Source organism: Hemicordylus capensis, chromosome 2 (assembly GCF_027244095.1).
Source record: "Hemicordylus capensis ecotype Gifberg chromosome 2, rHemCap1.1.pri, whole genome shotgun sequence".
NCBI classification, from domain to species: Eukaryota; Metazoa; Chordata; class Lepidosauria; order Squamata; family Cordylidae; genus Hemicordylus; species Hemicordylus capensis.
The window spans coordinates 207,958,434-208,197,070 of record NC_069658.1 but is presented as its reverse complement, the minus strand read 5'-3'; the positions used below and the strand labels follow the sequence as shown (position 1 = coordinate 208,197,070).

At 49.7% G+C, this 238,637-nt stretch overlaps 6 protein-coding genes and 1 long non-coding RNA gene across 19 annotated transcripts; 3 read left to right on the top strand and 4 right to left on the bottom strand.

Moving 5' to 3' along the window:
* Positions 1–10,656: 10,656 nt before the first annotated feature.
* On the bottom strand, positions 10,657–23,751 carry GPX4 (glutathione peroxidase 4). The gene is made up of 7 exons (XM_053303074.1): positions 23,594–23,751; positions 16,200–16,294; positions 14,393–14,537; positions 14,143–14,294; positions 13,647–13,671; positions 12,092–12,151; positions 10,657–10,939 (listed from the first exon to the last, which is right to left on the bottom strand). Exons 1-7 carry the CDS (start codon positions 23,666–23,668, stop codon positions 10,907–10,909), a joined length of 585 nt encoding a protein of 194 aa, XP_053159049.1. The 5' UTR covers positions 23,669–23,751; the 3' UTR covers positions 10,657–10,906.
* Positions 23,752–27,121: 3,370 nt separating this feature from the next.
* LOC128342132 (THAP domain-containing protein 1-like) lies at positions 27,122–32,813 on the bottom strand. 2 transcript variants are annotated; one of them, XM_053289039.1, is made up of 4 exons: positions 32,693–32,813; positions 29,678–29,833; positions 29,007–29,214; positions 27,122–28,487 (listed from the first exon to the last, which is right to left on the bottom strand). In XM_053289039.1, exons 2-4 carry the CDS (start codon positions 29,746–29,748, stop codon positions 28,173–28,175), a joined length of 594 nt encoding a protein of 197 aa, XP_053145014.1. In that variant the 5' UTR covers positions 29,749–29,833; positions 32,693–32,813; the 3' UTR covers positions 27,122–28,172. The 2 variants fall into 2 exon arrangements, with proteins under 2 accessions (XP_053145014.1, XP_053145015.1); XM_053289040.1 differs by lacking the exon at positions 32,693–32,813 and adding an exon at positions 32,269–32,355.
* A 194-nt stretch (positions 32,814–33,007) lies between these two features.
* On the top strand, positions 33,008–44,348 carry POLR2E (RNA polymerase II, I and III subunit E). The gene is made up of 8 exons (XM_053297163.1): positions 33,008–33,165; positions 35,572–35,746; positions 37,792–37,907; positions 39,469–39,549; positions 41,204–41,262; positions 41,843–41,921; positions 42,589–42,673; positions 43,977–44,348. Exons 1-7 carry the CDS (start codon positions 33,109–33,111, stop codon positions 42,652–42,654), a joined length of 633 nt encoding a protein of 210 aa, XP_053153138.1. The 5' UTR covers positions 33,008–33,108; the 3' UTR covers positions 42,655–42,673; positions 43,977–44,348.
* A 1,073-nt stretch (positions 44,349–45,421) lies between these two features.
* Positions 45,422–104,662, bottom strand: ARHGAP45 (Rho GTPase activating protein 45). Of its 5 annotated transcripts, none has more exons than XM_053297158.1 (24): positions 104,422–104,662; positions 101,330–101,815; positions 84,769–85,075; positions 75,897–76,040; positions 72,324–72,408; positions 72,121–72,193; positions 70,013–70,091; positions 67,906–68,043; positions 66,917–66,981; positions 65,527–65,637; positions 64,573–64,653; positions 63,825–64,004; positions 62,324–62,461; positions 59,876–60,057; positions 58,056–58,216; positions 56,400–56,486; positions 55,283–55,375; positions 53,084–53,247; positions 52,753–52,941; positions 51,551–51,688; positions 49,891–50,126; positions 48,368–48,620; positions 48,187–48,277; positions 45,422–47,292 (listed from the first exon to the last, which is right to left on the bottom strand). In XM_053297158.1, the coding sequence occupies exons 2-24, from the start codon at positions 101,417–101,419 to the stop codon at positions 46,907–46,909; spliced, it is 3,471 nt and encodes a 1,156-aa protein (XP_053153133.1). In that variant the 5' UTR covers positions 101,420–101,815; positions 104,422–104,662; the 3' UTR covers positions 45,422–46,906. The 5 variants fall into 5 exon arrangements, with proteins under 5 accessions (XP_053153133.1, XP_053153134.1, XP_053153136.1 ...); XM_053297159.1 differs by having other exon boundaries at positions 101,330–101,681; XM_053297161.1 differs by having other exon boundaries at positions 104,551–104,651.
* A 5,701-nt stretch (positions 104,663–110,363) lies between these two features.
* On the top strand, positions 110,364–135,665 carry CNN2 (calponin 2). Its single transcript, XM_053301994.1, has 7 exons — positions 110,364–110,544; positions 122,447–122,568; positions 124,877–124,943; positions 126,955–127,092; positions 128,207–128,323; positions 130,496–130,642; positions 132,218–135,665. Exons 1-7 carry the CDS (start codon positions 110,482–110,484, stop codon positions 132,479–132,481), a joined length of 918 nt encoding a protein of 305 aa, XP_053157969.1. The 5' UTR covers positions 110,364–110,481; the 3' UTR covers positions 132,482–135,665.
* Positions 135,666–138,075: 2,410 nt separating this feature from the next.
* On the top strand, positions 138,076–228,428 carry ABCA7 (ATP binding cassette subfamily A member 7). Of its 6 annotated transcripts, XM_053304075.1 has the most exons (51): positions 138,076–138,207; positions 153,283–153,417; positions 154,793–154,886; positions 155,057–155,198; positions 157,282–157,409; positions 159,143–159,264; positions 160,465–160,653; positions 163,500–163,589; positions 166,890–167,127; positions 168,554–168,693; positions 169,665–169,781; positions 169,879–170,058; positions 170,164–170,378; positions 172,395–172,577; positions 173,877–174,099; positions 174,965–175,186; positions 175,813–176,017; positions 176,546–176,662; positions 179,829–180,000; positions 180,948–181,079; positions 182,246–182,385; positions 183,279–183,416; positions 183,604–183,833; positions 185,469–185,541; positions 187,059–187,261; positions 187,799–187,841; positions 189,409–189,498; positions 190,832–190,852; positions 192,905–193,059; positions 193,856–193,980; positions 194,104–194,202; positions 196,045–196,240; positions 196,426–196,520; positions 198,230–198,262; positions 199,059–199,164; positions 200,168–200,242; positions 201,293–201,462; positions 203,459–203,636; positions 205,945–206,060; positions 206,675–206,819; positions 209,039–209,162; positions 210,759–210,888; positions 211,168–211,288; positions 212,207–212,269; positions 213,355–213,461; positions 214,314–214,455; positions 215,356–215,490; positions 215,597–215,700; positions 217,194–217,286; positions 218,546–218,789; positions 225,262–228,428. In XM_053304075.1, exons 2-51 carry the CDS (start codon positions 153,352–153,354, stop codon positions 225,406–225,408), a joined length of 6,816 nt encoding a protein of 2,271 aa, XP_053160050.1. In that variant the 5' UTR covers positions 138,076–138,207; positions 153,283–153,351; the 3' UTR covers positions 225,409–228,428. The 6 variants fall into 6 exon arrangements, with proteins under 6 accessions (XP_053160050.1, XP_053160052.1, XP_053160051.1 ...); XM_053304077.1 differs by lacking the exon at positions 160,465–160,653; XM_053304076.1 differs by lacking the exon at positions 190,832–190,852.
* On the bottom strand, positions 149,076–161,079 carry LOC128348278 (uncharacterized). 3 transcript variants are annotated; one of them, XR_008318048.1, is made up of 4 exons: positions 157,251–161,079; positions 156,087–156,159; positions 155,033–155,269; positions 149,076–154,906 (listed from the first exon to the last, which is right to left on the bottom strand). It is a non-coding gene; the product is annotated as an uncharacterized LOC128348278 (long non-coding RNA). The 3 variants fall into 3 exon arrangements; XR_008318049.1 differs by having other exon boundaries at positions 155,033–155,247; XR_008318047.1 differs by having other exon boundaries at positions 155,033–156,159.
* Positions 228,429–238,637: the final 10,209 nt, after the last annotated feature.

Here is a 238,637-nt window from a genome sequence, read left to right as displayed (position 1 = left end):
AACAGGGGTGGAACACCTCTGATAGCAGCAGGCAATGCGATCCATAGCCCTGGGGCAACCACAGAGAAGGCTCTTGCCTTTGAGGCGCCACCAGCTGAGTCGGCAGCACCTTCAGAGGAACCTCCTCTGAAGATCTTAGTAGGCGGCGGGATTCATAACAAAGGAGGCGTTCTCTGCAATACCCTGGGCCCGCCCGCCCAAGCCATTAAGGGCTTTATAGAACTGGGGTTCTATAACGGAGCCCAATCAGGCAGCAGCCCTCTGCAAGTGCAGTTTCCAGACCCCGGACAAAGGCAGTCCCACGTAGAATGCAATGCAATGCAGTCCCTCACCAACCGTGAGGGCTCCATGCCTGGAATCCGATGCGGTTTTGGTTGGTGAGGCATAACAATGCATAGAAAACAGGCTTAGGGGAATTGTGGTCTGAAAAGACAGAAACGTGTGTTTTTTTAATTAGAAAAAATCCCCCTGACCTCAAAAATGACCCCCCCCAAAAAAACCTGCCCAAATTGGAAGAAAAAGTCACCAAACCCCAGATATGCGGGTTGTGGTTGGACACAGTTTCCAAGTTGCGGATACTCAAATCCACGATTAGTAATGGACGACTGTAGTCTAGCCTGGAGGTGACCCACATGTGCACCACTGTCTTAAGGTCCCTCACGCCCAGGAAAGGGTGCAGTTGGTGAACCAGCCGAAGCGGATAGAAAGCACTCCTGGCCACCACCGCCACTTGAGTTGGGTCCAGAAGTGCACCTTGTTCCTTCTGGAAGGTCTACCCCATTTCCTGAACTGCAGCTTCCTATGTGTCTTGTCTGGATTCAGTCTCGGTTTGTTATCCCTCATCCAGCCCATTACTGCCTCCAGGCAGACATTTAGGGAAGTTACGCCATTGCCTGCTGAAGCTGACACGGAGAAGTAGATCTGGGGGTCATCAGTTTACAGATAACACCCTGCGCCAAGTCCCCTGATGATCTCTCCCAGAGGTTTCATGCAGACGTTAAGAAGCATTGAGGACAAAATGGAGTCACCATTGCCACCTGTTTATGAACTAGTTGGATTTGCAAAATGTTTTATATTTCAGTGGTAGATCAGTTCCTGCTCGTCTTGATGACTAAAGGCTGCCTCAGGAGCAAGATCCCTCTGAACCCCAGCGGCAGAGGAGCAGCAGAGGGCAGGCTTTCATCTCCTGGTTGGGGGCCTCCACGAGGCATCTGGTGGGCCACTGAGCAACTGCTGTTGAACTAGATAGGCCTTGGGCCTGATCCGGCAGTGCTGTGTTTGTGGCGACTTCTCAAGGAGATCAGCGATGGCAGCTAAGATTTCCCGGGAATCCCATTTGTCCCTTAGTTCCTCTTCTTCCCCTACCCTGTGGGGCTGTTTGGGGTGTGTTCTGGGGTGCGTCCACGGCTGGCATGGGTCCACAGTGTGGCTGAAGCAGCCTAGCCTCCTCATTTTATTTTATGACCGGTGTATCCTACCCTTTATCTGAGGCGCCCAGTGGTGTACACAGTTCTTCCTCCTCCCGCCTCCTCACAGCAAACCTGCAGTGTAGGCTAGCTGTGAACGTCGAGCACTCTGAACTCTAAGCACTGCACCACGGGGGCTTGATAAGGGGTTGCCCAAATCCCCAGGGTTGGCCTGGACTCTCCTAGAATGGCTGAGAAGTGAAGATCATTCAATGGCTTCATGTTGGGGAAATGCAAACCATGAAATGCATCAAGGGCTTTTTATACCAATACAACAAATATTTATATACCACTTTTCAACAAAAGTTCCCAGGCTGGTTTACACAGAGAAATAAAAATAAATGAGTAAAGATGGCTCCACAATCCAATAAGAAGTGTAAGACAGACCTCAGCCACTGGAGGGATGCTGTGCTGGGGATGGATAGGGCCAGCTGCTCTCCCTCTGCTCGATCAAGAGAATCGCCACTTTAAAAAGGTGCCTTTTTTAAGGGTTAGCAGGGGGTCTTCCTTACAGTCTTTAGGGCACTGAACATCTTAATGGTATCGGGTGGGAGGGCATCAGGACAGGCTTTCGTCAAGAGCTCAGTTACCCCTGCTAGCGGAGCAAAAAGGAACCTTTTTAGGGTGGCGATTCTCTTGCATTTAGCAGGGGGAGAACAACTGCCCTTCTCCATCCCCAGCACAACATCCCTCCAGTGGCTGTTGCTGGTGTCAACCTTATGTTTCTTTTTAGATTGTGAGCCCTTTGGGGAGAAAGAGCCATCGAGCTAGCTAGTTTGCGTTGTAAACTGCTTTGAGAACTTGGGTTGAAGGCAACGGTCCCTCTAATTGTTTTTTCCATCTCTGTGTGGAATGAATTTTGTTCTGGGCGGCAGTATCAAGGCAGTGTGTGTGGGCGTGCATCCAGAACCGGGCCTTTCTCATCTGAACTGAGCATCCAAAAACCTCTGAGCGCACACATGTGGGCACGCCTTAGAGGGAGCCGTGGTTGGAGGGCGGTATATCAATATCCATCTCGTAGTAGAGCTGGCACATCAAACCACAAGGCAAGCCTGCCTCCGCCTGATCGGGATTCCCCCCACCTCAAGACAAAGTGCCCGGTCGAGATAGAAAGGGTGAGGAAGGCACACAGGTTTACCGCGGAACCCAAGACTAGGGGGTTTCCAAGTTCTTTGATGATAGAAATGGTGGCGGCGGGAAGAGACCATAACCAATAGGCCGGGTTACTGGGGTTTTTTTTGGTCCTTAAGATCTTAACTGCCGTCTTCTGCTTGGGTAAATACTGTTGCATATGTTATTATTAGGGTTTTTAAAATGTGAGCCCTTTGGGGACCGGGAGCCATCTTATTTGTTTGTTATCTCTCTTTGTAAACCGCCCTGAGCCGTTTTTGGAAGGGCGGTATAGAAATTGAATTAATAATAATAGTAATAATAATAATTATTATTATTTATTTGATTTGTATACTGCCCTTCCAAAAAGGCTCAGGGTGGTTCCAAAAAGGCTCAGGGCGGTTACCACATGCATGTCACAGTTGAGCCTCCCCAGGGAAGAGAGCAAATCGTCCCAAAGGGAATAGCGGTGAAGTGATGCAGCAGCTACCTACGAAAAGGGACAGCAGGGACCAGACTGCACCCACGGCTGGAAGACTTGTGCTTCTGTGGCAGACACCACAAGGGGGTGTGTGGGTGGGCCCTTGTTTGCTGGCAGGCTGTCCCGCAGAAGCTGGCCCTGTCCCTTCTGCTGTGCTGGGGGCTTTATTTAATCTGAGCTCTGTCCAAGTGGCTAGGCTGACGCAGGAGGCTAATCGCTGCTTGATACGTTTTGCAGACTGCTGAGCTGATCCTCCTGAGGCTTGTTGGTGTTTACAGCTACTAGTCGGGTGGCACTGAGCCACCTCATGGCCCAGCGGGAAAATGGCTTGACTAGCAAGCCAGAGGTTGCTGGTTCGAATCCCTGCTGGTAAGAACATCAGAACAGCCCTGCTGGATCAGGCCCAAGGAGGCCCATCTAGTCCGGCCTCCTGTTTTGCACAGTGGCCCACCAGATGCCGCTGGAAGACACAGGCAGGAGTTGAAAGGGGCAGGCCCTCTCTCCTGCTGTGACTCCCCTCAGAGGCATCCTGCCTCTGAGGCTGGAGGTGGCCTGTAGCCCTCCGACTAGTAGCCGTTGATAGACCTCTCCTCCATGGAGTGATCCCAACCCCCCTTAAAGCCATCCAGGTTTTGGGCTGTCACCTCTCCTGGTCAGTCACCGACAGCTCAGATCCAGTGAAACTGACTTCATAGTGTCAGGGTGCAGGCGTGGATGGAGCTCACCCTGGCGAGCTGGAAGGGCCTTTCAGGAGGGCTGTAGAGGTCAGTGGCACCTACAAGCACTCTCATAGGAAGCTGCCATATACTGAGTCAGACCATTGGTCTATCTAGCTCAGCATTGTCTTCACAGACTGGCAGCATCTTCTCCCAGGTTGCAGGCAGGAGCCTCTCTCAGCCCTGTCTTGGAGATGCTGCCAGGGAGGGAACTTGAAACCTTCTGCAATTCCCAGAGTGGCTCCACCCACTGAGGGGAATATCTTCCAGTGCTCACACACCAAGTCTCCCTTTCATAGGCAACCAGGGCAGACCCTGCTTAGCTAAGGGGACAAGTCCTGCTTGCTACCACAAGACCAGCTCTCCTCGCTTGCTTTGTAGCAGCTGCCGACCCCTCCTCGTGGACCTGCTATTGCTGGTGTTGGGCTACACCACTGCTCCCTCTACGGTGTGTGCACACTCACAAGTTTTTTTCATTGTCCACTCAGTTCATTTTGGATTCTACTCAGGTTGAATCAGGAAGGCCCCATTCGGAGTGCCTTGATACCCGCCCAGAGATGGGGGGGTGGGATAGAGGGACCCCGGGCTACACCTCCCAGCCCTACTGGATGGGAGTTGTAGTCCAAGAGTCGAGGCAGTGCACTCCTGCTCGAGAGGAATCGGACCAGCCAGCTCTCTGCTCTGTTGGTCGGCGTGTGGCCCCTTAGTGGAAGCCACAGAAACCGCTCCATGAGCCGTTCAGTGGAGCCAGGGGGAACGAGGTTCGCCCCGCAGGAAGGATGTTTCCACTCCCCACACTGCCTGTGGGGATGTAGGCAGCAGAACTGAAGAAGTTGAGCCCCCACCCTGCACTCTTGGCTCCACGGCCTGCCCCTCTCCCCATCCCAGGACACCGGAGGAGGAGTGGCCTCTACTTGCTTAACTGGTGTCGTTTACATCAGAACAGCCCTGCTGGATCAGGCCCAAGGAGGCCCATCTAGTCCAGCATCCTGTTTCACACAGTGGCCCACCAGATGCCTCCCAAGAAGCCTACAGGGAAGAGGTGAAAGGGGCAGGCCCTCTCCCCTGCAACTGGGACTCAGAGACTGGAGGTGGCCTGCAGCTCTCTGACTAGTAGCCATTGATAGACCTCTCCTCCATGAAGTTATATCCAAGCCCCTCTTCAAGCCATCTAGGTTGTTGGCCGTCACCACATCTTGTGGCAGAGAATTCCACAAGTGGATTATGCGTCGTGTGGAAAAAGTACCTCCGTTTGTTGGTCCTAAATTTCCCGGCAATCAATTTCATGGGATGACTCCTGGTTCTAGTGTTATGGGAGAAGGAGAAGAACTTTTCTCTCTCCACTTTCTCCACGACATGCATGATTTTATAGACCTCTATCATATCTCCCCGCAGTCATCTTTTTTCTAAACTAAAAAGCCCCAGGTGTTGTAGCCTTGCCTCCTAATAAAGGTGTTCTAGACCCCTGATCATCTGGGTTGTCCTCTTCTGCACCTTTTCCAGTTCTACAATGTCCTTTTTGCGATGTGGTGACCAGAATTGTACACAGTACTCCAGGTGTGGCTGCACCATTGTTTTGTATAAGGGCATTATAATATTAGCTGTTTTATTTTCAATCCTCTTCATAATGATAATTCCTAATGAGGCATGGAATTGGCCTTTTTCACAGCTGCCGCACATTGAGTTGACACTTTCAACGAGCTGTCCACCAGGACCTCAAGATCCCTCTCCTAGTCAGTCACCGACAGCTCAGATCCCATCAGCATATACTTGAAGTTGGGGTTTTTCGTCCCAATGTGCATCACTTCACACTTGCTAACACTGAACCGCATTTGCCATTTTGTCGCCCACTCCCCCAGTTTGGAGAGATCCTTTTGGAGCTGCTCACAATCAGTTATGGATTTCACTACCCGAAAGAGTTTGGTATCATCTGCAAATTTGGCCACCTTGCTGCTTTCCCCTGCTTCTAGATCATTTATGAATAAATTAAAAAGCACCGGTCCCAGTACAGATCCCTGGGGGACCCCACTTCTTACTTCCCTCCATTGTGAAAACTCTCCATTGATACCTACCCTCTGTTTCCTGTCTTTCAACCAGTTAGCAATCCACACATGTACTTGTCCCCTTATCCCATGACCGCTAAGTTTCCTCAGGAGTCTTTGATGAGGAACTTTGTCAAAAGCTTTTTGGAAGTCCAGGTATATGATGTCAACTGGATCACCTTGACCCACACACTTGTTGACACTCTCAAAGAAGTCCAAAAGGTTGGTGAGGCAAGATTTACCTTTGCGGAAGCCATGCTGGCTCACTCCCAGCAGGGCCTGTTCTTCTATGTGCTTTAGAATTTTATACTTGAGGATGCTTTCCATCAATTTGCCTGGAACGGACGTTAGGCTAACCAGCCTGTAATTTCCCAGATCGCCCCTGGATCCCTTTTTGAAAATCAGGTGTTACATTTGCTACTCTCCAGTCATCTGGTACAGAGCCCTATTGCAGGGATAAGTTAAATATTTTAGCAAGGAGGTCGGCAATTTCACATTTGAGTTCTTTGAGGACTCTTGGATGGATGCCATCCGGCCCTGGTGATTTGTTAAATTTTCAGTTTTTCCAGACAGTTTAGAACATCATCTCTTCTATCTAACTCAGTTCTTCAGCCTCCATCCCTAAACAGCCTGGTTCAGGAACAGGTATATGCTCAGTATCCTCTGCCGTGAAGATGGACGCAAAGAACTCATTTAGCTTCTCTGCAACCTCCATATCCTCCTTAATAATTCCTTTCACTCCCTCATCATCTAACAGTCCAACCGACTCCCTGGCAGTTTTCCTGCTTCTGATGTACTTAAAGAAGTTTTTGTTATTCCCCTTGATACTTTTGGCTAAATGTTCCTCAAACTCTCTTTTTGCCTCCCTTATTGTCACCTTGCATTTCTTTTGCCAGAGTTTGTGTTCCTTGCTGTTCTCATTTGGACAGGCCTTCCAATTTCAGAAGGAAGTCTTCTACCCTTTTATGGCTTCCTTGACGGTACCCGTTAGCCATGCTGGCATCCTCCTGGACTTAGTGGTACTTTTCCTCCTTTGGGGTATACAATCAAACTGGGCTTCTAGTATTGTGGCTTTGAGTAAACTCCATGTACTCTGGAGCTAAGTGACTCTCCTGATTTTCCCTTTCAGCTTCCTTTTCACCATACTCCTCATTTTGGAGAAGTTTCCTCTTCTGAAATTCAAAATGTCTATGTTAGACTTCCTTGGTGATTCTCTCCCCACATGTATGCTGAATTTGATGGCATTGTGGTCACTGTTCCCTAAAGGGTCGATGACACTGACCTCACACACCAGGTCCTGGGTGCCACTCAGGATTAAGCCCAAGGTCGCCTTCTCTCTGGTTGGTTCCATGTTCTGGAGCATAGTCATTCAGCGTATCTAGAAGTTTGGCTTCTTTGTCATTACTTGACTGTGAATTGACCCAGTCTATGTGTGGGTGATTGAAGTCACCCATAATTACAGCCTTGTCTCTCCTTGATGCCTCCCTGATTTCCTCCTGCAACTCCCAGTCACTGTCAGCATTTTGATCCGGAGGGCGATAGCACCTCCCCAGTAGCACGTTCCCTTTCCGGCCTTGTATAGTCACCCACAGGGTTTCTGTGCGGGACTCCAGTCCACCTAGGTTTTCTAGCTTGTTAGATTCTATCCCTTCTTTAACATACAGTGCTACCCCTCCTCCAAGGCGCCCCTCCCTGTCCTTTCTATAGAGTTGATACCCAGGGATAACAGTGTCCCACTGGTTCTCACTATTCCACCATGTTTCCACCAAACACTCCAGTTCACCCATCTTGGCTCAGAGGCTTCTGGCATTGGCATATAAGCACCCATACGCTGAGTCTCTCACCTGGTGTCTGCTATCTTTCTTTTGACTCTTGGACCAGCTCGCACAGCCTTCTGTCTGCTCCTTATGTGGTTCTGCTCTGTCCCCTTCTGTTTTAGCTGAATCCTTTGCACCCTTGCACTTTAAAGGATGGCTTTTGCCAAACGAGATACTGCCCAGCTCCCATCGGCTGTTCCCCAGGCGTCATTTTAAAAGCTGCTCTGCAACCTTTTTGGTTTTAAGTGCCAGCAGTCTGGTTCCATCTTGCTTCAAGTGCAGCCTGTCACTTTTGTTCAGGCCTTGTTTGCCCCAAAATGTATCCTAGTGTGAGTATCCCCTGTGCGAAAGGATATGGGCTCATCATCCATGGAGGGGGTCCCTTCGAAAGGAGCATTTCCCTTTTCCTCAGAGCGATGTCCTCCTTGCCCGAGACCTTCATTCTCCCTGACAGCAGCGGAGCTACCAGCCCTGGAGTGGAATGCCTCTATCACATCCCTGAAGGTCTCGTCCACATGCCTCTCTGTCTCCCTTCGCTTCTCCAGATCCGCCACCTTGGTCTCGAGGGAACGGATTTGTTCCCTTAGAGCCAGGAGCTCCTTGCACCGAGCACACACCCATGACTTCTGCCCATGGGGCAAATAGTCGTACATGTGGCACTCTGTGCAATACACTGGGAAGTGCCCCCTGTCCTGCTGACCTTCTATCTTCATACTCTTTTTGTTGGCTGTTTACAGTATTTAGAGAGAGTTTCAGAAGTAGGTTATTATCTGTTTATTAGAAGGATAGGTCTCAGCTGTAATGGTCAGCTATTTAACTGTCCAAACAGCCTTTCCCAAGAATATGAGGGACATAAGGGAGGGATTTGTACTTAGGTTCTCTTCTCCACCAGGCTCCTTGTGATCACAGGGGCTTGTTCCAGGCTCCCCCGCACACTTCCCGCTAAACTCCTGCAAAACTCCTACGTCCTGTGTGCTCTCCCTGTCTGCTGTGCTCTCGGGCCTTCACCTCTTATGTAAAGAGTAGTCTTCCAACTGAGGCACAGGATGTGGGTCAAAGGAATGTGGGGCCTCCCCCAGCCCTAGCTGACTCCACCCCCTCCAGGCAGAGATAAAGTAAAACACTGGCTTGCTAGCCCTGGCAAACAAACACACAAACACACACATGACTTACCCCTTAAAGAGAAACTAGCCCCTGAAAATCTCCCCTCTTCCTAAGAACATGAGAACAGCCCTGCTGGATCAGGCCCAAGAAGGCCCATCTAGTCCAGCATCCTGTTTCGCACAGTGGCCCACCAGATGCCCCTGGAAGCCACAGGGAAAAGGCTAAGCTTGCTCCCTCCTCAGCATCTGTCTGATCTTCACACAGTAGTCTGCCAACTGCCACACCCCACAAGTTCAGGCGGACCATCTGGACACAGGAACTTTAAGTCTTTAGAGCACAGGTAGGCACACGAATAGAAGAAGCTGCCTCCTACTGAGTCAGACCCTTGGTCCACCTAGCTCAGTATTGTCTTCACAGACTGGCAGCGGCTTTTCCTCCAAGGTCACAGGCAGGAATCTCTCTCAGCTCTATCTTGGAGATGCTGCCAGGGAGGGAACTTGGAACCTTCTGCCTGCAGAAACTCTTCCAAGAGCAGTCCCATCCACTGAGGGGAATATCTTACAGTGCTCACGCATGGATTCTCCCATTCAAATGAAAACCAGGGCAGACCCTGCTTAGCAAAGGGGGCAATCCATGCTTGCTGCCACAAGACCAACTCTCCTCTCTGCTTGCATGCAAAAGGCTGCTTCTCTCTGCTCCCCCCTCTCCGGGTCTTTGTTTTCCACTGCAGTTCCTCTTTAGGAACATAGAAAGCTGCCGTATACTGGGTCAGACCATTGGTCTATCTTGCTCAGTATTGTCTACCCAGACCGGCAGCGGCTTCTGCAAGGTTTCAGGTAAGAGTCTCTCTCCGCCCTCTCTTGGAGATGCTGCCAGGGAGGGAACTGGGAACCTAGATGCTCTTCCCAGAGTGGCCCCATCCCCTCAGGAGAATACCTTACCGTGCTCAGATGTGGCCTCCCATTCAACCATGAACTGGGGTCGACCCTGCTTAGCAAAGAGGACAATTCATGCTGGCTACCACAAGACCAGCTCTCCACCTGCTGAACTAGAACTCCCATCAACCCCAGCCACAGGTGTGGCTGGGGATGATGGGAGTTGTAGTCCTAACACAGCTGGAGAGCCAAGGTTGCTTGCTCCTGCTTTAGAGCACAGCTAAGAACGTAACTCAACAGCCCTGCTGGGTCAGACCCAAGGAGGCCCCTCTAGTCCAGCCTCCTGTTTCCCCACAGTGGCCCACCAGCTGCCTCTGAGAAGCCCACAGCCAAGGGGGAGGCCGTGCCTTCTCTCCTGCCCTGAAGCAGACGGGGAAACTACTGTGTTGCAATTCCATCTTATTCTGTGGTGTTCTCTGCCCTTAGTGTCCCTGAGGTTGGGTCATTCTCACAATACAAAAACTACTAGGAATGCCAGTGAACACCCTTCAGGATCCTTCTCCTCAGCAATGCCTTGTAAGGTCTTGCACACCGGGAAGTGTTTTATAGGAAGCCCTCCAGAAACTTTTTAAAAAGGAAGACAGACAAAAGCCTACTTCTGAGTATATGAAATTAAAGAAATAATTGCTGTACAGAGGCATGTCCTTGGCTGAGGGAGCCTCTTTCTGGACACCAGTAACAGCTGCAAGATGGTGACTGAAAAGGAAGAGGCCAGGCTCCAGCCCCTATTTATGGCAATTCAAGAGGGAGAAGAGTGGGACAGCCCCACTCTTCCAGTGAGCGATAGCACTGGGAGTCTCCCATTCAAATGGAAACCAGGGCAGAGCTTGCTTAGCAAAGGGGACAACTCACGCTTGTCCAGCTCTCCTCTGCACCCACCTAGCCGATCCAGTTGATTTTTGAACATGATGATGGGCTTGGTGTGCAGCCAAGCACACACCCCACCCCCACCACTTTGCAACAGAGGCTCGGAACCACACGCCACTTGGAGAACAAGAAGTTTATTGCTACAGTGCCAACAGGTGCTATACACACACAGACACACACTCCGCACAGCCGCTGACCACCCGCCTGGTGGGGCCTCCCCTCCTGCATGCACACACCAGGTTTTCGGGCCTGCCTCACCAACAGGTTGGCTTGAAGGCAGGCCGTCATCAGGGCAGGAAGCACAGACTCCAGAGGCAGGAGAGCAGCTGCTGAGCAGAGCGGGTGGCCCAGTGGGGTGAGAGCCAGGCCTACAGGTAAGGGGGCAGGTCCTTCTCGATCACCTGCAGGAGGAGGAGAGAAAGAGGCGTTAGGACGGCCATGTTCTGCGGAGACCTGCAGACTTCCAGTCTAACTGGAGGGAAGAGAACAAGGTGGATCTCTCCAGGGACCGGTTTCGCTCCATTTGTGTTGGAGATGAGAACAGAGGGAGTTTCACAGAAGAGGTCGGGGCGGGATTTAATTAAGAGGCAGTATTTAGGCACCCCCAGGCTGTTTTTGAACTTCAACTCCCATAATCCCGAGCCACAGTGGCCAACAGCCAGGGATTATGGGAGTCAAGAACATCAGAACAGCCCTGCTGGATCAGGCCCAAGGAGGCCCATCTCATCCAGCCTGTTTCACACAGTAGCCCACCAGATGCCACTGGAAGCCTACAGTCAGGAGATGAAAGGGGCCTGCCCTCTCTCCTGCTGCTGCTGCTCCCCTGCAACTGGGACTCAGAGGCATCCTGCCTCTGAGGCTAGAGGTAGCCTATAACCCTTAGACTAGTAGCCGTTGATAGACCTCTCCTCCACTGTAGTTGTAGAGTTAGGAACATAGGAAGCTGCCATGTACTGAGTCAGACCCTTGGTCTATCTAGCTCAGGATTGTCTACCCAGACTGGCAGCGGCTTCGTCAAGGTTGCAGGCAGGAATCTCAGACCTATCTGGGAGATGCTGCCAGGGAGGGAACCTGAAACCTTCTGCTCTTCCCAGAGCGGCTCCATCCCCTGAGGGGAATATCTTGCAGTGCTCACATATCGAGTCTCCCATTCAGATGCAACCAGGGCAGACCCTGCTTAGCTATGGGGACCAGTCATCTGCAGGAGAGCCAAAGCTGAACAGCCCTGACCTAGGGTTTGGGTAGAAGGTGTCTAGGCACCCATTTAAAAAGTAACCACTAATAAAAAGCTTTATTTGCCCCAAGAATCCAGTTTTCCCTGAAACAGGGATTCCCAGATGTTGACTACAACTCCCATCACCCCCAACCAAAGGCCACTGCAACTGTGGATGATGGGAGTTGTAGTCAACATCTGGGAATCCCCCTTACAGGCAACCCTGCAAGAGACCCAGAAGCAAAGGAAGCAGAGAACTAGCAGCCGCCCACTGGCCACAGCACGGACTCTGCACCCACCCAAAGGCCTCTCTGGACTGAGGCTGAGTCTAGGAACTTACAAAGGGGTCGTCCATCGGACTGTATCTCTTGACCACCTGGCCTTCTTTGTTGATGAGGAACTGGGGGGAAAAGGAAGCGGAGGAGATTGTTAGGAGGCACAAGAAACAGACTGACTCTGTGTTCTTTAGAAATGGTGCCAATCCCTTTGGAGCACCGGAAGGGCTGGCACTGCTCTGTGCATGGTTGGGAAGGGGTCGGTTGCAGAGTTCTTGCTCCGCAGCAGGAAGAACTTCAAGCATTTTCCTACCAATTCATTATTATTATTACTATTGATTTAAATTGTTAAATTCGTATACCACCTTTCATTAAAACCACCTCAAGGCGACTCACACAGAAAAATTAGAACAAGACTATAAAAAAAAAATCACACAAGTAAAATATTAAGCTAAAAATATAAAACTAATCTGATTAAAAATTTAGAACGAAAGCATAAAAGCAATCCAGAGTACAAAGAGCAGCGGCAGAGACAATCAAATAAAAGTCTGGGCAAAAAGCCAAGATTTAACAAGCTTTCTAAAAGCCGTGATGGAGACTAAGGAGCGAATGGCCACCGGGAGAGCATTCCAGAGTCTGGGGGCAGCCACAGAGAAGGCCCTGCCCCACGTACACGACAGCCGAGCCTCCGTCATTGTCGGCACCCGGAGCAGAGCCCCCTCAGATGACTGTGTCAAGGGGCAGCAACTCTTGGGAGCAGGCAGCCCCTCAGGTATCCCGGGCCCAAACCGTTAAGGGCTTTAAAGGTCAAAACCATGATTATGTGGCACTTTTCTATAGCACCCCATTTACAATTTAAAGGTACAAGAATTAACCCAATTATTAAAATGTTAACATGTTTAAAATATAAATCAGAACTCTAAAAACATGAAGACTAGTCCAGTGTAGCTACTCTGGAGTGCTTCATGTTCTCAGCACTCTCAAGACGGGACTAGTACCCCTGCGAACTGAGCAAAGAGGCCCCTTTTTAAAGGGGTGATTCTCTTTATTGAGCAGGGGGAGAGTGACTGGCCCTCTCCATCCCCAGCACAGCATCCCTCCAGAGGCTGTTGCTGAGGTCTGTCTTGTGTTTCTTTTTAGACTGTGAGCCCCTTTTGGGGACCGGGAGCCCTTTCAGTTATTTATATCTATGGAAACCGCTTTGGGAACTTCTGTCAAAGAGAAGTAAATAAATCATGTAGTAGCAGTAGCAACACCCTCATTTTATATTGTAGGCCCCCCCCCCCCCCCCGGACGATTTGCCCGAGAACAGTGGGGTGCTGCATGTAATCTAAGTGAATAAGATAATGGAGGAAGGAGTGTTGAGGCAGAGACTGAGAGGTCATGGGAAAGGGCCAATCGACCTTTTGCCACTGGGGGTCCAACAGCCAACATGAACATTCCTCCAGTCCAGCAAGGCTTTTCTAGCCCCAGTCGGTGCCAGTTGCTCCTCTTGTGCCTGCAAGGACAGCCCGGCCCCCCACCAGAGCCAAGGCATGTCTAGCCACCACTCAGAGGGCAGGCAGGGAGGTGCCAGGGCCATTTCCGGAGTTGCTGGCCAAAGGGAAAGAGACCGCTCACCTTGCTGAAGTTCCACTTTATTGCACTAGGAAGAAGGAGGAGAGGAACACAAGTTAGGATCTGAGGAAAGAGGGCTCTGAACAAGGACAGCCAAACGTCAAGACCCGACCCGACCAGCGCTTGGAGGGGTTGTTGTGAGGCTGAGGCAGGAGGGGAGAGCCTCTGTATGCTGCCTTGAGTGCCCGGGAAGCAGGGCAGGAGAAGAACCCAAGGAACTGGAGAGAAAGAGGGAGCCGCCCCATCAAAACCTTTGCTGCTTTTCAGCACGTTCTTCCCTCCATGAGGACTAGAAACGCAGCTGTCCAAACACAAGTTTTGCAGGTGCCACGAGGCTAAATTTAATGAACGCCTGCCCTCCGAAAGTAAACGGCAAGGGTTTGAGAGGCAGGGGGAAGGAGCCCTTCCTTTCCGCCACGCCTGCTTTCAAAATGGTGGCGGTAAGGCCGCCCGCCCCCCCCGGCAACCCCGCCCCGGATTCTTGCCACGTCAGACTCACTTCCCCAGAGTGCCCCTGCCCTTGGGCTGGCTCTTCATCCACTTCCAGAGCGGGTGGGCGCCCTCTCCGTTCACTTCGATCTTGCTAAACATGTCGAATTTCACCCCGTAGCCTGCGGCAAAAGCCTTGATCTCTTCCTCCGTGCCAGGTTCCTGGAGGGTGGATGGGGAGAGGGTGGCTCTTAGGAGAGGAGGCCTCGGCTGCCAGACGCAGCCCGCCAGCCCCCCCGGGGCAAGAGCCCGCCGCCTACCTGGTGGCCGAACTGGTTGCAGGGGAAGGCCAGGATGCGTAAACCGCGCTCAGCGTATCTGTTGAACATGTCAACCAACTGAGTGTAGTTTACGGGGGTCTTGCCTCATTTCGACGCCACGTTGGTGATGATGCAGACGTGACCCCTGCGGGGGGGGGGAAGGGGGGGCGGTGAGCCACAGAAGCGCCAGGCCTGCCCTCATCCGGCACAGCGCCCCCAGCTAGCCGCTAGCCACAGCGACTGCATGCCCTGGCCTCCACACCGCCTCCTCCCAGCCTGCTCTGGCCCAAGACCACCACACCCCAGCCCTCTCTAGAAAGCCCTCCCCAGGGGTCTGCCGCTCCACCCCCAGACCCAGTCAGCGCCAGCTGCCTCCCGGCCCCCAGGCCTGGCCCTCCCTTACTTCCCTGCCCTTCGACTCTGCTCTTGAAGCTCCACCGGCCCCAGCCATCCAAAGAAGCCCCCCCCCTCCCCTGCCCCGGTTGCTCTTCCTTATGCCAGGGCCCCACAGATCTCCAGCTCCCTCACAGGACGCTGCCCTTTCCCTCCTGGAGGAGGAGTTCTGGTCTTGTGGTAGTAAGCATGAATTGTCCCCTTTGCTAAGCGGGAACTGCTCTGGTTTACATTTCAGTGGGAGACAATATACGACTGTACAATCTCCCCCTCAGGGGATGGGGCCGCTCCGGGAAGTTCCCTCCCTGGTATCTCCAGATAGGGCTGGGAGAGACTCCTGCCCGTAACCTTGGGGGCACCGCTGCCAGTCAGTGTAGACAACACTGAACTGGATAGTCCAAGGGCCTGACTCAGTTGGAGGCAGCTTTCTGTGCTCCTATGTCCCCTGACGCCTGGAACCCCCTGCCAGAGCCCCACGGATTTCCTGCTCCCTTGAACGGCCTCAGCCAGCCCGGGTGTGGTTCCTCTGTCATGTCGGCTCTTTCACTTCCTTCAGACAACCCTCTCACCCCTGCCCAACTAAACCCAAATATGTAGGAGGTCAGGAACCACCTGTCCTTCCTCCACTGACCCACTTCCACCTCCATCTTTCTCCCTTGTATGGACTTTGAGATGGCAAGCCCCTTGGGGCAGGGACCAGGGTTCTCTCTCATTTTTCCCATCTCTGTGCAGAATGGGCGGCAGCGTCAAGGCAGTGTGTGCCCATCATGTGCCTTCAGAATGGGGCTTTCCCGATTCAACCGGAGCGGAATCTAAAATTAACTGAGCGGACATCAGAAAATGTGTGAGCGTGTGCACATCCCTTAGAGCAGGGCTGCACAACTCAAAAGTCCAAGTGGGTCGGAACCATCCACAACTTGGCGTGCAGGGGCCAAAGTCAATTTTAGCACATTATTGCATTAAAATTAAAAATATATTATTAGTTACTTGTGGATCTCTTCCCCCTGTCAATGGACCCATCGTTTCAACCCAGGAAAGTGGACAGAGAGTAGGTCCTGTCCCTGCTCAATCAGTGGGGCCCCTGGAGTGCATGCCAGCCCCAAACAAAGGCCAAGCGCGCGCCTCTCCCTAAACGTTGCTTTCAGGCTGCAATGCTAGGCATGCCTACATGGGAGTAAGCCTCGCAGGGAACACATTTCTGAGAAAAATATGCATAGTATGGTGCTCGAAGGCAGCTTCCAGATCCTGCGTTGCTGCAGGATACACCTGGAGGCCAGTAAAATTGCCTCTGCAGGCCGAATCCGGCCCCTGGGCCTTATGCTGTGCAGGCCTGCCTTAGAGGGCACCATGGCAGGGACCGGCACTTCCAGCCGCCGAGAAGAGCCCCCCGCCCTCCCCGAATCCCGACACTCACTTGTACTTCTCTAGCGAGACGGGGTTCCCGTCGATATCCGTGGCGTGGAATTCATAGATGGACCGGGCGGCTTTCCAGTCCATTTCCTGAGCACACTGGGAGGGGGAGGAGAAGCGAGAGGGGAGGTCAGTCGAGAGCACCCGCTGGTTGACCCACTGCCTACCAGATCCCAGTCTGAGGGCCACAGCGATGCCGCTGAGAGGTCTCTGGGCTCGAGTCCAGCCGGCCTGGGGTTAATCAACAGAGGCTCCCATTATTAGAATATATTGATATCTGGCTTTTTGAACCAAGTCCCCAAAGCAGTTTACACAGCGGAGGCAAGGAGAGGGGATTCCCTTCCCCAAAGGGCTCACGATCTAAAAAGAGCCCAGGGAGGCCCCAGCAAGGGCCAGACAGAAGGGAGGCTACCCAAAAAGGGGCCTCTTGGCCCAGCTAGCAGGGGCAACTCCGAAACCCAAGAGGGCCTGGAAAATAGTTTCCTGCTCCAAAGAGCTCACAATCTCAAACGGAGCACAGGGCAGACTCCACCAGTCGCCACTGGGGGAGTCTCTGCTGGGCTGAGGAGGGACAGTTCCTCTCCCCCCTGCCGCCCTTGAAAAGAGGTTTCTCAGCCCAGTGGTCTGACTCCGTGGAAAGCAGCTCCCTAGGTTCACCACCAGCCAGCCAGCCAGCCAGATGGGCCTTTCCCTCAGGTTTTCCCTAAAGGCTTGGATAGGGAGGTGGTGGACTAGTTGCTAGTTTCTCGTGGCTCCTACTGGGATATCTTCCAAACAGTGCCTAATTAGATAGAGCTTTCATCGGATCCAGCAAAACATGCTCCTATTATCTATATATATATAATTCTCCTGGGTGTGCCCAGGAGATATGCGTCCCGGCAGCCCAGCTGATTGGCTGGGCTGCGGGGGCGCCTGATTGGTCCTGGCACACACCCAGGAGGGGCGAGGCGAAGCCGCGGGCCCAGCGAGGCGGCGGGGGGGCCCGGCCACGAGCCTGACCCAGGACGACGGTGGCAAAGGTGAGCTGGGCCCAACTAGAGGCACAGATGCTCTGTGCCCGGGCCCACTAGTTATATTATTATTTCTTGTTTACACAGTCAGACAGGTGTTATGGACTGGTCTGTTTTATCCAGACATCGAGCCCAAGGACCTGGGATGCCAGAATTTTATTGTCAGTTGTTCTAGATCTCGTCGCAGAATAGAGGCTGTTCTCAGTAAAGCTGCTTTTTGCAATTGGCTGATGGTGATTTCTGTGGCCCCGATGGTGTTGAGGTGCTCTTCAAGGTCTTTTGGGACTGCACCCAGGGCGCCAATTACCACTGGGATGATTTGGGTCGTCTTCTGCCACAGCCTTTCAATTTCAATTTGTAGATCTTTGTAGTTTGTTGTTTTTTCCTATTTCTTTTCCTTCTATTCTGCTATCCCCGGTATTGCTTTGTCAATTATTTTGACTTGTTTTTCTTTCTTCTCAACTACAGTGATATCTGGTGTATTGTGTGGCAGATGTTTGTCTGTTTGTAGTCGGAAGTCCCATAATATTTCTGCATCTTCATTTTCTACAACTTTTTCAATTTTATGGTCCCACCAATCTTTGGCTAATTCATGAATTAAATGAATTAATATCAACATCATTATTATATTCTGGACCCCTTAATGGAGACCAGCTCGGCTCAGCTCTCAAGACATCTCAAATCTGCGTTATTGCTTGGTAAATGTGAACACCCATTGGCGGACCCTGGAGATCTTATCAGAGGAAGCAGCAAAACTGAAATGACCTGCCTCTGTTTCAAGCCACTTTCTGTTCTCCAGCCTGAGTTAGTTAAACAAACTGTCCTTCACGGAGCTACATACCAAGTAACATTATTAGGGATAAGTATACTAGTTAATCTGCTTTCAGAGCCACATTTGGCTGAAGGGGGGGGGGTATAAATATAATTAATGCAATTAAGGCTGCAATCCAATGCACGTTGACTCCAAATGCAAACTCCACCAAGCCTTCCAAGTAAACATGCTGCACTGTGCAATTGACCATGATGGCAACTACAAAAAATACTGATACTCCGCTCTTCAAACAAAGTTCTCAGAGCAGTTTATGTAGAAAAATACATAAATAAGATGGCCTCCAACAGTGTTCCCTCTAACAGGGATTCCCAGATGTTGTTGACTACAACCCCCAGAATCCCCAGCCAAAGGCCATTGCAACTGGAGATGCCGAGAATTGTAGTGAACAACATCTGGAAATCCCTGTTAGAGGGAACAGTGGTCCCCAAAGGGCTCACAATCTAAAGAGAAATATAAGGCAAGCAACAGCCAATGGAGGAATGCTGTGCTGGAGTTGGATAGGGCCGTTGCTCTCCCCCTGCTAAATAAAAAATCACCTCTTTCAAAGATGTCTCTTTTATTATTATTTTTACATTTATATCGCACTCTTCCTCCAAGAGAGCCCAGAGCGGTGTACTACATACTTGAGTTTCTCTTTCACAGCAACCCTGTGAAGTAGGTTAGGCTGAGAGAGAAATGACTGGCCCAGAGTCACCCAGCTAGTTTCAAGGCTGAATGGGGATTTGAACTCAGGTCTCCCTGGTCCTAGTCTGCTCAGTTAGCAGGGGTCTTTGTCGGCCTCTGAGTACCAGTTGCAGGGGAGCAACAGCAGGAGGGAGGGCATGCCCCTTTCAACTCCTGCCTGTGGCTCCCAGCGGCATCTGGTGGGCCACTGTGCGAAACGGGAGGGCAGACTAGATGGGCCTCCTTGGGCCTGATCCAGCAGGGCTGTTCTTACACCCTTTCTCTCCCCTCCTTGCTGTCATTGTTTGTGACTAAATTTCCTTTTGAAGGGGATGGAAGCAGGTTGGATGCTCTGTCACAGGGGTGGGCACCCTTGGCCCTCCAACTGTTGTTGAACCACAATGCCCATCATCCCCAACCACAGGCATGATGGGAGTTGTAGTTCAACAACAGCTGGAGAACCAAGGCTGCCTACCCCTGCTCTTCTGGACTAAGATTCCCCCTTGCCAGCATTGGGGGGGGGGGTTGCTTTCCCACGCAATCTCCCACACACAAGCACTTTCGCCACGTCAACTGCAGCTGATGATGGTCTTTGTGTCATGGGGGACAGGTCTATCAATGGTTACTAGTCTGAGGGCAATAGGCCACCTCCAGCCTCTCAATACCAGTTGCAGGGGAGCCACAGCAGCAGGAGAGAGGGCAGGCACAGACCTCTTGCCTGTGGGCTCCCCAGAGGCATCTGGTGGGCCACTGTGTGTGAAACAGAATGCTGGACTAGATGGCCTGCCTTGGGCCTGATCCGGCAGGGATGTTCTTAGTTGACTGAATTAACACCACACCCTCCTGTCCATCCTCTAAAGGTAAAGTTGTGCCATCGAGTCGGTGTCGACCCCTGGCTCCCACAAAGCCTGGTGGTTGTCTTTTGTAGACTACAGGAGGGGTTGACCATTGCCTCCTCCCGCACAGTATGAGATGATGCCTTTCAGCATCTGCCTCTATAGCTGCTGCGCCATATAGTCTCCCCTCCCACTAGGTCAGCAACAATCCATCCCCCACTTTGACATCCTTTGTTTCCATCACATGAGTCTGAGCCAGCTCCAGGCTTCTGGATTAACTCCCCCCTCCCCTCCAAAAACCACACAAGGGCTCAGCTTACACAATTCAAGCAATTTGTTACACAAAGGAGATTTCGCCAGGAGGGCAGATCTGGCTGCAGAGCTCCAGCCACAAGCTGTTTATTTCTATAGCCGGGCTTATCTAATCCAAGACAACCAAGATCCAAAGCAAAGCAGCCGGGCAGCGCCTGAGTCATGTAAAAAGCAGAAGCCAGCTCCCCCCCCACCCCCGCAATGAGAGCAAAGGTGGCCCTTTCCTCTGGCTCTCACATTCTTCCCTCACTGCACTGCAGCCAAGGAATCCAAAGTCTGCTCTTGCAACTTTCGCTCCACTAGCTGTGCAAACGCAGCAGCCCTCCTATTTGGGCTGAGCAGATGGAAAGGGGCCAAGCTGCACAATAACTGGGGCGGAAAGTGGTGGCAGCCCACACCTTCTCTGCTGGAAAGGCCCGATGCCAGCCTGTTGGGTAACGAGGGCCTTGACATGCTTCATTGGGATCTAGGAGCCAGCCTGAGTTTTGGAAGCGGACAAGGGACATGCAAGCAAGTGGCCAGACTTGGCGATGGACGTTGGGGATGAGGAGGCCAAGGGGCTTCTCTTCATCCCCATTACAGGTAACCTGCCCAGAACAAGTCGGGCTGCCTGGGACAAATGAAGCTCTTCCCAAATAACTCGGCACTTCAGTATCCTAATCTAGGCACCACACCGCCCCGGCGCCTGGGATTTGCCAAGCCCTGATGCAAGGGACGAGCCCAGCTGCTGGCCATCAAAGTCTGCTTTTGCAGGAGAGTGGGCCAGGCCAGTCGTTAGCTCCCCCCCCCCCTTTAGAGTGCTTCCAGAAGAGTTTCCCCACTGGTTAGGCCACTGCAGAAGGACTAACCATGCCTGGTAAGAAGCTGGGTGGGCCGCCGTGGTCCCTTTGACAGGGATTCCCAGATGTTGACGACAATTCCCAGCACCCCTAGCTGCACTGGCCTTTGGCTAGGGATGATGCAAGTTGGAGTCGACATCTGGGGATCCCTGGTACAGGGACAGGGGTGGGCAGGCAGGAGAGACACCAAGGAACCCCAAGTATGTGGTCCATCTTGAGCAGACTACTACAAAAAATGGCTCTATAGCTTTAGCCCATCTAGCCCAGCGTGATCTACTCTGACAGGCAGCAACTCTCCAGGGCAGAGAGGTCCTAAGGTGCCTTAGCAGCTGGAGACTGAACCCAGGACCTTCTGCCTGCAATGCAGGCGCTCTACCACTGAGCAGCATTGGAACATAAGCAGCAGCCTTCTACCAAAGCAGGCCATGGGTCTTTCTGACTGTCTGCACTGACTTTCAGCAGCTCCCCAGAGTCCAAGGTCTGCCACCCAAAACAGCTTATCCCAAGATACAAGCAATGAAACTAGGACCTAGAACAGGCCTGCTCAACTTAGCCCCCCCCCACACAACTGCTTTTGGACTACAACTCCCATAATCCCCAGCCACAGTGGCCAATAGCCAGGGATTATGGGAGTTGTAGGCCAACATCTGCAGGAGGGCTGTGTTGAGCAGCCCTGATTAGAAGAACAGCAGCATTCAGATGATTTCCTGAATCAAGCAGTCTCTGGGCAGTTTACAAGTTGGAGCAGGACTGACAGAAGTTCTTCCCGCAGTGCAGTTGGCTTGTGCTATTTGCTGCCTCATCATCTGGCACCACGAGCTTCGATGGTTTGACCAAAATATTCATGCACATGGAGTCTGTGGCTCTCTCTACCCCTCCCTCCCGACTCAGCGGGGCAGTCTACCTCAGCTGGTTAGGGCAAATCAAAGACGACAGTTACCACCATCAAATTTCCTGGGAGATCTGGCTATGATTGGAAAGATTTCTGGCTTTGTTTCACCTGGCCAAGCAGAGTTCTTAAACATCCAAGTGACACGGCACTCTTCACCAAGCAGAATAGAGTTGCTGAACACAACTTGGAAGCTTGCGTATTTTCAGCCCATGCACTCTGCCTAAGCATTAGCTGCCATGCAACTGTCATTGCCTTGCGATTAAGAAAGTAAACAGCTGTGACAAAAGAGGTGAACCATTTTCAGGAAAGCCTCAGGTGGTGGCTTTGCTTTTAATTACAGTGCATTTAATTGTAGTTAATTGGTTACAGCAGGATTCTTCCCAACAGCATCAATACGCTAAGAGCAGGGAGGCTCCTCTGCAGAAAGTGTGTCAGATCTCCACCCACAGATCCTTTCTCTGGGAGTGGACAAGCCATCCACAAGAGACAGTTGCAGAGAGTGCCTGTCCCACAGAATGCTCCGGGAAGTAGAAAATGGACCAGAGGCCTGCTTCTACCCTGGAAGTAGAAAATGCATTTGGGGCGGTATACAAATATGTCACATAATAAACTAATTAGTGGCACGGCTCTAGTGAACCACGGAAGCAGTTTGCCCTCTTGTCAAGAGAGCACCCCCCAAGGAAGGGGGGGCTCCTGCCCCACAAGAAGAAACGCGGGCTAGTTCTAGGGAAGTGCTAGCTGCTGAACACCAGGGCAAAGGGTTTGCCCCCCTAAGAAATAGCAGGAGTGAGAAGGGGCGTCCCCAGTGCCCAGCAGAAGTGGGGAAAGAAGCATGTCCTGAAGAACCCAAGAAAAGAAGAGGATGCCGCTCACACGAGGGGCTGAACAGAGATACAGCCCTAGCAAGTTGGGGGGGGGGCAGGGATGGGGGGGGAGGGCTACTTCACTAGAGAGCACAAACTGAAAAAGAGCTCGATATTCAAGGAGAGGCCGTCTCCTCCACCCAACCCCCACATGTGGGGGGAAATAGGCTAGCCTTAGAAAATGCTGGGAAATATAAGCTAGCTCACCAAAGAACAGAAAGAGAAAGATTTGCCCCTTCGCTAGCCAGCCAGCCACTCCCACAATCCCCTCTGAATAGGCCTTTGTAATTCAGTGTGGGCGGGGGGGGGGCACAGCATTCTTTCTGCCACTGTGAACACAGGAAGCTGCCTTCTACGGAGTCCAACCCCTGGCCCATCTAGTTCGGTACCACCTACCCAGACCGGCAGCGGCTTCTCCTAAGTTGCAGGCAGGCGTCCCTCTCAGCCCTGTTTTGGAGACGCTGCCAGGGAGGTGTGGTGGTGGGACCACACTGCTCCTAGACAGGGTTGAGTATGGGAACCAGCAGAAAGGGATCCGTGTATAAGGTATGAAAGAGAGCAATGAGAAAGCAGTCTTGCCTGGGGCTGGACTGACTGCTTCCTCAGCTCCTGGTCGCTGCACTCTATTAAAGAGACTGCTTATAATAAAGGAACTGGGAACCTGCTTCTTCTGCAGACAAGCATGCACACACACCCTCCCTGGTGCTTGCAGTGCTTGCACATGTAGCCTCCCCATGAAATGCAAGCCAGGGCAGACCCTGCTGAGCAAAGGGGGCCAGGCACGCTTGCCTACCACAAGGGCAGCCAAGCCCACGTTTCCCATCAGCCTCCTTCTCAATAATCTGCAAACACTGCAATTGGGGGGACACGGTGGAACAGGGCCATAGTGGCAGGGGGTGATGGGAACTGTAGTTGAACAGCAAGCAGGAGTCCCAAAAGGTGCTCATCTCTGACCTAGAAAAAATTGCTTTGAGGGGGCACTGGGGGGTGGGATAAAGGGAGCCCCTAAGATCAATTACAGGCTGAAAACAAATGGCGGAGATCTTCCAAAAAAGCGACGCTCTGCCCCGCACGGAGAGACTCTATAGCCTGACCATAGAGAGATTGCATAGAGTGGCGTGGTCGAGGGGGCTAGGCCGGCCTTCACTCACCATCGCCGTGGTCAGCCCCCGCGCCGTCAGCAGCCCGCAAAGCAGCGTCTTCCTGGCGAAGCAGCCGAAGCTCATGTCAGCCGCCGCCGCCTCCGGCTCCTCCTTTATATCTCCGCTCACGGCCTTCGGGCTCCCGCGGGCAGCCAGTCAGCCACCAGCACCGCCTCCGCCGCTCCGCCAATCAGAGCCGCGCCTCCAACCTCTCAGCCAATCACCGCGCGGAGATAGGTGGGGGGCGAGCTTCGGAAGCCGCGGGCTAGAATCCCGCCTCGCCCTTGTCGATAGAGGCGGCCACCGATAGGCTGAAGCCACGGAGATTGCCGTGTGAGCTGGCCAATTAGGAACAGCTGCATCCTGGGGTGGGTTGCCCTGGTGACGGGGAGCAGGCGCATCCTCTAGAGATGGAGGACCGGCCAAGAAGGCAGAAACCTTAAGGGAGGGGAGGGGAGAGCTGGTCTGGTGGTCGCAAGCACGACTTGTCCCCTTAGCTATGCAGGGTCCACCCTGGCTGCATACGAATGGGAGACTAGAAGTGTGAGTGCTGTAAGAGATTCCCCTCAGGGAATGGAGCCGCTCTGGGAAGAGCAGAAGGTTCAAGTTCCCTCCTTGGCAGCATCTCCAAGATAGGGCAGAGAGAGATTCCTGCCTGCAACCTGGGAGAAGCCATTGCCAGTCTGTGTAGACAATACTGAGCTAGATGGACCAAGGGTCTGACTCAGTGGGAGGCAGCTTCCTATGTTCCTATGAGAGAGGTGGTGGAAGCACCTGTGTGGTCCCAGTTCTGGAATTAGAGGGGACAGTCAGTGGGATATGGCCCCCTCACCTTGTGTGTTCATTTTGTATTTTTAATACTGTGATTTTAATGCTTTATTTGTTGTTTTTGTTTCTCTGTGTAAACCGCCCTGAGCCATTTTTGGAAGGGTGGTATAGAAATCGAATAAATAAATCATAATAAATAATAATTGCTTTCGCTGCAACTGCAAGCCATAATTTGAGCACTGGGGCAGTCTTGGATGTGCCAGGCCTCTGAGGTAGGGTTGCTTTGTAATGTAGTCTAGTGTTATGGATCCCACACCGCAAATAAGAGCAAGCTGTAGCTCAAAGATACTAGGACAGTTCACAGGATTGACATTAGGTTAAGAGACGGCTCCTACCCTAATTTGGGAGTTGGGCACATTCCCGTTTGCCAGCCGTGTGTCAGTGGACTAAATCCTAGCTGAGCAGGACAAGCATGCCCGACCCCAGATTCAGTATGAGGTGGAAAGAAAAACCAGCCTAACTGGGGCTTAGTCCACAACCAAGCTCCCAGTCTCTTGACCTTGTTTTTATACATGGTTCTTCCCTTCATTTTATCCTCATAACAAACCTGGGAGATAGGCTGGCTTAAGAGAGAATGACTGGCCCCAAATCAACCAATATGTCCCTTGAATGAGCAGTCAGCCTCCAGCAGTCTCGTCACGGCATCACACTAGCTTTCTCTGTCATTCAGTCTAGAGGAGTTACTATCACCAGCCTGCAAGTTGGAGCTACCACCACCTTGTAGCATGGTGGCCATATTTCAGGTAGGGTGGATAGGCTAAGGGTGATAATTGCTCATACAAACTCTTGAAGAAACGCTTTAAGAACGGCCACCTTCTATGTTTATTGATGAAACATAACAAAGCAGATACAGGTCTTTGCTTCAATGTTACACGTGTTACGATGCAGAAGCCATAAATCTGAGCAGGGGCGTAACTACCATTAGGCAAGGGGAGGCAGTCATCTTGGGGCCCCACTGCCTCGAGGGGCCCCCCAGAGGCACATCACATGACTCCCCGCCCACCCGTGTTGCACCCCCTATGAATTATGTTGCGTCTCTTGGAGATCGGCAGGAGCAGAGAGTAAAAGAAACTCAATTCAATGTGAACTGAGTATTCACTGTATTCATAATGGGGATGTGAGTGTGAGTGCACTATATATTGTGAACTGTGTTTGTGTGTGTATATCAGTGGGGGGTGGGCATTTCAAAATCTTGTCTCTGGGCCCACTCCAGCCTTGCTATGCCACTGCATCTGAGCTTCAAGACAAATCATTCTTATGGTTTGAAACCACAGGACAAGCCATAACTACCCATTCATCGTAAGCAATAATTATTTTGCCTGGCACTGCAGACACATTTCTTAATCCTCTAGTTTTTTTCAGCTCTCCATCCTCACTGTGGGAGTGTCCCATCACTTTCTGGTGAAGGTTACAAGAGGAGCCCAGCTTTCCTCTCATTTGGAATGGGATCACCTCCGTGCAGTACGGGTATGGGGAAGATTCCTGCCCCCCTCTGGCATCAAACTGGAGAGTAAGTCCAAGGCTGATAATTTTGGCAGTGGGCAGCAGCCATGACGAGTCCTAACTTTTCCCTCTGGCTCCAAGTTTCGAGTGGAGGGGTGGGGGTTGTTCCTATAGTGGCACTGTGCTTCCAAGAACCTTCACAGCCCAGCTTAAATATGGGGACACTTTCCACCCTCCAGCTCACTGAGGGGAGCAGGAAATTGTCCCTGTGCTCATGCAGAGGTGCAGAACAAGGTCAAGGAATAAGACTGCAATCCTATGCATATTTACCTGTGAGTAAGCCCCATTAAGCACATAGGGTTCCCAAATAAGTGTGTGTAGTGCTGCACTGAAGTGGGGGTTAAGGTCCTGGCAGCTATCCATTTTGGATTGGCTGCTAAGACCAGACAACATCTGTAGAGCCCTGCAATTTGGATAGCCTTCCCCTTAGAGCTTGATATATCACAGTTATGATGCTCAGATTGTGTTTAAGGCCATAGGTCAGTGCATTGGCATGCACAGATGATACTAACAGAGAGAAAAGGGGAACCACACTGGTTTCTCTGATCAGTGAAGTCCCTTACTCTGGGCAGCATCGTTGATTTAGTACATACGAATCAAGAAGAAATGAGTAGTAGCTGAATAACAATGTCACAAACTGGAACAGCAAATAAACAGAAAGAATTAGCAAGTTGTCTACAATGGATAATAATTACAAAATTCCTGCAATATATGGTTAAACTTACACATCTGGTGAGGTTCCAGGAAGGACCAAGTATATAATTATAAATTGCAAAGAAAGCTGAATACCACTGGTAATATAATTGGCATAACCATTTCAATCAAAACATTATGAAAGAAATATTAATGTTTGTAATGATGGTGGTTTCTTTTCCATTTCGGTTCAATGCTTTTCCTAAATGATTGGGAAGGCTTAAAGGATGACAGTTATGAATGTGTACTATTATCAATAATACTTATCATTTTGTTTAGGGTTAAGAGGTTTAAAAGATTTTTCTATAAGATTAAAAAGATGCCCCCATTTAATCAGGCAGATCAGACCTCGAGAAATTTCCTTTGGATCTAGGAGCCAGCCCAAACATTAGGAGCCAGACAGTGGACACTTGACAAAATGACCAGACTTCGTGATGAACCTTGTAAGAAATGGGCTTCTCTTTATCCCCTTTACAAGCAACATACTGTACTTAGAATAGAAACAGGAGTAACTGGGGGAAATAAATATTTTATTAAATAACTCTATATTTGAACATTCTTAGTCCAAGCACCTTAATTAAATTTTGAGGCACCAGGGAGCCATGGTGGGATTTGTCAAAATCTGTCTTAGATCATATCTGGCACGTGGGAAATGCCACAGTGGAGGAGGCATTCCCTTTTATTGGAGAGTGAAGAATGCCTCTTTTAAGATGATGCCTAATTTACACAAGTGCAGATGGGAAGTGCCATATCTGAGGAAGCATTCCCCTTTCTTTCACATATGAGGGGAATGCCTCTACAACAATGCCTGCTTAAACACATGTGTTGACAGCAAATGCTATCTTATAAGAAGCATTCCTCCTCCTCTCACACACAGGAGGGAATGCCTCTTCTAAGATGAAGCCCATTTTAACACATGTAGGCATCCTCTAAAAAGAAAGATAGAAAGTTTGCTCAAACCCACACGACTGATTGGTTAAGATTTCTTTAACTGGTTGACAGTCCAAGTTAAGGGGTCATTTGTTAAACTTAATTGTGTAAACTAGAAAATAAGAGTTTAAAATTATTTTTGAAAACAAAGTCTCTGTAACAGAGGAAACTGTTAAGGCGTTCAACACAACTACCTCAACTCCGCTGCCGGCAAGGCAGCCAGTATATGCTACAACATTCCTTGTGAATTTATTAAGAGTAAGGATTACAGCTGAGTAAGCAAGCTCACGCTGACGCTCCACTTTCCCAGCAGCACAGACCCAGCGCACATCAGGTCTTTGAGCACCAGTGAAATTCACTGGGCCCAGGTCAGAAGAAATATCAGAATCCTTCTGAGCCATAAGCAAACCTTGTTGTCCTGCCCACAAGAGGAGTGCTGTGGCATGCACCTTGTGGCATGCACTTTCAGGGCATTTGACACTTTCATTTCTCAATAGCAGACACCTGTATGCAACACAGCAGGGTCACTGTTCCAAGCAAATCTTCGGTTGACCACATAAGAAAACGAAGTTCAACACAATCCTGGCTAGTTTTATAACTTGCGAGGTGTTACGAACTGCCAGGCACGACCGATTCAGAATTCGGACACCGAAGCGATGTCCAAAATGTCATCGCACCAATGATGGGCACTGTGCCTGGCATTCCTTCGGTTCGCATTGTACAACTTGGTTTTCAGTAACTTGATGTAGTTGTTCTGTCTCTCAATGATGCTGTTGAGCTTTGTTGCAACCTCTTTGGGGCTTCTGGGAAGACTGTAGGAATGTTCAAGATCAATCACATAGTTCCCGGAGGATGTCTCTTCAAGGGCGCTGGCTTTGGCCTCTGCTGACCCAGGTGGTTTAGAATCTGGTGGCACATGACGGATAAGAGGTCTTCTTGGTTTAACGCGCTAAGTGGAAGCAGACGACCAGATCAGTATAAGATGAAGAGGCAATTACAGATTGGTTGGGGCATCTTGACCACAAATGTTGCTATTTTGTAAACACCAGCTCTATTTTATATAGCTCTTACATGGAATTCCCAGGGGGCTCCCATCCAAGAAGTGTGTGTGTGTAGGGGAGTGTTTAATCTCCGCCATCTTCTGACTCTTGCTGATACAGCCCAATTTTTTCTTCCAGAAGGAGAAGGGCAGAAAGACCTGCGAGTGGGCTTCAGGGCAGGCTGATGGTACAGATGCTAACCCACAGAAGCAGGCCCTCCTGTTGAACTGCAGAGACTTCTGGTGTCAGGCACTAGCCAATACAGGCTTGTCCCTCCAGAAATGCAGATAGGGCAGGCTGATGGTCAAGATGCTGACCCACAGAAGCAGCCTTCCCATTCAGCTTTAAGCATGGGTTTGCAGAAGCCATGCAGAAAGCAAAAGCTACACACCCTAGCATACCAAGTGGATTCTCCTGGCAGCACTGACCTTCTGTAATCTCTCTGGGAAGCTGAATATAGTTGGAACCGCTTTGGGCTTTAGCTTCCGCCGCTTCCCAGAAGCCACCACTTTGATCTTGAAATCCTCCTCAGTAAAGTGCTCCGAGCAGATCACCTGGGAGTGTGTCGGATGAAAGTTCTGCCGCCGAATGTTCACCACCCATTTCTTCAACAGCTGTTTGTTGCGGAGAGGAAACCTAACCAAAAAAAAGTCAAAGGCTGAGGTTGGAACCACAAGTTACCCAAGGGCTTTGTTTTCCCATGTGAATCTTGATTAAAATCTGAGTGAGGTGGTGTAAGAGTACAAGACAGCCACTGACAACATATTTGTAATGTAAAGGTAAGGTAAAGCGTGCCGTCGAGTTGGTTTCGACTCTTATCGAGAGCCCTGTGGTTGTCTTGGGTAGAATACAGGAGGTGTTTACCATTGCCTCCTCCTGCGCAGTATGAGATGATGCCTTTCAGCATCTTCCTATATCGCTGCTGCCCGATAGAGGTGTACCAGTGGGGATTTGAACTGGCAACCTCTTGCTTGATAGTCAAGCATTTCCCCACTGAGCCATTAGGTGGCCATTTGTAATGTAGCCTAGTTTTAGTAATTTCATCTTGCAGGAGCTGTGAAGGGAGACGCCCTGTTTAGGCTGAGAGGTAGAGGCTTACCTATGGAATGAGATGTTGCTTCCACGTACGTATTTGTTGGAGCATTTTATTGCACAGCAAGATTTCACCATGATTTCACATGGACTTCTCAAGAGGACGGCAAGACACTCTGCACAGGACGGATCTTTACCTCTGCTGCCTGGGGCTAGGGGAGCCCTGCAAAAGAGAGAGGACCATATTAATGCGAGCTGACAATAAATAGATATTCTTACTGTACTGATGGCTCTCATCGGAGTAGACCTCCTAGGAACGTAGGAAGCTGCCACCTATTGAGTCAGAGCCTTGATTCATTTAGCTCAGGACTGTCTGCACTGACTGGCAGCAGCTCCTCACGGTTTCAGGCTCAGGGGTCTTTCCCAGCCCTACCTGGAGATGCTGCCAGGGACTGGACCTGGGACCTTTTGCATGCAGAGCAGGGGCTCCGGCATTGAGCAAAGGGCCCATACTCAAACAGTGGGCTCAGTATTTTACTGTCATGCCTAGTTCTTGGCCAACTGCTTCTCACTCAGCCTCTGTCCTCTTCACCTGTATGATGGCTGAAGTCTGTGGATGACTTCAACCAGGACGTAGGAACATAGGAAGCTGCCATGTACTGAGTCAGACCATTGGCCTATCTAGCTCAGTATTGTCTTCACAGACTGGCAGCAGCTTCTTCAAGGTTGCAGGCAGGAATTGCTCTCAGGCCTATCTTGGAGATGCTGCCAGGGAGGGAACTTGGAACCTTCTGCTCTCCCCAGAGCGGCTCCATCCCCTAAGAGGGGAATATCTTACCGTGCTCACACCTCTAGTCTCCCATTCAGATGCAACCAGGGCAGACCCTGCTTAGCTTAGGGAACAAGTCATGCTTGCTACCACAAGACCAGCTCTCCTCTTCGAGATCTTTGGGCAGATCCGCTGGCCGGTCTTAGGGTTTTGTGTTGTTGGACTCTCTGATCTGTCATTAACTCAGATGCAATTTGCACTTGCACAGGCAGGTTATCCAAGTGCAGGGTTCATGGGATGAAGTGGGGGCCTGTTGAGCCTATTTACCTCAGTTTGAAGCCTACTCCTGGAAGAGGAGAAGCCACCTGAGAAGGTAGCAAAGCTTTAAAAAAACAACAAGCAAATAGGAGGAGGGGGAGATTTTGAGGGGCTGGTATCTTGTTAAGGGAGAAGTCCCAGTATATGCATCTGTATCTGGTTTTTGCCAGTGCTTGTTTTGGAGGCTGTGCGGCTTTCAAGTTTAGTTTCTCTTTTGCCTGGTAAGAGAGAGAGTGGGAGGAGCCAGCTAGGGCTGAGGTGAGTCACACCTTGAGGCACCACGTTCTTGTCATCCCTGTTGGCCTCAGTTTGAAGCACGCTCTACATAAGCAGCCAAGGAACTTAGCGAACAGAACTTAGTGACCAGGAATTAGCAAACAGGTATCATAGGAGATTTGTGTGGAGTTTAGTGGGGAAGTATACAAGGGAGCTTGAAAGGAGGCCCCTTAACGTAAGAACATAAGAACAGCCTTGCTGGATCAGGCCCAAGGACCATCTAGTCCAGCATCCTGTTTCACACAGTGGCCCACCAGATGCCTCTGGGGAGCCCACAGGCAGGAGGTATGTGCATGCCCTCTCGCCTGCTGTTGCTCCCCCGCAACTTGTATGAGAGGCATCTTTCCTCTGAGGCTGGAGGTGGCCCACAGTCACCAGACTAGTAGCCACTGACAGACCTGTCCACCATTAATCTGTCTAAGCCTCTTTTAAAACCACCCGAGCTGGTGGCCATCACCACATCCCATGGCAAGGAGTTCCATAGATTAATTATGCACTGTGTGAAAAACTACATCCTCTTGTCTGTCCTCAATTTCCCAAACTTCAGTTTTGTGGGGTGACCCCTGGTTCTAGTCTTGTGCGAGAGGGAGAAAAATTTCTCTCTGACCACTCTCCACTGCATGCATAATTTTATACACCTCTATCATGTCTCCCCTTAGTCGCCTCTTTCCCAAGGTTAAAGAGCCCCAGATGCTGTAGCCTAGCCTTGTAAGGAAGGTGCTCCAGGCCCCTGATCATTTGGGTTGCCCTCTTCTGCACCTTTCCCAGTTCTACAATGTCCTTCTTAAGATACAGTGACCAAATCTGTATGCAGTATTCCAGATGTGGTCACACCATATGTGGCCGTACTCCAGATGTGTGCCTGGACCGAGCTTCTCAGGGGTGGAGGCTAACAAACTGAGTCAGATAGAGATGACATTCTATACTCTCTGGGAAAATTAAACATTAACAAATTGCCAGGGTCAGATGGCATCCACCCAAGAGTCCTTAAAGAACACAAATGTGAGACTGCTGACATCTTTGCAAAAATATGTAACTTATCCCTACAATCAGGCTCTGTACTCGAGGACTGGAAAGCAGCTAATGTAATACCAATTTTCAGAAAGGGATCCAGGGGGAATCCAGGAAATTACAGGAAAGTTAGCTTAAGGTCTATTCATCTGGCAAATTGATGGAAATTGTAAAGCATATACAGGTTGTACATCGCCCAGAGCCTTTGGATGGGGGTGGGTGGGTTATAAATGTAATAAATAAATATAATAAATAATAAATAAATAAATATAGAAGAACAGGACCTGTTGAAGGAGAACCAGCATGGCTTCTGCAAAGGTAAGTCCTGCCTTACCAACCTTTTGCAGTGCTTTTGGGAGTGTCAACAGGTGTGTGGATAAAGGTGATCCAGTTGACACAGAATACTTGGGTGATATCAGGGGTTTTAAAGGGAAGCTCTTTGGCTGAAGAGTGGAAGAATGCAATTAAATGAATAACATGAGACAAAAGTGTTTAAGTGAAGGCAGTCTAAAGAGCAGAGAGTGCCTTTGTTTTGCATTGCACTCTGCCTCCTGCGTCTCAATCCCTGGAAATCAGACCAGGAACAACACCCCCCCCCCGCCCCCCAGGTTTAAGGACAGAAAAGTCACATTAAATCACTGAAAGACATGATTTAGGGGTGCATCTCCACCTCCTCCCCGCTCTAGACGCCGCCACTGGGGAACTTACCACTCTAAGGGGCAGAAAAGGGCAGCTCAGCTGCCAAACAGAACCGGAAGTCGAGGTTCTCCTGGTCTTTGCGAAGGCTAGATCGTGGGAAATCTCCTGTTAATGGAAGAAAGACGGATCCCGGAAGTTTGTGCTGAGTTGCGGCTCTATGAGATGTCTAGTTCTATGGTGCGTTCAAGGCCCCTGCTGACGCGTGCGCAGTGCATCATGTTTATCTTCTTCTTTCGGCGTGCGATTGGCCGAGAAGGGGGCGGGTGCGGCGAGGGGGTGGGAGAGAGAATTAGAATCATAGTACGCATGCGCATTACGTAGAACCGTCAGCTGGGCGGGGACTGTTCCGCGCCTGCGCAGTACGTTTCTCCAGATCCTAGTTTCGCAGTTGGCAACGCTGGGCGAGCGTGAGAAGCGGCGCCGCCATGGATGATGAAGAGGAGACCTACCGCCTCTGGAAGATCCGGAAAACCATCATGCAGGTCGGCGGGGAAGGGGAGAAGGGCTCTGGAGGCGAAGGGGAGGCCCGCTAGGCTTCTGGCGCGCCGAACACGTGTCTGGTTAGAGGTGGGAAGCGACTGACACGTGTGAGCGCGCACGCCTTACAGGGAACGCAGCTTCCAGCCCGTGTGGGCAAGGTCGATATAATGCCCTCAATGGAACCCCCTGAAAAACCCATGCGTTGATTTAAGAAGCTGCCACATGCCGAGTCAGACGCTCGGTCGGTTTAGTTCAGGATGGTCTACCCAGATGGTCTACCCACTCTTCTTCCAGGTTGCAGGCAGGAGCCTCTCTCGGCCCTGTCTTGGAGATGCTGCCAGGGAGGGAACTTGGGACCTTCTGCATGCAAACAGGAGATCTGACAGGGCTCACATCCCAAGTAGTCTCCCATCCAAATGCAAACCAGGGTGGACCCTGCTTAGCAAAGGGGGCAAGTCATGCTTGCGACCCCCATCTTCATGACTTCAGATTTGTATCACTCAAGGTTTTTATTTGGGTTTCTTTTGTGCACTATTTTATTGTTTTTTGAACACTAAAAAAGTTCATACCTCTTGGTATGAACCTCCCCTGTTCCTCGGGTTAGGTACACAGATGTTCCTCTTTGGACCTGTTGTGGTCATCTGGGTGCTTTGGGTTGCTTGCCAAGTAACCCTTAAGTTTATAGCTCGAGTGGAAAGTGTCTGAAGTTTCCACGGATGGGTAGAAAGACGTTAACACCATGTCGGAAGATAGGTACATTTATAACAGGGGTGAAGGTAAAGTTGTGCCATTGAGTTGGTGTCGACTCGTGGCGACCGCAGAGCCCTGGGGTTGTCTTTGGTAGAATACAGGAGGGGTTGACCATGGCCTCTTCCAGCGCAGTATGAGATGATGCCTTTCAGCATCTTCCTAGATCGCTGCTGGCCAATATAGGGGTTCCCCCTAGTCTGGGAAACATTCCAGTGGGGATTCAAACCGTCAAACTTGCGTTGCTAGTCAAGCCGTTTCCCCACTGTGCCAGGGTAGGCAAGCATTTATAACAGGGGTAGGCAAGCGTGGCTCACCAGCTGGTGTTGAACTACAACTACACCCCTGCTAACTGGGCAAAGAGGCACCTTTTCAAAGTGGTAATTCTCCTTATGTTTAGCAGGAGGAGAGCAACTGGCCCTCTCCATCCCCAGCACAGCATCCCTTAAGGGGCTGTTGCTGGTGTCGATCTTATGTTTCTTTTTAGATTGTGAGCCCTTTGGGAACAGGGAGCCATCTAATTTATTTATTATCTCCCTGTGTAAACTGCCCTGAGCCCTTTCTGGAAGGGCAGTGTAGAAATCAAATAAATAAAAAAACAAATAACTCCCATCACCCCCTGCCAAAGACTGGGGACGATGGGAATTGTAGCTCAACAACACCTGGAGAGCCAAGTTTGCCTACCCCGGTTTATTTTATTTATTTATTTATTTACTTTATTTGTACAGTCACCCCATAACAATTGTTCTCTGGGCGATTTGCAAAATAAAACATTAAACAGTAGAATAAAACCTACCATAAAGTGCAACTAAAAGCAAAGCAATAACATTTAAAAAGCCTGAGTGAACACAAAGCTGGTGCAGTGGAGAATTGTAGGAGAGGAGAGCTGGTCTTGTGGTAGCAAGTGTGACTGGTCCCCATAGCTAAGCAGGGTCTGTCCTGGTTGCATATGAATGGGATACTTGATGTGTGAGCACTGCAAGATATTCCCCTCAGGGGATGGAGCTGCTCTGGGAAAAGCAGAAGGTTTCAAGTTCCCTCCCTGGCAGCATCTCCAAGATAGGGCTGAGAGAGATTCCTGCCTGCAACCTGGGAGAAGCCGCTGCCAGTCTGTGAAGACAATACTGAGCTAAATAGACCAATGGTCTGACTCAGTATAGGGCAGGTTCCTATTTTCCTATGAGTCGGTCATCATGACTAAGTACCGTTGAAATCGACAACACAATTTAGTCATGACTGTCTTAGGGCCCCCTGATTTTGATGGGACTTAATCTTGGGGGTTGCTGTTGTGCACACAATCACTCTGTATCGAATGTATTTATTCTGAAAACAAAAACGTGGAGTCTCTTTCATGCTAAGAAGCCTCAAGTGTAGCATGCAAACGTGTTGAACTTCCCCCCTTTATGGTCTGTTGTGATTTTGTGTGCGCTGTGTGTATTTCGTATATTAATGTTGTGTTGTAAGCCGCCCAGAGAACAACTTGTTATGGAGCGGCTAACAAAGTTCATTATTTATTTATTATTGAATGTAAAACTTGTGAAGACCAGAAAACACAACTTCCCCTGTGCAAGAAAGCGGATTTGAGCTCGTATTGCATTGAGTGTCGGGATGCTTCATAAATAGGCTGATGTGGATTGTTCGTTTTTTAAAAATCCCTTCAGCTCTGTCACGATCGAGGCTACCTAGTGACCCAAGACGAGTTGGACCAGACCCTGGAGGAGTTCAAAGCCCAGTTTGGGGATAAGCCCAGTGAAGGCCGGCCCCGACGGACAGACCTCACTGTGTTGGTGGCCCACAATGATGACCCCACCGACCAGATGTTTGTCTTCTTCCCAGGCGAGTGTGAAAACGAAATACACTTTATCGTGACCTCCACCTGCTGGGCTGATCACATCTTTTCTCTTCCCTCCGTTAGCCTTTGTTTCCTTAATTTAAGTCCATTGCATCAAGACTTTGCTGTCTCTTTAAAAACCCTCCACTCGCTCCCTTGCTGCTTTCTCTTTCCTTTCTCCTGTCCTTGTCTTGCCTGTTTAATTAATTAATTTATTCATTCATTTATTACATTTGTAGACCGCCCCATCCAAAGGCTCTGGGCGGTACACAACAAGTTTTTTAAAAAGCACACTGCTTAATATAAAAACAATTTTAAAACAATTCAAACTATTCAAAACCAATTAAAATATTTTAAAACAATTTTAAACCCTTGGAAAGGCCAAACGAGTACGTTTTCAAGGCTCTCTTAAAGGCCAACAGTGAGCCTAAACACTGGATATCTGCCGGGAGTGCATTCCATAGGCCAGGAGCAGCTACAGAAAAGGCCCGGTTCCAAGTCGCCACCAGACATACTGGTGGTGACTGGAGACAGACCTCTCCGGATGACCTCAACATGCGATGAGGATCATGTAGAAGAAGGCGCTCTCTAAGGTAGCCCAGACCCAAGCCGGTCAGGGCTTAACCAGCACTTTGTATTTTGTCTGGAAGCATATCAGCAGCCAGTGCAACTGTTTCAAAACAGGCATAGTTTTAAAACCCATCTGCTTGGCCTGGCCTTTCAGGGTTTTTAATTAGTTTTAATTGTTTTAATGTAAACCTGGTTTTCAGGGTTTTAATTGTTTTGATAGTTTAATTGTTTTTTAAGATGTTTTAAAATTGGTGTTTATATTTGTATTTCTGTTTTAATTGTTTTTAATGATTTCTGTTTTTTAATTGTAAACCGCCCTGAGCCAGCTCGGAAGGGTGGTAAAAAAATCAGATAGATAGATAGATAGTATGGTCTCTCCGAGTTACCCCAGAGACCAGTCTGGCTGCTGCATTTTGAACTAACCGAAGTTTCCGAGCTACGTACAAAGGCAGCCCCACGTAGAGCACATTGCAATAGTTGAGCCTGGAGGTTACCAACTGATGCACACTGTTTTGAGATAGTTCTCTTCAAGGAATGGACGCAGCTGTTGAATTGGCCAAAGCTGATAGAGAGCGCTCCTGGCCATAGGCTCCACCTGAGATACCATGGTGAGGTCTAGATCCGAGGCCTAGATCCAAGAGCACTCCCAAGCTGTGTATCTGTTCCTTCTGGGAGAGTGTAACCCATTCAGCACAGGGAGATCTAACTCATCCCTCAAATTCTGATCCCCCACAATGAGCACCTCCATCTTGCTTGGATTCAGCTTCAGTTTGTTATCCCTCATCCAGCCCATTACTGCCCGTAGGCAGGCATTTAGGGAGTGAATGCCATTTCCTGATGATGATGATGATGATAAGGAGAAATAGATTTGGCTGTCATCAGCATACTGATAACACCCTGAACCAAATCTGATGACTTTACCCAGCAGTTTCATATAGATATTGAAAAGCATTGGTGACAGAATGGATCCTTGAGGGATTCCATATAACAGCTCTCGTTTTGAGGAGCAACTGTCACCAAGTTCCACCATCTGGAATCTACCCGAGAGATAGGAGCAGAACCACTGCAAAGCAGTGCCCCCTATCCCCAACTCCCCCAGGCGATCCAGAAGGATACCATGGTCAATGGTATCAAATGCTGCCAAGAGATCCAAAAGAACCAACAAGAGTCAAATTCCCTCTGTCGAATCCCCGGTAAAGGTCATCCATCAGGCCGACCAAGGCTGTCTCAACCCTAAAGCCAGTTTAAAATGGGTCCAGATAATCAGTGTCCTCCAAGAGAGGGCTGTGAGAGATTCCTGCCTGCAGTCTTGGAGAAGCTGCTGCCAGTCTGTGAAGACAATACTGAGCTAGATGGACCAAGGGTCTGACTCAGTATAGGGCAGCTTCCTATGTTCCTGTATAACTGGCAACCTGCATCAGGTCTAGTGTGAAAGGGGTACTGACTGTGCTTTGTTTGTTTGCTTTTCCTTTCCCCTCAGAGGAGCCGAAGGTTGGGATCAAGACCATCAAGATGTACTGCCAGCGCATGCAGGAGGAGAACATCACCCGGGCCCTCATTGTCGTCCAGCAGGGCATGACCCCCTCAGCGAAGCAGGTACTCCAGTTAAGGTGGACTGAAAGGCATGGGAACTGAAGGGTGGCTGGTCCATTCTAGCCGAGGGATGGGCCGTTTCAGAACCAGATTTGTCATGTGGGCAACGACCTCCTTCTGAGAGAGTGTTTCTTATGGTAAGAGGCGAGGGCATGCCCTCTCTCTCCTGCTGCTGCTCCCCTGCGACTGGGATTGAGAGGCATCTTGAGGGTGGCCTATAGCCACCAGACCACTCCTCTGTACTGCCCCCCCCCCCGAGCTCCATAACCAGTGGGTTGTACTAAGCACCAATTAATCAATGGACCCAATGGCATTGAGATAAAGGAGGCAAATGAATCGAGCTCTTCTGGATACAGCCCAGTGTGTACATGGCAATTCAATCTCATCAGAAATGCATACTTCTAAAATATTTGTGCATTGCTTCTGAGAGACGTTGAGGGCAGTTTACAGGATTAAAACCATCAGAATTTTATTTATGTTGACATGTCTAGACAGTACCGCTCTTTATCAACGACCCCAATTTAAAACCCACAAATCTGATATTTGGCAGCAGAGGGCATAACCCGTGGTACTCGCTGCAGAAGTCGGTTTCCAGAGAATCTCTGCTCTTATATTTATATTTAAAAAGTGTTGAGCAAGTGTGTAGTCTCTTGTGGCTGCAAAGAGATACCCACACGTGTGGACAACCAGTTAAAGCTGTGGCAAGCGACTATGTATTGTTAGGACAAATATTTATAAACCACTTTTTGACAAAAGAGTTCTCAATGCAATTTGCAAAGGAAAAATGAATGTGTCTTGGATTCGTTGTCTCCCTTTCACCAGACATCTCACTAGCCACCCGTGGGTGGTGGCCACCCTTAGCACCCTCTCTTCCTCCAGATCTTTTTCTGGCACAGGCAGGGGGCTTAAGAGGGGAGTGGCTCTTCTGTTATTTTCACAGCGGGGTGGAAAGGATCAGAAACAGGGGGAGCCCACATGCCTGCTCTTCCTCATAAACTGGTAAGCTGGCGATGCAATACGCATATTTTAAAAGACTCCCAAGTATTTCTTTAAGACCTTCAAATTTGTTGCGGAAAAACAGATGATAAAACCTTGTAAAGACGTTGTTTAAAATGTTGGTGAAAGCATAATAAAAAGAGACGTTTTGGCGTCAGACGCCGGCCTCAGTGTTGTTCCTAGGACTGACAACAACATTGGGGCCGGCGTCTGACGCCGAAATGTCTCTTTTTATTATGCTTTCACCAACATTTTAAACAACGTCTTTACAAGGTTTTATCATTTGTTTTTGAGCAATAAGTTTGAAGGTCTTAAAGAAATGCTCTTTCTTAGCTTCTCAGAAATGGTAGTGGAAATGTGATCTCTGGGGAGGGGGCACTCAGCACTGGCCAGGTAACAAGTCTCTTTGTTGCTGTCTGCTTCTCACTTGCGTGAATGAAATATCGAGGGCCGGACGGTGACTCTTTGCGGCTTCCTCCCCTGCCTTGTGTTTCTGCACGGGGAGCAGTTAATCCCACCAGTTACTGGCACGTCCTTCTCACACTGTCGTCCTCTCCCTCTCTTTCAGTCCCTGGTAGACATGGCTCCCAAATACATCCTCGAACAATTCCTACAGCAGGAGCTGTTGATCAACATCACTGAACACGAGGTGAGGAGAGGGAGACTCCCCCCCCCATGAAATCATTGGCTGCCGGAGCAACTTTAAATTGCCGAGGAAAAGACGGGACTAGTTTTCAAGCACGTTCCCATTCTCCCACACCTGTGCCTTTTTCAACCAGTGCTTCTGTGCTCTTCTGCTTCTACTGGCTGCTGTTCTTGGAGCACCTGGATTTGCTAGGTGCTACACAACAGTTTGTCGTAAGAGAGGCCCGGCAGCCCTGGTTGAAAATGGAAAGCTAAAGGCAAAATGGAATCAGGAGGAAAGGGAAGTGTGAGGTGGCGGGTGGGGAGCATCAGTCCAGGTGAAGAAGGGTCTTCCTCTTCCCCATGAAAAGCCGGGCAGAGAGTCCAGAAGGGAGGGATTGGGGGCTGATGGGGCAGTCCCTGGGTCTCCTTCCTTTCGTCTTGCTGAGCTGCGGAGCAGCTGGAACCAAGAAAAAAGTCAACCCGTCTGTCTAAACATTTATATCAACCTTTATATATCCTGCCTTTCTTTTAAAGTGAGGTGGCTTACAGTAATGGTTTTTTTAAAAGTTGCAAAAGAACTATGAAAAACTCTTTAAGAGGCGCTTCACAAGAGCCGTGTGAAGTGCCGAAAGGAGGTCTGCAGGGAGAGCAGGCTTGGCCCGATCTCCCTGCAGACCATCCTAGAGCCCTCCCTGGGCGGTTGGATCGGCTGCCTAATGACCTTCTCCGTCTCGGAGTGGGGGTGGAGCAGTGGGGTTTGGGGGCCTCCCGCCCCCCCAAACTTCCATAATGCACTGCGCAAGTTGGCAGCACTACTCATGTGTTGGCAGCGGCACACAATCACTTGGCCTGCTTCTGGGGCACCCTCACGCCCACAGCCCAGGCTAAGCGGCAGGCTCCGTGAGAGGGCTGGCTGCTGCCGGGTGCTGCACAGCTTCTGGCAGTACACACGGGCAGCACAGACCCAGCTGGGAGCCTGGTTTGTGCTGCACGTGTGACTAGCCTCCAAGAGTGCTCCCAGACAATAAAAAGGGGGAAGATCAAGAACTGTGGGGGCGTTGTGTGTCAGCCACCAAAAACGCTTCCGAAGAGAAGGCCGGTTGGACCTCCTAGGGCGGGGCAGCTGCCGAGAAGCCTACAGGCGGGAGCTGAGGGCGTCTCCCTCTTTCTTGCTTTTGCTCCTCTGCACCGGGGATTTAGGGGCATCTTGCCCCTGAGGCTGGCCTATAGCCCTCTGACTAGTAGCCAATGATAGACCTCTCCTCCATGAAGTTATCCAGACCCCTCTTAAAGCCATCCAGGCTGTTGGCTGTCACTGCATCTTGTGGCAGAGAATTCCACAGGTTGATGATGCGTTGTGTGGGAAAGTACTTCCTTGTGTCGGCCCCACATTGCTTGGCAATCCGATTCATGGGATGACCGCTGCTTCTAGTGTTGTGAGAGAGGGAGAAAAATCATGCCTGCCACCTCCCAGGGAGGAGGCACACCCCCAAGAGGGCCTCTTGAGATCTCCTCACATGCTGGGCCAGCTCCTGCAGGCAGCGGTGGTGCTGTTCCTTCGAGCACCTCAGTCCCAAGCCGTGCAGGGCGCTTCGGTTGGCTGCCAGGAGGGCAGCAACGCCAGAGAACCGTCTCCAGCCAGGAAGTCGTCTAAGCGCTGTGTTTTGTCTCTGCAGCTGGTTCCTGAACACGTGGTCATGACCAAGGAAGAAGTGACGGAACTGCTTGCCAGATAGTATCCTTCCCCACACTGTGCCCAAACATTCCCCCCTTGCAGATTGAGCAGAGTCAAGGGCTGGTTCGTGTGTGCGCGTGTGCATGTGTGCATATTTGTCACTTGTGGATCGGGATGTGTAAACAGGCCATTGCTAAATCCTAGTCCTCAAACGATAGAGGAGACCTGCTAGAAGACTTTAGGGGCTCCCCGGTTTAGATAACCCTGGGGGGAGTCTGGAAAGCGGGGTTTGTAGATCTCCTCCCCCCCCCCGCGAATAATTTAGGCAGTGCCACAGCTAAGCTTTCACCTGGTCCAGCTTCAACTCCACAGGTGGTTTCGACACTAGCATGGCCTGGTGTGGAGTCCTTCAAGTGATGGGTGTGAGTGTTTGAACCCGTAGCCAGGACTTCTGAGTGTGTTCAGTGATGCGGAGGCGTTGAATCCTCTCCTCGGACTCAGTGGGGCCGAATCTGCCTCATCCTGAAGTGTGCCGTCTGCGCACCCCTCTTTGTGCCAGCCTCTCCCAGCGTCTTCCTGGGAGGAGACGCGAGCAAGAGCCTCTCCCGTCTGCTTGCTTCCTTAACCGTCCCCCCCCCAGTAAGCTGAGGGAGAACCAGCTCCCCAGGATACAGGCGGGGGACCCCGTGGCCCGGTACTTTGGAATCAAGCGTGGCCAGGTGAGGCGTGGCAAGGGGAGGGAGGTGCGTCTCTTGGGGGCGGTTTGTTACAGGAGCTCTGTGGAGCCTCCATGTTCAGAGGCAGCCTCCTGCAGAATGCCAGGCACTGGGGAGCAACTGGGGGGTTAGGGGTAGGGGCTGTTGCCTTCACGGCCCACTTCCCCAGCGTGGCTTCTGGTTGGCTGTGCTGAGAAGCAGGACTCTGGACTCGGGTCTGATCCAGCAGGGCTCTGCTCTTGAGACGTTTTGTCATGGCTGTTAGCTGCTACGGCTGAATATAATCAATTTATTTCTCCACAATCAAGGGCAGTCTTCTCACCGTTTACTAAATGCTGCAGAGCCACGAACCTGGGAGCAGTGTGGGCTTCTCGGAGGCCTCTGGCTGGCTGCTGGAAAGCAGGAGGGTTCCCTGAAGGACCTTTGGCCCAACTGCCTGTCTTTTTTTTGGATCAGCCCAAAGATCTGTACACCCCAGTACTCTGTCTCCAGCCGTGGGGGGGCTTGAAAAAGGGCCCTTGTTTTCGTGATGTTGAGTATTTCGAGGTATACTGCCTCTGAATATGGAAGTTCCACCCAGCCATTGCTTGCCCTAGTTCGGTTGACTGGCCTGAAGTTCTCTCATGTTTAAACTCGGTCCTCCCTTGTGTTGTCCCGCCCCCCATCCCAGGTGGTGAAGATCATCCGACCCAGTGAGACAGCCGGCAGATACATCACCTACCGTCTGGTGCAGTAGCCGGGCCTGGCTCAAAAGGGTGAGGAGGCGAAGGGACCCCCCCGGCTCAGCTGTTGCTCGTGTGGAGAGTTGCCTTGAAGGCACCGTTCTTAGTTCTAGAGCTTGCCCAGAGGGAGCTGAAGGGCAGTTGGTGTCTGTCGGATACCATGTGGCCATCTGCCTGCCTGCCTCCCCTTCAGACTGAAAAATCTGGCAGATATCGGTGGGGCTCTCTGCTCCACCCGTTCCCCACACTGTGGGGGCTTCAGGGAAGCCTTGATAACATTGGCTCCTTTTTCGAGAAGACGGTTTATCTTGTCCGTGATGCACCGCTGGAAGGTTTCAGGGGAGCAGGAACAAGCACACAGCAGTGTGTCTTCCAACTCTGCCATTTCGGTGCCCTTTATTTCAGCAAAGCAAAAACCTTAACTGCATGCACCCCCCTCTGTTAGGACGCCTGGGTGGAGGGAGACTGCTTCGATTCCCCCCCCCACCCCCACAACCTACTTCCTTCCGAGGGCTGTTCTTAAGACAGCCTGAGGCAGAAGGGAGCCCCTTTCCCTGCCCGCGAAATGGCTGTTGCCCTTGCTGGGGTGGCCAGAACATGGCCTCCTGGCCACACACACACACGGTTGGCCGAAGCGCCCTTCAAGGCCAGGCTGCCCCACTTCGGGCCCCCCGGCTGTTCTTGGACTACAGTTCCCATCATGGGAGTTGGAGCCCAGACTCTGCAGGAGGGCTTGAGTCATGCAGCCCTCTTCGGGGACTTCTCAGCCCAGCTGCCGCCGCCACCTTCTACTCTTGATGAGTGTTATGTATCTGCAAGACTACACACTTGATTTTTAAATTATTATTATTTTTAATGTAGCTTTTTGGAGCCAAATTCCATACTCTGACCCCACCCACGCAGCATAAGCTCAGCCCTCTCTAATCCACTAGGTCTCAACAAGCGACAGTTTGCTGACTATTAGGCTTGCTCACGCAGCCAGGATTAGGGCAGGGGGAAGCCTGCTACCGTAGATCCTGTTTGCCGACCGCCTGCAACTTAAAATTGTGCTGGGAGGGGCAGGAAGCAGCCCTTGGGTGGGGAGAGCTTCTCATCCTCCGTCAGCAGCTGGGTACCTCTCCTGCGGAAACTGCCCCGTCATCTTTTTGGGCCAACTTGGGTCATTTCCATGTGTCATTTCCAAGTTTCCAGTCCATAGGAGCAGAGTGGAAATGCAAGGCGTCCCTGGGTCTGTGTGTACATGGAGCAAGTGTGTGAGAGCAGAGGCTGAAGGCTGTGCAGCAGACAGGCAGCTATTCACTTTAAAGTCTTCAATGCTTCCTCTGTTACCTTGTAGGCTGGCTGAAGCTCTTTGAGCCGCACGTTGGGAATTGCCTGCCACGATGCTAGAAACTTTTCCGTCCTTGGGTCTTTCCCGGAAGGTGACTGAACTGGGACAAATGCTTCCGGAGTCTGTGCAGAGTCCTCTGACCTTGCAGGAGAAACTGGTTCTTCAAGGGGATGGAGCGCCCGCCTCCCGTGAAAACCCTGCCAGCTTCCCCCGATGAGCCCTCCTGGGCCCAAGCCATTTATACAGCCGGCAGGGACGAAAGGGTGATCGACGGTGGTGCTTTTGAGGAGCGCAGTCTGGGATGGGGCAGGGGGAGTTTTTCAAAGTCTGGGTGCTCAGTCTGTAGATGTGTGGTTGTAATAAACTTCCGAAAGGGTGCTCTGGGCTTCTGATGCTTCCCTCCTGTGACACAGAGCTTTGCCGTGGCGTTGCAGAAAAGCTTGCCTGGCTGAAGCCGAGGAAACGGCAGCCTTCACTGTCCTAGGGTGATCCTGTCGAAGCACCAGAGCGATCTTGTTTTGACTCTTTGGTCTTAACGGGGCGGATGATTTCTCTCTTGATAGCTTCTGCACTACCCTCCGTGCGAGAGCACTCCTGCCTCTCACACAAAACAGCTCTGGTGGCATGGTGAGGCGTGGCAGGAATTTTTTAAAAAGCGATGTTGGAGGGTTTTCTTCCACTTGGGAAATAAGAGCTCTAGGCAGAATACATCTCTTGCCAGCTTTCATCAGGCAGTAATAGGAAGAATTGTATTGGGAGACTTTTTAGAAAGGATAAACTGGGGAATAGCAGCCTTTTAATTGCCATAGCACTTCCGAATATAGGAACATAGGAAGCTGCCGCATACTGAGTCAGACCACTGGTCCATCCAGATCAGTATTGTCTACACAGACTGGCAGCAGCTTCTCCAAGGCTACAGGCAGGAGTCTCTCTCAGCCCTATCTTGGAGATGCTGCTGCCAGGCAGGGAACTTGGAACCTTCTGCTCTCCCCAGAGCGGCTCCATCCCCTAAGAGGGGAATATCTTGCAGTGCTGCTCACACTTCTAGTCTCCCATTCACATGCAACCAGGGCAGACCCTGCTTAGCTAGGGGGACAAGTCATGCTGGCTATGACAAGACCAGCTTTCCTCTCCTCTTGCAGGCAGGAGTCTCTCTTAGCCCTTATTTGGAGATGCTGCCAGGGAAGGAACTTAGAACCTTCTACTTGCAAGCATGCAAGTGCTCTTCCCAGAGCGGCCTCATCCCTTGAGTGGAATATCTTACAGTGCTCACACATGTAGTCTCCCTTTCAAATGCAAACCACGGTAGACTCTGCTTAGCAGAGGGGACAATCCATGCTTGCTCCCACAAGACCAGCCCTCCATCATTCTGAGGGCTTAATGTGTCATATAACAGTTTAGAACATAAATGCTCTTATAACCTCACAATGCTCTTCAAAACCCAACACAGGACAAATTCAAACTTCTTTTATTTCCATAGCGCCATTGCAAACACCCCCCCCCCCCAAAAAAACCTGCACTTCACATCTGCATCTAAGTGTACAGCCATTAAAAAGTAAATCACCCTGACCGCAAAGCGGTTTGCTCACACGGGGGGGGGGGGGGGCGAGGCACGTTATGTACAAATAATTAAAAACAGAGCACATTCACCAACCACAATGCCTCACCCACTCCTTCCGAGAGAGAGAGACACACATCTACACGGTACCATTCTGAGCCTTGGGGGCCAAGGCTGAGTTTATCCGGTCTCCTTCTCGGAGCCCAGAACTGCCTTCCTGTTAGGGTCCTCCAGATGTTGCCGGACTATGTTGGAGCTTCTGTGGTGTAACTTCCGATTGACTGGGAAGTATTTTGGCCACCGCTATTGAGAGGTGGGGCGTTTCGCTTGACTGGACTTGAGCACAGGCCTGACCTAGTCGCTATAAGGTGGGAGGCCGTGTTTTGCTGCTTCTGCCCGGAAATATTTTGTCGCTGTTGTGCTGATCCGTGGGAAACGGGTGGTTGGGCAAGGGGATATTTCGGCCTGGAGGAAAATGCCGGTAAACAAGTGGCGGCAAATGTCTGGTGCAATAAACTGTAGCCGGGGAGGTTGGGAGTTGTAGTTGAGCAGCGTGTGGAGGAGCACAGGTTGGGAATCCCCTCACCCTACAGTTTTTAAAAATACAGCGTTGTGTTGGGGGCTTCCCATAAAACGGCGGTTAGCCAAGGCTAAAAATTGGGTCTGGCCTGTATGGCTGTGGGCCGGGTAACCCAGCAAACGGACTAGCTGGTGAGCCTCCCCGTCTGTGTGCTACCTGTAATGTTTGCATACTTCCCCCTTGAGTGAAGCTTGAAGCTTGACTGGGCTAAAGCAGGAGAAAACCGCCCCCCCAAACACAGGCTGGGTTCAAACCCACCAGCGCTCCAAGCTGATGCCACAAAGGAGGCTGGGCTGGTTCTCCCACACAACTGGTGAATGGCTTCTGTGCAGTGGCTCTTGCTGGGTGCGGAAGCAGTGGGCCGTGGGCCCCGGGGAAAGGAGAGTGGCTTCACCCGCAAGAGGCCAGCAAAAGTAAAACCCCGACGACGGGGCATCGGTGGGCCATGCTTGTATGACCGGACATTCCATGCGAACGGACGTGTCCCCCTAAAACGGTTCGCAAAGGCAAGCCTGACCTGACCGCTGCGGATGCTGCAAGCGGGGCTTTGCGACCCAGAGATTAAAAATCGTTCTAAGCTGCCTTTCCGCCCGGCTCATCTTGCAAAGTCTTACATTCAGGCGGGCGGGGGGATTTTAAAAAGGGGAAGGGGAGCAGGATTTGGGCAGAGTGAAACAGACGTCAGCTCAACAAGGTAGGGCAGTCTCTACACACAGACGACTGTGCCCCCCTCTACCCTGTTCCCTGAGTAACTTCATTACGGATGCCCAATGAGCTCTGTGGAGTGCGGCCTTTCTGCTACCACAGCGGCCTGTAGCCAAGCAGGCGGGAGAAGAGCGTGTTGTTGGACTGGTTGCTGTTGTAATCCGCCAGCGGCTGCCCTTCGTCCCCGACCTCCCCCTCTCTCTTGAAAACGGCGTCCTCCTCCAGCTCATGTTGGTCTTCCTCCCGTATCGGCCCACACGGCGAGGCATCTTCGGGGTCCGACTGGCTGGTGCTGTAGGTCCGGCTCCGAGCTCCTTCCTCGCCGCCTTCATCGATAAATGGGACTTCCTCGTCGCCGCTGCTCTCGCTGCCGCTTCTCTGCTGAGTGATCCGTGGTGCTACTCTGGCATCGGGCTCTGGGCTGTCTTCTGGATCCGGATCGGGATCCGAATCCGAATCGATGGAGCGCTCTCTGGGTTCTGCAGGAAATGGGTTTGCCTCGTCAGCACAGTGCCGCCTGCCTCTCCTTTTCGTCCCACCCTTCCTCCCAGGAAATTGGCCGCCCTGAGCTATTCTGTAAGGGCGGTCTAGAAATCGAACAAATAAACAAATAATACATAAATATATGTGGTACTCTTCCCCCCCCCACCACCTTTAATCTTTACAACCCTGCGAGGTAGAAGGCCAAAAGACAAGAAGAGGGTACTGCCGGGATCTGGAGGCACGCTACTCAGGCTGGCTTGGGCCATCCCTGGGTCCAGAGTGCAACTTGCTCACCCTCTGAATTCCACCCCCCCCTGACCTGTGCAAGTGGGGTTAGAAGCAGCGCACACAAAATGGTGCAACTCTGTTTGGGAGACTGTCCCCTGTGTTGACAGCCGTTAGCAGGGGCAATCTTCCGCCGGGTGCTGGCACCAGGCACCCCTTCTTCAGAAATGAGAGAGTGCACCAACATATCCCAAGTTACCAGCAAACAAGCCGTCAGCAATTGTGTGGTGGTGACTCGGGACGGGGCCTTCCCTGTAGCTACCCCGGGGCTCTGGAATACACGCCCTGTTGAAATGAGAGAGCCTCTCCTCCTCGGCTTGTTCTTAGGAAGACCCTCAAGACGTTCCTGTTTTCCCCAGGCTTTGAACTGAAGTTTAAACTCTAATGTTTTTGCTGACTGAGATTACTTTTACCTGTGTTATGAATTTTAACTGTTTATATATTTTTATTTTTGTTATGTTTAACTTCGTTCACCGCCTACAGCTGTCTATAGCAGGCGGTACAGAAATATACAGCCACAGCCACTGGAGGGGTGCTGTGCTGGGGCTGGAGAGGGCCGGTTGCTCCCCAGCACTTTGAAAGGAGCCTCTTGGCTCAGTCCGTACCTCTGTACAGATCGTCCTGCTCTGCAGCCTCCGTACGCTCGACGGTCACAAGACAGGGGATGCTGTCGGGCAGCTGTGCGCTCACGTCCTCCTGTGAAGGGAATGCCAGATGTCGGCGAAGGAGGAAGAGGAAAGCCCTCGGCCAAATGCCCCTCCCCACGCCAAAAAGCCCCCCCCTCACCTGGCTGCCGACATGCTCTCCGCCCTCCTCCGGTTCTTCTTCGGCTGCTCCGTCCCGGATGGCGCCTCCCGCTTCAAAGATGGCCGAGTGGAAGGTGATGAGGGCTTCGACGATGCGGGCTTGGTGGGGATAGTCGACCAGCGAGGAGAGGGAAATGGTGGCCTCCGTGGGCCGGGGCCGCATGAGCGTGGGCCCAAAGACGATGCCCAGGTTGCCGGCGCTCATCTTGTTCTCTTGCTCCAGTTGCACGATTCTGGAAGGAGAGGAGGAGGAGGAGAATGCCAGGTGTTGTCGGCCAGCCTCTGATTCCTGACTTCTGCCCCATCTTTTGCCCAAAACTCTCTGCCCAGCCTCAAATGTTGGCGACAAGTTGGGCAGAGAGTTTCGGGTGGAAGTTGGGAACCGGTTTTGAGCGGTGGTACTACTACAACAAGTATTTCTATACCGCTTTTCAACAAGAGTTCCTAAAGCCGTTTGCAAAGAGAATTAACTAACTAACTCGATGGCTCCCTGTCCCCAAAGGGCTCACAATCTAAAAAGAAACACAAGGTAGACCCCAGCAACAGCCGCTGGAGGGATGCTGTGCTGGGGATGGAGAGGGCCAGTTGCTCTCCCCCTGCTCAATAAAAGGAGAATCGCCACTTTTAAAAGGTGCCTCTTCACTCAGGTAGCATAAGCAGTGATAACCATTAAGGCTGTGCATTTCATACTTTCCGTGGGGGTTCAACTTGGTCTGGGGGACGCAAACGCCTTGTCCTGGGCTCTGGGTGGCAGTCGCCCAGAGGGGTCTTCCATGATGGGCTACCCTGGACCACACAGGATGGTACTTGGACTGGCAGTGTGGTGTAGTGGTTAGTGTGCTGGCCTTGGTCCATGGAGACCTTGGCCACGTAGAAGGGCATGGCAACTGCTCTGCCTTTTGGAAGGGAGGGTCTGCTCAAAACGCCCCAGACGCAGCACTGGAGGCCTGGCCTTTCTTCTTCTTCATATAATTAAGGTCCTGGGTTGGTGCACGGCTGCCAGCCCCTCCGCAATAGGTTCAGGGGCCTCCCCACACCAGACGGGCTCTCAGTGGGGTGAGCCCTTTGGCACAGTCTCTCGGACTCAGAGCCAGCCCTCTGCGGACTGACCAGGTTGGCCGTGGTGGAAGAGGGAGGATTTCCCGACACGGCCCGGGTTGGACTTGCCGGCCGGATCGGCCCCCTGCCCTGCGCCAGCCTCCTCACTAGGGAAGTGCATGGAACGGGGGGGGGAGAGGGGTCACCTTTAGGGAGCAGGGAGGGTGCCCTTAACTCCCTGCTGTGTCGGCGGCAATGAGGTTCGTTGCCCTCCCACGGGACACAGCGCTGGTGGGTGGGGGTGGACACAGCAAGGAGTTAAGGGCACCCTCCCTGCTCCCTAAAGGTGACCCCCCCCCCGCGCGCTGCTGTCAAACTGGTTGAGCCGTCGGCCCTTCGAACCGTTTCGGAGATCCGTGAGAGGGCCTCCGAACCGGTCCGTGCACCTCCTCAGGGACTCCTCACCTCCTCAGGTGCTCCACGATGTACTTCAGGGTGGCCAGGTTCTCCCGCGGGAGCTCCCTCAGCAGCAACGCCAGCTTGGCCACCAGCGTCACCACCACCTTGTCCGTCTCCGCCCCTCTGTCCACCACCTCCACCACGTCCTTGCTGGCCTTCCCCTCGGGGCCGCCCTGCAAGCTTTCCTTGGCCATCCCCATGAGCTGGTTGTAGGTGCGGAAAGGCATGATCGGTTCCGGCAGCTGAGAAGAGCAAGGAGCGAGGAGGTTAGTGGCCGTCCCAGTCCTTCACCCGCCGAGAAAGGGAACAGAGGGACTCCAGTGCTGGAGCCGAAGAGGGACCGCTGGTCTTTGGTCTATCAAGGCTGTGGGTTACAATTGCTCGATGGAACCTCCATGCATAAGGGAAGTCTACCTCTGATTGCTGACTGCTGGGGGATGAAGACCAAGGAAGGTGTGTTGCCTTCATGGTCTGCTCGTGGGCTTCCTGGAGCAAGCAGGATTCTGAGTTGGATAGATCACTGGGCCTGGTCCAGCATGACTCCTCTTGCATTCTCACTAGGCACAACAGTTAAAAAACAAAACCTCCGTGTACAGAGGCAGTCTACCCCCAGGGTACCAAATGACACCATACGATGGCGAAGACTGTTGCCTGTGTGTCCCCGGAGACCCTTCTTGTTTGGCCCCTGTGGGTAGCTAGGCATTGGGGGAGCATTTCTCGATGTGAAGAGCCATTGGACAGTGGAACAGTCTGCCTCATGCATGGACTGGCTCGCTTTCTAGAGGTTTTCAAGCAGAAGTGAGATGGCTGTCTCTCAGGGCAACAGGGGCAAGAGGAAACGGTGGTGGGATCTCTTTCCCTGGAGATTTCCGGATAGAAGCTGCGCTGTGTCTGGCAGGGGCACAGTAGCAGATTCCTGCCTGAGCAGAGCGTTGGACTAGAAGACCTCGAGGGTCCCTTCCAGCTTTGACAGGCTCCACTTTGACATGCTCTGCTCTCAAAGGCAGGATGCCTCTGAGTAACCAGTTGCAGGGGAGTAGCAGCAAAGGAGTAGCAGCAGGCAGGCCCCTTTCAACTCTTGCCTGTGGGCTCCTCAGAGGCATCTGCGAAACAGGATGCGGGACTAGATGGGCCTCCTTGGGCCTGATCCACCAGGGCTGCTCTGATATTCTCATGTACTTCCAAGCAAGATGGGGGTCTAAGGAGACCTTTTCCTTCCTCCAGAAAGGCAGCTCTTAATCTTCTCGATTTCATGAGGTGAGCCCCCCACACCCAAATTCTAGCACAAAGAGAAACGTTTATCTCTCTCCACAGAATTCTTTTTTTTTTTAAGCCCATTACTATTCCCACCCCAGAGTTGGCTTTCCCCCCTCAGCTATAATTCCTGAACCCTTTCTCCTGTCCTCACAGGGAAGGTGCTCCAGCAGGATGAGGCCGGAGCTCAGGGGAAGAGCATCTGCTTTGCATGCAGAAGGTCCCGGGTTCAATCCCTGGCAGCATCTCCAGGTAGGGTTGGGAGGAGGACCCCTGTCTAAAACCTGGGAGAGCCGCTGCCAGTCAGTGTAGGCTGTGCTGAGCTAGATGGACCAAGGGCCTGACTCGGCAGGCAGCAGTTCCTTCGTTGATCATTTCGGACTTGAGAAGGCAGGTGTGTTGCCAGCCTTACCTGGCGCAGGTAGAGCTTCAGCACGTTGCTGATGTCGTGAGGAGAAGCCTGCGATAACTCCACCAGTTCCTTCCCGTTCTCAAAGGCCTGGCACAGTTTCTCTACTCGGGTTTTGACCCCATTGACACGGTAGATGCCCTGTGGGAGAGAAAGCGGCTGTGATTCAGGGCGAGATGCATCGTTCAGCCCTGGATGGGAGTCGTGTGCTGGGCTGGTTTAATGGCCACTGTGCAGAATTCAACTGCATGCGATTAGTAATGTTGGGAGCTAGTTACAATCACGGATGACCTCCCTGTGCAACGTTGCAACCAGAAAACAGGGCTGCTCCCTTGGCTGGATGGTTCCACAAATCCCAATTGCTCATCTGGGTGCTTTCCAGACCAGCTCCTCATCAGCAGCAAAATGCCTTCGTTCGGGCAAGTTGCATTCGGGCCGTAAACAGCCGGGGGAGCCGCCTCACAGCAACTAACAACCCCCCAAAACAGCAGCTTTTCACACCGGGTATATGACGTCCTAGCTCTATATCGCAGTGATTAAATTCGCAATAAGGCATTGGAAACGTGAACGGCACCCTCCTGTCCGTGCAGGGACTGCAGTGTCACAGCACAGGAAGTGTGGAAGCACACTTCCGCGATACATCCTGATCCCGTTGTAGGATCTAGTCTGGAAAGCACCCAGCAGAGGTACAGAGAAATGTAGAAAATTTCCGTTGCTTTATAGTGCTTAACAGGACTGCAGTAGTGTGTAGATTTGTATCTAACACGGCAGGATCAAAACACAAGATCATACCCCCAGGAAAAGAACTGTACAAGCCACAAGTAAAGCACAGACCAGCTACAAATGGCTGCTTCTGTGGAGAGTTTGAAACCCCTGAATTGAGTGGGGATGTGCTCTAATCAAATCGATTTGGTCAAATTTGACCAAATTTGATTCTACTTTCTAATTCAAATCAATTTGAGCAAATCTCCACTCTATTCAGTGGTTTCGAACTTGAATCCACTCGAATTCGATTCGGGAGAATTTCATGCACATCCCTATTTGACAGCAAGAAAAAGGCTGGTAGACTGCATTGCAGCCAGAGATCTCACAGGCCGAGCCCAAGTTATGTGCAAGAATGAAGGAACAGAGTTGGAGAATGACTGGAAACTCCTGGAGATAAAAAACAAGCCATGCCCCAAACACCTGCGTGACGAAGACCTCACCTTTGTTTTCAGTGCCCGCCGCTCAATCTCAGAGATACACTTCTTGATGATAAAGGGGATGCCATCGGGGCTGGCGCAGGACGCTTGCACAAAGTCCTGGCCGAAGAGCTGGAGCTTTCCCTGGAGTTTCTTGTGCCCGCACTGGATGGCCAGCGTCTCCAGGCATTTTTTGTGGCAGGCTAAATGACACTGGTGGGGAAAAGGGCAAAGGGAAAATGAGGTGCAAGCCTGTGTTGTTTGAGGAAGAACCACTAGGTGGTGCTGCTGCACTCTTAATAACAATTCCAAGTTCCTTTCCTCTGGGAATTCTCTCCCCACTTTCTCTCCCTACCTCTTCGCACTCCGCTCCCTGGAAATAGACGTAGCTGTTGCATTCGCGGCATTTGGAAGGGGTCCGCAGCTTCCTCAGCCTGTGGGTCTGGGCAGCTTTGGATAAGCCGACGTTTCGGAAAGGGCCGGTGGGTGTGGAGATCTCGGGAGGGATGCCGTTGATACCTGGCAGAGCAAAACAGGGGTGGGGGAAGCCACACAAAGTTTCCCCACTGATGGAGCTGCTCGTTGCACCCAGATTTTAATGCAAAAGGCAAGATTATTGTAAGGCCCTCTTTGGGCTACCGGTTCTTTTAGGTTGGAGATGCATCCGAGCATGAGCAGAGTTTAAAGACAGAGAGAGATCAAATAAGTCTGTTAAAAATCTCTGGAGTGACATTACTGCTGCCATTAGAGACACTGTTGGATATCCAGGGCCACTTGAGACAAGCATTATTCTCCTAGGGGATTTAGGAACTTAAGGAGGTTCTGTCTAGATCAGTCTTTCTTGTCCCAGCATCTGATTTCCAACAGAGGACAGCCAGATCTTTCCAGGAATCCCACAAGCAGAACATGAAGACAATAGGCATCCTCTGAAGACCAGCTGCTGGAGGACAAGAAGTGATCAGCTGCCTCTGAACATGGAGGTTCCATTTAACTGTTATGAGTAACAGCCATTGAGAGACCTCTCATCTTTCACAAATTTTCTAACCCTTTTAGGCCATCTGAAGCCATGACCATCAGAGAGAGAGAGAGAGAGAGAGAGAGAGAGAGAGAATGAGTGTGTGTGTGTGTGTGTGTGTGTATATATATATATATATATATATATATATATATATATATATATATATATATGAATGATTGATTTATATACCGCCCTTCCAAAATGGCTCAGGGTGGTTTATATATTTATTGGTTTATATTATATATTTATTGGGAGGTTGATATATATTTTGTTGTAAACCGCCCAGAGACGTGAGTTTTGGGCGGTATAAAAATATGTTAAATAAATAAATAAAATGTTGTGGCAGTGGGTTCCGCAGGTTAATTGTGTGATGAAGCATCGAATCCCCTTTAAAACTCTGCTAAGCTAGAGAAGGAAAGGTCGACAATGCTGTGAAAACAATATTCAAAGACTTTTTTGGAAAAAGCCCTAGAAAGAGGGGAAGTTGCCATTTGAGGAGGAACAGATAAACTGTAGCAGATGGGGGCTAAAATTACAGATTATGCAAGAGGAAAGCATGAGAGAGAGAAAGAGAGAAGTCATTTTGGGAACAATGGCAACTATGTATTAGTAAGCAGAACAAGGTCAACAGGGTTTGACAGTATAAAATAGGGAACGTAAAAAAGGGGACAGATGTGGGAAAGTACCAAGATGGAGAGCAGTAGCAGAAAAGTCACCCCAAGTGTGGTTTAGAATTGGCAGTGTTACTAGTCCTCAAAGACTACATTTCTTTTAACCTAGCACAAAGAGGTTCTAAAGCCATGTGAGAGAATTCATTCCAGCTCCACCCCCACACTCATTCTGTTGTAAATTCATCATCATACACCCTCAACATCTTAGAACAGGGTGGGATAAAAGTCCAGAGATGAATCAGTGCTCCCTCCCCACCTCACTCCCCGACATCAAGTCATAAGATGAAAACAGCCCCTGATCGCAAAAGTTGTCTTGTAATATATATGTTCCGCCACAAGGTGCCGCTATAGTGCAACCTGCGGCTTCTGCATATGGAGAAGTGTTATGGTGGCATCATGCCCTCCTTCCTCAGATCCCAGCATCACATCAGGTAGAGGTTCCCAGTCGAAGGAGTGTTGGCATGGCCAGGGGCCGCTGAGAAGCATGAGTGGGCAAGGAACTGCTAAACTGATTGCAGGAACTGAAGAGAGGGGATGGGATGCCATCATGGTATTTCTCTTATGCAGATAATTTAGGCGGTGCTAGGAGACACCAGCAATATAGGAAGAGGCTAAAAGGCATCATCTCACACTGTGCGGGAGAAGGCAATGGTCAACCCCTCCTGTGTTCTACCAAAGAAAACCACGGGAGAAATACCGACTAGAGGGCACAACTTTACTTTAGGGTGACACCTACTGGCAGAACATATGCATTACAAGACAGTGTCTGTCTCAAGGTCTTTGTCCGCTTCCCCCCTCCCCACGCCTGTCCATCAGCTGCCCCTTTTTCAAACCCCTGCATCCACCCACCGGCACAAATACATACTCTGCTCAAATGAAGGCGAATTGCCGACTGACTCTTCTCCAGGAGACAGCGCTCCGTTGGAAGGCACCTGCCGGAACTTCTGGGTGAACTCCCCTATCCGAGAAACAGTCTCGCGTTAAGAGATATCCAGTCAAAAATCAGGAGAGAATACAAGAGTATGCCATCCAATCCAGCCCAGTCGCATCCATTCAGCACTTGGTCTCCAGAAGTCAGCCCCCAAACAGACAGGTTTTGAAGCACTTCTGAAAGGTGCTCAAGCGAGGAGGGTTTTTGGCAAATCCCCCAGGGAGGAGCTTCATCTTTGTGTGGTCTGCACAGAGCCAAGGTGGCATAAGAGCTACAGCATCACCCTTCAGTGGGGAGAGCTGGGTTCAAATCCTCACGCAAAACATGGTAGTCATTAGTGGCTTGGGACCAGAGACGATCTCCTGAGCCGAGCCTCCCTTGCAAGATTGTGGTGGAGGAAAAACCTTCCCGAAAAATGCTTGCAAATGCTCTTGGTTTGGTCCAGCTCTTTTGTTTTAATGAGGTTGTGTGTTACAAGTATTGTAAAGAACCCTGCTCTGAATGAAGCACAGTCTATGGCTTGGGCCCCAGGGTATTTAAGGGGGCGCTTTCCCCTCCCCCCTCCCCCCTTGCTGCTGCCTATTAAGTGGCTTGGTGGCGACCCACAACTGGGCCTTCTCTAGGGTTGCCCCGGGGCTCTGGAACACACTCCCAAATTAAATCAGAACCTCCTCATCTCTCTGGTTGTTTTTATATGACTTTTGAAAACTCATCTGTTTCATCAGGTTTTTCATTTCACGATGTTTTAAAGTTTTATTTCTGGTCATTTTAATCTGTTTTATATGATTGGGGGGTTTCAGATTGCAAGCTGCCCTGAGATTTTATATAGGGCGGTATATAAAGGCATCAAACAAATAAATAGATAAATAAGAGTTTGCAGAATGAATGAACGGACAAAGAAACAAATGATCGTTTTAGAATCAGCTGTGTTTCTAGTCCTCAAGATTACAAGAGTTCCAAATGAATGCTAGGAAATGCCAGGGAAGGGAGGAGAAGAGAGGGGGTTCCGTGAGGCACACGACAGAGGCAAGGCGAGAGACAGGACGGCTACCTGAGTTCGTGGCGTGGGGCTCCAGGCTGCCCTTGGTCTCTGTGACGGCCGACGGCCAGGACTTGTGGGCCTGGTGACCCCGCCCACCTGAGGAGCCAATTACAGGACAGGCCTAGTCAGTCAAACGCACATTTGGGGGGCTTTGTGAGTGTGCCTTGCTCTGTTGGGAAGGGGGAGCCTTGAGGGGAGGGGCCGTGGCTCAGAGGCAGACCCCTTGCTTTGCCTGCAGGAGGACCCCGGGTCAGTCCCTGGCAGCATCACCGGGGACTCGTGCAGAGACGCGAAGGCAACCTCCTCTGCGGGTGGGCGATTCTGCTGAGTACATCGGGAGGAGTGGTGGGATGCTGCCACGCTATAAAGACGGGACAGCCTGACCTGCCCCCAGCCCAGGCTGACTGAAAGGAGGCAAGGCTGGAACGGGAACTCGGGCAGAGCTCTAGCAGGCAGCCTCTGCTGTGGGAGGAGCAAGGTCTCCCCCCCGCCTGCAAAAAAAGGCTCTTGCCTGAAACCCTGGAGAGCGGCTGCCAGTCAGTGTAGACAATCCTGACTTAGATGGACCAAGGGGCTGACTCAGCCTGGCAGTGTCGTAAGTTCGTATCAGGCAGATTCGATTATGCAACCAACCTGGGCAGATTAGTTTTTGCAAGAGAACTGTGAGCGTGCCCGAAGTACCCACCTGGGGCGCCTCAGTGGGAATCCCAGCTCTGTCTGGCCCCACCTTCTGCAGAGGGGTGGATCATTCTCTTGCACCTCTGCACCGGATGCAACTGGGCCATTCGACCCCTCCAGAGGTAGAGATGTAGGAGAATAACTCGTCCCACAACAGAGGGGTGTTGTCGGGGGTGCCTGATACTGCATTCAGCTAGAGCTCTGCCCCGAACTTCCGTTCCGGCCCTCCCTCCTTTCAGTCAGCCTGAACTGCGGGCAGGTCAATCGACTACTATAACTCCTGTAATATTTATATACCGCTCGTCAAACAAAGTTCTCAAAGCGCTTTACACAGAAAAAATGCATCATACATCAAAAAGATGGTCCCCTGTCCCCAAAGGGCTCACAATCTAAAAAAAGAAACATCAGATGGACACTAGCGACAGCCACTGGAGGGATGCCGTGCTGGGGACGGATAAGACCAGTTGCTCTCCCCCTGCTCCATTTACGGAGAACCGCCACTTTGAAAGAGGCCTCTTTGCTTAGTTAGCAGGGGTGGGAGAGGATCTGTCCCGTCTCTCTATCACGGGAGCATCTCACCACTCCTGATGTCCTCAGCAGAATCGCCCGCCCGCAGAGGAGGTTGCCTTCGCGTCTCTGCACGAGTCAAGGTTCGGATCTAGTTTCCTTCCAATCTGCCTTTTGGGCGGGGGGGGGGGCGGGGGGCGGGTAGGGGTAAGGTGTTCTCCCCCCCTCTCCTTCTTGGGGATGCCTGATACTGCCTTTCTGCATCAGATGTACGTTTAAGAATTTACTGCACTCCGGACACAGAGACAGGGCAGACCTGCCTGCCCAGAGAGGAGGCTCCTGTTCCAGAGTTCTGTTCTGGAGGAAGCACCCAGGATTTGTGTTTTGGGTGATGATGGGGCAGGACAGAGCCCCCCCACCCAGGAGGCGAGGCCTCAAACCTGCCTCCACTCAGCTCCACGTCACCGGCCGGCTGCTCACCTCGCCGCTCTGGGATGGCCGTGCCGGTCTGCAGCTCCTGTGCCCCCGCCGCTGCCTCCCCCTCGGGAGCAGAGCCCTCTTTGCCGGCCGCCTCTGGGCCAGTGGCCACCGCAAATTCACTGGCATTGAAGCTGCCCTTTCGGAGCCGGGTCAACGGAGGCCTGTTGGGAAGGGAGCATCATCGGAGACTCCAGGGAGACCCAGAGGCTCATCCAGTCTCACCGGTGGTTCAAAAGGTCAGGGCCACCCTAACCCTCTGCAGATCCGGAGGAGAGCTGGGCTGGTGGCCGCAAGCAGGACTTGTCCCCTTAGCTAAGCAGGGTCCACCCTGGTTGATTATGAAAGGGAGACTAGAAGTGTAAGAGATTCCCCTTAAGGGACGGAGCTGCTCTGGGGAGAGCATCTAGGTTCCCAGTTCCCTCCCTGGCAGCATCTCCAAGAGAGGGCTGAGAGAGATTCCTGCCTGCAACCTTGGAGAAGCTGCTGCCAGTCTGGGTAGACAAAACTGAGCTAGAAAGACCAAGGGTCTGACTCAGTATGCAGCAGCTGCCTATGTTCCTATGATCTACCGATCCGATCCGCCCAAAAGAAATCTCAAGCAAGTGAGCTCAGCTATATGTAACAGCCCCTCCACAGCAGGCTGACGCAGGCTTTGCCCAAAGCACAACAGCTAAGGACGCTTCTAAGATTCTCCTCATCCGAATTTCCTCACAGATTCTGGACTTCCCAAGCGCCTTTTCTTGTTCCCAAAGTGGGACTGGTGCATTAGGAACCCTCCACTGTTCTGTTGTTCAGAGGACTGCGCATGTGCCGTTTGCATGCCGTTCCTTCATCCCACCCCCCCACCCCCCCGCACACACACACTGTTGAGGCTCACAGGTGCATGGATAAACCACTACAAAATAAATACATAAAGCCATCTGGATGGGACGACCACATCACAATTTTTGTAGGCGGCGTTTTACCACTGCCGAGGGAGCACATGGGTGTGCCTCAAGAAAATGCTGCCAGAAAGCTTTGATGCCATGATAGGTGGGACTGCCTCAAGCTTCTTTCTGCGTGGCATTTTATTCCTCTACACAACTGCTCCTGAGCCCTGCTAAAGCGCCACCCTGAAATAATCTCCATGCACACTGTCACGTCCTGACTACTGAGGCTACTAATGTGAAGGGTAGTTGGGTGGGTTTTTTTTTGTTTTGGCAGGGTTTCATTAATATTTATATACCGCTTTTCCACAAAAGTGCCCAAAGCGGTTTACACAGAGAGACATAAGAATAAATGAATAAAGATTGTGAGCCCTGTCCTCGAAGGGCTCACAATCTAAAGAAGAAACATAAGGCAGACACCAGCAACAGCCACTGGAGGGATGCTGTGCTGGGGGTGGATAGGGCCAGTTGCTCTCCACCTGCTAAATGGAAAAGAACCACCACTTTAAAAAGGTGCCTCTTTGCTCAGTTAGCAGGGGACTATGGTATGTGGGATGGCATGAATACGCTTTTAGTGTGGTGTTTCACCCGTCCTCGGGAGCGCACATGCGCAGTAGTAAAGCACCGTAGGAAAAGGGTCTCGCTGCACTTGCACATGGCTTTGCATCCAGATTGGCACTGAGCACCTTTGTAATGTAGAGAGGGTGGGGGAAAGGGCAAATGGACGGATGGAGGAGGCTTCCTGCGCATGTCCCAGCGCCAGAATGAATGTCAGAAATGCTCCTTGTTAAAGCAGAACTAAGGAAAGGCACCGAGAGAGAAATCCTGACCCAGCTGGGGGGCAGAACCGGGGAGGGGGGGTCCGTCCAGGCCCGAGGAGCGCCCGCAACCTACCAGCCGATGTAGGGTTCGAAGTCGTACTGGGTCTCCGGCTCATCGCCCCTCTGCAGCCTCTTCACGTGGGAGGCGTACTGCTGTCCGGGGTCGTACAGCTTGCTGCTCTCGCAGAGCGTCTGGAAGTTGACGGGCAGCGGGGCCGTCTGCATGTGCATGAGCTGGTAGAAGGAGATGGTCGCCTGGAAGCCAGAGGGGGGCGCGGGGAAGCAAAGGAGTCTGAGGGGAAGGGGCATCTTGGCAGCCGGGGCACAAAGAAGGGCGGCTCTCGGCAGCAGGACCGGAAAATGCATCCAGAGGCTCCTGACTGCAAGCCATGCCCTGCCTGTGCCACCCCCGGGGCGTAGCTATCAGAGGGCAAGGGGAGGCAGTTGTCTGGGGCCCCTCTGCCTTGGGGCAAGTCACCTGACGGACTCCCCCCAGCCGCGCACCCGCCCGGGCTTCCTTCCGTGGTATCCATCCTCCGAAATGGATGTGGGAGTTAAGACCTGGAGCGACCAGAACAGCAGGTCTTTCTCTAGTTGCCATTGAAGCACTTGCATCGTCCACAATTTACACAGCATGGGGTAGGGAGGAGAGCTGGGCTTGTGGCAGCATGCATGCATCGCCCCTTTGCTAAGCAGGGTCCACCCTGGTTTGTATTTGGATGGGAGTCCACATGTGGGAGCACCGTAAGGGATGCCGCTCTGAGAAGAGCACCTGCCTGCTTGCATGCAGAAGACTCCTGCCTGAAACCTTGGAGAAGATGCTGCCAGTCTGGGGAGACAGTCCTGAGCTAGATGGACCGAGGGCCTGACTCTGCGTGGGGCAGCTTCCTATGTTCCTAGGGGCTGAAGTGCATATTAGGAATGGGGAGACCCAGTCTGGAAGATCTAGGCAAGCCACAAAGCTGATGGGTGCCTGTGGGCCTTTCACCATCTTTCAGCCTAGAATTATAACAACAATAACAATAACAACAAATATTTATATACTGCTTTTCAACAAAAGGTTCCAAAGCGGTTTACATAGAAAAATAATCAATCAATCAATCAATCAATCAATCAATCAGTCAATAGAATGGCTCCCTGTCTCCAAAGGGCTCACAATCTAAAAGGAAACTTAAGATCTACACCAGCAACAGTCACTGGAGGGATGCTGTGCTGGGGGTGGATCGGGCCAGTCTCTCTCCCCCTGCTAAATAAAGAGGATCACCACGTTAAAAGGTGCCTCTTTGACCAGTTAGCAAATTATTCCAAGGATCAAATGAGCAGGGGGAGAAATTCTTGGAGGAATGGTTGTTTTTAAAAAATCACTAAAATCTCACCCACTCATTCACACATGCAACAAACAAACCCGCACAGAATGTGGCCCTGGGGTGGGCACAGGACTTCGCTTGCTGAGATTCTCACAGCTGGTTGTCTGCAATTTCAAGAGAGATTCTCAGCATCTGCCGTGTGTCCCTAAACTGCAGGGAGCCTTAGCATTCATAAGAACATAGGGACATAGGAAGCTGCCATCTACTGAGTCAGACCCTTGGTTCATCGAGCTCAGTATTGTCTACACAGACTGGCAGCGGCTTCTCCAAGGTTACAGGCAGGAGTCTCTCTCAGCCCTATTTTGGAGGGAAGGGAACGTGGGACCTTCTGCATGCATGCATGCAGGCAGGCAGGTGCTGTACCCAGAAAGGGATTGCTGGTCTTGTGGTAGAGCATGACTTTCCCCCTTAGCTAAGCAGGGTCCGCCCTGGTTGCATATGAAGGGGAGGCTAGAAGTGTGAGTAGAACTATAAGATATTCCCCTCAGGGGATGGAGCCACCACTCTGGAGAGAGCAGAAGGTTCCAAGTTCCCTCCCTGGAAGCATCTCCAAGATCAGGCTGAGAGAGATTCCCACCTGCAACCTTGGAGAAGCCACTGCCAGTCTGTGAAGACAGTACTGAGCTAGATAGACCTATGGCCTGACTCAGTATATGGCGGCTTCCTATGTCACTGTCCCCTCAGGGGAAGATCTTACAGTGCTCATACATGTGGTCTCCCATTCAAAAGCAAACCAGAGCACACCCTGCTTTGCAACGGGGGCAATGCATGCTTGCTACCACAAGACCAGCTCGGATGTGCATGAGCACTAGAAAGAAACAAGATGCCTCCTCTCCCCACTCTGAGATTTAATATCTGGAGACCGCAGGGAGAATGAAAAGGCTGGAATCTGTCATTGTTTTAAATTGCTTTAATGTTTCACTTTGTTTTTAATCTGTGTTGTTTTATTGTAAACCGCCCAGAGACGTGTTTTGGGCGGTATACAAATATGCTAAATAAATAAATAGTAACCTGTCCTAACAACATCTTTGCGCAGCATCCCTGGAACACAAACATGGTCAGGACCGATTGGCCAGTGACCATTTCCAGAAAATAGGTTCTGTCCCCAGTCAATGAAGATGGCCAACGCACCTGGATCCAGGGAACGGACTCACCGATTTGATGACCTGGTCGCTCTGCTTCACCACCTCGTGGATCTGCCGAAGGGAAGTGACTTTGGTGTCCTCCAGCTCCTGCTTCTGGGTGTTGGCATCAGCAATGCAGGTCCGATAGGTTGCTATGGCTTCATCCGCCTGGAACGGGCAAGACATAAGAGAGGTTGGCCATCGTGTGTGTGTGACGACACCAGAGGACATGCACACTTTCTGGCCACAGTCAGAGATGCCGTCCCTGCTGTCTTGACATCCATGTTGCCACAGATGAAAACACATTGGCGTGATCTTGGGTCTTTTACCCAGATAAACTCTGTTTCTAGTTGTTCCCCTCCTCTAAGTGGTCCCTGTCGTCTCAGGAGAAATGGGAAGTGCACACCCCAATAAACTCTCTTTCCATTTGTTTCTCTGCTCTAAGAAGCCCACGCTTCTAGCACTGGCTGTCCCAGCGGAAATGGGAAACTCACACCCTTCCGTGTTCCACAACTGGAAATATGGACACACCTTGCCTTTAGCAACCAGGAACTCTTGGGAAGGGAACGGGGACGTTATCGGCCCATTCTGAATTTCATCTGTGAAATTCACCTGTGCAGCTTGGAGGTGTATAGAAAAGGTCAATCCATTCTCAACGGAATTGGGATCAGGACTTCTAAACTGCTTTGCCGTCTCATAAGAACAGAATAGCCCTAATGGATCGGGCCCAAGGAGGCCCATCTAGTCCAGCATCCTGTTTCCCACAGTGGCCCACCAGATGCCTCTGAGAAGCCCACAGGCAAGAGGTATGTGCCTGGCCTCTCTCCTGCTGTTGCTCCCCTACAACTGGCATTGATAGCCCTGTCCTCCATGATTTTGTCCAAGCCCCTTTTAAAGCCATCCAAGCTAGTGTTGGCCATCACCACATCCAGTGGCAGAGAATTCCACAGCTTAATTATGCGCTGTGTGAAAAGGTCCTTCACGTACTTTTGTCAGTCCTAGATTTCCCGGCCTTCAGTTTCATGGGATGACCCCTGGTTCTAGTGTTATGTGAGAGGGAGAAATATTTCTCTCTGTCCACTCTCTCCACTCCATGCATGATTTTATAGAGGAGAGCTGGTCTTATAGTAGCAAGAATGGCTTCTCCCCTTAGCTACGCAGGGTCTGCCCTGGTTGGCATTTGAATGGGAGACTAGAAGTGTGAGCACTGGAAGAGATTCCCCTTAGGGGATGAAGAGCAGAAGGTCCCAAGTTCCCTCCCTGGCAGCATCTCCAAGGTAGGGCTGAGAGAGACTCCTGCCTGCAACCTGGGAGAAGCTGCTGCCAGTCTGTGCAGACAATCCTGAGCTAGATAGACCCATGGTCTGACTCAGTATACGGCAGCTTCCTATGTTCCTAATCTTTTCCAGACGAAAGAGTCCCAGATGCTGTAGCCTTGCCTCATCAGGAAGGTGAAATTCTCCACCAAGGAGAATCTCAGCCCCGTTTGGGTGAAACGCCCTCAGCCCGTCTTCCCTCCCTCCCCGCCCACCTTGTTCTTGGCCTCCTCTTCCAGCCGCCGCTTCTTGTCTAAGGCCTTGGTGGCCGTGGTGGTGCTGGACACCAGCTGCTCCCCTCCTGCCTTGACCGCCACGAACTTGGCCTTCTCGTACTCCTCCGAGCGCTGCATGTACAGCTGTTTGGCCTTGCGCAGGTTGCTTTCGGCCTCTTGCTGTGGGGAAAGAGAGCGGCATCCCTCACTGGTCGGCAACTGGGCCGCCCCGGAGCAAAACCCGGCCCAGGGATGGCTGCCCACATCTAGCTGCCATTTGGCTCCTGGCTTCCTTCTGTTGCAAGATTAAAGGAAAGTCGTGCCATCGAGTGGGTGTCGACTCCTCCTGGTGCCCACCGAGCCCTGTGGTTGTCTTTGGCAGAATACAGGAGGGGTTGCCCATTGCCTCCTCCCACGCAGTATGAGAGGATGCCTTTCAGCATCTACCTAGGTCGCTGCTGCCTGATATCGGTGCCTGGGAAACAGACCAGCGGGGGTTCGCACCGGCAAACTCTTGCTCGCTAGGCAAGCTATTTCCCCGCTGAGCCATTAGGTGGCTCGTTGCAAGATGACTTGCTGCAGAATTACTCGCAAGATGACTTGCCGTGGGGCAAGAGAGAGGGATCCCTCGCTGGTCGGCAACTGGGCCGCCCCGGAGCAAAACCCGGCCCAGGGACGGCCGCCCACGTCTAGCTGCCCTTTTGCCCCTGGCTTCCTCCGGTTCTCTCAGAAAGTCTCAGGATCTCACCAACTTCCTCTTGGCCCGGTGCCACTGCTCTTTGATCTCCTTCCGCCTCTTTTCATGTTCCAGACGCCTTGCAGTCAGCGGCTGGACAGCAGAAATAAAAGACACACACACACACACACTGAGACACGTGAAAAGGCATGGCCAAGTCTTTATGGACAACCCTTTGCTCAGGGTGGAGAGCAGGTCTTGTGAGGGTGGAGCATGAATTGTACCCTTTGCTAAGCAGGGTTCACCTTGGTTTGCATTTGGATGGGTGGCTGTTTTTGTTTGTTTGTTTAATATATTTCTATACCGCCCTGTATGATATTCCCCTTAGGGGAGGGGGCCGTAGCTCAGGAGAAGAGTGTCTGCTTTGCATGCAGGAGGTCCTGGGTTCAATTCCTGGCAGCCTCTCCAGGTAGGGCTGAGAAATTACTCCCTTCAGAAACCCTGGGGAACTTCTGCCCATCAGCGTAAGCAAAACTGAGCTAGATGGACCGAGGGTCTGGGGCGTGGCCACAGCTCAGTGCAAGAGCTGCTGCTTTGCATGTCAAAACGCCCAGGTTCGATCCCTGGCAGCTTCTCCAGGTAGGGCTTCATATATTTAAGGGAGACACCAGAGGCGAGTGGCAGAGCCCCTAATCTGCCTGCAGAGGGTCCCAGGTTCAAGGCCTGGCAGCTTCTCCCTGGCAGGGCTGGGAAAGTGCCCTGCCTGAAACTCTGAAGAAGCTGCTGCCAGTCAGTGCAGACAATGGTGAGCCAGATGGACCAAGGGTGAGACTCAGTAGAAGGCAGTTTCCTGTGTTCCTATGAGCTTGCAAGGCAGGCCGGGATAGGTGAATACCCGTTGTAGTCCCATACCATTCTTCCGCCCCACTGGCTCTCCCTTTGTTTTGCTAACCCCTCACCCCAATAGCGCAGGAAATTCCCTGGTCTTCCTCTTTCCTCCTCCTCCTCCTCCTCCCTGCTTTTTACCTGCAGGAACGTTTCCTTTTGCAAGGTGATGGCTGCCTGCAGAGAGCTGACTCCGTAGTCCATGTCTTGCTCCAGCGCCAGCGAATAGATGGAGTGGAAGGGCATGTAGGGCTGAGAAGGAAGCAGAAAGCCACAGAGATCCTCCGTTAATCGGAGGCGTTAAGGAAAGCCCTGTGGGGGTCAGGCTGAGAGCCTGTCTGATAATGTCATAAAAGTCTAATATTATAAGTCTGTCAATAAGTCTGAGCCAGTGTGGTGTAGTGGTGAGAGGGCTGGACGAGGACCGGGGAGACCCGAGTTCAAATCCCCCTTCAGCCATGAGACTTGCTGGGTGACTCTGGGCCAGTCACTTCTCTCTCAGCCTAGCCTACCTCACAGGGTTGTTGTGAGAAGAAGATTAAGTATGTAGTACACCGCTCTGGGCTCCTTGGAGGAAGAACGGGATATAAAATGTAAAAAATAAAAATAATAGTATAGTATAGTATAGTATAGTATAGTAATAAAAACTCAGCAATTGGTTTCCAGCAGGGAACAGCAAAATACGTCTTGAGAATTCTACGAGAAGAGCGTGAAGGCAAAGCCCCTCCCATGTTCCTTCCTTCTCCCCAGTAATCCGAGATAGACTGCCCCTGGGAATGGAGGTTCCATTGAGGTACCCCAACTATTTTTAAAAATATTGATGGACTCTCCCCTCTGCCAGCATCCTGCCTGCCGCAGCAACTTAAAGTTTCTCAGGGAAGCCCTCCAAGCCAGGCACGAAGGCAAAACCCTTCATCCTGTAATTCAGAGGTATACTGCCTTTTAACATGGAGGTTCTGTTTAGCTGACCTAGTTAATAGCCATGGGATGAAGCTGCTCTGCGTAGAGCATCTAGGTTCCAAGTTCCCTCCCTGGCTTCTCCAAGATAGGGCTGAGAGAGACTCCTGCCTGCAGCTTTGGAGAAGCCGCTGCCAGTCTGTGAAGACAATACTGAGCTAGATAGACCAATGGTCTGACTCAGTATATGGCAGTTTCCTATGTTCCTATGCGAGCCACTGTGCTGTGGGAGTTGAAGGGAACGGATCAACTGGTACCTGGCACCCATCTGTCCAACAAGGCTGGACTGTGATACTTTGAGATACAGCGACTGGCAGGTTATTTGGAAATGGGATCCGATGGGACATGGAGTGAGAGAGCCTAAAACACCCTCCTCTAGACTGTCAGAGATGGCTGACGTGTATGCAGCCAATAAGCAGATTGTTTTATTTATTGTTAAGGGTCCATGCCTCCTTTCATCACCAAGTCCCTCAAGGAGGCTCACAACATCTTTATTAAAAACAACCATAAAGTTTGCGACAACGAAAAACAGGCGTGCTCCGCTGCCCATTGCAAGGTGAGGATTCAGACCCACCTCCTGCGTGATGGTTTGTTTACAGCTGTTGGCCATCTTCTGCAGTCCTTTGGCAAATTCAATTTCTAGGGGGGAAAGAGAAAAAGAGGCAGTCAAGACAGAGCAAAGGTGCAAAGAGGGGCTTGCCCTTCCAAAAAGACCCCCGTCCAAGCCTGGGTTTGTGGATCTCTGCCATGCAAGGCGGAGAACTTCTATTCCATCGTGAGCATGCTAGACCCGGGTGTCTCTGGCCTAGCATGCTTCCAAACACTTGGCAGGGTGGAAGGACTCTGTTTTCCAGATAGTGGTCCGGGGTCGCTTCCAGATTCCTCATCATTTCCCCGAGATCATGTCTTCCGTCCAACAGAACCCCAAATCCCACTTCTGACACCAGTGCTGTATGCTCCTTGCCTCCCTGAGAAGTGTCAGAGGGATGCAGCTGAGTTCCGTTCAGTTAGGAACACAGGAAGCTGCCACATACTGAGTCAGACCATTGGTCCAGCTAGCTCAGCATTGTCTACCCAGACTGGCAGCGGCTTCTCCGAGGTTGCAGGCAGGAACCTCTCTCAGCTTTATCTTGGAGATGGCGCCAGGGAAGGAATCTAGGACATGCACGCATGCAGGCGCTCTTCCCAGATCATCCCCAGGGGGAATATCTTCCAGTGCTGACATATGTAGCCTCCCATTCAAATGCAAACCAGGGCGGACCTTGCTTAGCAAAGGGGACAATTCATGCTCGCTTCCACCAGACCAGCTCTCTCTCCTAGATGAGAGAGCACCAGAGAGCTTGGGCAATGTGATAATGTTGTCAGATTATGAAATGGACAAATATTCAAGGAGAGCAGTGGAAGCAAACGGGCACTTCTCGATGGCAGATCCTCCAAGCAGACCCTCCACCCCTGCTTCCCAAGTTCCAGCCCACTCCAGCTAGAAACCTTCTGCACTCTCTCTCTCTCGGGTTCAGCTCCTCCGCAATTCAGGAAGAGTTCCCCCAGCCCCATCGGGCTCACCCAGAGTGGTCCTCTTCTCCAGGTAGTTGATGAGGTCCTTCATGTACTTGGAGATGTGCTTGGCATACCCGAGGGCCACCTCCACGCCGCCCTCACATTTCTGGAGAAGGACATCCACCTCTTCCGCTGACAGACGGACTGTGGCCCACGCCAGGTGGGGGGGCAAAGGAGGGTGAGGAAAAAGAAGAGAGGCCAAATGCTCAGCGCGTCCTTTCGCACAACAAGCCTTCCAGTTCGCCGCAGACTCTGTCGGGACCCACCCAGACTCTGATTTGGAGGAGACCCTCTCCAAAGAGGAGCAGCACACTCCAGCCAAGGGCCCCGGCAGCACTGACAAAAGCCCCTGGGGTCCAGCAGACCCCAAGAAGCCAGGGCTTGCTGCCTAGAGTTCCCAACGGTCATGTATGATACGGGAGGTCCCGTATCGGAGGCAAACATCTCTCGTCCCGAACCGGATGCTGTTTTCCCCGTATTATTGGCAGAGCTTGGGGCTCTCTCTCATCCCTCAATGCATTTGCACTGAGCCCTCTGCGGTCTGGGTGAAGTCCATATTATCATGTAAAAGAAACCCCCCAAGTTCACCAAAGAAGCCCCAGTTGCTCTGCAAACTTGCAGGCGCAATGGCCTGGTTTGATTTACATCTTGCCAGTTGCTAATGGTTTCCTTACCAAATGTAAACAGGACCTACAGACTAGGGATGTGCAAAAAATTTCGGGCACAGAACGATCTGTGCCCGAAACGAGCAATTTCAGGTGATTCGGGGCCGAACCGAATCACCCCCAATGTCCCCCGATATTTTTCGGGCCAAAGCTGAATCACCCAAATTTCGGGCACGAAAAATTCGGGTGATTCAGTTCATGGTTGATTGGGGGGGGGGATTTTTTGAAGTTTTAGTGACTTTGGGGCAGTTCGGGGGCATAGCATGGGATCTGGGCAAAAAGAGTGGGGTGGGGTGGTAGTGCCTAATGGGTGGAGGCTACCACCCCAATTTCAGGGGGATTGGGCAAAGGGCTGATTTTTTGAGAATTTTTGAAGTTTTAGTGACTTTGGGGCAGTTTGGGGGCAGAAAGTGGATCTGCCCCAAAAGAGTGGGGTGGGGTGGTAGTGCCTAATGGGTGGAGGCTACCACCCCAATTTCAGGGGGATTGGGCAGAGGCCTGATTTTTTTGGAATATTTGAAGTTTTGGTGTCTTTGGGGCAGATTGGGGGCAGAAAGTGGATCTGCCCCATAGGAGTGGGGTGGGCTGGTAGATAGTGCCTAATGGGTGGAGGCTACCACCCGTCCCCAATTTCAGAGTGATTGGGCAGAGGGGTGAATTTTGGTGAAGTCTGAGGTTTGTCTTCATAAGGTGAAGTGTGCTAAATTGATTACTTCCTCATATTCATATTAACTGAGAGTGTGAAAAAGTGAAAGTGGGGTCATGAGAGTTGTCTAATTGAAAAAAATCTCATTTGCTATGATAGAATGAGAATTCACACCTCAGAAGTTTTTTCCGCTTTTTTAATCTCACCGCTTCGGGCAGATAAAAAAAGCCTTTCACAGTGAGGCTTTCAGAGGGGAAGGTGCAGGGGTGTAGTGTTGTGTGTGTGTAAACCTGGGGGGTTCTCTTCATTTTTCACTTGCTCTATGTCTACGTGGGATGGTCTGTGTGAACAAGAAGCTTTGTGAAATCGTGGGGCTTGTTTTGACCAATGCCTGGCTACTCAGGCAATGCCACACCAGACCCGAACCCCAACACTGGAAGTGGAGTGCTCGCTCGCTTGGCTGCTCGGGGCCTCCCTCCTGATTAATGGGCCTACTCAGGAGTCGGGGGGAGGCAGCTCAGGCACCTGCTTTGGATCAGGGCCAGGCTGAGCCCCAGGAAGGGGTGCGGGCTGCCTGGCTGTGACACCCTGCCTCCCTTTGCAGCCAGCCCTTTGCTGGATCAACAGCTCCTCCTCTGAGTTCTTGCCTCTTGCTTGCTCGGCCCAGGAATGGAAACACCCCCAAATCCACCGTGTGGTCTGATGCTAGAAGGTAGCTCAGACCCCACGTTTCTGTGGGGCCCCCTCTGTCACTCTTTGGGAGGGTGGCCAAGTGGCCACTCAAGCGCCGGGTGGTACTGACCCAAACTGAAGTCGTCCATGCCAACCAACGTCTCTTCCGGACTTTGCCCAGAAATCGCTCCGTAGAGATTCTCCATGGACTGCGGCAGCAGAAGAGAGAGAGAGAGTAAGTCACTGAGAGAACCTCCCACCAACCAACCTGCCTCTATTATGGCCAAAGACCAGCCGAAGAAAAGCAACAAAACATTTCAAAATATGCGATTATATATCATCTGTGCAGATTTAATAGCTACTCCCTGAATGCATCACCAAAATATTATCCAGGTGGTGATACAATTTCCTGGCGGGACCCTACAAGACAACAAATTTAGCTGCCTTACATGTAATATCAGCTTGTTTATCCTTTAAAAGAAACGAAAGACAAAATCCCTCTGAATGACCTGGAAAATGTTTCCGCAAGGGTGAAATTAACTTAGTACGCAAGTAGTTATAAAAGATTCAGTAGAGGAGGATGTGGCTGATGGTTTCAACAGCTCTGGAGCCTCAAGGATAGGTACGCCCCATAAAAGGAACCTTTTGAACCTGCCCTCCAGAGGCGCCGATAGAAAAGTTCTGAAGTGGGGTCTGGAAAAGGGCCCTCCAGGACTTCGGCACATCCAAGGTGATCAAATAAGTGGCCAGCTCAAAACTATGATTCTGTTTGAGTCCCTGGGAGCTTTGTTTCCATCGCTCTGAAATTCCATGTCCATAATACGTTGCTTGAAGGTCTGTTGATTGATTGATTGATTGATTTGGATTTGATTTCTATACCACCCTTCCAAAAATGGCTCAGGGTGGTTTACATTAAAAACAACACTAAAATCAACTAATCAGTTAAAATCGAAAACTGTAAAAACAACGTAAAACCATTATAAAAACAATTAAAACCGTTTTTAAAACCCTGGAAAACCAGGCCAAACCTTTACGGTTAAAAAACGGTTTAAAAAAACTCTGGAAGGCCAGGCCAAACAAATAGGTCTTAAGTGCTCTCTCCGGAAAGCCAATAATGAACTCAGATTACGGATTTCTGCAGGGAGTGCATTCCACAGCCCAGGAGCGGCTACAGAGAAGGCCCACCTCTGAGTCGCCACCAGACGAACTGGTGGCAACTGGAGACGGACCTCCTCAGATGACCTTAATGTGCGGTGGGGATCCTGCTGAAGAAGCCCTCTTTAGCCCTCTCAAAGCCCAGAGGTAATAGGTGAGAAGCCATAAGGTAGCTATTTTCTTGCAATGTCCTTCTCCCAACATGAAAGTTATTGTTCAGCATTGCAAAAATTTAACTTTAGTCAATATATAGGAACATAGGAAGCTGCCGTATACTGAGTCAGACCCTTGGTCCATCTAGCTCAGTATTGTCAACCCAGACTGGCAGCGTCTTCTCCAAGGGTGCAGGCAGGAGTCTCTCTCAGCCCTATCTTGGAGATGCCACCAGGGAGGGAGCTTGGAACCTAGATGATCTTCCCAGAGCGGCTCCATCCCCTGAGGGGAATCTCTGACAGTGCTCACACTTCTAGTCTCCCATTCATATGCAGCCAGGGTGGACCCTGCTTGGCTAAACGGACAAGTCATGCTTGCGGCCACCAGACCAGCTCTCCTCTCTTCATTGCCATCTGTTCTTTCAGTCGCCAGAGGTCTTTCTCCACCTGGCTAGAGATGGAGGAAATGCTGGGAACTGAGCCTTGGACCTTCTGCATGGATACACCTGAACATATTGTATCGCTGAAGCTGCCTCTGATTGAGTCTGGCCCTTGGCCCACCTTGCTTAGCACTGTCTACTCTGACTGGCAGCAGCTCTCCAAAGTTTCAGGCAGGAGTCTCTCCCAGCCTAACCTGGAGATGCTGCCAGGGACTGAACCTGGGACCTTCTGCATGCAAAGCAGATGCTGTACCACTGAACTGGAGCATGCGAGGCTGCCTCCTAGAGTCCGACTCTTGGTCCATCTAGCTCAGAATGGTCAGCCCTGACTGGCAGCAGGCAATTAGGCAGGCGCCATTCCTAGCCCCTCCGCCGTGGACCTTTTTGTGCAGCCACCTGGGGAAATGAAACTGGGACCTTCTACGTGCCAGCCGGTCTCTCTGCCGCTGAGCTGCGGTCTCCCCCCCCAGAGCAAGGTCGTTGCCCCTCACCTGGTTCTGGTCACTGGGTGGGACTGAGAGGAGGGTACTGCTGTCCACCTCACCCATGAGGAATTCGGAGACTCTGGGGGAAAGAAGGGCAGACTTATCAGCAACGACACAAACGCCCAGATGCCGAAGGCTGCAAGAGCGCCCAAGGCAATCTCAGCGGGCAACATCCCGCCGAAGGCCTCCGGCCAGCCGCCCCCACTCACGTGCTGCTGAAGGAAACGGCGATCATCTCCAGGGCCCTTTCAAATTCCCGTTTGTCTGTTTCGTGGTTGGCCTCGTAATGGAAACCTGTGAATCAAGATTGGCGGAGAAATGGGAGAGTCAGCATCTCCCTACCACCGCCCTCGTCATTCTGCACAGAAGGCATTCGCTGAGGCACGGAGCACAAAACCTCTGGGACGGGGACCACTTCACAGGGGGGGGCGACGGGGCGGTGGGGCTGTTCACATTTGGGTCCCGCTTCCAGGCAGATTGCAGGAAAGCAGCGCCTCGGCAGGGCAGCTGGCCGCTGGCCCAGCGAGTGGAGCTGGTAGACCCTGCTCCGTGGGCGGCAGGCTGCTTGCTGGTGTGGAAGTGACTTGGCTTCCCTGTGGCTTTCTAGGTTCCAGTCTCTCTCTCTCTTTCTCTTTCTGCAGCCGTGGTTATGACTTGGCAATCCCTAATACAGAAGACTAGAGAATCCACACTAGAGAATCCACACCGTCACCAAGCAATGACACATCAGAGAATCCACATCGTCATCGTTATTATCATCCTCATCCTCAATGCATCATCATCATCATTTTATATTGATATAATAAAATGACTATTATTATTATGGCCCTCTACATCCCCAGCACAGCATCCCTCCAGTAGCTCTTGCTGGTGTCTATCTTGTGTTTCTTTTTTAGATTGTGAGTCCTGTGCAGTCAGGGGGCCATTTATTTATTAATTATATCTATGTAAACTGCTTTGTGAACTTCTTTTGAAAGTGATATATAAATAGTCAGCATACTGGAATTTTGTTATCCAAATAAAATAATAATAATCACAACAACAATTATTATTTATAATATAATATAATTATATAAATTTATAATATAATATAATATAATATAAAAATATAAATGATTATTATTATTTATAATATAATTTTATTTATTTATTTATTTATTTTTACATTTCTATACCGCCTTTCGTTAAAAGAAAACCCCAAGGCGGTTTACAAAAATTAAAACATACAATAAAATAAACACAATAAAAGCAGTAAAAACATCAAGCAATAAGAACATCAAGCTAAAAACATATAAACAAGCATGAAAACACGACAACAGATAACAGATAAAAACACAGAGAAGCCGCAGTAAAAACGATCATGTAAAAGCCTGGGTAAAAAATATATAAATTATATAATTATATATAATTTACAATATAATACGTATTATACGTATATTATATTGTAAAAGTTATATGTATAATATAATATAATATGTATAATATAACCCAATGATTATATAATGATGTAATAATAAATTTTATTTATTATTTTATCATCCACATTATTATTATTTACATGCCACATGTTACACTTCACTTTATAAAAAGTGATAAGTTTCTGGGCAAAATACAAGGTGCTGGTTAAAACCTAGAAAGCCCTAAGCAGCTTGGGCCCTGGGTATTTAAGAGAACGTCCTCTTTGCCATGAACCCCACCATCTGTTAAGAGGTTTTGCACACATGGCTCTATGCCTCGAAGAGTGAATCTGCTTCCTAGCAGATTCCAGGCATTTTAATTCGAGGGAAGAGGTGGACCATCTGCAGAGCCATCAGCACCTCCATCAACATCTTTGGAGAAAGCAGAAGCCCTGGAGTTTCCCCCCAAAAGCTGCTAGAAATAGAGGATTTTTTAAACCCTGGACATAACTTGGGCTAAGCCAGAATTTGCAGCCTCCCTTCAGAGAAAAACAAAGCCCTGTCTGTCCTGGTCCCTGATAGCCACAGGGAGGTTGGGTTAAATCCAGTGAATATGTGGACTGGCACCTTCCAATCAGGATTGGATTCAGCGGGGGGTGGAAGTGGAACACTGTCTGTAAAATTCCTCTCAGGAGAGGTTCGTCTACAGTTGCCACCAGCTCCTCTGGTGGCTGCTCGAGGACAGGCCTTCTCCATAAGAACATCAGAAGAGCCCTGCTGGATCAGGCCCAAGGAGGCCCATCCTGTTTCCCACAGTGGCCCACCAGATGCCGCTGGAAGCCACAGGCAGGAGTTGAAAGGGGCATGCCCTCTCTCCTGCTGTTGCTCCCCTGCAACTGGGACTCAGAGGCATCCTGCCTCTGAGGCTGGAGGTGGCCTGTAGCCCTCTGACTAGTAGCCCTTGATAGACCTCTCTCTCCTCCATGGAGTGATCCAAACCCCTCTTCAAGCCATCCAGGTTGTTGGCTGTCACCACGTCTTGTGGCAGAGAGTTCCACAAGTTGATTGCTGCCATTGCCATTGACAGCATGTTCCATTGCTGCCCCAACACTTCCTGCTGAAATAAGAGCCCCCCCATCTCTGACAACTTCTAAAAAGGCAGTCAAGACACATCTGTTCACCCAGACTCTTATTTAAATATCGTTTTAATAGTTTTAACACTGTTTTAAAATAGTGTTTAAAATTTTTTTTAATTGTTGCAATGTTCTAACTTTTTCTGTTGTTTTTGCTTTACTGAACCTACATTTTGGGCGGTGTAAGAATATGTTAAATAAATAAAATAAAATAAAAATAAAAGGGTGCCACTGCCTCACAGGCAGAGTCCTTTACAGAGGAACCTTACGGGTTCTTGTGGTTTTGCTCTGGGTTACAGGAAGTCAGAGAAGAGCAACAGAGGCGAAGGTTGTTGTGTGGTTAGGCAGCATATCCCCCCTTCTTCTCTGCTCATTTACCAAAAAAAGGGCTGCTTTGCCACCCTCCAGAAAATGCAAATCGCATTCAAAACGTAAATAACAGAGCGCCCAGCAGGGGGAGCAGTCTCGCGAAAACTAACCACCTTATACATGCCAGACATATAACGTTATAGCCATAAACCGCAGCGATTAAATCTGAAGCAAGGCATCGGAAATGTGAACGGCACCCTGCTGTCCGCGCAGGGACTGCAGTGTCACAACACAGGAAGTGCAGAAGCATACTTCAGAGATACATCGTGACCCCGTTGCAGGGTCCAATCTGGAAAGCGCCCTGGAGCCACCCTGAGAATGTTTCTTCTTTGCAATACTAGGATCTGAACTGTGTAGCATGCCTCTTCTAGAAAAGCATGGCTATGATAGATGGCGCATGTTTATATTACAGTAAGTGCTATCTTAGAAGAGGCATTCCCTCCTGTGTAAAAGGAAACTCTTTCTTAAGATGGCACTTTTAGATGCTACATGGTTATGTAACTGCTATCTTAGAAGGGTGATTATTTCATTCATATCTTAGAAGAGGCATTCCCTTCTTGTGATAGTGAAGAAGGGGTGCCTGATCTAAGATGGCGCTTTTAGACAGTGCATGTTTATGTCACAGTAGGTGCTGCCTTACAAGAGGCATTCCCTCCCGTGTTAGAGTGATGAGAGAATGCCTCTTCTGAGATGGTGCTTTCATGTAGCTCCCCCACCTCCAAGAAAAGCTGCCCCATTAGTTTAGGATGCCTTTTAGTCAATTAAAAGGTATATGAATAGCTTATTCAGTTGATCAGCTGCAGCTCTAATTGGACCCACCTCCCTATGTGGGTCTCCAGCAGGGTGCAGTGTGTGTGGGCTGGCTGAGTGACCATCCACTGACCTTTGACCTTGGAGATGAGCGTCCCTGCAGCCGTCAGGGTCTCCAGCGTATTGAGGAGAGGGTACTTGGTGACGACCTGTCGGAGGATCCATAGAGCTTCCCCAAGATACTCATGGGCAACTGGTCGGCGTGAGTCCAGCTCCTCTGCAGAGAGAAATTGAGAGAGATTGAGAGAGAGGTCAGTTCCCCAAAGAGATTTTTCAAAATACCGGCTTGGTGATGCAGTTCTAGAACAAGCGTCACCTGTTGAACTTCTGCCTGACAGGCAGCTGTTACAAGGTAGAGGGCAGTGGAAGAGGGAGTCGGGAATCTATGTTTGGATAACACATAAAATTAAATTGCATGGAGGAACTATTAACCTAGACAGAGATTTTATTTATGTATTTATTTATTTATTTATTTATTTAGTTAGTTAGTTTCTATACCACCCTTCCAAAAATGCCTCAGGGCGGTTTACACAGAGAAATAGTAAATAAATAAGATGGCTCCCTGTCCCCAAAGGGCTCACAATCTAAAAAGCAACATCAGACAGACACCAGCAACAGTCACTGGAGGTCCTGTGCTGGGGGTGGAGAGGGCCAGTTGCTCTCCCCCCCCCTGCTAAATCAAGAGAATCACCACGTTAAAAGGTGCCTTTTTGCCAAGCTAGCAGGGGTCAGATGCCCGAGCTTTCTCCTCTGCCCTGGTGTGCCTGAAATCCAGAAGCATGGCTTCCAGACCAGAGACCTCTCTCAGCAGAAACCAGCCATGGAGTATTCATGATTCCTGCCCCACACACATCCCTTCGGTAGTGTTGGGATTTCCCTTGAAAGCGGTCTGGGAGTTTCCTCTGCATTTCCTTTCCTTCCATTCTGGCCGGGACGAAGGTTGTTTAATTCTGTGCCATGTATCCGGCGGCCTTCCAAGTTTCCCGCCTCTGTCCATTTTTTTATCGTCACCGTAATCTAGGATGCCGGCTCACTGGCCAACTTTCCCAGTTACGAATAAGATACGAAGAACACCCAAAACAAGGAGAAGAGCTGGTGCAGGGTCCACCCTGGTTGCATATGAAAGGGAGACTAGGAGTGTGAGCACTGGAAGAGATTCCCCCTTAGGGGATGGAGCCGCTGTGGGAAGAGCAGAAGGTTCCAAGTTCCCTCCCCGGCAGCCTCTCCAAGATCGGGCTGAGAGAGATTCCTGCCTGCAACCTTGAAGCCGCTGCCAGTCAGGGAAGACGATACTGAGTGAGATGGACCAAGGGTCTGACTCAGTATTCTGCAGCTTCCTATGTAATTCCCCAAAACTTGAGTTGCCAAATTCTTTGCTGGCCCCTGCTCCTCTGCCTTGAGCAGCAGCTTTGATCTGTGGCTTTGAACAGCCCATCTTGCCATGAGAAGCCTAACCTCCTGAATTCTGAAGATCAAGCCATTGTTGGAGGCACAAACACAGTCCAGGTCTTTTCCTCACTGGTCATTTGGCAATCCTGCCCAAAAACGGCTTGCCAAGCTCTGCTTCAGGATATTTTGTTTACTGGCAGGAAGGGAAGTTGGAAATCAGGAAGCCAGCCAATCCTTCTGTGTCCTCAAGATAACTCGTCCCATCTGTAAGTAACCACTCCTTGAGGGCACTCGTCCCTTACAGGCTGAGGAAAGGATAGGAAAGATTGTGCTGTCAAGTTGGTGTCGACTCCTGGTGACACCACAAAGCCCTGTGGTTGTCTTGGGTAGAATACAGGAGGGGTTGACCGTTGCCTCCTCCCGCACAGTATGAGATGATGCCTTTCAGCATCTTCCTATATCGCTGCTGCCCGGTATAGGACTTTCCCACAGCCTGGGAAACACACCAGTGGTGGGGATTCGAACCAACAGCCTCTGACTCTCTAGGCAGGTTGCTTCCCCGCTGTGCCATTAGGAGAGCAGAACTCTAAAGAAGGGGGAGGCAGAGGCGCTCTTACCCCTGGACTTCCGGGCCAAGTCCACGGCCTCCACACCCCCTGGGAGCCCCCCAAATCCTCTTTAGTTTGTCCCGAGTGGTGTGGTTGAGCCTGACCTATGCTTTAGAAACAGAGGGGGCAGTGGGGAAATAAATATGTGGGATGGGAATATGTTAAATTTCATGTTAAAATGTTTCTGCTGATGCCTATTGGCATACATATACCTGGAACATAGGAAGCTGCCATATACTGAGTCAGACCACCGGTCTATCTAGCTCAGCATTGTCATCACAGACTGGCAGCGGCTTCTCCGAGGTTGCAGGCAGGAATCTCTCCCAGCCCTATCTCGTTGGTGATGCTGCCAGGGAGGGAACTTGGAGCCTAGATGCTCTTCCCAGAGCGGCTCCATCCCCTCAGGGGAAGATCTTGCAGTGCTCACACATCAAGTCTCCCTTTCGTATGCAACCAGGGCAGACCCTGCTTAGCTACCTAGGGGCACTTCTCGGGGGTGGGTGGGGGTGGGGAGAGCAGTGTGGTCAAGTGGCTAGAGGACTGGAGAGGTTCCAGAAACCTGCATTCCGACCTATTAGCCAGGGGCGTAACTATAATAGGGCAAGGGGAGACAGTTGTCTGGGGGCCCACTGCCTTGGAGGGGCCCCCAGAGGCAAGTTACATGACATGACTGACTCCCCCAGCCACGCACCTGTCCGGGCTTCCTTCAGTTGGATTCATCCTCTGAAACTGATGTGACCATAGGAGATTATACACACACACACACACACACAATTTTTGTTACCACTATTCAGCCTCATTTAAGATTTCTTTACTTCATGAGCTGAGCTTCAGTGCAGGGGGGCATTTTAAAATCTTGTCTCTGGGCCCGCTCCAACCTTGCTATGCCCCTGCTATTAGCGTTGCCAGTACTGAGCAGCGGGTGGGATTAGAGGACCTCACAAGGTCCCTTCCAGCTCAAACATTCTAGGAGTCTGTGGTTCTACAGTGGACCTGCCCAACAGAAGGCACACGGGCTGGATTTGGCCCACGGGGACTTTTTTGCACATGCAGGACGATCCTGCAGCAACAGCACCCTTCAAAGGCAGAGGGCCACTTTTTCGGTCAGTTCTCCAAGGGGGCCGTTTTCTGCCCTCTCTGAAACTGCCTTAAAAGAACACCAGTCTATGAATGTTATTTATTTATTTATTTATTTACACAGTCAGACAGGTGTTATAGACTGGTCTGTTTTATCCAGACATCGAGTCCTTCCCAAGGACCTGGGATGGCAGAATTTTATTGTCAATGTTGTTGTTGTTGTTATTATCGATATCGTTGCAAAATATAGGCTGTTCCCAGTAAAGCTGCTTTTTGTAATGGGCTGATGGTGATTTCTGTGGCCCCGATGGTGTTGAGGTGCTCTTCAAGGTCTTTTGGAACTGCACCCAGGGCGCCAATGACCACTGGGGTTATTTTATTCGTCTTCTGCCACAGCCTTTCAATTTCAATTTGTAGATCTTTGTATTTTGTGATTTTTTTCTATTTCTTTTTCTTCTATTCTGCTATCCCCTGGTATTGCTACGTCGATTATTTTCACTTGTTTTTCTTTCTTCTTGACTACAGTGATATCTGGTGTATTGTGTGGCAGATGTTTGTCTGTTTGTAGTCGGAAGTCCCATAATATTTCTGCATCTTCATTTTTATTATTATTAATATTATATCATCATCATCATCATCATCATCATCAAACATTATTATTTACATTTTATATCCTGCTCTTCCTCCAAGGAGCCCAGAGCGGTGTACTACATACTTAGGTTTCTCCTCACAACAACCCTGTGAAGTAGGTTAGGCTGAGAGAGGAGTGACTGGTCCAGAGTCACCCAGCAAGTCTCATGGCTCAATGGGGATTTGAACTCAGGCCTCCCCGGTCCTAGTCCAGCACCAGACTTGCAGTGTCCCAGTGGTGTTTATTCCTAGGTAAGCATGCCTAGGATTTTGCAACCTGAAAGCAACAGCAGTTTAGGGAGCGGAGAGGACATTTGTTTGGGGCTGTTGTGCCCTCCAGGGGCTCCAGTGATTGAGCAGGGACAGGTCCTATTTTTTGGCCATTGTCCTTAGTTAAAACTACGGGTCTTTGGACAAGGGGAAAATATCCACAAATTATGAGAAATTTCTTTCATTTGTATTTTTAACAATTGTTTTTGATGAAGTAATGCACTGAAAATCGTCCTCGGCCCCTGAACACCACATTGTGGTTGTGCACCCCTGCTCTATGGTCTTGTTGGGAGGCTGCAGAAAAGGGGAGCCTAGATGCTAGGAACCCAGGAAGCTGCCATATACTGAGTCAGACCACTGGTCCATCTAGCTCAGGACTGCCTTCACTGACTGGCAGCAGCTCTCTCAGGCTGCAGGCAGGAGTCTCTCCCAGCCCTAACTGGAGATGCTGCCAGGGATTGAACCTGGGACCTTCATGCAAAGCGGGTGCTCGTCCACTTTGGCCCCATCCCCTATCTCACAGTGTTCATAGGTAGTCACCCATCCAAAAGCAAACCAAGAAGGACCCTGCTTAGCAACGTGAGCAATTCGTGCTCGCTACCCACCAGACCAGCTCTCCTCCCTGAGAGAGGCTTGGAGCACCCTCCCTACGAGGCTTGAACGCTTTGCCGCTTCCTTGAATGAGGAAAAAGTGGTATCATGGAAGGCAGTGGTTCATAAAGAACGGAAGACCGTGGGTCATAAAAGTACTGACAGCGTGGGGAAAGGGGGCAGAGGGGAGTGTTTTTCGTCCTGCCGGAACGTGGGGCCACCCACTGGTCAGAATAGGTGCTGTGAAGTCTCTTCTGGGTCACCGCCATGTGTAGGCTGAAGGCAGTGAAAGTAGACCTTGTGCCTCCGAATCGGTGTCGAATCGTCCTGGCGACCACCGAGCCCTGCGGATGTCCTTGGTAGAATACAGGAGGGGTGGACCATTGCCTCCTCCCGCGCAGTATGAGATGATGATGCCTTTCAGCACCTTCCTGTATCGCTGCTGGCCGATACAGATGTTTCCCCTAGTCTGGGAAACAGACCAGCAGGGATTCGAACCGGCCACCTCTGGCAACTGAGAGGAACTGAAGGCAGAGAGGCGGCTGCCTCTGGATCAGGGCTGCCCGGGGACTGAAGGCACCTCCAGACCGGCCCTCCCCCTCTGCCAACGTGATGCGTCTTCCAGCCCAAGCACTGCACCCTCTCCCCACATGACAGCCGGGTGACTGATCAGCCTGTCAGCCTGCCTCGGCAACCACCCCGAGCCCGTCTCCCATCCGGTGCTCGCCAGTCATGTCCCCATGAATCATCCTGAGCAGGAGGGCTCCCTGGCCTCTGGGCCTCCCGTGGGGACACCAGCAGCTGGCTGGCTGCTCACAGGGACGCAGGAAGTGGCTTCCGGCTGAATCCTGCCCTTGGCCTGCCTACACGGACCGGCAGCAGCTTCTCCAAAGTCCCAGGCCGTTCCTGGGGCCCTCCTGCAGGCCAAGGGATATCTTACAGCGCTCACATGTAGTCACCCATCCAAATGTGGACCAAGGCGAGCCCTACTTAGCAGAGGGGGCAGTTCACGTGCAAGACTGGCTCTCCACCCACCGTACCTCTTTCCTCCTCAGGGCCTGCTGGCCGGTGCGCGCACACACACACACACACACCCCCAAAGAAGCAAGCAAGCACACAAATGGGAACAGGTGATTGTAGAAATCACAGCACAAGTGGGGTTGAGTTGCAGTGGGGACCCACACAACCTACTTTCAGTGGGAGAGGGCACTCCTGCCTATGCTTACTTGGAAGCAAGTGCCACTGTGTTCGATAGGGCTTACTCCCAGGTAAGTGTGCAAAGGATTCTTTTCACACTCCTAAGTAAAGCAAGCTGCTCAGCCTGTCCTCGGTTGGACCTCCTGCTGAAACCAAGGAGACGTTCAGTGTGATCCTTAGCATGTTTACTCAGAAGTAAGTTGTGGCCAGTGGGATTTACTCCCTGGCCTAGTAAGTCTGTTTAGGACTGGAGCTTTAAAAATGCTGAAGCTTTGACAGGATTGGACTTGCTTTCTTTTCTTTTCTTTTCTTTTCTTTTCTTTTCTTTTCTTTTCTTTTCTTCCTTCCTTTGGCTGACAAGATGAAGACAATTATTCAAAGTAGTCCCATTGAAATTAAAAGTCTAATGAATTACAATTAATTAAAAGTTAGAACTTCTAATTTCAATGGGATAACTTTGAAATTAATTTGAAATTAGTCCCACTGAAATTAAAATTAAATGCCTAACTTGCCTTCTAAACTCAATGGGACTATTTTGAGTAATTCTTTCTTTCTTTCTTTCTTTCTTTCTTTCTTTCTTTCTTTCTTTCTTTCTTTCTTTCTTTCTTTCTGTTTCTCTCTCTCTCTTTCTGACAAGGCTCACTTTTTCAGGAAAGAGATAGCAGGCTGAAAATTTCAGTCATATGAAATTGCCCCCAGGACACACCGGCATATGTGCCCATGAAGGATTTATCAAGGCACTACCAGCTGTCACAGCCTCTGCGTAAACAGGAAAAGGCTTACAGATGAAAATAGAGAGCAGGCAGGAAACGGTGTGATCCCAGCCCTTTTGGCAGGCAAAACCTCTCTGCAGTGCCTCTGTTTCAGCTGCTGAAAAAGAGGCAGGGTTTTTAGCCAGGAAGTGCGGAATGGGAGGGGAACCCCACCTTTCGAGATGAGTAGTTGTCACATCTGGGCCTCATGGGGAAGGGAGAATCCCTACAGATGCAGCTTCTCCACACAGGGAGAGCTAGCCTTGTGACAACAGTATGTGCTGTGGGTAAGATATCCATCTCTGCACAACCACAAACTCATTAGGAAACCTTAGGTACATGTTTCTCAAGTCTCTGTCTCACCAACTGAAATAGGAGGATAATTACTAACTTGCTGGGTTGCGGAAATTATGGACGAGACCACGTCTGTGAAGCACTACCTGCAATATGGAGGCCATACTGGTCTACCTTGCAGGGCCATTGTAAGGAGGCCCCGGAAGTCAGCTGGATGTTGAGAGCCAATCCCATGCCACCATCAGCTGTATGGCTCCCAGATCCTCACCTGGTATTTCCCCATTGCGAGCAACTCATAGGAACATAGGAAGCTGCCATATACTGAGTCAGACCATTGGTCTATCTAGCTCAGTATTGTCTTCACAGACTGGCAGCGGCTTCTCCAAGGTTGCAGGCAGGAATCTCTCTCAGCCCTATCTTGGAGATGCTGCCAAGGAGGGAACTTGGAGCCTTGATGCTCTTCCCAGAGTGGCTCCACCCCCTAAGGGGAATATCTTGCAGGGCTCACACATCAGGTCTCCCATTCATATGCAACCAGGGTAGACCCTGCTTAGCTAAGGGGACAAAGTCATGTTTACTACCACAAACGTAGGAACATAGGAAACTGCCATATACTGAGTCAGACCATTGGTCTATCTAGCTCAGTATTGTCTTCACAGACTGGCAGTGGCTCCTCCAAGGTTGCAGGCAGGAATCTCTCTCAGCCCAACGTACTGTATGGTAGTTTGGTAGTTTGTTGGTTCAATTAAAAAAAATCTTGTCCTATAAAAAAAAAATATCTTGTCCTATCTTGGAGAAACCAGGGAGGGAACTTGGAACCTTCTGCTCTTCCCAGAGCGGCTCCATCCCCTGAAGGGGAATCTCTTCCAGTGCTCACACTCACACATCAAGTCTCCCATTCATATGCAACCAGGGCAGGCCCTGCTTAGCTAAGGGGACAAGTCATGCTTGCTACCACCAGACCAGCAATCCCTTCCTCAACTCCTTGCTAAGGGAAGCCCCAGACCTCTTGACTAGGGAGCTCCCAAAATTCACCTCATTCAAATTTCACTGGGATTTTGAAGTTTCGAATGTTCCAGTTTTGTTAACAAAGTGGGACGTAAAGAATCCTCTATTGTTTTCTGAATTTTGTACAGAGTGCCGTAAATGTGCAGTTTTCCTTGTCTTTCGGCTCCTTCAGTTTCCTTATAAGCCCCCCCCCCGTTATAACTCTCCCCATGTCTGCACTGATCACACGGAACACCAAAGCAATCTTCATATGCTTATACGGGTGACAGCATCAAGTTTCCTTTCCTGTGGTATTTTACTGATTCTTCGGAGAGCGTATGAGCATCGGTGTGACACCATACGATATGAATCCTGTAATACAGTCTCGTATGAGAGAGATACATCTCATATCGTGAAAGGGCTTTTTCGGTGGCTGCCCCACTTCTTTGGAATTCTCTTCCCCTTCAGATTCATCTAGCCCCCTCTTTAAATCCTTATTGAAGACCTTTCTTTTCCGCTGGGCATTTGCCCTATGACTCCCAGGTGGCCTAACCCTGATATATATGATGTGTACATGAATGCGATCACATCTTAATTGCTTCCTTGCAGAGTTTTCTCAATGCACACAACCACATTGGTAACATAGAGGGGAACAACTGCAAAGGAACCCAAAGCTATAGCCAACCGTGCCTGCACCAATTCTGGAGTTAATTCTGAAAGTTGTAAAAGTTTTATTGATGATCATTTTAATTAGGTTTTTACGTGCTGCTTAGGTTCTAGTTGTTTTGGTTTAAACTGCAAACCGCCCTGAGGTTTTTTTTTTTATATAGGGCAGTATAAAAACATGATCAATACATAAATTTTACAGAGGCAGCTGCCATATGTTGAGTCAGGCCCTTGGTTCATCGCGCTCAGTATTGCCTACTCTGGCTGGCAGCAGTTCTCCAAGACAGAAATTTTCCTCAGTCCTAGCCTGGGACCTTCTGCGTGCTAGGCAGATGTTCTACTGTTGAGCCACAGACACGTTTTAGAAAGCCTCGTGGCTAAACTGGAGTTCAGGAACAAAACAGAATTCCAGGAGGGGAGATGGGCTCCTCCCTAGGCTACCTGCTGCGGGGTACCTGGGCCCGTGGGCCCGATGGCGACTCACCCTCCCGTAGCATCACGTCCTTCAGCTTCTCCAGGGCCTCTGCGAAACGCGCCACGTCCGCGAGCAGCTGCGAAATGTCCTCCGGCTCCGTCAGGCTCCCCTCGCCGCCCTCGCAGGGGCTGTACGCCATGTGGGCCTTGTGGCCTTTGGCGAGGCTCCGCGGGATCGCCGGGGAGAGAGGGAAGCCCGCCGCACTGGCATGGCGGCTGAGGCTGGTGGGTCGCTTGAGTGTGCCCGCGGGGGCCGAGGTGGAGAGGTCCAGCAGGCTGGAGGACGACGCATCCAAGCCATCTCGCCGGGGCAGATCCTGCGGGAACCAAAATGCATCCCATCACAAACAAGTCACACTGGCCAACTCTCTTGCAGCCGGGGTGTGTGTGTGTGTGTGTGCAGAAAATCACTGGAGAACGGCTGGAATACAACTACTGCAAATACTACTATTACTGGTTTTTATATACTGCTTTTCAACAAAAGTTCCCAAAGTGGTTTACATTGATATAAATAAATTTTAAAAATGGCTCCCTGTCCCATACTGAGTCAGACCCTAGGTCTGTCTAGCTCAGTATTGTCTTCACAGACTAGCAGCGGCTTCTCCAAGGCTGCAGGCAGGAATCTCTCTCAGCCCCACCTTGAAGAAGCCAGTGAGGGGACTGGGAACCTCGATGCTCTTCCCAGAGCATCTTCTCCATCCCTGAAGGGAATCTCTTGCAGTGCTCACACATCAGGTCTCCCATTCAGATGCAACCAGGGCAGACCCTGCTTAGCTAAGGGGACAAGTCATGCTTGCTACTATAAGACCATCTCTCCTCTCCTCTCACAATCTAAGAGAAAATTAAGATATACCCCAGCAACATCCACTGGAGTGATGCTGTGCTGGAACTGGATACGGCCAGATGCTCTCCCCCTGCTAAACATAAGAGAATCACCACTTGAAAAGGTGCCTCTTTGCTCAGTTAGCTGGGGTCAGTTGCTACCCCTTTGGGGCGACCATACAAAAGCTAGCAGCCTCATATTTTTAAAGTTGTCAAGGTGGATTTAATGGGCAGCGACATCCCGACAAAGTTAGTTACACATACATCCTGTTGAAATTAACTTTAAGTTAGTTATGATGAGGTAAATTGTCTCAATGATGTCGGTGGTACTTAGTCACGGCTAACTACTCTGGATCCTGCACTCTTGTTAGTAACACAACGTTTAATTTATGCTGGTCTTGGGCCATAATAAAGATGACCGGTTGACTGATCACAACATTTGAAAAATGGACTTCTTAGTGATCTCTGGGGTCTTGCATTCATTGGCCAGAACACTGGAAGGCGAGAGTACGTTTAATTCTTAGTGGACCATTGGGTGGAATCCTGCCTGCTCTCTTTGCTTTATCTCTCTGCAGTTCAAAGGGACTAGAAACTTGGTTTTAAAAAATGCTAAACATTTAGGGGATTGGAATATCTTCAAGGGCCTATGCCTCCCCACTGGGTATAAATGGTTTGTAAGATCTGACAGAAGCTATTCCTGGAGATATTTTACCCCCCGTCCAGACCCCCCTGCCCACATCGTATTTTTCATGATATCACGGTATCAGCATCTCCAGAATCGCTTTCAGGAATCATCTGGAGATTAACGCTGATTCCTGGGGACTCCAGGCCAATTCTGGAGGGTGGACAACCTTAGTGGCTACTGCTCTGATAGTTTAACTGGAGCTGAGGAAGGCCACACTGACAGAGTCCTCTAAAAGCTTTGTTTAATTCTGGTTTGCCCAAGTTTTCTTTCCTATATGGAAAAAAAGCACAGTGCAACCCTAAGCCTATTTATCATTTCTTTTCCTTTCTTCCTTTCTTTCATATACCACCCACTCTATATGTTCAGCTGATTTGCATTTTATAAGAACAACAGGATATACAGTACCCTTTCAAAACGAAAATAAATGTACTGACACTCCGAGAGTTACAAACATAAACATCCATATTTGTATCTGTCGAAGCTGATAAAAAGTGCTCCTGGCCACTGCCTCAACCTGAGAAACCAGGGAAAGCTTGGGTCCAGGAGCACTTCTAAGCTACGTACCTCATCTTTCAGGGGGAATGTAACCCCATCCAGAACAGACAGATCTAAACCATCTCTTGGGTTCCAACCCCCGACAGTCAGTACCTCTGTCTTATTTGGATTCAACTTGTTTGTTATCTCTCATCCAGCCCATTACCGCCTCCATGCAGGCATTTAGGGAAGATATGCCATAACATGTTTATGTTATGACCTGTGGTTACTATAATAAATTCAATTCAATTCTGCACAATCCCCATCGTCCACTGCATTTGTCAGGGAGGCCCGTCTGTGGCTACCTTCAAGTCGTTTGGTGGCCACTCAGGGACGGGCCTTCTCAGTTGTGGCTCCGAGACTTTGGAATGTGCTTCTTGTGAGAATAAGAGTCTCCCCATCTCTAGCGGTTTTTAAAAGATCTTTGAAGACTCATCTTTTTAACAAGGCCTTTTAGCTTTTGTAGTTTTAAATATTGTAAATTTTTCATTTTAAGCAGCTTTTTGGAGTTTTAATTGATTTTAATGTTTTATTTGTATTGTTGTTTTATTATTGTGAACTGCCCCGAGACTTTGGTTTGGGGTGGTATATAAAGCATTATATTAAATAAATAAATAAATAAATAAATAAATAAATTCGATTCTACAAACAAAGCTCCGGAACATATGACATTAAGGCAGTCCCCAAGTTACAAACAGGAGTACAGAAAGAGGAACGGATGTGAGAATAATGCGAGAGGAGTCCCAATGCGGTTAGAGGCACAAAAGACCTCTTTCCAAAGGAGGTTCCAATCCCCCGGTGGCAGTCAGAGAGAGATCTTCCATTTCAATACACACCTCTTTTTCCCCTGAGGGAGCGGTTGCTCTTAGGCATGAATTATTCTCGCACAGTTCCTCTTTCTGTCCTCCTGTATACATTGGTGTATACATCCCGACCATCTTACAAACACCAGTTGGCACATACAGACAAGCCACTCCTCTTCCTTACCATCTTCTTCCTGCTAACTGAGTAAAGAGGCACCTTTTAAAGTGGTGGATGTCTGATATTTAGCAGGGCGAGAGCAACGGGCCCTATCCACCCCCCAGCACAGCATCCTTCCAATGACTGTTGCTGGTGTCTACTTTATATTTCTTTTTGGACTGTGAGTCTTTTGGGGACAGGGAGCCAAAGTTATTATTTCTTTTAATTTATTATTTATTTCAGTTATTATTTATTTCTCTATGGAAATAAAACTTTTGAGAACTTTTGTTGTGAAGCAGTGTAAAACTAGCAGGAGTAGGAGTATTTCTTGGGAACGATATGCATTTCGAATTATGAACAGCCGACTTACAAACAAACCTTTGGAACCCGTTTTGTAAGTTGGGGACCTTCCTGCATACAGGGCATTATTGTTGTCATTGAGAAAAGTATTACCGAGAGCAAAGAAGTCCTCAAAGCAGTTTACACAGCCAAAGGGACGAGGAAGTGGCTGGTGGTACCCTGTCTCAACAGTACTCACAATAAAGAAAAAAGTGGGGGAAACCAGCAATAGCCGCTGGAGGGAGGCGTGCAGAGCAGAATAGGGCCAGTTAGTTGCTCCCTGCTGTTAAATATTAAAAAGCCCCCACTTGAAAAGGTGCCTCTTTGCCCATTTAGCAAGGACCCTTCCCAAATGTGTGCTGCAAGAGGGCCTGAAGATAGTTCTCTGCCCCAAAGGGGCTTACAGTCAACAAACAAACAATGACATATGCTCCCTGCTGAAATAAGAGCATCTGCTTCTCTGTTTGTTTTTAGGCGGACCCTGAAGGCATACCTGTTTCCCCAGGCTTTTAACTGAAATTGGAAATTTAATGTGCTTTTTACTTATTGGGAGGGTTTTTTTGCCTGTTTGATGAATTCTAACTGTTTTATATTGTTTTTATATTATGTTTTAACTTGTACACTGCCTGGAGATTTCTATATCAGGTGGTATAGAAATAAGACAAACCCTCCCACCCACCCAAGGGAGTTTCTCTCCCCCTGCTTGGAAAAAGGTGCCCTTTAGTGGTGCAGCCGGGGAATGCTTGACTAACAAGCAGAAGGTTGCCGGTTCGAATCCCCGCTGCTACTATATTGGGCAGCAGCAACATAGGAAGATGCTGAAAGGCATCATCTCATACTGCGCGGGAGGCGGCAATGGTACACCCCTCCTGTATCCTACCAAAGAAAACCACAAGGCTCTGTGGGCGCCAGGAGTCGCACATTACCTTTTACTTTAGCCCATTTAGCAAAAATCCTGGAAGGTGTCTCAAAATGTCCTCCCCTTTCTGAGTGGTAAGGGTGATGAACACTCTGCCCTGAAAGGGTGTGTGTGTGTGTGTGTGTGTGTGTGCGTGTGTGTGCGTGTGTGTGTGTGTGTGATTCTCGCTTGCAGCCTTAACAGTCAGAACAATTGCTCAAGATGGATGCTGTGAGTGAACAACAGATTGGCCGCTTGCGAAACTCTTCCTGATCATCTGAGAAACCGCAAGTGCTACAAAGCTGGCAGAGGAGCCGCACAGAGCTCTCGATGGACCAGGAGCGGCCAGCATTTATTTCTGTGTGTTCCATGCATTTGTGTCCTGCGTTTAAGTTTTCACAACGTCAACAGCAGCTTCCCCAAGACACCAGAAGCCGGCTCGACCCCCCCACCCCTTATCCGCATGCCTTTCTGGAAGGAAGCCCGGTGTCAATGGCTTTGGGGGGTTTGTGATAGACCTAGCCTTTCTCTCCGCTGTCCTGGGTCAGTCCTGGCCCTCTAAAACGTCCTCCTTTCATTTTCATTTTGTTTTTCCTGGCTGATGTTGGTGTGTTTGAAGCCAGCTACGTCAGGATTGATGTGTTTGTGTTTGTTATTATTCAGCAATGAGGAAGATGTCTTATTCTTCGTAAAAGTATTTATGTCCTTGTATTTCCCCGAATATGAGACTCCGAATTTAAGATGATTCCCATAAAAAATAGAGGTTAACACAAGTTATACCTGTATTAACCTGAAAGGTACTCTGAATTTAAGATGGACACACAGCCCAATTTCTAACTGCAAAGAACTTGGGGGAAATTTAGCCTTGGACTCAAGTAAACACAGTACCACTTTTCAGTGAGAAAATGTCCCCAAAGCAGTTTACATAGCAAAAGGAACGAGAAGATGGTTCCCTGCCCCAAAGGGCTTCCAGTCTAAAAAGATACACAACGGAAATTCCAGCAACAGCCACTGGGAGGGACGGTGTGTGCACTGAAGTGAAGAGGGACATATTAATAGCTACCAGACCAATCATGCAATGTTACAAACAGCAATGAGAAGACAGCAGAAGTGAAAATAATGCAACAGAATCTTAGCATCAGAGGGTCCTTTGGGTCCACCTGGCTAGACGCCCCTCTGGTTGCAGGAAATGCAGAGCTAGAATATCTCACTTCCCAGCCGTCCAGCCTCTGCTTGAAGACCTCCAGCAAGGGGGCGCGCGCGCGCACACACACACACACACACACACACACACACACACACACACACACAAGCCACCAGTAATTAAGGCAGTAGAGTGAAACGCCTTCTGGAAGAGCTAAGTTTTCACCAATGGAAAAAGAGGGAGGCGGTCTAATCTCGCTAGGAAGGGAATTCCACAGCCACAGTGCTACCACGAAGAAGGCCCTGCTCCTCGCATCCAACGGTTGGCTTTCTGCTAGGGGCAGGGCAGAGAGCAGGACCCCAACCACGGATCTCAAGGTCTAGGCAGGGGCGTACAGGAGAAGGCCACTGCTAAGGAAACGTGGTCCCAGGTCATTGCGGGGCTTCGCGGCGAAAGGCAGCACTTCAAACTGAGCCTGCAAATGAATCCGTAGCTGTTGCACCCACAGAAGCTCCCGAACTGTCTTCCGAGGCACAAAGAGGGTAGTTGAAAGACCAAGGCACTCATGTAAGGCTCCCACTCGTCTACCCAAGGCTGCTCCCTGAGGGCCTTCGCCCCATGATCCCCCCTTGCCACAGACAGAGGTTAAGCTTGTTTTTAAGAGGCAGCAGCAGGCTTCAGGGATGTGCCGTCTGCCCTGGACAGGAGGCCAGCCCCTAATTCTAAGCCTGTGAGCATCGGTTGCCTCGCTGCAGCAAGGCGATGGGGGAGAGCACTCTGTGCATGCTTTGGGGTGTGTTTTTCTAGAAAGGATCCATTTCTTTAACGAAGGGGGTGTGGCCCCACGGGGGACGTGGCCGTGCCAAACTGGCATGGCTAAAAGAGGACAAGCAGACACAGCATCACCTGCAAGAGGCTTTATCTGGGCCTTCTGCCCTCTGACGCTGCCCCAGCCCCCTGCTCTCTGGTCCTCGGCTTGCTCCTCCTTCCCTGGCCTCACGCTTCCTGCTCCATTCCTGCCAGCTCTCTCTTCTTCTACCCCATCCAGAGCTGCACGATGGGCATACAGTCCCCAGCGGGAACACTTTCCCAGCTGGAAATCAGTGCCTCTGAGCATAGGCGGAGTATCCCTCCCTTCCATACATTGCTGCCTTCTGCTGCCGGAGCCTTATCCCATGAAGCTCGGAATTGTCATTGCAATTGTAATTCTTCAAATAAGAATTAGAATTAGAACTGTAAGGCAGAATTGAAACAAAGAAATGAACACATTGGTGGCTCCGACTGCAGCTGCTCAAACCTCTCCCTGCGTGGCTGCCTGAGAACTTTTTCATTTGGAGGAGGTGCCTCGTTTGGAGATGCCAGGACCTTTTGCCTCAGGCATGCAAAGCCCCTGGCCTACCACGGAGTGCCTCTCAGCCTCCTACAGGCCCCAGGTTGAAGAAGAGGACGGCCAGAAGCCAGGTGGATGGACTCGATGACGACAGCCGTGAATGCACCACTGAGAGGCCTGAAAGGCCAAGTGGAAGACAGATCATCATCCTGGAGAGAATCTCTCTGTGTGGTGGCTAAGAGTTGACACCAACTTGATGGCACTCAATCAATCAATCAGTCAGTCACAACGCCTGGACCACTTCTTCTGACACATGCCAATGCACGCGCACACACCCCGCACAGTTCTACCTTAAGCCACACGCTGGCCCTGTTGGAGACCGAATCCCGAACCTGTCCACTGGCTTTGGTCACTTTCCGTCTCAGGCCGGCCGTGTAAGGACTGAAACTGCCCTTGGTGCTCGTACGCTTGTTCATCCTCTCTGCGATCCCATGGCACAGACCACGCTAATGGCTCCGGCATGAATTAGCCCGTTGATTCAAGGCTTCCGCAACATCGGCAGCCTCCCAAGGGTGGTTTTGGAGGGAGTGGCCTCCCCAGCCCTGTTCTAAGAAGCCTGCAAGTTAAAAACAAAAGCCAGCTCCACTGCCGTCAGGGTGGAGAGGAGAAGCCACAAATTGACACTAAAGCAGAAGGAAGACGGATCCGACAACTTCCTCTTTCAGGGCGCACTTGCAGACTCTTTCTCATTTGTGCTGAGCACCAGGGTAGGACCAATAAAGTTTCAAGAAGGGCGGCCCCCCTGGTTAAACGGCCTTCACTGATCAGTGGTGCTGGCTTTAATTGGCTCGTTAAGCAGTGGAAATGGAACCAATTGGCATTTGAGCAAAATAAGGGCTCTGAAGAGAAGAATAGTTGTTCATGCTTGCATAGGTCAAAGAAGAGGCATTTTCTCCTGCATGGATCACCTGGGAAGAGGCATTCTCTTTTGGTGCACCATCCCAAGTAGAGGTATTCTCTCTTGCATGCACCAGCATAAAAGGAGCAATCTCTTTTGGTACACCAACTTGGAAGAGGAATTCTCTCCTGCATGGATCATCGGAGAAGAGACATTCCCTTTTGGTGCACCATCCTAGCATTCCATCTTGTGTGAAATCTCTTAGAAGAGGCATTCTCTCCTGCATGAATCATCATGGAAGAAGTATTTCTTGTGGGGGGGGCACCGTCTTAGAAGAGGCATTCTCTCCTGCATGGATCATTTGTTCTCTCTTGCAGAACCCTCGCAGTTATTAGATGACTGTATATGTGAAGTTGCGGGGTTTTTTTTCTGTAATATGCATCACTTTACACTTGCTTACTTTGAACCACATTTGCCATTTTGCCACCCACTCCCCCAGTTTGGAGAGATCCTTTTGGAGCTCTTCAAAATCTGTTTTGGATTTCATAATCTTAAATAAGAACCATCCATAAGAACGTTTAGCTTCTCTGCAATCTCCATAGGAACACAGGAAGCTGCCATATACTGAGTCAGACCCTTGGTCTATCTAGCTCAGTATTGTCTTCAGAGACTGGCAGCGGCTTCTCCAAGGTTGCAGGCAGGAGTCTCTCTCCCAGCCCGATCTCGTTGGAGATGCTGCCAGGGAGGGAACTTGAAACCTTCTGCTCTTCCCAGAGCGGCTCCATTCCCTGAGGGGAATATCTTGCAGTGCTCACACATGTAGTCTCCCATTCAAATGCAACCAGGGCAGACCCTGCTTAGCTAAGGGGACAAGTCATGCTTGCTACCACAAGACCAGCTCTCCTTTCCATATCCTCCTTAATAATCCCTTTCACTCCCTCATCATCTAACAGTCCAACCGACTCTCTGGCAGGTTTCCTGCTTCTGATGTATTTAAAGTTTTTGTTATTCCCCTTGACGCTTTTAGCTAAATGTTCCTCAAACTCTTTTTTTGCCTCCCTTATTGTCACCTTGCATTTCTTTTGCCAGAATTTGTGTTCCGTTCTCTTCATTTGGGCAGGCCTTCCAATTTCTGAAAGAAGTCTCCTTCCCCATTATAGCTTCGACTTTTCTTGTTAGCCATGCCGGCATCCTCCTGGACTTGGTGGTATTTTTCCTCCTTTGGGGTATACAATCAAACTGGGCTTCTAGTATTGCGGCTTAAGTAAACTCCATGCATTCTGGAGCAAAGTGACTCTCTTGATTTCCCCTTTCAGTTTTCACCAAACTCCTCATTTTGGAGAAGTTTCCTCTTCTGCAGTTCAAAGTGTCTGTGTTAGACTTCCTTGGCGATTCTCTCCCTGCATGTATCTTGTATTTAATTGCACTGTGGTCACTGTTCCCTAAAGGGTCGATGACACTGACATCACGCACCAGGTCCTGGGTGCCACTCAGGATTAAGCCCAAGGTCACCTTCTCTCTGGTTGGTTCCATGTTCTAGGGCATAGTCATTCAGTGTATCTAGAAGTTTGGCTTCTTTGTCATTACTTGACTGTGAATTGACCCAGTCTATGTGTGGGTGATTGAAGTCACCCATAATTACAGCCTTGTCTCTCTTTGACACCTTCCTGATTTCCTCCTGCAACTCCCAGTCACTGTCAGCATTATGATCCGGAGGGCGATAGCACGTCCCCAGTAGCACGTTCCCTTTCAGGCCTTGTACTGTCACCCACAGGGTTTCTGTGCGGGACTCCAGTCCACCTAGGTTTTCTAGCTTGTTAGATTCTATCCCTTCCTTAACATACAGTGCCACCCCTCCTCCAAGGCGCCCCTCCCTGTCCTTTCTATAGAGTTGATACCCAGGGATAACAGTGTCCCACCGGTTCTCACTGTCCCACCATGTTTCTGTTATGCCCACTAGATCTATTTCTGCGTTAGCCACCAAGCACTCCAGCTCACCCATCTTGGCTCGGAGGCTTCTGGCTTTGGCATATAAGCACCTATACGCTGAATCCCTCTTACCTGGTGTCTGCTATCTTTCTTTTGGCCATTTGATCTCTTTGACCAGCTATAGCACAGCCTTCTGTCTGCTCTTTACCTGGTTCTACTCGGTCCCCTTCTGGTTTATCTGAAGCATCTACACCCTCACACTTTAAGGGCGGTGGGGTGCAATTCAAGTGGAGTCAACATAGGAACATAGGAAACTGCCATATACTGAGTCAGACCATTGGTCTATCTAGCTCAGTATTGTCTTCACAGACTGGCAGTGGCTTCTCCAAGGTTGCAGGCAGGAATCTCTCTCAGCCCTATCTTGGAGAAGCCAGGGAGGGAACTTGGAACCTAGATGCTCTTCCTCGAGTGGCTCCATCCCCTGAAGGGAAGATCTTACAATGCTCACACTTCTCATCTCCCATTCATATGCAACCAGGGAGGACCCTGCTTAGCTAAGGGGACAAGTCATGCTTGCTACCAGAAGACCAGCTCTCCTCTCCATCCCTTTTGTACAGGCCTTGCTTGCCCCAAAATGTATCTCAGTGCCTAATGAATCCAAACCCCTCCTCCGGTCACCACCGTCTCATCCACACATTGAGACCCCTCAGTTCCGCCTGTCTCACTGGCCCTACTTCTGGAACAGGTAGCCTTTCTGAGAATGCTACCTTGGGGGGGTCTTGGACTTCAATCAGCTACCGAGCAGCTTAGATTGTTTTATGTTTGTTTGTTTGTTTTTTACATTTTATATCCCACTCTTCCTCCATGCAGCCCAGAGCGGTTCCATACTTGAGTTTCTTTTTCACAACAACCCTGTGAAGTAGGCTAGGCTGAGAGAGAAGTGACTGGCCCAGAGTCACCCAGCTAGTATCATGGCTGAATGGGGATTTGAACTCGGGTCTCCCCGGTCCTAGTCCGGCACTCTAGCCACTACACCATGCTGGCTCCTTGGGCTTCCAGAACCTCCCAACTGCATTTCAACAGCTGACTCCTCCCCAGCACTGGCTAATAAGAACTTACCTCGATGCCCTGTCACTGTGTGGTCTACACGTGGGTCACAGACCCATAATCAAATTGCCCACTAAAAGGAGGTCCCCACCCCACAGAGGTGTATCCCCTGTGCGAAGGGGTATGGGCTCATCATCCAGGGAAGGGGCCCCTTCGAAGAGAGCATTTCCTTCTTCCTCAGAATGATGTCCTCCCTCCCCGAGACCTCCATTCTCCCTGACAGCAGAAGAGGCATCAGCCCTGGAGTGGGATGCCTCTACCACCTCCCTGACGGTCTCGTCCACATACCTCTCTGACTCTCTGAGCTTCTCCAGATCAGCCACTTTGGCCATTTGAGGGTACCAATGTGCTCCCTGCGAGCCAGGAACTCCTTGCACCAAGCACACACCCACAGTTTCTGCCCATTGAGCAGTCATACCTGCAACACTCTGTGCAACACACTGGGAAGTGCCCCCTCCCCTGCAGGCTTTCTACCTTCATGACTCGTTTTGTGGGCTGCTGATAAAGTATTTGGAGATTGTTTATTTGAAAGCTACATCTTAGTACTCACTTTCTTTTTCAGCTGTGCTCCTTGTGATCAAGGGGGCTCCTTTCAAGCTCCCCTACACAACTTCATGCAAAACCCCTGTATTTAAGTGACACAGACAGCCTTGTGGCAGCTAAACAAGCAGAGCTAGGGTGGAGACAGACATAATAACAGAGGGGATGATGAAGACAAAGTTTATATCAGCAGGGAGAATGAAGACAAATATAATATGAACAGAGAGGGTGAAGGCAGACCAAATGAAGCACCACTCTTAAGCTTCATGACAATAGTTTTTAAGAGAGTTGAAGGTATTATTATTATTTTTACATTTATATCCCGCTCTTCCTCCAAGGAGCCCAGAGCGGTGTACTACATACTTGAGTTTCTCTTTCACAACAACCCTGTGAAGTAGGCTAGGCTGAGAGAGAAGTGACTGGCCCAGAGTCACCCAGCTAGTCTCATGGCTGAATGGGGATTTGAACTCGGGTCTCCCCGGTCCTAGTCCAGCACTCTAACCACTACACCAAGATGGCTCCCTCTTTGATAGACTTTGATAGAACCCTCTGCCTGTACAACACTTTTGTCTTTCGCTTTGCTGACCTTTCAGCTCAAACAGGTATTGCAGGTTTTTGAAGGACGTTGGGAACATGAACAACCTGTTTGACCAGAGATGGTAGAGGGATAATATTATTATTATTAAAATAATAATAATAAGAAGAGAGGGAAATTGCAGGTTGACACACTGTGAGCAATGCTGACCATACTGTATCACCTTCAACTCCCTGCAGGGGAAAACATTTCTATCTGTCCCTGGTGTTCACAGCCACAAAGTTAGGTATGGCACCTAAGGATGGATGCGTTTCTCCAGTTCTGTGTCTTTATTGTTTTGGGATTTCAATCTGCACTGTAGCCTCCGTAATTCCCATTTCACCAGGAGAATTTCTAAAACCAATTCCAGAATTGAGCCAGCGTGGTGTAGTGGTTAGAGTGCTGGACTAGGACCAGGGAGACCCGAGTTCAAATCCCCATTCAGCCATGATACTTGTTGGGTGACTCTGGGCCAGTCCCTTCTCTCTCAGCCTAACCTACCTCACAGGGTTGTTGTGAAAGAGAAACTCAAGTAGGTAGTACACCGCTCTGGGCTCCTTGGAGGAAGAGCAGGATATAAATGTAAAAATAATAAAATAATAATAATAATAATAATTGGGTGCCATTTTTCACATTGTGTTGAGGGCTAACTTTCAATAGATCGTGCTCAGTACGAGAGGAACTGCCGGCTCAGACATTTGGTGCATGTGCTTGGCTGAGGAGGGATGATGACTGAACGCCTCTAAGCCAGAATCCCCCCTAAATGGAACGATACCGCAGCACCGTGGAGCCTCGGTTGGCCTCGGATAGCCGGCCCGCTTGGCCCAGTGCAGTGAACCGTCAGCCTCAGGAACAGAGCGTGGCTGGAAGAGGGCCGCCACTCGCCCGTAGCGCATTGCACATTCGTGGGGAACCTGGTGCTAAACCATTCGTAGACGACCTGATTCTGGGTCAGGGTTTCGTATGTCGCACAGCAGCTCCCTCGCTGCAATCTACTGGAAGTCAGCCCTTGGAAAGTGTTTGATTCACTTGTATATTTTTCTGGTTAATGTGTATATTCATAATTTGTAGGTTTAAAGTGTACATGCCAAACACACACACACACACACACACACCCCACCTCCAACTCCTGTTTCCCTCTGGGGTACTAGCCCCTAGGTCGGTTCTCATGGTGCTAAACAGGGTAGACAAGCGTCCTATCCAGCTTCGGGCGCTGTGGGTGCTCCTGATATTTGGCCGACTGTCAGCAAACATCTAGGGGGAAGGTGGTGGGGGAAGTGATTGTGTGGGAGGCGGGCACAGGCTCCAGCAAAGTTCCCACCTCTCTCCATAATATGGCACCATTGGCAACTGCATCTGCCCGCCACATGAGAAGAACATCAGAACAGCCCAGCTAGATCAGGCCCAAGGAGGCCCATCTAGTCCAGCATCCTGTTTCGCACAGTGGCCCACCAGATGCTTCTGAGAAGCCCACAGGCAGGAGTTGAATGGGGCAGGCCCTCTCTCCTGCTGTGACTCCCCTGCAACTGAGACTCAGAGGCATCCTGCCTCGGAGGCTGGAGGTGGCTTATAGCCCTCCGACTAGTAGCCGTTGATAGACCTCTCCTCCATGAAGTCATCCAAAACCCCTCTTAAAGCCATCCAGGTTGTTGGCTGTCACCACATCTTGTGGCAGAGAATTCCACAAGTTGATTATGCGTCGTGTGAAAATGTACTTCCCTTTGTTGGTCCTAAATTTCTTGGCAATCAATTTCATGGGACGACCCCTGGTTCTAGTCTTACGTGAGAGGGAGAAGAATCTATCTCTTTCTCCATGCATGATTTTATAGACCTCTCCCATGTCTCCCCGCAGTCCTTTCCTTAAACTAAAAAGCCCCATGATTGCTTCCTCCTCGATTATTCAAACTTTTGCTGACAGGCGGCCAAAGATCAGGAACATGCTCAGCTCCCACTGGGTGAGACACCCCAATGGCTGTGTAACCTCTTTGGAACCAGGCATAGTTTGTTCAGTCCTCAAAGGAGAGTTGGGGCAAGTGGCTGCACACCCCAGATGGCCTCTTTCCACCTTCCCGCAGTGTGGAGAAGCCGCCACTTGTTCTCAGATCCAGCACCATGAAACTGATTGCCAAGAAATTTAGGACCGACAAAAGGAAGGACTTTTTCACACAACATATAATAAACCTATGGAATTTTCTGCCACAAGATGCGGTGACAGCCAACAGCCTGGGTGGTTTTAAAAGGGGCTTAGACAGATTCATGGAGGACAAATCTATCAGTGGCTACGAGTCGGAGGGCTATAGGCCACCGCCAGCCTCTTAGGCAGGATACCTCTCAATCCCAGTTGCAGGGGAGCCACAGCAGGAGAGAGGGCCTGCCCCTCTCAGCTCTTGCCTGTGGGCTTCTCAGAGGCATCTGGTGGGCCACTGTGTGAAACGGGATACTAGGTGGGCCTGATCCATCCAGCAGGGCTGTTTTCTTATGTGACGCAGAAGTACCAGTGCTAAGCAAGAGACACGAATAACATGTTTCATTTTTCACTGAACAAGGGAGCAAACTGTCTAAAACAAAACAAAACAACAAAACAAAAATAATCTAAGTTTGGACTTTCTGCCAGGGTGATATTCCCTACCATGCTTTATCTTCCATGACCTTTGACCCTGCATACAATACTGTAGAAGGCAGGCGGAAGCAGAGGTGTTCTGAGTTGTCAGCTAGGAAATCCCTGGTTCAAACCCTACCTTAGCTAAAGGGAGAAGAAGTCTCTGTCCTGAGAATCTTGCAATCAAAAATTTGACGCACGGGAGATAGCAGAGGAAGAGGAGGAGAAGAGAGGCAAGAGTTAATGGTGGTAGGCTCTTCTTCACTGGAGGTTTCCAAACGGAGGCTAGACGGCTGTCTCTCAGAGATCATCTGCAGCAGATTCTTGCATTGAGCAAGGGGGTCAGACTAGATGACCTCTAGGGTTGCCTTCCAACATGCAATGGCTGGGTTCGCACAATCACAAGGATTGCGGTTAAAAAGTTAATCAGGATTAGTGAGTCCCATGGAACTGAATGTGAGAACCCCAAATTTCAGGCCATTCCTGGTCAAACCACTCCAGTTAACCAATATTTAACCAGGGCAGATAATCTGGTGGTTAAAGGCTGGTCAACCAAAGCGGTATAACCAGGACAGGCCTGTAATTCTGGGTCCTCACAATCCACTCCACAGGTCCTGCTAACTTTGATCAACTTTTTAATGGGACCCTTGTGATTGTGTGAACCCCACCTACGATTTTGTAAATTCCACAGAAACAGATTCAGGCTAGACGTGAGGCGGAATTTCCTGACCCCCAAAGCTGCTGGCCAGTGGAACAGCCTGCCTCATGCAATGGTGGGCTGCCCTTTGCTGGAGGTCTCCAGACAGAGGATGGATGGCCACCTGTCTGGGACGCTGTAGCAGAGCCCTGCACGGGGGGGCAAGGGGTTGGACTGGAAGAACGCTGAAGTCCCTTCCAGCTCCCAAATGCTATGATTCCGTGACTGGTAGCTTGTTTCTTTAAAGCAGCGTTTCTAGCTTCTGGAGCTCACCACAGAAGGGAAACAAGGAGGTAGTGCTCGTCCTATCCAGGAATATGCCCATCTGCCACATCCCCATCTCCGGCAACTTAAGGGTTCCTCTTTCTGCCTTTTAAACACGTTGCTAGGGGGATGCACACATGCGCACTGGAGTCCCAGCACTCTCTCCTCAGGCCTCCTGTGATTAAACCTCTGAAGGGAAGAGAATGCATCTTGACTCTCACGTGCCTGTGCACCCACCAGGCCTGCAAAATTCGCCCAACCCAATCTGGCCATGTTTGGATCTCACCCCAGAAGCCTCCTTTTGAGTCTTTCTTCACGCAGGGGAGATAGAAGTGGGCCTTCAGGCTGAGTGGCTCACGCCGGCCCAGTCAGATGTGTGCACAGAAAGATGCATCAGGCCTGTGCATGGCTTTATTTATTTATTGGGGAACATGCTTGGATTCCACCCCATCAATGACTGGAGAGAGGTTACGTAGGAACATAGGAAGCTGCTGTACACTGAGTCAGACCATCGGTCTAGCTAGCTCAGTGTTGTCTACCCAGACTGGCAGCGGCTTCTCCAAGGTTGCAGGCAGGAGTCTCTCTCAGCCTTGTCTTGGAGATGCTGCCAGGGAGGGAACTTGGAACTCTGATGCTCTTCCCAGAGCGGCTCCATCCCATGAGGGGAATATCTTACAGTGCTCACACATCAAGTCTCCCATTCATATGCAACCAAGGCAGACCCTGCTTAGCTAGGGGGGGAAAGTCAGGCTTGCTACCACAAGACTGGCTTTCCTGGTTGTTTTGCTTTGTTTTTACATGTGGTCTGCAAGTGGGATCCTAGCTTGTGGGGTGTGCGTCCATCCTCTTTTGCTTCTGGTCAAAGAGGTATCGTAGGCTTTCATCCTGTTCCGAAAACCTGCCAGACCTGTCTGAGCAGAGAAAAAAGAAGTGCGTGCAAACGGCAGGGGAATTGAAACCCAGAGGCTTTCAGTTCACTTCCACACAATAATCCTTTTCCAGCCTAAGCAAACAACTGGCACTGCTACTGTGCAATTAAACATGCGATCAGACATCCTGCGTTTTGTTTTTCGAAGGGAAACCGTTAGGGTCGGTGTGCTAACACCCACTTGACTCGGTTGAGCAAGGCAGATCAATTCAACGTCCCGCAAATGGCGAAAGAAGCAGGAGGTGGAGACCATTGCTTGCAAAGAGGGGTTACAAACACTCAGCTTTCGCTGGCGAAATGTTGGCGGAGATGCCGTTACTCACCAAAGAGGCCTGCGGGACAGGACTTCCTGCCCTGCACTTCTTTGATATCGAGGGCGTCTTCATCAGCTCGCGCTTCTTCCTCGAAAACATGTTGCCCCACAAGAAGAGTCACCGATCCGACTCGAGGGTGCGCTCCAAGCGCCAGGCTGGAGCGGTCCGAAGGGCGCCTCTTCCTTTACATCCACCAGGTGCGGGCCTTTCTGGGCTGGTTGTCCCGACACTTTCTAGGTGCCCAGTGCCCTCACCCAGGGAAGCCGACGACCGCACAATTTCGGCTGTGGTGGTGTCACTGCTTGCTGAGCAGACGGGGCTCCGAGCACATGATGGCAAACTGGTTTCCTGACTGGGTTGTCTGAAGAAGAAGAAAAAAACCGCCGTGCTACACAGGAAGAGACACAATGCGCCTGTGTGTGTGTGCATGTGTGTGTGTGGTGCTTCAAAGCAGGGAGGGAGCCACAGCACGCTAGATTCGTCTTTTTGTTGTGCCTGCAACAAAAACACAACAGAACTTTCTGTCCGGTGCCCTCCACACCTTCTGATGTTTTCCAATTGCCATTCAACATTTATTATCAATTGTTAAAGTGCATGAAAACCCGAAGGGAGGTCCCAAATGGCCTCTGATGCACTGCAGTAGACAGCTGGCCCCACTGACCTCCAGGGACGAGGAAGTCTGAAACCTGGGGCTTGACTACCCAGCCCAGCAGGATGCTCAGAGGCAGGCGTGAAGGAGACGGGCTTTCCCCAGCCATTTTGTCCCCAGCATACAGTCACCAGAGGTAGACTGCTTCAGAACATGGAGGTTCCATTTGTATCGGCTGCAGCAAATAGCTAATTGACAGACCTAATCCTAATTAAATTCTTTTTGGAGGACCTTTTTAATCCTTTTAATTGTGTAAAAAGACATTTAACCCTTAAAAAAAACCCCATCTATTAACCAATGAAGGCACCTCTTGTGGCCATGGGTACCATAATTTAATTTTGCATTGTGGCAGGAAACAGAAAATAACTTTTCTCTTTTCTGACCTTGCACCCCCTTGACTGCATGGGATGACCTGAGTTCTAGCAGTTTGCTTAATTAAAGATTAATTACGGCATAGCGCCATCTGGATTTATTTGCAGAAATGCAAGAGGACAGGTCCCTGCCCTGAGTGGCTTACAGTCTACAGTCTGACACAATGGAATGAGAGACTGAGGCACTGGTATGCAGGGGAATAATAGGTTTGTTTCGGCACAGGAGAAGAGGTCCCCTGTCCCAAGAGGCTGACCCCAGGGAGGCAGCAAAGGAGGGGAAGGAAACGGAGGCAGGAAGTAAACAGGAAGAATATGTGTTGCTTTCAGTATTTAGGGTTGTAGTTAGGGCTGATTAAGAAAGACAGAGAGAGAGAAGAAAGAAAAGAAAAAGGGAAAGAAGAGAGAGAAGAAAATGAAATAAATGTATCCTCATCCACACTTTTTATCATATTATATATTTTGAAGAGTTTGTTTGTGGGTCTGTTTGTGTGCAAGAAAGTCATATTTCCCAATCACCTACAGACACCAAATTTTGCCTACACAATCCTGCCACTGAAATTAGCTGAATTAATGCACTACTTTTCATTCTGGGGGAATATGCTGGGGGGAAGGTTTAAACGCTTTTTGGTTTTTTAAAAATCTGAATATAATCATCAGGTTTTAGTTACTCTTCTGAACAGATTTTTAACACTCAACCATTCTATGTATTCATTTATCATATTTTTATACCGCCCCATATAAAATCACAGGGAGGTTTACAATGTAAAACAAACAACTAAACCCTCAAAATAATGTAAAAACAAAATAAAATTGCCATCAATAAAACTTTAAAACATCATACGCAATTGTGTTTTCAAAAGCTGTTTAAAAACAACCAGAGATGGGGGAGTTTTGATTTCATTTGGGAGTATGTGCCAGAACCAAGGGGCAACCCTAGTCTATGGAACACTCCCAGTGAATATATAAGGACTGTCTTCCTTGGAAGCCTTCAGGAGAGCTGCAAAGACCCATCTTTTTAGCCTGGCTTTTATTTTAATGATATCCAGTTTAATTTTATTTGATTGATTGATTGATTGATTGATTGATTGATTGACCACCCTTCCAAAAATGGCTCTGGGAGGTTTACAACAAAATAAAAAACAATTAAAACCAGTTAACAATTAAAATAAAAACTATAAAGACAGAATAAAACCAATTAAACATTCAAACAGTTAAAAACCCTGGAAAACCAGGGCAAACATTTAAAACAATTTAAAACAGTTTACAACAATTTAAAAACCCTGAAAGGCCAGGCCAAACAGATGGGTTTTAAGGGCTCTCTTGAAGGACAGTAAGGAATTAAGATTGCGGATTTCTGCTGGGAGTGCCTTCCACAGCCCAGGAGCAGCTACAGAGAAGGCCCGCCTCTGAGTCGCCACCAGATGCACCGGTGGTAACTGGAGACAGACCTCCTCAGATGACCTTAACATGTGGTGGGGATCATGCAGAAGAAGGCGCTCGCTAAGGTAACTGTTATCTAGTTTTAATTTTAACTAGCCAACCTGCACAGAGCATCTGTGTGCTCTTTGGGGCCAGCTGTTCCCCTCTCCTTCCTGCCCCACTCTCTCTCCCCCTCCCTCGCTCCTGCCCCACTCTCTTGCCCTCCCCCCTCCCCCTCCCACCCCACTCTCTCTCACACTCCCTCTCGCCCCTCTCTCTCCTGCCCTCCCCCTTCTGCCCCTGCTCCTCCCTCCTGCCCCACTCTCTCCTGCCCCTCCCCTCCCTCTTGCTCCACTCTCTCTTGCCCCTCCCCCTCCCTCCTGCCCCACTCTCTCGCGCCCTCCCTCTCCCTCCTGCCCTCCCCTTCTGCCCCTCCCTCCTGCCCCACAATCTCCTGTCCCCTCCCCCTCCCTCCTGCCCCCTCTCTCTCCTGCCCTCCCCCCTTCTGCCACTCCCCTCCCTCCTGCCCCACTCTCTCCTGCCCCTCCCCCTCCCTCCTGCCCCACTCTCTCTTGTCCTCCCTCCCCCCCCACATTGAGCACTTTACAGAGGCAGGCGGCCATTTTCAGCTGGATCTCACCACCGCCACAGGCCCTCCTTACCGGGCGGCTAGAAAGGGCCCCACCGCCGCCATTCCTCCTCCCGGGTAGTGAACAGGGAAGTCCCACTGCCCATTTCCCTCCTGCCCTGGCCTCCAGCGGGCGCCTCGCCTCCGTGGCCGGGCCCACCACCTCCTGGCCTCCGTGGCCGGGCCCACCACCTCCTGGCCTCCGTGGCCGGGCCCACCACCTCCTGGCCTCCGTGGCCGGGCCCACCACCTCCTGGCCTCCGTGGCCGGGCCCGCCGGCGACCAATCCGCCAAGGTGCACCTCCGCCAATCAGGCGCGTCCGCTGCCCAGCCAATCAGCTGGGTGCCGGGACACACATTCCAAGACACACCCAGGAGAATTATATATATAGATTTTAATCTGCTTTTAATGTTTTTTTTCTAAATTTTTAATTCATTGATTTTAATGTAGACTGCTCTGAGCCACCTTTGGAAGGGTGGTATATAAATCAAATAAATAAACAAACCCACAAACCCTAGAGAAGGCCCGGTTTGGGGTCGCCACCAAGCAAATGGGTGGCCACTGAAACTGGACCTCCCCAGATGGTCTTGACAATCAGATCAATAATTCCAAAATGACATCATGCCTACAAAGAAACAGAAGATTTTTTCTCAGATTCAAATGGACTAGGATTCAAATTTGCCACATATGATAATCATTCAACCAAATTAATAATGCTTGAAGTTGACTTCCTACACATTTCGGACTGCTATTTTCTTGACTAGGTGGGACGGGCTTTTCCTCCACCCTTGATATGAGGCTGGGTTCACAATGTGGGCTGTCCGCCTCTGTCGTCTACCCAGATCGCGGCTAGCAGACGGTTTTATTTATTTATTATTCATATCCATATACTGCCCTTTGTCCTAAGACCTCAGGGCAGTTAACAAGAAGATTTTTTTAAAAATCAATAAAATAAACATAAAAACAAAACAAAACAATAAAACTCAATAGAAACATAAAAACAGAAGAAAAACTTAGCTAGAATTCTTTTTAAAGAGAGCAGGGAGAGTTTGTTGGCCAAAAGCCTGAATAAAGAGGGCTGTCCTCACTCTTCTCCTGAAGGCTGGGAGGGAAGGAGCCGTATGGTGCTCATCCGTGAGTTCCAAAGCCTGGGGGCAATCACCGAGAAAGCCCCGTCCTGCGTGCTCGACAAACGGGCCTCAGCAGCTATCAGACCGCAGAGCAGAGCCCTCCCAGCTGATCTAGTCAAGTAGGCCAATTCAACTGGGAGGAGGTCGTCCCTGCGGTATCCGGGGGTCCAAGCCATTTGGGGCTTTAAAGGCAATAACCATCACTTTCCCTTCCTCCTACCTCGATGTTTGCGGGCACATGGCCATTTCTCAGGAGCTTGCACAGGGCTTGGAGCCTGACTGGATGCTCCTCTTACTCGAGTGAGAACCAGGCAACTCTCTCTGAACCCGGCAACCAGAGGCGTATCTAGGGAGAATAGCGCCTGGGGCAAGCACTGAAATTGTCCCCCCCCCCTGTCCAAGCATCTGACACCCATCTTTCATATAACTTTACCATAATATCAGCTGAAAAATACAAGTCAGGCTCGTTAATCTTTTAATATTTCAAAAACTATTTAGCAGTGGACGTAGCCAGACCAAAAAAAGCTGGAAAACTACAAATTTCAGTATGCTGGGACTCATGAAATACCCAAATACTATGTGGAGGTATACTTGGAAAACTAAACAGAAGTGCCTGTCTAATTCTCTGCTATGCATTGTAGCATCACTATTACATAAGTTGTAAAAATCAATGGAGAATTTGACTTTTCCCAGATACTCTGAAAATAATTAAAGGATATGCAGAGTAAATTGTGTCACTGCTTGGAATATATTCTAGTCTTTCAGAAAGACAGTTAAAATGAGAGAAAGAGAGCAAGAAACTCCCAGTGGCCTTAATACTAAGGATTTCACACTGATTCAAAGACACTCACCATTAATAGCCATATTAGCAAGACATCACATTTAACTCACTTATCACAAGAAGCAAAGTAAGAACAAATGAATATAATTCTAGGTCATAAGCGTCAGCTCAGTATTCACAAGCCCTGATTCTCTGTACATAGTGCCAATCTGAATGTGTACAGTGACTTATAGTATATTAAATTTTTTAAAACATTTTTTTTAACCTGTAGCCCCTTTGGGGGGCTTCCTAAAGGCTATGGGGGGTGGTTGCAAAGGTTCCCCCTCCCACCACTGGCCTATAGGGCCTCGCAGGTACCATTTGAGCATGTGTGGTGGCCATTTTTAAAAATAATCTTTAAAAAAAAAAAAGGCCACTGAAAACAAAATGGCCACCGCGCATGGTCAAATGGCCTCTGCAATGCCTGGCATGACCTAGGTCCTCACAGAGGCCATTTGAGCATGCACGGTGGCTATTTTGTTTTTGGCAGCCATTTTTAATTTTTTTAAATTTTACAAACTGCCGCCCTCCTTCAAGTAGCGCCCAGGGCACGTGCCCTGCCTGCCCTACCCTAGATACGCCCCTGCCGGCAGCGTCACTCTGTCATCCTCCATAAGGTTGCTGTCTCTCAAAGAACCGCCTTCCCCACTCCAAAGCAGAGGTTCTCAGACCTGGGGGGAGGGTTTCCCAGATGCTTGTTTATTTGTTTATTTCTTGCATCTCTATACCGCCTAATACAGAACTCTGTAGGCGGTGCACAGATTAAAACACAATATAATACAAAACATGTAACATTCATAAAATCAGATAAAAATCACAATAAAGAGCTAACAGATGTGGTTGGACTACAATTCCCATCATCCCCAGACAGAATGGCCAGAGGCCTTTCTCACTGAGGATGATGGGAGTTGTCGTCCAACAGCATCTTGGGCGGTGGGGAGGCCAGGTTTGAGACCCCTTACAAAACTAAAGGATGGAGGAGGTGGCCGAAAGGTGGCCCACAAGGCCTGAGGGCTCGGAGGTCCTGGGAGATTGCTTCCTTCTGTGAAAGCGTGGCTGTGTTCGCTCTGTGTTCGGTGTGGATGCTGCGCACGTTGGCAGCAGCAGAAGAAAGCAGGCCTGGGCGACCAGCCCCTCCCCATCCAGCTCCGCCTTGCCTTCCTCACCCTAATGATGTCATGGTCTTGGCATCCACCATGAAGCTGCCTGCAGGGACCCAGAGGAATCTCACCAGGGTGTCTGCCTGTGCGAGGGACAAGAGCCCTGTGTCTATAGGGGCCCTCCCTCCCTCCCTCCCCCCAAATCCAGAGTGGGGCAGCGGACCTATAGAGCAGGAGCATTGGAGACACTCCTTTTTAAAAACCCACCTCTGTCCATTGCATCTAACAATGTCCGCATGTCTGCATGGGCGGAGAGGAGAGCTGGTCTGGTGGTCGCAAGCATGACTTGTCCCCATAGCTAAGCAGGGTCTGCCCTGGTTGCAGATGAATGGGAGACTTGATGTGTGAGCACTGGAAGATATTCCCCTCAGGAGATGAACCCTGGCAGCATCTCCAAGACAGGGCTGAGAGAGATTCCTGCCTGCAACCTTGGAGAAGCCGCTGCCAGTCTGGGTAGACAACACTGAGCTAGATGGACCAAGGGTCTGACTCAGTATATGGCAGTTTCCTATGTTCCTAACTCTGAGTTATTTGAAAAATCCAAACTATTTCAACCCTCTCCATTTATTTATTTATTTATTTATTTAGACAGACTTACCGTATATACCACCCAAACTTTCATCTCTGGGCGGTTAACAGTGACATAAAAACAATTAAAACAAAAATAAAAGGTTAAAACAGTTTAACAACTTAAAAACAGCATAAAACTAAAACCTACAAATTTAAAAAGCTGAAAGAGCTTGGATGAAGAGATGGGCCTTCAAATGTTGTTTAAAAATAGTCAGAGATGTGGGAGGAGCGTATCTCAGCAGGGAGCGCATTCCACAATTTCTAGTGTTCTCCTGGCCATTAAGAACAACATCAAGGGGTCACTGGCCCCCAGAGCCATGAAAGAAGAGTCTGAATCCTAGGGCTGAAGAGGGGCCCCAATCATACTGTGTCCACGGATTCATGCTTGTGATTTTTTTCAGCAAGTGGGGGTCTCTCTGCCTCCCCTATTTGAGTCTGCACAACAACCTTGTGAGGTAGGTTGGGCTGAGAAATGGCGGGAGGCCGCTATTCACTGTTCACACAATTACTGAATCTAGGTTTAATGTGGGTGACCAAGATTAGTGTGATTGTGTGAACCCAGGCAAGCTGGGAATCTCGGGCGACCAACCACCTTGGCGTGGTGGATTCACACAATGACTTCAGTGTCGCTAACCCACATTGAACCTAGAGTCAAATGACTGTGCGAACAGGCTGTGTGTGTGTGTGTGTTGCAGCTGGAAGGGACTCCCAGCCCAACGCATAGGGAGGACAGTCAAAGGTGTGCAGGTAGATTTTGTCTACTAGGTTAGATGAAATCTTTGCTGATGAATTGCGTAAGTGTTTTGGTTGATTCATCCGTACAGGCCTTTACGGATGAGTAAAAAGCCTATTTCCAAAGCAAATTGCATACTTTCATTTCTCCCAGATGATTTGTGGATTCGGTGGCGTTGACGTAGATGAGGCACTGTTTCCTGTGGGTGAGGGAAGTTGAGGAATGCCTCTTTTAAGAAGGTGCAGGGGAGTCTGTGCAGGGGAGTCGCTAGAATTGAGTGGAGGGGCCTCCGAGAGAGGTGAGAACACAGGTCCCCTCTTCCCTAGCTACGCCCCTGCATCAGCAGTTCTAATAAGCATGCAGGCAATGCTTATTTGATGAGGACGTGGGGGCCATCTAGAGGCCATCTAATCTAATCCCCTGCTGCATGCAGGCAATCCAGAGCAAAAGCATCCCCAGCAGTCGGCTGTCCAGTCCCTTTTGAGCCTTGAGGACTTCCCGCAAAGGAGAGCCCCGCTCCGCACCTCCTAAGGCATAGGTTCCCCTATCTACTTACTCTTTCTGTTATGAGGTTTCTCCTAATGTGCAATCAAAATCTACCCTTTTGCAACTTCAGCCCATGAAGTCCTGCTGTGAAAACCATGTTGTGAACTTTTGGTTAATAATTTAAAAGTTATATACCACTTATGTAATATTATTATTATTATTATTATTATTATTATTATTAACCAATGAAGTGACGAAAGCAGCATGGTCCTGATGTCCACATTGCTGCTGGACTTTTTGAGAATACTTTTAGTGTTCTTATTTGGGGGTAAAGTTTTTAAATTTGTGTTTATTTCTCATTTATATCATAAAGCACCTTGGGAGGCCTCCTAGAACAGGAAGTGTGTGCACGTGTGAGTAGGTTGTCTCTAAGTTATCCCCACAACAGCCCTGTGAGGTACGTCTGGACTGAGAAATAGCACAGAGTTAGAACTTGTTTCTTCCTGGTCAAAGTCCAACACTCTTACCACTACACGCCTGATCCAACAGGGATGTTCTTATGTTCTCCTGTTGAATGGCAGCCTGTCCTTGATGGCACTGGAGGAGGACAAAAGAGTAGCCACCCTGAAGCCCGCAATAGGGATTAACAGCTGTACATCAGGCAGAAACAGAGAGGACAAAACCCTTCCCCTGTTGAATAGCTGCCTGTCTCACAGCGGGCACTGGCAGGAGAAGAAAGCGGCCCCTATGCAAAGCACAATAAGCCCTGGGGTGGCCATGAATAGCTGTTTGCCGGGCACCAATCCACTGAGCAACGCCTTCTTCCCCTGCCGAACAGCTGTCTGTTGCCCCAAACAGAGCCACCCCGGCCGGCGCCTCTTGGGGGGACTTCACCCACTTTGGGGGCGGGGGGACTTCATCCACTTTGGGGGGACCCGCCACCCCGCAGGACGCACGGGGGCTTCGGAGGAGCCCCACCAAGGAAACTCCCACCCTCCAGGAATTCGGCTCTTTCTGCCCTTATAAGGCTATTTCAACTCGCGGCCAATCAGCGGAGAGAGGCGGCGCCCGCCCGTCCCGGCTCCCAAAACTTCGGCGAAGGAGGCTCCTCCTGCGTGCGCGCCCGCCCGGCTCAGCCTCTCGCCTTGCTGCCGCCGCCGCCGCAGACACCGCCCTGGCCCGCCGAGGAGGAGGATGAGCAGCAACCAATTCAACAAGGGGCCCAGCTACGGCTTGTCCGCCGAAGTCCGCAACCGGGTGAGTGCCAGTGCCGCCGCCGCCGCCGGCGGGGAGCGAGCGCCTCTCTCTCCGCTGCGCCCTGGGCGCACGGAGAGGCAGCGGGGGCCCTTGGAGAGGTGCCCTCGTGGAGAGGTGTGGCGCGCGTCGCTGTGGAGGCGGGGGCGCGGTGGAGGCTGCTGCTGCCGCCGCCTGGGTCCTCTCTGCTCGTCTGGCCGGGGAGGAGGAGCAGAGCCCCTTCTCTGGAAAACCAGAACGCGGCAGAGTGGGAAGGGACTCCAGAGGTCCTCTAGTCGACCCCTGGCTCAGGGCAGGGAACGTGCTGCAGCCGCAGAACTGAAAGAAGTTCTCTGTCCCTCCATCTTTTCCTCACAACAAGCCTGTGAGGTAGGCTTGCTGGGATGAGGACCAGTTTTTTTTAATACACTAACTACTAGACCATGCTCTCTTGAGGTGTTGGGGGTTGATACCACTTTGCGGTCAAGAGATAGACTAGGGCTTCTGTTTATAAGGGGACCAGCGGAGAGAGCCCCCCAGCCCAGCCCCAAAACTTATTTATTCACATTTAGTCAACTTTGTGTATGGTCTCTCCAAGGGTGGATCACAGCACATGAACAAAGCAGTCTTTCTGTCACATTTTTATGCTGCTTTGGGTGGTGTACAAGAAGAAGACAGAAAAAAAATTCTGCGTAAAGCAATATAAAAACAAATTTAAAAACAGTTTAAAACCACTTAAACTAGTTTAAAAAATTTAAGAACAATTTAAAAACACTTGGAAAGCCAGACCAGACTAGTTTTTAGGACTCTCTTGAAGGCCACCAATGAGCCCAAGTTACAGTGTGTGGCTTTAAAACCAGAACAACAACAAAAACAGTGGCGCTTGTGCCTTGAAGGCTGTGTGAGGAGGGGAAGCAACTCCTTGCGGGGTGGGGGTTCTGTTGCTGAGAGATCTTTCAGTTGGAGGTGGGAGAGGGGGCCTGAGGCTTTCATAAAGCCCCCCTGATCTTGCTTGCATTATCTGAGAATTGGTAGCAAGCTTTAGAGTCTCTCAGAATTCTTCAGCTGGGACTAGCTAGCTGCTTTGTTAGTTGGCTGGGAGTGTGTGGGTCATGGCCAGCTTAATGGGTTTCTTGAGTGTGGATGCTCTACTTTTCCATCCATGAAACTTGAAGCATGGCATTCCCTGGGAGGGTTCGGCTCTCAGCCGGAGTCACTTCAGGAACTCTGTCCTGCTCTGGATGGAATTGCCCAGCAGGATACCTTAAGAGGCTACTTCTGTCCTACCCTCAACAGGGTTAGAATAATTACACCTGGTATCCAAGAAGAGGGGTGTGCTTGAGGGTAGGAGGCTGCCTTCTGCTGAGTCAGGCTCCTGCTCCATCTTGCTCATCGTTGTCAGCTCTGACTGGCAGCAGCTCTCCCAGTCCTTTTCCAGCCCTACCTGGAGGATCCAGGGACTGAACTTGACATCTTCTGCATGCAAAACAGGGTTTCGTGTATTTGGCTACAGTCGCATCCCCAAAGGTATGGCCTCCCTTGCCCCTGTGGCAGCGGCTGGAGCTGGATTCGAACTGGTGACCTTGGACTCAGAACATAGGAAGTTGCCATATACTGAGTCAGACCATTGGTCAATCTAGCTCAGTGTTGTCTCTACACTGACTGGCAGCAGCTTCTCCAAGATTGCAGGCAGAAATCTCTCTTGGCCCTGTCTTGGAGATGCTGCCACGGAGGGAACTTGGGACCATCTTCTGCTCTTCCATCCCTTGAGGGGAGTCTCTTGCAGTGCTCACGTCTCCCTTTCATATGCTGCCAGGGCAGACCCTGCTTAGCTAAGCAGACAAGTCAGGCTTGCTGCCACCAGACCAGCTCTCCTCTCCTAGGAGGCAGGCAGTGACTGTCCAAAGTCACCAAGGATGCTTCTTCCGATCACACCCAGTGATCAGTATCTGCTCCCTCTATTATGATTATGATTGATTGATTGATGTACCGCCCAACATTAACATCATTTAAAACCAGCATTAAAAATTTAAACCATAAATCTAATTAAACTAAATGACACATTACCCGAAGATTCTGCTCTGTGTTTATTTGAAACTGCTGTCGGTATTTATTTAATCTGTAAAAGCGTGTTGTCCTGACTTTCTTCTTAAGGCCAAGTGGGTGTCTCGTTCTTCTGGTTCAAGATAAGGCTTGCGGAGGCGGGACGTCATTGCCCTGCGGTCTGTTCTCGAGAGTTCGGGATATACCTGGGCCGTGTGCAGGACCTGTTTAGCATGGTGTCCTGGCACTTATGTACAGCGGATGCGCAGTAGAGTGTTCCTGACCTCTTGGATGGAACTGCTAGAGGCCCAGGTAGCCAGGGAACGAAAACTTCAAGCATGCAAGTGACTCAGACCATCTCTGAGTGTAATCCTTCTCTCGGAGAGATGGGCTATGAATTCTAGTCAAAATAAACCAAAAGTCAGGTAGTGGGGAGGACCTTACCACGGACAGGTGCTGGAAATGAGAGAGTGAGTGTGTGTGTTGGAGGAGGCGTTGCTGCTGGGGTGGTCTGAGGCTCTGGCCAAGGACCTGTGTGTTTAAATTTCACAGCCTGTGGAGGGTGTCCCTGAGCATATGCAGAGTTTTTCCTTGCAGGTACACCACTGAGGCGTTCCCAGAGTTGCAGATTGTGAAGTGGGGTGGCTTGATCAGAGATGATGGCTTTCCAATGACTATAGTCAGAGATGTGCCACTAAAACATTCCCCATGTTTCTGTGCTTCGCTTTCGTTACTAAATATTCCTTGATGCATAAAATAGATGCCAGTACAGTATTGGGCAAGTATGTCAGTGTCACAGTTGACACAGACATTTTTTTTTCCAGGTGGTGATCTTTAGGAAATGTATGTGAGAGTGCATTTATCTTATTGATCTGTGTCAACAGTAGGCTGGGTTATTAAAAACTAAATGTACAAGTCGAACAGCATGCCAAATCTGATCACAGTTTATTTAGGGCGTCGGGGGAAACATGCATAGTAACTCTTTTCTGGAGAAGAAAATCTAGGCAAATGAGAAAAAGACTGCAAGGAGAAGTTGCCCCCCTCCTCCCTGGAGATGAACTTCCAATTCAAAAGTTTCAGAAAATCCGCATTTCTTTTACAGTCCTAGCACCTCGTTTCTCATCTTTTCTTTTTTTTTGGTTCAAAAATGTCTCCAGCTAGGCTAGCATAGAACAGCGGAGCCCAGTTGAGGCAGGAATGTGTCTTCATTTGAACACCCTCTTGGGAGAGGTGGCACAGGGCTCCTTTCGCGAAACCCTCTGAACTATCTTGGATCACGTCTCATGTCTCAAGCCCTGGAGTGGCTTCCCACACGTCGCAAACCCACGGCACACTCCTAAGGAGCTTCCGGCTTGTCTGAGTTCAGCATCAGCCTGGTAGCTGACCCTCATGTGTACCAAGTGGCCTTTTTCTTCTATAGCAGCTGGCTGTGGGTTCTTCACTCTGGAAAGTGGCAGGGGCTCTTCCCCCCCCCCCAAAACGCACACATATAAAAACAAGCCCTGTTGGATCAGGCCCAAGGAGGCCTATCTAGTCCAGCATCCTGTTTCCCACAGTGGTCCCCCAGATGCCTCTGGGAACCCCACAGGTAAGATCTGAAAGCAAGCTCTTGTGGTCGCAAGCATGACTTGTCCCTTTAGCTAAGCAGGGTTCACCCTGGTTGCATTTGAATGGGAGACTAGAAGTGTGAGCACTGGAAGAGATTCCCCTCTTAGGGGATGGAGCTGCTCTGGGAAGAGCAAAAGGTTCCAAGTTTCCTCCCTGGCAGCATCTCCAAGTCAGGGCTGAGAGAGACTCCTGCCTGCAACCTTGGAGAAGCCGCTGCCAGTCTGTGAAGACAATACAGAGCTAGATAGACCAATGGTCTGACTCAGTATATGGCAGCTTCCCATGTTCCTCCCCTGTAACTGGTATTTAGGGCCATCTTGCCTCTGATGGTGGAGGTGGCCTCTAGCCACCAGACTAGTTGCCATTGGTAGACCTGTCCCCCATGCATTTGTCTAAGCCTTTCTTGAAGCCATCCAGGTTGGTGGCTGCCACCGCGTCTTGTGGCAGAGGATTCCATGGGTTAATTATGTGTTGTGTGAAAAAGTGCTCCTTCTTGTCTGTCCTAAATGTCCCGGGCTTCAGTTTCATGGAGTGACCCCTGGTTCTAGTGTTGTGACAGAGGGAGAAAAATGACTCTTTCTCTCTACTCCATGCATAGTTGTATACACTTTGATCATAACTCCCCCTTAGTTTCCTCTTTTCCAGGGTAAAGAGCCCCAGGTGTGGTAGCCTCAGACCCTTGCCCCATCTATCTCAGGACTGCACAACTTGAGCCTTCCAGCTGGTTTTTTTTAATTACTACAACTCCCATCATCCCTGGCTGCTGTGGCTGGGGATCATGGGAGTTGTAGTCCAGCAGCTGGAGGCCCAAAAGCTGGGCATCCCTGGTCTAGCTCAGTATTGCCTACGCTGGCTGGCAGCGGCTCTCGGAAGGTCTCAGGCAGGAGTCTTTCCCCAGCCCAACCTGGTGAGGCTGCCAGGGATCGAACCTGGGACCTTCTGCATACAAAGCAGATGCACTTCTGAAGGCCAGGCCCCATCCACCAGCATCTGGTAGAAAAGGCTTTTGAGCTGGTAGGTGAACCATGAGAAACTCTGGCTCCAGTTAGGTTCATTGGTATTGAGTTTTCTAGATCGGATGCCGACCAAATGCTTTGGCAACCAGTTTAGATCCAGAAGAATCCGCAACTCACCTGCTTAGAGTGTGGAACTCTCTGCCACTTGCGGCTTCCCTGGCGCACCCGGTTGGCCACTGCGTGAGGCAGGATGCTGGCCTGGATGGACCTCGGCCTGATCCAGCAGGGCTGTTCTGATCTTAAGCCGAAGACAATGGTGGCTGTTTTCATGGGAGAAGAAAACATTTTGAAACTTCTTTTGTGTGACTGAAGACATTTCTAAACAGGAAAGCCTTTATCACTGACACTGCAGACAGAGCGCCGGGTGTCTGAATTGTTGGATTTTGGCGACCGCTCTGGGTGGGTGGGTGGGTTGATGGGTTTGACCCCGGCTCAAGGAAATCCAAGAGGGTTTGGGATTGGGTTCAGTTGGGTCTCCCCACTCCCAGGGCATTTTGTCGGGGTGAGTTCTTTGCTGTCCAGATCGGCAGCGGCCTCAAAATGGAGACATTTTTGTGTTCCTGCTGTGTGGATAACTCTTCAAAGGAAAGAGCAGCTACCAGTGACATTGCCTAGGTTGGGTGCATTGCCCGAGTTCGTGGTAGAGGCTGAGGTCCAGGAGTCCGTGTCTGCTGAGGTCAGGAAAAGGGATCCGACAGAATCCTGCTCCTTCTTCGGATGCCTCTAAGCAGCACCCAAGCAATAGCCCTCCCCACTTGCTTACTCTGAGGTAGACTGCACCTGTGAGTGGAGGCTCCATGGAGCAATTGTGGCCTCTCTAAGAACAGCCCTGCTGAGTCAGACCAGAGAGCCAGCATCCTGTTCCTAGCAGCAGCTAGTTAGATGCCTCTAGGAATTCGGCGCCTGGTATTGAAAGGCAGACGGCTTTTGAACATGGTAGTTGTATACTTCATGGCTATTAGCCCTTGACTGCTGTGGCCAGCCTCCCCGCGGCTGTCTGTTGCCCTTTTTGAAGCCATCTAAGTTAGCGGTTGCCATACCCGCATCTTGTGGCAGGAGGTTCCACATGGGTCAATAAACATTCTGTCTCTGCTTCCCTGCCAGCGAAGCTTACCAGGTGACCTGAAGTTTGGGAGAGATGGAAAAGTCTTGTTCCCCATTGTGAGTAACCTTATAACCTCCGTCTGTGCTACTATTCCCTTTATTCTCATTTTTCTAGAGGACAAAAGCCCCGAATGGCTTAGTCTTTCTTTACAGGGAAGTTGGCTGTGCTATGAATTCTTTTACAGCGCCCGTGAACATTCTTAGGTATTGCAGTATATCTCGGTTCTTAAAAACAAAACAAAACCCAAAGTTGTATATAAGTTAATCTATATCTCAGGCTCAGCTTTTAAGAGCTAGGATTGTGCAACTTGGCTCAACGTACATCGCTTGCGGGGAGGAGCACATTTTATTGAAAAAGTCTTGCTGTTCCCAGGCGTGCCATTGTCAGTGTGCGCCAGCGCAGACCAATAAAGAGCCTAGCCCCCAAGAGAAGCAATAAAAACAGGAGAATGAAGGTCAGGTGCTGTTTCTCTCCTGCTGCTCCCCTGTCAGTGGACTCCTACAATAGATAATAATATTTTTAATGGGCCCTCTCTTAAATGGCTTCCCTTTCTCAAAAGGATGCCGCCCTGCCCTGCTGTCTGTCTGTCCCCAGCAGCTGGTGTTGAGAGGTAGACTGCCTCTTCCCATGGAGGCTCCGCTTGGCTAGACTCATCCTCCTTGGTGAACTTGGCTTTAATGTGGGGGATCAGACATCTGGCCGGGCAGGGGGGAGATCACAGGAAGCTGAATGAGAAGCGATGTTGGGTGATGTGGCATTCCTTGCTGCTGCAAACCTGCCTTGCTAGTGAGTGTGTGAGTGAAATTTGTGCAGCAGCTCCCAGAATACAAACTCGTAGGAACATAGGAAACTGCCATATACTGAGTCAGACCCTTGGTCTATCTAGCTCAGTATTGTCTTCACAGACTGGCAGCGGCTTCTCCAAGGTTGCAGGCAGGAACCTCTCTCAGCCCTATCTTGGAGATGCTGCCAGGGAGGGAACTTGAAACCTTCTGCTCTTCCCAGAGCGGCTTTATCCCCTAAGAGGGGAATATCTGGCAGTGCTCACACTTCTAGCCTCCCATTCATATGCAACCAGGGCAGACCCTGCTTAGCTAAGGGGACAAGTCATGCTTGCTACCACAAGACCAGCTCTCCTCGGTCCCCGCTTGGTTGTGGAAGCCTATTGGACTGACCTTGAGCTGCTCTTTCTCTCGGCCTACAGTGCAGGGTGGTTGTGAGGGTAACAGACCACAACCGATACATGGGATGGGGTCGTAGCGCAGTGGGGAAGCATCGGCTTTGCAGGCAGAGGGTCTCTAATTCAATTTCCTCGGCAGCATCTCCCGTTAGGGCTGGGAGAGACTCCTGCCTGGAACCTGGGAGAGCTGCTGCCAGTCAGTGTAGACAGTACTGAGCTAGATGGACCGATGGTCTGACTCAGTATATGGCAGCTTCCTGCGATCTTCATGAGCTGACCTGAGCCATCAGAGGAAGGGCAGGATATAAATGCACCCATAAATGCATTGTCCACAGCTTGGACACTGGGCATAATCCTGTACTGGTCTGCTATGCTGTAGGGCGTTCCTAAGTGTGTGGGCATCTCCTCTTTAAAGGTAAAGTGTGCCGTCGAGTCGATGTCGACTCGTGGCACCCACAGAGTCCTGTGGTTTTTCTTTGGTAGAATACAGGAGGAGTTGACCGTTGCCTCCTCCTGCGCAGTATGAGATGATGCTTTTCCAGCATCTTCCTATATTGCTGCTGCCAAACATAGAAACATGGCAGCAGAGGTTCGAACTGGCAACCTCTGGCTTGCTAGTCAAGTCATTTCCCCGCCGTGCCTCTTTAGCTCTGTGAAAACATAGGGACATAGGAAGCTGCCACATACTGAGTCAGACCATTGGCCTATCTAGCTCAGTATTGTCTGCACAGACTGGCAGCGGCTTCTCCAAGGCTGCAGACAGGAATCTCTCTCAGCCCTCTCTTGGAGCTGCTGCCAGGGAGGGAACCTGGAACCGTCTGCTCTTCCCAGAGGGGCCACCATCCCCTGAGGGGGAATCTCTTCCAGTGCTCACACTTCTAGTCTCCCATTCATATGCAACCAGGGCAGACCCTGCTTAGCTAAGGGGACAAGTCATGCTTGCTACCACCAGACCAGCTCTCCTCTCCAAAGTAGCTGCCGTATACGGAGTCAGACCCTTGGTCCATCTAGCTCAGTATTGTCTACCCAGACTGACAGCGGCCTCTCCAAGGTTGCAGGCAGGAATCTCTCTCAGTCCTGTCTTGAAGATGCTGCCAGGGAGGGAACTGGGAACCTTCTGATGCTCTCCCCAGAGCGGCTCCATCCCCTGAGGGGATGATCTTACAGGGCTCACACATCAAGTCTCCCATTCAGATGCAACCAGGGTGGACCCTGCTTAGCTAAGGGGACCAGTCATGCTTGCGACCACAAGGCCAGCTCTCCTCTCCTAAAACTTTGCTTATTCACCTGGAGAAGTGGGGAGAGCTAAAGGGCTGAGTGGCGCTGGCCTTCTGGCTCCTCCCTTGATCCCGAGCGCATTTGGGGAAGGGGACAGGTCTCTGACTTCCTGCCCAGATGAAAAGGCCTCTCTAGCAACCTGCAGACCTCGCTCTGTCATCCCGGTGCACACCTGGCAGACAGCGGTTCACATGCTCTGTGGTGCCACGTCATTGTCCGAGGAGTTGCCCGAGGAGCGGAGCAAGCCGGGAAGGAGCAGCGTCTGCCTGCGTCTGCCTGCCAGCAAGCAGCCTGGCGTGTACCTCTGGCTCTCTTTCTCCTTGGCCAGGGAGGTGAATGCTTTGGGTGCTGATATAGGGCAGGCCATATTGCTTAGGGGGGGCTAAAACCCTTTATTTCTTTATTTACTTTAGGAGCGGAGAGCTGGTCTTGTAGTCGCAAGCATGACTGGTCCCCTGAGCTAAGCAGGGTCCACCCTGGTTGCATATGAATGGGAGACTTGATGTGTGAGCACTGCGAGAGATTCCCCTCAGGGGATGGAGCTGCTCTGCGTAGAGCATCTAGGTTCCAAGTTCCCTCCCTGGCAGCATCTCCAAGATAGGGCTGAGAGAGACTCCTGCTTGCAACATGGGAGAAGCCGCTGCCAGTCTGTGAAGACCATACTGAGCTAGATGGACCAGTGGTCTGTCTCCGTATATGGCAGCTTCCTATTTTAGAGAGGAGAGCTGGTCTGGTGCTTGCAAGCATGACTGGTCCTGTTAGCTAAGCAGGGTCCACCCTGGTTGCATGTGAATGGGAGACTAGACGTGTGAGCCCTGCAAGATATTCCCCTCTTAGGGGATGGAGTCGCTCTGGGAAGAGCAGAAGGTTCCCAGTTCCCTCCCTGGCAGCATCTCCAAGACAGAGCTGAGAGAGATTGCTGCCTGCAACCTGGGAGAAGCCGCTGCCAGTCTGTGAAGGCAATACTGAGCTAGATAGACCAATGGTCCATATATATCTCAGTATATGGCAGCTTCCTCTGTTCCTATGGGGCGGCTGTGGCTCCCTTGATTTTCATGCAGAAGGTTCCAGATTCAGTCCCTGGCAGCATCCCCAGGAAGGGCTGGGGAAAGGCCTGGAGAGCTGCTGCCAGCCAGGGCAGACAGTACTGAGCTAGGTGGACCCAGGACTCAGTACGAGCCAGTTTTCCATGTTCCAAAGTTGTTTTCCTTATGACTTCTTCTTCTTTGCCCCAGGTGAATGGTGTTTGTGTGCCGTAGATCAAGGCTGTGCAACTTGGTTGGAGCACAGCTCCCATTATCCACAGCCAATAGGGATGATGGGCATTGTAGTCCTCCAACAGCTGGAGGGCCCATGTTGTTCAGCTCTGCTCTAGATAATGGATTGTGTGTTTGACTGCATGGGGGAGGAACGGAGAGACAACAGAATCCAGCATCTAGGAGTGGGCAAACGTGGCCCTCTAGGTGTTGCTGAATTACAATTTGGCCCACCCTGGATCTAGCATTTATAAAGGCTAAAACCTTATTTACTTATTTTTACACTTCTGTCTGGCTCTTCCTCCAAGGAGCACATGGTTATTTTTACCCTCACAACAACCCTGTAAGGTAGGTTAGGCTGAGAGATACGTGACTGGCCCAGAGTCCCCCAGCGAGTTTCGTGGCTGAACGAGGATTCGAAATCGGGTCTTCCTGGCCCTAGTCCAACACTCTAACCACTGCCCTGTGCTGGCTCTTGTTCTTCTCTCCTTGGACTGCCGGCAGTCCCTCTGAAATGAATAGTCTGCGTTGGGCTCGCCTCGTTGGACGGTGGCCCCAAAGACGTTAGCATCGCCTGCGTTTTGATGACCTTCCCTGACTTGGGCCAGGCAGCAGCCTAGCAAAATGAGCTTGGCTTGGCTAGGAAAGCGACTCTATGGTTGGGGAGGTATGCAGCTTAGCTCTCGGCTCCAGAGACTGGTCTGGTGTGAGTGCGTGGGTGGGTGTTTTGCTGAGAAGCAATGCCAAGGAGAAATTCCAGGCTGGATGAGGGGAGGAAGGAGGGGTGTGTGCGCGCGCGCATGCATGCAGGCAAGGCCCAACATGCTCCTGATGTCTGCACGCTCAGCAGTAACCCGCTGTGGGAAGGCAAAGCGACAGTGTTTGCTGGGCCTGTTCAGGGTATTGTGTGGAGCTGATTAGTGCATGCAGGAGGTAATGAGCCCCTGGTGGCGCAGTGGTAAAACTGCCGCCCTGTAACCAGAAGGTTACAAGTTCGATCCTGACCAGGGGCTCAAGGTTGACTCAGCCTTCCATCCTTCCGAGGTCGGCAAAATGAGTACCCAGAATGTTGGGGGGCAATATGCTAAATCATTGTAAACCACTTAGAGAGCTTCTAGCTATAGAGCGGTATATAAATGTAAGTGCTATTGCTATTGCTATTTAAATGTGCTTTCTCCCTGCTGTTGTTAACAGCGCATCCTAGGTAGATTTCTCTCTACAAACAAAAAACGCAGCCGCCTTGGATGCTAAAACCCAGAATTGCTTGCTATGTTGACTCAAACTATAGGTTACGTTGGAGGCACAATTTTGCCACCCACTTTGCTACTCTTTTAACAATGACAGTCATAAGCTGCCATATACTGAGTCGGGCCATTGGTCCATCTAGCTTAGTATTGTCAACCCAGACGGGCAGCAGCTTTCCCAAGGGTGCAGGCAGGAGTCTCTCCCAGCCCTATCTTGGAGATGCTGCCAGGGAGGGAACTGGGAACCTAGATGCTCTTCCCTGAGTGGCTCCATCCCCTAAGAAGGGGAATATCTTACAGTGCTCACACATCAAGTCTCCCATTCATATGCTGACCAGGGCAGACCCTGCTTAGCTAAGGGGACAAGTCATGCTTGCTACCTTAAGGATGTGTTTGCAGGAAGTAAGAATTGGGACTGTGGTGTGAAGGGAATTCTAACCCTTCGTCCCTGCTGTGCTGTCCTGGTACTGATCTGGGGTGGTCCCATTGGTGTCTGGAGAAAACCTTGAAGTGAGAGGCATGATGAGAGACTTGTAAAGCTACACAGAGTAATAGCTCTGCTGGTCTGTATGGTGCCACAAGTCTCCTGTCCTCTGCGAAGAGTCTTGGGCAATAGGGTCTGGAAGAATCTCCCTTTCCTGAGACCTTGAAAAGCTGCTGCCGGTCAGAGGTGGCAGCTCTGCCAATCGAGAAGACGGAGCCAGACGGGTGATCTCGTAGGATGCTGCCATTTTAAATCGTAATGTGTGTTTTTATCTATTGTGCTTTTTATCTGTTTTAATGAATTGTTTTAATATGTACACCGCCTAGAGATTTCCATACTAGGCAATCTAGGAATGCATTCAATCAATCTAGAAATGCAATCAATCAATCAGTAAATAAAACAGTATGCCACATTCCGTCGAGCATCTCGGCTGTCCCCTTGCTTCAGCTTTTTAAGAAGGCAGTTCATGGAGAGGCCTGACGAGTGCTCTTTCCTTGGGAACCTCCATGTTCAGGAGCAGTCTACCACTGGATACTCGTCCCAAACAGCGAGGCGGGGCCTCGGTGTCCCACTTTCTGATCCCCGGGGAATTGGGCTGATGCGTCGTCTTGTCTGCTGTCAAGACGGCGAACTCCAAGGGAACAGGATGGGGATGGGGAGACTCAAAGATTTGAAGGCGATACCTGACCCGGGTTCTAATTTCTCTTACCAGCTTGCCCAGAAATACGATCCGCAGAAGGAAGCCGAGTTGCGGGTATGGATCGAGAATATCACGGGCAGGGAGATCGGTCCAGACTTCCAGAAGGGCCTGAAGGACGGCGTCATCCTCTGCGAGTGAGTCGCCGAGGACCTTTGTCTGAAATCTGCATTCCTAAATGTCTCCCTCGGAAGGAGGGTGGTCTGTTTATTCGGTGATGGAGGGCGGGAAGAGGCTTTACGGATGCACCTTCCCTCTAAATCTGTTGGTGGCTCATTGGCCGAGATAGACTGCTTCTGGACATGCAGGTTCCATTTAGCACCCTTGCATGCTGGCTGCCTTTTAAAATATCTGGCTTCTTTCCATGTTGAATCGGGTTCAGAGGAAGGTGGCCGAGATGGTGAGGCGTCTGGAAATCAAGCTCCGTGAGGAGGAGTGGAAGGAGCAGGATACGCTTAGCCTGGATAAGACTGAGGGGAGATAAGAGAGATATTTGCCGTCAGATATCTGAAGGGCTGTCTCGTAGGAGGAGGAGTGGGCTTGTTCTCCGTGGCGCCTGCAAGGAAGCCGATTCAGGCTAGACGCTAGGAAGGACTTTCCAGCTGTAAGAACCGTTGGACAGTGGAACCACCCGCCTCATGCAGAGGCAGGCTCTCCTTTCCTGGAGGTTTTGCGGCAGATGTCGGCCAGAGATGCTGTAGCAGATTCTTGTCCTGAGCAGGGGGGTATAGTAGAGGACAGGACCCCCACCCCCATTTCCAACATTCTGTTAGCCCAAGGGGTGTTGATGGAGTTCCTAGCCGGTCTCCTATCCATGCACTGACTAGAGCCAGCCCTGCTTAGCTTCAGTATGGTGGCTGTACCACGTGCCTTCAGGCCATACCCTGGGATAACCAGGAGAGCTGATCTGGTGGCAGCAATCATGAATTGGCCCCTTTGCTAAGCAGGGTCTGCCTTGGTTTGCATTTGAATGGGAGAATACATTTATAAGCACTGTAAGAAATTCCCCTTAGGGGATGGGGCTGCTCTGGGAAGAGCATCTGCCTGCTTGCATAGGAACATAGGAAGCTGCCTTCTACTGAGTCAGACCATTGGCCTATCTAGCTCAGTATTGTCTTCACAGACTGGCAGCTGTTTTTTCAAGGTTGCAGGCAGGAATCTCTCTCAGCCCCATCTTGGAGATGCTGCCAGGGAGGGAACATGAAACCTTCTGCTCTTCCCAGAGCGGCTCCATCCCCTAAGGAGGGGGGGATATCTTACAGTGCTCACACTTCTAGTCTCCCATTCATATGCAACCAGGGTGGACCCTGCTCAGCTAAGAGAACAAGTCGTGCTTGCGAGCACCAGACCAGCTCTCCTCTCTAAAATAGGAAGCTGCCATATACTGAGTCAGACCCTTGGTCCATCTAGCTGAGTATTGTCTTCACAGACTGGCAGCGGCTTCTCCAAGGTTGCAGGCAGGAATCTCTCTCAGCCCTATCTTGGAGATGCTGCCAGGGAGGGAACTTGGAAGCTTCTGCTCTTCCCAGATCAGCTCCATCCCCTGAGGGGAATCTCTGACAGTGCTCATATGTAGTCTCCCATTAAGTGCAACCATTAAATGCAACCAGGGCAGACCCTGCTTAGCTAAGGGGACAAGTCATGCTTGCTACCACAAGACCAGCTTTCCTCTCTGCTTGCATGCAAAAGGCTCCAAGTTCCATCCCTGGTGGAAGCTCCCAAGATAGGGCCAACTGGAAGAGACTCTTGCTTGCAACCTTGGAGAAGCTGCTGCCAGCCTGGGTAGACAGTACTGAGATGAATGGACCAATGGTCTGACTCAGTATAAGGCAGCTTCCTATGTTCCTGTGGGATGAAAGGACAGTCAGAAGAGCCCTCCTGGGTCAGACCAAGAATCCATCTAGCAACCAGCGGCTACTTGGATACCTCTAAGCAGAGCCTGAATGCAGGAGCTCTTCCCTGCTGCCCCATGTCCCCCCACCCTCTGTATTCGGAGGCAGCCTCAGAATTCTCCTCCACCCCATACAGAGCAAGCCTAGGCAACTCCCTGCCTCAAGATGTGGCGATGGCCACAGGCTTAGATGCCTTTTTAAGAAGGCAGTTCGAGGAGAGGTCTGACAAGGGCTCTTTCTGCGGGAACCTCCATGTTCAGGAGTAGTCTACCACTGGATACTCGTCCCAAACATTGAAGCGGGGCTGCAGGGGCCTTGGCGTCCAGCTTGTGGGCTTTGGGATCACCAGGGAATCGGGCGGACGCGTCTTCTTGTCTGCTGTCGCAACTCTGCATGTCCCTGTCCTCTTGCATTAAAATCTGAGAGTGCATTTTTAGGAGGATTTGGGGGTCGGTGTCTCTTCTCCACCCCCCTTTCCTTGCTCCACCTGCCCAGTGAAGTTGCTTTGCCATAGCGCAAAACCAAATTGTATTTTCTCCCTCCCTCCTCCCAGGCTTATAAACAGACTCCAGCCGGGATCCATAAAGAAGATCAACCGTTCTGCTCTCAACTGGCATCAGGTACAATATGTATAAATAAATATATACACACACACACACACACACACACACATATTCTTGGCGGAAGGGAAACCAGGGTCTCTGAAAACCAGGGGCAGGCCATTAAAGGGCTGAGGTTGGAGGGCACCTTTAATGCTGGACTGCGTTTGGGGAAGGGGTCCTCACTGAAAGGACCTGTATTCGGGTGGAGGGGCAGGGAGTATAGTGGAAGAACATCTGCTCTGCATGCAGGAGGTCCCAGGTTCAATCCCTGGCAGCCTCTCCAGGTGCAGCTGAGAATGACTCGTGGTTGAAACCTTGGAGAGATGCTGCCAGTTGGTGTAGGCACAACTGCGCTAGGTAGGCCAAAGGTCTGACTCTGTAGGTGGCAGCTTCCAGTGTACCCCTTCTGCCGATATACAGAGATCCTCTGCTAACTGAGCAAAGAGGTGCCTTTTAAAAGTGATGGTTCTTTTTACTGAGCAGGGGGAGAGCAACCGGCCCTATCCACCCCCAGCACAGCATCCCTCCAGTGGCTGTTGCTGGTGTCTGTCTTATGTTTCTTTTTTAGATTCTTTATTTATTTTTTCGATTTCTATATTGCCCTTTCAAAAATGGCTCAGGGTGGTTTACAAAGAGAAATAATAAATAAATGAGATGGAATTTATTTATTTATAATATTTATACCCTGCCCCTCCAGTGCACTACTGCTAGGAGCGGCTCACAACAATAAAATAGACATACAATAAAAGTAATAAAATTAACTAAATTAAACAAAAAAAGTTGTCAGATTAAAAACCATAATCATTATTAGGTTCATATTAAAGGTAAAAACTTAAAAGCTAAAAACTGAAAATTATAAAAAGCTAAAGAAGCTACCAGATATATATATTTTTAAACATATTCGTATATTGCCCAAAAAGCAAGTCTCTGGACAGATTACAACAAAACTATAAGAACAAGTAAAAAGTTAAAAACATTGCAACAATTTAAAACAATGTTAAAACCATTAAAACCCATCAAACTATTAGAAGATGGTGAGCCCTTTGGGGACAGGGAGCCATCTTTATTCAATTATTTTTATTTCTCTAGGTAAATCGCTTTGGGAACTTTTGTTGAAGAGCAGTATCTAAATATTCATAGTACATAGGAAGCTGCCATATACTGAGTCAGACCCTTGGTCCATCTCGCTCAGTATTTGTCTGCACAGACTGGCAGCAGCTTTTCCGAGGTTGCAGGCAGGAATCTCTCTCAGCCTTTTCTTGGAGATGCTGCCAGGGAGGGAACTTGGAAGCTTCTGCTCTTCCCAGAGCGGTGGCTCCATCCCCTGAGGGGAGTATCTTACAGTGCTCACACTTGGTCTCCCATTCATATGTAACCAAGGTGGATCCTGCTTAGCAAAGGGGACAAGTCATGCTTGCTACCACAAATGTGCGCATGTGTGAGCTAAAACAGGAGGCATTTCCATTGGCAGCATCTGGCCGTGAATGGCCCAACTTTCCACATAAACACGCAATGCTGCTATTTCTGCGCTGGTGAGAGCCTGGTCGCGTGCTCAACTGGAAGTAATGCAGTTAAACATTAACGGTGGCAGCAGTGTGACTGCGGAATCTGTTCTCTGGAGGAACGGGGCGGGCGGGCTGGGGGGTGGGAGGCTCCCTCTGGAGGTCTTCAAGCAGAGGGTAGACTGCCCCCTGCTGGGGGTGCTCTTGTTCTGGGTTTCCTGCTGCGGGCAAGGGGGCTGGACCCGATGGCTACCCACTCCAGGATTCCAAGAGACCGAGCGGTCAACGGCTTCTGTGTTCCCTGACTGGGAAGGGACATTGCATGTGGCCTCATACGGAGTCAGACCCTTGGCCCGTCTAGCTCAGTCTTGTCTGCTCTGACTGGCAGCATCTCCCCCCAGGGTTTCAGGCAGGAGTCCTGCCCAGCCTGACCTGGAGATGCTGCCTCAGCGGGTTGAACCTGAGACCCCCCGCATTCATCGCATGCTGAGGGTGTCCCTAACCACGGACTTGCTGTGTTTTGCCAGCTGGAGAACCTCTCCAACTTCATCAAGGCCACGATCAGCTACGGCTTGAACCCCGTCGACCTGTTTGAGGCCAACGATCTCTATGAAAGTGGGAACATGACGCAGGTCCAGGTCTCGCTGCTGGCTCTGGCCGGCATGGTGAGTGAGGGGCAGGGGCCTCTTGGTGGCTGGGGGGCAGGGTGTGTCTTGCCATGGCAAGTTGGACCTGTCTGTGGAGGGCAGGGGTCTTCCTGAATATCGCCGAGGAGGCTGGAGGATCTCTTCGGGTAGGTGGCAGCAGGTGGGAAGAGGCTCTGTAGCTAGCCCTCGCCTCCAAGGTTGTTGGTGGCCAAGATTGCTAAATGGAGCCTCCATGTTCAGGGGTAGTCTACCTCCTAATGCTGGTTAGGTTTATAGCCTGTTTTAGAACAGGTTCAGAGGAAGGGTCTAGAACCCAGTCATGGGTGCACCGAGGTAACTTTGGAGCCTGGACCTAACGGCCTTTGGAGAGGGCCCCACCCCTGCAAATTAAGCACCATCATGCTCGACCGGGTCACCACACCACCCGGGACAGACTAAAGAGGATTTGGGGGGCCCCAGGGGGTGTGGAGGCCCTGGACTTCAGCCCCCAAGTCCAGGGGTAAGAGCACCTCCGAACCTACCCCTGCTAACTTAACAAAGAGGCACCTTCTAAAGTGGCGTTTCTCTTACATTTAGCAGGGGGAGAGCAGCTGGCCCTCTCCATCCCCAGCACAGCATCCCTCCAGTGGCTGTTGCTGTTGTCTGTTTCTTTTTGGACTGTGAGCCCACTGGGGATAGGGGGAATCGTCTTATTTATGCATTTCTTATTCCTATGTAAACTGCTTTGGGAACTGTGGTTGAAGAGTAGTATATAAATATTCTTCGTGGTAGTAGCCGAAACCAAGTGGCAGTTCTCTTTAAAACCTGGAGTTGTGCCATTCACAGGATTCGGGCTCTCTCAGTCGTGACTGGAGTACCAGCTTCCCCACACACCCCAGGTGCTTGACAAGGATCGAGGGCCATAAAATGTATAATTTTTATGTATAAACAAAGAATAGTCGGACTCAAAACTGAAGTCTAGGAGCTGGAAGCACCCCCGCCCCCCGACCGCCTCTTATTCAGAGAGTTCTTTTCCTGCAACAATGAGGACTAGAAGCGTTGATTGCAAAGCAACCCGACATTCCCAGGGTTCCAAGCCTGGTGCAGAGCTGTGGAGCTGACGGGGGCCCATTTCTTCTCCCTCGCCCTGCAGGCAAAGACGAAGGGCATCGACAGCGGTGTGGACATCGGGGTGAAGTATTCGGAGAAGCAGGAGCGGTGCTTTGACGATGCAAAAATGAAGGCCGGGCAATGCGTCATTGGCCTACAGGTGAGTCGCGTGGTGGCATCAGCAGGGAGGGGGAATCGTGCTGGCTCGTGGCCGGCTTGCGTCATTGAGGTGCATTCAGTTCTTGTGGCAGATCCTGTGATTTTGTTCCTGGAGGCTAATTCAGGTGCCCCCTTCTCACTTTGTGCGTGCTGAAGACATTGCATCTCCTGTGAGGTCAAATCCTCTTTTCCCCAAAAAACCAAACCCTACTCTGCCTTTCCACTCTAAACTGAAAAATCAAGGCAGCTTAGGAACATGGGAAGCAGCCTTCTGCTGAGTCTAACCCTTGGTCCATCTAGCTCAGTATTGTCTACACAGACTGGCAGTGGCTTCTGCAAGGGTGCAGGCAGGAGTCTCTCTCATCCTTATCTGGAGATGCTGCCAGGGAGGGAACTTGGAACCTTTTGCATTCAAGCAGGTAGGTGCTCTTCCCAGAGCGGCCCCATTATCCCCTCAGGGGAAGATCTTGCAGTGCTCACACGTGTAGTCTCCCATTCAAATGCAAACCAGGGCAGATCCTGCTTAGCAAACAGGACAACTCATGTTTGCTTCCACAAGACCAGCTTAGGGTATCAAAAAGGAGAGAGAATTAAAACCACTACCAGACCAGCAACTAAAACATGAGAATGCTCTGGCAACTTTTAAAAGGTCAGTCAAGACACATCTGCTCATCCAGGCTTTTAATTAAGATGTACAGTTTTAATAGTGCTTAACACTTTTAACATGTCTAAATTTAGTATTAATTTGTATTTTTATTGTAAACTGCCCAGAGACTTGAGTTTGGGGTTAATTTATTCATAGCAATTAATTAATAAACACAAAGATGCACAACTTGATATCACATAACAGCATCACAAGTGAGTAAAAATGTTCTGTCCATTGCAAAAGAATAATTTCAGTTGGTCAACAAGTTCAAGTGAAAGTCAGTTACCAGATGTCAGTTTTCTTGCTGTGGAAAGGACAAGTCTCTCTGGAGCTGCCTGCTAGAGTCAGACCGTTGGCCCATCTAACTTACAGTCGTCTGCACGGATTGGAAGCAGCTCTTCAGGGCCTCGGGCGTGGGACTTTCCCAGCCCTGCCCGGAGATGCTGCCGGGGTTTGGACCCGGGACCTGGAGTTGTCGACCCAACAACATCTGGGGACCCAAGGCTGAGAATCCCTGCTCTGAGATCTGATAGCAGAACAAGGTGTTGAAAGAGGATAACCCAGATAAGAACAGCCCCGCTGGATCAGGCCCAAGAAGGCCCATCTAGTCCAGCATCCTGTTTCACACAGTGGCCCACCAGATGCCTCTCGGAAGCCCACAGGCAGGAGTTGAGGGCATGCCCTCCCTCCTGCTGTTGCTCCCCTGCAACTGGGACTCAGAGGCATCCTGCCTCTGAGGCTGGAGGTGGCCTATAGCCCTCCGACTAGTAGCCATTGATGTACCTCTCCTCCATGAAGTTATATCCAAAACACTCTTAAAGCCATCCAGGTTGTTGGCTGCCACCACACCTTGTGGCAGAGAATTCCACAAGTGGATTATGTGTTGTGTGAAAAAGTACTTCCGTTTGTTGGTCCTAAATTTCCCGGCAATCAATTTCATGGGATGACCCCCGGATCTAGTGCTATGGGAGAGGGAAAAGAATTCCTCTCTCTCCACTTTCTCCACACCATGCATGGTTTTATGGATCTCTATCCTGTCTCCCCGCAGTTGTCTTTTTTCTAAACTAAAAAGCCCCAGGTGTTGCAGCCTTGCCTCATAAGAAAGGTGCTCCAGGCCCCTGATCATCTTGGCTGCCCTCTTCTGTACCTTCTCCAGTTCAACAATGTCCTTTTTTAGATGTGGTGACCAGAGAATTGTACGCAGTACTCCAGGTGTGGCCGCACCATAGATTGGTATAAGGGCATGATAATCTTAGCCATTTTATTTTAAAATAAATAAATTGTTACATGGTTTTTTAAAATTTGTTTTAGCTCTTTACTGTTTTAGTAGTGTGTTTTAATTGTAATTCATTCATTCATTTGATTTGAATGAATGAATAAATAAATAAAATTTTCAGTCCCCTTCCTAATGATCCCTATCATGGAATTGGCCTCTTTCACAGCTGCCACACATTGAGTCGGCACTTCCAACAACTCTTGTATCTCGAGATGATTTTCCCCTCTTTATTTTCTAATCTTTGCCTTCAGATGGGCACCAATAAATGTGCCAGTCAGTCTGGAATGACCGCCTATGGCACCCGAAGACACCTGTATGACCCCAAGAACCAGATCCTGCCTCCGATGGACCATTCCACCATCAGCTTACAGATGGGCACCAACAAATGTGCCAGCCAGGTGAGGCCTAGGGGGCAGTCCAGACCTCTTGGCATTGCCAGATTTTGCGGGGTGGCCAGGTTTTTCCCCACCCCCAGTATGCAAATACAGCTTGTAGAAGGCCTGTGTAGGACTCTTGTTCAAAGAGGGGGGCGCGGTCTCCCCTCTCCCCTGCTGTTAGGAACATAGGGAGCTGCCATATACTGAGTCAGACCCTTGGTCCAGCTAGCTCAGAATTGTCTGCACAGACTGGCAGCAGCGTCTCCAAAGTTGCAGGCAAGAGTTTCTCTCAGCCCTATCCTGGAGACGCTGCCAGGGAGGGAACTTGAGACCTTTCCAAGAGTGGAGATTGGGAGATTCCCTTCCCAGAGCAGCTCCATCCCCTGAGGGGGAATATCTTGCTGTGCTCACACTTCAAATGCAACCCGGGCAGACCCTGCTTAGCTAAGGGGGAAAGTCATGCTTGCTACCACAAGACCAGCTCTCCTCCCCATTGAAGCTAATCCTGGCTGATATGGCCTGGAAGCAGATTCGGGCTAGACGCTAGGGGGAAAGCCTCATGGCCTTTCCCTTGGAGGTTTTCACAGAGGTTGGTTGGCCTTCGATCAGAGGTGATGCCGCAGATTCCTGCACTGAGCAGTGGGGGGGGTGGTCTAGAGGACCCCAAAGGTCTCTTCGGTCTCTAGCATTCTGTGAACTTAATACCAGGCTGTGTGCTCGAAACCCTGCATGATCCAGATTTTAAGCCACCAAGGAGGAGGAAAAAATGAGTCCTGCAACCTGGACCAACTTCACGAAGGTCCAAAGCATGATCTGCTGCCAGGGAGGTAAAACTGCTGCCTTCGTGCCCCAGCTTGTGGTCTGCCCGGAGGCTACTGTGGAAAGCAGGGTAGTGAGAGGAGATGTTCCTTGGGGGCAATCCATTTGGGTTCTTATTGGGGAATAAAATCTCCATGTCAAGTAGCAGTCTACCCCTGTGTCTCGGCCACTCAGTAGAAACTTCGAGACAGGTCTGTCTCTTCCCCACCCCCTTCCTGTGCCTTGCCCCCAGTGTATAGGACCATTCCCAGAAAGAGGATCCTAAGTTAGATGGACCTTCTGGCCTGATCCTACAAGGGTCTTATGACAAATGCATTTTCCTTCCCCCTTGTTTGTTTTTGTTTATATGTATGTAGACCACTTTGGGGACTTCTGTTGAAAAGCGGTCTATACCCCTGTACCCCTGCCAACTTGACAAAGAGGCACCTTTTAACGTGGTGATCCTCTTTATTTCGCACTGTATGGCCTATGGCTGTAATAAATTGATTGATTTTATTTAGCAGGGGGAGAGTAACTGGCCCTCTCCACCCCCAGCACAGCATCCCTCCGGGGACTGTTGCCGGTGTCTGTCTTGCGTTTCTTTTTAGGTTGTGAGCCCTTTGGGGACAGGGATCCATTTTATTTATCTTATTTTATTTATTATTTCTCTGTGTAAGCTGCCCTGAGCCCTTTTTGGAAGGGCGGTATAGAAATTGAATGAATGAATAAATATTCGCTGTCGTCTTCTGCAGTGCAGGATGAACTGTGAATGCAGTCTTTTTTTTCTCTCTCTCGCAGGTGGGTATGACAGCTCCCGGCACCCGGCGGCACATCTACGACTCCAAACTGGGCACCGAGAAGTGTGACGACAGCTCCATGTCCCTGCAGATGGGCTCCAACCTTGGCGCCAACCAGAGCGGGCAGGTCTTCGGCCTGGGCCGCCAGATCTACGACCCCAAATATTGCCCGCTGGGCAACCCCAGCGAAGCGGCCAACGCGGCCCATGAGCAGGACGGGAACTCACCGGAGTACTGCTATTACCGGGAAGAGGCGGAGCAGTGAGCTTGGAGGATGGGGGGCCCCCCCGGCCCCCCCACCCCACCCTTCGCTCCCCCCACTTCTGTACCATTCCTTCTCCCTCTGCCGCCAGCAGTCCTGCAGTATCCATGTATTTTGTAATGTCCCTTTTGGAAGAAAAGGAACCCTATATATTTTATTTTTCTGAGCAGAGGTGAAAATAAAGGTCTTGATAGTTTTTAGTGAAGCGAGTTGGAGGTGGTCTTTGAGACCCCCATGTGGTGGTATTTCCCACCCGCCCCAGGCTGCATGGACATTCTGATCCAAACTCAGACCACTTTGGATGTAAACCAAGGGTTTACTCCACGTTTCCTCCTTTAAAAAAAATAAATCCCCATTTCTTATAATCTGAACCGTATCAACGGCATTACCTCTGTGGAAATTAAACGCCGCCTTACATGGAGGAGGATCTATGTAAACTGTACATAAGTTCCACATGCATGTGTAATATTTTTAGTCTGGCTCTTACGAAATGCTGGGAGTTGTACTGAAGTATTTTCTCTTCTCTTCCCTTCCCACCCCACCCTGGGCCACCGGAAAAAATTTAAGGCATGAACTGCCAGTGTCTATAATGTTATGGACCAGACCGCTTAAAAAAAAAAAAAAAAGTCTGGCTGAATTCTGTGCCTTACTAGGCCCCCACCTTGCTGCTTCTCCTCATGAGTGGGGGAATTCAGGGGCCTTTCCCCCTCCAACTGCAAGAAACCCCCCTCCCTTTCTAACTCGAGAGATTTTGGCAGGCTTGCATGCTCTCCCCACAAACTTGCTTAAGAGCTAGAAACATGTAGATTATTATTTTTTAAATGTGATGCACCCTGCACCACGTTTTGTTCCTGATGTGCATGGTGTAGACCCTATCCTGGGAATATTCCATCTCTATCTCTTTCCTAGAAGGCAACACCATTGGTGTTTGGTGCCGAAACCAAGCCTTAGGCAAGTTGGCAACCCCCCTTTTTGGCTTGCGTTTGGAATCTCCCTGCCAAAGAGAGGAATTCTAGCATGAAGTAGTGTGGAGGATATTTGGGGTGACACTGGCAGAGGAATAATATTGGAAATGGTTAAGCGAGGCAGTGAGGATCGTGAACCAAATGCTGGTTGGGTGGTCACCACCTGTTCTCGTCATCTCCACCGTAATGAGGACTAGATACTTGACCCTTTCTCTGTGTCTTTGGAATCTATCGGATTTCAAGCAAAAGCTGTGGATTGTTTGTAGAAGGCCTGTGACTATTGCTTTTCATATATAGCACTTAGTTTTTTAGACTGTTGCCTGGTCCTCTTGCACAGTAAGAGGTGTTTGAAACCAGGCCTAGAGGTTGGAATGGTTTCTTCTGGCTGGCCCAGTTTTCAATCACGCATGCTGACCATATACAACTGGCTTCCCTTATCGGAAGCCAACCTTTGTCATTTGCCATGTCGTGAGAGGATTTGGGTTGACTTCTCCTAGGATTTTTTGGAAGATTTTTTTTGTTAGTTTTCATGTTGTTATTTGTGTCGTTAACAATTAGTTGCAAGCCGTATCTATGATTTGGGCTGTTAGGGGCTCTGTATTTCTTGGAGATGGGGGTGTCCTCTCATGAGGTCTAGCAGCTTGAAGAGGCTTTCAAGGCAGACTTCTGTCTCTTCCTTTCCTCCACTTTTCTACTTAACAGTGGCCTTCCTGCCCCTCTCTGCTGCTGCACAACTGATCAAGGGACCAAGAATTCTGTGTATTTTTCTCATGCCAAAGCAGATCTATTCTTAAAGAATTTGTGTGTGTGTGCGTGTTTATACACACACCAATCTAATTATTTTGTGATATTTAGCGAGTAGGGACCAGTATTTTTGGAAATAATTGATAACTAACTTTTTAAAGCATAAGTTTCATGGTGGCTTTATGTTGGAGGAAAGGTATTTTTATTATTTAGTGGGGTAGGAAAGGTCTCGAATCGTAGGCTGGCGTTGGTAGTAGAGGTATGAAGTGGGTGGGGGAGAACCCTTTGTTAGGTTTTTGCCTGTGGCTATAGTGCAGGTTTTGGAGTTCAGTGATTCTTCTTGGTGAAGAGTTCTGTGTGAACTCTCAAGCCTGCATCACTCCGTCTCCCAGAGATCAAGGACTGATGCAAAGAGAGGTAAAGTATGCTGGTGACCACAGAGCCCAGTGGTCAATGCCAATCTGTTGCAGTGAACATAAACTAGACTGGGGACCCTCCTCTTAATGGAGGGTCATGAACAGCTTTGCATGAATCACCTTGCATGAACAAGTATTATCTGTGTAATAATGTATGTTTGTTCCTGGTATGATAACAGTGAGGCAGGGCTTGTGGTCTGCCGATAATAACCTTCCAGGCTTCCGATTTTTAGAGCTATATCTGCCAGGCTCAAAAGGTAGCCCATACACAAAAATGGATAACTTCCCAGTTGTTTGGACAATCTAAAAATAGGAGGGATGAGTTGTGTGTGGTGGGCAAACTGAAGGAATCGAGCCTTCTGCTGCCACCTAGCAGCTAATAATCTTAAGGTATACTGCTCCTGTACTTGAAGGTTCCTCTTAGCCATCACAACTCGTGGAGGTGGCCCCAGGTTCTAGTCAATGAAAACTTCTGCCACAGCTTTAAATTTTAAGACTGTTGCTATAAGATGTTGCACGGTGTCAAAAAAAGGGATGGAGAGGCACTTTTCATACTAGTAGAACCTCGGGGTGGGCGAATCATCCCGTAAACAGTACATTCAGGGCAGATTGCTGGGGGCGGGGAGGATGGATTGCACAATGTGGAATTTGCTTGTGGAACTCATTGCCACAAGGTGTAGCCATGGCTACCAGTGCAGATGCCTTCTTAACCGGGATTGGAGAGGTTTTCATGCATGTCACTTTGCTGTGATGGCTATATGGAACTTCCACATGCTGAAGCAGTCTAACTCTAAATATTAGCCACTGGTGCATCAACCTTGGGGAAGGTCTTTGTGACATTGCTTTCTTAATATGCTTTTGGGCAACAGCAACAACATTGGCAAAACGCAAATTGGACCATCTCCTCCATAACTGTGTACGGATAGAGCTCTGTGGCCTTCTCTGGCTGGGCATGGTTGGGGGAGGAACATGGTATTCATCTCACCCAATGGGACTCCTCGCGACCAAATGTGAACCTACGATATTTGAATCCTAGGCAATAAAATGCTTCTAAAAGCAAAACAGTTTCTGGTGTGCATTTTTTCTCCTCTTCTCAGTTTGGGGAGCAGAGATTTCTCAACTCTGCTGCAAGAACAACTAGCCTGCTATGGGAAACTTCTTTAAAAATATATTTTTAAACAATTTAAATGAGTTGGTCTGTATCCAGTGAGTCGGATACTGTATACCAGTGAGTCGGAGGCCTGCCTCTGCAGACATTGCCCCGTTGATCTTGCAGCAAGCCCGAATTGTCCCCCTTGCTAAGCAGGGTCTGCCCTGGTTTGCAGTTGAATGGGAGACTACATATGTGAGCAGCACTGTCAGAGATTCCCCTCAGGGGATGGAGCCGCCCTGGGAAGAGCAGAAGTTCCCTCTCTGGCAGCATCTCCAAGACAGGGCTGAGACTCTCTGCCTGCAACTCTGGAGAAGCCGCTGCCAGTCTGTGCAGACAATACTGAGCTAAGTGGACCAAGGGTCTGACTCGGGAAATGGCAGCTTCCTAGGGGTCATGGTAGCTCTTTCTTCCAGCCCGTCAGAGCTGAATGCACTCCCTTGCCATGCTAAGCCAGGGAGGCTGTTGCCAGAGGCTCTCCCTTTGGCCCTGCCTGAGTTGCTGTCCCTCTAATCTGCTCTTCCTAGGGGCAGGGCTGTTGTTAGAGAGCTGTGTATATATATAAAATTTCATTGGGAGAGCCTTGAAGTCAGAGTATGAGAAGACGTAAACATGACTTGTCCCCTTAGCTAAGCAGGGTCTGCCCTGGTTGCATATGAATGGGAGACTAGAAGTGTGAGCACTGCAAGCTGTTTCCACTCGGGATGGAGCTGCTCTGGGAAGAGCATCTAGGTTTCCAGTTCCCTCCCTGGCAGCATCTCCAAGAAAAGGCTGAGAGAGATTCCTGCCTGCAACCCTGGAGAAGCCGCTGCCAGTCTGTAAAGACAATACTGAGCTAGATGGACCAAGGGTCTGACTCAGTATATGGCAGCTTCCTATGTCAACATCTCTTCCTCTGCACTTTCCGTAATCAGATTAGAACAGCATGCTGCTCTGTCTTGTGGGTAACAACCTCCCTTATTCTCTCATTACAAGAATCTACCAGGGGACCTTGGCAGCTGCATCCTGTGAGTCAGACACTTCAGTCCTGACTACACTGACTGGCAGTGCGTCTCCCTTGTCTTGGGCAGAGGTCTTTCCCAGGCCTAGTTGGAGATGCTGCCACATACTTCATCTGCTATAGTCAATTTCTTGCTGTGGAAAGGATGTTTTCTTGAACCAGGGGCGTAACTCTAATAGGGCAAGGGGAGACAGTTGTCTGCCCCCCCCCGAGGCAAGTCACATGACTGACTCCCCCAGCCAGGCCCCCCGCCCCCCGCTTCCTTCCGTTGTATTCATCCTCCGAAATTGATGTGAATGTTAAGACCTGGAGCTACCAGAACAGCATGTCCTTCTCTAGTACCATTAATGACTTCCATCATCCACAATTTACAAAACCCAACAGGAACATTTTCTCACTGTGATGCTGTAACATGATGCTTCCCTCGCCCTCCCAGCAGCCTACACATATATTAAATTGTGCTGTTAAAACATTGTTGAGGTTGGGGGATAGTCTTTGTGTGTGTCTATTATGCATTTAAGGTGCCTTGAGCATTTTGTTTAGAGGACAAAGGCAGAGTAGGGTTTTAAAAAAAGAAGAATTAAACTTCAAATGGGGGGTTGGTGGGGCTAGGGTGCCCACAGGTAAGTGGATCTGTGTGAACAACAAGCCCACACCTGCTATTTCACACCCATGGTTTTGAATGGTGCTGTGGGTAACAGATTGTACAGCAGTTACATGCTCCCTTGTGTTTGTTTCAAAAGGAGAAGCTGTAGAAGGCTAAACAAATAAGATATCCAAGGTCAGTACTGGTGAGGGGGCTACTGCCAGAGCTGAGTGGTAGTCCCCTTGCTTTCCCTGCAAAAAGGTCCCTGCTTCACTCTGGCAGCATCTTCAGGTAGGGCTGAGAGGGTGAGGCTCCAGCCTGCAACCTTTTGAGAGTTCAGCTGCTGCCAGTCAGTGTAGACACCCGGCACTGGTCTTCTACTGAAAGTGAAAAGCGTGGGTGGGTGGGGGTCGAAATCAACAAACAAGCAGCCCGCAGACAAGTTAGACTAGTCCTGCCTTCCTGAAATACGCTCACTTCACATGCACTCTGGACATGCTCAGGGCGGGGCTCTCCGCCTCACACGCCACGTGGGTGTTAGGACAGGGTCGGGAACTGTGATTTAGGACGCAGCCTAAATAATCTTATTAAGCGTGCGGGGCTTAGTATTGCCCTAAGCCGCAAAACAAGGCGCGCGTCCCCTTTAAAGCAGCCCGAGAGTGATGTCAGGCGACCGCCAGTAACCTCGCGGCCCCGCCTCCCTTTTTTGTTGTATCAATCAGCGTGGAACGTTGGCTGCTCCACCGTTCCAAATCCGAACGCTGCCGGCCGGCGAAGGGGCGTGGCCTGCATTGGAGACAGTCGCCGGCGCTGGGCGAGCAACGAAGCCGTGAATGGAAGGGGTCTCACCTTAAAGGGGCCGCGCCAGGTAAAATGATGGGTGAAAAGCGACACCTAAATATTCGTAGGATGAGTGGAGGGAGGAGACAGGAGTCCTGTGAATTTGGGGAGGGGGGAGCCTGGCTGGGGAGGAAAAGATCTTACGAGCAATCTTCTGCAACTCTCCCCAATAGCTCCTCCAGCTCCTCTCAGAGATCCCAATTCACAACGAGAATTGTGTGTTTTCCTGGCGTGTGTGTGTAATTTGGGGCCGGGCAGGGGTCTCTTCTGAAATAAGCTTTGTTTTGTTTTATAGAATTGCCTAAATAAATCCACCCCATGCATCCGCATATATCTAGGTCATTAGGTTCCTGAGAACAGCAGTTGTAATGTTTCCCTAATAATTTCCATACCTGGCCTGCTTCAATAGAGAGATGAGATAACAAATCTGGCTTCTTATAAAAGGTTTATCATCTGTTCGAAAACTCCTGGTTGCCTTTATAAATAAATAAAGCTGTTATTATTATTTATTTATGTAGCAAAAGGGCAATCCTGCAGGCCATTGTTTTTATAGAGGGCTGCTTGCTTTAAAAGGTTTTTTTTTTTTTTTTAAGATCGTGATGTACCCCTGGCTGCAATGTTGCTAAGCATATTCTGCAAAGCTGCAATCCTGGTAAAAGTCAGGTGGGAGGGTGAGCAGATGGTAAAGTGGACTCAAAAGAACAGCCCTGCTGGATCAGGCCCAAGGCAGGCCATCTATTCCAGCATCCTATTTCGCACAGTGGCCCAGCAGATGCCTCCGGGGAGCCCACAGGCAAGAGGTATGTGCATGCCCTCTCTCCTGCTGTTGCTCCCCGGCAACTGGGATTCAGAGGCATTGTGCCTCTGAAGCTGGAGGTGGCCTATAGCCCTCAGATTAGTAGCCACTGATGGACTTGTCCTCCATGAATAGTCTAAGCCCCTTTTAAAACTATCCAACCTAGTGGCCGTCACTGCATGCCATGGCAGATAATTCAATAGATTTATTTATTTATTTATATACCGCCTGACTGCAAAATTCTAGGCGGTTCATAACAATGTACTCTGTGAAAAAGTACTTTGTTTTGTTGGTCCTAAATTTTATGGCCTTCAGTTTCATGGGATGACCCCTGGTTCTAGCGTTGTGAGAGGGAGAATTTCCCCCCTCTGTCCAGTCTCTTTACTCCATGCATAGTTTTATGTCCCTGATCATGTCTCCCCATAGTCACCACTTTTCCAAAGTAAATAGCCCCAGATGCCGTAGCCTTGCCTCATAAGGAAGGTGCTTCAGAACCCTGATCTTCTTGGTTGCCCTCTTCTGCATCTTTTCCAGTTCTACAATGTCTTTCTTTAGATGTGGTGACCAGAACTGCAAGCACGACTCCAGGTGTGGCCGCACCATAGATTTGCATAAGGTCATTATAATATTAGCATTCTTATTTTCAATCCCCTTCCTAATGATTCCAGCCACAGAACTAGCCTTTTTCACAGTTGAGTCGGCACTTTGAACAAGCTGTCCACCATGGCCCCCAGGGTCCCCCAGAGATCTGTGTGATGCATCCAGTGCTTTTCAATTTATTCATAAATGATCTAGAAGTTGGGGTAAGCAGCGAGGTGGCCAAGTTTGCAGATGACTATTTAGTGTAGTGAAATCCACAAGAGATTGGGAGGAGCTCCAAAAGGATCTCTCCAAACTGGGAGAGTGGGCAACAAAATGGCAAATGCGGTTCAGTGTTAACAAGTATAAAGTGATGCATATTGGGGCAAAAAACCCCAGCTGCTCTTATACACTGATGGGATCTGAGCTATTGGTGATTGACCAGGAGAGGGATCTTGGCGTTGTGGCGGGCAGCTTGTTGAAAGTGTCAACTCAAGGAAGGGGATTGAAAATAAAGCTGCTAATATTATAATGCCCTTCTACAAAAATGTGGTGCAGCCACATTTAGAGTTCTGTGTACAATTCTGGTCCTCATACTTCAGAAAGGACATTATAGAACTGGAGAAGGTGCAGAAGAGGGCAGCCAAGATGATCAGAGGCCTAGAGCACCTTCCTTACAAGGTAAGGCTACAACACCTGGGGCATCTTAGTTTAGAAAAAAGATGACTGAGGGGAGACATGCTTGGAGATCCACAATTTCACATTTGAGTTCCTTCAGAACTCTTGGGTGGATGCCATCCGGCCCTGGTGATTTGTTAATTTTTAGCTTTTCAAGACAGTTCAGGTCAGGACATCCCCTCTCAAATCCTCAAATTGGCCCTGTTCTCAGCCACCACACCTGAGAAGTTCAGTTCTGGAGTAGCTTTATGGTCAGTATCCTCTGCCGTGAAGACAGATGCAAAGAACTCATTCAGCTTCTCTGCAATCTCCTTATCCTCCTTAATAATCCCTTTCACGCCCTCATCATCTAAGGATCCAACCGCCTCCCTGGCAGTTTTTTTAACTTCTGATATATTTAGAGAAGTTTTTGTTATTCCCCTTGACACTTCTAGCTATCTGCTCCTCAAACTCTCTTTTTGCATTTCTCATTGTCTCGTTGCATTTCTTTTGTCAGAGTTTATGTTCCTTCCTGTTCTCTCCATTTGGGCTGGACTTTCATTTTCTGAAGGAAAAGGCTTCTTCCCCTTTATAACTTCCCTGACTTCTCCTGAACTTGGTGGTCCCTTTCCTCCTCCTTGATATACATTCCAACTGACCTTCTGTTATTGTGAATAAGTTCCATGCTTTCCGGAGTGATTTAACCTTCTTGACTTTCCCTTTCAGCTTCCTTTTAACTGGTCACTACATTTTTGAGAAGTTTCTTCTTCTGAAGTCCCAACGCATCTGTGTTGGACTTCCTTGACAATTCCCCGCTAGCATATAAGCTCACTGGCAGATCCTCAAGTGACCTGCAGTGGATCTCTGAGTGATTTCTCTCAGGTTGATCTCTGAGTGATCTGCAGGAGCGAGCTTGACGGGGGCTTCTGAATGCAAATACTTTCCCAACAGCAAAGAAAACTGCACGATAAAACAGAAAGCTATTTTCCGTCAGCCTCCATGCAGTGAGGGATATCAGTTGGTTGCTTTGAGTCTGTGCAACTCTCTTGGCTGATTTTTAGTCTGTTGTGCAAGGGACCTCTGCTCTGGAGTTGCTCGGGTGTATACAGAATATCCCAGTGCAGGACCCGGGGTGGGGGGCGGGGAGTGTGGCAGGTCATTGGCTCCACCCCACGAGCTGCCATTTTGCATTTGCTCCATTTATTTATTGTATTTGTTTTTATTTCATTTAACACATTTTTATACCGCCCAAAATGAAAGTTCTCTGGGCGGATTACAACAATATAATAAAAAAAACCAATAAAAAGATTAAAACATTTCAACAATTAAAGCTAAAAAGTTAAAACTATTAAAACACAATTAAAACAGTATCTAATGAAAAGCCTGGGTGAACAGATGTGTCTTGACTGCCCTTTTAAAAGTTGTCAGAGATGGGGAGGCTCTTATTCCAGCAGAAAGTGTGTTCCAAAGCCTTGGGGCAGCAATGGAGAAGGCCTGTCCCTGAGTAGCCACCAGATGAGCCGGTGGCAACTGCATATGAACTTCTCCAGATTACCTCAATGGGCGGTGTGTGGTTCATAGCGAAGAAGACGTTCTCTTAAATACCCAGGGCCTGAGCTGTTTAGGGCTTTATAGGTTATAACCACGACCTTGTACTTTGCCCAGAAACTTATTGGCAGCCAGTGTAGATCTTTTAAGATAGGAGTGATGTGGTCTCTCTGAGATGACCTAGAGACCGATCTGGCTGCTACATTCTGAATTAACTGCAGTTTCCAGACTACATACAAAGGCAGCCCCACATAGAGTGCATTGTAGCAGTCAAGTCTGGAGGTGACCAGCAGATGTACTACTGTTCTGAGGTCATCTTTCTCAAGAAACGGACGCAGTTGGTGTATCAGCCGAAGCTGATAAAAGGCACCTCTGGCCACTGCCTCAACCTGGGACACCAGGGAGAGTTTTGTGTCCAGAAGCACCCCCAGACTGCGTGCCTGTTCCTTCTGGGGAAGGGTGACCCCATCCAGAATGGGCAGATCAAACTCATCTCCTGAGTTCCGATCCTGCACAGTAAGTACCTCTGTCTTATCTGGATTCAGCCTCAGCCTGTTATCCCTCATCCAGCCCATCACCACCTCTAGGCAGGCATTTAGGGAGGTTATGCCTTCTCCTGATGATGTTGACATGGAGAGATTTACATTCAGCTTCTATTTTTCACCTGGTTCTGGTTGGTGGACTTTGGGGTCCTAGTAAAAAATCAAGGCAGATCCTGCAAACCTGCAATCTGGCTACGTCTGGCAGTAGCTTTTCTATTATTTATGTATTTATTATATATGTACCACCCCAAACATCTGGCTCTGGGCAGTTTACATTTTTTAGAAGCTTTGATAGGGTGGGGTGAATTATTTGTTCTGTGGGGCCTCATTGGATCTCTTTTTGCTGGGAGAGGCATTAAAAAAAAGATAACCAATTATCTTTAAAACAACAGCAACAGAAGTCTGACGCTGAAAACCCATTTCAAGCCGCTTGGAATATCATGATGAAAAGCACAATGCACACACAAAAATGGGGTAGGCGGGGAGGGAGGGGAGGCTGTTGCTATTGCCACTGGCTGAGCTGCTGTGATGTCACGGAATGCCCAGCAGTAGCCTCTTACTGCGGTGGGGAAATGGGAGGTGTGGTATTTGCCGGCATGGGGGACAAAAACTGGAAGGAGTGTCGTGGGGCAGTGGAAACTGGGGAGACTCTTGACTGGGGTAGGCCTGGAAAAGGGGAACCCGCAAGTGTGAAATCTGTGATTGCATTTAGTGTCTCGAATGGGCGCTTCTTAATGGAATCCCCTCTGCTTCTAGCAACGTGGGAGGAGAGCTGGTCTTGTGGTAGCAAGCATAACTTGTCCCCTTAGCTAAGCAGGGTCTGTCCTGGTTGCATATGAAAGGGAGACTTGATGTGTGAGCACTATAAGATCTTCCCTTCAGGGGATGGAGCCGCTCTGGGAAGAGCATCAGAAGGTTTCAGGTTCCCTGCCCTTTCTTGGAGATTCTGCCAGGGAGGGAACCTGAAACCTTCTGATGCTCTTCCCAGAGCGGCTCCATCCCCTGAGGGGAAGATGCCAGTCTGTGATTTTCCTTGGAGAAGCCACTGCCAGTCTGTGTAGACAATACTGAGCTAGATGGACTAATGGTCTGACTCAGTATATGGCAGCTTCCTATATAAAGGAGGGGAGAGCTGGTCTGGTGGTAGCAAGCATGACGTGTCCCCTTAGCTAAGCAGGGCCCACCCTGGTTGCATTTGAATGGGAGACTAGAAGTTTGAGCACTGTAAGATATTTCCTTCAGGGGATGGAGCTGTTCTGGGAAGAGCAGAAGGTCTCAAGTTCACTCCCTGGCAGCATCTCCAAGAAAGGGCTGAGAGAGATTCCTGCCTTCAACCTTGGAGAAGCTGCTGCCAGTCTGTGAAGACAATACTGAGCTAGAAAGACCAATGGTCTGACTCAGTATATGGCAGCTCCCTATGTTTCAGCCCATACAGCAGAGATCAGCTTCTGTAATGAGATTAGTGGAGAGTTTCCTGGCACAGGAATGTAGTTCCACCTTCCCGCCCCCCACAAAGACCCTTTATCCCTCCTGGCAACGAGATCGCCCAGTTAAGCCCAAGGAGGAGGGCACGGAAAGCGGATTGCTCCCTGCTAGATATCTGGCTGAGTTGTTATTCCAGGATTAGCTCTCTTATTTGAGTTGTACCCACCAGAGCTTCAACTACAGTTTGGTATTTATTTTCACGCATGTTGATTAAGTCAGACGCAAGTTTTGGGCGGTATATTAATATGTGAAATAAATAAATTAAATTAATAAATAGTAGTTTTTCTACGGCCTTATTATGTCTCATTTAGGCATGATGGTTGTTATGTTTCATGTTGTTTTATTATGCTTTAATATATTGGGTGATGACCTGTGGATTCAACAGTAAACAAGCTTGACGTGACCTTCCACTGGTCCATTTGGCCACGTGTGGCTGACATGGGAACATAGGAAGCTGCCATATACTGAGTCAGACCCTTGGTCTATCTAGCTCAGGATTGTCTTCACAGACTGGCAGCAGCGGCTTCCCCAAGGTTGCAGGCAGGAATCTCTCTCAGCCCTTTCTTGGAGATGCTGCCAGGGAGGGAACTTGGAACCCAGATGCTCTTCCCAGAGCGGCTCCATCCCCCAGTATATCTTACAGTGCTCACACATCTAGTCTCCCATTCATATGTAGGGTCAGGGTGGACCCTGCTTAGCTAAGGGGAACAGTCGTGCTTGCGACCACAAGACCAGCAAAACTGGCTTTGACTGGAGATGCTGCAAACTGAATCTGGGTCCTGGCTCAACCAGTCAGCCATGGGATCCCCACTAAATATATGACGCTGCCATGCCGAGTCTGGCCTTTGGTCCATCTAACTCAGGTCTGCTCAACTTCGGCCCTCCTGCAGATGTTGGCCTACAACTCCCATAATCCCTGGCTATTGGCCACTGTGGCTGGGGATTATGGGAGTTGTAGTCCAAAAACAACTGGGGGGGGGGCCAAAGTTGAGCAGGCCTGATCTAGCTCAGTACTGTCAGCTCTGACTGGCAGCACCTCTCCAAGGTTTCAGGTGGGAGTCTTCCCCAGCCCTACCTGGAGATGCTGCCAGAGACCGAACCTTCTGCATGAAAAGCCACTGAGTTACAGCCACAAGGGAGGAACTGTGGGAGGGAAAGGAGGGAGGATAGCAGGAACTGAGAGCACTTGGCAGTGTGTCGGGATTGCAGCCCGTGCATGGGAGGCTGTTTGCATGCACCACTGCACATGGCACGCCAGCGCCCTATTGAATGTGTGCCAGTTTACCCAGGTGCACCATGTTCCCCTGGGTGGGATAGAAATGTAATTCTGGCCCACCAAGTCAGCCGAAGCAAAAGAGAGGGGAGAGAGAGAGAAAAGGGACACTGCACCGATAGAGGTACTCAATATTATTATTATTATTATTATTTATTTATTTGATTTATATACCGCCCTTCCAAAATGGCTCAGGGCGGTTTACAATTAAAACAAACCACTAAAACAATAAAAAGCTAAAACAATAATATGTTCTTATTGGTACATTGTCATAAAATTGATTGAGTGTTGCCTTGCACATTTCGAGGCAGTGCTCTTCTTCAGAGACGATTCTAATTAATTAATTAAATTAAATTAAATTAATTAAAACATTTATACCTCGCCCCTCCTGTGCACTACTGCTTGGGGCGGCTCACAACAATAAGATACACCCAAGATACAATAAAAGTAATAAAATTAACTACATTATACAAGAAAAGGGAAAGAAGAAGAAGAAGAAGAAAGTGGTCAGATTAAAAACCATAATCATTAGGTTCAAATCAAAACTGAAAATTATAAAAAGCTAAAGAACCTACCAGATATAACAAAATAATAATATTGGAGCATTAAAAAGCCTCCTTAAAAATATGTGTTTTGAGATGTTTTTTAAAAACACTGAGAGAGGTTGCATGGCGAAGCTCTTCCGGGAGGGCGTTCCAAAGCCGAGGGGCCACAACCGAAAAGGCCCTGTCTCTAGTCCCCGCCAATTGGATCTCTGTTATTGGTGGGGTCATGAGCAGGGCCTGAGACGGTGAGCGGAGGGACCTGGCAGGTTCATATGGGCAGGTTCATATGAGTTCTACCAAACAGTATGCAAATTACTTTGTGCATATATGTAATATAAAAAGTGTGAAAATTAAAACTATCAAAGTATAAACCAATCATAACACAATGTATTGTAAAAGCCATACAAAGCTATCTCAAGAATTATAGAAAATGTCAGAACTATAATATAGAACTATAGAAATATGTCAGTGAAAACAACCATCTGGTGTGAGTCACTGAACTGGGTTTTTGTGTGTATGTGTTGTATAAAAGTAAATGAACAGAAAACTTCTTATTAAAAGATTTCTTGCTTATTACCTCAGTAGAGATTTCAAAGATGAACAATAAATACTCGGGGGATTGTTGGAAATGTAAAGAAGAGAAAGGTACTTTTTATCATTTGTGGTGAACATGTAAAAAGCTCAAAATTTTTAGAAAACAATACATTTGAAGATGCATCAAATCTTGCATATAGATTTTCCTTCCCCCCCTGGAGATTTTTATGTTAAATATCACTAAACCATCTATTTCTGCAAGGTATACTGAACTTTCTTTATATATGATAACGGCGGCAAGAAACCTCCATTCTTCTTGCTGGAAAACAAATCTGATTCGCTCTCTAGATGATTGGTATCTTAAACCTTGGGATTATGCATCAATGGCCAAAATTATTGCATATATTAAGAACATATCTGAATATTTTTTTTTCCTCAGACATGGGAACCTATAATTCAATATAATATATCTTTGGTTTCTCACCTGAAATTTGGTTTATTTTTGTAGAGAAATTTAATGCTGGGTTTGGTTCCTCACCTGAGATTTGGATTTTTGTGGTAGAGAAATTTAAAGCTCTGTGTAACAGAGTACACTAACAGGTACACTAATTATTGACCTTACTGTAAATGTTTTTAAATTTGCAGCCATTTACTTTTCAGATTGGAGAAGGGGAGAGGGAGATGATGTGTAAAGAACTTAGGTGGAACTATACAGATCGTAATGAGAATCGTTGTAATTGTTTCGTTTGATCATGTCTTGTTTTTCCTCCCCCCCACCTTTTTCCCCTTTTGTCATTTCTGACAAATTATTAAACAAAAGACTTCTTGCTAAAAAACCTCTTTCTAAAAAACAAAGGAAGGAAAAATGAAAATATATAGAACAACAACAACTATTTACTTTTATTTACTATTTACAACAACTATTTACTATTTATATTGCTTTTCAACAAAAATTTCCAAAGCGGTTTACATAGAGAAATAATAAATAAATAAGATGGCTTTCTGTCCCTGAAGGGCTCACAATCTAAAAAGAAACAGACAAACAGCAGCACACTGGAATTACTGTGCTGGGGGTGGATAGGGCCAGTTTCTCTCCCCCTGATAACATACCTTGGGTAGATAAAATTGATCACAACGTTTGTTTGTCTGGAGTGAACACACTGCACCACTACGGGCATTTATGTCTTAAATACCCTTGGTGATAACCCCAGAAAAAACAAACTTCATTCAGTGACTCGCATAAGATGGTTGTTTTCACTGACATTTTCTGTAGTTAATTCTTGAAAAAGCTTTGTATGGCTTTTGGAATACATTGAGTTATGATTGGTTTCATTTATATAACACTATGTTCATACTTTGCTGGTTTTTAATTTTTATGCTTTTTATATTACTTGGCCTAAAGACGCACAGGGCAACACTCAACCAATTTTATGACACTGTACCAATAAAAACATATTGAGCATCTTGGGAGTTCTCCCCCCACCCACCTTTTTGCCCCCAAACCAGATCAAATGTGCTCAGTCTATGATCCATTTGTGGATGTGTGACAGAAGTGGTAAGGGGCCAGGGGGAGATTTAAATCCATGAAACATAGGAACATAGGAAGCTGCCATATACTGAGTCAGACCCTTGGTCCATCTAGTTCAGTATTGTCTACACAGACTGGCAGCAGCTTCTCCAAGGTTGCAGGCAGGAATCTCTCTCAGCCCTATCTAATCTTGGAGAGGCTGCCAGGGAGGGAACCTGGAGCTGTCTGCAGGCAAGCAGGCAGGTGCTCTTCCCAGAGCGGCCCCATCCCCGCAAGGGGAGTACCTTACAGTGCTCACACATGTAGTCTCCCATTCAAATGCAAACCAAGAGGGATCCTGCTTAGCAAATCATAACTGCCCCTTGGTCAGAGGGTCATCAGGCCACAGAAACAGGGAGGGGTGGCATGTGTGAGGGGGAGGACCAGAACGTTCCCCCGGCCAAATCTCCTTAAGAGTGAGGGTGCTCTGGTTTCTCCAGCGACAATGCAGAGATTAATATTTTGCTAAGAGGCTCATTATCCTGGGAGGGCAGCTGTGTGCTGAGGAAGCTCAGGTTGCTCTCAGATAACCTCTCTGCGGTGTTGACGATTTCAAAGGCCGGGGCTCAAAATAGTCAATACCCAAGGGAGCGCATAATGCGCCGTTGCTCCCGCAGGCCTGTCAATGCTCCTGTGGCTACCAGTGGATTTCTCCGGGCGTTGGTGTTTTGTAACCCAGCCAGGGACAATGTTTTCTGTGTATATGCAGAACTCTGTGTAATCTGCTCTGAAAATCAGAATTCAGTGCTCAAAGATCCACATTTTCCACCAAGACAAGCCAGATTCTATGAAAATGTACAGACGGACACCCTTTATCTTAGTTTTGCATATTTTGGGGCCTGCCCGTTGTGGGGGAGGCAAGGACATCTGCAGCCTCTGAAAATCTGCCTCACTTTCAGCCACTGCTTCAGCTCCTGAGATTCCAGTGCCTGCGAATCTGTAGAATCATGGTGGAAGCACAGCTCTGTGCATATATGGGAGATCTTGAAATGTTACCCTCTGCTAATTGAGTAAAGGAGGCACCTTTCAAAGTGGGGGGCTCTCCTCTATTTAGCGGGGGGGGGGCAGCTGTCCCAATTCAGCCCAGCACAGCATCCCTCCCAGTGTCTGTTCTGGAGTTTCCTTCGTGCATTTCTTGATTGTAAGCCCTTTGGGGCAGGGAACCACTTTCTTTTTTCTTTTGCTATATAAACCGCTTTGAGAATTTGTTTTTTGATTGAAAAGCAGTATCATATATTTTGTAGGGCTTGTTTATGGGTATTTGTGCGCAAGACAATGTCACACTTCCCAGTGACTTACAGATACCAAATTTTGCATACATAATCCTGCCACCCAAATTAGGTGAACGAACTGCTTTTTACACTGGAATATGCTGGGGGAAAGATTTAAATTTTTATTTGGTATTTAAAAAAATGAAATTCTGAATATAATAATCATCAGATCTTAACTGTTATTGTTCTCAACGTATTTTTAACACTTGGTAGTCATTTCAGTCATTCAAAAATGGCTTCATGCATGAGAGAAGCAGAAAATCTTTCTCAGATTCAAATCTACCATGTATGGTAATTATTAAATAAATGAGTAAAGGCTGAAGTTGAAATCCTACACATTTCAAACTGTGCTTTTACTTTCTTTTTGCAAATTCCGTAATAAAATATGCTGTGACATCTATTTCGTGTCTTGAACTTTCCTATAAGCGTAATCCACGCAAAATGATTGCCTGTTCAGTGAAGGGCCTCACCTACCAGTATAAATATGTTTATTGATTTTAATGTTACATAGTAGAATATGTTGGCAATCCAGAAGCCAGATTTTTCATTTGGCTGAATGTTTCAAAGGAATGTTGTTAGACATCACTTGTATGGACCAATACGTGCTGAACAGTCATGACTGGCACAATGGAATCCTTTTATTGTATACCTTGCTAAATCAGAGAGTGCTAATAGCCCAGGAAAGAACTTTGATCCAAAGAGTATTACATGGGTAAAACATTAGAAGAAAGCAATGGTGATGTGAGGATATGTGTGAATGTCTGCTCAAGATCCTATGCAGCTGAGGCAGGATGCCAAACATCGCCTCCCTCCCCCTGCATAGTAGCAAGGAATGACATGGGGCATTTTGCCACCCCATTGTGGCCTGAATAGTCTGTTGCTTGAGGTCACCTCCTCACGAAAGGACTGCCCGTACTGTATCCACTTTCTTTTTGTGCTGTGTTTTACTTTTGCACGCCCGAGAACCTAAAGAAGAGCTCCACTAGAGCAGAGCGAAAGGTTTCCCACAGCGGGCAACCAGATCTGTCTTGGAAATTGACAAGTGGGACGTATGTGAGCAAATATCCCCCTCTTTTTCTCACTCCCCAGCATTGGTAAAAACACTACACAGAAATCATCTTGGCAGGATAGCTTTTTTTAGTAGTGTTTTATCCATGCTCGCTTGCATGTGGAGAGGAACAAAAGATGGGAAGGGAAGGGAATGACCAGCCAACAGACGGTTGCTCTAATTCCAGGGCGGATTTTAGAAATCCTTCCTGTTAAACAGAAATCCAGGAGGAGCGGCACACAGAGCACAGGGGAGCAATAAAGGAGTGGAACAGGTGTGGGGCAGATTTTCTGATCCGTATCTGGGACGACTTGATTCTTGCAAAGTGATTTCTTTGTGTGGCTTTCTGAGATTTGTATACTGGAACTCTTTGGGCCTGGATTTCCTTGGCCGAACCAGGTGTGCAGTCTTGTTCTCTGTGCCAAGCTGGAGTGTCTTCCAACGGGACTCCAGAGACCCTCGGATGGAACAGGTGGGGCAGTGGGACCTCCTTAAAAGGCTTTTGCCACCTTGGCTTTGCACCTTTCCCCCAGTGGTACTAATGCATATATGACGTTATATTATCCTGTTGGGGAAAGCTGAGTGGCCAGTCCAACCAGTTGGGAGTAAGCCTCTTGTGCTCCAGGGACTTAAGTCGGAGTAGGCGTGTGGAATGCTAAATCTTCTCACTCGCTTCTTGGATTTTTCTGGCTTAGTTCCTTGGGCAATGTTCCTTGCTTTTAAAGTGGACTTCCTCAGTTTCCTGTCAACACAACATTGCTTTAAAAAAGTAATTTCTCCCCTCCTGGAGAGTCACATAAACACCTTGGAGAACATTTTTCTTTTCTTTTCACAAGCAGCAGGGAAATGACTTTCCTAGCCAGCAAGAGGTTGCTGGTTTGAATCCCCGCTGGTATGTTTCCCAGACTATGGGAAACATCTCTATCAGGCAGCAGCGATATCAGAAGATGCTGAAAGGCATCATCATCATCTTCTTCTTCTTCTTCTTCTTCTTCTTCTTCTTCTTCTTCTTCTTCTCATATTGCGTGGGAGGAGGCAATGGTCAACCCCTCCTGTATTCTACCAAAGACAGCCACAGGGCTCTGTGGTCACCAGGAGTCGACACCGACCCGAGGGCACAACATTACCTTTATACCTAATGAAATGCTTTTCAAAATAGCTGTGATTGCTGATCCAATCCCTTTCAGGTATGGGAAGCGTAGAGCAGTTTTGGTCTAGTTTGGACAATAACAGATAAAATCCAGGAATCTTGGAGTACCATCAACCGTTTCCTCAGGTGTCTAGGCAGTTTCTATCCTAAAAAGGAATGAAAAATTCCCCACCAAGGAAAACTGGCCGGTCTGAAGACCAAGTGACTCAATAGTACTACTCAAGAGTCACTCGGAAGTACTACTACATTTTGTAGGGCTTCCTCTAGTAAATTAGTCAGAATGTCAGCCACTGAGTGCATGACTCTATAAGTCCTCATCAAAGTTCCTCATCAAAGACTCCCGAGGAAACTTAGCGGTCATGGGATAAGGGGACAAGTACATGTGTGGATTGCTAACTGGTTGAAAGACAGGAAACAGAGGGTAGGTATCAATGGAGAGTTTTCGCAATGGAGGGAAATAAGAAGTGGGGTCCCCCAGGGATCTGTACTGGGACCGGTGCTTTTTAATTTCTTCATAAATGATCTAGAAGCAGGGGAAAGCAGCGAGGTGGCCAAATTTGCAGATGATACCAAACACAGCTCATTGAAAGTGTCGACTCAATGTGCAGCAGCTGTGAAAAAGGCAAATTCCATGCTAGGGATCATTAGGAAGGGAATTGAAAATAAAACGGCTAATATTATAATGCCCATATACAAAACTATGGTGCAACCACACTTGGAGTACTGCGTACAATTCTGTTCACCACATCTAAAAAAGAACATTGTAGAACTGGAAAAGGTGCAGAAGAGGGCAACCAAGATTATCAGGAGCATAGAGCACCTTTCTTATGAGGCAAGACTACAACACCTGGGGGTTTTTAGTTTAGAAAAAAGACGACTGCGGGGAGACATGATAGAGGTCTATAAAATCATGCATGGTGTGGAGAAAGTGGACAGAGAGAAACTCTTCTCCCTCTCACATCACACTAGAACCAGGGGTCATCCTGTGAAATTGATTGCCAGGAAATTTAGGACCAGAAAACAGAAGTACTTTTCCACACAAGGCGTGATCCACTTGTGGAACTCTCTGCCACAGGACGTGGTGACAGCCAACAACCTGGATGGCTTTAAGAAGGGTTTGGATGACTTCATGGAGGAGAGGTCTATCAATGGCTACTAGTCAGAGGGCTGTGGGCCACCTCCAGCCTCAAGGGCAGGGTGCTTCTGAGTACCAGTTGCAGGGGCGTAATGGCAGGAGAGAGGGCACGCCCTCAACTCCTGTCTGTGGCTTCCAGCAGCATCTGGTGGGCCACTGTGCAAAACAGGATGCTGGACTAGATGGGCCTTGGGCCTGATCCAGCAGGGCTGTTCTTATGTTCTTAAGTCATGCAAATATAAGAACATAGGAAGCTGCCATATACTGAGTCAGACCCTTGGTCCATCTCGTTCAGTATTGTCTACCCAGACTGGCAGCGGCTTCTCCAAGGTTGCAGGCAGGAGTCTCTCTCAGCCCTATCTTGGAGATGCTGCCAGGGAGGGAACCTGGAACTTAGATGCTCTTCCCAGAGTGGCCCCATCCCCTGAGGGGAAGATCTTACAATGCTCACACATGTAGTCTCCCATTCAGATTTAAACCAGGGTGGGCCCTGCTTAGCAAAGGGGACATTTCATGCTTGCTCCACAAGACCAACTCGTCTGCCCTTGCACATGTTAGCATATCATGATCCAATTTGCAGAGTTTACTTTGCTTCTACTAATCATGGGGCGGGGTGATGGTGGTTTTCTAAAGTCTTGAGTTCAAGTTCGATCCTCTCTCTTGGAGACTTCACGAAGCTTCCCAGAATATCTCCACAGTCTCTCTTCCTCCTCTTTGTTTTTATTATTGTTGCCTTATAGTTTGCTTCAATAAATAATCCTGTATTTGCTTATTTTATCGATGTGATCTGCCTTGAACTATACTGTATTGTTTGCAAAAGGAGACCAGAAATCCTTGAAGAAATCCATCAATAAAGTCTGGAAACTTAAAAAACCAAAAGGTGCAGGTTCCCGGGAGACAAAATAACTTGGAATTGTGGAATACAATTCCTCCCATATAAATAGGCTAACCAGTTTTCCCTTTTCCATTAAAGCTCACCAAACGGAGAACTGTGCAGCTGGCAACAGGGCATGGTGCGGGAGACCTTGTCCCGCCTCGCAGGATGGGTTTTGGCATTCAGCTGGCGTTGTTGATGTGGAAGAACTTCACCTATCGGCGTCGACAGACAGTGAGTCATTTCCTTGGGCTGCAATATTTGCAGGAGTTATGTTGGAAGATGCATTCTCACAGAAGGGAATACCACCACCTTGGAAGAGGCATTGTTCTTCTGTGATCTCACAGGTGGGAATGTCACTACCTTGGCATCCCCCCAGTATCTCACAGGAGGGAAGGTTGTCACATTGGGAGAGGCATTTCCACTCTGTGATCTCACGTGGGTGGTGGTGCCGCCACCTTGGGAGAGGCATTCCACCTGTGTGATCTCACAGAAGAGAATGCCTCTTCTTAAGGTGACAGAAACTGCAATATGTGCACCATCTAAAACTGAGAGAACTAAGCTTTCTTTGTAATCCTGTTCAAAACAATTGTTCTAGCTGTATACAGTATATTAATTTATGCCGATAGAGTCAATTTAAAATTAATTTCTTTAACTGGAAGGAAGAGAGCTGATCCTATGGTAGTAAGCACAGTTTTTAGAACTTTTTGAACTCGGGTCTCCCCAGCCTTAGTCCAGCACTCTAACCACTACACCAAGCTAGCAATAACAGCAAAGAGCTTGGAAAAAATCCTAGTCTTGGATTCAGGCAAATATGTTATTCCCCTTAAGGGATGGGGCCACTCTGGGAAGAGCACTTGCCTACCTGCTTGCAGGCTGAAGGTTCCAAATTCCCTCTCCAGCAGCATCTCCAGATAGGCCTGGGAGAGACTCCTGCCCGAAACCTTGGAGGAGCCGCTGCCAGTCTGTGTAGCCCAGCGATTCTCAATGTTGGGTCCCCAGATGTTGCTGGACTTCAGCTCCCACAATCCCCAACCAAAGGCCACTGGGGCTGGGGATTATGGGAGTTGAAGTCCAATAGCATCTGCAATCCCAGCACTGATGATCCCTGATGTAGCCACCTAATGGCGCAGCGGGGAAATGACTTGATTATCAAGCCAGAGGTTGCCGGTTCGAATCTCCGCTGGTATGTTTCCCAGACACCTATATCGGGCAGCAGCGATATAGGAAGGTGGCATCATCTCATACTTCATGGGAGGAGGCGATGGTCAACCCCTCCTGTATTCTACCAAAGACAACCACAGGGCTCTGCAGTTGCCACAAGTCGACACTGACTCGACGGCGCACTTTACCTTTACGTAGACCAGGGTTTCTCAACATGTGGGTCCCCCCAGATGTTATTGGACTTCAACTCCCATAATCCCCAGCCCCAGTGGCCTTTGGTTGGGCATTATGGGAATTGAAGTCCAATTACATCTGAGGACCCACACACTGAGAATCCCTGATCCTAGACAATCCTGAGCTAGATGGACCATGGGTCTGACTCAAGCGTCCTCTGCCCCTAACTGGCTGTCTGTCTGCCCAGTACCTGCCTCTTTCTCTCCCCCAGGTCCAGCTGATCATTGAAGTCCTCTGGCCCCTCTTTTTATTCTTCATCCTCATTTCGGTGCGCCAGTCTCACCCGCCGTTCGAGCAGCATGAATGTAAGTCTGGAGTGGCAGCCCTTCAGGAAGGAAGGAAGGAAGGAAGGAAGGAAGGAAAAGGTCTCAGCTAGAGGCTCCTTTCCCCCAGAGTCTCTTCTGGGTGTCCCGCCTGCCTTGCGGGTCCAGGCCTGCTGCTGGCCTCTTACCCTGCTGCATCTCTTCTCCCGCAGGCCACTTCCCCAACAAAGCGCTGCCCTCGGCTGGGACGCTGGCCTGGCTTCAGGGCATCGTCTGCAACGTGAACAATCCTTGCTTCCGGTACCCGACAGCCGGGGAGGCCCCAGGCGTGGTGGGGAACTTCAACAATTCCATGTGAGTCCGGGCTCTCTGGTGGGTTTCTGTGGCCCCCACACACTGCACCCTAGATAGAAGAAGCAGGAGGGCTGGGTGGAGCGTGGAATGAAAAATGTATTTTAAAAAAATGGTTAGTGGTTCCCAAACCACAAAAAACAGCAGTGTGTTTTGTGTGCTTTGTGTTTTTGTGCTTTGTGTTTTGTTTAACACATTTGTATGCCGCCCAAAACACAAGTCTCTGGGCAGTCTACACAAAACAATTTTAAAAACTGATAAAAAGATTAAAATATTTCAGCAATTAAAATTTAAAATGTTAAAACTATTACAAACACAATTAAAACAATTGAAGTTTTACTGTGTTTACCTGAACTCAGGACTAGTTTCTCACCCCACAAGTGCTTTGCTTTTAGAGTCCTCATTTTTGGAGAAATGCAAGTAGAACCTGTATGTAACCTCTATTTTTAAGTGGCGGGAGTATTCGAAAAGGTTTTTTTTAAAAAATAAGGCACAATGTTCATGCTTTCATCTATAATGGGTCTGCTGCCGGGGAGTTGAAATGCCATTTACCCAAAAGGAACAGGACTCTGTATTTAAGACGACCTCCCAATTTCTAATACCAAAAAAACCTTGGGGGAAAATCTAGTCTTGGATTCAGGCAAATACAGTATTAAACCTTGGGCTTCAGATCCCGTTATTTCTTTTCTCCCTTTTCCTTTTGGGAAGAGTCCTTTTCCTTTTTGGTAACCTGTATTTACCTGCTCTTTTTTAAGCTGGCGGGGGTGAGGGAGATGATCAAATGCCTTTTACAAAGCACAACTTCCATGCTTTCAGCAACGATCAATTTGCTGTCAGGGAACTGAACTACTCATTGTAGCCTTTGGCTTCGTCAGATCCACCCCACCTCACCTTTTAAACTTTGAACTGGTTTTGGTCCATGCCATGCAGAATAATATCAGGTGTTCTTGCTTACAGTGCTGTCCTGTAAAAGAGACGCAGTGATCACCACTGAATTTCAGACACATATTTATTTGTTTAGCTGTTTTGAAAGTTTTTAAAAAACAAAACATGAATCGTACAACTGAAAGCTGGGTGCCTGAATATGCAGTTGACACCCACCCACCCCGGCTCCAAACTGGTTACCATCCAGAACTGTAGGATGTTAGAGCAGGAAGGGACCTACTTTGCCATTCATTGAATGTTAAGAGTTGGAAGGCACTGTACAGCCCTTCTAGTCCAACAACCCCCTGCACAACTTGTTTCAAAGCCCAGGCGAAGAAGAGCGTCTTCGCCTGGTGTCCAGAAGAACATAAGGATGGTGCCAGGCGGACCTCCCTGGGGAGGCTGTTCCCTAAAGGGGCAATAGGCCGTTCAGAGTGATTTGACAAGAACACTGCCGGACCTGTTGGGGTTATGCTAACTGGGCAAAGAGGCACCTTTTTAACGTGGTGGTTTTCTTTCTTCATTATTTATTTATTGAATTTATATACCACCTGATATTGAAATCTCTAGGCAGTGTACAGAATTAAAACATAATGTAAAACATTTACAATTCATAAAACAAATAAAAATCACAATAGATTAAAACACATTAAAATTTTAAAAATTGGATTTTAATTAAAAGCCTGGGAAAACAGGTATGTCTTCAGGGCCCTCCTAAAAACAAATAGAGAAGGAGAGGCTCTTATTTCAGCAGGGAGCGAGTTCCAAAGCCCTGGGGCAGCCACAGAGAAGGCCCTGTCCCAAGTTGCCACCAAACAAGTTGGCGGCAACTATAAAACCAGACCTCTTTGGATGACCTTAATCAGTGACAGGGTTCACGACAGAGAAGGCGCTCTCTTAATTTAGCAGGGGGAGAGCAACTGGCCCTATTCAACCCCAGCACAGCATCCCTCCAGTGGCTGTTGCTGGTGTCTATCTTAGGTTTCTTTTTAGATTGGGAACCCTTTTGGGACAGGGAACCATCTTACTTACTTACTTGCTTATTATTTCTCTATGTAAACCACTTTGGAAACTTTTGTTGAAAAGCGGTATATAAATATTTGTTGTTGATATGAGTGGACCCATACTCACCCCAGCCTGCCTTGGTTCCTCCCCTTCCCAGCATCTCCCGCCTCTTTGCGGATGCTCGGACGGTGCTTCTCCATGCGCATGACCAGCAGGCACAGAGCGGTTTCTTCCAGCTCCTGAACGCATTGCGCCAACTCAGCGGCAACGCCAGTCAGCGGACAGGTGAGGCCTGCGCATGGCTGCTCCCTGCCCATGCACGGAGGTCCTGGGAGGGTGCCTACGTTGATGCTGCTACAGTGAGGTTGTCCGGTTGGCAAATGGCGAAATGAATGAACGATCATTCGGGATGGAAGTGCATTTGGTATTGTGGAATGGAATGAACTGGATTTCTTTCAACCAGGTTTTTTAGTAATCTCGGGATGTTTTCAATTTTTATATTGCTGTTTTTAACCATTTGTTTTGGGTTTTTTTGTTTTTCTTGTGTTTATTTTTGTGAACCGCCTAGAGCCTTTGGGGTCAGGCGGGACATATCCTATATAATAAAGAGCTTGGCGTGCGTCTGTGTCTCCCTTGGCTGTTCTGGGCATGCGCGGAGCGCATGCCCAGAACACGCCGAGGGAGACATGACCGCTGGGACCAGGCGGCCATGATGGACAGGAGAAGGAGAAGCGGCGGCCGAGGAGAAGTGGCCACCGCAAAGGCGGGCAGGGGAAGAGGTGGCGGGGGAAGCTGGCCGACGTGGCGGCAGCCGCCGAAGCTGGGCAGGGGGAAGACCTTGGGGCCCTTGCCTGGCCGGGGAGACCAGCCGCAGCATGGAGGCTGGCGGCGGCGGGAGGGGGAATGGCGGCAATGAATGAATGATTATTCAGCTTGCATAGCTTTAAAGGGGCTCAGGTAAATTCATGGAGGACAGGTCTCTCCGTGGCTACAGGCCACCTCCAGCCTCAGCGACAAGATGCCTCTAAATACCAGTTGCAGGAAAGCAACCGCAGGAGAGAGGGCATGCACATATTTCTTGCCTGTGGGCTCCCCAGAGGAAACTGTTGGGCCACTGTGCGAAACAGGATGCTGGACAGAAATCCATCTTATTTATTTATTATTCCTCTGTATAAACCACCCAGAGCCATTTTTGGAAGGGCAGTATAGAAATCGAATTCATCATCATCATCATCATCATCATCATCATCATCATCTTCTTGGGCCTGATCGAGCAGGGCTGTTCTTATGTTATGTTCTTATGGTGAAAGGTGCTGTGTTGATGTTGCCTAGACTGCCTCCCAAAAAAACACAGGAGCCTTTGGTTCTTTGCCGGTTACGATTGTTGTATCCTTGGGGTTAGAGTGTTGGTCTAGGACTGGGAAGACCCGAGTTCGAAACTCCATTCAGCCATGAAACTAGCTGGGTGACTCCGGGCCAGTCATGCATCTCTCAGCCTAACCTACCTCACAGGGTTGTTGTGAGGATAAACATAACCATGTACACCGCTCGGGGCTCCTCGGAGGAAAAAGCGGGATATAGATGTAAAAAATGAAATAAAATAAATAAAACCTCCTTTGGCGGTGGAAGGTGGATGGCTGTACCAAGAGCCTGACACCAACGGCCCTGCAGGGGCTGTTGGACTACAACTCCCATCATCCCAGACTATTGGCCACTGCAGCTGGGGATGATGGGATTTGCAGTCCAACAGCAACTGCAGGGCCGCAGTTGGGCACCCCAGGGATACGAGTCCTGACGTCCCCAGCCACAGTGACCAGTAGCCAGGGATGATGGGAGTTGTAGTCCAGCAATACCTGGCAGACTGAAGTTGGGCACCCCTGCTGAGTCCGAGGGAGCTGGAATTGGCTGGACTCCGTTGTGATGGGCTTAGCCTGGAAACACAAGCGTGTCCTCCCTCTGTGCTGGTCTGATAGTAAGCTTAGATCTTGCTCCTTTTGTGCCCCTTTTCTCTTTGCCAGCTGCCCAGGTTAGGACGTACCTGAAAGACAACGAGACGTTCTCCCAGTTCCTTCGGACAAACGCCTCCCTCCCTCCTGAATTGGTGGAGGCGCTGCTCAGGTCTCAGCTCGACCCGCAGGTGGTAAGTGAAAGGCGGGCTCTTTCTTTGGAGGAACAGTGAGAACTGGGGCCTTTATGTCCAGCAGCAGGAGAGGGGGGCAGGCAAATTGGTGGCTGCCTGTCCTGCTAAAAACAGAGGAACCTAGGAAGCGGCCTTCTACTGAGTCAGACCCTTGGTCCATCTTGCTCAGGATTGTCTACCCAGACTGGCAGTGGCTTCTCCAAGGCTGCAGGCAGGAGTCTCTCTCAGCCCTGTCCTGGAGATGCTGCTAGGGAGGGAACTGGGGACCTCAGATGCTCATCCCAGAGTGGCCCCATCCCCGAAGAAGGGGAATATCTGACAGTGCTCCTACATGTAGTCTCCCATTCAAATGCAAACCAGGGTGGACCCTGCTTAGCAGCAAAGGGGACAATCCATGCTTGCTGCCACCAGACCAGCTCTCCTCCCCTCAGAGCAGCCTTGGTGGTGAGCAGCCAGGCCTTTCCTGCTTCCAGTTGGGTAGTGGGTTCAAATCCTCTCCCAGACTGAGTAGCACTCTGGTACAATATGTGCTTTTCATGCAAATGTTCCACGGTTCCCTCCCTTGCATCCCCAGTTGGGTTGCTGCTGCCAGCAGGCAGTACTTAGTTAAACGGCCGAATGGTCTGACTCTGCAAAGGGCAGTGTTATCTCTTCATCCTACTGCAGCCCTCTGTGCTGACCCACCTTCGCCTTTTATGCATCAGCTTCATAGATCGGGTAGCTTTCAGGACTAGACTCTTTCTCTCTCTGTGTGTTAAGAAAGTGGAGATCTTTAGAATGGTGATTTTTCCTTTTTTAAAACAATTGTTTTAATTTGTTCAAATCATTTCCATGCCCTGGCCTCTCGTTCTTTCTCCCCTCCTTTTGGTAGTCCACTTCCTCCTTGTCTGTCCACCACGCACAGTTCCTCTTCCAGATTCTTTGTGAGGTTTCTCTCTCCCTGTGATTTTTACTTCTCGCTCCTCTCATGTAAGCTTGCTGAGAACTCCCACCCTGAGCAGTTGCAGTGCTGGTGGACATTCCGTGATGTCAGAGCAGCTCAGCCGATGCTAGGGGGTACCTTGCACCGAAGAGGGAATCGGAGAACAGAAATGTCTTGCCTTCCTAAATATGAGAGATTCCAGTGAAAAATAAAAAGAAACAAGCCCACGTAGGTTCTGTTTGTGGCTAAACACCCAATATCCTTTTCTCCTCTCCCAGTTTTCTCTTGCTGGCTCGCCCTTGAAGGGGATTGTCTGTAATGCTTCCGTTCTCTCCAAGTTCCTGGTGACAAAGGATGCGGGGGCCGCAGAGGGCCTACAGAAAGCACTCTGTGCCTTGCCTGACTCAACACTCCAGGCTGTGGAGCGCAGTTTCTTGTCCCAGATGGATCTGGTCAAAATATTTGGGGTAGGTGAAGAGGAGTGTGCTCTTTCCTGGGCCTCGCTGGGTTCATTTCCTTGGCAAAGAGCTGCCACTCTCTCTGTAGAAAGGTCTCTGGAATGATCCTCGTTCGACTCTTCCCCTGGATTTTGGAGTTCCACATTCCCTGGACTTTTTCACCCAGTGCATAATTAGCCGTTGGAACTCTCTGCCACAGGATGTGGCAATGGCCATTTGCTTGGATGGCTTTAAAAGGGGCTTAGACAAATTCATGGAGGACAGGGGCTATCCATGGCTACTAGTCTGGTGGCTGTAAGCCACCTCGGAGGCAAGATGGCTCTCAATACCAGTTGCAGAGGATGCCTCTGGGAGCCCACAAGCAAGAGGTGAAAGCAGGCCCTCTCTCCTGCTGTGGCTCCCTTGCAACTGGTATTGAGAGGCATCGTGCCTCTGAGGCTGGAGGTGGCCTATAGCCCTCAGACTAGTAGCCATTGATAGCCCTGTCCTCCATGAATCTGTCTAAGCCCCTTTTAAAGCCATCCAAGCTGCTGGCCATCACCACATCCCGTGGCAGAGAATTCCATTGATTAATTATGCGCTGTGTGAAAAAGTACTTCCTCTTGTCGGTCCTAAATTTCCCGACCTTCAGTTTCATGGGATGACCCCTGATTCGTGTGTGTGTGTGTGTGTGTGTGTGTGTGTGAGAGAGAGAGATTTCTCTCTGTCCACTTTCCCCACTCCATGCATTATTTTGTACATTTCGATCATGTCTCCCCTTAGTCGCCTCTTTTCCAAGGTAAAGAACCCCAGGTGTTGTAGCCTTGCCTCATAAGGAAGGTGCTCTAGGCCCCTGGTCATCTGGGTTGCCCTCGTCTGCACCTTCTCCAGTTCTACAATGTCTTTCTTTAGATGTGGTGACCAGAATTGTACACAGTACTCCAGGTGTGGCCGCACCATAGTTTTGTATAAGTGCATTATAATCTTAGCCGTTTTATTTTCAGTCCCCTTCCTAATGATCCCTAGCATGGAATTGGCCTTTTTCACAGCTGCCGCACTTTGAGTCGACACTTTCAACGAGCTGTCCACCACAACCCCAAGATCCCTCTCCTGGTCAGTCACCGACAGCTCAGATCCCATCAGTGTATACTTGAAGTTGGAGTTTTTTCTCCAAATGTGCATCACTTTACACTTGCCAACATTGAACCGCATTTGCCATTTTGTCGCCCACTCCCCCAGTTTGGAGAGGTCTTTCCGCAGCTCCTCACAATCTGTTGTGGATTTCACTACCATAAATAATTTAGTGTCATCTGCAAACTTGGCCATTTGGCTGCTTACCCCAGATTCTGGATCATTTGTGAACAAGTCCTTAATGGTGTGTTCTGCTAAAACTGCTAATATTATACTGCCCTTAAACAAAACGATGGTGTGGCTACACCTGGAGTACTGTGTACAATTCTGGTCACCACATCTAAAGAAGGACATTGTAGAACTGGAGAAGGTGCAGAAGAGGGCAACTAAGAAGATCAGGGGCCTGGAGCACCTTCCTTATGAGGCAAGGCTACAACACCTGGGGCTTTTTAGTTTAGAAAAAAGACAACTGTGGGGAAACATGAGAGAGGTCTCTAAAATAATGCATGGTGTGGAGAAAGTGGACAGAGAGGAGTTCTTCCCCCTCTCACATCACACCAGACCCAGGGGTCATCCCATTAAATTGATTGCTGGGAAATCTAGGACCAACAAACAGAAGTACTTTTTCACACAACGCATAATCCATTTGTGGAATTCTTTGCCACAAGATGTGGTGATAGACAACAACCTGGATGGCTTGAAGAGGGATCTGGATAACTTCATGGAGGAGAAGTCTGTTGACGGAGGGCTAGTCGGAGGGCTGTGGGCCACCTCCAGCCTCCAAGGCAGGATGCCTCTGAGTACCAGTTGCAGGGGAGTCACAGCAGCAGAGAGAGCGCGCCCTCAACTCCTGCCTGTGGGCTCCCCAGAGGCATCTGGTGGACCACTGGGTGAAACAGGAGGCTAGACTAGATGGGCCTTGGGCCTGATCCAGCAGGGCTGCTGTTATGTTATGTTATCTTATGTTATGTTCTTATGTATGTACCTGCGTGTTACTAAAACCCTGCAGAACAAGCAGTTTAAATGCAATGGTATGCATGATCATATTAAGATGGCTTTGGTGTGGTGTTTGGTGTGTGTAGGGGGAAAGGATTAAACAATCCCTCACCGACCTCATACTGACTGATTGATGAATTAAGTGCCATCAAGTTGGTGTCGATGCTTAGCGACCACAGAGATAGATTCTCTCCAGGGTGATCTGTCTTCAACTTGGCCTTGAAGGTCTCTCAGTGGTGCATTCATGGCTGTCGTCATCGAGTCCATCCACCTTGCTGCTGGTCATCCTCTTCTTCTCTTTCCTTCAACTTTCCCCAGCATGATGGACTTCTCAAGGGAGCTGGGTCTTCGCAGAATGTGTCCCAAGTATGATAGTTCGAGCCTGGTCATTTGTGCCTCGAGTGAACATTCTGGATTGATTTGTTCTATGATCCATTGGTTTGTTTTCCTGGATGTCCATGGTCTTCTCCAAAGTTTTCTCCAGCAGCAGAGTTCCAAAGCGTCAATGCTTATCCATAGAGTGTCATGGGAAAAACCATTGTCTGAAAGATTCTAATCTTTGTAGGTGTAGACACGTCACGGCATCTCAATATCCTTTCCAAGGCCTTCATTGCAACCCTACCGAGTGCTAGTCTGCGGCGTCTTTCTTGACTGCTGGATCCTTGACTGTTGATGGTACCTCATACTACCTCTGAAAAAATAGTTGTCTCCCCACCATCCATTTCCCTTCTCCTTTTCTCTCTCAACAGGAGCGCTTGAGTTCTGGATCGGCTGACATTGCGAACACCGTGGAATCTCTTCGTGTTTTCCTTCAGGCCACTGAATCGTTAGCTAAGGAGGTAATGTTGAGGAGAGAAGGTTGCTCAGATATCCTATATAATAAAAGGCTTCAGTGTGATCCCGTGCGCCCGTGTCTTTTTCGGCTGTTCTGAGCATGCGCGGAGTGCATGCTCAGTACTGCCGAAAAAGATACACGGGCGGCCATCTTTACCAAAATTTAAGGACAGACCGTGTTGATTGTAAGGGCAGACCAAAACGGCTCATTTAAATGGCCCCTCAGCCACCGCCGCTGAATGGCCGCCCGCCCTCCAAGCTGAAATTTGCACAAGAAACCCCAAGCCCCACGTTTAAGGGCCAAAAAGGCCCATGAAAATGCCCCCGCGGCTGCCGCCGCCAACCGCCCACCCCCCCCAGCTGCCGAGACCTCCTCACCCATGCCAGATCGCTTCTGCCCGAGGCCACGTCCGTTAATCGATTGCATTAGCAATGTAGAGAAGGAGAGAGGCGCTCGCTTGCAGATAGACTCGCAATAGGCGTCCTTTGCGGCCAAAGCGCCAGGACGGAAAGAGGCTTTAAGGAGTGAGGAGCTCTGCAAGCGAGCTCCTCTCTCCTTCTCTACGTTGCTAATGCAGTCGAATAAAGGACGTGGCCACGGGCAGAAAAGGTCTCGGCAGCTGGGAGGGCGGGCAGTTGTTTGCCAGCGGCAGCCGCGGGGGCATGTTCCTGGGCCGTTTTGGCCCTCAAACGGAGGACCCTCAGCTTGGAGGGCGGGCTGCCGGTTGGCGGCAACAGCCGCGGGGGCATTTTAATGGGCCCTTCAAGCCCTTTAACATGGTGGTGGGGGGGGGGAAGGAGGACTCAGCCAGCTGGGAGGGCGGGCTGCCAGAACACACAGTTGCAAAAGCACAAACCAAGTTGACTGCAAGCCCAGCTCATGGAGCGGACTGCAGCCGCCATTTCCTCGCCCTTTCCACGGCCAACCAATCACATGTTGAGAAATCCCCCCCCCGCCCCTTCCAACTACGGGCGGGAAAACAGCCTGCATAAAACAGGCGGGAAAACAGCCTGCATAAAACAGGCGGGAAAACAGCCTGCGCGCAGCAGCCGAGTTGACTAACGGTCTCCACTTCTTCACCGTCAGAGCAGATTATTCGGAGAGCAAAACAAGACGCTTATTTCTGGCACTTCCTTGCCCAAATTTACTCAGAACATCCAGGAGTGGCTTTCTATTTGTGATTTACAACCCAATTCTGCCCAGAGGCTAAACTCCCTGAAGGGAGTCAGCACACCGACCGGCAGGGAAGCCCTCAGGACCAGAGAAAGGGCTTTTCCACTCTCAGTGGAATAACCTTTGAACTTTTATTTGACAAGCACGTTGATGATTTCTGTCCCCACATTGTCAAAATATACTGAAGAGAACCTTGAGATCAGCCAGAAGTCAAAACTCCCTGAGGGGAGACAGCCCACCAGCCGACAGGGAAGCCCTCACAGCCAGACAAAGTGCCTTTCTGCTCACAGTGAACTGACCTAAAATCTCAATTTTTGAAAACTGTGAAGAGCAAATTGTTGATTGCTCATCTGTGGGCAAAATTCAAGGCCAAAAAAAAGTAATTTTAAAAAAAATTAGAGAGAAGAGGGTGAAGGAAAAAAGAAATACTATGGGGGGGGGAACCTACAAATGTATTAAATAAGTACCTTAAGTTTAATACTGAGTTGAAAAAATAAAGAAGAGCTTTTAAACAAGAAATATGCTCGAAGACTTGCCTCAGAAGTAAGGAAAAACTTAATGAGGGAGATGGAAGGCCCAAAGAGAGCGGACAAGAGGGGAGGGAAACAAAATAGACAGAGGGGCGAGGGGGAAGAGTGGAAAACAAGAGGGTGGGTGGGAGGAAGGGAAAGAGATACCAGAGTGTGGGGCAGGAGACAGGGAGGGAGAGTGGGGAGCAACTCTCAAAAAAAGAAGCCCGCTCTAGACCAGAGGAGGCCAAAAGGAGGAGGACACCGAGCAGACAGAGGAGGCAAAGATCGCTGGCACCAACGGTCTACTAGCGCCCGTTAATTCAACGGGCTTAAAATCACTAGTTGTTTAATAATAATTCGCATACTGCCCCACACTTGCTCCAAGGAGTTCAGCACCTCACATCACACCTGGGGTCAAATGGGAGGAGAGCTGGTTTTGTGGTAGCCAGTGTGAATGGGCCTCCTTTGCTAAGCAAGGTCTGCCCTGGTTTGCATTTGGATGGGTGACTACATGTGAGCACTGACTGCTGTAAGATATTCCCCTTAGGGGTTGGGGCCATAGCTGTGGAAGGTCCCCATTTTAATTCCTGGCAGCATCTCCAGGTAGGACTGGGAAAGACTCCTGCCTGAAACCCTGGAAAGCTGCTGCCAGTCAGTGTAGACAGTAATGAGCTAGATGGACCAAGGGTCTGACTCAGCGGGAAGCAGCTTCCTATGTTTCTAAACTGGCAGCGCCAATATAATATGCTCATGGCATTGGCTCTGCACCAGCTGAAGATTCCAAGTGGCCACATTTGGAGGGCTGTCTATAGTTGTGGTCATCACCAAATCTCAAAAGGGACATTAAAGAACTTGGAAAGGTGCAGGAGAGAGCAGCCAAGATTACCAGGGGCCTGGAGCACCTTCCTTAGGAGGCAAGGCTACAGCATCTGGGGCTATTCAGTTTTTTGGGGGAAAGGGACAATTATGCATGGTGTGGAGATAATGGATATAGAGAGAAAATTCTCCTTCTCTCACAGCAACAGAAGACCGGGGTCATCCCATGAAACTGAGGGCCAGGAAGTGTAGGCCCCACAAAAGGAAGTACTTTTTCACACAGCACATAAATTAATCAATGGAATTCTCTGCCACAGGATGTGGTGATGGCCAGCAGCTTGGATGGCTTTAAAAGGGGCTTGGACAAATTCATGGAGGACAGGGCTATCAGTGGCTACTAGTCGGAGGGCTATGGGCCACCCCCAGCCTCAGAGGCAGGATGCCTCTAAATACCAGATGCAGGGGAGCCACAGCAGGAGAGAGGGCATGCCCCTTTCAACTCCTGCCTGTGGGCTTTTTGGAGGCATCTGGTGTGCCACTCTGGGAAACAGGATGCTGGACTCAATAGGCCTCCTTATGTCTGATCCAGCAGGGCTGTTCTGATGTTCTTAGGCCTTCAAGGGCAGCCCCACATCAAGCACCTTATGGTAGTCCGAACAATTTTAGTTAACTGACAATTATGCCTTTCCGGATGGTGTGAATGACTTCTGATCTTGGTGGTAGCCTGTGGTGGCTGTGGGGCGAATGAGAAAGAGCAGGCTGCATTTTCTAGAAACTTCTGTCCCCCTTTCCCCGGATCCTAGCTCTCCTCCATGACCAGCTTTGTCGAATTCAATGAGGCCCTGCAGAACCTGTCGGGCAGGGCTGCCGCTTCGTCCCCTCAGCAAGCCTTCGAAACGGTGTTCCGTATCGCCTGCGGTCACCCCGAACAGGGCGGACTCAAAATACCCTCCCTCAACTGGTACGAGAACAACAATGTCAAGTCCTTCCTGAATCGCAGTGACTCGGAGCAGGCAACCGTCTCCTTGGACAACGCCACCAGTGAGTGGAAACGGCACATGTTTGCACACTCATGCGAAAACTGCGTGCATGCAGCAAGTGGCAATAGAGCAGCTGTTGCAGGATAAATTATGCAAAATAGGAGGTTCGTCTCCAGTTACCAGCAGCTCGTTTGGTGGCGGCTCAGAGGCGGGCCTTCTCCATAGCTGCTCCGGGGCTGTGGAATGCACTCCCTGCGGAAATCCACAATTTGAATTCTCTATTAGCCTTCAGGAGAGCCCTTAAAACGTATCTGTTTGGCCTGGCTTTCCAGGGGTGTTAAAACCGGTTTTAATATTTTAACCCGGTTTCAGGGTTTTTAATTACTGAGACTGTTTAAAATGTTTTTAAATTGTTAATTGTTGTTATATTGTGTTTTTAATTTTTGTTTTAGCTCTTTGCTGTTTTAATGGTTTTTTTTAATTGTAAACCGCCCTGAGCCATTTTGGAAGGGCGGTATAAAAATAAAATAAAATAAAATAAAAGTCATGATTTGCATATATTTCCTCTTAATGTATGCAAACACCTTTTAAATCAGGCCTTTTCGTCAACGAAAAAGTCTCGCTGCTAACAAAAAAATTCTCGCTGCTTTGCATTTGAAGCCCTGGAGAGCCACTGCCAGTCAGAGTAGGTGATATTGAGCTAGATGGACCAAGGGTCTGACTCAGCAGAAGGCAGCTTTGTATATTTATGGGAGACTGCACAAGTGAGTGGCCAAGCCTCTGCTTTGCATGCCAGACAGCCCCAAGTTCAATCCCTGGCAGCATCTCTAAGTAGGAAAGAGTTGTCTGAAATACTGGAGAGCGGCTGCCGGTCAGAGCAGACCATACTGAGCTAGATGGACCAAGCGTCCGACTCAGCAGACGGCAGCTTCCCATGAACCTCGTTTGTCAGTTCTATATGTCAATTTCTTGCTGCTGGAATGACTTGTTTTGCAATGAATGGGAACTTTTTCTCTATATGATGCTATAATTGGATACCTGTTCTTTGGAAAGCACCCTAGAGATTACACAAAATTCAGTTTTTAAAAGTTGTAGAGGTTTGGTGGTATTTTAAAAAAATCTTTTATGCCCTAAGCTGCCTTGAGTGTTCTGTTTAATGTGGAAAGGCAGAGTAGAGGTGTGTGTGTTTGTTTGTGTGTGTGTGTGTGTTTTAAAGAAACATTTTCTTTTGGGAATTTACCATCTCCGAAAGGTCCCAGGTTCATTCCCTGGCAGCATCTCCAGGTTGAACTGGGAAAGACCCCTGTCTGAAACCCTGGAGAGCGGCTACCAGTCAGTGTGGGACAACGCTTAGCTAGGTGGTCCAAGGGTCTGACTCAGTAGGAAGCAGCTTCCTATGTCCATCGTGTTTGGTTGTGTTTTGAACAGGAGGGTTTGAGTGGCTGAATTTCTGGGTTTTTCTCTTCTTCCACAATCACATTCCTAAGGCCCCTTCTGCAAAGCTGTGATCAGGAACTTGGAGGCCAATCCCGTCTCGCGCATCCTCTGGAGGGCTGTCAAGCCCCTTTTCGTTGGCAAAATCTTATATGCTCCTCTGACGCCAGTCACCCAGAAGGTCATGGCTGAGGTGAGTCTGTGAGATCAGAGCTACAGCCCGAAAGGGGTCTTTGGTGGGCCTGCCTTCACACCCTCCCCAAGGATATCCCATGTGGCTTCTCTGAATGTTTTTCTCTAAGCAAAATTTAAAAAGCAGGTTTCTAGTCCTCTTGACTTAACGGAGATGTAATGAACAGCCTGAAAGCAGGATTCTACACAATTACTTGGTATTGTAAGACGCCAAGACCCATCGCTGGACACATGTTGCTGTGCCCCTTGTTAGTTTTTATTTTATTTCATTACACATCAGTGATAGGCTGTTGGACAGGTCCTTCAACAGCTCTTAACCACAATACTTAATGGAACCTCCATGTTCAAGAGCAGCCTTCTGTCTTCATATATTTATTTACTTATTTTTACATCTATACCCCACTCTTCCGCCAGTGAGCCCGGAGTAGTGTACAAGGTTATGTTTATCTTCACAACAACCCTGTGAGGCGGGTTAGGCTGCGAGAGAAGTGGCTGGTCCAGAGTAACGCGGTGAATTTCATGGCTGAATGGGGATTTGAACTTGGGTCAGCACAGTTCAACCAAAAAGTTCTCAAAGTGGCTTATATAGCATTAGCATACAGAATAAAAATAAGCAAAATGGTTCTTTGCTCAAAGGGGCTCACAATCTAAAAAGAAACACAAGGGAAGCACCAGCCACCAGAGGGATGCTGTGCTGGGGGTTTTCTACTGGACCCTGGGTACAAACCTGTGGCCTAATCTAGCCAGGAGATGGCTAATGGAAGCGAATCTGTTAATAGCTGTGAACCGCAATAAAGCCTCTCTGTGCAGGAGAAGTCTATCCCTGATTACTAAAAACTGGGAATAAGGAGCGAGTGAAGGCTGATTGCCTTCCTGCCCTGCGTGTGGGCTTTCTGGAGGTGTGTGAGGGAAACGGGGTGCTTGGAGTGATCCAAGCGGGGCAATCTTTATATAAAGAAGCTTTGTCTGCAGGTGAACCGCACCTTCCAGAACCTTGCCGTGCTGCATGAAGTGCAGGGAGCTTGGCAGGAGCTGGGCCCCCGGATCTACACCTTCATGAACGCCAGCCCGGAAGTGGGAGCTGTTCAGGTGGGTCTGCCTTCTGGCCCCGATTTTGCAAAAGCGATACGTTGCCTTCTGTCCTGGCACCCCCTCCCCACCCCGATACATGTCGGTGTTCCCACAGAACCTTCTAGAAACCCCCGGCGTGGCCCGCTTTCTGGAGCAGCGCCTCCGCGGAACGTTCTGGAACATTTCAACGCTGAGGGAGTTCCTGTCCCCGGAGGAGAAAGGCGAGGCCTACACTTGGCGCCGGTCGTACGCCAAAGTGGACAAGATTATCGGCACCTTGTCACAGTTCATTGAGGTGTGTTTGGGTGTCCTGCTGTCGCCCGTGCGCCTCTCCCACGGGCCACGGGTTCCCTCGCGGGAGGACATCCAGCCCGACTAACCGCCAGTCCCTCGCCCCTAGTGTGTTTCGCTGAACAAGATTGAGGCGCTGGCGTCGGAAGAGCAGCTGGTTCGGCGCGCCATGGAGTTGCTGGAGGATCGCCAGTTCTGGGCCGGAGTCGTCTTCCTGCCGCCAGACAACCGGAGCAAACTCGGCACGGATCTGCCGCCCCACGTCCGCTACAAAATCCGCATGGACATTGACGACGTCACGCGCACCAATAAAATCGGAGACAGGTGCGCCGCGTTGGGCTGACCGTTCTCCGGCTTTTATAACGAGGGGTTTGCCTTTTCCTTCTCCAGATTGACCAACCCTTTTGGAGACAGAAAAGCAAGAGATAAATATTGTCCTCAGTCAGCTTACTATGGGGATTCTTTTATTGATTTGGCTGCTTGATTAAACTTCTGTCCTGCCTTTCTTCCCTTCCGAGGGTTCCCAGTGGGACTCTCGTTCAGGCACAGACCCGGCCGAGACCTGTGTAGCGCCAGCAAAGTCACTCCGCATTTCGGCACTGGCAGATCATCCTTTTTGAGGGGTGACTCTAGAACAGCTAGTTTGGGGGGGAGCAAAAAGGGGTGGCAAAGGACGTTATTAAGGAGGAACATAGGAAGCTGCCATCTACTGAGTCAGACCATTGGCCTATCTAGCTCAGTATTGTCTTCACAGACTGGCAGCGGCTTCTCCAAGGTTGCAGGCAGGAATCTCTCTCAGCCCTATCTTGGAGAAGCCAGGGAGGGAACTTGAAATCTTCTGCTCTTCCCAGAGCGGCTCCATCCCCTGAGGGGAATATCTTACAGTGCTCACACATCAAGTCTCCCATTCAGATGCAACCAGGGCAGACCCTGCTTAGCTATGGAGACAAGTCATGCTTGCTACCACAAGACCAGCTCTCCTCTCTGAAATATTTGTTGTACATTAGATATTTTTAGAGGTGCAGCCATTAATGTTAGTTTATTTATCTTATTAATGAAGCTTGCTTGACATTTTCCAAACAGAAAATGGGCCAGATCACTCTTCGCAAATACTGGCTTTTGGGATTAGGCCGAACCTTCTGTGCTGCTTTTGGGGCTAGTTTTCTCTGCCTCGGCAGGGCGCTTTCCAGACTAGCTGCTCAGAAGCAGCAAAATGCCTCCATTCAGGCCAGTCACATTCAAAACAGTAGGGGGAGCAGTTTCCGTGAAACTAATAACCCCCCCAAACAGCAACTTTCTTACGCCAGATATACGATCTCCTAGCTCCATATTGCAGCAATTAAATTTGAGTCAAGGCATTGGCAATATGAATGACACCCTGCTGTCCGTGTGGGGTCTGCGGTGTCACAACACAGGAAGTGTGGGAGCACGCTTCCGAGCAGGAATGTAGGGAGGCTGGCGGTGGCCCGTGTGTGGCCAGCCGCCGCGGCCCCCTGGCCCCGCCCTCCGCATCTGACGTCAAACGCAGGGGCCCGGTTAGGCATGCCCCGCGTCTGCCGTCAGACATGGGGGATGTGGTCTTCCTCCCAAACGGGGCCACGTGGCCCCATTTGGAAGAGAGATCGGCCCGCAACTCTCCCTACCTTAAAGGCAGGGAGAGTCACTCCAGCTGTGCTGCTGGTGCAGCGTGGGCGGGCCGATTTCAGCTCCAAATGGGGCCAAAATGACGCCCCTGCGTATGATGTCGCGGCCCCTGATTGGTGGCGGCCCGGGTTCTTTGAACCCGTTCGCCCAATGGTGGCTCCGCCCCTGCTTCTGAGATCCGACATGACTCCATTGCAAGGTCTAATCAGGAAATCCCAAGACCATGTGGCAGGAAAGACCGGGGTGGAGAGAAAAGTCAATACCAGGCCAGGTTAAATATTTAAGGGAGATGCCCCCGCACCCCACCCCCGCACACATGGTCTCACCCAGCCCCGTTCCTGGCCAGGAAGGAAGGGAGGAAGTAGCCACCCGGCTGCTGGGAGGATGGAGGAGCCTCCTCCTTCCTACCTGCCTGCTCGGGCTCCTGCTGCTTGTTCTACAGTCGAGGGAGTGCGTGAATGAGGCGTCTCTTAAAATAATTCAAGCTATGGGACCCTCATATACTACGACCGTAATATCAGACACTTTGCTCTAAAGTTCCAATCTGGTGAAAGAGGGAGTGGGAGACGTTTTGGAGGGGGAGCGCCCACGGCCCTTTGTGACCCTTTGGAGTCCTCTCTGGTGCCTCTCTTAAGAGCTCCTGGAAGAGATGTTCATTTCTGGATTCTCCCTCCTTCCCTCTTGTGCCTTGTGCAGGTTTTGGGATCCGGGACCAGCTGCAGACCCCTTCGACGACTTGCGGTACGTCTGGGGAGGTTTTGTCTACATCCAGGACCTTGTGGAGCAGGCCGTGACTCGGGTGCTTGCTGGGATGGAAGCGCTGCCCCGCACCGGGATCTACGTCCAGCAGATGCCTTACCCCTGCTATGTTGATGATGTGTGAGTTGAGGCAAACTTCTAGTCCTCAGGGTGGTTGGGAGCCCATCGTAAAACAGAAGGTGTGTGAGGGGCTCCGTTGCTGACATCTGTCTTGTTTCCTGTATCCGCGGATGGGTCTTAGAGACCCAGTTTCTTTATCCACAGCAGGAAATATAGGAGAACTTCACCTATCTGCTGTTCCTGCGGATAGAAATGACACTTCAGATGTCATTTCCAACCACTATTTTGCAGAGTCATTTTGTAGCTTTAAAAAAAATAAAAAACACACACAATTTTAAAAGCAAAAAAATGGAGAATTTGGGAAAAAAGCAAAAAAACTGGAGGATTCCTGGAGAGCTGGAAACCTGGGCGCTTTCCGGCTAGCTGCTCAATAGCTGCAAAATGCCTCCGTTCAGGCAAGTCGCATTCGGAATGTAAGCAGCAGGGGGAGCAGTCTTGCGGAAACTAACAACCCCACAAACCAGCAACTTCCTTACGCCAGATATACAATGTCCTTGCGCTATATCACAGCGATTACATTCGAAACAAGGCATTGGAAATATTGAACAGCACCCTGATGTCCGTGCAGGGACTGCCATGTCACAAGACAGGAAGTGTGGAAGCACACTTCCGAGATCCACCGTGACCCTGTTGCAGGGTCTAATTTGGGAAGCGCCCTGGAGAGCAAGGTTGCGTGCTTTACTGCTTTTGTTTCCTCCCCCTCCCTGCCTTTTTGTCATTTCCCCCCCAGAGTAAGTAACCTAATCCGTGGATTCCCATAAGGGGTAACTGTGAAACTTTATTCACAGTTTCCGTCTTCATGCTTATTGGTGGGAATGGAACCACCACACATAAAGAAGGTCTCCTATATAGTGCTCTGGGGCTCAACTCCTGCCTTCAACCTTGGAGGAGCCTCTGCCAGTCTGGGTAGACAATGCTGAGCTAGATGGGTCTGACTCAGTATAAGGCAGCTTCCTATGTTCCTAGTGTGTTCTGTAACCCAGTGGGGATTCGAACTCGGGTCTTCCTGGTTCCAGCCTAACATGCTAACCAGTACACCACACTTCCTCTGATGCCTCCCAGTTTTCAGGGGAGCAACAGCAGGAGAGAGGGCATGCCTTCTTCTCCAGCGTGTTGTTGGGCTAGGTAGCCCTTGGGCCTGATCCATCAGGGCTTTTCTTGCCTTGTGTTGATGAAAATAAAATCCATGCACATGGGCAGAGTTTCCTCCCTGCTTCTCCCTTGCGGCCGTCAACTGGTCCCTCTGGCGGCCTCACAGATGGGTGCGTTCTTTTCTCTCCCCACCCCGCCACTGTCTAGCTTCCTGCGGGTCCTGAACCGTTCCTTGCCCCTCTTCATGACGCTGGCTTGGATCTACTCGGTGGCGATGATCATCAAGGGGGTGGTCCACGAGAAGGAAGCCCGCCTGAAGGAGACCATGAAGATTATGGGGCTCAGCAGCACCACCCTCTGGCTGAGCTGGTTCCTCAGCAGCTTCATCCCCTTCCTCATCAGCGCCTCTTTGCTCGTCCTCATCCTGAAGGTGAGTCCTTTGGAGCCTCGTCTCGGGTCTTGAGCTGGGCTGCCTCCTGGTTTGAGAGGGCAAACTGCTCTCCATGGGCCCTCTCCCCCCACCCCATGCAAGAGGGTGGCTCCACTGCCCCCTACACAAAAGCCGGACCCCATTGAAGACATTTTATTATTTTATTTATTTATAATTTATTTATTGAATTTATATACCACCTAGTATAAAACTCTCTAGGTGGTTTACAGAATTAAAACATACAGTATTAATCCATTTAAAATTCATAAAAAGATAAAAATTATAGATCAAAAACACATTAAAAACACATTAACATTTTACAGTTTTATTATTTATTTATTTATTTATTTATTTCTCAGATTTGTTGGCTGCTCCAAACTTCTGTCTCTGGGCACTTTACAACAACATAAAGTAAATTAAAAATGAAAACCTTAAAACCATTTCCATCAGGTCTAAGTTAAAAAACTTGGGTGAATAAATGTGTCTTTAGGGACTTTTAAGAAGTTGTTAGAGAGGGGGAGGCTCTTCTTTCAGCAGGGAGCACGTTCCAGAATATCGGGGCAGCAATAGAGAAGACGCGTCCCCGAGTAGCTACCAGACGAGCCGGTGGCAACTGCAGACGATCCTTTCTTGATTATCTCAGTGGAATGATCCTGAAGTAGGTCTTACATCTGCCTCTACTATCCTCAGAGAGGAGCAAGATGGCAACTTAAGGCAAAACATTGAAACTGGATGAAGAACGATCGTTCGTCGTGCAAGGGTACCCCTATACACAGGTAGTCTTTGGGGTCCATGATGACCCCAGCTGTACCGCACAGCCTGGCCAGTACTTGAAATGCCTGACCTTCTCTCCTTTTCTCTCCAGGTGGGTGACATCCTCCCTTACAGCAACCCGGCGGTGGTCTTCCTCTTCCTGGCCACCTTCGCGGTGGCCACCATCTCTCAGTGCTTCCTCATCAGCACCTTCTTCTCCCGCGCCAACCTGGCTTCGGCCTGCGGAGGCATCATCTATTTCTCCTTCTACCTCCCCTATGTGCTCTGTGTGGCTTGGCGTAACCACATCACCTTTCCGTTGCGTCTCTTGGTGGTGAGGAATTGATTCGTTAATTTGTTGGAGGGAAGCATTTCTGATCCTGCCTTTTGGCATGCTAGGGAAGGGCAGGATGCATGTGTGAAACCGAAGTTTGTGCTAATACTAGCAAAATGGCATTGACGTTAAAAAAATAATAATAATTGTGGATTCTAATCGTGCGAGAACCCAAAATCAAAGCTTGTTTTTTAAAAAAGAAGCAGACATTCTGAGAATACTAAGTTCTCACCCTAATAGCGTGTTCTATGACAGGGATTCTCAACGTTGGGTCCCCAGATGTTATTGAACTTCAACTCCCATAATTCCTAGCCCTAGTGGCCTTTGGTTGAGGATTATGGGAGTTGAAGTCCAACAACATCTGGGGACCCAAGGTTAAGAACCCCTGTTCTATGAGATTTCTTCTGTTCTGGTGGAATTATGGTGCACACACAATCCTGGTCTTTTATCCCTTCTGAACTGAGAAACTGTTTTGCCAAACTGCCACAGCCCCATTAGCTAACGAAAGCTTCAGCCCAACCTCCAGTATCTGATCAGGTCACTTCCTGTCGCCTTCAACAATGGACACTGACCATTCCCTTCACCAACGTCCCCCCCTCTTTTTTTTGTTCTCTTCCATCTGCCAGAGCCTCTTGTCCCCAGTAGCGTTTGGCTTTGGCTGTGAGTACTTCTCCCTCTACGAGGAACAGGGGGTGGGCATTCAGTGGTACAATCTGAACACCAGCCCCGTGGAAGGAGACCGCTACACGTTTGCCACCTCCATGGGACTGCTTCTCCTGGACGCCTTCCTGTATGGCCTGGCCACCTGGTACATCGAAGGAGTATGCCCAGGTAAATATGGCTATTATGTGGAATGGGAACAACTTCCATTCACGTCCGAGGTTCCAAAAGCCAGAGAAGCAGAATTCTCTCACTGGCACCAAATTCCGTGGCTTTCCTGAGCTTACGAGGCCACCTTAGATTGGCCACAAACCAACCAGTGGACGTCTAAGATGGTACCTGCCCCCTGCAGTTTCCATGTTAAAAACGGCTGCCGGAGATTTTTTGATTGATTTAGTGGTTTGAAATCGACGAATCTTGATTGATTTTCTATACCGCCTTTCCAAAAATGGCTCAGGGTGGTTTACACAGAGAAATAACAAATAAATAAGATGGCTTCCTGTCCCCAAAGAGCTTACAATCTCAAAAGAAACCTAAGATAGACACCAGCAACAGTCACTAGAGGGGTACTATGCTGGGGGTGGAGAGAGCCAGTTACTCTCCCTTTGCTAAATAAAGAGAATGTTAAAAGGTGCCGCGTTGCCAAGTTAGCAAATCTTCCTGATCTAATTTCACCTTGTTTTTCTGCCCACTTGGTAGGTCAATATGGGATCCCTAAACCGTGGAATTTCCCTTTCTTGAAAAGCTACTGGTTTGGAGAATCCTCCACGGAGGACTGCCCTCATCCTGTCCCTACAAGTTCTCTTAACCCAGAAGGTAATCATGCTTCTGTTCCGTTGCATTTTGGTGGCTTACCTGTGGTTCCCCCCCCCCCGAGCATGGTGTTCCCTTTTCTAAAGCATTGCACACCCATGATGGCTAGGGGTGCCATATTCCGGCTTTCCAAATCTGGCTGCCTAGTTTGCATATTATGTAAACTGGCTTGAAAAGAATTTCTGAGCAGAAGAGTGACGGCACGTTTTGCGTCTGGTGGGCCACTGTGTGAAAGAGGATGCTGGACTAGGTGGGCCTTCTTGGGCCTGATCCAGCAGGGCTGTTCTTAAGTTCTTATGCTCCATAACTCTGCTTTTACAAGGGCTAGAGCTTAGCTTTTTATTTTTTATTTTTTAAATGAAATCTGAAATCTGGGAGAATATGGGTGGGCTGTCACCTTAAGTGATGCAGCGGAGAATGCTTGATTAACAAGCAGAAGGTTGGCAGTTTGAATCCCCACTGGCACTATATCGGACAGCAGTGATATAGGAAGATGCTGGAAGGCATCATCTCCTACTGGAGGAGGTAATGGTCCACCCTTCCTTTATTCTACCAAAAGAAAACCACAGGGCTCTGTGGGTGCCAGGAGTCGAAATCGACTTGACGGCACACTTTACCTTAATGGGTGGGCTAAGCAATCTGGGTGAAGCCTGAACTTCTGGGAGGCATGACAGCTCCTTTCTATTCTATGCTTTTGCACACCTATGGCTTCCCTTGTGTTGCTTGTGAAGGAAATGCCTAAGGAGGAATCCAGCTGGAAAATAAACACAAGCAGAGCTCCAGCCCATCTAGCCCCATCTCTATGATTCTGGAGGACTAGACACAAAGGTGGCCATGATGAATAGCAAAATGTTCCTTCATTATGGCAATGCAGTGGCATACAGAAAACCGATTTATTATTATTATTTTTATTTTATTATCTAAAACATTTATATCCCACCCTTCTAGTGCAGTACTGCTCAGTGCAGCTCACAACAGTAAAATGGGAAAAGCAATATAAAAGTTAATGATATCAGACAAATAAGAGCGCAATGTGGAATAAAAACTATTGAAACAAACTGCATTACAATTAAAAATCCACCAGGCTGCCTCTCTGAACAAGTACGTTTTATGATCTTTTTAAAAAACTCTAATGTAGAGTTAAAATTATGGCATTTGATGCCACAAGGTGCGCATTTGCGGGTGCAGAGTCACAAGCCTTTCTGGACATCTCCAGGGTCCCATGGAACGGGTTCTATGGGGCTGACTCTGCAGGGAATGAGAGAACCCCTTGGCTATGAGGGGCTAGAAAAGGCAGAGAGAAAGGTTGGGTGTGCAGACTGCAAAACAGAGCATGATAAGGGGAACTTCAGCCCTGAAATAAATATTGTAGGCATCTCCCAGATTCATTGCACCTACTGTTCCCTCTATCAGGGATTCCCAGATGTTGTTCACTATTAACTCCCAGCATCTTTAGTTGCAATGGCCTTTCGCTGGGGATTCTGGGAGTTGTAGTCAACAACATCTGGGAATCCCTTTTATTTATTTATTTTCATGCTTATATCCCGCTTTTCCTCCGAGGAGCTCAGAGCGTGGTGTACATGGTGATTTTTATCCCCACAACAACCCTGCGAGGTAGGTTAGGTTGAGAGATGCATGACTGGCCCAGAGTCGCCCACTGAGTTTCATGGTTGAATGGGGATTTGAACTCAGGTCTTCCCAGTCCTAGTCCAACACACTAACCACCACACTATGCTGGCTCTCTACACTATGTTCCCTCTCTTAGAGGGAACACTGATTGCATCCCACAAAGGGTTCCCCGTAGTGGAGGCCATTCCACTAAGTAGGGGTCCAGGTTTTCTCCCCATAACCACCACCACCACCACCACCACCACCACCACAATATAGTCTGCACCACCACAATATAGTCTGCAAACGCACCTATCTTCTCATAGGACAGAATAGCAGTAAATATAGAGAGTACATAGGGACATTGTGTTGGGGGAGGCTAATCCCACCCCCTCATCCAACCTTCTCTCCTGTTCTGGGCTGAACTCTGTTGAGGCAATGATCTGGGAGAGATACAGACTTAAGGTCCTCTAGCCCAGGGTTTCTCAACGTGTGGGTCCCCAGATGTAATTGGACTTCAACTCCCATAATTCCCAACCAAAGGCCACTGGGGCTGGGGATTATGGGAGTTAAAGTCCAATAACATCTGGGGACCCACACGTTGAAAAACCCTGCTCTAGCCTACCTTCCTGCTCATTGCAGGAATCTGCCAGGGTGTACTTAAGATGCCCAGTAAAAACCTACATGATACTCCAACTGGTGACATTTTTAAGGAAGAATGTTCGCTGTCTGTTTTCTATGAAATGCAACAATTCCTCAGATTTGCCCACTATAATCCATGTGTTGGGGTGGTCCCTGCATGCTGAAAATCCACTTTCCTGGTCGCTGAGGCCGTGCTTATGAACCCCAATAAAGATCTACATGATATTACCATCCAATGTATTCTTATGGGCTATTTTTTCCTCTCCCAGCTTTCTGAAAAATGCAAAAATCCCCCATAGTGTTCTGTTTAATGTAGAAAGGCAGAGTAGGGGTGTGTGTGTGTGTCTGTGTGTGTCTGTGTGTGTTTTATAAAGAAATACACTCAAAATCAGCATGTTGGGATAGACCCAGTATGCCCAAACTCCACTTTTGTGGTTGCTTTCAGCATCCCTGACAGATGTCCCTGTATTGAAACCTCTAGAGAAGAGTCCTCCAGTGCATGAGGCAGGCTGTTCCAGTGGCCAACTGCTTCCGAATGTCTAACTTAAATCTGCCTCCTGATCATTCCAACCCATTGGTTCCAGTGCAGCCCTCAAGAGCCACAGAAAACAAGCCCACTCCTCCCTTTATGGGACACCCCTTCAGACCTTAGAAGGCGACTCTCATATCTCCGCTTAGCCTTCTCTTCTCCAGGCAAACATACTCTGCTCCTCCAGCTGTTCCTCGTGGGTCTTGGCTTCCAGACCCCTCCTCTTTTTTGTCGCCCTCTTCTGGAGCCGTTCCAGTTTATCAATTCCCTTCTGAAAATGTGCTGCCCATGAAGTCAGGCTATAACTCCATTCATGATAACACACAGCTGCAGAATCACACATCTGGTCGGGTGGGGCTCTCTCTCTCTCCCTCTCCCTTCCTTCCCCAGTGTTGGTGGAGGAGCCTCCTGGGCACCTGAAAGTGGGTGTCTCCATCCGCAATCTAGTCAAGATCTACCACAGCAGCAGCAAAATCGCCGTCAACGGGTTGAGCCTCAACTTCTACGAGGGCCAGATCACGTCCTTTTTGGGGCACAACGGAGCCGGCAAGACCACCACGATGTAAGTTGGGGCTGGAAGATGTTGGGGGGCAAAGGAGATAGGAACATAGGAAGCTGCTGTATACTGAGTCAGACCCTTGCTCTACCTAGCTCAGTATTGTCTACACAGACCGGCAGCAGCTTCTCCAAAGCTGCAGGCAAGCTGCAGGCAGGAATCTCTCTCAGCCCTATCTTGGAGATGCTGCCAGGGAGGGAACTTGGAACCTTCTTATACTCTTTTCAGAGTGGCTCCATCCCCTGAGGGGAATCTCTTCCAGTGCTCACACTTCTAGTCTCCCTTTCATATGCAACCAGGGTGGACCCTGCTTAGCTAAGGGGACCAGTCATGCTTGCTACCACCAGACCAGCTCTCCTCTAAAGACCAGAGCCATAGCCCAGTGGAAGAGCATCTTCTTTGTGTGCAGAAGGTCTCAGGTTCAATCTCTGGCAGCATCTCCAGACAGGGCTGGGAGCGACGCCATCTGAGACCCCCAGATTGCTGCTGCCAGCCAGAGTAGACGGCACTGACCTAGATGGACCAAAGGCCTGACTCAGTAGAAAGCAGCTTTGTGTATTCTTCTAGAGAGTTGGCTGTATAGTACTTCGGGGCGGTCTCAGGTTCAATCCTTGCAAGCATATCCAGGTGGGCCTTGGAAAGACCCTCTCTCTGAAACCCTGGAGAGCTGCTGCCAGTCAGAGTAGACAGTACTGAGCTAGTTGGCCAAGGGCCTGACTCAATAGGAGGCAGCTTAGCTTAGTGGCTGGACACCTGCTTTGCAAACAGAAGGTCCCAAGTCCAACCCCTGGCAGCATCTCCAGGGAGGACTAGAGAAGACCGTTTGGGCACCGTCAATTTAGGGATGAATCTGTTGCTCCACCTTTCTGAAGCCGGTTGCTCGTTTTACAGCTGAGAAAGGCTCGTCTTGGTGCTTATTTCCCAATTGCGACCTCCCCTGCCCTGAATTCTAGGTCCGTTCTGACTGGCCTGCTGACCCCCAGTTCAGGCACGGCTTATGTTCTGGGGCGGGACATCTGCTCCGACATGGACATCATACGGAAGACCATGGGGATGTGCCCTCAGCACAACGTCCTCTTTGACATGTAAGGCCACGGGGAATGGGTGGGGATGGTGGTGGACGTCATCAATGGGAGGGAGGAACCAGCTGGGGAGATGTGGTGGGTGTTCAGAGACCACCTCCTCTGCTGCCTTGACCCCCTCCAAAGCGGAGTATAAATGTTCATATCTGATGCTGTTGACATGCTCTGGATGCTCCAAAGGTGTTCAATAAATGCTGTGGATGATGCTTTTCTTGTTGTTTCCCTGTAGCAGATGAGATGTGAGGCCGTCAGTATTGGGCCGCCTGACTGGAGGCAGGCAGAGAATGCAGACTGGGAAGCAGACTAGCTATCAAAGATGCCATAGTGGCGGTATTGGGTTGAGTGGGGGGCAGTATATAAGAAGCTCTGAAGGGAGCAAGGATTGAACATGGGTCCCATCGGATAATTTCCTCACAGGAGTCAATGGGAAGCTCAAAAAGATAACTAACTGCCAAATGGTGGGGCAGAAAGCTCTGAAACCGTTTTAGAACCTTCTTTAAAAATTAAATTCCAGAACTTTTGGAAAGTTTATGCCATGAAACAAAGCTGTCACGACACTTTTAAACAGTTGAATCCCCTACTCTGTCCTTCATTCAAGCCTCATTTCGAGGAAACTGCCCCTTTGCCTTCATAAAGAAGGTGTAGTTCTCCCACATTTTTGCACCCCCTGCCCAAATGTTATAAACCCCAGAATGGCTGGGCAGAAAGTTCTCAAAATCCACGTGGTGGTAGCACAGGATGGTAGCATTAAATGTATGGACATTCAAGGAGATCAGGCCACCAGTTGATTTTTAATACATTTTAAAAAATGCTTTTAAAAACTTAAACATTCATCAATTTTAATTTTTTTAAAAACTTATTTTAAAAATTCATTAAAAATCAACCAGTGGACTGATTTCCTTGAACGTCTGCATATTTAATGCTACCATCATGTAAGCGTGATGTTAAATTTCTGAGCTTTCTGCCCAGCCTTTTGGGAGTTCTTAATATATTTAAGTTTCTCATTGATCCTTATGGGGAAATCATGATTTAAGTTGGAAATTTGGGCTTGGCTCCCCCTAGTGGTGGCTCATGTTCATTGCACACACTTACTCAATTGTAGTTCTATCCCTGCTCGGAGCACTTCAAATGAAGATTAACCCACCTCTCCCCTCTCCATCTGTTTCCAGCCTGACGGTGGAGGAGCACATCTGGTTTTATGGACGACTGAAGGGCCTCTCTGGACAGCAGGTCCGAGAGGAGATGGAGCAGATCATACAAGATGTGGGGCTGCCCCACAAGCGACAGGCACAGACCAAGAACCTGTCAGGTGAGTTTTGGGGCACATAAGAACATAAGATCACCCCTGCTGGATGAGGCCCAAGGCCATCTAGTCCAGCATCCCGTCTCACACAGTGGCCCACCAGATGCCGCTGGAAGTCACAAGCAGGAGTTGAAAGGGGCATGCCCTCTCTCCTGCTGTTACTCCCCTGCAACTGGTATTCAGAGGCATCCTGCCTTTGAGGCTGGTGGTGGCCGATAGCCCTCCGTCTAGTAGCCATTGATAGACCTCTCCTCCATGAAGTTATCCAAACCCCTCTTAAAGCCATCCAGGTTGTTGGCTGTCACCACGTCTTGTGGCAGAGAATTCCATAAGCCGATTATGCGTTGTGTGAAAAAGTGCCTCCGTTTGCTGGTCCTAAATTTCCTGGCAATCAATTTCATGGGATGACCCCTGGTTCTAGTGTGATGTGAGAGGGAGAAGAATCTCTCTCTCTCCACTTTCTCCACTCCATGTATGATTTTATAGACCTCTATCATGTCTCCCTGCAGCTGTCTTTTTTCTGAACTAAAAAGCATGGATCATGTTGGTGGGGTGCATCATGTCATGAGCATGGATCATGTTGCGGGTGTGTGTGTGGGGGATCATGTCATAGGGTACTGTCCCCTAAGACAAGAGAAAGGAGTGGGGAGGTAGACTTTTCTCTCCTTCACGGAGACGAGCTGTAGCTCATTGACAGAGTGCTTGATTTGAAAGTCGAAGGTTCCAGGTTCAATCCCTGCCTTCTCCAGCTTAAAAAAAATAAAAGTATAATGTAGCAGGTGACTGAGAGAGGGTTGCTCTCTGTCTGGAGGGCTGCTGCTGGCCAGAGTCGACAGTCCTGGGCTGGCTGGACCACCTGGTTCTCTGAAATGAATTTTTCTTGTCTCCTCCCGGCTTAGGGGGGATGCAACGCAAACTCTCTGTGGCCATTGCCTTTGTGGGCGGCTCCAAGGTGGTCATTCTGGACGAGCCCACAGCCGGCGTTGACCCTTATTCCCGCCGAGGCATCTGGGAGCTGCTGTTAAAGTACCGTGCAGGTCTGAGCTGGCTTGTGGCAGTGGGGACGAGGCGGGGGCAACTCTTGGGACTCGGCAGGATGCCGGGAAGGTGGCCTGTGCCGCCCCGGAGCTCGGCGGGGGGGGGCAGTCTCTTTGAAGAATGAAGAGGGGCCAGAGCAAGCCAGACCGCCCCGCAAGGAAGTCCCCTCTGCTTTTGCCCCGCCAGGCCGGACGATCATCTTGTCGACCCACTACATGGACGAGGCGGATCTGCTTGGCGACCGCATCGCGATCATCTCCCAGGGGCGGCTCTGCTGCTGCGGATCCTCGCTCTTCCTCAAGAGCAAGCTGGGCACCGGCTACTACCTGACCCTGGTGAAACGGGAGGTGGGCGGCCCGCGTGAGCCAGCCGGCGCGGCGGGTACCGCCAATGGCGTCACACCCACTGGCAAGAAGGTGACCGGGAAACGATGCCGGGGATGCATCCCTAGGACCAATCAAGACATGATTGGGGGCGGGGGGTTGGGGCTGAATTGAACGGTGGCATGGCACTGGGGGGAAGGCATCACCTTTCCTCCTGACCCATCTTCCCAGTTAGAAATTACTCCTAAAAGGGGAACCTTTTTTGGGGGGGGAGACACCCCTGTGCTCCGTGGGGAAAACTAGCAGGGACCTTGGCAGGGATCTCTATAATAACTGTAAGTTGTCTCCTCAAGAAGAAATACCCATGCTGAAATATTTTTTTAAAGTTTATTATTATTTATTTATTATTACAAAGAGATCGGATTTCAGCAAATGTTATCTCAAAGAAACAAGCTCTGTATGGATTTCAAACTTTCGTCTCTGGGTGGTTAACAATCATATAAAACAGGTTAAAACATACACAAGAATCTTAAAACAATTTAGACAATCTAAACGTCAAAAAACAGATTAAAACTTAAAAACTTAAAAAGCTGAAAAGGCCTGGGTGAAGAGAGGGGTTTTCAAATGCTTTTTAAAAATGGTCAGAGATGGGGAGGATCGTGTTTCAGTAGGGAGCGAATTCCACAGTCTCGGGGCAGCAACCGAGAAGGCCCTTCTCCGTGTGGCCACCAGCCGAGCTGGCGGCAACTGGGGACGGACCTCTCCAGACGACCTCAATGGGCGGTGTGGCTCATAATGAAGAAGATATTCTCTTAAAACTCCTTTGTGCCAGTACTGAATAAATAATAGGCTAGTTCACATGACCATATGGGGGCAGGCTGGAAGGTGTGAGAACGCCTACTTTATCTCCTCCACATGCTCAGAACCTCCATTTGGGTTTGCAAATTCACAGAACACACTATCAAGACAGCCATGGCGTCCATTGGTCAAATCAAGCGTTTTAAGCCCCGCTCCACCATGGAAAGTCTTCCGATGGCCCGTCTGCTGTCCCAGCATGCTTTGTGCTTCCAGCAGAAGGTGAAAGCCTTATTACATCAGCAGCTGCCCTCTGAGTGGCCATGGAGGAGCAGGAGGCAGACCCAGCCCTGCTGAGGCGACTGAATAAACTGGATCATAGAGTGTGCTTTGCAGAGCGGCACTTCCAGGGCTAGAGTCCCTGGAGCCACAGCTCTCTATTGTTGCCATGGCTGCTATGCCCTGATAGCCGGGTAGAAAAGGTGAGTGGGTTCACACGACCAGGAAGGCAAGGTCAGAGAGCTTTCTTTTGCTCCTGCCTTGGTTTAGAACAGGATAGAGAATCGGGGTCACCTTAGTTCAAGGAACCTGAGCTGGAGGGAATTTTGCAAGTTCACACAAGCATTAAAATGTGGGTAGCCCAGCCTTTAACCAGCATTTGATGATTGTGTGAACCAGCTGGTTATACAAACTTTTCTGCTGTGTCTTCATCTGTAAAGTGCTTGTAACAACATGTGAGTTAAATTAAGCAGATGATTTCCCCAACAGACAGGGACCAATTCAGCGATTGGAGTGCCCCTTCTTTTCAAGCCTTTGCTGTACAAATGGGAGTACTGGGTTCGAGTTCCACCTCTTCTGTAGCAAGCATCGGTTAAGGGCTCGCTTAGTAGGCTTCTTCAGGCCGCGCTTTTCAACGCCGCTCTCTTTCCGTAGGCCGACAGTGATTCGGAACGGAGCTGTGACACCGGCCTGGGTAGTGATCAGAACAGCGAGTCGACCACCTTGGGTGAGAGTCCATCTGGTTCAGTGGACAGAGAGCTGGGCTTTGGACTGGGATTCATGGGTTCGAGTCTCGCATCGGAAAAGGGCTAGAGCTGGTCAGGAGCACCAAGGAAGGCATGAAAACCTTGCTGCCTTGTGCCCACAACTGCAGTGGAGTGGGGGACACTGATGGACCCCAAGCCTCTTGTTGAAATGGGGCCAGGCGACCCACCATTCAGGGGTTGGGGAAATTATGTGGAGGTGTTTGCTTCCCACCCCCCACCCCGCCCAGCCCTTCTGCATAAGAACAGCCTTGCTGGATCAGGCCCAAGGAGGCCCATCTAGTCTAGTTTTGCACAGTGGCCCCACCAGATGCCACTGGAAGCCACAGGCAGGAGTTGAAAGGGGCCTGCCCTCCCTCCTGCTGTGACTCCCCTGCAACTGGGGCTCAGAGGCATCCTGCCTTGGAGGCTGGAGGTGGCCTGTAGCCCTCCGACTAGTAGCTGTTGATAGCCGCCGATCCCTTCCTTCATCTGGAAAAGGATACTGTGGTGCTGGAAAAAGGTGCAGGAAAATACAACTCAAGCAATCTGGGATTGGGGCCAGCGTTATCTCCAAGGTTTTCATCTGTGGGTGGAATGTGTTTTGTTCTGGGTGGCAGTATCAAGGCAGTGTGTGTGCACCGTATATTGAGAGGTGGTGGGGGGGGGGACCTTGCTGATTCAACCTGGGCGGAATCTAAAATTAAGTGATCGGACATTAAAAAAACACTTGGGAGCGTGCGCACGTGCGCACCCCTTAGAGGGAACACCTTTCCCAAGAGGAAAATGCTGATCTGTCTGTGGGGTATGTAGGGATGTTCCCACCTCAGAACTAGGTTGATGTTCTGGTCTGATCCAGCCCAGCAACTATGATGTTCCTCTTGAATGCTATTGAAGGAGAGGCCATGGGGCGTAGCTCCGTGGCTGAGCATCGGTTTAGCATGCAGAAGGTCCCAGGTTCAATCCCTGGCAGCATCTCCAGGTAGGGCTGGGAAAGACCTCCTGAGCCTGAAACCTTCCGAGAGCTGCTTCCAGTCAGTGTAGACAGTTGTGAGCTAGATGGACCAAGAGACTGACTCGATGTAGGACCAGCAAATGGAAGTATTTTTTCACACAACGCATCATCCACTTGTGATATTCTCTGCCACGAGATGTGGTGACGGCCAATAACCTGGATGGCTTTAAGAGCGGTTTGGATGACTTCATGGAGGAGAGGTCTACCAATGGCTACTAGTCGGAGGTCTGTGGGCCACCTCCAGTCTCAAAAGGCAGGATGCCTCTGAGTACCAGTTGCAGGGGAGTAATGGCAGGAGAGAAAGGGCAAGCCCTCAACTCCTGCCTGTGGCTTCCAGCGGCATCTGATGGGCCACTGTGCGAAACAGGATGCTGGACTGGATGGACCTCCTTGGGCCTGATCCAGCAAGGCTGTTCTTAGGTTCTTATGACCCATTGCACCAATTCTCCACAACCTTCCCTATAACCCAGTTCTGGCTTTATGCAGATGTATCCCAGCTAACGGCGCTGGTCCAAAAGCTTGTCCCTGGGTCGCGCCTGGCAGAGGATATCGGCCAGGAAGTCCTCTACGTCCTACCCTACAGTGGAGCCAAAGACGGTGCCTTTGGAAAGCTGTTCCAGGAGTTGGATGCTCGGCTGGGCGAACTGGGCATCTCTGGCTACGGCATCTCCGATACCAGCTTGGAAGAGGTATCTTTTTAAATGGTTCATCGTGGCCTGGCTGACTTTTCAGAAGTTAATTTAAAAAACCGTCAGCTGGAAAGTACTTTAGAATCCATCTATTCTGCTAGGGATGCTTCCAAAATTTTGCACAGAGCCCTAGGCATGTGCTTGTTCTCCCACAGTGGTTGCTTCTTTCCTGTCTTCATCCTGTACATGAATGGCACACTCAAATGCATCGATGACACACTGCACAAAAGTGTTGATAACACACTACACAGAAGTAGTCTTGATGTGGTCGCACATAGAATTGCATCAGGATTTCTTCTAGTGTGTGTTGTTCCCAATGCTTAGGAGTCATCAGTAAAATCCCCCACACAAAGAATCTTGGTGCAATCATGTGTTACGATCCCATCTGGATTACTTTTTAGTAGTGTTCTGTGCTCAGAAGCACTCAGGCACATTGGTAAAATCCAATTATTAAGTGAAATAAAATGCAGACAAAACACAATCATACTGAGCAGTTATGGAAAGAACAGAGAGAATTTTGGTTTGTCCTTCTTCCAGATCTTCTTGAAGGTGGCAGAGGACACTGGTGTGGATGCAGAAGGTAAGCCATCCATCAGATGTAAACTGTTCATAGAACTTTTGTTGAAAGTTGGTATATACAGTAAGTAGCAGCAGTAATAGTTGTAAATAAGAACACGAGAACATGAGAACAGCCCTGCTGGATCAGGCCCAAGGCCCATCCAGTCCAGTAACCTGTTTCTCACAGTGGCCCACCAGATGCCTCTGGAAAGCCCATAGGCAAGAGGTGAGGGCATGCCCTCTCTCTCCTGCTGTTGCTCCCCTGGAACTGGGATTGAGAGGCATCTTGCCTCTGAGGCTAGAGGTCGCCTATAGCCACCAACTCTTGGCCATTGATAGCCCTGTCCTCCATGAAATTGTCTAAGCCCCTCTTAAAGCCATCCAGGTTGGTGACTATCACCACATCCCATGGTTGAGAGCTCCCTAGGTTAATTATGTGTTTTGTGGAAAAGTGCTTCCTTTTGTCGGTCCTAAATTTCCTCCTGGCAACCAGTTTCATGGGATGACCCCTGGTTCTAGTGTGATGTGAGAGGGAGAAGAATTTCTCTCTCTCCACTTTCTCCACTCCATGCATGGTTTTATAGACCTCTATCATGTCTCCCCGCAGTCGTCTTTTTTCTAAACTAAAAAGCCCCAGGTGTTGTAGCCTTACCTCATAAGGAAGGTGCTCTAGGCCCCTGATAACCTTGGTTGCCCTCTTCTGCACCTTTTCCATATCTACAATGTCCTTTTTTAGATGTGGTGACCAGAATTGTACGCAATACTCCAGGTGTGGCCGCACCATCATTTTGTATAAGGGCATTATAATATTAGCTGTTTTATTTTCAGTCCCCTTCCTAATGATCCCTAGCATGGCATTTGCCCTTTTCACAGCTGCCGCACACCAAGTCAACACTTTCAATGAGCTGTCCAGTTCTATAATGTCCTATTTGAGACATTAGTACTAGCAGATTTTTGAGACATTATTTTTATTTATTTATTTATATTTATGTATTCCTCCAAGGAGCCCAAGAGTGGTGTACATGGTTATGTGTATCCTCACAACAACCCTGTGAGGGAGGTTAGGCTGAAAGATATGTGACTGGCCCAGAGTCACCCAGTGTGTTTCATGGCTGAATGGGGATTTGAACTCGGGTCTTCCCGGTCCTAGTCAAACACTCTAACCATTACACCACACTGGCTCTCATTAGCAGCAGATGCTACCACATTAGTAGCAGATGTCCAGCGCTAGAATCCTAGAGGACCACCTTAATAGAGATATTGCTGAGATTTGTAATTTCTGGGCATGGGAATCTGTCTCTCACGGGTTTGCAATGTTTGCCTCAACTCTGGGGGAGATCGGTGGCCATGTGAAGGAAATGGTAGCCAGGCTCGAACGACGTGGCACATGTGAAAGGCTCCCCGTGTGACAGTGGCACCTCAGGTGATGTAAAGCTGTTGTCTCTCACTGCTGTGATGTGCAGGCAAATCCCCTGGACGCACGAGGGAGTCTTGAAACTATCAAAATAATAACATTTGGGTAAACCCAAGGCCTTAAAAGCAGATTTCCCCCTACCGTCGTATTTTATTTTCCTTTTGCTGTTTTGTAGGTGATATAGACACAAATCGTCAGAGTTTTAGAACATCCACACCAGTGTCCAGGTACACCCTTGGGGAGGACATGGAAGCAGCCGAACTGGGTAAGGGGTCTGGTGGGCGGCGGGGGGGGGGGTAGCCAGACTTGATACCCTCGATTCCAGTCTCCCTCAGGGGCCCACAAGACCAGGCCACTTTCAGGAGCCCGGAGAGCTCAGAGGTCCCGAACTTGATCGGATGTTGTCTCCATCTCAGCGGAGCCCTTTTAGGTTTCCTGGTCCTGGTCTCCTCGATCCCACCTTTCCATGGGTGCTTTGTGTGCAGAATGTCCCATGTTCAATCCCCAACATCTCCCTGGATTTCAGGGATCAGCCGTGAGAAAGGACCCTAGGGAGCTCTGCATAAGACCGCCTTCATATTTTCATCAAGAACGTCCATAGCTCAGTGGCAGAGTACTTGCTTTGTAAGCAGGAGGTTCCAAGTCCAATTCTTGGTGACTCCAGGCAAAAGGACTGCAGGTTAGCCGGGCTGGGAAGGACTCTGGGGAGCTGCTGCCAGTCAGAGTAGACTGCAATAGAATATTTGTGTGTGTGTGGGGGGGGGGAATGTAAGGTGAGATATAACTTTGAATCAATAAAAGGTTAGAATAAAATGTGTCTGTGTTGCACGCTGTAGTTTCCAAACCTACTGTGGAATTTGGTCTCCTGGAATTTTAGCTCTCATAGGAACCTAGGAAGCTGCCATATCCTGAGTCAGACCCTTGGTCTATCTAGCTCAGTATTGTCTTCACAGACTGGCAGCAGCTTCTCCCAGGTTTGCAGGCAGGAATCTTTCTGAGCCCTATCTTGGAGAAGGCAGGGAGGGAACTTGGAAACTAGATGCTCTTCCCAGAGCGGTTCCATCCCCTGAGGGAAATATCTTGCAGTGCTCACACATTAAGTCTCCCATTCAAATATAACCAGGGTGGACCCTGCTTAGCAAAGGGGACAAGTCATGTTTGCTACCACAAGACCGGCACTCCGCTCATAAGGCGGCGCCTCTGAAGCCTTTCAGGCTTCTTGTTCTTATGGCTCAAGAGGACCCCTGAAGCCTAAGGGGTGGGTCATTATTTTTTTTAAAAAAATTAAAAAGTACCTGGTCACTTGAGCACCATGGACAGCCCATCACATCGTCTCCCCACTCATTTCATCAACGGGAGCCCCGTCCAGGTGGCCGAATCCTTGTCCGTGCTTTGGATCCACCTTGAAAAGCGGGGTCAAAGTAAACGATGTGCAATTTTTTCAGGATCTGGGTTGGGTGGGTGTGGAATTTGGAGGCATCTGGAAGGCACTGTGCACACAATCCTGTTAGCATTTAAGCGCCTACAGCCAGAAAGGACGACTTATGCTGATAATCTTCACTCTGTTCTCTCCTGCCTTCCTTTGTCGTTCGGCTAAGTTGCAAGATGTAAGAAGAAAGGTAAACAGTTCAGGGTTCTCTTGTACACACGGGACATGTGTTTGTGAGGTGAGGGGGGATTGGGAGGGCGGGGGAGGAAGAGGCCCATCAACTTGACCCACTTATGAAATCAGGTTTATAAAACCAACCTGACCCACTTATGACCCACTTATGAAACCAGGTTTATAAAATTATGACTACTCCAGCACCACCTTCTCTGTGTCAGCTCCTAAGATGTGGAACTCCCTGCCTCAGTACATCCTTCTGCCTCCCCCACTACATGTGCTGCATTAAAGACCTGGATGTTCCGTCAGGCCTTTAATGAGTTGGTTTTCTTCCTTTGCTGCCTTTTAATCTGTTCTGGTCCTCCTGCCCACTCTGAATTTTGTTTCCCATTTTTGTTTTTACGTTTCTGTGCAAGCCCCTTTGAACTTCCTTTGGATGGGAAGGCTGCTTTTGTGTGTGTGTGTGTTTTTAAATCTAAATGAACAAACAGTGTAGAGAAGAGGGGGAAGGGGATTTGGAGGACAGCCACGCTTGAAGACCACAAAGTGGCCTGCAAGTTTAGAACAGATTCAGCATTTTTGTAAGATGGCAGTGTAGTGATAGCAGTTTTGATTGACTGATTGATTGATTGCATTTTGATGACGCCCTATATGAAATCTCAGGGCATTTTACAATTTAACCAAACAACAACTAAGACCTAAAAACCATGTGAAAACACATTAAAAGGTAAAGTTGTGCCGTTGAGTCAGTGTCGACTCCTGGTGTCCACAGAGCCCTGTGGTTGTCTTTGGTAGGATACAAGAGGGGTTGACCATTGCCTCCTCCCACGCAGTATGAGATGATGCCTTTCAGAATCTTCCTATATCGCTGCTGCCCGATATAGGGGTTTCCCATAGTCTGGGAAACATACCAGGGGGAATTCGAACCAGCAACCTCTTGCTCCCTAGGCAAGTTACTTCCCCACTGCGCCATTACGTGGCATGTTAAAAAGATATTCAGGTTACCCTAAATAAAACTTGAAAACATCATAAACTAAAAGCCTGATGAAACAGGCGTGTTTTCAAAAGCTGTTTAAAAACAGCCAGAGATGGGGAGGTTCTGATTTCATTTGGGATTGTGTTCCAAAACCCCGGGGCAACCCTAGAGAAGGGCTGAACATAAGAACAGCCCTGCTGGATCAGGCCCAAGGAGGCCCATCTAGTCCAGCATCCTGTTTCACACAGTGGCCCACCAGCTGCCGCTGGAAGCCTACAGGCAGGAGTTGAAAGGGGAAGGCCCTCTCTCCTGCTGTTGCTCTCCTGCAACTGGTACTCAGAGGCATCCTGCCTCTGAGGCTAGAGGTAGCCTATAACCCTTAGACTAGTAGCCGTTGATAGACCTCTCCTCCATGAAGTGATCCAAACCCTCCTTAAAGCCATCCAGGTTGTTGGCTGTCCCCACATCTTGTGGCAGAGAATTCCACAAGTGGATTATGCGCTGTGTGAAAAAGTACTTCCGTTTGTTGGTCCTAAATTTCCCGGCAATCAATTTCATGGGATGACCCCTGGTTCTAGTGTTATGGGAGAGGGAGAAGAATTTCTCTCTGTCCACTTTCTCCACTCCATGCATGATTTTATAGACCTCTCTCATGTCTCCCCGCAGTCGTCTTTTTTCTAAACTAAATAGCCCCGGGTGTTGTAGCCTTGCCTCATAAGAATGGTGCTCCAGGCCCCTGGTCATCTTGGTTGCCTTCTTCTGCACCTTTGGGTGCCTGCTGTTGGGTTGCCACCCAACGAGCCGGTGGTTCGTGGATGCCACCAACCACACCCGGACCTGCCCCAGTGATGTTAATAGGTGGCAGGGTTCATGAAGAAGAAGGCACTCTCTTAAATACTCTGGACCCAATCCGCTGCCTTGAACTGGGGCTCACAGCAGTCTCCAGGGCACCCTCTAGGCTGTGGTCCCAACCTACTTGTGTGTCCAGTCACCTGACCCCCACCAGGCCCTATAAAGTCTCAGCGCTTGCGCTTCAGCCCAGTTTGGCTCTTTCCTGCCTGGTTCTTGACCCCGCCTGCTTTCTTTCAACAGTGGACGAAGCCAAAGAGACCGACCTCTTGCGGGGCACGGCCGCTCAGGGCTCCCGCCGACTGACGGGCTGGGCACTGACGTACCAGCAGCTCCGCGCCCTCTTCGTCAAGCGGCTGCTGTACGCCCGTCGCAGCACAAGAGGGTTCTTCGCGCAAGTACGGCAGCCTCCTTCTACCAGTACCAAGACTACACCTGCTAACACCTGTTAGACCCCTGCTGAATGGGCAAAGAGGAGCCTTTTTAATGCGGTGATTCTCTTTATTGAGCAGGGGGAGAGTAACTGGCCCTCTCCATCCCCAGCTCAGCATTCCTGCAGTGTCTGTTGCTGGTGTCTATCTTACGTTATTGAGCAGGGGGAGAGTAACTGGCCCTTTACTGAGCAGGGGGAGAGTAACTGGCCCTATCCACCTCCAGGCCAGGGCCTCCAGTGACTGTTGCTGGTGTCTATCTGGTGTTTCTTTTTAGATTGTGAGCCCTTTGGGGACAGTTATCCATCTTATTTATTTATTATTTCTCTGTGTAAACTGCCCTGAGCCATTTTTGGAAGGGCGGTATAGAAATCAATCAATCAATCAATCAATCAATCAAATAAATAAACAAATAAAAATAATTAACAAACAACAACAACAACACCATATATGTATATACTCTTTTCAACACAAGTTCCCAAAGAGGTTGACGTAGATATAAATAAATAAATAAATAAATAAAAATGACTCCCTGTCCCCGAAGGGCTCACAATCTAAAAAAGAAACATAGGAGAGACACCAGCAGTGGCCCCTGGAGGGGTGCTGTGCTGGGGATGGAGAGGGCCGGTTGCTCTCCCCCTGCTCAATCAAGAGAATCAACCCTTTAAAAAGGTGTCTCTGCTCAGTTAGCAGGGGGTGATCTCTCCCTTTCAGGGCACGCAGGGTGGGTCTCCCTGTGGATGACTGATCCCTCCATTTTCAGATTGTGCTTCCGGCCGTTTTCGTGTGCATTGCCTTGCTGTTCAGCCTGATCACCCCTCCCTTTGGGAAATACCCCCCGCTGCATCTTGAGCCGTGGATGTACGACCCTCAGCTCACCTTTTTCAGGTATAATCTTTATTCCCTTCCTGCTCATTGTCTGGCACCGTATGCTTGGAGTGCACTGTGCCAGTTGAAATAAAATGTCGTTCCTCATGCGGACCTCTTTTCCTGCCCCGCCTCCCGCCACAGTGATGAGTCCCCAGGTGATGCAGACTCCGCCCCACTCCTAGGAGCCCTTTTAGATGATCCCGGATTTGGAACCAAGTGCATGCGGGATACTTCAGAATGGTGAGTACCCTGAACTGTGTCCTTGGGCTCTGTTTGGTCCTCCTGGACCATAGAGTTTGTCCTAGAAGGCAAGGAGAAGCATGTGTGCTGGAGCAGAGTTGTTATTATTATTATTAATTAGATTTCTATACCGCCCTTCCGAAAATGGCTCAGGGCGGTTTACACAGAGAAGTAATAAATACAGGTGAAACTCGGAAAATTAGAATATCGTGCAAAAGTCCATTAATTTCAGTAATGCAAATTAAAAGGTGAAACTGATATATGAGACAGACGCATTACATGCAAAGCGAGATAAGTCAAGCCTTAATTTGTTATAATTGTGATGATCATGGCGTACAGCTCATGAAAACCCCAAATCCACAATCTCAGAAAATTAGAATATTACATGGAACCAAGAAGACAAGGATTGTAGAACAGAACAATATCGGACCTCTGAAAAGTATAAGCATGCATATGTATTCAGTACTTGGTTTGGGCCCCTTTTGCAGCAATTACTGCCTCAATGTGGCGTGGCATGGATGCTATCAGCCTGTGGCACTGATGAGGTATTATGGAAGACCAGGATGCTTCATTAGCGGCCTTCAGCTCTTCTGCATTGTTTGGTCTCATGTCTCTCATCCTTCTCTTGGCAATGCCCCATAGATTCTCTATGGGGTCAGGTCAGGCGAGTTTGCTGGCCAATCAAGCACAGTACACTGTATACTTTTCAGAGGTCCGATATTGTTCTATTCTACAATCCTTGTCTTCTTGGTTAGGTAATATTCTAATTTTCTGGGATTGTGGATTTGGGGTTTTCATGAGCTGTACGCCATGATCATCACAATTATAACAAATTAAGGCTTGACTTATCTCGCTTTGCATGTAATGCGTCTGTCTCATATATCAGTTTCACCTTTTAATTTGCATTACTGAAATTATTGGACTTTTGCACGATATTCTAATTTTCCGAGTCTCACCTGTAAATAAGATGGCTCCCTGTCCCCAAAGGGCTCACAATCTAAAAAGAAACATAAGCAACAGTCACTGGAGGTACTGTGCTGGGGGTGGATCGGGCCAGTTACTCTCCCCTTGCTAAATAAAGAGAATCAACACGTTAAAAGGTGCCTCTTTGCCAAGTTAGCAGGGGTTGATGCAATGGAAATGCAACTGGGGTGTTTCTGTGTGTGTGTGTGTACTGTGATCCCCAGAAAACGTCTTATCTAGGTACCGGGCGAAACCTCTGATTCCAAGCCCTGGGTTGGATTGATATAAATCAAGTTGATTTACATCACCCTCAATAAGCAGAGAGCTGAGCTATTAAAATTTTCCATTCTAGTTCAACGCTATGGTTAAAGAGAGGCTCGAGAACCAATTCAAACTGCTTTTGAACCAGTTCGGTTCCATAGCATGCAGAATAATCTCTCTTGCTGTCTAATCTGAAGCCAGCTCTTTAATTCGAGGACAGAAGTCTTTATTATTATTTTTGAACCGTTTGTGTGTGTTTACTTTTTGGAAGAGATGTCTACATACAAAATGCACATGGCAGGAATAAACGAAACAGGCACATCAAACCTCAGCCCAACAATTACAAGATGCCTGATCATTTTGAACCAATGACGGTGTTTTGCATTTTGGGACAACTGGGAGATCTGGGCTTTCCCCCCCCTCGTTCTCTAGAAAAAGTCTCCAGAGTGATTTGGGGGTTAAAGTTCAGGCTTCATTCAGCCTTCCGGCGGCTTCTCTGTGGGTTGCAGAGCTGCGGTTGAGTGGATGAGTTATGTCTCATGGTACCCTAGTATCCTGCATGATTCTGATGTTGGTGGCTTGCATTCTTCTTCCTGCCGCTTGTGTTGTGGGGTTCAGGAAGCCGCCCTGTCCACCAACTTTCCACGAACAAGGGTTCGTCGTCCCCCAAGCGTCCTGGTCTGTGGTGGAAATGTTTAAAAATGGCAACTGGACGATGGCTCATCCGTCGCCGGGATGTGAGTGCAGCACCCGGGTGGCACGGAAGATGCTCCCGGACTGCCCCGAAGCGGCCGGAGGGCTACCTCCTCCTCAGGTAAAGCGTGAGGGGTTGTGTCCCCGTGTTGCAGATTAGCTTGGAGGGGGACAAGCTCTGTAGTAGTTCTCCAACGGCGTGTTGTCTGTACCCACGTTGCCCAGAGCTTTTTGCCTCTGACGTAGTTGCTCTGGTTGTGGTTGTCTATTGTTTTGTGTGATGATAATCACAGGTCCCCGTTCTAGATGCTGAGAAATACTGGTGACATCCTCCTGAATCTTACTGGACGGAATATCTCGGACTACCTGGTGAAAACCTACCCCAAAATCATTAGCAAAGAGTGAGTCTGTCAATTTGGGCAGTGTGGATTATTTGATACCGGGGTGGTGTTTAGATGACCTGCTTAGAAAGACCTCATCCGGCAGCAGAGTTTGAAAAATACTATGCTTTTTTAAAAAAGACAAATACTAAGAAGTGCAGGCGCTAGATTCCTTTTAAGAAGAGGCATTCCCTTCTGAGGCATTCCCTCAGAAGAGGGATACCTCTTCTGAGGTGATGCTTGCCTTCTGCACATGTGTCTCCTAGCAAACCTTGTCTTGGAAGAGGCATTCCCTACTCTGTGAGAGAAATGGGGGGATGTCTCTTCTAATATGATGCTTGCCTTCTGTGCGTGTGTCTCGTAGCAGGCCTTGTCTTGGAAGAGGCATTCCCTATTGTTTGTGAGAAGAGAGGGATTGCCTCTTCTAAGATAGAGCTTGCCATCTGCATTTGTGTGTCATAGCAGATTATGTTCTTCACACCTATGATTTCTGCCTACACATTGAGGTAAGGTACGCTTTATCTATCTATCTATCTATCTATCTATCTATCTATCTATCTATCTATCTATCTATCTATCTATCATATTTATTTTATAAATAAATATCAGAATCTGAGGGGCGAGTTAGATCTCCCTGTGCTGGATGGGGTTACACTCCCCCAGAAGGAGCAGGTACGCAGCTTGGGGGTACTCCTGGATCCAGACCTCACCCTGATATCTCAGGTAGAGGCCGTGGCCAGGAGTGCTTTTTATCACTTTAGGGTGATTCGACAGCTGCGTCCATTCCTAGAGCAGGATGACCTCAAAACAGAGGTGCATCAGCTGGAAACCTCCAGGCTTGACTACTGCAATGCGCTCTACTTGGGGCTGCCTTTGTATGTCGTTCGGAAACTTCAGTTAGTTCAAAATGCAGCAGCCAGGCTGGTCTCTGGGGCAACTCGGAGAGACCATATTATGAATTCATATTATGCCTGTTTTGAAACAGCTGCACTGGCTGCTGATACGTTTCCGGGCAAAATACAAAGTGCTGGTTATTACCTTTAAAGCCCTGAACGGCTTAGGTCCAGGTTACCTTAGAAAGCGCATTCCTCGGTCTGATCCCCTCCGCACACTAAGATCATCTGAGGAGGTCTGGCTCCAGTTGCCACCGGATCGTCTGGCAGCGACCCAGAGGCAGGCCTTCTCTGTAGCCGTTCTGAGATTGTGGAATGCGCTCCCTGCAGAAATCCGTAATTTGAATCCTTTATTGGCATTTAGGAGAGCCCTAAAGACCTACCTATTTGGCCTGGCCTTCCAGGGTTTTAAAATTGTTTTAAAGGGTTCTTAATGTATTGGGTTTTTATAAGGTTTTGAATTGCTTATTTATTTATTTATTTATTTATTTAGCTGTTTTATTGTATTTTAAAATTTTCATTCCCGTTCATTGAGTGATTTTAATTTATTTATGATATTTGTGAACCGCCCTGAGCTATTCTGTAAGGGCGGTCTAAAAATCTAACAAATAAAACAAACAAATAAATAATGGATGGAACTGAATGAAGGATGGAAGCTCATGCAATTTATCCACTAAGAGTTCTTTGCTTGGGTGATGGGCCTGATAACGATGCTGCACAAATGATTCTTTGGTGTGGGCGCTGTATGAACTCACCCATGTACACACCATCCTTCACTTGCCATGGACTCTATTTCGGCACCCTCCCTTCTCCATCGTGATCTTCTTTTTCTTTTAGGTTACAAACCAAGAAATGGGTTAACGAACAGCGGTGAGCAGCTTGTTTTTTAGAAACCCAAACTTTCCTGGGTGGGTGGGTTGGGAAAATGTTTGGCTGCTTTCTGGTAGGCCTGTGCACCGACCAAAATATCGGGATCGGATCTGATGGAACCCAATCCGACCAGGTCAAAGTTGGCTTCGGGTCTGTAGACCCCTTCCAAATACCGGATTCGGAGTTGGATTTTCCAACCCAAATCTGATGTACAACCAACTCTGGCTTAGAGAGACTTTGGCTTGGAGACACAGCCTCGGTGGATGTTGCTGGGGGGCTTCCTTCGGCCCCCACCTCCCGATTCAGTGGGTGCAGTGCTTAAATACCTCATCAGGAGCCAACCTGGAGATACTTTGTCTTCCAACTCCCAACCATGTTTTCCTGATATTTCGGGATCTGGGCAGATAATTCTGATCTAATATAGACCTCTAAATATTGGATTGGAATTATTTCTGTTTATATCTGATATTACCGATATCATTCTGATATCAGACATATCCGATACACAGGCCTGGGTTCTGGGTCATTTTGGAACAGACCTCTGGGGTTAGAGAATGCCCCTTCTAAGTTGGTGTGTTCCTTCTGTGCATGTGTTTCACTGCAGATGTTGCCTTGGAAGAGGCATTCCCTTGAAGAAGAGGCATTCCCTGCTAAGGGGGGTATATGGGAAGAAGATTCACTTTCTACCCCAATAACTGTCCCAGCCCAAGAACCTCAGCTCCCAATTCTTCTCTGCCCCACTGAGAGGGCATGCTCTCTACTGACTTCAACTTGCTTCTCCCTCCTTTCCCCCAAGGTATGGTGGATTTTCACTGGGTGCCCATAGTTCACAGGCCCTGCCATCACCTGAGGAAGTATCCACCACTGTGACAGAAATCCACAGCTTCCTCAATGTCATCAAGGTGAGGCCTGGTTTGGGGATGGCTGTTATGGGGAACCATCTAGCCTAGCCATCTCCACACTATAGAAACTCAGGATCTCACCTAGCACCAGGAATGGATATTTGTTTCCGTGCTGAGGGATACAAGAGAGTTCCAAAAACTCCTAGTACTTTTTGTTTGTTGTGTTAGTGATTCATATGTGGGTTTCTGAGTGTTGGTCAAACACCACTTCAAAGGATCTCACTGTCGTCATACCTACATCATGCATTGAGATGGCTTTTTTGGAAAGTTTTTAATTAATTAAATTATATTAATTAATCAATTAATTAATTTAAATAAATAAATTTATTAAATCAATAACATAAAATAAAATTAACACTTTGGGAAGTGTTAAATTAATTAATTAATTAATTAATTGAATTTGTACAATGCGCCAAACTTTTGTCAAACTTTTTTTGGGTAGTTACCAATAGCATAAAACAAGTTAAAATATATACAAAAACTTAAAACAATTCAACAATTTAAAAATCACTCACAAATTAAAACCTTAAAATTTTAAAGAGCTAAAAAAGCTTGGGTGAAGAGGTGGGTTTTCAAGTGCTTTCAAATGTTTAACCAATGGGAATAAGATGGGGAGGAACAGAAAGCTGTGGCAAACTGCCCATCTTCAGTATAAAGTGTGTGAGATTTTCCTCCAGCCAACTGCCCCTACAAACTTTCCTCATAGTGTCTGCACTAAAACATTCCATAGCTATTCTCCTCTCTCTTTGCCAATGCAGCTGCTGTGTTTCAGGTACATTCTCAGCCAATAACAGGGAACGAGCAGTTGAATTGCATTCCGCTTGTTGCCTCTTTATTTGTTCGCTCACCTCCTTCGCGCAAACGTTTCAAAGGAAGAGCATATGTGCCTTGCTCATGCTTCTCGTCGGCCTCGGCCTCTCGGACCATCTTGTCTGGCCCCGCTTCTCCCAAGCCGAAGGTGGTGGGAAAACCCCGTCTCACTTTCGAATGTGTTGGTCCACAGGGGAGTTCTCTGGACAGACTGCTGAGCAACCTCACAGATTTTATCGATGGACTGGAGACGCGTCGGAACGTGAAGGTGTGTTGACTCTTAGAACTGCTAGGACTGAGACTTCAGTGGCCGCTTTGCAGAAGTCAATCCTATGGACAGATCTGGTCCCCTTTTCTCGAAAAGGAGATTGCTGAACTGGGAGAGGTGCAGAAGAGGGCAACCCAAATGCGACCAGGTTGGAGCACTTTTTTTGGAGGAAAAGCAAGGTGAACACGACTACTACTGCTACGAATATTTATATACCGCTCTTCACCCAAAGTTCACAAAGCGGTTTTCAAAGAAAAAACAAATAATACTTAAATAAAATGGTCCCCTGTCCCCAAAGGGTGCACTATCTAAAATAAACATAAAGGCAGATGCCTGCAACAGCCACTGGAGGGATGCTGTGCTGGGGCTGGATACGGCCAGTTGCTCTCCCCCCGCTAAATAGAAGAGAACCACCACTTTAAAAGGTGTCTCTTTGCTCAGTTAGCACATGTTTAGAGTGGGGGAAAAGACGGCTAAGCGGGGGATGTGAGAGAGGTTAATGAAGTAATATGTGATGGGAGAAAATGAATAGATGAGACAGATAGAGAGAGAGAGAGATATATATTTATCTCATCTCCCATAATATGAGAACTTGAGCAAGTTCTCATAATATGAGTCACTTAAGCAAGTTTCTGGGCAGCAGAGTTTGGATAGAGAAAATTGTGCCAGGTCTGCTTGACTTGTGGAACTCACTGCCACAAGATGAGCTAAGGGCTACTGGCTGCGTTACCTTAATTGGTGGGGTGAAGGACTAGACTCTTTCATGACAGGTCCCTCGGCAGCTGCTTGCCACAGTAACTGGATGGAACCTCCATGTCTAGAGGTGGTCTAGCTGTTGGGGACAAGCAAGAAGGCAGCACATTCATCATGGTGTGTGTGTGGGAACTTGGCTGTCTGTGGCTGGAAACAGGATGCTGGGCCAGAGAGACCTTTGGTCTGCTTCAACAGGGCTCCTCTTAATTATTGTAGGTAGAACCTCCATGCCCAGGAGCAATCTATCTCTGAATTCCTTGCTAGGACATGACTGTGTTTTTTTGTTTTACTTACCAGGTCTGGTTTAACAACAAGGGCTGGCACGCCATGGTGTCCTTTGTCAACGTGATGAACAACGGACTCCTCCGGGCCAGCCTGCCTGCCGGCAGCAACCGCTCTCACTACGGCATAACCGCTTTCAACCACCCACTCAACCTGACCAAAGAACAGCTCTCGGAGGCAGCCCTGTGAGTGGCGCCTGGAACAGGTGGAAGAGGATGGGGAGAGGGTGGTCTTCCAAGCTGAGCCCTCCCCAGCATTGGCTGGGCTGCTGTGATGTCACAGAATCTTCCCGGATGTTCTAATGGATGGTCGGTGTTGAAGGGTGGGGGAGAAACCACTCGAGGGATCCTAGAACTGGCCCAGCCTCAGAGAGAGAAAGAAGGGGGCAGTGAGGTGGGCTGTGGCTGCGGGCAGGGAGATAAATGCGCCAGTAATTGGCATTTGTCCCGTGAAGTTGGGGCTTTTTGCCCCGATGGGCATCACTTGACACTTGCTTATATTGAACTGCTTTCTAAAAAGAGGCACAAGGGAGGCCCCCAGGAGGCATGCCGGGCCGGGCTGAGGGGTCATTGTTCTTCCCCGTTTGGAAAGGTGCCTCTTGGCCCAACTAGCAGGAGGATTCTTGATCAGGAGAAAAACTAGCCACTCGGAAACAGTTGCTGTATGAATGTGCATGGGTGAGTGTGTAGGGTAGGAGGCGTGCCTGAACCAAGGGGGAAGACCTCCCCCTCATTTCTTGACAGGCGTCTCCCTGGCCAGAGCTCCAAAGCTGGGTGGGTGGGGGTGTGTGCAATTCCTGGGGGCGGGGGGGGGGGACTGTCTCCCAAACGAGGGATCTCAAGAGTCACGCTTTGGTGTCTTCTCCCGGGTGCCTCCGGGGCGCTTTTCCATTGCAATAATTCCAGCCCTCAAGGCTGCCACCGGGGTTGCAGGACCAGCTCCCGGAGCATCCGGTCCGCTGACCTCCACGGGGCCAGTCCCTGCCCACCAGCTCCTATCAAGCCTCGGGGCCGGCTTCTCAGCCTGAGTCCGACCCAGTCATCACTTCCAGTCCCTGGTTGCTTCCCTGGGTCTTGACGTCTGCCTCTGACCCGCTTGGGCTGGCAGCCACCTCCCCCCCGGGTCCCGGACACGACAGCCAGGAACCTGCCCTTGCTTAGCCCCAGTGTTTGCACGGAGAAGTGGGTCAGATCTGGGCTGCACGCCTGCCCTGGTGCTCATTGCGCGCTCTCTCTCCTTCCCTCCCCCTCTCTCTTCCTCCCTCCCCCCTCTCCCTCCCCCTCTCTCTCCCTCTCTCCCTCCCTCCCCCCTCCCTCCCTCCCTCCCCCTCCCCCTCCCTCCCTCTCTCTCCCCCTCCCTCTCTCTCCCTCCCTCTCTCTCCCTCCCCCCTCTCTCTCCCTCCCTCCCCTCTCTCTCCCTCCCCCCTCTCCCTCCCTCCCTCCCCCCTCTCTCCCTCCCTCCCCCTCCCCCTCCCTCCCTCTCTCTCCCCCTCCCTCTCTCTCTCCCTCCCTCCCCCTCTCTCTCCCTCCCCCTCTCCCTCCCTCCCTCCCCCTCTCTCTCCCTCCCTCCCCCTCTCTCCCTCCCTCCCCCTCCCCCTCCCTCCCTCTCTCCCCCCCTCCCTCTCTCTCCCCCTCCCTCTCTCTCTCCCTCCCTCCCCTCTCTCTCCCTCCCCCCTCTCTCTTCCTCCCTCCCCCTCTCCCTCCCCTCTCTCTCCCTCTCTCCCTCCCTCCCCCCTCTCTCCCTCCCTCCCCCTCCCCCTCCCTCCCTCTCTCTCCCCTCCCTCTCTCTCCCCCTCCCTCTCTCTCCCCTCCCTCCCCCCTCTCTCTCCCTCCCTCCCCCTCTCTCTCCCTCCCCCCTCTCTCTCCCTCCCTCCCCCTCTCCCCCTCCCCTCCCCCCTCTTCCCTCCCCCCTCTCTCCCCCTCCCTCCCTCTCTCCCCCTCCCTCTCTCCCTATCTCTCTCCCTCCCTCTCTCTCCCTCCCTCTCTCTCTCCCTATCTCTCTCCCTCCCCCCTCTCTCCCTCCCTCTCTCTCCCTCTCCCTCCCTCCCTCTCCCTCCCCCTCTCTCTCCCTCCCCCTCCCCCTCTCTCTCCCTCCCCCTCTCTCTCTCCCCCTCTTCCTCCCTCCCTCCCTCCCTCCCTCCCTCTCCCTCTCCCTCCCCCTCTTCCCGCTGCTCCTGGACAGGATGGCCACCTCGGTGGATGTGCTGGTCTCCATCTGTGTGATGTTCGCCATGTCCTTCGTCCCCGCCAGCTTCGTCCTCTTCCTCATCGAGGAGCGCGTCAGCAAAGCCAAGCACCTGCAGATTGTCAGCGGCATGAATCCTGGAGTCTACTGGCTTGGCAACTTCTCCTGGGATATGGTGAGCCGGGACGGGGCTCTCCACTGAGAGCATTGTTGACACTGACTGGCAGCAGCTCTCCAAGATTTAAGGACATAGGAAAAGCCCTGCTGGATCAGGCCCAAGAAGGCCCATCTAGTCCAGCATCCTCCTTCACACAGGCAGGGGTCTTTCCCAGGCCTAGGAGGTCCCTGGATCTGGGACCTTCTTTGTGCAAAGCAGACCGGGATTCGAACTCGGGTCTTCCCGCTCCTAGTCCAACACTCTAAGCACTACACTATGCTGGTGACCAACTCTTCACAGACAGTGCTTGGTGCTCAGTTCCTTCATGCTTACTGCACTTGTGTGCATCCGTAAGCCCCTGCAAACAAATTAACTTGGCAATTAATGGTTACTTTGGGATTCTTTAAGCATGGTGTTTTAATGACACATGGGAGTGTGCATAAAAGGTCACACCACAAGGATTTTGCTGTGCTCTACCATACGATCAGATTCAGATTGCTGTCTTGTAGTGTTTCACCCCTGTGCCTGTGCACGTTGTTTAATATGGAGTGGGAGAAAGCTATGAATGAAAAGGAAGCTTTGGGAAATGGCACTCTAATAATCCGGGAATGGAGAAATGGAACCGCGGGGACATCCTTTTATTCTGATGTAAAATTAATCAGCAAAAAGTGATCAGCGAAAGAAAAGAACCTAATATGAATGCATTTCTCCCCTGCTTTGGAAAATGGAAGATGATTTGGAATGCCAGGGTTCCAGGGAGAAATTCCAAACCATCCTGGCCTAGACCAGGTTCCCCTGGAGGCCTGGGAGAGAGAGGGAAACGCCTTTTCCTGAGAGCATCAGCCCTGGTGGTTCTGGTGCTATCTAAGCTCCTGAGCATGTTCTTCTGGACCGTCCCTTTTGCCGAGAAAGCGCAGGGCTGCTTATCTCTCGAGTTCTAGTTCTGTATCCTGGATGTTCCGAAGCGGCTTATGCCGCTTTGTGCCTTTCTGCTCCGAAGACTGGACATGTATACTAAAAGTTGTGAAATGTTGTGCTCCAGTTTGTAAGATGAGACAAGAGAGGTTTAAGTTGGATGATGCTGATGAGCTGATCAGAGTAATTCACTTGAACATTATGGAGAGGGGAGCTGGTCTCTGATGGTAAAGGTAAAGTGTTCCCTTGAGTCGGTGTTGACTCCTGGCGCCCACAGAGCCCTGGGGTTGTCCTTGGTAGAATACAGGAGGGGTTTGCCATGGCCTCCTCCTGTGCAGTATGAGATGATGCCTTTCAGCATCTTCCTATATCGCTGCTGCCCCGTATAGGTGTTTCCCATAGTCTGGGAAACATTCCAGTGGGGATTCGAACCAGCAACCTCTGGCTTGATAATCAAGTCATTTCCCCGCTGCCCCATTAGGTGGCTTCTGGTCTGGGGGTAGCACGCATGAATTGTCCTCTTTGTAGAGCAGGGTTCGCCTTGGTTTGCATTTCAGTGGGAGACTGCATGTGTGAGCACTGTAAGGTATCCCCGGATGGGTGGGCCCTCCAGTTGTTGTTCAACTACAACTCCCATAAGCCCCAGCCACTATTTATTGTGGCTGGGGATGATGGGAGTTGGAGTTCAGCCACAGCTGGAGGGGTGTTTGCCAACCCCTGCCTTAAGGGATGGGGCCACTCTGGGAAGAGCGCCTGTCTGCTTGCCTGCAGACGGTTCCAGGTTCTCTCGCTGGCAGCATCTCCAAGATAGGGCTGAGAGAGATTCCTGCCTGCAACCTTGGAGAGGCCGCTGCCAGTCTGGGTAGACAATACTGAGCTAGATGGACCAAGGGTCTGACTCCGTATACGGCAGCTACTTTGGAGAGGAGAGCTGGTCTGGTGGTAGCAAGCATGACTTGTCCCCTTAGCTAAGCAGGGTCTGCCCTGGTTGCATATGAATGGGAGACTAGAAGTGTGAGCACTGGAAGATATTCCCCTTAAGGGATGGTGGCCCCTCTGGGAAGAGCATCTAGGTTACAAGCTCCCTCCCTGGCAACATCTCCAAGATCGGGCTGAGAGAGACTCCTGCCTGCAACCTTGGGAGAAGCCGCTGCCAGTCCACAGTACTGAGCTAGATGGACCAAGGGTCTGACTCAGTATATGGCAGCTTCCTATGTTCCTAGGACTGTTGGATATTTTGATTTCATGTTAATTTTAAGTTATATTAGACATGTATACTGTTGTTGTTTCTGCTGCTTTTTTGTTTCTTGTTCCGAGTCGTGTACCGAAATAAAGTTACTATCGCCACTCCTCCTCCTCCTCCATGGGATGTGCTTTGTTCCACATCTCACACCCTTGCTTCTCTTGGCAGTGCAACTACCTCGTCCCGGCTGTTCTGGTGGTGTTGATCTTTCTCTGCTTCCAACAGAAATCGTACGTCTCTCCGGCCAACCTCCCATCTCTTGTTCTGCTGCTGCTCCTTTACGGGTAAGGCTGCTGCGTGATGTGCCTTGGGGAAGTCTTGGGGAAGCTGCCGTCTACTGAGTCAGACCCTTGGTCCATCTAGCTCCATATAGTCTACTCTGACTGGCAGCAGCAATCCTGGGTTCTGGATGGGTATTACCCATCCCTACCTGGGATTGAACTTGGGGCCTTCTGCATTCAAGGAGGATTCTCTGCCACGGAGCTATGTTAACTTATTCATGCCTTGTAAATATTTCAGGGACACAAAACCTCAGCAAAGGAGAGGAGAGCTGGTCTTGTGGTAGCAAGCATGACTGGTCCCCTTAGCTAAGTAGGGTCTGCCCTGGTTGCATATGAATGGGAGACTAGAAGTTAATCCGTGAATTAAATCACAGAAGCTACTCATCTTGATTTAGAAAGAAAGAGCGCCCCAATTCAACATGAGATGTCTCCTGGTATAATAGATATTAGGAAGGTGCCAACAGTTGATGGAATCCCCCAAGAACCTCGGAGGGGTTGTGTGAATTGGTCTGTTACTCCACGTCCCACTGGCCTCTATGCCATTGCTCTAGGATGGGGAGTGGCTGGCTCTTCCTGATGGCTTCTCTTCTTTCTCTTCTCCTTTCTCCTGCCGGCAGCTGGTCCATCACGCCCTTGATGTACCCAGCCTCCTTCCTCTTCAGCGTCCCCAGCACAGCCTACGTGGCACTGACGTGCGTCAATCTTTTCATCGGGATCAATGGCAGCGTGGCCACCTTCGTTCTTGAGCTCTTCTCTGACAAGGTGGGAAGAGGCACCCCCCTCTGGGCTGCTGGGGTGCGGGGGGGGGAAGAGGAGAGAGGGGGCCAAAACTGGACCTGGGCCCCGGGAAATTTATTTATTATTTATTTTTACATTTTATATCCCGCTCTTCCTCCAAGGAGCCCAGAGCTCCTCACAACAACCCTGTGAAGTAGGTTAGGCTGAGAGAGAAGGGACTGGCCCAAAGTCACCCAGCAGGTCTCCTGGCTGAAGGGGGATTTGAACTCGGGTCTCCCCAGTCCTAGTCCAGCACTCTCACCACTACACCACGCTGGCACTCATCTCTCGAGCGGAGAGTCCACGTTCCGCCTCTGGAGGGGTCAGGCTTTGGGCCGCCATGCCAGGTTCCAAAATTTGGGCAGCAAACTCTGATTACTGTGGATCCGGGCCTTCTCCACCTGGTGCCAACCAAGGGGGACAGTGGGAAAACTGAAGTCAGACCCCACAGTGGGAAAACTTTCCAGGGTTTTTCAATTCTAACCCGATTTTGGGGCTTTTAATTACTGTAACTGTTTAATTGCTGTTTAAAAATGTTTTTTAATTGTTAATTGTTATATTGTTTTTAATTTGTTTTAGCTTTTCATTGTTTTAGTGGCTTGTTTTAATTGTAAACCGCCCTGAGCCATTTTGGAAGGGCGGTATATAAATCAAATAAATAAATAAATAAATAAAACTGAAGTCAGTGCAGTGTTTCAGCAGAGATTTCTAGAACACCTGGGAAACCATTCTACCAGGAATACTGTCCTATACCCATATATATATGTTGAACTGTCTTCAAGGGCAGCCCCACGTAGAGCACCTTGCAGTAGTCCAACTTGGATGTAACCAAAACATGAGTGACTGAGGTCAGGTCTGACTTCTCCAAGTTGTAAACCACCTGGAGACTTCGGTAGTGGGCGGCGTATTTATTATTTATTTTATTTGATTTGATCTATATACCGCCTCTACAAAAATGGCTCAGGGTGGCTTACAGCAAATGAAAGCAATTAAAATCAGTTTACAGTTTGATACTGAAATTCCAGGTTATCAGCCTGAATTTCGCTATCAAGTTGAAATCAAAACTAAATCCATTAAACACTTAAAATCATTTAAACATTAAAAGCGTTGACACTGAAATCATTTAAAACCAGCATTAAAAAGTTAAACCATGAATCTAATTAAAAGCCTGGGTGAATAAATGTGTCTTCCGTGTCTTTTAAAAAGTTGCCAGAGATGGGGAGGCTCTGATTTCTGCAGGGAGCCCATTCCAAAGTCCGGGGGCAGCAACGGAGAAGGCCCGTGCCCAAGTAGCCGCCAAACGAGTTGGCGGCAACTGCAGGCAAACCTCTCCAGATGTGTTAAATGTGTATATTATAAAAGTGTTAAATAAAATAAATAAATAAAATAAAATGATCAAAGGACAGGAGACGAGACCGTGCCCTTGCACCATAGGAGCATAGGCCTTAGACTTAGAATTAGCCTTAGACTGAGTCAAGCCCTTGGTCCATCTAGCCCAGCACTTCCTGCACTGACTGGCAGCGGCTCTCCCAGGTTTCAGGCAGGTTTCTCCCAGGTTTCTCCCAGCCCTACCTGGAGATGCTGCCAGGGATGGAACCGGGGACCTTCTGCATGCAAAGCAGATGCTCTGCCACTGAGCACCATGGCCCCATCCCGAGAGGGGAGCTAGTCTTGTGGTCGCAAGCCTGACTGGTCCCCTTAGCTAAGCAGGGTCCACCCTGGTTTGCATTTGAATGGGAGACTAGAAGTGTGAGCACTGGAAGAGATTCCCCTCAGGGGATGGAGCCACTCTGGGAAGAGCAGAAGGTTCCAAGTTCCCTCCCTGGCAGCATCTCCAAGATAGGGCTGAGAGAGATTCCTGCCTGCAACCTTGGAGAAGCCGCTGCCAGTCTGTGAAGACAATACTGAGCTAGATAGACCAAGGGTCTGACTCAGTATATGGCAGTTTCCTATGTTCCTATGCTATGTTCCTATGACCTAGAAACCAGAGACAAGTCACTCAGACTGATGAGCGAGTCAGGACGTTGATACAGCTTGGTGGGCAGGGACTGGTTCTTGGCATCAGCTGACTTGGGTTGGTCGGGGGGGGCACCCTCTGTGGGATATCTGGCTCCCAGGGCTTTAGGGGTTCAGATGATGCTCCAAATGGAAAGCGAGCTGACAGCCCGTGTTTACTTTGGGGTTTTGTTGTTTTCCTGACGCAGAACCTGAACGACATCAACGTCATCCTGAAGAAGGTCTTCCTTGTCTTCCCCCACTTTTGCCTCGGCCGGGGGCTGATTGACATGGTCAAAAACCAAGCCATGGCAGATGCGTTCGAGAGGTTTGGTGAGTGTCCTAAAGGGGTGCACGTGGGAGGCAGTCCCAGTTCCTGGCTTGTTGGCTGCGGGTCCAGACTTGTAGGGCATCTTCGGGGCTGGCTGATGGTGGAGGCCACAAGATGTGGTGGCAGCCAACCACCTGGCTGGCTTGAAGAGGGGTTTGGATCACTCCATGGAGGAGAGGTCTATCAATGGCTACTAGTCGGAGGGCTGTAGGCCACCTCCAGCCTCCAAGGCAGGATGCCTCTGAGTCCCAGTTGCAGGGGAGTCACAGCAGGAGGGAGGGCAGGCCCCTTTCAACTCCTGCCTGTGGGCTTCTCAGAAGCATCTGGTGGCCACTGTGCGAAACAGGATGCTGGACTAGATGGGCCTCCAGCAGGGCTGTTCTCATGTTCTTAGCTCCCATTTTGGCATCTGAAGGTACTTGGGAAGTGGCCTCCTGCTGAGTCAGACCCTTGGTCCATCTAGTTCAGGATCGTCTACACTGACTGGCAGCGGCTCTCTGAGGTTCCAGGCAGGAGCCTCTGCCAGCCCTGCCTGGAGAATGCCGCCAGAGATTAAACCGGGAGGTTTTCTGCATGCCAAGCAGATGATCTTCTGCGGAGCGACGGCCCCCTCCTGTAAGCTTGCCATCAGAGATCCGGTGTCGTCGTTGGCATGTACCCTAGAGCACAGTAACGTGGGAAGCGGCCTTCTCCTCAGTCATCCCTTGGGTTCCAGCCACTCTAAATTGTGTGCTCTGGCTGGCAGCAGCTCTCCACGGTCTTGGGGTCTTTCTCACCCCCCTGTCTGAAGACGATGGAGAATGGAACCCTTGGTTTTCTGCAGTCAAAGCCCTTCCATTGATATACGGCCTCTCTCAAGGCAGCTTAGTATGAAAAGAAAACCACCACCAAACCTCAAGAGCTTAAAAACACAGGCGCACACTTTTGATGAGTATTAGGCTGCTTTTTCAAAGAAATAAGCATCGGATTGTGGCATCGTGTTGAGAAACGGTTCCCGTTTCCTGCAGCATCACAAATGAACTGAGCAGCGGGTTTAAGTGAGAGTCCTTTCCCTAGCGAGGAATTGGCATAGAGCAACCGGCAAAATAGGTCCATAGGAAGCTGCTGCCTACTGAGTCAGGCCCTTGGTCCATCTAGCTTAGGACTGTCTGCACTGACCGGCAGCAGCCCTCCAGGATCTCAGACATGGGTTCCCCCCAGCCCTGCTTGCTGATGCTGTCCAGGAATTGACCCGGGAACCTTCTGAATGCCAAGCAAGGCCCCTGCTAGCAGCCGGGCCGGGCCCTGAGACACCCAGGTCCCAATCCCCACTTGACCACGAAGCTCACCAGGTGACCTCCGGCCACTCACTCTTCTCTCAGGCCTACCTCACAGGGGCGTTGTGAGGACGGAACACAGAAAACCCTCTAGGCCGCCTTCCAGGGGGAATGTAGGAGGGATAATAAATAACCTAATGAAGGAGCCGAGCTTTAGAAGGGACCCTGTTATCCTGTCCTGCAGACACGGGCATGTCCAGGTTACGGGAAATATTTGCCGTTCTGCCTCCCTCGCGCCAGCAGTGGGCGCCCTCCGTTCACCGTCCTTCTCTCCGCCCACAGGCGACAGACGCTTCGTCTCTCCGCTCAGCTGGGAGCTGGCCGGGAAGAACATTTTTGCCATGGCCGTGGAGGGGGCCGTCTTCTTCCTCTTCACCCTCTTGGTGCAGTACAAATTTTTCATCCATCTCCGGTGAGAAATGCACGCTGCGCGGCTGCCAGAAACGTTAAGTGGGCAGGGGTGCTGAGATCGGGACCCTTAAGGCTGTTTTTTCTGGCCACTGGGTTGTGATGGCAACTGTGGTGGTCCTTACGGCCCCGTCTGTGGTTTTTAACCGAGTAACAAACGAGGCAGCTCCCTGCCCCTAGGAGCTTACAAAGTGGAGTTTGTTTATCGCGTTTGTTTCCTGCTTTTTTTGATGCTGGAATACAAATTTCGATGCTGGGTTCCTCTACCCCCCCACCCCTCCAGGCCCTTTGCTGTCAAACTGCCCCCATTAGGGGAGGAAGACGAGGATGTGGTCAAAGAAAGGAAGAGAATTGGGAGTGGAAAGAAGCGGGGTGACATCTTGGTGCTGCAGGACCTGACCAAGGTGAGGAGGCTGCTTGAGTTGGTGGCTGTGATTAAAAAAAAAATACCTGGCCAGAGGATGTGTCCTGGAAGTTCAGGACACACACATCTTGCCACTTCTTGTGGCAGCGAGTTCCGCAGATCAGCCATTGTGTGGGAAAGTGCTCCCCTGGGGGTGGAAAGGCAACCCTCCTGGCCTATATCCACGTAGCCATTTAGTCCAAAGCAAGAACAACTCCTACACACAATGGGACCTCAGGTCATATCAGATCACTGTTTATCGGTGGCTGCCTGCTGGGTCAGAGCCCTTGGTCTATCTAGCTCAGCATTGTCTGCACTGACTGGCAAAAGCTCTCCTGCTCTCTGACTGGCAGCAGAGTGGGGTCTTGCCTAGCCCTACCTGGAGATGTTGCCAGGGATTGAACCTGGGACCTTCTGAGTGCAAAGCAGATGCTCTCCCCCTGACCTGTGGGAGGAGAGCTGGTCTTGGGGTGGCAAGCATGAACTGTCCCCTTTGCTAAGCAGGGTCCACCCTGGTTTGCATTTGAATGGGAGACTACTTGTGATTTGAGCACTGTTAAGATATCCCTCTTAGGGGATGGGGCCGCTCTGGAAAGAGCACTGTCCCACTTGCATGCAGAAGGTTCCAAGTTCCCTCCCTGGCAGCATCTCTAAGATAAGGCTGAGAGAGACTCCTGCCTGCCACCTCGGAGAAGATGATGCCAGTCTGGGTAGACAGTCCTGAGACAGATGAACCAAGGGTCTGACTCAGTATACGGCAGCTTTCTATGTTCCTAAGCTATAGCCCAAAACAAGTGTGAGCTCACCCCAGTGATGGCCATTTTCTGTAGGGCCAGGAGGGCTTTATTCTGGAAATGCTCCATTGTGGGATAAATGTGATTATTGGTGTCGCTGACTGGTTGGCCTATTCTGCCAACAGGTGTACCGGATGAGCAAAAAGCCAGCAGTGGACCGGCTCTGTGTGGGGATCCCTCCAGGAGAGGTACGGCACGGGGCCTGCTTTGCTGAGATCCGTCCTGTTGCATGAGGCTGTGGGCTCATCCCGTCCAGCTGAGCCTTGCTCCAAGTGGCTGTACATGATGCTTCCAGGCAGCTCAGAATTGGGGCACAAAGTCAACGGGCCTCCCTTGCTCTTTGTCCTTAATGTGTGGTACTGAGAGGTAGACCTCCCCTCTACGTGGAGGTTCCATTTGGGTGTCTTGGCTAACAGCAGCCGATAGGCCTCTTCTCTTCCGTGAATGTGTCAAATCCCCCTTTTAGAGCCTTTTAAGATTGCCATACCTTGTGGTAGTGAGTTCCACAAGCGAGTTGTGTGGAGAAGTGCTCTCTTGAACTCTGGGAGGAGCCCTGAGTGCTCAGGTTTTCAGAGAGTGGGAATAACTCCTATCTGTGCTCCCAAACCCCAGTCCATGTCGCCTGGGGGCAGGTCCCATCCGCTGTGGAATTTAAAAATGGCTCCTTATCAATTATTTGCATGTGCACATTGATGAAACTCTGCAAAAAAGCATTCTTGCTGGGAAGGTCTGCAGGGGTCTGTGAAGTTTATTGTTGTACCACTTTTCAGCAGTGTGCACGAGCACTCTTGATTTCATGGTTGCTTTTGTGTATCGGCAATCATGAAAGGGCTGCATTTTATCAATTGACACCAGAAAGGGGTGGAGATCCTCTCGTCTCTCCAATTTGCCATTCTGGTTGACACTCGTATATTATTATTATTCTTGTGCCGCGCATGGCGCATGGCAGTGGGTGAGGAGGGAAGTCCCTGCCCCGAGGGGGTTGCAAACTGGAAAACTACGCAAGGGAGACCGCGGAGGGGAGGGGAGGGGAGGGGAGGGGAGGTGATCGGGACGAGGCTGAATGGAGGGAGAAGGTGCAGCCATTGCAGTTAGATGGTTGTGCACAAAAGGAAGGCAGATGAATAAGGCTACGGGCAGAGGGGCTGCTCCATACCAGACTCCAGAGGAGCCCATCCCCGTGGCGTCTGGGCTTTGGGAGCAGGAGGCAAGCAGGTGGGGGCTCATTTTGCTGTTTTGCTTGTGCGCCCCCCCACCCGCTTTCTCCTGCAAGTGCTTTGGCCTCCTGGGGGTGAACGGTGCCGGGAAGACGACGACTTTCAAAATGCTGACTGGAGACGCGGAGGTGACCTCAGGGAAGGCCTTTCTGAAAGGGTACAGGTCAGTGGCGTGGATTTCTTCCGCAGGCACACAGGGCCCCCCCTCTGAAGCGTCACTCAAGGCCAGAGACCCCATGCAGGAGGGCCCAGATTCCATCCCTGGCAGCACCTGCAGGCAGAGCTGCAGGGGGAAACGTCTCTGTCCGACATTTCGGAGAGCTGTTGCCAGTCAGAGTAGACAGTCCTGAGCTGGATAGACCAAGGGCCTGACTCAGTAGACAGCAGCTTTTCATGTACTCCAAGAACATTTATTGCTCAGTGGTGGAGACCCTGCTTTGCCTTTAGAAGACACCAAGTTCCGTCCCTGGCAGCTTCTCCTGTTCCAAGCCTCTCTTTGAAATCCGGGGGAGCTGCTGCCTATCAGAGTACTGTTCTAGATGGACTAAGGGTATGACTCAGTAGGCAGCAGCGTCCTGTGTCCACCGGAAGTGTCTCTTGCTCAGAAGTAGAGCACCAGTGTTGCCTGCAGAAGATCAAGGTCCAATCCCTGGGAGACCTGAACGATCAAAACCCTCCAGAGCTGCTGCTGGTCAAAGTAGATGGTGGTTTGAGCCATCTGTGCTTGTACCCAGTGACAGATCTCTTTTCTTCCTCACCTCAAGAAATCATAGTATAATCCATTTTTTAAAAACGCGACTCAAGCTAGTGGCTGTCTTGTGGCCATGAGTTCCACAAGCCAACCATGCTTCATGTGAAGGTGTAGGCTGTCCCGAACCTATTACCGTCGAGAATAATGTCTCTCCGCTCACATTCTCCTCCTCAGTCAGCAGTCAGGGATTCCTCCTGCCTGACCTAGCCGTCCTGGGATTTTCTCTCCTGGACCCATTTCTTCCCATCTCTCCCTGCCCCACAGTGTGCTTGATGACCTGCAAGCTGTCCACCAAAACTTGGGCTACTGTCCCCAGTTTGACGCCATCAACAACCTGCTGACGGGCCGCGAACATCTGGCGTTCTATTGCCGTCTGCGTGGGATTCCGGAGAATGAGATTCCCACGGTACGGAGGGCGTTTCCTTGGTGGGAGGGGCCCCCTAACCCTTAGGAACCTCCGTGCTGTCTGGATCATGTGGATCGTGACCAAAGGGCACCCTGCATATGTTCTGGGGCGCTCTTGTCGCCCTCCAACATGCAAGTGCAAAAGACAAACGACCCAGTTTGCTTTTCAGTCTATTTTCAGGGAGTACTGTTGTAAAGCAATATAAGAATCAATTTTCAGGATAAGACCAGAACGTCACCTGGCTTAGCATCCTGCTTCCATAGTGGCCCAACTAGATGCCTCTGGGAAGCCCACAAACAGGAGATGAAGGGAATCTCCCTCCCTTGCCATTGCCCCCTGCAACTGGTGTTCAGAGATAGACTGCTGCGGAATGTGGAAGTTCCACTGAATTTATTTATTTATTTATTTGATTTTTATTTATTGTTGCATTTATATACCGCCTTTCGTTAAAAGACAACCCCAAGGCGGTTTACAAAAGTTAAAACATACAACAAAAAGACAATAAAAATATTAAGCTAAAAATATATATAAAAAACAAACCAAATTTAAAATCTATAAAATACAAGCATAAAAACAACACAACAGGTATTCCATCCTGGTGAATGGCTTTTGCTAAATCCTCTGAAGGAAGAGCCCTGCAGGATCAGCCCATCAGCCGATCTAATCCATCAACCTGTTTGTGACTGTAGCCCACCAGGTCTTGATGGACCTTCAGATCTGGCAGGATTAGAATCCAGAGCAGCATTCAATAATCAGAGGTTTAGAATCATATCAGGGGCATTCCCCCCCCCCTTCCTCTTGCATCTGCATGCGGCTGGGGACATGGGTGCCCTGAGCATGTGCAGAGTGCCCTTGGGTCCAATAGTTGGTCAAAGAAATCCTCTACTTTTATCCCATCAGGTGGTCTGTTGGGGACTTTCGACCCTTGGCCTGGTGCAGTATGCAGACCGGCCGGCCGGCCGGTACAGCGGGGGTAACAAGCGGAAGTTGTCCACGGCCATCGCGCTGATCGGAGCCCCGCCAGTTGTCTTTCTGGTCAGTTTTATGGGATGGCAGCCTTCTCGTCCTGCCACCCCCATGACCTGCAGCGGGGCGCTTGTCAAAACTACATTTTAAGAAACGCTCTGGGTTTTGCTTGCAGGATGAGCCGACGACGGGGATGGATCCGCGGGCGAAGCGCTTTCTGTGGAACTGCATCCTCGGCGTGATCAAAGACGGCCGGTCCGTGGTGCTCACGTCCCACAGGTGAGCAGAAACCCTGTCTGGACACAGCAGGGCGGCGACCCGGTCCCCACTCAGCCAGACCACTCTCCTTGGATGCTCTGCTCTATGGGCAAAAAGGCACGTCAGTCTACACCTAGAAAAGGACATTGCAGAACTGGGAAAGGGGCAGAAGAGGGCAGCCCCGAGGATCAGGGGCCTGGCTGGATATTCTCCCGCACGTCCCATTGTCGGTTGCTTTGGAGAACTGGAAGGGCGTTTGGATGCTTGTGGTCTGGATGGCTTGAAGAGGGGTTTGGATCACTTCGTGGAGGAGAAGGTCTATCATTGGCTGGAAGGGAAGGAAAAAGGTCTATCATCGGCTGGAGAAGGTCTATCATCGGCTGAAGCTCTATCATCGGCTGGAGAATGAAGGTCTATCATCGATGAAGGTCTACGATGAAGGTGAAGGTCTACGATGAAGGTGAAGGTCTACGATGAAGGTCTATCATCGGCTGAAGCTCTATCATCGGCTGGAGAAGGTCTATCATTGGCTGGAAGGGAAGGAACTGGAAGGGCATTTGGATGCTTGTGGTCTGGATGGCTTGAAGAGGGGTTTGGATCACTTCATGGAGGAGAAGGTCTCTCATCGGCTACTAATTGGGAGGGCTACAGGCCACCTCCAGCTCAAAGGCAGGATGCCCCTGAGTACCAGTTGCAGGGGAGTAACAGGAGGAGAGAGGGCATGCCCCTTTCAACTCCTGACTGTGGCTTCCAGCGGCATCTGGTGGGCCACAGGATGCTGGACTAGCTGGGCCTCCTCGGGCCTGATCCAGCAGAGCTGTTCTTATGGTCTTAGGTTCTTAAGGCACTCCCACCCAGGAAAAGCGCCTCTCTCAAACCTGAATCAAGGATCACTAACAGTTCAGGGAATAAAAAAGGTCTTGTGGGAGGAGATCTGGTCTTGTGGATTTTCCCCGTTGCTAAGCAGGGTCCAACCTGGTTTGCATTTGAATGGGAGACTGCATGTGGGAGCACGCTAAGATCTTCCCCTGAGGGGATGGGGCCGCACCTGCCTGCTTGCCTGAAGAGCACCTGCCTGCTTGCCTGAAGAATGTTCCAGGTTCCCTCCCTGGTGGCATCTTCAGGATAGGGCTGAAAGAAACTCCTGCCTGCAACCTCGGAGAAGCTGCTGCCAGTCTGTGTAGGCAATCCTGACCTGGATGGACCATGGGTCTAACTCAGTATACGGCAGCTTCCTATGTTCCCACCCTGGCCGGCTGGATATTCTCCTGCACGTCCTGTTGTCTGTTGCCTTGGAGAACCGGAAGGGCGTTTGGATGCTTGTGGCCTGACCTCTTAGTCCTGGCAGGGTGGCCTAGGGGTTTCATCCTGCAAAGATGCTGGAGTGTTTCTGGGACTGGCCTTCCACATGGCCCAGACAGCCACGTCCGCTTGCCTTTGGTGCAAAAGAGGACCACGGTTTGGGGAACTGAAAGTGACGGGTTAATTTCCCCCCTCTCTCCCTTCTTTCGCAGCATGGAAGAATGTGAAGCGCTTTGCACCAAAATGGCCATCATGGTGAACGGACGTTTCCGGTGCCTGGGGAGCGTGCAGCACCTCAAGAACAGGTGACTTTGAGCATCCCTGGCCTGAGGGTGATGGAAAGGGGTGCTTTGTATGGATAACTTACTACTGGCCTGAGGAACTCATTGCCACCAGGCATGGCAGAGACCAAAGAGAGTGTGTGTGTTTTTTTACCAGGTTTTAATTTTTTTTAATGTTATGCAAGCAAACAGTACGCTGCCACTGGAATGCCAGCCAAAGGGGGCAGATTCAATCCTTGGCCGCATCTCTGGGTGGGGCTGGGAAAGACGCCCGCCTGAAGCCTTGGAGGCAGAACCGAGCTAGACGGACCAATGGTCTGACTTGGTGTAAGATAGCTTCCTGTGTTCCTAAACAGGATAGGGCAACATAAATATGGTTAGGGTGCCCATTTATGTGGGCAACATGAATGAAATAACAAGGACATAGATTTAGGCTAGACCTGAAGAAGAAGCCCCTAACTCTAAGAGCTGTTTGACAGCGGAACAGTCTGCCTTATGCGGTGGAGGGCTCTCCACTGGATGGGCTACATCTCAGGGAGGCCATGGCAGCTCCTTGCACTGAGTGGAGGGTTGGACTAGAGGACCTCCCATGGTCCCTTCTGACTCTTTCTATGACCTCTTGCCTCTGAGGCTGGAGGTGGCCTATAGCCCTCAGACTAGTAGCCATTGCTAGACCTCTCCTCTGTGGATTTCTCTAAACCCCTCTTAAAGTCATCCAGGATGTTGGCTGTTACCTTGTGGCAGAGAATTCCAGAGGTTGATTTCACAGGATGCTGGACTAGATAGGCCTTGGGCTTATTTTACGGCAGGGCTGTTCTTCTGTTCTTAGGACCTTTGGTCCGATCCATCCAGGCTCTGTCTAACTTCTTGTTTATGCACGATCAGGCTCTTCAGACAGGACCAAGACAGACATAACAAATGACGACTGTGTATTTACCACTTTTCGACGAAAGTTCTCAAAGCGGTTTACACAGAGAAAACCATAATAGAGTAATAAGAGGGCTCCCTGTCCCCGAAGGGCTCACAATCTAAAAAGAAACATAAGATAGACACCAACAACAGCCACTGGAGGGATGCTGTGCTGGGCCGGATAGGGCCGGTTGCTCTCCTCCTGCTAAATATAAGAGAATCACCACTTTAAAAGGCGCCTCTTTGCTCAGTTAGTAGGGGAATGTCATGAGATCCATTGAGCTGGTGTGGGATCACCCTCATTATAGAGACCGTGAAATCGCCTTGCTTGGTTATTTGCCTGCCCAAACGATCCGTCTGGCTGCCTCCCTCAGGTTCGGAGACGGATACACCATTGTCCTCCGGGTCTCTGGGAGCAACCCTGACCTGTCCCCACTGGAGCGGTTCATCCAGGACTCCTTCCCCAACATCACCCTGAAGGAGAAGCACCGTTCCACCCTCCAGTACCAACTTCCATCCCGCGGCTGTTCGCTGGCCAAGATCTTCAGCATCCTGTCCGCGCATCGGAGCACCTTCCACATTGAGGATTACTCTGTCTCCCAAACCACCCTCGACCAGGTGAGAGCGGGGGACTGCTTCCAAGGTGGCATTCCCAGGGCTGCTTTTTTTAATCAGTGTTCAGCATTTTAAAAAACCATTCAGTAGTACTGCTGCTGGTCACCTCCAGACTTGACTACTGCAATGCACTCTTTGTGGGGCTGCCTTTGTACGTATTCCGGAAACTGCTTCTCAGAGAGACCATCTCACTCCTATCTTAAAAGATCTACACTGGCTGCCGATAAGTTTCTGGGCAAAGTACAAGGTTTTAGTTATAACCTATAAAGCCCTAAACAGCTCAGGCCCTGGGTATGTAAGAGAACGTCTTCTTTGCTATGAACCACACCACCCATTGAGATCATCTGGAGAGGTCCGTGTGCAGTTGCCACTGGCTCGTCTGGTGGCTGCTCAGGGACGGGCCTTCTCCGTTGCTGCCCCGAGGCTTTGGAACACACTCCCTGCTGAAATAAGTGAGAGCCATCTTGGTGTAGTGGTGAGAGTGCTGGACTAGGGCTGGGGAGACCCGAGTTCAAATCCCCCTTCAGCCATGAGACTTACTTGCTGGGTGACTCTGGGCCAGTCACTCCTCTCTCAGCCTCACCTACTTCACAGGGTTGTTGTGAAAGAGAAACTCAAGTATGTAGTCCACCGCTCTGGGCTCCTGGGAGGAAGAGCGGGATATGAATGTAAGTAAGTAAATAAATAAATAAAAATAATAAAAGCCTCCCCATCTCTCACAACTTCTCGGCTGGTGTAGGAGGTCACCCAAGCTTGGGATTACATCCCCCCCACATGCTCCAAAAGGCAGGAAGTAGTCATACTTGAAGATCCTTAACCCAGTGCATGTGGGCGGATCTCCCCAGTTCTACTTCCTGCCTTTGCTCCAGAAGGCTCGCATTACAGCTCGCTGGCTTTGGCCTAGTTAACTAGGCCTCTTCTTTTCTTCTGCTTATATTCCTATTGTTTTTGACTATTTCCAATCTATTCTTCACCTGGTATTCTTCTACTATTAGTTCTCTCTAGTTACTAAAGAAAAAAGAAAAAATAGTAATTTTAAAATAAAAAAATAAAAAATAAAAAATCATATCTGTTCTTCTACTGTCCTTTCTGTTATTCGTTACCTCTCCTCACCTCTTGCCAATCTTTTGGCCGATGTCCGCTAAGAAGACCTTCGGACTCCTGGCTATTAGGGAGAGATCCGCCCATCAGCGCCTGTTCCCGCCAAAAACTTGGGACTGCGCAAATCCTGTAAGGAAAATGGCGGATGTATCAGATGACCTTGCTGGCGCCTGTAGGCCACAGCGGTCCTCTCTGTTGCCAGATACCGGTGAGGAGACTGGGCGCAATCCATGCCACCAGCAATCCACCGAAGCAGGACGCAGGTGGCGGCACCAGAATCGGAGGCTTCCTGACAAGGAGGCCCCGTTGGTGGCCAGATACCGGTGAGGAGACTGGGCGCAATTCATGCCACCAGCAATCCACCGTAGCAGGACACAAGTGGCGGCACCAGAATCGGAGGCTTCCCTACAAGGAGGCCCCGTTGGTGAGAGACCTTTCGCCTGGCAGCGCAAGCAAGGTAAGCCTGTGATGTTTGGCCTCGCCCCCCCCCCAACTCCTTTCCCTAGCAGTTGGGCGTGCAGGAGGAGGACTGCCTCAGCGAGTATTGGGGCCACGCTGAAAGGAACGTCAGCAGGAGTGGCCGCCCCAGAGCCTGTCGGAATCAGACGGGGAAGACGTGCAGGATGATGAGGCAGGCGGTGCTGAGCCCGTGGATGGGGCGTCGGAGCACCCAGAAGGCCATGAACAGCTCCCCCCGGTAAGATCGGGACTTGCTCGGGGGGGAGGAGGTGAGTGCAGATGCCCCCTATGTGGCCCCTCCCTCAGGGCCTACTCCTACAGGGAATGTGGGGGTTCCCCCTGATGCTGCCACTGTAAAGGGCTGGATTCAGGAGGCCGTTCAGGTCTCACTGGCAGTGGCGCTTAAAGCGCGGAAGCCTGCAAGGCATTGCAAGGCAGGCTGTGATCCATGTGTCGTCCTCAGACTCTCAGGAGGAGACGGTGCCCGCTAAGCAGCCCAGGGTGGCTATACGCCAGGACTCTGTGCCCTTGTGTAGGGGGAGGTCTTCAGATGAGTCTGGAGAGGACTCCCCAGATCTATTGTGACCCAGGGTCAGTGGGTCAGAGACATTGCTGGGCAACCCAGACAAGGGGCCCTCCTCCTCGGAAGAGGGGGAGATGATTGAGGACTCTGCTGCAAACTTACACAGTCAGAGGCTCTCTCTTATGGTGGATTTTCAGCCACTAATTAACCAGGCTATTGCTGCGCTTGATCTGTAGCCAGTTACAGAGGAACAGATCTCTCCTGTGTCCAAGGGCTCCTTGGTGCTGCCTAAGGCTAAGGTACCGCAGATTAAATCAGTGATACCTGAGGGCTTTACTAAGACCATCAAGGAGGAATGGGCAGCTATTGCGACTCCCAAAGCGTATGTTGACATTGGCTAGCAAATTGTACAACTTTGATGAGGAGACTCTGGACTAGGTGCCACTTACGGTTGCTCACTTCGGGGCCCTACTTAGTAGCACAGTGGTACCCAAGGATGGGGACTCCTCTTCTAAGGAGCCAGAAAACAGAAAAGTAGAATCTGCACTGCGCAGGGCCCACGAGGCTTGAGCAGTGGCCATCAGAGCTGACACCACTGTGTCCTTGGTGTCTAGACTCTAGAGCATCGGTCTTGTGGATTGGCGAGTTACCCAATGACCCTCCCACTAATCAATCTAAGATGTGGCGTAAGCTACTTTGTCTGCAGAGGGCGGCTGCCTTTTCAGCGGATGCTACTCTGGACAGTGTTCAGTTCTCAGCACGTGCGGTCAGTGCAGGTGTCCTGGCAAGACGCAACATATGGCTAAAATTTTGGAAGTTGATAATACGTCTAGGGCTAAATTAGCCGCTGTTCCCTATGCTGGGGGAAAAGCTAATTGGGAATGAGGCCCTGAAAGAGGTCCTCATTGAAACTAAGGATAACCGCAGGGCTCTGCCATCAGTTCCTAGGAAGAAGGACAAGAGTTTTAATCATAGACCGATGCAAACCTTCAGGGCGTTTAGACCTCAGTTTGTCAGAGGGAGCCTTTTAGGCCTTTTCGATCTCAGTGGAACAGATCCAGAGGCCAAGGCAGGCAAGGGTGCACTCAGCAGAACCATCAGTCTCTCGGAAACCAGCAGCGGGGCCCCCAAGCAGCAGTCCTGACTCCCACTCAGGCAAAGTGGGGGTCTGCCATTTGGCCTGTTTGGAAAGAATCCATCGACAGGTGGGTTCTTTCCATTAGCCTACACGGGTACGAAGTGGAGCTGGCCAGCCCCCCAGGAAACAGATTCCGCCTTACCCCTACATCTGGGAAACCGGAAAAGCACAAAGGGTTGTCCATGGCCATTCAGTATCTGGTGGCTATAGGGGCCATAGAGGAGGTCCCACCTCTTCAGAGAGGCAAGGGCATCTATTCTGTGATTTTTACGGTGCCAAAGAAGGACGGATCGGCCAGGGCAGTTCTCAACCTACGCCCAGTCAACCGTTTTGTGATAAAAAGGAGGTTCAGGATGGAAACCCTTTGTACCATCTCAGAGGCATTGCAGATGGGGGACTACATGACTTCAATAGATCTCCAGGAGGCCTATTTACACATCCCCATTCATCCACGCAGTCGACATATACTCCACTTCTGCTACATGGGGAGGCATTATCAGTACAGAGCCCTTCCTTTTGGTCTCTCATCAGCCACCCGAGTTTTTATGAAGGTTCTAGTCTGCTAGTGGCCACTTTATGCACTGAGGGGGTCCACCTGTATTGTTACCTTGACAACTTGCTCAAGAAGGGGCAGTTCAGTCGGCTCTGTCCAGAACAATGTCTGTGTTACGTGCGCATGGGTTTCTGATAAATGTGGGCAAGAGTCACCTGATGCCCACACAGAGCCTTCGTCATTTGGCCATGGTAATGGACACCTCAGTAGGCAAACTGTTTCTGCCACAGGATCGGATGGAGGTCTTAACGTCACTGGCTCGTGTGATTGCTTCGAGACTGTGGGCCAGCCTTCTCAATCTAGCAAGTTTGTTGGGTCTCATGGTGGCGGCTATGGACTCGGTGCCTTGTGCGAGGTTTTCATCTTCGCCAGTTACAGTGGGGTTTCCTCCCTTACCAGCACAGGATTGCCCTCAAACGTGACAAGAACATTCCTCTCTAGGTGTCTCTTCGCGAGTCGATTCGTTGGACGGCCCGGGGAACCTAGACAAGGGCAAGCTGTTCATAGAACCCGAGAGAGTGATGGTCACGACGGACACCAGTCTATCGGGCTGGGGGGCTCACTGTTGGAACAGTTCTGCCCAGGGGCTTTGGTCGGTGGAAGAGTTGCTCCATAGCATAAACTGGCTCGAGCTGTGGGCTGTCTTTCTGGCCCTAAGAGCCTTCACGCCCTTGGGGAAGGGAAGGAATATCTTAATGTGTACAGAACAACTTAATATCCATTCTGGACCATCATGTAAACAGAATTTCCAATGTTCGGGCAGATTGGCTAAGACGGCAGGAGATCCAGCCGGCAGAATGGGGCCTGCACCCTCAAGTATTTAGGTGGCTGACAGAGCAGCTGGGGTGTCCCCAGATAGACTTGTTTGCATATCCTCAGAATGCCAAGATTCGGAGGTTTTACTCACGTTTCCCGATGTTGGGGGCAGAAGAGACGGATACGCTATCGGTGCCATGGCCTCCGTGTCTGCTGAATGCATTTCCTCCAGTGCCGCTGCTCTCCCGTTGCCTCAGGAAGCGGCGGGGTTTCCGGGCATCCCTGATATTGATTGCGTCTTTTTGGCCCAGAGGGCCTTGGTTTTCCGAGATCGTCGACTTGACTGTAGGTCATCCACTCAGTTTGCCAGACCATCCAGTTCTGCTGTGTCAAGGTCCGATTTACCATCCTTGCATCTAGAAAGTGTTCAGCCAACAAGATTTACCAATCGACTTGGCGTAGTTTTCTGCGCTGGACAGCAAAGCTCTCCCTGCAGCTGGACAAGTGCAGGTCGAGGGGATTACTAGGTTTTCTTCAGGATGGCCTTGCGCTTGGTCTGAAACCCAACACGCTTAAACACCAGGCGGCGTGCTTGATCCAGATGTTGTTTCCTCATCAGCGTTTGTTCAGGCGTGGCACCCTCTTCTACGCAAGTTCTTGAGGGGGGCAGCTTTGTTGTCTCCTCTGGTCTGCCATCGTTTTCCGTCATGGGATTTGCATATTGTGTTGTGGGGTCTGCAGTTTCCGCCATTTGAACCACTTTGATCTGTATCATTGCAGATGCTGTCCTGGAAGGTGGCCTTTTTAGTAGCTGTAACATCAGCCAGGAGGGTTTCTGAATCGCAGGCTCTGTCAGTTGAGAGTAATTTGTGTAATTTCTCTAAGGACTCTGTGAGACTTATCCCGGATCCTTCGTTTATCCCTAAGGTAAAGTCTCAGGTTCATCGTGAGGCGGTCATTTAATTACCTTCTTTTTGTCCGGATGCTCGTCACCCTGCAGAGAAGGAGTGCAACCGGACGCAGGCTTTTCGTAAGTCAGATGCTCTTTTTGTGGCCTTTAAGGCTTCTAAGATGGGATGCAAGGTCTCTTCAGCCATTATTGCTCGATGGGTTCATTCATGCATTACGATGTTGTATGAAGCCCAGAAACTTTCGGTGCCTGGTCAGATTACGGCGCACTCAACTACATCGGCAGCCACTTCCACTGTGTTATCTTCACCGGTGTCCCATGAAGAGATTTGCAAGGTGGCTACTTGGTCGTCGCCTTTTACATTTTCAAGGCATTACAAGTTGGATGAACATGAAGCTGCCAGAGCAGCATTTGGTCGGAGGATCCTGCAACAGGTCCTTCCGGGTCAGTAGCTCCAGCTTGGGTATTTTCCCTCCCGTGGTTGGTGCTGTGGTATGTCCCAAGCTTGGGTGACCTCCTACACCAGCCGAGAAAGGTACATTGGTACTCACCGTGAAGGTGTCTTCTGGCTGGTGTAGAAGAGGTCACCCAAGGCCCGCCCGGGTTGTGTTAGGCTGGAGCTGATGATCTGGTTGTAGGGGGACAGTTTTTCTGTCTTTCTCTGCATTATTGTTTGTATATTGTTGTATATTCTCTGTTGTGTTTCTGCGGTTTTCATTCCGTAGCTTGAGCTGTTTTAAGCACTGAGGAGATCCGCCCACATGCACTGGGTTAAGGATCTTCAAGTATGACTACTTCCTGCCTTTTGGAGCATGTGGGGGGGATGTAATCCCAAGCTTGGGTGACCTCTTCTACACCAGCCAGAAGACACCTTCACGGTGAGTACCAATGTACCTTTTTAAAAGGGCAGTCAAGACGCATTTGTTCACCCAGGCTTTTCATTAGATATTGTTTTAATTGTGTTTTGAATAGTTTTAACATTTTAAATTTTAATTGGAGCCGTGAACGAATTCCTTGTTTGGATTCTTCTTTTAGGTGTTTGTTCACTTTGCCAAAGATCAGAGTGATGAAGTCCACCCTGGGGAGGTGCCCCCCACGGCCCATCCTGAAAATGCACCCAGTCCTTGGAGGAGAATCGCCGGTTTCCTTCAGGATAAGAGCATGCAGGAGAGCAGGGTCTGAGAAACAGGTCGACAAGGAACTCTGTGCCTTTTCTTTGTGTCTGCAGAGCTGCCTTCTCAGGTTGTGAGCGCCAGAGGTGATCCTCGACTCACTGGATCCCTCTGGTTGGGGTTGGGATTAAAGATAGAAGATTCCCTGGCATTTCCCCCCTGGGGTCAGGTCAATATTCTCCCCCGCCCAAGTCTATGCAAAAGCTGCCACATACTGAGTCTGGCCCTTGGTCCATCTCGCTCAGTATTGTCTACTCTGACTGGCAGCAGCTCCCAGCAGAGAGACCTGCTGCCTGGCTCTTTTAATGGCAGATAGTGAGTCTTCAGCTGGGGACCTTTTACCTACATCTACAACCTCTGTACTCTGACACCAAGCTACGGCCCTTCCCAGGGTACACCACAACCTTAAACAGGTTTCTAGCCGCTTTATCTGGCCGTGGCCTTTTGCACAAGGGGACGCTGGGGACTGCAGTTCTGCCCAGACAGGAGGTACGTTCCTCTCCCAATAAAAGAATGTTCAGGATGAGTGCAGCAAGGACATCTCTATAAGCTCTTTTGGGGGCAAAGCTACAATACCTGTTCAGATTGTGGGTTTCTCCCCTTGGGGCTGGAGGAAGGTTCCGTTTGCCTTCACAAACACCTCTGTTTTTGCACTGGTGTAGACACAGCAACAGGTTAAGCAGACTGCGTGATATAAGCCACGCAGCCTTCCCTGGCCATGACCTATGGGCTTCTCTGGGCACATGAGCCGGGCAACGGGTACCACTCTCTGAATGGCTGGTGGTGTCAGAGTGAGTTTGCTGTATTAGTTGAGTAATCACAGGTATTGTGTGGGTTTGAAGTCAGATTTGAAGCACGTCAGACTCCAGAACCTATGTCTTTGCCCTATGCTGGCCCTGGGCCTGGCCCTCCTGTAGCTGCAGGTGTGGGGTGAATTCTGGCTGTGTATGGCAAGAACCGCTCTCTTAGCCCATGGGGAAAGGTACTTGCTTCTCCCCACTTCGGAACGTAGATATTAAACCAAAAATATGTTAGCTGAGTTGGAGTGTACAATAGCAGCCCCTACTGGCAGACTGCAGGCATTGTACATACCAGTCTATAAAGTAGGAGTTGCTGTCTTAGCTGGAAAGCTACTTGCTTTGCCCTACTTTAAAACTAGATATTAAACCAAAAAGGTTTTAGCTGATTTCACATGCACAATAGCGGCCCCTGCTGACAGAATGACAAATATCTATATAACATTCTATATAGCAGGAGCCACTGTCTTAGCTGGAAAAGCCCTGCTTTGACAACCTGGGTATGAAACCAATAACAATTTAGCTGATTCTGAATTAACTCTAGCATCCCCTACTGACAGAATACAATCATTCCCATACCAACTAAAGGAAGGCAAGAAATAAGTAAACGAAGACTCACATCTTCCACGCCAGAGAGAGGGATGCATGTTTTAAATCTAGATGTCTGCACCCTGACCGCATATAGCCAATCACATATTTTGATTCTATGAAGTGGCGGAGTGTGGATGAAATTGGGTACCCTCTAGGAAGGGATATGACCTTGATCTTCCTCTCTACAGTGCACTGACTTTTCTTTGTGTACACACACAATCTCTGAATGTACAAAACACTGTCCACTGCAGGGCAGACCTCTCTACTTGAATCTTTTTGCTTGTTGCTCATAGAGTAGTCCACACCGAATGGAACTTGCTCAGCTCTGCAGATTATTGTGAACATTACACTGAAAAAAAAATTCTCCGCAGCACTTTTTAAGCACATGGAACATTTTATGATTTCATTTGTCCTTGTGACGCTCCTGAGGTGTACTCCTGGGTTGCAGGTGAGCCCACAAGTGACAGCTTTCTCCAAGAGCTTGTGGATGGATTTGAACCTGTGTCTCCCTGCAGATGTGAGTTCGAATCCTGAGACAGCTAGTTGTGTCCTGGCAATTTGCCAGGCATTTCCCTTTTCTGAATAGAGGACCATATGCAGTGGGATTCAACTCTGGGCAAAAATGTGAACTCCAGCCTGACATGTTTAAGGTTCAAGGCAGAAGTAACTGATTTGGAGCAGGGAGTCACTTTAGAAGCAACCTTGCTGCATTTCGTATACATGTTTCTTTGCCTCTCCCAGTTTGAGCTCTGCGGAAAGAGGTGGTGGTGGTGGGGAAATACACTAGTTCTGAAGCAGAATGTGACTGTGCACAGCACTGATTGGCGTGTGCATGGGTTGTCACCAAGAAACCTCCCCCAAATCCTCAGAGCAGTTTTGCACTTTAAAATATTTTGCTTTAAGTAGGATGACGACGACTGAATGGATAAACACATGAATGTACCACACAGCACTTTCCAAAAGATGGTCTGCCTCCCTCTGCGTGTGGGGAGCAGGCAAGATGGAAAAGTCCACCTGCATTTGTATTGTGGGTCTGTCTGCCTGTCGTTTCAGTTGTGTAACTGGGAGGAGGCAGAGGGTGCCTATTAGGGGTGTGCAATTCGGGTATTCGGGACCTGAACCGAATCACCCCTGTTCTGTTTTGTTCCCCAATATGGGCCACCCGAATCACCCTTGATTCGGTTCGGATTCGGATTTAATCTGAATCCGAATCTATTTGGGGGGGGGGGAAAGGGGCCATGAGGCATAATTTTGGGGTGGGGTGGTAGTGCCCAATGGGTGGAGTCTACCACCCCAATTTCAGGGGAATTGGGCAAAGGGCTGATTTTGGGGGAATTTTTGAAGTTTTAGTGACTTTGGGGCAGTTCGGGGGCATAGCATGGGATCTGGGCAAAAGGAGTGGGGTGGGGTGGGGTGGGGTGGTAGTGCCTAGTGTCTCCGTTTGCAGTGGCTGACCTGCCGACGGTCGCCACGCACGAGGGAGACGCCAACCCCAGCTGCTTCACTTCCACCGACCCATTTGATTGCTGCATTGCTCGCAACCTATTTTCTTACATTTATAGAGCAGGACACTTTGGTTATAAAGTACAAACCTTACAATAAGAATTAAAATATGCAATCTTGATTTGTTTAGAAAAAGGTCCTGCATGTTTACGAGTCTGTCTGTCTGTCTCGTTTCCCTGAATAGATTTGCTGGTGTGGCTTGGAAAGGCGACGGGAGGTAACGGGCTGTGCTGGGTGTTGGGTTTCTCTCGCAGATGAAAATTAGTGGATCCCCCAATAATACCCTTCCCCACAGAAACTGCGCACAGGGCGGGGGGGATATTGCTGTTTCTCTCCCCCTGTCGTAAGAACATAAGAACAGCCCTGCTGGGTCAGGCCCAAGAAGGCCCTTCTCGTCCAGCATCCTGTTTCCCCCAGTGGCCCACCAGATGCCTCCGAGAAGCTCACGGGCAGAGGGTGAGGGCTTGCCCCCTCTCCTGCTGTTGCTCCCCTGCCCCTGGCTTGCTTTGGGGAACCATCAGCGCCTGGGACATCAGCAGCTCTCACACGAATCCCCACCTTACTCCGGGACCTGTTGGCATACCTAGCTCTTGATCACATGGCGCTCCTAGCAAAAGTACAACTCTCTTTTCCATGTTCTTGAGAAAGAAAGCCTAAACTTTTGAATAGACGGCAATTAGCTTAAACCGTTGACTAGCTGACAATTAGCTTAAACCGCTGAAGAGATGACAGCTTCAGTGAAGACCTAGCTGTCAAATAAACAATCTCCAAATACTCTATAATCAGCCCACAAAACCAGTCATGAAGGTAGAAAGCCAGCAGGGGAGGGGGGAACCTCCCACTGGAGGGCATACGTGACTCTCCTGAGTGGGCAGAAGTTGCGGAAATGCTGTCTTCGAAGGGGCCCCTTCCATGGTCGAAGAGCCCATATCCTCTCGCACAGGGGATACTCCTCCAGGGGGGTGGGGGCCTCCTTGTAGTGGGTGATTCAGTCATTAGAGAAACATGGCATAACAGAAACATGGTGGGACAGTGAGAACCAGTGGGACTCTGTTATCCCTGGGTATCAACTCTATAGAAAGGACGGGGGGGGCGCCTTGGAGGAGGGGTAGCACTGTATGTTAAAGAAGGGATAGAATCTAACAAGCTAGAAAACCTAGGTGGACTGGAGTCCCGCACAGAAACCCTGTGGGTGCCAATACAAGGCCGGAAAGGGAACATGCTACTGGGGAGGTGCTATCGCCCTCCGGATCAAAACGCTGACAGTGACTGGGAGTTGCAGGAGGAAATCAGGGAGGCGTCAAGGAGAGGCAGGGCTGTAATCATGGGTGACTTCAATTACCCACACACAGACTGGGTAAATTCACAGACGGGTCATGACAAAGAGGCCAGATTTCTAGATACGCTGAATGACTATGCCCCAGAACATGGAACCAACCAGAGAGAAGGTGACCTTGGGCTTAATCCTGAGTGGCACCCAGGACCTGGTGCATGATGTCAGTGTCATCGACCCTTTAGGGAACAGTGACCACGATGCCATCAAATTCAGCACACATGCGGGGAGAGAATCACCAAGGATGTCTAACACAGACACTTTGAACTTCAGAAGAGGAAACTTCTCTAAAATAAGTCGGGTGGAAAGAAAACTGAAAGGGGAAATCAAAAGCTTTTGGACCTTCAAAAAGCTTTTGACGAAGTTCCCCACCAAAGGCTCTTAGCAGTCATGGGATGGGGCCATCGCACAGAAGGTTCCCGGTTCCCTCCCTGGCAGCATCTCCAGGTAAGGCTGAGAGAGACTCCTGCCTGGAACCTTGGAGAAGACACTGCCAGCCAGTGTAGACAATACTGAGCTAGATGGACCAAGGGTCTGACTCGGTATAAGGCAGCTTCCTATGTTCCTGGGCTCCTAAGGTGCCATTCCAAGGCAAAGTGGATGCTAGGGTGACAAGCCAGATGAGCCTGGCCACACCTATGCACCTGTAGTGCCCGGACAGGGAACCGTGGAGGAAGAAAGCTGTGAGTTTGGGGCTAAGGGGTGGCTTGGGGTTTCTCGGAATTTCATATTCTGGCATCAAGAACTGAGGATCTGGGCCAGTCCGTCTAGGGTGTCCCGCTCCATATTCTGGAGATTTCTCAGATGGGGAGCTTTACTGTAGGAGGAAGCAGTGTAAGTGAGAACGGGTCAGGATGAAACGCGTGTAACACAAATACAGAAACACACACAAAAGCACGAATGCAGACACAACACACAAATGCAGAAGCACAGAGGCATGCACCACACAAATGGACCAACTCAAAACACAGATGCAATCCACACGGCACACACATACACAACACAAATGCACAAACATGCAACACAGATGCAACACACAACTGCACAAACACTCAAAAGCAACACAGACCATCGCATTGATGTTGTGTTGGTTGTTTTTGGATTGTGAACTGCCCAGGGACTTCCGTATGGGGCAGTGATAGAAATCTACGTAACACATAAATAAATAAAGCAAACACAAATGCAACAAGGTCATAGGGCACAAACACATGAATGCTACACAGATACAATGTGCAAACAACACCGTGGGGCTTACAATACCGGCAGCTCTTTCCGTCTGCCCATCTCCCACCCCCCTTCCAATACCTCCAGCAGGGGGAGAAGGGTCCACCTGGTACGGGGACAGGGCAGGGCAGGGTGGTGGGGGGCACGGAGAAGGAGGAACGGGGGGGGGCTGTACCATCTTCTGTGCTCCCCACTTCTCTGGGCTGCAAACTTTGCAGAGCCGGCTTCCCTGCAAGGAGAAAATGGGCTCTGTGGCTTTGGACAACGTTGGCCCACATTAAGATACCATCTCTTGCTTGGAGGCCGAGAACCTTCGAGACCCATCTTTTTTTAGCCTGGCTTTTTCATGAGATCTAGTTTTAGATTTTAATCTCGTCTAAATGTTTTTTTGTTTTTTAAAAAATAATTTCAAATTATTTTATGATGTGCTTTTGATTTTAATGTAAACTGCCCCGAGCCACTTTAGGAAGGGCAGGCATATAAATCAGACAAATCAATGAAAGAAATAAATCAATGTATTTTTAGGAATGCAACCTTTGGGGATTGTAGCGCACCTTGAATTCTACAGAGCCCTGTGGTTGTCCTTGGTAGAATCCAGGAGGGGTTGACCATGGCCTCCTCCCGTGCAGTATGAGATGATGCCTTTCAGCATCTTCCTATATTGCTGCTGCCCGATATAATGCCAGCGGGGATTTGAACCGGCAACCTCTTGCTCCTTAAGAAAGTTGCTTCCCTGCTGTGCCATTAGGTGGCTTGTAGACCAATGGTATCTGGGAGATATTTGGTTTATTTGCACAGGCTGAGAAGCAGATGAAGTGGAAAGTTGGAAGAGCATTCCGAAGAGTTCGCAACCGTGGGCACCAGAGAGGTCCACACTCAGCATGCGCAGATGCCTCTCCCGTTGTTTTCTAGCTTGTGCCATTTCTAGGTTCTTAAAGCCCTTCCTGAGTCCGCCCCTGCTGGAAAACTGCCCTCACTCACATGGGCCTTCGGGGAAGGGGAGAGAGAGAGGGATCAGGTGACCTCCCACCTTTCCATGAGTCTCTGCCATGAGGTACATAGGAACATGGGAAGCTGCCACATACTGAGTCAGACCATTAGTCCATCTCGCTCAGTATTGTCTACGCAGACTGGCAGCGGCTTCTCCAAGCTTGCAGGCAGGAGTCTCTCTCAGCCCTATCTTGGAGATGCTGCCAGGGAGGGGACTTGGGACCTAGATGCTCTCCCCAGAGCAGCTCCATCCACTGAGGGGAATCTCTTCCAGTGCTCACACATCAAGTCTCCCATTCAGATGCAACCAGGGCAGACCCTGCTTAGCTAAGGGGACAAGTCACGCTTGCTACCACAAGACCAGCTCTCCTCTCTAGGAGAGAGGTTGGAGAAAAACAGCACCTGAAAGATTCCCAGGAGCTTTTGAAGGCAGTAGCTGCTATTTGGCAACATCATAGCAAGCTGCCACCTACAGAGTCCAGACATTGGTCCATTTAGTTTAGTCATGTCTACTCTGACTGGCAGCAGCTCTCTAGAGTTCCAGGCAGAGTTTCTCCCAGCCCTACCTAGAGGTGCTGCCAGGGATTGAACCGGGGGCCTTTTGCCTGCCAAGCAAGGGCTCCACCACCAAGCTATGGATGAGCATGGGGAGCAGCTGGGTACTGAGTCAGACCCTTGGTCCATCTAGCTCAGTATTGTCTGCACTGACCGGCAGTGGGTCAGTGCAGGTGCTGCCAGGGATTGAACCTGGGGCTTTCTACGTGCACCGAACTATCCCCGACTATGGCTCCATTGGACCGTTACTGACTCCCACAAGAACTGCTATCCACCGAATAACCCACCATTTCATAACAATATGCAGGCTGGGCAAGTGGAAAGCAAGCCAAGATATTTCTTAAGCTTTAGTCCTTCAAGGTCAGCCACAACAGTACCCTTGCAGCCCTCCCCATATTGTTTCCCCAGCTAGCTGCAAATTAAATGCCGGTTTTCTTTGGAGGTCTGCCAACGGCTACTAGTCGGAGGGCTATAGGCCACCTCCAGCCTCCGAGGCAGGATGCCTCTGAGTCCCAGTTGCAGGGGAGTAAGCAGGAAAGAGGGCAAGCCCTCACCCCCTGCCCGTGAGCTTCTCGGAGGCATCTGGTGGGCCACTGTGCGAAACAGGATGCTGGACTAGATGGGCCTCCTTGGGCCTGATCCAGCAGGGCTCTTCTTCTGTTCTTTCTCTTCTGAATGTCATGAGCTCTTCCTTTCAGCCTGTGCATGTGGCAGACCTTCCAAGGGCTTCAGGAATGAACCACCAGAGCGACTGCGCCCCAAATATCCAAATGCTGACGGGCAGTGCTCTTCTGAATTAAAACCCCTGCTAACTTGCCAAAGAGGCACCTTTTAGTGTGGCAATTCTCTTTGATTTAGCAGAGGAGAGTAACTGGCTCTATTCACCCCCAGCACAGAACCTCCAGTGACTGTTGCTGGTGTCTATCTTCTGTTTCTTTTTGGATTGTGAACCCTTTGGGGACAGGGATCCACCTTATTTATATATTATTTCTCTGTGTAAACCACCCTGAGCCGTTTTTGGAAGGGTGGTATAGAAATTGAATTATTATTATTATTATTATTATTATTATTATTATTTCTTGTTTACATAGTCAGACAGGTGTTATTGACTGGTTTGTTTTATCCAGACATCGAGTCCTTCCCAAGGACCTGGGATGGCTGAATTTTATCATCAATAATGTTGGTTATTATAGATATTGTATTTATTATTATTATTATTGTTATTATTATTATTATTATTATTATTATTAATGGGAAGCACAGCATTCTTCCATGCAAAAAGGATGTGTCTGTGAGGTAAACTGGTATTAGTTTGTAAGGGGATGCTTCTATGCAGAAAATGCACCCTAGGGTGACTAGCGATGCCGCTTAAAAACTGGCACTAAAAATCATCAATAAACAATTTTTTTAAAGCAACCACTGGCTTGATCAGAAACCAATGGAACTGGGGGTTAAAAATGAAACAAACCCAGAAAGGAACAGAGAAAAACAATGGAATAATCAGCGATGCAAGCAGAATGCCTGCCTAATCAAAGGAGCTTTGTTTTAATTGCCATTTTAAAATGGTAATACCCTGCCTCTCCATTTTGCAATGCTCAAGGTGGCTTAGATAAAAATCAGAAAACATCCATTAATGCAAACACACACATGCACACGCACACACACCAAAAAAACAAACAAACCCCTCACAGATTTTAGAGTATGCAAGAGCTGTTTGCATATGGAGTGTATCCAGCATACACGTTAGCCAGTTATTGTGGTAGGAAGCTGGATTTAAGGGAATCCAGGTTAAAATCTCCTTTTTTCTCCCCCCCTCCCTCTCTCTGCCTGCACCTACCTCACAGGGTTGTTGTGGAACTAAAACTTTTCTCTATGCTCCTCAGGGTGCAAACCAGTAGCGGTTCATCCTAATGCGCCAGGGGGCACCAACCGAGGTGCAGCTGCCTCTGGTTCCCAGCAGCCCTGGTTGCTCTGCTCTCTGCCCTCTTGCCCTGCCCTGCCTTGGTGTTGACGCGAGCTGTGTGGCCTGCAGGCCAGCCATTTGTCCGGTACAGCCTGCAGAGCTCTACCTGATGAATGGCCAGCCTGCAGTCAGTGTAGCTCTTGTTAATGCCAGGGCGAGGCGAAGAGCTGGCCGGGCCATTACTGTCCCTCCCCTCCGCTCCCTGTTTGCCAGGATGGCTACCTCTTCTCCCTAAACCCAGCCATTAGGACTCCAGTTTCATGAATCCAATTGACATTTCGTCCCATTCGGCTCCTCCAAATTATTCTAACCAAATGTCAGCTGCATAAGAAACGCCTGGGATTCCCAGCACGGAAAGTTCATGCGGGGACCCAAATGTTGTTTTGCCCCCAGCTTTCGCCCTCCAGTGTCCAGGCCGGGTGCTGCCGATTGTACACTCGCTAGCCACCATGTGCGGCTTGTGGCAAGAGGAAAACCCATGGCCAATGGGAAAGCACCCACAGCGAATCAGATTCCCCGTGCAGACTTTTAAAGGCTGACATTTTGTGGGGGGGGGGAATGGTGTTAAAGGACCCCAAATTCAAAATGTCAAGTGGAGGAGATGGGTGTCCCTCAAGTGAAACTTTCAACTGAAATGAAACTCCAACCAGTGACTTCTTCAGATTGATCAGCACAGTTTGTGTGTGTGTCCTGCATTTCTAGAGCCTTACCTTAGAAGAAGGAACATAGGAAACTGCCCTGGTGGCGCAGTGGTAAAACTGCCGCCCTGTAACCAGAAGGTTACAAGTTCGATCCTGACCAGGGGCTCAAGATTGACTCAGCCTTCCATCCTTCCGAGGTCGGTCAAATGAGTACCCAGAATGTTGGGGGCAATATGCTAAAACACAGGGGCGTAGCTATAATAGGGCAAGGGGAGACAGTTGTCTGGGGGCCCACAGCCTTGGGGGGGCCCCTCAGAGGCAAGTCACATGACTGACTCCCCCAGCCACGCACCCGCCCGGGCTTCCTTCAGTTGTATTCATTCTCCGAAACGGATGTGGATGTTAAGACCTGGAGCGACCAGAACAGCAGGTCTTTCTCTAGGACCATTAAAGGACTTGCATCGTCCACCATTTACAAAACCTTTTAAAAGATAATTTAGGGTGATGTTTTATTGTGGCACACACGTATGTGTGTGTGTGTGTATAATTTTACTCTGCTTTTTGTGACCACGATTCAGCCTCATTTAAGATTTCTTTACTTCATGAGCTGAGCTTCAGTGGGGGGGGGGGGCATTTTAAAATCTTGTCTCTGGGCCCACTCCCACCTTGCTACGCCCCTGCTAAAACATTGTAAACCGCTTAGAGAGCTCTGGCTATAGAGCAGTATATAAATGTAAGTGCTATTGCTATTGCTATATACTGAGTCAGACCCTTGGTATATCTAGCTCAGTATTGTCTTCACAGACTGGCAGCAGCTTCTCCATGGTTGCAGGCAGGAATCTCTCTCAGCAGTCCTATCTTGGAGAAGCTGCCAGGGAGGGAACTTGAAACCTTCTGCTCTTCCCAGAGGGGCTTCATCCCCTGAGGGGAATATCTTGCAGTGCTCACACATCAAGTCTCCCATTCAAATGCAACCAGGGCAGACCCTGCTTAGCTATGGGGACAAGTCATGCTTGCTACCACAAGACCAGCTCTCCTTCTTGCAGAAATGTTTAGCCGTTCTTCCACAGATTTGAGATTCAGAAATCAAGGTATTTCCCCATTGATCTGAAAAAGGTAGACATTTGGGGGCATATCCAAAATTCTCATCCTGATTATCCCCTGCGTTTTGAACTTTCAAGTAACCCAACCTTGTTTCTGATGCATCCAGAACCTTCCGCGGCTCTGCCTTTAAAATTCCAAATTTTGTACGGTGCACTGTATATGTGTGGTTTGCCACAGCATTCTATTGGTCCTGTTTGCTGCTTTGGCAGTGCTTTGTCCATGCAGAGGAGAGGGAAGCCATATGGATGCGGTGTTTGTGGGGTGTTTTACCTATGCTCAAGTACATGGGCGCACCAGCAAAACGCCCCACAAAAAGAATATTGATGCAGTCAGACACACAACCACACACACATTACTTGTTTGTGGTGTCCTATACACTTGCATTGGTCATGCAAAGGATGGGAAAAGACACAGACTAATGGAAGGAACAGAAGGAACTCCGCATGCGCAATGACAAACTGTGCATGGGCCAAATTCAGAAGTCATTGTAGACATTCTCCTAGTTAAGGAATGGAACTGAGGAGACTGGGGCGCTTTCCAGATTAACCCCTACAACAGAGAGGAGAGCTGGTCTTGTGGCAGCAAGCCTGACTTGTCCCCATAGCTAAGCAGGGTCTGCCCTGGTTGCATCTGAATGGGAGACTTGATGTGTGAGCACTGGAAGAGATTCCCCTCAGGGGATGGAGCCACTCCGGGAAGAGCAGAAGGTTTCAAGTTCCCTCCCTGGCTTCTCCAAGAAAGGGCTGAGAGAGATTCCTGCCTGCAACCTTGGAGAAGCCGCTGCCTGTCTGTGAAGACACTACTGAGCTAGATAGACCAAGGGTCTGACTCAGTATATGGCAGCTTCCTACGTTCCTGTGTTCTAGTGCCACAACATATTTGCCAAGCGTGCTTCTGTACTTCCTGTGTTGTGACACTGGAGTCCCTATGCTATCAGCAGGGCGCCGTTCACGTTTCGGATGACTTGTTTTGAATTTTATCGCTGTGATTTATTTATTTATTTATCTATCTATCACATTTTAATAGTGCTATTGCCGTATGTCCGTTGCAAAAAAGCAGCTGTATTTTCCCAATGTGGGGAAATTTCCCCGTTGTGGATTCTGGGGATCGTTTTTCAGTTCGATCCTGCAAAGCTGAAGCATTTTACCACGGTTGTAGCAGGTAATCTAGAAAGCATGCAGTTCAGACTGAGTTTTCAGAGTAATAAATCTGCTGATCTGTGACTGTAACAAATAAAATTGAATTGAATTGAATTAATAGAATAGGGAAAATCTGCATGTCGCTGGTGTTTATACTAGGCCCTGTTAATGAAAGTTGCACATTGTTTACCCTGTACCAGTCCACCTTGTACCAAGGCATGCCGTTGGCTCACTGGCCCAGTATGGCTTACTTTGACAGGCAGAGAAGACCTTCCCTCACTTGCTATGTGGTCCTTTCAAACTGGGGGTGCCAGGATTCAAACCTGGAACCTTCTGCATGCAAAGCATGCACTCCATCACTGAGCGATGGACCGTCCTTAGGCTCCAGCTGCCCTGAAGATCAACTCAGAAGCACACTCCATCCACCACAATTCACCGTTCGGCCCACACCTCCTGGTTCGCCTCCTGAGCGATACGTTTGCATGTTTGGCCACTTGGATCGGAGCTATTTCATTTTGCCAATATTTTGCGCTATCACAAGCCTTTCAGTTCTCCAGAATTGCTTCCAACCAAGAGTCCCTTTCCTGGAGACTGAGGACTGTCAGAGCTCTGTTTATTGTTTATTATTTTATTTATTTATTACATGGATAAACCGCCCCATCCAGAGGCTTTACAGAGGTTTACACAGGTGAATCAATCTGCTATTAACAGTACATTGCAATACACATTAAAATCAAATCATTTACATATTCTTGATGCATTTGTGTAAGATCTTTAATCCCTCGGAACCTTTCCTTCGCCGATGCAAACGACACAGGCCCCAAACGGGACAGCATTACAGCGAGTGAGCATTCCGTCCCGAATCGGCCTTGCCGATGCGAGGGAAGACACAACCTGATCCTAGCATTGTGCTCGAATCTCCCAGAGGAAGCATTAAAGGTGAAAGGAGATTTTTAGAGCGGCTTTCGGCATTCCGGTCTGGAGCGCCACTCTGTCTTGCGAAGAGGCAGAGCCGCACGGCCTCCTCTGTGCCCGTTGCCAATTTCTCTCCCTTCATTGCTAGTTTCCTCCCGTCAAGCCGGGAAAATGAGGGGCAAGGGGCAGCCATTATATCCCCATCTATAAGCCGTGATGGCTGGTGGGTGCTGCGACATTTCTCACCGCTCAAGAGGAGAGCGAGACAATAACTCCTGTCCGGCCCTTTCGCTCATGAAGACAAATGGCCAGGAGGAGATTAGTTTTGTGTGCGAGGTACTGCGCAGGCCACTGCTGCAGGTTTGGGAAGGCGAGGAGCGGGGAGTAGAGCAGAGGGAGATAAATCCGCCATACCACCCATCCTCGAGAGACTGCAGAGGAAACAGGCTTCTCCTCGCTGCACAAATGTGGGGTTGTGCTCCTC

What these genes read in the sequence shown, in the direction of transcription:
- LOC128342132 (XM_053289039.1), bottom strand. Translation starts at nt 29,748, where the DNA reads ATGGTGAAATCTTGCTGTGCAATAAAATGCTCCAACAAATACGTACGT. An exon ending in AGCAACATCTCATTCCATAG is followed by an intron (nt 29,215 to 29,677) that starts GTAAGCCTCTAC and finishes TTTTTTGGTTAG; the next exon opens with GTTTCCTCTCCGCAACAAAC. An exon ending in TCCCAGAGAGATTACAGAAG is followed by an intron (nt 28,488 to 29,006) that starts GTCAGTGCTGCC and finishes GCTTCCACTTAG; the next exon opens with CGCGTTAAACCAAGAAGACC.
- POLR2E (XM_053297163.1), top strand. Translation starts at nt 33,109, where the DNA reads ATGGATGATGAAGAGGAGACCTACCGCCTCTGGAAGATCCGGAAAACC. An exon ending in ACGGAACTGCTTGCCAGATA is followed by an intron (nt 41,263 to 41,842) that starts GTATCCTTCCCC and finishes TCCCCCCCCCAG; the next exon opens with TAAGCTGAGGGAGAACCAGC. An exon ending in TTGGAATCAAGCGTGGCCAG is followed by an intron (nt 41,922 to 42,588) that starts GTGAGGCGTGGC and finishes CCCCCATCCCAG; the next exon opens with GTGGTGAAGATCATCCGACC.
- ARHGAP45 (XM_053297157.1), bottom strand. Translation starts at nt 91,946, where the DNA reads ATGAACAAGCGTACGAGCACCAAGGGCAGTTTCAGTCCTTACACGGCC. An exon ending in CACCCAGTGACCAGAACCAG is followed by an intron (nt 70,092 to 72,120) that starts GTGAGGGGCAAC and finishes CTGCTGCCGCAG; the next exon opens with TCCATGGAGAATCTCTACGG. An exon ending in AAAAGGAAACGTTCCTGCAG is followed by an intron (nt 64,654 to 65,526) that starts GTAAAAAGCAGG and finishes TCTGCTGTCCAG; the next exon opens with CCGCTGACTGCAAGGCGTCT.
- CNN2 (XM_053301994.1), top strand. Translation starts at nt 110,482, where the DNA reads ATGAGCAGCAACCAATTCAACAAGGGGCCCAGCTACGGCTTGTCCGCC. An exon ending in GACGGCGTCATCCTCTGCGA is followed by an intron (nt 122,569 to 124,876) that starts GTGAGTCGCCGA and finishes CCCTCCTCCCAG; the next exon opens with GCTTATAAACAGACTCCAGC. An exon ending in TGCTGGCTCTGGCCGGCATG is followed by an intron (nt 127,093 to 128,206) that starts GTGAGTGAGGGG and finishes CTCGCCCTGCAG; the next exon opens with GCAAAGACGAAGGGCATCGA.
- ABCA7 (XM_053304075.1), top strand. Translation starts at nt 153,352, where the DNA reads ATGGGTTTTGGCATTCAGCTGGCGTTGTTGATGTGGAAGAACTTCACC. An exon ending in CCCTGCTATGTTGATGATGT is followed by an intron (nt 172,578 to 173,876) that starts GTGAGTTGAGGC and finishes GCCACTGTCTAG; the next exon opens with CTTCCTGCGGGTCCTGAACC. An exon ending in GTGGTGCTCACGTCCCACAG is followed by an intron (nt 215,701 to 217,193) that starts GTGAGCAGAAAC and finishes CTTCTTTCGCAG; the next exon opens with CATGGAAGAATGTGAAGCGC.